We start from the raw sequence: 285,217 nt of genomic DNA on the forward strand, positions 1-285,217 counted from the left end.
TCATATTTTTATTTCTGTGTACACAGCACATAACAATACAAAAGATAAAGCATATATTTAAATGATTGTGTATTGAGTGGATATATGGAAGGGAAGAATTAAATAAAAGGTGGATGAATGAATGGATGTGTGGTATAGTAAAGAAATGTACGTGGACTTTTAAAGTGAATTCTACTCCATTCCTCCTTTTGGAAATTGTTTTAGACATATATTAGAGCCTCTCAGTCTATTCTTTATGTTTATCTGCAGTTCATGTCATCCGTAATTTTATCTGAGTTACATTGTTAATAGTTTTCTTCAGCTCTATCTTACAGTTCATTAATTCACTTTTCAGCAATATAATAAACTGAGTTTTTATTTAAATTGCATTTCAAATTTCTAGATAATCTGTATGTCTCTTTGGTACTATCCATATCTTGTTCTTTTATTGTGTCACCCTCTATTGTATGTCCATTTCACAACATTCCACTCCATTCCACAACATTCCACCAAGTTCTATTGTGTTCCATTCCATCAAAGTAGGCTCCATTCCATTGTAAACCACTCAGGTACCCTCTGTTGCGTTATATTACACCCCATTCCACTTCATTCTACAACATTCCACTCCATTCCACCATGTTCTATTATGTTCCATTCCGTCAAAGAAGGCTCCGTTACCTTCCAACAACTCATGTACCAACTATTGCATCACATTACACCCCATTACACTCCATTCCACAACATTCCACTCCATTCCACCATGTTCTATTGGGTTCTATATCATATAGGAGGCTCCATTCCCTTCCAAACCACTCAGGTACCCTCTACTGTGTTGCATTACTCTCCATTCCACAACATTCCACCACATTCTATTGCGTTCCATAACATCAAAGTGGGATCCATCCATTGCAAACCACTCAGGTACCCTCTATTGCATCATATCATACCCAAATCCACTCCACAACATTCTATTCCATTCCACCACATTCCATTGCATTCCATTCCATCAGAAAACACTGCACTAGCTTACAAACCACTCACATACAAATGATTGCATCACATTACACTCCATTCCACTCATTCCACAACATTCCAGTCCATTCCACCACGTTCTTTTATGTTCCATTCTGTCAGTGAAGGCTCCATTCTCTTCCAAACAACTCTGGGAGCTTCTTTGCATCACATTGTACCCCATTCCACTCCATTCCACAACATTCCACTCCATTCCACCCCATTCTATGGCATTCCATTCTGTCACAGAAAGCTCCATTCCCTTGCAAACCACTATGGTACCCTCTATTGCTTCACACTACACCCCATTCCACTCCATTCCACCACGTCCTATTGAGTTCCATTCCATCAAAGGAGGCTGCATTACCTACCAAAACAGTCAGGTACCCTCCATTACATCACATTCCACTCCAGTCCACAACATTCCACCACTTTCTATTGCATTCCAATCTGATAAAAAAGGCTGCATTCCCTTCCAAACCACTCAGGTACCCCCTATTGCATCACACTACACTCCCTTCCACTCCATTCCACAACATTCCACTCCATTCCGCCATGTTCTATTGCATTCCATTCTGTTAAAGGAGGCTGCATTCCCTACCAAAACACTCAGGTACACTCTATTGCATTACATTACACTCCAATCCACTCCAGTCCACAACATTCCACCATGTTCTATTGAGTTCCATTCCAATAAAAAAGGCTGCATTCCCTTCCATACCACTAAGACATCCTCTATTGAGTCACATTACACACTATTCCACTCCATTCCACCACGTTCTATTGCATTCCATTCCATCAAAGAAGGCTCCATTCCCTTCCAAAACACTCAGGAACCCTCTATTGCATCACATTACACCCCATTCCACTCCATTCTTCAACATTCCACTCCATTCCACCAGGTTCTATTGCATTCCATTCTATCCAAGAAGGCACCATTCCCTTCCAAACCCTCTTTTCCATCATATTACAGCCCATTCCACAACATTCCACTATGTTCTATTGCATTCTATTCTGACAAAGAAGGCTCCATTCCTTTCCATACCACTCAGGTACCCTCTTTTGCATCACATTACACCCTCTGCCCCTCCATTCCACCACCTTCTATTGCATTCCATTCCATCAAAGAGGCACCATTTCCTTCCAAACCACTCCGTTACCCTCAGGTATCCACAATACACAAAGCAATCTACAGATTCAATACAATCTGTCAAAGTACTCATAGCATAAGAAGATATTTCAATATTATGAGCTACGTTGCCTATGCTATATTTCCATCCCTGTGACTAAATTATTTTATAATTTGAAGACTGTACCAACTTATCCCATTCACTGATAAAAAGAATATAAAAAGAATAAAGGCTAGAATTCTGAAAAAAATTACCAATCACATTTTACACAGAACTAGGAAAAATAATCCCCAATTGTCTGTGGAACCACAGAAGTCCCCAAACAGCCAAAGCAATATCGAGAAACAACAAAACTGGAAGTATTAAGCTCCCCAATTTCTGATTATACTACAAAGCTATGGTAATCAAAACACTATGGTATTAGCACAAAAACAGTTCCTTTTATCAGTGGAACAAAATAAAGAGCCCAGAATTAAACCCACACTTATATGGTCAGTTAAACTAAGACAGAGGAGGTAAGAATATATAATGGGAAAAAGTCTCTTCAGTAAATGGTGTAGGTTACACTGGACAGCTACATCAAAAGGAGGACCAGTTTCCTAAATGTGTACAGAAATAAACTCAAAATGAATTAAATACATAATGTAAGACCTGAAACCATTAAATTCCTAGAAGAACATATGGGCAGCAAGCTCTCTGACTCTGCTCTTAACAATATTTTTTTGATCTCCTGCCTCAGTTGAGGACGACAAAAGCTAAAATAAACAAGTGGGCCTACATCAAACTAAACACTCTGTACGGTAAAGGACCATTAACCACAGAGAAGAATAACATACTGAATAGTGGAAGATGTATACATACAACACACTCAATTTGGGTTAACATCCAAAACATATAAAGTACTTATACAACTCACTATCAAAAAGACAATCCCATTAAAAAATGGGCAGAGGACCTACACAGACATTTTCCCAAGGAAGACATGTAGATGGCCAACTGACACAGGAAAAGAGTCCCAGCATCACTAACCATTAGGGAGATGCAAATCAAAACCACAATGAGATCTCAATTCAAATCCGTTAGAATGGCAAGTTCGAACTGAAGATGAAAATAACTTGGTGATGATGTGGAGGAAAGGGAACCATTTTACACTACTGGTGGGAATGGAAATTGGTGTATCCAATATGAAAAACAGTATGGAGGCTCCTCAAACAAAAAAAAATTAAACTCCATTTAATCCAGCAATTCTGCTTTATGTATTTACCCCAAGAAAATGAAAATACTAATTTGAAAATGTATATGCATATCTATGTTCACTGCAGCATTATTTTAAAAAGCCAAGATATGGAAGCAGCCTAAATGTCCATAGATACATGAATGGATAAACATGTGAAACACACACAAACACACCACACACACACATAGTGCACACACAGTGGCATATTACTCAGCCTTAAGAAAGAAAAAAATCCTGCCTTTTGGGACATCAAAAATATAAGCCTCCTTCAGAGCACTTGCCCTTGATATGAGGTCATGTGAATGGTATTTGCCCTCTGTGGCCTTCTTTCCCCATAAAACACAAGAGAAACATCATGTTAAATGCAATTGGAAAAAAATTCTACAATATTAATGGAAAAGAATCTCATAAATGGAAAATATCATCCAAAACAAAGAATGTCTCAGAAACACTAACAACAAAGAGTGTCCTAAGGAGATGAGATCACTGAATGCAAATGATGTATCCTGAACTGGATATTTGAGGAGAAAGGGTCCAACTATGGAAATCTGAGGAAAAGAATGGATGGTGGATGATTACAGTGCAGCATCACTGTTTCAATAATTGTAACAATGAACTGAAATGATGGTAGTAAGAGGGGAAGTGATCTGAGCAAATTGTGGAACCCGTCATTATCTTTGCAAATTTTCTATAAATCTGAAACTACCTCAAAATAAAAATGTATTAAAAACACTTTTCATAATTTAACATATATTATCTTTAAACTATCTACTAGAAATTACTATTAATCTTGATTGTCAACTACTACTGTTTTATTTTTTTAAATATATTATTTATGTCACAGAGAAATAATTAACTTAGGAAGATACATAATTTCCAAACTATGTTACAATTTTCATGTTCAATGGAGAATGCATGTGCATATTTACTTATTATGTATAATTTTATTTGGCAGGGTCTTTTTAAGTCATTGTTTCACTGGTATGGCTGTGTCCTGGGTCCCTCTGAAAAAATGTACCTATACACATAAACATCTGTGAATCAAGAGCATACATATTTTGCATTCAAATACTCATATGTTGACAATTTTATGGGATAGAAAATCAGACTAGAAAATGCACCATCCTGACATCAGAAGCATCTGGTGCACACAGATGGCGCCGCTGTAGACATTTGTCATGATGGGATGACACTGTGAACCAAGGGAAGAGTGTTAAGGAGGTTCTCCAAGGAAACATCCCGACTTTATGTGAAGATGCCTGCTCGTAGAAGGCCTCTCCCCGTGCTGACAACTACAGTGAGAAGGTCATTTTGAATGTGTTCAAGGAACGCTAAACTTTTAACAGGAGATAGGATTATACTTTCATTTACAAAAACCAGAAGTACACAAAAAACCTCCCAACAAAACATCAATCCTTAGCGGAAAGAGGATCATAATAAAAAAATAAGGGGATTACAGATATATTAATGCCATGTCTTGAATGGAGACATAAAATTCAACTAAATGCCATCAGACTTTGCATTTTTAATAGGAGAAAACGTGCAATGAAAGTCTCTCATTGACAAAAAGCAGTCATGGTTGTGGTTGTTTATTCTGAATGTTTAAGTTTTCAGATATTCCATCTTTAGTGGTTTTCAGCAGCATGCAATGATTGGTATTTTAAGAATCACCATTAGCTTTTGAGCGGCAAGCGGCAGCGGCAGGCGCAGGGGCCAAGCGGCAGGCGGCGGCAGCAGAGGAGCACCTCGGCGGCTGGCGATACGGGGCGCAGTCAGGCGTCGGCGGCGGGGGTGCAGGCTGCGGAGCTTCCGAGGCAGTGGCGGGCGGCGGCCGCGGAGGGCACTGTCGGTGGGTGCGGGCGGGCAGCGGGTGTCCTCGGCGGGCGGCTGCCAGGCGGCACCCTTGGTAGTCGGTTGGCTGCAGGTAGCTGAGCCTTGGCGGAGGGAGGCAAGGCCAGAGACAGCGAGCGTCGGTGGAATTTAGCGATGGCAGGCGGTGGCGGGGGACATAACGGTAAAGGACTCCGTCCGGGCGTGCGACGCCGGGGACTGGTGTCGGCGGCCAGCGGCAGCGGCCGTGGGGCTCGGTGTCGGTGAGCGGCGGTGGCAGGTGGCGTCCAGAGGACGAGGTGAGCGCCGGCGGCCCTGAGGGCAGCGGGCTCTGGGGAGGCGACGAGCGCAGCCGCGGGCGTCCGAGCAGTCGGAGGAAAGCAGAAGCGCAAGGGCGGTGGGAACTGCAGGAGGAGGAGCCGTCGGGGAACGCGCCCCTTCGCGGGCGGGGCGCCTAAGCAGGGGAGGGGTCGCGCTGCTCTGAAGGCCCCTCCCCTCAGCCGCCCTCCTCCAGCCCGGGAGCATCCGAGAAATGGGGAGGTACAGATCCTGGGCTCAGCTTGTGCAGGTTCGGTGAGTGAGCATTCAGGAGAGTAAGGACGGAAGGGACATTCCCCAAGACACAGAGGTGGGGTGGGGCCACTAGTAAATTTACGGAAATGGGCTGTGGCCTGGAGGTAGGAAGTCTGGGTTCCAGTGCCACCCAACTGTGCAGGTGTGTTGGCGCCTTTAACTTCTAATTCTGTTTATGCCCTTACGAAAACAGATCTTCCAGATGGGCTGCAGCTGATAGTTGCTGAGCCCCCAGCATGTAGGCACACTGTTCTAGCAGACTGACAATTCTTCCTTGGTTGGAGCTTAGATTTTATTATTTGTGTGGGAGGGAGGTGGGGGCAGAAAATAAATAAATGAGCCAGAGGAATATCAGACAGTGCTATGCAGATAGCAAAGCAGGCTGGTGGGTGGCCGAGGCCTGGGTCTCTGCAAGGTGGTTGAAGGTGTTGGCCTTCACACGCAGGGTGGGCTAAGTGGAAGGCCCTTGGTGAGGGTGTGAGGTTTTGGAAACAGGTGTCACATCCAGCTCTTGTGCATCTGTGCACACATCCAGGAAACTACCTGTAAGGCAAGCTCTGAGTAGTTTTGGGTATGTCAGATTCTATGTCTTTGTAATGGGAGGAAGCTGTTCTAATTCCTGGATGAGACTGGACCCGGGTCAGGTGCACAGAGAGGGGGGCAGGCTGAGCCAGGTTTTGCCTGCACAGTAGACTTTGAACAAATGTCTCAGGTGACTCATTGTCTGCCTTTAGGAAGACCTTGAAGCCCATTTCCAGACACTGGATGCCAGGAAGATGCTGATCGTGGGAACACCGTGCTCCCCACCCTCCCCAAGGTAAGTGAGCAAGGACTCTGCTTATAGCTTCTCAGAGTTTTCTTTTGTAAATTGGACAGCTGCTTTAAACTGGCACCAGATTTTCATAAATAACTGGACACTTGGGACATTTTCATCATTAAAATTCATTCCGGCTCCAGACCAGCAGAACATTTTTTCACTTCTGAATAACAGGAGTGAGGCTGTTCAGCTTTATTGTCATGCAGAAACATGGAAATGAGGGCTTCCCGCCCAGCTGCCCATCAGAGAATTTATGCCAGGTTTGAAAGCTCTCCAACTAGTAACAATTTGTGGACCAAAGTGTTGTCGCAGTGAGCTTTTCTTTGGTTTGTTTATTTATTTGTTTGTTTATTTGTTTAAATTTTTATTATGGTATGATTGATATACACTCTTATGAAGGTTTCACATGAATAAACAATGTGGTTACTACATTTACCCATATCGTCAAGTCCCCACACATACCCCAGTGCAGTCACTGTCCATCAGTGCAGCAAGTTGCCAGAGATCCACTGTGTCCCTTCTCTGTGATACACTGCTCTCCCCGTGATCCCTCACACCATGTGTACTAAACATAATACCCCTCAGTCCCCTTCTCCCTCCCTCACCACCCGCCCTCTCACACCCCTCCCCTTTGGTAAACACTAGTTCATTCTTGGAGTCTCTGAGTCTGCTGCCATTTTGTTCCTTCAGTTTTGCCTCATTGTTATACTCACAAATGAGGGAAATCATTTGGCACTTGTCTTCCTCTGCCTGGCTTATTTCACTGAGCATAATGTCCTCTAGCTCCATCCATGTTGTTGCAAATGGTAGGATTTCTTTCTTATGGCTGAATAGTATTCCATTGTGCATATGTACCACCTCTTTTTTATCCATTCATCTACAGATGGACACTGGTTGCTTCCATATCTTGGCTATTGTAAAACGTGCTGCGATGAACATAGGGGTGCATATGTCTTTTTGAATTTGAGAAATTGTATTCTTTGGGTAAATTCCAAGGACTGGGATTCCCAGGTCAAATGGTATTTCTATTTTTAGTTTTTTGAGGAACCTCCATATTACTTTCCACAATGGCTGAACTAGCTTACATTCCTACCAGCAGTGTAGGAGGGTTCCCCTTTCTCCACATCCTTGCTAGCATTTGTTGTTCTTAGTCTTTTTGATGCTGGCCATCCTTAATGGTGTGAGGTGATATCTCATTGTGGTTTTAATTTGCATTTCCCTGATGATTAGTGATGTGGAGCATCTTTTCATGTGCCTGTAGGCCATCTGAATTTCTTCTTTGGAGAAGTGTCTCTTCATATCCTTTGCCCATTTGTTAATCGGGTTATTTGCTTTTTGGGTGTTGAGGTGTGTAAGTTCTTTATATATTTTGGATGTTAACCCCTTGTCGGATATGTCATTTACAAATATATTCTCCCATACTGTAGGATACCTTTTGTTTTGTTGATGGTATCCTTTGCCGTACAAAAACTTTTTAGTTTGATGTAGTCCCATGAGTTCATTTTTGCTTTTGTTTCCCTTTCTCGAGGAGATGGGTTCAGGAAGAAGTTGCTCATGCTTATATTCAGGAGATGTTTGCCTATGTTTTTTTCTAAGAGTTTTATGATTTCATGACTTACATTCAAGTCTTTAATCCATTTCAAGTTTACTTTTGTGTATGGGGTTAAACAATAATCCAGTTTCATTCTCTTCCATGTAGCTGTCCAGTTTTGCCAACACCAGCTGTTGAAGAGGCTGTCATTTCCCCATTGTATGTCCATGGCTCCTTTATCATATATCAATTGACCATATATGGTTGGGTTTATATCAGGGCTCTCTAGTCTGTTCCATTGGTCTATGGGTCTGTTCTTGTGCCAGTACCAAATTGTCTTGATTACTGTGGCTTTGTAGTAGAGCTTGAGGTTGGGGAGCGTAATTCCCCCAGCTTTATTCTTCCTTCTCAGGATTGCTTTGTCTATTCGAGGTCTTTTGTGGTTCCATATGAATTTTAGGATGATTTTCTCTAGTTCATTGAAGAATGCTGTTGGTATTGTGATAGGAATTGCATTGAATCTATAGATTTCTTTAGGCAGGATGGCCATTTTGATGATATTAATTCTTCCTATCCATGAGCACGGGATGTGTTTCCATTTATTGGTATCTTCTTTAATTTCTCTTATGAGTGAGTGTCTTGTAGTTTTCAGAGTATAGGTCTTTCACTTCCTTGGTTAGGTTTATTCCTAGGTATTATATATTTTTGGATACAACTGTGAATGGAATTATTTTCCTGATTTCTCTCTCTGCTAGTTCATTGTTAGTGTATAGGAATGCAATATAGCCATTTGTGTGTATTAATTTTGTATCCTGCAACTTTGCTGAATTCAGATATTAGATCTAGTAGTTTGGGAGTGGATTCTTTAGGGTTTTTTATGTACAATATCATGTCATCTGCAAACAGGGATAGTTTAACTTCTTCCTTGCCAGTCTGGATGCCTTTTATTTCTTTGTGTTGTCCGATTGCTGTGGCTAGGACCTCCAGTACTATGTTGAATAGAAGTGGGGAGAATGGGCATCCTTGTCTTGTTCCCAATCTTAAAGGAAAAGCTTTCAGCTTCTCGCTGTTAAGTATAATGTTGGCTGTGGGTTTGTCATATATGGCCTTTATTATGTTGAGGTCCTTGCCCTCTATACCCATTTTGTTGAGAGTTTTTATCATGAATGGATGTTGAATTTTGCCAAATGCTTTTTCAGCATCTGCGGAGATGATTATGTGGTTTTTGTCCTTCTTTTTGTTGATGTTATGGATGATGTTGATGGATTTTCGAATGTTGTACCATCCTTGCATCCCTGGCATAAATCCAACTTGATCATGATGGATGATCTTTTTGATGTATTTTTGAATTTGGTTTTCTAATATTTTGTTGAGTATTTTTGCATCTATGTTCATCAGGGATATTGGTCTGTAATTCTCTTTTTTCGTGGTGTCTGCTTGGTTTTGGTATTAGAGTGATGCTGGCCTCATAGAATGAGTTTGGGAGTATTCCCTCCTCTTCTATTTTTTGGAAAACTTTAAGGAGAATGGGTATTAGGTCTTCACTAAATGTTTGATAAAATTCAGCAGTGAAGCCATCTGGTCCAGGGGTTTTGTTCTTAGGTAGGTTTTTGATTACCAGTTCAATTTCATTGCTGTAAATTGGTCTGTTCAGATTTTCTGTTTCTTTCTGGGTCAGCCTTGGAAGGTTGTATTTTTCTAGAAAGTTGTCCATTTCTTCTAGGTTATCCAGTTTGTTAGCATGTAATTTTTCATAGTACTAATGATTATTTATATTTCTGTGGTGTCCATAGTGATTTTTCCTTTCTCATTTCTGATTCTGTTTATGTGTGTAGACTCTCTTTTTTTCTTGATAAGTCTGGCTAGGGGTTTATCTATTTTGTTTATTTTCTCCAAGAACCAGCTCTTGCTTTCATTGATTCTTTCTATTGTTTTAGTCTTGTCAATTTTATTTATTTCTGCTCTAATCTTTATTATGTCCCACCTTCTACTGACTTTGGGCCTCATTTGTTGTTCTTTTTCTAGTTTTATTAATTGTGAGTTTAGACTGCTTATATGGGATTGTTCTTCTTTCCTGAGGTAGGACTGTATTGCAATATACTTTCCTCTCAGCACAGCCTTGGCTGCGTTCCACAGATTTTGTGGTGTTGAATTATTGTTGTCATTTGTCTCCATATATTGCTTGATCTCTGTTTTTATTTGGTCATTGATCCATTGGTTATTTAGGAGCATATTGTGAAGCCTCCATGTGTTTGTGGGATTTTTCATTTTCTTTGCATAATTTATTTCTAGTTTCATACCTTTGTGATATGAGAAACTGGTTGGTACAATTTCAATCTTTTTGAATTTACTGAGGCTCTTTTTGTGGCCTAGTATATGATCTATTCTTGAAAATGTTCCATGTGCACTTGAGAAGAATGTGTATTCTGTTGCTTTTGGGTGTAGAGATCTGTAGGTGTCTGTTAGGTCCATCTGTTCTAATGTGTTGTTCAGTGCCTCTGTCTCCTTACTTATCTTCTGTCTGGTTGATCTGTCCTTCAGAGTGAGTAGAGTGTTGAAGTCTCCTAGAATGAATGCATTGCATTCTATTTCCCCTTTTAATTCTGTTAGTATTTGTTTCACATATGTAGGTGCTCCTTTGTTGGGAGCATAGATATTTATAATGGTTATATCTTATTGTTGGATTGACCCCTTTATCATTATGTAGTGTCCTTCTTTGTCTCTTGTTACTTTATATGTTTTGAAGTCTGTTTTGTCTGATATTAGTACTGCAACTCCTGCTTTTTCCTCTCTGTTAGTTGCATGAAATATCTTTTTCCATCCCTTCACTTTTAGTCTGGGCATGTATTTGGATTTAAAGTGAGTCTCTTTCAGGCAGCATATAGATGGGTCTTGTTTTTTTATCCATTCTGTGACTCTATGTCTTTTGATTGGTGCATTCAGTTCATTTATATTTAGGGTGATTATCGATAGGTATGTACTGATTGCCATTGTAGGCTTTAAATTCGTGGTTCATTTCCTTTCAAGGTTAATTTCCTTTCTATCTAGAGTCTAACTTAACTCACTTAAGATGCTGTTACAAACACAATCTAAAGGTTTTCTTTTTCTCCTCCTTTTTCTTCCTCCTCCATTCTTTATATATTAGGTACCATATTCTGTACTCTTTGTCTATCTCTTGATTGACTTTGGGAATAGTTGATTTAATTTTGCATTTGCTTAGTAATTAGCTGTTCTACTTTCTTTACTGTGGTTTTATTTCCTCTGGTGACAGCTATTCAACCTTAGGAACACTTCCATCTATAGCAGTCCCTCCAAAATACACTGTACAGATGGTTTGTGGGAGGTAAATTCTCTCAGCTTTTGCTTATCTGGAAATTGTTTAGTCCCTTCTTCAAATTTAAATGATAATCTTGCTGGATAAAGTAATCTTGGATCCAGGCCCTTCTGCTTCATGGCATTAAATACATCATGCCACTCCCTTCTGGTCTGTAAGGTTTCTGCTGAGAAGTCTGATGTTAGCCTGATGGGCTTTCCTTTGTATGTGATCTTATTTCTCTCTCTGGCTGCTTTTAACAGTCTGTCCTTATCCTTGATCTTTCCCATTTTAATTACTATGTGTCTTGGTGTTGTCCTCCTTGGGTCCCTTGTGTTGGGAGATCTGTGGATCTCCATGGCCTGAGAGACTATCTCCTTCCCCAGATTGGGGAAGTTTTCAGCAACTACCTCCTCAAAGACACTTTCTATCCTTTTCTCTCTCTTCTTCTTCTTCTGGTATCCCTATAATGCGAATATTGTTCCGCTTGGATTGGTCACACAGTCTCTCAATATTCTTTCATTCTTAGAGATTCTTTTTTCTCTCTGTGCCTCAGCTTCTTTGTATTCCTCTTCTCTAGTTTCTATTTCATTTATTGTCTCCTCCTTTTTGTTCTACTGATGGTGTCCTTTAGGACATGTTAGTTTTTTAAGACTCCATATTTAGGAGTGATGGCTGTTGGAAAGTGCCTTTTGGAGATTCAAATGTAAACAGGCTTTTTTTGGTGACTGTATTTTTCTAAAGAGCTATGTGGAGTATTTTTATAGAAAACTTTTCCCTTTTTGGTTTTAAATGCAGTGGTACTTTTCTGCTGCCACAAAATGTGGAGAACAAAACACCTGAAGATTTTTATAAAATCTCACATGCCTCAACACCCGAAAAGGAAATAACCCTATAAAAAAAAAGGTTTTTATAAAAAACACCCTATGAGCTGCACTGAGCTGGACAAGGAGCCAATAGGAGGTGCTCAACCACATGCATCTTGGTTGAGGGGAGTTGTTTAAAGTGTGCTGACAGTATTTCTATGTCACAGGCCATTAGGATTCATGGACTCTGGACTGACATTGGTAGTGAGTGTTCAGGATTTCCTGAGTAACTTCTTTATAGTAGAATGGGAAGCAGCCATGCTAGCTCAGTGCAGATTGAAAACCCGTTCCCCAGATTGTGCTTTTGGTATTCTGTCAGAAAATGTCTTCAAAGGGGAGTTTGCCTCTTGCCCAGCAGGCAGGATGTTTTCCTTCCCTGTGAGCTGCACTGAACTGCAGTGTGTGGCATGGCACCCGCCCCTGCACAGGCAGTGGACGTGTTGGGCCCTGTGCTGCCCCCTGAAGAGCAGAGCTGGCTCCGAGGAGAGCACTGCCCCACTGGGCAGAGGGCCAGTGAGGTCTGTGCCCACCGACTTTGCGGGCCCGTGGTTGGTGGGGTCAGTGCATGTCCAGACCCTCCTTCTGAGCCTTGTACAGTTGGTATTTTTATCTTGAACTTGGATAAGAAACTGCTTGCTAAATTTGTAGGAGGGAGAGCAAGTTTAACAAAGTCAGCATTCAACATTATCTGTGGACCAAATCAAAGTGAAGTGGGTTAAGTTTTCCTTGGAGGTTGCATATAAATATAGGATTAAGAGAGATGGCTAAAAGGCTCCCTTGCCAGGAGAAAAGAGATTCAGTAATTTTTAATCCTGGTACGCATCAACATCTGATGAGGCTCCCCAATGGTCAGTGCTAAACAGTTGGGAGTAACGATGTAGCATGTGATAATGGATGCCGATTCTTTTTGGTGGGCTTACCATGGACGAATACAGCGGTCACTTTGAATGACACACGGAAACGGTTGTTAACGAACTTGTAACCAAGTCCGAGCTTATACCACTCACTGCTTGGCAAGCCAGTAAGTTGAGAAACAAGTGTTGGGGCAAGGAAAGCGACTTTATTTGGAAAGCTGGCAGACTGACAAGATGGTGCAGTGATATCCTAAAGAACCATCTTAACTCAGGGTTGATTTCAAACTGCCTTTATGCTGGGAAAGGGGAGCAGAAGGGGGCTGAGGCTAGGAGGTGACAGACAACTGCAGACATCTGGGAGCCACTGAGGGTCCAAGGAAAGTTGCGAAATATGTTGCCATGTTTAGTTGACTTGTCGACATAAGTCTGATCACAATGTTCCTATAAATCTTTGGCAGGACAATGCTATTTCCACACACACTTCCTTATCTTTTTTCGGGGGTGTGAGTTTGGCTAACAGGCTGTTTTCATTCATCTTAAGACCTATGAGCAAAATTCCTTTTGAGAATTAACAAGCCTATGTGCAGGGCTGAACAGAAGCCCCTTATTTCTGGCCCAAAGGGCACAACAGCATAGGAGACGAATCCAGTGTGGAGGCAGAGATGCAAAGCTTTTTTATCTGTTACAAAATGAGGGGATTAGTTAATGAAATTAGAAAAAGAAGAACAAATGAGGCCCAAAGTCAGTAGCAGGAGGGACATAATAAAGATTAGAGCAGAAATAAATAAAATTGAGAAAAATAAAACAATAGAAAAATCAATGAAAGCAGGAACTGGTACTTTGAGGAAATAAACAGAATAGAAAAACCCCTAGCCAAACTTATCAAGAAAAAGGGTCTACACACATAAACAGAATCAGAAATGAGTAAGGAAATATCACTACAGACAACACAGAAATACAAACAAATATGAGAGAATACTATGAAAAATTATATGCTACCAAACTGGATAACCTAGAAGAAATGGACAACTTTCTAGAAAAATACAACCTTCCAAGGCTGACCCCAAAAGAAACAGAAAATTTGAACAGACCAATTACCAGCAAGGAAACGGAACTGGTAATAAAAAAACTACCTAAGAACAAAACCCCTGTACCAGAGGATTTTACTGCTGAATTTTAACAAACATTTAGTGAAGACCTAATACGCATCCTCCTTAAAGTATTCCAAAAAGTAGAAGAGGAGGGAATATTCCCAAACTTATTCTACAAGGCCAGCATCACTCTAGTACCAAAACCAGGCAAAGACACTACAAAAAAAAAATTACAGACCAATATCCCTGATGAACATAGATGCAAAAATACTCAACAAAATATTAGCAACCAAATTCAAAAACATGTCAAAAAGATCATCCATCATGATTAAGTAGGATTTATTCCAGGGATGCAAGGATGGTACAACATTTGAAAATCCATCAACATCATCCACCACATCAACAAAAAGAAGGACAAAAACCACATGATCATCTCCATAGATGTTGAAAAAGCATTCAACAAAATTCAACATCCATTCATGATAAAAACTCTCAACTAAATGGGTATAGAGGGCAAGTACCTCAAGATAATAAAGGCCATATATGACAAATCCATAGCCAACATTATACTTAACAGCAAGAAGCTGAAAGCATTTCCTTTAAGATAGGAAACAAGACAAGGATGCCCACTCTCCCCACTTTTATTCAACATAGTTCTGGAGGTCCTGACCACAGCAATCAGACAACACAAAGAAATAAAAGGCATCTAGACTGGCAAGGAAGAAGTTAAACTGTCCTTGTTTGGAGATGACATGATATTGTACATAAAAACCTAAAGAATTCACTCCAAAACTACTAGATCTAATATCTGAATTCAGCAAAGTTGCAGGATACAAAATTAATACACAGAAATCTGTGGCATTCCTATACACTAACAATGAACTAGCAGAGAGAGAAATCAGGAAGACAATTCCATTCACAATTGCATCCAAAAGAATAAAATACCTAGGAATAAACCTAATCAAGGAAGTGAAAGACCTATACTCTGAAAACTACAAGACACTCATGAGAGAAATTACAGAAGATACCAATAAATGGAAACACATCCCGTGCTCATGGATAGGAAGAATTAATATTGTCAAAATGGCCATCCTGCCTAAAGCAATCTATAGATTCAATGCAATTCCTATCAAAATACCAACAGCATTCTTCAACGAACTAGAGAAAATCATCCTAAAATTCATATGGAACCACAAAAGACCTCGAATAGCCAAAGTAATCCTGAGAAGGAAGAATAAAGCAGGGGGATTACTCTCCCCAACTTCAAGCTCTACTACAAAGCCACAGTAATCAAGACAAGTTGGTACTGGCACAAGAACAGACACATATACCAGTGGAACAGACTATAGAGCCCAGATATAAACCCAAGCATATATGGTCAATTAATATATGATAAAGGAGCCATGGACATACAATGGGGAAATGACAGCCTCTTCAACAGCTAGTGTTGGCAAAACTGGACAAGTACATGCAAGAGAATGAAACTGGATCACTGTCTAACCCCATACACAAAAGTAAACTCACAATGGATCAAAGACCTGAATGTAAGTCATGAAACCATAAAACTCTTAGAAGGAAACATAGGCAAAAATCTCTTGTATACAAACATGAGCAACTTTTTCCTGAATGAATTTCCTCAGTCAAGGGAAAGAAAACAAAAAGTGAACTGGGACTACATCATGCTAAAAAGGTTCTGTACAGCAAAGGAGACCATCAGCAGAACAAAAAGGCATCCTACAGTATGGGGGAATATATTCATAAATGACATATCCGAAAAGGGGATAACATCTGAAATATATAAAGAACTCACATGCCTCAACACCCAAAAAGCAAATAACCCTATTAAAAAATGGGCAGAGGATATGAAAAGACAATTCTCCAAAGAAGAAATTCAGATGGCCAACAGGCACATGAAAAGATGCTCCACATCGCTAATTATCAAGAAACTGCAAAGTAAAACCACAATGAGATACCACCTCACACCAGTTAGGACAGCCAACATAGAAAAAGACTAGGAACAACAAATGCTAGCAAGGATGTGGAGAAAGGGGAACCCTCCTACACTGATGGTGGGAATTTAAACTAGTTCAATCATTGTGGAAAGTAATATGGAGGTTCCTCAAAAAGCCAAAAATAGAAATGCCATTTGACACAGGAATTCCACTCCTAGGAATTTACCCAAAGAAAACAACTTCTCAGATTCAGAAAGACATATGCACCCCTATGTTTATCGCAGCACTATTTACAATAGCCAAGATATGGAAGCAACCTAAGTGTCCATCAGTAGATGAATGGATAAAGAAGAGGTGGTAAATTTGCACAATGGAATACTATTCAGTCATAAGAAAGAAACAAATCCTACCATTTGCAACAACATGGATGGAGCTAAAGGGTGTTATGCTCAGTGAAATAAGTCAGGCAGAGAAAGACAAATACCAAATGATTTCCCTCATTTGTACAGTATAACAATGAAGAAAAACTGAAGGAACAAAATAGCAGCAGACTCACAGACTCCAAGAAGGGACTAGGGGTTACCAAAGGGGAGGGGTGTGGGAGGGTGGGTGGGGAGGAAGGTAGAAGGGGATTGTGGGGTATCATGATTGGTTCACATGGTATATGGGGGATCATGGGGGAGACAGTGTAGCTCAGAGAAGACAAGTAGGGACCCTGTGGCATCTTACTACACTGATGGGCAGTGACTGCAACGGGGTGTGAGGGGGACTCGATAATAAGGGTGAATGTAATAATCACATTGTTTTTCTTGTGAAACCTTCATGAGAGTGTATACCAATGATACCTTAATTTTAAAAAAGGAGGTTGAGTTCTAATGGTCTACTTGAAGGCACCAATGGCCGTAGATACCACCATTCTTTGTCTCTTGTGTTCCCGGTGGTGCTTTCTCCCCTCCTCACCCAGTCCGCTGTGGAGAAGCATGCGCTGGCCAGTTCTCATGGTGCCCCCATGGGTCTGAGAGGCCTTGGAAGTAGAGGTCAGAGCACGTGCCTCCAGCCTTGCCCCTTAGCACCCATATGATGGAGTGATTTCCCAGTGTCAGAGTCACAGCCCTGTCCTGCCCAATGTCCCCCAGCCTGTGCACCCAGCCCTGGGCCCAGAGACCTGCAGAGCCAGAGTATGGACTCCTTTTAGTCCTGGGCCCTAGGACATACCAAGGGGTGGAGGAGGGGCTCTTGCCCTCATCACATTCTGCCCTGTGACCACCCTAAACAGTAAGAAAACCTCCACAGAGTGGGCATTTTCCATAGTGGCCACTTTCACATCCTTGGAGGAAAGAGGTGCTGGGAATGTCTGCAGGTCTTGGAAAGCAAAGGGTGATGGAAACGATCTGGGACAGACAAGGTCATTCCTGCCTGACTCAGCCCCCAATGGGGCCTGAATGCCACCCCCATATCTCCCCTTTCCAAGGCTGCCCCATCTGGTCACAGAGCTTGCATGAGCCCACGGCTCTCCCTGTCCTGCCCTGGGAGGCTGGGAGAAGCACAGCCTTGATACTTGCCCTGGGACAGATGTGTGCCTGGATTCCATGTGGCCATGACTATTGGTGGCCATTAGCCTGTATTAAGATTTTCCTGTATGTACATATATAATGTACATTCTTGTACATTTGTGTGGGTAATTCTGCCACTTTTGAGGAACTTACTACATCAAACAATAAGCCCATGAAGACTTTTGTAGGTATGTTCAATTGCCCTCCAAAAATTGAGCCAATTATAGTCCAGCAGACAGAGTGAGTCTTCCCCTCCCTTCCCATGTAGCCACACTGAATGTGTTCATGGAGAATTTAGGTTCGGATTGTTCTGGGGAGTTCTTCATGGCAGAAGTCAATGCATTGTGAGAGCTGATTTTTTTGTCTTTAATCTTAAAGTAGTTCAGAACCATCTGTAAGGATTTATAGAACATCATGAATTCATAAAAGCAGAATCATGTGGCATTTCACTTATTTCCCTGGCTCAATACATGAGGACAGGTCCCTAGAGAAGGCAACCTGTTTTATGGAGATGAATTGCTTTATTGTGCTTTATACAAGTTAAATGCTCATAGCAGCCCTGCATAGAGCAAGTGTGTTGGTGCCATTTTTCCAGCACCATTTACTCACTTCATCTTTCTATGTCACATTTTGGTACTTCTCACAATACTTCAAAAATTTTCAGTATCAGTATATTTGTTAATGGTGATCTCTGATCAGTGACTATAACTTGCTACAAGCTCAGATGGTGGTTTGCATTTTTTAGCTATAAAGTTTAGTTACTGTACACATGGTTTATTAGAGATGTTACTGCACATTAATAGGATACAGTATAGTGTGAACATAATTCTTACATGTGCTGGGAAACCAGTAAATTATTTGACTCACTCATTGTGATATTCACTTTATTGTGGTGGTCTGGAACTGAATCTGCAGCCCCCCTGGGCATGCCTGTACTCCGCCCACTGATTCAAAAGCTAACCTCACACCATGGGACAGCTGCCCACGATCACATCATTTAGCAGCCTGCTGCAGTGTCTCCTTTCTTATGCTTTGGGAAGTTCTCAGAACGAACACTTGCTCCATCCAGCGCTCAACAGCTCCCCCAACCCTGGGGTCACAGGGACTTAGTTCCCACAGTGAGCAGATCCAAGTGGACATGACCCAAGGTGACCCTGGCTCTGGGAGGTGGCAAGGGATTTGCCCTATGCCAAGCAGGAGTTCAATGAACTTTTTTCTGTTTTTCCTTGCACTCCACTGCCTGCATGGATACACAAACAGAAGAGTCACTCTTCCGGGCCCTGTACAGCACTGATGCTTGCTACCTTCACTTTAGTGGATTCCTTTCTTGCCTGTACTCATTTGACTTGTTGGAAAATTATTTTCCCATCTGAGTCAAGAGCCCTTCCTCCCACAAACAGGTTGAGGTATCACCTAGTGTGCAGGGGAGACTTCCCCAGACAGGGCTACCCAGCAACATAATCACAAAACATTGAAAACCATTTACACCAATGAATAAATTTCCTATTTACCTTTAAAAACCCTACATTTTGTCAGCAATCTGGTGCAGTTTGGGTTGCTACCTAAATCTGTGTTCCCCGCTTGCAAACCTTAAGTCCCCAAATAAATGCAACTGTTTTGCAGTTTTCCGTTTTGTGGTTGACAGGCCCATCCTTCTGAAAGCTCCTGAAAGCTGTGCCTCCCACCCAAAACCTCACCCCAAAGCCTCTTCACTCATTGCTGGATTAACTCCTACTCACCCTGGGATCTCAGCTTAAATGGCATTTACTTCCGGATAAAAACTCTCCTGAACTCCCGTCACAGCTGAATCCCTTTGCTGGTGGCATAGCTTGGGTTGGCGCCCAGGGGCTTAGGTTCCCATCCTGCCTCCACCCCTCACCAGCCGTCTAGTGAAACCACCGTCTGTTAGGGTTTCCATGCTAGGAAAGTGAGGAGACCTTGGGACGACTCGGCTCCCTCATCTACAAGTGCGGGTGAAAATAGCACTTACCGTATCAGGTTGCTAATGAAGCTATTAATGAGTTGACATATGTAGAATGCTCACAACATAGTAAGTGCTCAATAGTCTTAGTTCTTAATATGCTTCTACAGCACCATGTGCTCCTCTTTCACGGGTTTTATCAGAGCTAGAATGTTAATACTCACTGGTGTGACGTTAATTACTGACCATCCCCACAGCAGACCCTTGAGACAAGTGTTAACCTGAAAATAAAGAGCCACACTGAGGCAAATGAGCATTTATTTGGGATTAAAGGATTGCAATATGGGGAACATGGGCAGAAACTCAAATCATGTTTCCACTTGTAGGGTGAAAGCGAAGAGGTTTTATGAAGAAAAGGAGGGAATTACATGAGTTGAAGAAAAAAGTTTTCTAGGGTGTTAACCAGCTTTTTATGGATACTAGTAAACAGCCTCTCTAGGTTACTCACTGATTAACTGCTAATTTTATCTTTAGAAAGCCCATTATCAGTCTCGTGATGAGGATGTCCATTCTTCTGCTGACTTCTCAAACGATTGCTTAACACAATTGCCATTTTTCCCAGTCCAAAGGTTCTGGCCCAGTTCAAAGGCAAGTGAGACATTCTCTCCAATGGCCACTCAACTCTGTTTTAATAAGGCTCCAGAGAAATGCAAATTAAAACCACAATGAGAAATCACCTCACACCAGTAAGGATGGCTACCATCCAAAAGACAAACCACAACAAATGTTGGACAGGTTGCAGAGAAAGGGGAACCCTCCTACACTGCTGGTGGGAATGTAAACTAGTTCAACCATTGTGGAAACCAGTATGGAGGTTCCCCAAAAAGCTCAAAGTAGAAATACGATTTGACCCAGAAATTCCACTCCTAGGAATTTACCCTAAGAATGCAGCAGCCCAGTTTGAAAAAGACATATGCACCCCTATGTTTATCGCAGCACTATTTACAATAGCCAAGAAATGGAAGCAACCTAAGTGTCCATCAGTAGATGAATGGATAAAGAAGACGTGGTACATATACACAATGGAATACTATTCAGCCATAAGAAGAAAACAAATCCTACCATTTGCAACAACATGGATGGAGCTGGATGACATTATGTTCAGTGAAATGAGCAGGATGGAGAAAGACAAGTACCAAATGATTTCACTCATATGTGGAGTATAAGAACAAAGGAAAACTGAAGGAACAAAACAGCAGCAGAATCACAGAACCCAAGAATGGACTAACAGTTACCAAAGGGAAAGGGACTGGGGAGGATGGGTGGGAAGGGAGGGATAAGGGCAGGGAAAAAGAAAGGGGGCATTACGATTAGCATGTATAATGTGGGGGGGCGTGGGGAGGGCTGTGCAACACAAAGACAAGTAGTGATTCTACAGCATCTTACTACGCTGATGGACAGTGATTGTGAAGGGGTCTGGGGGGGGAACTTGTTGATGGGGGGAGTCTAATATAGTAAACATAATGTTCCTCATGTAATTGTAGATTAATGATACCAAAAAAAAAGGGCTCCAGTCATGTCGTTTTCACACAGGGATGAGTGCTTTACCCACAAGGACACCCCCAGCACCAAGCCTGTGGCTTGGCAAACAGGGGTGGATATTCTCCGCCGCGTGCCTTCCCCATCCCCTCTCCCACAGCCTGGCTCTGTGTTCCAGAAGGCAGAGCCCTCAAGGGACATCCAGAACCACACCTCCGGCCATTTAACTTCTGGCCAGGTTTGGCTAATGGGTGACACCAGCAGATGAAAGGGTGAGCAGAGAATAAGGTTGGGGTGTTTATTCCCTGGCTCATTCTCTGCCAGGCTACAAGCTCTAGAGGCTGCCTCTCAGGCAGCCCCACTCCTGACTGCTCCCCAGCTCAGACGAACAGCTGGTGGTGACAGCACCCCACAGCACCCTGCCAGGGGTGTCTCCCCACTCACTGTTTGTTGTCCACATCTCTGTACCTGCTGATCACACCGGCTAAAATGCCACCTCCCTGCTTCTGGGACAATGACTGATACATGAGGTTCCACGTCAGTATGTGCTGAACGAATGAATGATGCCCATTTTACCAAATGAAGGTGATAATCCTTAGTCCAAACCATGGCTAAAGTTACGATGAGTTACTAAGGAACTGGAAGAACATATATATATATATTTTAAGACGGAGTTCTGGAGCAGAGGTTCTCAAATGAGAGGGCATCCATGCCACCTAGGGTGCCTGTCAAACACACACTGCTGGGCTCCACCACAAGATGTTCTGGTCTGGCAGGCCCGGGGGCGGGTGAGGGTTAATGAGCCATGTATCTACCAAGTTTCCCTGTGATGCTGATGCTTCTGGATTGGGATCACAGTTTGAGAAACACACCCTAGAGAAAAGCCACTGGTTTTGATATAAACTCGGAATCTTGTGGTGCATTAACTATCTTTCAGGACACAAAAGGCCATGTACAATATAACCTGTTTTATTTTACACTTCTCTGGTCATTAAAATCTAAATGGAGGTTTTGCTTTAAAAAAAAATGGTTGGGGGAGAAAACAGCGACAAGATTAAATACTGGGAGCAGGAAAGAGGGTGTTCACGGCCCATCCGGGGAAGGTTCACACACACTTGCAGGGCACGCTGGCAGAGTGGCTCATGGAGCCAGGACCTGGTGAGGACAGAGGTGAAGCCCCAGCTCAGAGCTCTGAGGCTCCGGAGCAGATGATCTCCTTTCTGCTCCTCCCAAGTCCGGGCTGCACAGGTGCCACACACAGCCCACACTTCATTCAAGTCCACCGCACACAGCCCCTCCGACAGCACCTTCAGGCCAGAGTGCCCTGCTCTCCACGTGCACACGCACATTCACACACTCAGGCCAGGCACATGTGGTCACATTCACACAAACGGAGCTTCTGATCTCAGGCTTCTATCACGGGCTCAGGTTCCAAAGTCAACACCAAAGTCAAGGTGTGTGTGAGTCTCCTTAGCAGACTGACAAGGGGCCACTGCAGAGGCAGGGTGCCGGCCATCCTGAGCACCCAGCCAGGGGGAAACTGTTCTGTACCCCACTGAGTGAGGGAAAATTCTACCTCACAGCTGGGGCTGCCTGGCTCATTAGGGAGGTCCTGACACTGGCTCTGAGCCACCCAGCTCTGCTCCGCTCCTCAGTAGCCAGTGGATAAGGAAGCAGATCGCCAGGAGGCCAGTCCCTAGGAGGTCACCCAGCCCCGTGAGGTAGGGGATACAGTGGTTGTCCGGATCCAGGGCCTGGTGCCACGTCAGCCGAACCAACACTTCGGCCAGGTACAGCAGGACCGTCACCTGTTGTGAGCGCAAGCAGACACAAGACAATGACCAAGTCAGAAAGCCAGCTGTCACCAAGAGACACCAGCAGATCCCAGGGCAGACACTAAGGCTGGCATGTCAAGCCCTTCCTCCGCTTCGCTTGGGGTCTGACACCCACCTCTGAGTTTGGGCGGAGATGGAGAGCCACCCTCACGTACATGGGCCTAGCCTCCGTCCCTGTGGTCGGGCCTGTTGGGGGCATCCCGCAGCACCCACAGGCCTGCTGCTCACAGCCTCAGCTCTCTGCCGCGCCGGCTCTGCTCACCACCCGCGGAACCGACACAGGCCTCCCTGGGACGGCAGTGTGGGGTTCTCAGGGCAGCCGTGGAGGGCTGGCCTTCCTGGGGTGCCACGGGGTAGTCCACACAAGCTCTGGCCTCTCAGGGCTCCCGGGTCCCTCCTCCCAGGCTGGGCCCAGCCCCTTCCCTGCTGCAGCTCAGGACCATTTCTCAGGCTGTCCCAGCCTATCCTTCAGGGTCATGGACATGCTGTGATTACTACTGCCACACCTCAGGGGGACTTGCAAATGCCAGTCCCCACTCCCAGCCCTGCCCTCAGAGAAAGGCCCAACCGTGCCCAGTTACCCAGTAGAGGCCCCAGGCACGCCAGGGACATGAGCCGGTGAGTCCAGGCAGGTGCCTGCTGAATCTCTTTCATCATGTCCTGATCACCATCTGGCCCAGACTAAAGCCCACCCAGCCCACCAGGGGCCTCGCCCCTGCCCACCCTGGGATGAATGACCCATGCGGCCAGTTCAACAGCTGGACCCGCTCATCAGCTTGCTTCATGGCAACTCAGCACACCCTCAGTACACTCCTTGGACCCTCTGGCGCGGAGTGTGCTGTGTGCCATGTGCAGCACAAAGTGTGCAGTGGCCTCTGTGTCTGGGTCATGCCCTTGGGCGTGAACAAGGTGACTCGACTCCTGGAAGATGGGGACTGTGCCCTGTGTGTCCAGGAGCCCCCCCCCACACCCACGAGCATCTCTGCCAGGATGGGGACAAAGCTTGCTGGCTGACTTTCGCGACAGCTGTCCTTACCTGGACCAGGCCTGCCAGCAGGTAGAATACCACGAAGGTCTTGCTGTGTGGGACTGAAGGGCCTTCTACCAGGTAGATGATATAGAAGAAAATGAGATGGCCTGGGACTGCCAGGAAAAGCAGCACTCGGGCTGACATGGAATTGATTTCTGGAAGAAACAGAGCCAAGGAGCTGTGTGACCTGTGCAGATGCAAGGGCCACCTCAGCACGCGGCAGCCTGCAGGGAGGCGCCACATTCACTCATCTACCACACGAGTGTTTACCGAGCACATACTACATGGTGAGCGTGTTCCAGCACATGGGGAGATGGTCCTGTTCCTTTCCTCTTGGAGCTGACATTTTAGGGAGGAGAGAAAAGCCAGAATCAAGCAGCAGAAACAAACCAGAAAAGTGTGACAAAACCTCAGAGTACTAGGAGGAGAATAAACCAGGGTAACGTGGTAGATAAGGAAGTGTACTTTAGTGCAGGTGAGCTCCTGGGGCCGCAGGCCCTCTCAAGTTGATGACATGTAGGCTGAGATCTGAACTTGTCAGGGGATTCTGGGCAGAGGAAAGAGCAGCAAGGGGCTTAAGGTGGAGATGAGCTCCAGCATGTGCAGCAAGAGTCAGCGGTCCAGGGAGGGCGGCGCACTCACGGGACCCTCAGGCAGCCCCTTTCTCACGCTTAGCCTCTGGGAGCCTGTCAGCATGTTTCCTTCAGGCTGCAGAGCTCAAGGAGTCTCTCTGAGACTCTGCAAGGAATGTAATTTACCCTGTCCCACCCACCAACACTTTTAAAAACTATGACACGTCAATGTGATTGGCTTCTCAAATAGAAATAGAGTTTCAGTAAAAAGTAAGACTCCATTTCCCTCTGAGTTAATGTTATTTCATCAAATAAGGGGGAAAATCATATGTAGCTTAGAAACTAAAAAGTCTACCATAAAATAATCTATAGAGAGAATGAGAACACACAAGTACCAAAATCTAATCATAATGAAAAATTAGATAAGGTACACAGATTCTTAAAAAAAAAATGGAAGCAAAATAATTACTGTTGGTAGCTGGTATTAACGCTCACGACAATCTACAGAAACACTACACATAAACAGTAAGAATTCAGCAAAATATTTAGGCACTGGTATAGTCTGAATGTCTGTGTCTCCGCCAGATCCATGTGCTGTAGCCTAACCTCCAGTACGCTGGTGCTCGGAGGGTGGGCGTCTGGGAAGTGACAAGGTCGTGAGGGTGGAGTCCTTAGGAATGGGATTGGTGCCCATGTAAGAGACCTCGGGGAGCTCCCCCACCCCTTCCACTGTGAGGAGAAAGCGGTTTATAATCCAGGAAGCAGGCCTTCACCAGACAGAATCTGCTTGTGCCTTGATGTTGGACTCCAGCCACCAGAATTGTAAGAATAAATTTCTATTGTTTACAAGTTACCCATTCTATTCCTTTTATTGCAGCCTGAGCTAAGACAGGTACATAAGTAATATAGAAAGTAGATAGCTTTTCTATATACAAATGACCTGTCAGAAAATACAATTGGCACTTCTAGATAAGACGGGATACACATACTTCTTCCTGTCCTCTCACTAAATACAACTGAAACCTTGGACAGTATATATAAAACAAACATAAAATTCTGAAATGTAGAGAGAAAAGGCAAACTGGCTTGGGACCTCAGGACCCAAGGAACAACATGATAGTGAGTTCCCTGATTTTTTTTGCCTCAGATATCTCAGATTGGGTGCTGGAGAAGTGAGCAACCCGGAAACATCAGTGGGCACAGACCAAAAGAAAAACTGAACAAAAGCCGAAAGTCCAGAAAAGGGGCAGACTAGCAAAACAAACAACTCTATTCTAATCAAACACCACAGGAAAAACTGCAACCTCATTTCTACCCGTCTCCCTCCCAGCCAGAGGAACACGGGCTCCCGCCTTGACCACAAGTAACGAGGTGATTCTCCTGCCCCAGGGTGTCAGTGGAGACGGAGGGGAATGTGGGCTTCCACCCCGCCTGGCAGTGAGGGAGCAGTGCCCTTCGTTTCCCCCAGTGATGCAGTCTGACAGGAGGCTAGCTAAAAACAGAAGAACTTAAGTAAGATCCAGATTCTCATAACATACACCCCAAAGTCTGGGATTCAATTTAAAATCACCTATTATAACAAAAAAATTTCAACTTGGTGAGACAACCAACAGACACTAACAAGGAGATGACACAGATGGTAGGATTATCTGAAAGCAATTTTAAGGGATCCTTTACAAAAATGCTTCAACCAGCAACTACAAAAACACTTGAAACAAATGATAAAAATAGAAAGTCTCAGTAAAGAAATCATCTAAGAAATTGAAGATACAAAGAGGATGAAATTTTAAAACTGAGAAAAATACCATAGCCAAAAAACCCAAACAACTCAATCAATGGGATCAACAGCAGAATGGAGAGGACAGAGAAAAGAATCAATGCACTTGAAGAAAAAGCTATAGAAATTAGCCAATCTAACCAAGAGAGGGTAAAATAGACTTGGGGAAAAAAGTTGAACAGAGCCTCAGGGAATTGAGGGCTATAATAAAAGATCTACCATTCATGTTATGAGACTACCAGAAAGAAAGGAGGAAGAGAATGAGGCTGAGAAAGAACATAAAAGAAATAATGACTTAAAATTTCCCAAATTTCGCAAACAATAAATCTACATATTCAAGGAGCTAAACGAACTCCATGTAGGGTAAACATGAAAATATCCACACCAATGTGCATCATAATCAAAAGTCTAGAAAGTGAAGAAAAAGTCTTGAAATAAGCAAGAGAGAAAAACCACCTTATGTATACAGCAAAAACAATTCAAATGACATCAATTTGTCAGAAACCATGGTCAAATAGTAGCATATTTTTCAAGTGTTGAAAATAGCTATCTAACCCGAATTTTATGGTCAGCAAAAATATCCCTCAGGAATGTGCTAGCAGACCTACCCTAAAAGAATGGCTAAAGGTAGTTCTTGAAACAGAAAGGAAATGATAAAAGAAAACATAATGGAAGAAAAGATTCAATTTTTAAATATAACAGAAAGATAAAACCTTCCATGTTTCCAATGGATCTCAGTCTCTTTTCCTCAAGTTTCAAGACCCTATAATCAGCTCCCCTCTATGTCTCTGGCTTCAAGGTCCTTCATCCTCTCCTTTGCTCATTATGCTCACGTCTCACTGGCCTTTCAATTCTTCAAACTCACCATGATCCTTCTTGCCTCTGACCTTTGTTCAGACTGTTCCCTCTGTCTGGGATGCTCTTTCTGCTCCAGCATGCCCCTTCCCAACCAACCCTGCTCATCCTCAGAGAGGAACTTTCTAGCCCCAAATCTGAAAGCTCCTGTAATTCCTTTTTATCACACCCTGTGTTTTTGCCTTTTAGAATATATCACGGTTTGTAAATATGTGCTCCTTTTTGTGTGTGTGTTCACTCTTCTAGGCCGTGTATATCCTTGAGAATCAGCTTCCTCCCTCTTACCACTCTGATTCGATACCTAGTACCTGGCAGACAGTCAACAAATATTTGAGCAAATGAATGAATCAATTAAAGGCACAGCTGGGGAGTCAGGTGTCTGGGAGGAGGAGTTGGTGTCCTTGAAGATGCTCTTTGCTGAGGTCAGCATTGGTCCTAACTGTCCATTGCTACAAATGCCAGCCTCCAATGACCATTTTTACCTGTTTAAAGAAATGACTACACAGCCTCTGGAAGATGCCAGACCCACCTGAGGTGCAGAAAATGGAACACAGGTTGGGCCAGAATTTTTTCATACAGAGAGGTAGGACTCCAGGTGTGCTCCACATGTGCAGGAAGGTGGAGATCCGGCTGGTCTGAATGGCCACCAGATTGCCACCAACACCTGTGGGAATAGAAAGAATCTGGTCTCCCTTTCTTTATGCCAGTCTGAGTTCTATCCTTTGATCTCACTCCCTCCAGGAGGGCTTCCTTGACTTATTCAGCACTTGGCCTTTTCCTTCCCTCCCACTTGACCACAGATCTTGTTTGGCACCAAGCAAAGGTAGCCTGGACCTCATGAGTGAGGTTATCAATGCAGTGACTCCATCACCTTGACAGGCAGCACCTGTTAAAGTGAAGGAAGTGTGACTGACAAAGTAGGTTCTCAATACATATCTGTCGGGAGAGGGAGACTGGAAGGGAAGGAATTCAGGAAAGGGGTGAGGGTAAGGGAGGGAGGAGGGCGGATGGAGACGCCTACAGAAGGATATCCTGGTAAGCCACTCAAGGTCATAGGGAATGACAGGACCAGACTAGCCTGGAGTATCAGAGGAAATGAAAGGACGTGTTTCACTTGCAGGTGGAAGGAGGCAAGAGAACAGTGGATGACAGCTGTGAAGGAGGAGGGGTGGCGACATGGTGACAGAGCTGGGCTTGCTGCCGAGGCACCTCTTCTGCAGGGAGCGGACGGCACCCAGCTCTGCAGAGTCAGAGGGTGCGGGTGACCAAGGCCAGGCTGAACTCCTTCTGCAGGGGCAGGCTATGGGGCTGGCGGGGCTGCTCCTGCTCCATTCCCTCGGCCCCAGAGAGAACCCCTCACTGGGCCAGATGTGCCCCAGTGCCCTCCAGGGGCAGAGACCAACTGCCCTGGCTGCCCCAGAGGACACAGAAACTTTCTGTGGCAGAGGATGGCTGCACATCATTTGGCTCAGGTCACGCATAATTTTTTTTTAAAAAAGGAAAAAATAACTCAAATTAAGTGGCAACATTTACAAATCATACCCTTAATCCAGATTCCTGGCTTCTCCTACCAAGTCAGCTCAGGCAACTCTGGACCTCTGTTCCCACCAGGCAGCCACTGGCTGAAGCTGAGCAGGCCCTACTCCCTCCACAACAGGAAGGCCTTCTGCAGTTCCTCCTGCTCCCCACCACTCCTTCCTGCTAGCTACTGTCTTACCTGCTTAACTCACTCAGATTGCTCGCTTGGCTCTGGAGGCATCTAAATTGGTGACACCAAAGGAAGTCTCTCCAAGCTGACGGCCATCTGGGCCCGACATAGCTGTGGCTGTCCTCACCATGGCTAGCCCTCGCGCTGGGAACAGGCCCTGTGGCACTTGACCAGGGTGCAGACCTGCTGGAAGGCCCACTCACATGCAGGGAATATAGGCCTGGGTTCCCACAGAACTGGGGGTGCCCAAGGGACTCTGAAGCCTGTCTCTGCTGTCTCAGGAGCCCAGAGTCAGGGCACCAAGCAAACTGTACAGTAAGTTATCATGTCTGGTTCCCTGATCAGTTGGTCCCAGTTGTAGATTCTTATCAGAAACCAGACACAAAGCAAGTTTTAGTTAACAGAGGGGTCCTCACCACAATCACCCACAGGGCCTAAGCCTAGAAGGCACATCAGTGAAGGGTCAGGAGGCAAGGAAGGGAATGGAGGGGACCGAGGCAAAGCAGACAGTGCAGGTCAGTGGCGGCTGGTTCTTGCCCCACCCTCAACGTAAGCCCAGTTTGTCACAGCCTTGCTTGTCAAGGAGACGGAAATCCAGTTTTACATATAAATGTTTAAGTTTTAAATGTCATCAATGAAGCTAATTTAAAATAAAAGAAAATCCATGAGAGGCCAATGCTGCAGTCCTGAAGGCCACATTCAGTCTGCAGGTGAATCCTGCAGGCCAGCAGATCCCAGGCTCACCCCGGTGCACCTTCAAGGCATGGGATTTAGCTCTGTTGGAAAGCTCCAGCCTCAGTAGCAGTGGTGCATACGAGGAGAGGAACTTGGAAGAGCGGGCAGGGCTTTCTCCCCCTGGGTCTCCTTCCAGCTGAGAAAAATCAGACCTCACAGCCCGTGCTCAGCAGCACCACCATGACTCAGCTTCCCGCCTCTACCCCCAGGACCCTAGGTGATGGTGACTGCTGATACCTACCACATATGATGGGAGTAAATATGGCCATGCCATTGTACTGCCGCTTAGAAATGGTTTTGTTCAAGATGAGCCCTCCAAAACTGGGGAGAAAGCAGAGGGTAGTCAAATCATTAGATTTACATGTGTGAACATCCTTGCAAATCTCTATGCAAACTACCTCATCAGCCTGTCTTCCCAGCTTAGCAAACACTTACCTTACCCTTATACAAAATATCTGTGGCAGTCAAGCTGGTCTCCTCAGAGTACTTTGCACCACATATATGTTGCCACCTCTTTTCTGAGCCTCAGCTGTTCTAGAAGGCCCAACAGATAATCTCAGCCCATTGAAAACAAACAACAAACTCCTTTCCAAGACCACTTAGTTGGCTGGGCTGTCACAGGACAGCTCTTTAACTGCAACTAAGCGCTCATCAGTGCAAAACAACTTGCATACATCATTTCATGCCCCTGGTTTTCAGAAGATGCTGCAGCCAGATCTTGCTCCCGTCTGCCCTTGCAGTTTAGCCAAGGCTGCCCTGCCCCTGTAGCCCTGGAAAAGCTAGATCAATTTGTACAAAGCTTCCAGGAGCCTTCTGGAAGCAAAGACACCTCGACCACAACTTCCTCTCTCTGAGATTCAGTGTCAGGAAAGCACCTCAAAATAGACAGAGGTGGCTCTCCTCAAGGTCAACTAGCAGAAAGGGCCCTGGAGACCAGGGCTGGAGGGTGGAACAAAAGGGCCAATGGCTCAAGGGGAACTCATCCCCCAGCCCCTCTAGATCCCATCAGCTGCCATGCTGTAGAAATGGTGTTCACAGAGATACTGCCTTGAGGTCAGGTAAGGAATGCTCTTCAGCCTAAGCAGTGGTGCAGGCCAGTGAGAGGAAGTGGGAGACCTGGTACCTGGTGCCCCACAGCGCCACAACAGGGCGGGGAGCCATGTAACAGTGCACTTGTCTGCTGTTTCCTGGATAAGCTCTTTCTGGCTCTCTGGTGCTCTGGCTACTGTAAATAGGACTGCCTCTCAATATAAATAAAGTCTAGGGTTTTTGGTGAGAGGGTGATAAAAAGCAAAGAGGTGGCTCAACCAGCACACAGGTGCAGTTAACACACCCATGAGCTCTGAGGCAGCGAGTGCTGCCCTTGCTCCAGAGGCTCTGCAGCTCAGGCCACGTGCCCGAACACAAAGGCCAAGGGTGTCATAAGAAGGGAGAAAGGAGGCAGCGGACTCACTCCTGCTCACCTGCTGATGACCATCGCTAGGATGATTGGTAACCATCCGAACTTCAGGATCTTCATGATGGGTGGGTTCTGCTTGACAATGAGGACCCAAACAGGGGTCAGGGCTATGAAGCCAATGCAGACCAGTGGCATCAGATACCAACTGTCTGAGAAGAGAAAGAAAAAAGGGGATACATGCCAGTGCATTGGGGCATGGCCTAGTGCCTCTGTAGCTCCAGCTATCCGTCTGGCACAGCCCAGACATGGAACATCCTAGATCCCCTGGCCAGTGCCTGCCACACATCAGCCTCCCACACCAGGGTGGCCCTGGTACAGTGCCACAGGAACACCTGCTGCACACCTGCTCCAGCTCCAGCCATCCTGCAGGGTAGCCCAGGCATGGCACACCCAGGGACCCCCTGGCCCACATGCACTCCAGCTCTCCCAGCCCGTGCCCTCTCTAGCTGCAGTCACCAGCCAAAGCCACCAAGCATGCAAAGTCTACACAGGGGACATTCATACACAAGGCCACACCTTCAAACTGAGAGAGGTAGCTGTTCTGCCTAATTCATAGAAACAAACACAGAAAGTCAAACAAAATGAGACAGAAGAGCATGTTCCAAATGAAAGAACAAGAAAAAACCACAGAAAAAAACACCCTAATGAAATGGAGATAAATAATTTACCCGATAAAGACTTCAAACTAAAAATCATAAAGACACTCATCAAACTTTAGAGAAGAATGGAGAAACACAGTGAGAACTTCAATAAAAAGTTAGAAAATAGAAGAAAGCACCAAAAATAAGTCAGCAAGCTGAAGAAAATAATAACTGAACTGAAAAATACACTAGAAGGAATCAACAGCAGATTAGATGATGCAGAAGAATGGATCAGTGATCTGGTAGACAAAAGAGTGGAAATCACCCAATCAGAACAGCAAAAAGAAAAAGAGTTTTAAAAGAGACTAGATTAAGGGACCTCTGGGAGAACATCAAATGTGCTAATATTAGCATTATAGGTCTCAGAAGAAGAAGAGAGAGAGAAAGGTAAAGAAAACTTATTTGAAGAAATAATGGCTGAGGCTTCCCTAACCTAGGGAAATAAACAGACACTCAGGTCCAGGAAACCCAGTCCCAAACAAAATGAACCAGAGTATATCCACAATAAGATATATAATTAAAGTGGCAAAAGTTAAAGGATCAAAGAGAAAAACCTAAAGGCAATAAAAGAAAATGGAATAGTCACATACAAGAGAAACCCCATAAAACCATGAGCTGACTTTTAAGTAGAAACTTTCCAGGCTCGAAAGAAGGGGCAGGATATATTTAAAGTACTGAAAAGGAAAAACTTACAACCAAGAATTACCTACCTGATAATCTTTATCACTGCAAACTGAAGGAGAGAAAAAGAGTCCCAGAGAAGCAAAAGCTAAAAAAGTTTATCAACCACTAAACCAGCCTTACAAGAAATGTTAAAGGATCTTCTTTAAGCAGAAAAGAATAGGCCATAACTAGATATAAAAAACTATATGAAAGGAAAACTCTCACTGGTAAAGGCAAATACATAATAAAAGCTGTAAATCAGCCACTTAAAAAGTTAGTATCAAGGTCAAAAGACAAAAATAGTAGAAGCCAATTGTAATGTCAAAAAGTAAGTAGTAAAGGGATACAAACATTTAAAAAATGTAAAATAAGACATCAAAACATAAAATATAAGGCAGGGGAGTAAAAATATAATGCTTTTAGAATGCATTTGAACTCAAGTGACTATCAGTACATGAACCTCATGGTAACCACAAACCAAAAATCTTTAACAAATACACAAAAAATAGAAAAAGGAACTGAAACATAACACTAAAGAAAACCATCAAACCACAAGGAAACAGAAGGAGAAGAAAGGAACAGAGAAAACTACAAAAGAACCAGAAAGCAATTAGCAAAATGGCAAAAAGCAAATACCTATCAAAGATGATTTTAAATGTAAATAGACCAAATGATAGAATTAAAAGATACAGGGTTGCTGAATGGATTAAAAAAAAAACCCAACTACCTTCTGCCTACAAGAGACTCACTTCAGATCTAAGGATACACAGACTGAAAGTGAAGGGTTGGTAAAAGATATTCCATGCAATAGGGAATGGATAGAAAGCTAATGTAGCAATACTAATATGAGAGAAAATAGACTTTAAAACAAAGACTAACAAAAGACAGAGAAGGGTATTACATAAAGGGGTCAATCCAAGAAGAGGATATAACATTTGTAAATATGTATACACCCAACATTGGAGCACCTAAATGCTGAAAGCAAATATTAACAAACAAAAGGGAGAAAATGACAGTAATACAGTAATAGTAGGAGACTTTAATACCCCACTTACATCAATGCCTGAAAATCAATACAGAAACACTGGCCTTAAATAACACATTTGATCAGATGGACTCAAGAGAATATACAGAACATGTCATCCAAAAAAATACATAATACACATTGTTTGCAGGTGCACAAGGAACATTCTCCAGGACAAATAACATTCTGGACCACAAAATGAGTCTCAATAAATTTACAAGAAAATTGAAATCATATCAAGCATATTGGACCACAATGATATGAAAATAGAAATCAATTTTAAGAAGAAAACTGGAAAAAACATGAACACATAGAGACTAAACAACATGTTATTAGGGTTCAATAAAGAAATCAGAGGAAATAAAAAAATACTTAAGACAAATAAAAATGCAGAAACTTTCCAAAATATATGGGATGCAACAAAAGCAGTTCTATGCAGAAAGTTCATAGTGATACAGGCCTACCTCAAGAAACAAGAAAAATACCAAATAAACAATCTAACTTTATACCTAAAAGAACTATTAAAAGAACAAACAAACCCCAAGGCTTGTAGGAGGAAAGAAATAAAAAGACCAGAGTGCAAAGAAATGAAAAAGAGTGAAAAAACAACTGAAAATATCAATGAAACTAAAAAGCTGGTTCTTTGAAAAGATAAACAAAATTGATAAGCCTCTACCTAGACTCATCAAGAAAAAAAGAGAGCCCAAATAAATAAAATCAGAAATGAAAGAGAAGTTACAATACCAGAGAAATACAAAGGATCATGAAAGATTACTATCAACAATTATATGCCAACAAATTGGAAAACTGAAAAGAAATGGATAAATTCCTAGAAACATACAACCTTCCAAGACAGGATCATTAACAATCTTAACAGACTGATTACAAGTAATGAAATTTAATCAGTAATTTAAAAACTTCCAAAGAACAAAAGTCCAGAGACAACTTCACCGGTATATTCTACCAAACATTTAAGTAAGAGTAGTACCTATCCTTCTCAAATTAGTCCAAAAAACTGAAGAGGAAAGAATGCTTCCAAAGTCATTTTATGATGTCAGCATTACTCTGATACCATGTGGACAGACACCATATGAAAAAATAAAATTATAGGTTGCTATCCCTGATGAACGTAAATGCAAAAATCCTCAACAACATATTAGCAAATTGAATTCATTAAGAGTAAAATGATCATACATCATGATTACGTGGGATTTAGTCTAGAGATGCAAGGATGGTTCAATACCCAGAAATTAGCAATGTGATACACTACATTAACAAAATAAAGGATAAAAATCATCATTTCAATAGATGCAGAAAAAGCATTTGACAAAATTCAATATCAATTCATGATAAAAACCCTCAACAAAGTGGGTATAGAAGAAACATACCTCACCATAATAAATGCCATATAAGACAAACCCCAGCTAACACCATACTCAGTGGTGAAAAGCTAAAAGCTTTTCTTTTAAGATCAGGAACAAGATAAGGGTACCCACTCTCATCAGTATTGTTTAACATAGTATTGGAAGTCCTAGCCACAGCAATTAGGCAAGAAAAATAAATAAAAGATATCCAAATAGAAAGGGAAGAAATACAACCGTCACCATGAGCAGATGACGAGACTATATGTATGAAACCTTAAAGAGTCCACCAAAAAACAACTAGAATAAATGAATGCATAAAGTAATAGGATGCAAATATAACACAGAAATCAGTTGTGTTTCTACATACTAATAAACAGCTATCAGAAAGAGAAAATAAGAAAACAATTCCATTTACAATTGCATCAAAAAGAATACCTAGGAAAAAATTTAACCAAGTTGGTGAAAGACCTGTAGTGTGAAACTGATGACAAAAAGTGAAGATGACACAAATGGAAAGACAGCAGGATAGGAAGAACTGATACTGTTAAAATGGCCATATTACCCAAAGCAATCTACAGATTCAGTGAAATCCCTTTCAAAACACCAATGGCATTTTTCACAGAACTAGAGCTAATAATACTTTAATTTGTCTGGGATCATAAAAGACTCCAAATAGCCAAAGCATAATCTTGAGAACAAAGTTGGAGGTATCATGCACCCTCCTTTCAAACTATTCTATAAAGCTGTAATAATAAAAACAGTATGGGACTGGCACCAAAATAGATATAGATCAATGGAATAGAAGACAGAGCCCAGAAAAAGAGCCATACATAGACACTCAATTAATCTGTGACAAAGGAGGCAGGAATATACAATTGGGAAAAGATAGTCTCTTCAATAAATGGTGTTGGAAAACCAGACTTCTACATGCAAAAGAATAAAATTGGACCACTATCTTATACTACATACAAAAGTAAACTCAAAATGGATTAAAGACTTGAATGTAAGACCTGAAACCACAATACTCCTAGAAGAAAATAGAGGCAGTCAGCTCTTCAACACCAATGTTAGCAATTTTTTTGGACCAGTCTCCTCCAGCAAGGGCAACAAGAGATAAATAAATGGGATATTAAACTAGGAAAGCTTTTGTATAGTGATGGAAGTCATCAACAAAATGAAAAGGCAACCTACTGAAAGGAAGAAGATATGTGCAAATCATACATCCAAGGGCGTAACATGCAAAATATATAAAGAACTTACACAACTTAATATTAAAAAACCAAAAGCCTTATTAAAAAATAGGCAGATGAATTAAACAGACATTTTTCCAAAGAAGACATACAGATGGCCAACAGGCACATGAAAAGATGCTCCACATCGCTAATCACAGAAGTACAAATCAAAGAAAGCCACAGTGATACTAACTCACACTTTTCACATGGACTATTAGCTAAAAAACAAAAAAAGACAAGGGTTGGTCAAGATGTAGAGAGAAGGGAACATTTGTACACCATTGGTAGAAGTGTAAATTGGTGCAGCCAGTATGGGAAACAGTGTGGAGGTTCTTTCCAAAATTAAAATAGAATTACATGTGATCCAACAATCCCACTTCTGGGTATTTTTCTAAAGAAAGTGAAAACAGCAATCCAAGGAGACATATGCACCCCTACGTTCATTACAGCATTATTTACAGTAGCCAAGATATGGAAGCACCCTAAGTGTTCCCCGACAGATGGATAAAGATGATGCGTTATATATATACAATGGAATATTATTCAGTCATAAAAAAGAATGAATGAACTCTTGCCATTTAAGACAACATGGATGGACCTAAAGAGCATTACACTAAGTGAAAGAACTCAGAGAAAGATAAATATATGATTTCACTTGTATGTAGAATCTAACAAAACAAAACAAATAAATAAAGCAAAACAGAAACAAAATCAGATAGAGGAAACAAACTACTGTTAACAGAAGGGGAGGGATGAGGGTATGAAATAGGTGAAGTTGGATTAAGAGGTATAAACATCCAGGTACAAAATAAATCAGTCATGGGGATATAAAGCACAGCACAGGGAATGTAGTCAGTAATACCGTACTATTATTTGTCTGGTGACAGATGGTAACTAGTGATGATCATTTCCTAATATATAAAAATACCAAATCACTATAAAGTATACCTGAGACTAACAGGATATTGTATGTCAATTAGATGTCAATAAAAATAAATTTTAAAGGAAATAAAATAAATAAAAGGAGGATTTCTGACTTCACAACAGACCCCATAGATGTGGGAATGATGCCCAAATGGAAAGAGGGGTGCTGGGGGCCTTGCTGGTGGGACCCAAGTAGGCCTACCTCTGTGTTTATAGAAGAAGCTGCTAACAAAAGCCAGAATGGACAACGTGATGAGATCTCCCAGGCTGGCTGCAATGGGTGTGGCAATGTTGTCCGGGTTGACCCCCAGCTTTCGTGCACCGATCACCACACAGACCATCAGCATTCCTGCAGAGAGCAAATGGAGGAGATTCAAAGCACAGGGAATCCAGACCCTGAGGTGGCTCTGCGGACAGGGGACAGGTGGTACGGGATGAGAAAGTGGTGAGGAGGCTGCTCAGTAACTCGCCTCTATCCACCCAAACCTAGACTAAAAGCCAGGCTGCCCCGACTCCCCACTTCTCCAGCTGCACTGGGGCCTCAGAAGACTGGGAGGGCTGGACTCTGCTTGTGACTTGTGGGCATGATGCTAAGGAGAGGCCTGACAGCTTCGAGGACATGCTCGAAGCTGCTGGGGAGACAGCAGGCAGGCAGCTGGCTTCCAAACCCCTTGGAGCTACAGACACGAAGCCCATAGCCCCTCACTGCAGGGAAGAGGGCTCCGAGCAGCTCTGAGCAACGGGAGCGCCTGGGACTGAGCGTGGGCTCCCGTTTCCGTTGGGGTCCTCAGGGAGACGGCACCCAGGTGGAAGCAGCTGAGAGAAAGGTCTCGGGAGGAGTCTGAGGCAGGAAGGGGGTGGCATCAGTACTGGTGAGCGGTGCAGGTTGGCCCCCAGAGCAGGAGGAAGGCGAGGGTGGGGGTGCACGCAGACCACAGGGCAGCGCTGGGGAGTCCGGCAGGCTGTCAGGGGCCTCGAGGCAAGGCCACGTCGTGGGTCCCAGTCTGCAGACAGACCCACCTCAGGAGCCCAGCAGGGCGGCAGCATGTGGTGGGGTGAGGGCTTTTAGGGGACAGCCCTGGAGACTGCTCCCCAGCTGGAGACCTGAGAGGGAGGCACTTCTTTGTGGCCACACCTCCCCAGGTCCTACTTTCTGACTGTTGTTCTGAGGGGACTGTCACGTGTGGGCCTCTAGCCGCCACTGCTGTCTGGGACTTAACCCACAGCATCTCAGGCAGGTCTTTAAGAAGATACTTTATATTTCATCTTTTGGGGCTTTAATGCTTTCCCCAGTATTCTGCAATTCTAAAAATTCAAATTCTCACCTCAATGCCATCCTAAAGCTGCCGACATTGGCCAGTGTGTGTCCCGTTTTGTGGCCAGGTCACAGCTGCTTTCTCCCTTTTGAAATGTCAGTTCTAAGTGAATCTGAGTTTGCATGGCCGAGCTGGTGGCCTGGTGACAAGCCCACGAAGACTACACAGAGCGACATCACTGGTTTAAGCGCTTAGGAAAACTGCCACTGCCAGCACCTGGCTTTGTGACTCAGTCATGCTGAGGTCATGCCGGGAGCCACAGGCAATGTTTCTGAACCTCCACACATCTTTGAACAATCCGATTATGTCCATGCTGCCAAGCTCCACCCCATCTCTGGTCCTCAGTTTCCCCATCTATAAAATGGGGAGCTAGGAATGGCATTCTCTACAGAGGCCCCCGGAACAGCACTGGCCTTCCAAACCTTTGATGGGCTTTCAGAGGAGACTTCATGCTAAGAATCTCCTGGGCCCTATGTCCTGGGAGGCACAGGCACATGCCCCCGGCCCTTCATCCCACCCAGCTGAGTAGTGCTGCCCTGACCTGCACACAGGCACACAGCCAGCAGCAAACATCCACCCCGGGAGGGCAGTCTGCAGACCTGCTTCCAGGCTTCCACACACCTACCGTCCTCCCGGTCACGTGCTGCAGCTCAGCACTGCGGTCTGGTAGGAGCTGCCACATGAACTTACAGCAGCTGCGCTCAGAGGGGATTGGGGCACAGAAGTGCACAGACAAATCCGACTTGTAGAGTCACCGCCTGTTCCACTCGGCGCTTGCACATGGTTTGTAAGACACACACACACATACAATCCAGAAGAGAAACAGAACAAAGTCCCTTCATTCAGCAAATGTTTGGAAGCTGGGTCTATGCCTCGGCCTGTTTGAAGTGCTGAAAATAACCATCAGGCTCTATACTCACACAGTGAAGGCCTGCTGGGTGGAGGAACAGACAGAACACAAGTGAGCAAGCATTTGAAGCAAATACACAGGACTAAAATAAAGCACGGCTGTGAACTCTAGAGGCCACTCTAGAGAGCTGATCAGAGGCCTCAGAAAGGAAGAGATGGCTGGCACAAAATTCTTTATGTGCCTGTGCACTTATGCCTCACTCCAAGCTCGAATATAGACATCACAAAACAGGGCCCTTGTGCATTTGCTCACCAGTATATTCCACACTGTAATAGAGTGTGGCACACAGCAGACTCTCAGTAAATACTGAGGAATGAATGAATGAATGAGATCCCATCATAACTGCACAGCAACTATGGCTTCCCCACTGCCCTGCATGAGCTCCCTGACAGGGTTACATCTGCCCCTGCTCTGCCTTCCTGTAGATGTGTAGGAAGCATCCACTGTGTAGCAGAGAGTGTGACAGGGGCAGCGGATGGCAGAATAGGCCATGTGGGCCCCTCTGTGAGGAGCTGACATTTTAGCAAAAGGTGAGACAAAAAGTGAACAAAGAAATGAGGTGATTTCAGATTTTCACAAGTGCTCCAAAATGAAAACAGGTAGATGGTGGGGCAGAGCGTGGTTGTGGTGGGGGAGAACAGCCCTAGGGGAAGGGTAGCAGAAAATGCCTCTGGGAAGGGATGAAATTTAAGCTAAAGCCTGAGCCTTGCTCCCCACCTGACTGCAGACTCCAGAACCACCACAGGTCCAAACACAAGCTGAGCTCAAGAAATGTTAAAGACTGAAAGAATGAATGAATCAATGAGTGAACAGATGAATGAATGAACAAATGGATGTGTCCACAGAGCAAGGGCCAGTTTAAACAGCAGAGGGAAGAGGTATGGAGACAGCAGCTTGCTCTGGCACACGCCTGCCTAGGAGAGGGCTTGCCACCTCTCTCGCCCACCCACGAGGTGGGTCATGCAGACCCAGCAGGCTCTCCCCACACCCTGGCAGGACACCCAGGGCGCCACCATTAGTGCTCCATCTTTTACAGCTCAAGGAATTGATACTGCAGATCTCAGAGAGCAGAGCCCCAAGGAACTGACAGCAGCAAGCCGGGAGGGCTGGCTGCTGGGGCAGGGTGCGGCTCACCTAGGGCCAGGGCTGCGAGGAAGGCGGTGAGGATGCTGCTGGCACACAGCAGCTCCACCTTCGTGAAGTCTAACTCCTCCCTAGATGCCAAGCCCAGCAGCAGGGCGGCCACGGCAGCCAGGAGTCCCACGACAGTGGCCTGCACCTGCGGGGCAGAGAATGAAACAGGAGGAAGGGTCCCTCTGAGCAGTGTCGCTCCTGCCCACCCCTCTCCACGCCTCCTCTCTGATCTCCAGAGGTGATCACGCCACCTGCCACTGCCTCCTCCCCCTCAGCCTAAAGCCTTCCAACGGCCCCTCCAACCTGGGAAAAACACGGACTAACACCTTCCTTCTGCCCAGCTCCCTTGAAAACTCCTGCTCTGTGCCCATGCAGTGCACCTTCCATCACAAAGTCTAGTTCTTCATCTACCCAGTCAAGGGCCCCAGTCTCTTGCTCGTGGTCCCTCTTTCATTGGTTTGGGCAAAAGTGCTCTGAAGCTCCAGCAGTAGAGACCTGACTCCCTGCCACCTGGAAATGCCCCGTGATGCACACGCGGCTCCACCTTGGAGGCCTTCTGCACGCTTTCCATCTCTCTCCCCAGCTTTCCTCCCTGGCACTTGCCCTGCATGCTGGTGCCCCCTTTCTCTAAACTGTCCCCCATATCTGGCTGTATTTCCTGTCCCAGTGGACACATCTCTGCCACCCACTCAGGCCACTGCCACAAGGCGCCCCGGGTCTGAGTATCAATTCTGGCATCTGCTAGCAATAATTCAAAACTTCTCAATGGACAGGTTGTGTTACTTAAGAAGGTTGAGTAAACAAAGAGCTCTACCATATATGCAGATGAGAAATGCTCCCCAATTCACCTACGTAATTCCCATCAATGTTCCGCAAGTTTTTCATGGTGCTTGACAATTCACTTTAAATTTCACAAAGATAAGTAGATGGGCCAAATACCAAGATAATTTTGAGAAAGATCAAGAGGGAGTTTTGGCATGGTCATGATCAATATGTATTTTAAAACCATAGTAGTTAAGAACAAGGTGCTACTAGCAGAAAAACAGAAAAACAGATCAGCAGGATGGAATAGAGTCCAGGAATCACATCATGAATATATGACATCTTCATATACAAAAATTTAATATGATGAAGATAGCATTTCAGATTAGCATGGAATGGGTGACTGTGGAATCAATAAGGTAAGGGAAACTGCATATCTGTTTGGGGAAAACAATAGATTTGTACTTTATAACTTACACACACACACACACACACACACACACACACACACACACACAATCACCAAACATGAAAACCTAGTGCAAAGAAGAAAATACAGAATAATATGTTTCAGATTTTGGACTAGGGAAGGACTTCTAAAGACACAACGTGCAAAACCTATAAAGAAAAAAATAGGTAAAATTGATATAGTCCAAGTATAGGGTCTATATGATAAAAGATACCAAAATTTCAGACAGGGATAGAATTGGAGAAACATATATAACTAACAAAGGACTAGTATCTAAAAGAATGAAGTCCATTTTACAAGTCAATAATAATTTTTTTTTAAAAAGACAACCTGACAGAAAAATGCACAGGGGATCTGGGTAGGCAATTTACAAAAAAGGAAACAGAAATGGCTATGCAACAGGCAAAAAGATGATCAACTTCTCTAGTAATCAGGCAAATTTAAAATAAAATCCCAGTTTGAAAGTATCTTTATTTTTTATAACTAATGTTTGTTTTCCTCCTTTAAAAGAGAGGTGCTGGCTTCTTTTCTGCTGGGGTTTCCCCCTCGGAGGAGGGTCTGCCCTCAGCAGGCACTCAGGTAATCTGTATTTGCCAAATGAACGAGTCAATCAATAAAGGGATGGGATATGCTATTTTTACCTATCAAACTAGGTAAATTAGAATGCAAAAGGCTGATAATATAAAATACATATTGGAATGTTTTTTTTGATACACTGATAGTGGTAAAATTGGTTCAGGAATCTTAGGGCAAAATTTGGCTATAATTTTCCATATACCTTATGATCTGGCACCTTCTCAGGAAAACATGTGCACGTGTACACAAGGAGCCACGTGGTAATGCTCATGATAATTAGATTTAATATTTACTGAGTCTTACTATCTGCCACTCCAAGTGATTTTCATTAAATCATTCTTAAAAGTAAATGTTACAGAATTATATGTATAGTATACTTTTTAAGCTTAAAAAACACTTCTCCTGATGTTATAATATATATACAATAAATATATATATTTATAGTAAATATATATACATGGTAAATGCAAAAAATGGTTTAGAAGAATACTTGTGATGCTGGTGAGGTTAGGGATTTCTCCCTAATAATTGAAATATTAGTATTTGTGCTATTATTTAATACTAGGAATTCAAGTATTTTGTATTCCTTCTGGAAAAAATCAAGAGCTTTAAACTGTTAATACCTCATGAACTTGAGGGAAGTTCTCCTAAGCCATCCATGTAAAAAAAGAACAATTTCATTGCAGTATAATTTTTTGAGTGGAAGCCTACGAACATCTTCCAACACACCTGCGTGGTGATGGTTTGGTGAAGAGGGAATGGGTTGAGCGGGGGCAGGTTCATATCGGCCCTACCAGACCAGCTCTCAGTGGCTGCCCTTCAGTCTTACCATTACCAGTGAGTTCCCAGGCCCTACCTGTTGTTAAAAATTTTAAATATCACTCTTGGACATATTTATGTGACAGAACATGCTGGAGTTATTAACAAGTTCAATCATGAAACCCATAGCCCATATATGATTTAATGTTAAGCTTTTCAAAATATGGAGGAGACAGAATTATATCCATGTTGTGCTATGACCATGTGCCAAGCCAGGGCCTGGTCCAGAGCAAGAACCAGGAGGCTGAGAATCATGTGGAAATGTGTATGCACATGGACAAAGATTTGGTGGAAAACAGGAAGTGAGACAAGTCACTTTTCGCCAAGTTATTTACTACCAGACCCCATGTCAGGGCACGATGAGCATCTCACTTAACCTCCAACGTTCGTCAGCCCCTGGCCATGCTCCTGGCCCGTGACACTCACCTCAAGTGGAGAAGCAGCGTCCAGACACAGAACTGTGGCTGGGCGGCCCCAGCAGCATGTGCAAAGCCCTGAAGAGCTGAGCCTGGTGTCAGGCTGGAATGGAGACCTGACAGGAGTCTTTAAAAGCTTCACTACCAGGTGATCAAGAGGAGAAAGGACAGTCCAAGGAGAGATGGCTACATAAGCAAAGGTGGCAGGTGTGGGGACATGAGGCTGTGGGGGTGGCAGGACCAGACCAGGAGTGCCTTTGGGACAGGCCCATGCTTGGCCGGGGGAACCAACAAAGGGGCTAAAGGAGAAGAGGCCTGATCAGCTTTAGGTTTTAGAAAATGTCATGCAGAGGGCCAGAGGTCATGGAGGTGGCCATGTGAAGGTGAGCTGGAGGTCGAGAAGCCTGGAGCAGAACAGTGAAGAGGTTTATGGTCAGCCAGTCAGGAGACCAAGAGGCCAACGTGAGGAGGAGAAGCAGGGCTGGATTTGAGCACAACTCAGAGGTAGAATCTGCAGAGTGAATGGACCTAAGAATGAGGGGTGGAGAGAAGCCAAGGGTGACTTGATTTCTAGCTTGGTTAATTGGGAAGACTATTCACTAGGCCTAGCTAATATGACTGAGTGATTACCTGGTCTGTTACAAGGAGGTGCAAGTCTGAATGAGTATGAAGCCTTTAAGGGATCTGTCCTGCAAAGGCTGAGCAGAAACAGGCAGAGAGGGAGGGGCAAGGGGCCGGAGGGAACTTCCAACAGGCAGGGTCTGCAAGTGCCCCTGAAAGGATGAGCAGGGTCACTGGAATGAGGCAATCACAGGCTGTCCTGACTAGGAGGATGTCAGTGACCTTGACAAGCAGTTTGAGTCAAGATGGTGGGAAGAGAAGGCAGTTAGTACTCTCCAGGCCATGAGAAACAGAAGTGGGCAAGTAAGGGCAAATCTTGAAACAAGCTTGTCTTGGGGAGAAGGAGGAGCCGGAAGGGCCCTGGGCTCCCAGAAGAGGCCCTGGCTTCAGGTGGACATGGCAGGTGCCCTGGGGTCGGGCTGAGCCTCCAGCTGCCGCAGGAGTGTGGTCTGGTGGGCGTGGGGGGCCGGATGGACCCAGTCCCCACAGCTCAGCCCAGAGAGCCCACACAGGGCTCACTTGCTTTCACCCTCCTCCCTGGAGCGGGCCTGGCTGCCAGCAGAGGGGCGAGTCACCTGAATGAGGGCGAGGTTGCTGCCGATGACTTTGTGCTGCTCCCGGGGTGCATCAATTTGTCCAGTGTTGGCCTAGGTGGAGAGGAAAGGGCAAAGGGTAAGCCTCCCAGAAAGGACAGTCTCAGAAATCAGCAAACAGCATCTCACTGACATCAGAACGAGCTACTCTGCCCGGCTTTCCAACTGACCAGGGGTGGGAAAGGTAGATGGACATTTCCTGGAGTGGCGGTCTGGAACTGTCAGGATAAGCTGCGGGAACTGGCCAGTCCAAGCACAAGCTTGGTGGCTTTTTTGCTAAGACTGCAAAGAGCAAATTAGCAGGGAGCTGGAGAATCTATTCCAGAGACCACGTGGAAGAGGCTTGGGGAGGCCCTTCCTAAATGTGCACTTGGATCACACACACTTAGGCATTTTAAAATTTCTTTAAATTTTACAAGTACAGGTTTCTATGATAAATCCTAAGGGATTCTGTTTCAGTTCTAGATTTTCTAAATTTTGCCTTATTGTATCAAACAGGATGCCTTCACTGATTCAGATCATGATGGTGACGGATACCATCCAGGCACTTCTCCAGATCCGGACGGTGCCTGGAAAGCTGACCTGCATAGCAAGCTCCCTTGCCCTACTGCTTAGGGTTGGTTCTGGCCAATGGGGAGCCACAGAGAGACTCTGCAGGGCCAGGGAGGGCCTGCACAGAACTGCACCCATCCTCCTGCCCCTTTAGGCCTGGAGTGATCATCACCTGCTACGTGGCCAGCCCAGGGTGCTTCACTGCCCCACAGGGTATGGGGGTTTCCCATAACCCTGCCCACGACTTGGTGAATGAGCCATCCAGTCAAACTCTGCTCAACTTCCATCTGTGTGTCTCACCTCTTTCCCGCTAGGATCCTGACATCCAACGACTCATATCTTCTTCAGAAGGACATTTAGCCCATTTGACAATAAAAATTGAATTGTCATTATTTTGTGTGATTTTTTTTTAATAACCAAAAGTACCTACTGGACTAAGATGGAAAACTGAACATAAGTTTTACTATCCCCCTCATCTACAAATTGGAGCATAGAGAAAGATAATCTTTTAACTACTTATTTTGAAATAATTTGACTTCAGGGGAGTTCCAAGTTAATGTGAAGTTTGCCGTATACGTCTCACCGAGCTTCTCCTGATGTCAACCTCTTACACAAATGTGCAACAGTCACCGTTAAGACATTAACCCTGTGCGGCACTATCAGCTACACAGAGGCACTCAGCTTTCCCGGCGTTTCCTGCTCCAGGACAGACTGCATCCAGCCCTCCCGGCAGCTGTCCTCCACTCTGTGACCTTTGCTCCCGCACCTTTGTTCATTCTGCATGACCATGACACTTTGGAAGAGCACCGGTCAGGTACTTGGCAACTTGGGCTTGTCTGGTGCTCCCTCATGATTCAACTGAGGTGGTGGTTTTGAGGGTGAAGGCCCCAGAGGAGAAGCACCCTTTTCCCTGTATGGTGGTGCAGGTGCACAATGCTGACACGACTGTCACAGATGATATTAACCATGATCCCTGGCTAAGGCAGGCTCTGCCAGGGTTCTGCACTGCAAACTTACCATTCTCCCCTTCCCATGTTCTATGAATTAAAAGTGAGTCACTAGGTCCAGCTCACACTCAGGGGAGAGGAATTAAGCTTTAGCTCCTAGAGAACAGCACAGATTTGAGGACAATTCACAATGTCGGGAGATACTCTGAGGCCATGCAAAGATCCTCCTTCTCCTTAAAGTGCCGCCCACTAACTCCCCAGCTTATGTTTGTCTGCTGCAATGATCACGGTGGTATTCTAATGGTGATTTTATATTCCCTTCATTCTTTCTACATTAATTTAAAACTTTCTCTAAGATAGAGCTGTTCTGTCTCCCCCATTTATTGACTTAATCATTTATTTATATGGCATATATGGACTTACAGGTAGTTGTTTTATTCCTGAGGACATACAACTGTTTTATTAATTTTCTTACTGAAATTGTCCCAGCTGGGGACATTTGGAGCTCCTCCAGGTTGGTTCCTACTTCTTTCCGACACGCCCCCACCTCCTTTTTAGCACCTCCTTGCCTTCGGGCCCTATCAGACACTCTTGTATTTTCCCTGCCCCCATCCCAGAATGAGCCACTTTCGTAAGGATGCTGGTTCTTTTACTGGAGAATAGTTTCGGAAACCAAGATGTGGCACTAGGCATGCTAGGTGCTCTGGGGTGGAAATGCTTCTAGGCCCTCTTAGTGGAAGAAGCTAGGAAATATGCGTACATATACTAACCTATGTGTGCACACACATCCGTATTTATTTTTGTACCTATCTGCATACACATTCAAATGAACATTGGTTCATATTGATATCTCTGACCCCAATTCAGTATCACGGGATTCATTCTAGCATTAAGGCAGCAGTTCTTTAAATGTATAAACGTGTTGGAAAACAAGAAGAGGTATCTACAGTGTGACACAGATTAAGAGGAACCCTGAGCAGGCAAAGCAGGTGGGTCAGGCTGACGGAAGAGCTCATGCCCAAAAGCAAGCAGGAATGGCCTACTGCACAGAGCAGAGGCAGCCTTGGGGTGGTGGGGGCAGAGGGAGCCTGGGACAGCTGAAAGGGCACTGAATTCAGAAAACATACCACGGCTTCGAGGAGGGTTGGTCTTGTCCCTTGCCTGCCTCACAGTTGCCAACAGTGGGGACACCAGGCCACCTGACTCCAAGCAGAAACAGTGGAAGTGAGTGTTGCGGCAGCGCTCAGAGTGGCCACCATAAGGGGACACAGAGGCCCCAGGCCCGTAAGACCAGTAACAGGTACGCGCCTCCACTTAACACATTCCGACTCTCCCTTTGTCTACCGGAGGGGGCCTGCCCCACAGAAGGACAGCACTCACAGACCCACAGGGTAAGAGGAAATCTGAAATAACACGATGCTCAGCCAAGAACCACTGTTCACCAAAGGCAAGCTACAATCACGAAAGACGTATCAAACTCAACAGATGGAAGCACAAAAATAAGGATCAAAACAAGAAACTGAACACTAGAACAAGTAAATAAGAGATGTGAGAGAATCTGAAATTCCAGAAAGGGCAAATTTATCTCACAATTTAAGAGAGAAATTTAGAAATACAGACAGATGAATACAATAAAACATCTAAGACCCCAAGGAGAAGCAAGGCTGAGCTCTTCTGGTAATTAATACCTTGAATAGCATCCATGTATACTGGGGAACTGGGTGCGGAAAACACACACACAGGTCCAGGGAAGACATACGCTCAGAAAAGGCCTGACAAGACCTGAATTTTCCACACTGGACTGATAAGTAAAGGTCTTCCCCTACATGCAGCCAGACTGCAAAGGCTGAGAGAGGTGGGTATTTTTTTCAAATGCCAGCTTTTCAACTGAAGATGGTAAGGCAGGCAAAGAAACACGGAAACATGGTCCATTCAAAGGAACCAGATAAATCTACAGGAACTAATCCCAAAGAAATGAAGGACTCAGACTTGACAAAGACTTTAAAATGACTGTCTTAAATATGCTCAATGAACTAAAGGAGAACATAGACACAGAACGACAGGCAATCAGGAAAATGATACATGAACAAAACGAGAATATCTACAGAGAGAAATTATTACCAAGGACCTAAACAGAAATCCTGCAGCTGATAAGGACAGTCACTGAATTGAAATATTCACTAGGTGTTCCACAGCAGCCTCACACAGGAAGAACACATCAGTGAGTCTGAAGATAGTTCATTAGAAATGATCAAGTCTGAGGAACAACAAAAAGGGATGATGAAAAGTGAACAGTGCCTACAGGACTAACGGGACACCATCAGTCAGATCTGTATCTGTATCTACATTTTACATGTAAAAATGTGAATCCCAGAGAGGGAAGAGAGAGAAAGGGGCAGAGAGCTTATCTGAAAAAATAATGGCTAAATCTTCCCAAACTTGAGAAAAGACATGGATATAAAATACAAAAAAGGTCAAAAAATTCCAAGCAGTATAAACCCAAAGAGGCCCACACTGAGAAACATTAAAATCAAACAGTTGAAAGTCAAAGACAAAGAGAAATTCTCAAAAGGCACAAGAGGAAAGACTCATTAAAAATTATCCTCAGACCAGAGCCAAGATGGTGGTGTGAGTAGAGCAGCAGAAATCTCCTCCCAAAACCACATATATTTATGAAAATATAACAAAGACAACTCTTCCTAGAATAGAGACCAGAGGACACAGGACAACATCCAGACCACATCCGCACCTGAGAGAACCCAGCGCCTCGCGAAGGGGGTAAGATACAAGCCCCGGCCCCGCGGGAGCCGAGCGCCCATCCCCCCAGCTCCCGGCGGGAGAAGAGCAGGCAGAGCGGGAGGGAGACGGAGCACAGGACTGCCGAACACCCAGCCCCAGTCATCCGGGCCAGAGTGCAGACACAGTGCATGCGTGGGGTGCTGGAAACTATGGAAACAGGACAGCAAGACCGGTGAGCGGGTCCCTGAGGCCAACGCCTGAGGACAAAGAAAAGCGAGTGGCTTTTTTTTTTGGCGAGTGCTTTTAGGAAGTCTTAAAGGGACAGGGACACCAAAACCGGATGGAAGCGTCCCGGGACACTTAGTCCAGAGGCAGGGAATCTGGGGATCACTGGGCACCCTAACCCCTGGGCTGCAGGGAGCAGGGAGGCCCTTCACGGAGATAAATAGCCTCCCGGCCGCTCCCCCTCCAACGCGGTTCTACCATTTCGGAGCAGCAGCCTGAGGCAGGCCACGCAAACAGCAACAGCGGAGATAAACTCTACAGCAGCCGGGCAGGAAGCAGAAACCCTGTCTGCGCGCAGCTGCCCAGCACAAGCCACTAGAGGTCGCTGTTCTCCCAGGAGAGGAGGGCCACAAACCAACAAGAAGGGAAGTTCTTCCAGCCGTCACTCGTCCCAGCTCTGCAAACTATTCCTATCACCATGAAAAGGCAAAGCTACAGGCAGACAAAGATCACAGAGACAACACCAGAGAAGGAGACAGACCTAACCAGTCTTCCTGACAAAGAATTCAAAATAAGAATCATAAACATGCTAACGGAGATGCAGAGAAATATGCAAGAGCTAAGGGATGAAGTCCGGAAAGAGATCACAGATGCCAGAAAGGAGATTGCAGAAATGAAACAAACTCTGGAAGGATTTATAAGCAGAATGGATAAGATGCAAGAGGCCATTGATGGAATAGAAACCAGAGAACAGGAACGCATAGAAGCTGACATAGAGAAAGATAAAAGGAATGAAACAACATTAAGAGAACTGTGTGACCAATCCAAAAGGAACAATATCTGCATTATAGGGGTACCAGAAGAAGAAGAGAGAGGAAAAGGGATAGAAAGTGTCTTTGAAGAAATAATTGCTGAAAACTTCCCCAAACTGGGGGAGGAAATAATCGAACAGACCACGGAAATACACAGAACTCCCAACAAAAAGGACTCAAGGAGGACAACACCAAGACACATAATAATTAAAATGGCAAAGATCAAGGAAAAGGAAAGAGTTTTAAAGGCAGCTAGAGACAAAAAGGTCACCTATAAAGGAAAACCCATCAGGCTATCATCAGACTTCTCAACAGAAACCTTACAGGCCAGAAGAGAATGGCATGATATATTTCATGTAATGAAACAGAAGGGCCTTGAAACAAAGATACTGTATCCAGCACGATTATCATTTAACTATGAAGGAGGGATTAAACAATTCCCAGACAAGCAAAAGTTGAGGGAATTTGCCTCCCACAAACCACCTCTACAGGACATCTTACAGGGACTGCTCTAGATGGGAGCACTCCTAAAAAGAGCACAGAACGAAACACCCAACATATGAAGAAGGGAGGAGGAGGAATAAGAAGGGAGAGAAGAAAAGAATCTCCAGACAGTGTATATAACAGCTCAATAAGCGAGCTAAGTTAGGCAGTAAGATACTAAAGAGGCTAACCTTGAATCTTTGGTAACCACGAATTTAAAGCCTGCAATGGCAATAAGTACATATCTTTCAATAGTCACCCTAAATGTAAATGGACTTAATGCACCAATCAAAAGACACAGAGTAATAGAATGGTTAAAAAAGCAAGACCCATCTATATGCTGCTTACAAGAAACTCACCTCAAACCCAAAGACATGTACAGACTAAAAGTCAAGGGATGGAAAAACACATTTCAGGCAAACAACAGAGCGAAGAAAGCAGGGGTTGCAGTACTAATATCAGACAAAATAGACTTCAAAACAAAGAAAGTAACAAGAGATAAAGAAGGACACTACATAATGATAAAGGGCTCAGTCCAACAAGAGGATATAACCATTATAAATATATATGCACCCAACACAGGAGCACCAGCATATGTGAAACAAATACGAACAGAACTAAAGGGGGAAATAGAGTGCAATGCATTCATTTTAGGAGACTTCGACACGCCACTCACCTCAAAGGATAGATCCACTGGGCAGAAAATAAGTAAGGACATGGAGGCACTGAACAACACAGTAGAACAGATGGACCTAATAGACATCTACAGAACTCTACATCCAAAAGAAACAGGATTCACATTTTTCTCAAGTGCACATGGAACATTCTCCAGAATAGACCACATACTAGCCCACAAAAAGAGCCTCAGTAAATTCCAAAATATTGAAATTCTACCAACCAACTTTTCAGACCACAAAGGTATAAAACTAGAAATAAATTCTACAAAGAAAACAAAAATGCTCACAAACACATGGAGGCTTAACAACATGCTCCTAAATAATCAATGGATCAATGAACAAATCAAAATAGAGATCAAGGAATATATGGAAACAAATGACAACAACAACACAAAGCCCCAACTCCTGTGGGACACAGCGAAAGCAGTCTTAAGAGGAAAGTATATAGCGATCCAGGCACACTTGAAGAAGGAAGAACAATCCCAAATGAACAGTCTAACATCACAATTATAGAAACTGGAAAAAGAACAAATGAGGCCTAAAGTCAGCAGGAGGGACACAATAAAGATCAGAGAATAAATAAACAAAATTGAGAAGAATAAAACAATAGAAAAAATCAATGAAACCAAGAGCTGCTTCTCTGAGAAAATAAACAAAATAGATAAGCCTCTAGCCAAACTTATTAAGAGAAAAAGAGAATCAACACAAATCAACAGAATCAAAAATGAGAACGGAAAAATCACGACAGACTCCACAGAAATACAAAGAATTATTAAAGACTACTATGAAAACCTATATGCCAACAAGCTGGAAAACCTAGAAGAAATGGACAACTTCCTAGAAAAATACAACCTTCCAAGAATGACCAAGGAAGAAACACAAAAGTTAAACAAACCAATTACGAGCAAAGAAATTGAAACAGTAATCAAAAAACTACCCAAGAACAAAACCCCCGGGCCGGGCAGATTTACTTCGGAATTTTACCAGAAACACAGAGAAGACATAATACCCATTCTCCTTAAAGTTTTCCAAAAAATAGAAGAGGAGGGAATACTCCCAAACTCATTCTATGAAGCCAACATCACCCTAATACCAAAACCAGGCAAAGGCCCCACCAAAAAAGAAAATTACAGACTCATATCCCTGATGAATGTAGATGCAAAAATACTCAATAAAATATTAGCAAACCGAATTCAAAAATATATCAAAAGCATCATACACCATGACCAAGTGGGATTCATCCCAGGGATGCAAGGATGGTACAACATTCGAAAATCCATCAACATCATCCACCACATCAACAAAAAGAAAGACAAAAACCACATGATCATCTCCATAGATGCTGAAAAAGCATTTGACAAAATTCAACATCCATTCATGATAAAAACTCTCAGCAAAATGGGTATAGAGGGCAAGTACCTCAACATAATAAAGGCCATATATGATAAACCAACAGCCAACATCATACTGAACAGCGAGAGGCTGAAAGCTTTTCCTCTGAGATCGGGAACAAGACAGGGATGCCCACTCTCCACACTGTTATTCAACATAGTACTGGAGGTCCTAGCCACGGCAATCAGACAAAACAAAGAAATACAAGGAATCCAGATTGGGAAAGAAGTTAAACTGTCACTATTTGCAGATGACATGATATTGTACATAAAAACCCTAAAGACTCCACTCCAAAACTACTAGAACTGATATTGGAATACAGCAAAGTTGAAGGATACAAAATTAACACACAGAAATCTGTGGCTTTCCTATACACTAACAATGAACCAATGGAAAGAGAAATCAGGAAAACAACTCCATTCACAATTGCATCAAAAAGAATAAAATACCTAGGAATAAACCTAACCAAAGAAGTGAAAGACCTATATCCTGAAAACTACAAGTCACTCAAGAGAAATTAAAGGGGACACTAACAAATGGAAACTCATCCCATGCTCGTGGCTAGGAAGAAGTAATATCGTCAAAATGGCCATCCTGCCCAAAGCAATATACAGATTTGATGCAATCCCTATCAAATTATCAGCAATATTCTTCAACGAACTGGAACAAATAGTTCAAAAATTCATATGGAACCACCAAAGACCCCAAATAGCCAAAGCAATCCTGAGAAAGAAGAATAAAGTAGGGGGGATCTCACTCCCCAACTTCAAGCTCTACTACAAAGCCATAGTAATCAAGACAATTTGGTACTGGCACAAGAACAGAGCCACAGACCAGTGGAACAGATTAGAGACTCCAGACATTAACCCAAACATATATGGTCAATTAATATTTGATAAAGGAGCCATGGACATACAATGGCGAAATGACAGTCTCTTCAACATATGGTGCTGGCAAAACTGACAGCTACATGTAGGAGAATGAAACTGAACCATTGTCTAACCCCATACACAAAAGTAAATTCAAAATGGATCAAAGACCTGAATGTAAGTCACGAAACCATAAAACTCTTAGAAAAAAACAGGCAAAAACCTCTTAGACATAAACATGAGTGACCTCTTCTTGAACATATCTCCCCAGGCAAGGAAACAACAGCAAAAATGAACAAGTGGGACTATATTAAGCTGAAAAGCTTCTGTACAGCAAAAGACACCATCAATAGAAGAAAAAGGTATCCTACATATGGGAGAATATATTTGTATATGACAGATCGATAAAGGCTTGACGTCCAAAATATATAAAGAGCTCACCCACCTCAACAAACAAAAAGCAAATAATCCAATTTAAAAATGGGCAGAGGAACTGAACAGTTATCCAAAAAAGAAATACAGATGGCCAATAGACACATGAAAAGATGCTCCACATCGCTAATTATCAGAGAAATGCAAATTAAAACCACAATGAGGTATCACCTCACACCAGTAAGGATGGCTACCATCCAAAAGACAAACAACAAATGTTGGTGAGGTTGTGGAGAAAGGGGAACCCTCCTACACTGCTGGTGGGAATGTAAATTAGTTCAACCATTGTGGAAAGCAGTATGGAGGTTCCTCAAAACGCTCAAAATAGACTTACCATTTGACCCAGGAATTCCACTCCTAGGAATTTACCCTAAGAATGCAGGACTCAAGTTTGAAAAAGACAGATGCACCCCTATGTTTATCGCAGCACTATTTACAATAGCCAAGAATTGGAAGCAACCTAAGTGTCCATCAGTAGATGAATGGATAAAGAAGATGTGGTACATATACACAGTGGAATATTATTCAGCCATAAGAAGAAAACTAATCCTACCATTTGCAACAACATGGATGGAGCTAGAGGGTATTATGCTCAGTGAAATAAGCCAAGCGGAGAAAGAGAAATACCAAATGATTTCACTCATCTGTGGAGTATAAGAACAAAGGAAAAACTGAAGGAACAAAACAGCAGCAGAATCACAGAACCCAAGAATGGACTAACAGGTACTATAGGTAAAGGGACTGGGGAGGATGGGTGGGTAGGGAGGGATAAGTGGGGGGAAGAAGAAAGGGGGTATTATGATTAGCATACATAATGGGGGGGTGGGAGAAAGGGGAGGACTGTACAACACAGAGAAGACAAGTAGTGACTATACAACATTTTGCTATGCTGATGGGTAGTGACTGTAAGGGGGTTTGTGGGGGGGCCTGATATAGGGGAGAGCCTAGTAAACATAATGTTCTTCATGTAATTGTAGATTAACGATAACAAAAAAAAAAACAAAAACAAAAAACAAAAAAAGAAAGAAAGAAAAGGGGGATTACTCCGATAGGATAAAAATAACTGCAAATCACTGATTAATGCATGCTTCAAATATCCTTAGTTTTGATCATTTAAAGGGTGTCAGATGATCAGCTATGGAAATACATTTTTCTGATAATATTCCTTTCTCTTAAAAAAAAAAAGCAGTTCCTGTGTGGTGATCTCCAATAAGTTCTTCACAATGGTATAAAGGGCATATCAAAGTGTGGGCAAAGGGTTTGTTTGTGTTTATACAGAGGATCAAAGCCTAATTTGGCTACCCAGAAAACAAATTAAGATACGATATGAAGAAGAACTTTCAACGTCAACATTCTTTGGAAGAGTCATTCCAGAATATGATCATCAAAAAACTTCAACAAAGATCCTGGCGCTGTTGCAGTTGTAGCTGCATTCATCCCACCGGTTCCTGGACTTGCCATGGGAATGAAGAAGGAGATATCTAAGCTGGCCTGTGCATACAGTAAAACAACAAATTTGACTGGATCTATACTGTCGGAACTCAACCAAGAATTAAGAGAAGTGCAAGTTGCAGCGCTCCAAAATCTTGCGACTATAGACTATCTACTGTTAAAAGAACATATGGGATGTGAACAGTTCCCAGGAATGGGTTGTTTTAATTTGTCTTATTTTTCTCAAACTATTCAAATTCAGTTAGACAATATCCATCATATCATTGATAAGTTTTCACAAAAGCCTAGGGTGCCTAACTGGTTTTCTTGGTTTCACTGGAGATGGCTGGTAATTGTAGGTCTGCTTTGGTTATGTAGCTGTATTCCTATTATGTTAACGTGTGTGCGCAATTTAACTAGTAGCTTAAAACCTATACATGCTGAAGTTACTCTACAAGAAGATATGTCAAAGAAATAATCAATCTTCCCATGTTTTCTTCCATCTGCTACTTCTATAGCTTTTCTTCTTCCTTCCTAATTACAACCCTTAAGTAGAATTCGTGCCTCATATAGAAATTACCGAGTATCATAATTCTTCCAAGTGGTAAAGATACCTCAGGACAAATGCTGGGCATAGAAGCTACAGGGCATAAATATGCAAAGAAATAAAAAGCTAACCATTTCAAACAATAAGGCTTCTCTCTCACTTACCAACTTAACATTTCCCTGTATGGCCCCGGAAGATGACTGGTTAGCCAGAGACGGGTAAGATTCCTCAAGGGAGGAACAACCTAAGACAGGCACAGTCGCAGGGGGCCATCTGGTGAGAAATTGGGGATCAACAGAGGTGAGGCTTACAACCTCACCCCCCCTGTTTTGAGAGAAATCTTCTGCATCCGTGGATGTTTTGTTGCCCTTGTCTAGCTTGAATTAATACTTAGTCTATAGGCACACACCTAATCATCTATATTTGCCCTCTTACAGCACTAAACTAAGTTTTCTACCTTTATCTTACATCTACCTACCACTTCAGCATTTTATTAAAAAAATAATAATAATAATAACAATAATAAGGGAGAAATGTGGGATTCACATATAAATCAAGTATAAAAATCAAATGAATATTCATATTTGACTGGACTGTTTATAGTTCATAATGCGTGATCAAAACTGAAAGTTTCTGTGATGACTGCCCTTGTACTGTTCACCATGTAAGAACTTATTCACCATGTAAGAACTTATTCGCTACGTAAGAATTTGTTCACCATGTAAGAACTTGTTCATTATGCTTAGAAGATTGGAGACTGTTGAGAATTAGGCTTGGGGTTGATTAATGATTGTGCATTGAGTCCCCTATACAGTATTTTATTGTTGTTAACAACCATTTGATCAATAAATATGAGAGATGCCCTCTCAAAAAAAAATTATCCTCAATAAGATTATCAGGTTTCTCATTAAAAACCTTGCAGACCAGAAGGTAGTAGGATAGTATATTTAAAGTGCTGGAAGTAAAAAAAAAAAAAATTTAGACATGACAGGTCAACAAAAACTGAGGGAGTTCAATACCACTAGATCTGCCCTACAAGAACTGTTGAGAAGAGTCCTTCAACATGAAATGATAGGACGTTAAGCAAGAACTCAAAGCTATATATAAAAATATGTTATCCAATGCAAATTAAAACCAAAATGAGATATCACCTCACACCAGTTAGGATGGCCAACACAGAAAAGACTAGGAACAACAAATGCTGGCGAGGATGCGGAGAAAGGGGAACCCTCCTACACTGCTGGTGGGAATGTAAGCTAGTTCAACCATTGTGGAAAGCAGTATGGAGGTGCCTCAAAAAACTAAAAATAGAAATACTATTTGACCCAGGAATTCCACTCCTAGGAATTTACCTAAAGAAAAAACTTCTCAGATTCAGAAAGACATATGCACCCCCTATGTTTATTGCAGCACTATTTACAATAGCCAACAAATGGAAGCAACCTAAGTGTCCATCAGTAGATGAATGGATAAAGAAGATGTGGTACATATACACAATGGAATATTATTCAGCCATAAGAAGAAAATAAATCCTACTATTTGCAACAACATGGATGGAGCTAGAGAGTATTATGCTCAGTGAAATAAGCTAGGTGGAGAAAGACAAGTACCAAATGATTTCACTCATCTGTGGAGTATAAGAACAAAGCAAAAACTGAAGGAACAAAACAGCAGCAGAATCATAGAACCCAAGAATGGACTAACAGTTGCCAAAGGGAAAAGGACTAGGGGCAGTGGGTGGGAAAGGAGGGAGAAGAGGAGTAAGTGGCATTAGAATTAGCACCCACAATGTGGTGGTGGGTGCATGGGGAAGGCAGTATAGCACAGAGAAGACAAGTAGTTACTCTATAGCATCTTACTACGCTGATGGACAGTGACTGTAATGGGGTGTGTGGTGGGGACTTGATAATGGGGGGAATCTAGTAAATACAATGTTGCTCATGTGATTATATATTAATGATACCAAAATAAAATTTTAAAAAATGTTATCCAGTAAAGGTTAACATTTGGACAAATATAAAAACCTGTATTATTTTAATTTTGTTTGTAACTCCATTTTTAATTCTTTTATATTTCTTTTATATTTTTAAATATATATTTAATATATATATTTAATATATATTATAAGACCTATGTTAATGGGTTATCAAATAAAAAGATATATTTTGTGACATCAATAATGCAAAATCATCAGGCAGAGCTATAAAGAAGTAGTGATTTTGTGTGCAACTGAAGTTCAGTTAGTATTAGTTTAAAATACACTGTTATATGTAATCCCATTATGTTATATATAATCACAAAGAAAATATCTGTGGAATATAAACAAGAAGAAATGAGATGAAAATCAAAACATATCAACTACAAAAAATCAACTAATCACAAAGGAAGGCATTAAAGAAGGAAAGGGTAACAAAGCTACAAGACAAACAGAAAACAAATAACAAATGCCAATAGTAAGTCCTTCCCTATCAGCAATTACTTAAATAAATGGGTTAAACTCTCCAATCAAAAGACAGATCGGCAGAATAGATTTAAAAGTATAGGATCCACCTGCATGCTGTCTACAAGGGACTCAGTTTAGACTAAAGGACACACATAGGTCAAAGGTGAAAGAATGGGAAAAGATATTCCAAAAAGAGCAACCAAAGAAGAGCAGAGGTGTCTCTATTAACATCAAACAAAATAAACTTTACATTTAAAATGTTATAAGAGACAAAGAAGGGCATTATATAATGATAAAAGGTTCCTATCATCCTATAAATATAACAATTATAACATATATGCACCAAACATCAGAACTCCTAAAATATGAGGCAAACATTGATAGAATTGAAGGGAGAAATAGAGACAGATCTAGTATAATAGTTGGAGGCTTCAATATCCCACTGTCAACAATGGATACAACAACTAGATAGATCAACAGAGAAATAGATGCTATGAATAACAATACAGACTAACTGGACTTAACAGACCTATGCAGAACACTCCTCTCAACAATAGCAGAATATATATTTTTCTGTTCCCATGGGACTTCTCCAGGATAGACCATATATTAGACCACAAAACATGTCTTAATAAATTTGGCAAGATAGAAATCATACAAAATATCTTTTCTAATCACAATTAGCAACTAGAAATCAATAGCCAGACAACTGGAAAATCCACAAACATGTGGATATTAAATAAAACACTCTGAAACAACCAGGGGATCAAAGAAGAAATCACAAGGGAAAATCAAAAGTTCATATAAATTAAAATGGAAACACAACAATCCAAAACTTAAGAGATACAAAGAAAACACTACTAAAAGTGAAATTTATGGCTGTAAGTACTTACATTAAAAAACAAGGATCTCAAATCAACCACCAAAAACAACTTAAACTTGCAAGAGAAAAACAAAGTAAACCTAATGCTAGTAGAAGGGAGAAAATAAAAAAGGTTAGATAAGAGATAAAGAACAGAAAAACAAAGGAGAAACTAAGAGCTTGTCCTTTAAAAAGATCAACAAAATTCACAAACTTTTAGCCAGAATAAGAAAAAAAAGAGAGACTCAAAATCAGAAATGAATTTTAAAATAGACATTATTACTAATCCCTATCAAAATCCCAATGGTGTTTTTTGTGAAGTAGAAAAATTCATTCTAAAATGCACATGAAATCTCAAGGACCCATGAGTAGCCAAACAATCTCAAAAGGGAAGGACAAAGTTGGAAGGTTCATGCTCCCTGATTTTAAAGCTTAATCCACAAAGCTACACGAGTCAAAACAGTGTAGTACTGGCATAAAGACAGACATATAGGCCAATGGAATAAAACAGAAAGCCCAGAAATAAGCTTTCATATGTATGGTCAAATGATATTCAACAAGGGTGCCATAAGGGAATGGGACAGTCTTTTTGACAAATCATGCTGGGAAAACTGGACATCCATGTGCCAAAGAATGAAGTAGAACACTTACTTTCCCTCACCCCCAAAACTGAACTCGAAATGGATCAAATATATGAACATAAGAGCTAAAACTATAGAAGTCTTAGAAAAAACATAGGAGAAAATCTTTCTGACATTAAATTTGGCTGATTTCTTGTATATGACACCAAAAGCACAGACAATGAAAGTAAAAATAGGTAAATTGGACTACATTAAACTTAAGGACTTTTATACATCAAAGAATAAAATTAACAGACTGTAAAGGCAAGCTATGGAATGGGAGAAAATATCTGCCAATGATATGCCTGGTAAAGGATTAATATCCAGAACATATAAAGAACATTTCAGCCACAAAATTCAAACAACCCAATTAAAAAACAGGCAAAGGGATTGAACAGATATTTCTCCAAAGCAGAAAGGACACAGCACATGAAAAGATGCTTGACATCACTAACGATTAGGGAAATGCAAATTAAAACTACAACATACCACCTTACACCCATTAGGAAGGTTACTATCAGAGGAACAGAAAATAACAAGTGCTGGAGAGGATTGGGGGATTTGGAACCCTTCTGCACCACTGATGGGGTAAAATGGTGAAGGCACTATGGAAATCAATATGGTGTTTCCTCAAAAAAATTAAAAATAGAATTACCATAGGACCTAGAAATTGCACTTCTGGATATATACCTGAAGGAATTGAAAGCAGGGATATGAAGAGATAGTTAACACATCCATGTTCAGGGTAGCATTATTTGCAATAGCCAAAAGGTAGAAGTAACTCAAGTGTCCATTAATAAATGATGGAGAAACGTGTGGTATATAGATACATTCAGTGTTTAAAAAAAAGGAAATCCTGGTACATGCTAGTGTTTAAAAAAAGGAATCCTGGCACATGCTACAACACGGATGAAGCTTGAAAGCATTATGCTAAAAGAAATACGCCAATCATAAAAGGAGAAATACTGTATGTGATTCCACTTATAAAAGGTCCTAGAGTAGTCAAATCATACAGACAGAAGATAGAACGGGGTCGCCAGAAGCTGGTGGAGGAAGGAGACTGGGGATTTATTGTTTAATGGGAACAGTTTCAGTTTTGAAGATGAAAGAGTTCTTTGCACGGATGGTAGTGATGGTTGTACAACAATTTGAATATATTTAATGCCACTGAACTGTACACTTAGAAATGGTCAAGATGGTAAATTTTATGTTACGTGTACTTTATCACAAGCAAAAATTTTTTACAAAGGAGTACACTGGAGGGGAGTGGGAAGGGGTGTGGAAAGACAAGCTAAAGACTGGGTGAAAACTTTTACAAACCACACATCTGATGAAGGAAGAACACACAAAACTGAAGAATAGAAAAACAGTTCAATTAGAAATAGGAAAAGACATGAATGAACTCTTCACTTAAGAGGGCATGTGAAGAGCTAGTAAGTGAAAGAAAAGATGTTCCAGCAGGGAAATACAAAGTGAGATAGCGCCACACACTTATTAGAACAGCTAAAATTTTTAAAAAGTGGTAATACTAAATACTAGCAAGGATGCAGAAAAATTAGATATCTCAAAAATTACTACTGGGATTCACCAAATTTTCTGGCAGTTTCTTTGAAAATTACACAAGCACCATCTGCCCAGCAATCTCATTCCCAGGTATTTATTCCAGGAAAATGAATACTTTTATCTACACAAAAACCTGTACATGAATGTTCCTAACAGCTGTATTTGCAACAGCCCCAAACTGGAAACAACTGAGATTATCCTCCCATAGGAATGGTTAAAACAAACTATGGCATATCCATACCATGGAATACTACTCAGCCATAAAAACAATGAAGTATTGACCCACACAACAAACAACTTGGATGGATCTTAAGGACATGAGGCTGAGTGAAAAAAGTCAATCTCAAATGACGAAAAATTTAAAAGTGTAAAACAGATCAGTGGTTGCCAGGGATCAGGGCTGTGGGAGAGCAGAGGGGATGGCTGTGACTGTAAGGGGTGGCTGGGGGAGATCCTTGTGGTGAGGAACAATTCTGTGACTTGATTGTGGCAATGGTGACATGAATCTACACACAATAAAATTACACAGAACTACAAGTGTGCATTGTGGGAATGTTGGTTTCCTGTTTTCTGTAATGCAGGACAGTTATGTAAGATGCAGACACTGGGGAGATTAGGAGAAGGGTTCATGGGGTCTCTCTCTACTATCTTGTGACTGCCTGTGAATATATAATTTCAAAATAAGAAGCAGAAAAATAAAAGCTATGGAAGAAGATCCTTTTACAGATATCTGAGTAACTGTTCCTTTTGGATAACTACCAGAAACAGAAGATCTTGGGTAAAGGGCTTATGCGTATTTATGGTTCTATAACGCGCCCTCTGAAACACTGTGCCAGAGTGCGCTCGCGACCAGCAGGGCTTGGGGATTCCCAGCCGGCACTCTGCTGCCAGCCGTGGACACTCCCCTCACAGTCATCCAAGCCAACCTGACACGCAAGCACTGGGTAACGGATACCCACTGATGTCTGGCACGATGGAAAATTTCTTTCTATATTGATTCATAGTCCCATTTATTTGTGAACAGGAATTTATGACTTATGAACTTTGTTCCTTCATACTGGTTTGTAAGAGTTACTTAGACACTTCAAGTCACAAACTTTTAATTTTATATATTATAACTTTTCCCTTGTTGAGTATTCCCCATTTTCTTTGTTTTCTTTTTTTTATTTTGTTATCATTAATCTATAATTACATGAAGAACATTATGTCTACTAGGCTCCCCTCTTCACCAAGTCCCACCCACACAACGCATTACAGTCACTGTCCATCAGCGTAGTAAGATGCTGTAGAATCACTACTTGTCTTCACTGTGTTGCACAGCCCTCCCCATGACCCCCCCTACATTATACATGCTGATCGTAATGCCCTCTTTCTTTTTCCCCGCCCTTATACCTCCCTTCCCACCCATCCTCCCTAGTCCCCTTCCCTTTGGTAACTGTTAGTCCATTCTTGGGTTCTGTGATTCTGCTGCTGTTTTGTTCCTTAAGTTTTTTTTTGTTTTTATGCTCCACATATGAGTGAAATCATTTGGTACTTGTCTTTCTCCACCTGGCTTATTTCACTGAGCATAATACCCTCTAGCTCCATCCATGCTGTTGCAAATGGTAGGATTTGTTTTCTTCTTCTGGCTGAATAATATTCCATTGTGTATATGTACCACATCTTTATCCATTCATCTACTGATGGACATTTAGGTTGTTTCCATTTCTTCGCTATTGTATATAGTGCTGCAATAAACATAGGGGTGCATATGTCTTCCTCAAACTGGGCTGCTGCATTCTTACGGTAAATTCCTAGGAGTGGAATTCCTGGGTCAAATAGTATTTCTATTTTTTTGTTTTTTGAGGAGCTTCCATACTGTGTTCCACAATGGATGAACTGATTGACATTCCCACCAGCAGTGTAGGAGTGTTCCCTTTTCTCCACAACCTCGCCAACATGTGTTGTTTGTATTTTGGATAGTGGCCATCCTTAATGGTGTGAGGTGATATCTTACTGTGGTGTTAATTTGCATTTCTCTGGTGACTAGCGATGTGGAGCATCTTTTCATGTGTCTGTTGGCCATTTGAATTTCTTCTTTGGAGAACTGTCTGTTCAACTCCTCTGCCCATTTATTTATTTTAATTTATTTTTGTTTTTTTATCATTAATCTACAATAACATGAAGAATATTATGTTTATTAGGGTCCCCCCCTCACCAAGTCCCCCCCCACAAACCCCATTACAGTCACTGTCCATCAGCATAGTAAGATGTTGTAGAATCACTATTTGTCTTCTCTGTGTTGCACAGCCCTCCCCATTCCCACCCCACACATTATACATGCTAATCATAATAACCCCTTTCTTCTTCCGCACCCTTATCCCTCCCTTCCCTCCCATTCTCCCCAGTCCCTTTCCCTTTGGTAACTGTTAGTCCATTCGTGGGTTCTGTGATTTGGCTGCTGTTTCACTGCTTCAGTTTTTCTTTGTTCGTATACTCCACATATGAGTGAAATCATTTGGTATTTGTCTTTCTCTGCTTGCCTTATTTCACTGAGCATAATACTCTCTAGCTCTATCCATGTTGTTGCAAATGGTAGGACTTGTTTTCTTCTTATGGCTGAATTATATTTCATTGTGTATATGTACCGCATCTTCTTTATCCATTCATCTACTGATGGACACTTAGGTTGCTTCCATTTCTTGGCTATTGTAAATAGTGCTGCCATAAACATAGGGGTGCAAATGTCTTTTTCAAACTGGGCTGCTGCATTCTTAGGGTAAATTCCTAGAAGTGGAAGTCCTGGGTCAAATGGTATGTCTATTTTGAGCTTTTTGAGGAACCTCCTTACTGCTTTCCACAATGGTTAAACTAATTTACATTCCCACCAGCAGTGTAGGAGGGTTCCCCTTTCTCCACAACCTCGCAAACATGTACTGTTGTTTGTCTTTTGGATGGTGGCGATCCTTACTGGTGTGAGGTGATATCTCATTGTGGTTTTAATTTGCATTTCTCTGATGATTAGCAATGTGGAGCATCTTTTCATGTGCCTGTTGGCCATCTGGATTTCTTCTTTAGAGAACTGTCTATTCAGCTCCTCTGCCCATTTTTTAACTGGATTATTTGCTTTTTGTTTGTTGAGGTGCATGAGGTCTTTATATATTTTGGATGTCAATCCTTTATCGGATCTGTCATTTATGAATATATTCTCCCATACTGTAGGATACCCTTTTGTTCTATTGATGGTGTCCTTTGATGTACAGAAGCTTTTCAGCTTGATATAGTCCCACTTGTTCATTTTTGCCTTTGTTTCCCTTGCCCAGGGAGATATGTTCATGAAGAAGTCGTGCATGTTTATGTCCAAGAGATTTTTGCCTGTGTTTTTGTCTAGGAGTTTTATGGTTTCATGACTTACATTCAGGTTTTTGATCCATTTCTAATTTACTTTTGTGTATGGGGTTAGATAGTGATCCAGTTTCATTCTCTTACATGTAGCCGTCCAGTTTTGCCAGCACCATCTGTTGAAGGGACTGTCATTTCCCCATTGTATGTCCATGGCCCCTTTATCGAATATTAATTGACCATATATGTATGGGTTAATGTCTCGAGTCCCTATTCTGTTCCACTGGTCTGTGGCTCTGTTCTTGTGCCAGTACCAAATTGTCTTGATTACTGGGGCTTTGTAGTAGAGCCTGAAGTTGTGGAGCGAGATCCCCACAAACTTTATTCTTCCTTCTCAGGATTGCTTTGGCTATTCGGGGTCTTTGGTGGTTCCATATGAATTTTTGAACTATTTGTTCCAGTTCGTTGAAGAATGTTGTTGGTAATTTGATCGGAATTGCATCAAATCTGTATATTGCTTTGGGCAGGATGGCCATTTTGATTATATTAATTCTTCCTAGCCAAGAGCATGTGATGAGTTTCCATTTGCTAATGTCCTCTTTAATTTCTCGTAAGTGTCTTATAGTTTTAAGGGTATAGGTCTTTCACTTCCTTGGTTAGGTTTATTCCTAGGTATTTTATTCTTTTTGATGCAATTGTGAATGGAATTGTTTTCCTGATTTCTCTTTCTATTAGTTCATCGTTAGTGTATAGGAAAGCCACAGATTTCTGTGTGTTAATTTTGTATCCTGCAACTTTGCTGTATTCCAATATCAGTTCTAGTAGTTTTGGAGTGGAGTCTTTAGGGTTTTTTATGTACAATATCATGTCATCTGCAAATAGTGACAGTTTAACTTCTTATTTACCAATATGGATTGCTTGTATTTCTTTGTTTTGTCTAATTGCTATGGCTAGGACCTCCAGTACTATGTTGAATAACAGTGGAGAGAGTGGGCATCCCTGTCTTGTTCCCAATCTCAGAGGAAAAGCTTTCAGCTTCCTGCTGTTCAGTATAATGTTGGCTGTGGGCTTATCATATATGGCCTTTATTAAGTTGAGGTATTTGCCCTGTATACCTATTTTGCTGAGAGTTTTATCATGAATGGATGTTGAATTTTGTTGAATGCTTTTTCAGCATCTGTGGAGATGATCATGTGGTTTTTTTGTCCTTCTTTTTGTTAATGTGGTGGATGATGTTGATGGATTTTCGAATGTTACACCATCCTTGCATCCCTGGGATGAATCACACTTGGTCATGGTGTATGATCCTTTTGATGTATTTTTGAATTCGATTTGCTAATATTTTATTGAGTATTTTTGCATCTACGTTCATCAGGGATATTGGTCTATAATTTTCTTTTTTGGTGGGGGTCTTTGCCTGGTTTTGGTATTAGGGTTATGTTGGCTTCATAGAATGAGTTTGGGAGTATTCCCCCCTCTTCTATTTTTTGGGAAACTTGAAGGAGAATGGGTATTATGTCTTCTCTGTATGTCTGATAAAATTCTGAGGTAAACCCATCTGGCCCAGGGGTTTTGTTCCTGGGTAGTTTTTTGATTACTGCTTCAATTTCTTTGCTTGTAATTGGTTTGTTTAGATTTTCTGTTTCTTCCTTGGTCGGTCTTGGAAGGTTGTATTTTTCTAAGGAGTTGTCCATTTCTTCTAGGTTTTTCAGTTTGTTGACATATAGGTTTTCATAGTATTATCTAATAATTCTTTGTATTTCTATGGGGTCTGTCGTGATTTCTCCTTTCTGATTCTGTTGATATGTGTTGATTCTCTTTTTCTCTTAATAAGTCTAGCTAGAGGCTTTTCTATTTTGTTTATTTTCTCAAAGAACCAGCTCTTGGTTTCATTGATTTTTTCTACTGTTTTATTCTTCTCAATTTTATTCTTCTCTGATCTTTATTATATACCTCCCTCTGCTGACTTTAGGCCTCATTTGTTCTTCTTTTTCCAATTTCGATAATTGTGACTTTAGCCTATTCATTTGGGATTGTTCTTCCTTCTTTAAATATGACTGGATTGCTATATACTTTCCTCTTAAGACTGCTTTTGCTGCATCCCACAGAAGTTGGGGCTTTGTGTTGTTGTTGTTTGTTTCCATATATTGCTTGATCTCTATTTTAATTTGGTCATTGATCCATTGATTATTTAGGAGCATGTTGTTAAGTCTCCATGTGCTTGTGGGCCTTTTTGCTTTCTTTGTACAATTTAGTTCTAATTTTATATCTTTGTGGTCTGAAAAGTTGGTTGGTAGAATTTCAATCCTTTTGAATTTACTGAGGCTCTTTTTGTGACCTAGTATGTAGTCTATTCTGGAGAATGTTCCACGTGCACTTGAGAAAAATGTGTACCCTGTTGCTTTTGGATGTAGATTTCTATAGATGTCTATTAGGTCTATCTGCTCTAGTGTGTTGTTCAGTGCCTCTGTGTCCTTACTTATTTTCTGTCTGGTGGATCTATGGAGTGAGTGGTGTGTTGAAGTCTCCCAGAATGAATGCATTGCATTCTATTTCCTCCTTTAGTTCTGTTAGTATTTGTTTCACATATGTTGGTGCTCCTGTGTTGGGTGCATATGTTTATAATGGTTATATCCTCTTGTTGGACTGAGTCCTTTATCATTATGTAATGTCCTTCTTTCTCTGTGACTTTCTTTGTTTTGAAGTCTATTTTGTCTGATACTAATACCATAACACCTGCTTTTTTCTCCCTGTTGTTTGCATGGAATATCTTTTTCCATCCCTTGAGTTTTAGTCTGTGCATGTCTTTGGGTTTGAGATGGGTCTCTTGTAAGCAGCATATAGATGGGTCTTGCTTTTTTATCCATTCTATTACTCTGTGTCTTTTGATTGGTGCATTCAGTCCATTTACATTTAGGGTGATTATTGAAAGATATGTACTTATTGCCATTGCAGTCTTTAGATTCATGGTTACCAAAAGTTCAAGGTTAGCTTCTTTAGTATCTTACTGCCTAACTTAACTCACTTATTGAGCTATTATAGACACTGTCTGGTGATTCTTTATTTCTCTCCCTTCTTATTCCTCCTCCTCCGTTCTTAATATGTTGGGTGTTTTATTCTGTGCTCTTTTGTGCTTCCTTTAACTGCTTTTGTGGGTAGTTGATTTTATTTTTTGCCTTTAGTTAGTATTTAGTTGGTCTGCTTTCTTTGCTGTGATTTTATTTTCTCTGGTAACATCTGTTTAGCCTTAGGAGTGCTCCCATCTAGAGCAGTCCCTCTAAAATACCCTGTAGAGGTGGTCTGTGGGAGACAAATACCCTCAACTTTTGCTTGTCTGGGAACTGTTTAATCCCTCCTTCATATTTAAATGATAATCGTGCTGGATACAGTATCCTTGGTTCAAGGCCCTTCTGTTTCATTGCATTAAATATATCATGCCATTCTCTTCTGGCCTGTAAGGCTTCTGTCAAGAAGTCTGATGATAGCCTGATGGGTTTTCCTTTATAGGTGACCTTTTTCCTCTCTCTAGCTGCCTTTAAAACTCTGTCCTTGTCCTTGATCTTTGCCATTTTAATTATTATGTGTCTTGGTGTTGTCCTCCTTGGATCCTTTCTGTTGGGAGTTCTGTGTACTTCTGTGGTCTGAATGATTATTTCCTCCCCCAGTTTGGGGAAGTTTTCAGCAATTATTTCTTCAAATACACTTTCTATCCCTTTTTCTCTCTCTTCTTCTTCTGGTACCCCTATAATGCGGATATTGTTCCTTTTGGATTGGTCACACAGTTCTCTTAATATTGTTTCATTCCTGGAGATCCTTTTATCTCTCTCTGCATCAGCTTCTGTTCTCTGGTTTCTATTTCATCAATGGTCTCTTGCATCTTATCCATTCTGCTTATAAATCCTTCCAGAGATTGTTTCATTTCTGTAATCTCCTTCCGGACTTCATCCCTTAGCTCTTACATATTTCTCTGCAGCTCCATCAGCATGGTTATGACCTTTATTTTGAATTCTTTTTCAGGGAGATTGGTTAGGTCTATCTCCCCAGATTCCTTCTCAGGGGAGGATGTCTGGGTTAGGCTGGTCTGTATCAAATTCTTCTGCCTTTTCATGGCGACAGAGGTAGTTGTGGGGAGCTGGCGCGTGTGTCGGCTGGGAGAACGTTCCTTCTTGCTGGTTTGTGGCCTTCCTCTCCTGGGAGAATGGCAACCCCTAGTGGCTTGTGCTGGGCAGCTGCGCGCAGACGGGGTTTCTAATTCTTGCCCGGCCGCTGTGAAAGCAGCTCTGCCCTGCTGCCTCAGGCTGATGCTCCACTATGGCAGGGCCGTGTCGGAGGAGAAATGGGCAGGAGGTGGTTTATCTCCATGAGGGGCCTCTGGGCTGCACTGCCACCCAGGGACTTAGGGCGCCCGGAGTTCCCCGGGATTCCCAGCTGCTGGGCTAAATGTCCCGGGACGTTTCCACCCAGCTGTAGGGTCCCTGTCCCTTTAAGTCTTTCAAAAAGCACTCGCTTTTCTTTGTACCAGGGGCGCCGGCTGCGGGGACCCACTTGCAGGTTTTACCGTCCCGTTTCCCTAGTATACAGCACACCATGCACTGTGTGTCTGTGCTCTGGTGCGGATGGCTAGGGGTGGGTGTTTGGCAGTCCTGGGCTCCCTCTCCCTGCCGGGCTGCGGCTTGTATCTTACCTCCTTCATGTGGTGCTGGGTTCTCAAAGGTGTAGATGTAGCCTGCCTGTTTTCCTGTATCTTCTGGTCTCTCTTTTAGGCATAGTTGTTTTTGTTGTATTTTCAAAAATATATATGGTTTTGGGAGGAGATTTCCGCTGCTCTATTCACGTCGCCATTTTGGCTCCGCCCAAGTATTCCCCTTTTAAACTTAAGTACAGAACCTTCAAAAGGTGCTGAAGTCCTAACCCCAGGCCCTCAGTATGTGACTGTACCTTGGAACAGGGCCACTGCAGCTGTGATTCGCTGCAACGCCATCACACTGCAGTCAGGTGGGGACCTAAGCCAACATGGCTGGCATCGTTACAAAAAGGCAACTCTGGACAAAGATAAGAACATGGGCAGAATGCCACGTGAAGATAAAGACAGAGATGGGGTGATGGCCTACAAGCCAAGAATCCCAAAGGCTTCTGGCAAACCAGCAGGAGCTAGGCAAACCACCACAGGCCTCCGAAGCAACCGGCCCTGCCCACAGCCCGACCTGGGGCCGAGCGCCTTCAGGACTGTGAGACAATGCACTTCTGTGGGTTAACCTGCTCAGTCTGTGGTCCTTTGTTAAGGCAGCCCCAGGAAACTATCATAAAATGTTACATAGTTTCCAGTTTGACACAAGGCCATCATTCTTTGTTTACAGATTTTGTGTTTGTTATGCTCCTTAAAAAGCACTTCCTATCACCAGATGCAAAAAATACTTGTGCTTTTCTAGTATCATGCTTCGCTTTAAATTATTTAATTCATTCAGTATATATACTGACATAAGGAAAGATGACTTCTAAAGGATTAACCAATTATCTCAGCACCAGTTATTCATCCTTTTTCATTGATTTCAAATGGCAGTATTATCTACATAACAGACATATATTCATAGGGACTATGTTTGTATACATCTGAGTTTACCTCTGGATGTTCTGTTTTGTTCTGTAATATATCAATTGATGCTGGTTGCAAAATGTATTACTTTAGCTTTATATTAAATTTTAAAGTGTGGAAAACAAATTTCACCATTAGTATTCTTTATCTGTTTCCTATCCATATTTTCTTGGCTATTCTCACTCATTCATTCCTCCAGATCAACTTTAAAATAATAGCATCAAAGGTTTCTCTAAGTACCTTTGGCATGTTGATAGCAATTGCATTAACTTTATAAACTAAAACAAGGTGAGCTGATAACTTTACAATATTGACTTTCGCCTTGAAGGAATTTCACCTCTCGCCAGATCTGTATTTCCCTTATAACTTTTGTCCTTTTATTTATATAGGCTTTGCACATTTCTTGGGGCTTGACTGAAGATGTTTTAAAATTAGGTAATAGTTTAAAAGATAACTCTTTTCCAGTTGTAATTATTTTTGTATTATTGTACAAAATAATACATATTTTGTAAGTAATTATTTCTAGTGCGTATAAGAGTGTATAGATACATATTTACGTATGTTTATATTTTATTTCACCTAGATATTTTGAAACCAGGTCACTTTACTTAGTTTAGTAGTTTTCTAATTAATTTGCTTAGATTTTTCTAAGTAGGCAAACATAACAATTGCAAATAAGTTTCTCATTTCTAATATTTGAGGCTCTAATTTCCTTTTCTTATCACATTAGCTTAAACATTCAGAACAATATAAATAAAATATTCTTATATTTCAAGTCTCACTAAGATTTTTTTTTTATCATGAATGGGTATTGAAGGCCAAATTTATCTATAGGGATTAGAACTGCATCACAGGCTGTGGGGATAGGGTGCGTGGAGAGACTAAAAAATGGAGCCAAAATGGCGATGTGAGTAGAGCAGCGGAAATCTCCTCCCAAAACCATATATATTTTTGAAAATACAACAAAAACAACTATGCCTAAAAGAGAGACCAGAAGATACAGGAAAACAGGCAGGCTACATCTACACCTTTGAGAACCCAGTACCACCTGAAGGAGGTAACATACAAGCCGCAGCCCGGTGGGACCCGAGCGCCCCTCACCCCAGCTCCCAGCGGGAGGAGAGGAGACGGAGCAGGGAGGGAGAGGGAGCCCGGGACTGGTTCTCCCAAACAAGGTTCCTATTTCCTTTCGGGGAGATGGAATGTTCCTTATCTCCATTGGGGGAATAGGCACATGGTTATATGTCTTTGTCAAGTCTCTGACCTGTACACTTAAAATGTGTAACATTTTAGTATATTAATTTACACCTACATACCATGATTTAAAAAAAATAAAGAATGGGTTTTGAATGCCTTTAAAGGTTCTACTGTGATGATAATGGGGCTCTTCTCCTTGGAGAGGCCACTGGAATGAATTCTACTATTATTTTTCCCTCCCTATTTTATGTATTTTAAGAGAATTATAAAACTAAGATATGATCATCAATGAAACCAAGAGCTGGTTCTTTGAGAAAATAAACAAAATAGATAAGCCTCTAGCCAGACTTATTAAGAGAAGAAGAGAGTCAACACACATCAACAGAATCAGAAATGAGAAAGGAAAAATCATGACAGACCCCATAGAAATACAAAGAATTATTAGAGAATACTATGAAAACCTATATGCTAACAAGCTGGAAAACCTAGGAGAAATGGACAACTTCCTAGAAAAATACAACCTTCCAAGACTGACCAAGGAAGAAACACAAAATCTAAACAAACCAATTACCAGCAACGAAACTGAATCAGTAATCAAAAAACTACCCAAGAATAAAACCCCCGGGCCGGATGGATTTACCTCGGAATTTTATCAGACATACAGAGAAGACATAATACCCATTCTCCTTAAAGTTTTCCAAAAAATAGAAGAAGAGGGAATACTCCCAAACTCATTCTATGAAGCCAACATCACCCTAATACCAAAACCAGGCAAAGACCCCCACCAAAAAAAAACTACAGACCAATATCCCCGAAGAATGTAGATGCAAAAATACTCAGCAAAATATTAGCAAACCAAATTCAAATATACATCAAGAGTATCATACACCATGACCAAGTGGGATTCATCCCAGGGATGGAAGGATAGTACAAAATTCGAAAGTCCATCAACATCATCCACCACATCAACAAAAAGAAAGACAAAAACCACATGATCATCTCCATAAATGCTGAAAAAGCATTCGACAAAATTCAACATCCATTCATGATAAAAACTCTCAACAAAATGGGCATAGAGGGCAAGTACCTCAACATAATAAAGGCCGTATATGATAAACCCACAGCTAACATCATACTGAACAGCAAGAGGCTGAAAGCTTTTCCTCTGAGATTGGGAACAAGACAGGGATGCCCATTCTCCCCACTGTTATTCAACATAGTACTGGAGGTCCTAGCCATGGCAATCAGACGAAACAAAGAAATACTATGAATCCAGATTGGTAAAGAAGAAGTCAAACTGTCACTATTTGCAGATGACATGACATTGTACATAAAAAACCCTAAAGACTGCACTCCAAAACTACTAGAACTAATATCGGAATTCAGCAAAGTTGCAGGATACAAAATTAACACACAGAAATCTGTAGCTTTCCTGTACACTAACAATGAACTAATAGAAAGAGAAATCAGGAAAACAATTCCATTCACAATAGCATCAAATAGAATAAAATACCTAGGAATAAACCTAACCAAGAAAGTGAAAGACCTATACCCTGAAAACTACAAGACACTCTTAAGAGAAATTAAAGAGGTCACTAACAAATGGAAACTCATCCCATGCTCCTGGCTAGGAAGAATTAATATCATCAAAATGGCCATCCTGCCCAAAGCAATATACAGATTTGATGCAATCCCTATCAAATTACCAATAGCATTCTTCAATGAACTGGAAAAAATAGTTCAAAAATTCATAAGGAACCACCAAAAATTCCGAATAGCTAAAGCAATCCTGAGAAGAATAAAGTGGGGGGATATCTCGCTCCCCAACTTCAAGCTCTACTACAAAGCCACAGTAATCAAGACAATTTGGTACTGGCACAAGAACAGAGCCACAGACCAGTGGAACAGAATAGAGACTCGAGACATTAACCCAAACATATATGGCCAATTAATATACGATAAAGGAGCCACGGACATACAATGGGGAAATGACAGTCCCTTCAACAGATGGTGCTGGAAAAACTGGACAGCTACATGTAAGAGAATGAAACTGGATCACTGTCTAACCCCGTACACAAAGTAAATTCAAAATGGATCAAAGACCTGAATGTAAGTCATGAAATCATAAAACTCTTGGGAAAAAACATAGGCAAAAATCTCATGGACATAAACATGAATGACTTCTTCATGAACATATCTCCCTGGGCAAGGGAAACAAAGGCAAAAATGAACAAGTGGGACTATATCAAGCTGAAAAGCTTCTGTACATCAAAGGACACCATCAATAGAACAAAAGGGTATCCTACAGTATGGGAGAATATATTCATAAATGACAGATCCGATAAAGGATTGACATCCAAAATATATAAAGACCTCATGCACCTCAACAAACAAAAAGCAAATAATCCAGTTAAAAAATGGGCAGAGGAGCTGAATAGACAGTTCTCTAAAGAAGAAATCCAGATGGCCAACAAGCACATGAAAAGATGCTCCACATTGCTAATCATCAGAGAAATGCAAATTAAAACCACAATGAGATATCACCTCACACCAGTAAGGATTGCCATCATCGAAAAGACAAACAACAACAAATGTTGGTGAGGTTGTGGAGAAAGGGGAACCCTCCTACACTGCTGGTGGGAATGTAAGCTAGTTCGACCATTGTGGAAAGCAGTATGGGGGTTCCTCAGAATGCTCAAAATAGAAATACCATTTGACCCAGGAATTCCACTTCTAGGAATTTACCCTAAGAACGCAGCACTCCAGTTTGAAAAAGACAGATGCACCCCTATGTTTATCGCTGCACTATTTACAATAGCCAAGATATAGAAGCAACCTAAGTGTCCATCAGTAGATGAATGGATAAAGAAGATGTGGTACATATACACAATGGAATATTATTCAGCCATAAGAAGAAAACAGATCCTACCATTCGCAACAACATGAATGGAGCTAGAGGGTATTATGCTCAGTGAAATAAGCCAGGCAGAGAAAGACAAGTACCAAATGATTTCACTCTTTCACTCATATGTGGAGTATAAGAACAAAGGAAAACTGAAGGAACAAAACAGCAGCAGAATCACAGAACCCAAGAATGGACTAACAGTTACCAAAGGGAAAGGGACTGGGGAGGATGGGTGGGAAGGGAGGGATAAGGGCGGGGAAGAAGAAAGGGGGCATGACGATTAGCATGTATAGTGCATGGGGGGCACGGGGAGGGCTGTGCAACACAGAGAAGACAAGTAGTGATTTTACAGCATCTTACTACGCAGATGGACAGTGACTGTGAAGGGGTATGTGGGGAGGACTTGGTGAAGGGGGGAGCCTAGTAAACATAATGTTCACGTAATTGTAGATTAATGATACCAAAAGAAAAAAAAAAGAAAAAAAAACTAAGATATGATCAAGGGAGGTATAAGAAGGAAAAAGGGGCATTACAATTAGCACACATAATGTGGGGGGGTGGCACAGGGAGACAGTATAACAGAGAAGACAAGTAGTGATTCTGTAGCATTACTGCACTGATGGACAGTGACTATAATGGGGTTTGTGGTGGGGACTTGATAATGGGGGGTGTCTAGTAACCATAATGTTGCTCATGTAACTGTAGATTAATTATACCAAAAAAAAACTAAGATAAGATCACTGTAGAGAAGTATTTAAAATGCAGTTAAACCTTATGAAATAAAAATGTTAACACCTGAAATGCCACCACGGCAGAGATGTACCAACAGTTTTCCCAAACATTGACCAATAATCACACACATGTGTGTGCACACGCATGCACGTGTGTCTCTATCTGCATGTTTTCTGCTGTGAGAAACATTTCAATGTCCTACAGGGCTCTAAATGATCTGGCCCCATGTGTTAGTCCCCCATCACTGCTATAACAAATGATCTCACATTCACAGCTTAACACAACAGAAAGGCATTTTCTTATAGTTCAGGAGGCCAGGAGTCTGAAACGAGTCTTACGGAGCACCAACAGGGCCTTCCTCCTTCTGGAAGCTTTAGGGAGAACCTGTTTCCTCCCCTTTCCTGCAGGCAGTATGCCACTTTTTGGCTCCTTGCTCTTCCCCCATCTTCAAAGCCAAGTGCATAGCACCTTCCCTCTCTGACTCTGCTTCCCTCACATGGCCTTTCTCTTCTGTCTCAAATATCCCCTCACCTCCCTCTTATAAGGACTCTTGAGATGCACCCACCTGGATCCACCCATGATAATGTTCCACATCAAGGACCTTAATTTAATCACACCTGCAAAGAGCTCCTCCATAAAGGGAACATTCACAGGTTCCACGTATTAGCATATAGATATATCTTCAAGTGCTGCAATGTAGCCGACCACCCTCACCTATCTCTCCAGGCAGCCCCCACCCCTCACCTGCAGATTCCACCTACACTGCTCAGTTTCTTGAACACACCACACCTCCTCTTGCCACAGGCCCTTTTCATATACTGGATGTCAGATGGGCATCAGAGGAGAGAGAAACCATTCTGCATTACGGAAAACAAAGAACATTGGTTCCTGGGATAGCCAGGAGGGGTGCAGAGTGAAAAGGCAAGAAGCCGTGTTCATTAGAGAGCCCAGAAGACACCTCCATTGATGGGGCACTGGAGGGCCGTTCCAGAGGACAAACTCCCCTAAAAGAGATCACTTCCATGGTGACATAAATTCTCCATCTTCTCTACAAAACCCTCCAGTAAGCCTGCACTACTACTCATGTTGGCTTCCTTCCATGGGAATGCGTGGAGCTGGGCTCAGGGTCCAGTGGCTCTGGGGTTACCAGGGCACAAGGACACAGAGGACCTCCTGCCATCAGGTTAAAGGAGACACCGTGGCCCAAGGACCGGGCAGGCTGGGAGGGGTAACTGGGTATGGACACCATGGCCCAGAGGCTGGGCAGGCCGGGAGGGGTGATTGGGTAGGGACACCATGGCCCAGGGGCTGGGCGGGCTGGGAAGGGTGACCAGGTAGGGACACTGTGGCCCAGGTGGGAGGCAGGGAGGCGTGATGGGGTAGAGACACCATGGCCCAGGGGCTGGGCAGCCCAGGAGGGATGACTGGGTAGAGATGCTGTGGCCCAGGTGGGAGGCTGGGAGGGGTGACCAGGTAGAGACGCTGTGGCCCAGGGGCAGGGCAGGCCAGGAGGGGTGACTAGGTAGACGCTGTGGCCCAGGGGCTGGGCAGGCTGGGAGGGGTGACTGGGTAGGTGCCATGGCCCAGGAGCTGGGCGGGCCAGGAGGGGTGACCAGGTATAGACGCTGTGGCCCAGGGGCAGGGCGGGCCAGGAGGGGTGACTAGGTAGACGCTGTGGCCCAGGGGCTGGGCAGACTGGGAGGGGTGACTGGGTAGGTGCCATGGCCCAGGAGCTGGGCGGGCCAGGAGGGGTGACCAGGTATAGACGCTGTGGCCCAGGGGCAGGGCGGGCCAGGAGGGGTGACTAGGTAGATGCTGTGGCCCAGGGGCTGGGCAGGCTGGGAGGGGTGACTGGGTAGGTGCCATGGCCCTGGGGCTGGGCGGGCCAGGAGGGGTGACTGGGTAGGGCCTGTGGCCCAGGTGGGAGGCCAGGAGGCGTGACTGGGTAATCAGTGTGACAGAATAAACTCGTCCACACTCCTCTTTTCAGAGAGTCCCTCTACCTGCCCGAGCTATGAGGGGTGACTCAGTGGTGCAGTTGTGACCGTTCCCAGATGTCCACTTACAGCTGTGGAGAGGCGTGATGCCAGCGTCATCTCCAGATTCCCTTTCAGGCCCACCAGGGGCGGCACCAGCGTCAACAGGTCTTTTACTTCCACAAACACAGGCCAGTGCTGGTGGGAGAGAAAAGGAGATCAATCCAAACATGCAGACTGGTGCACCTTGGAAACTTCTAGAGCTAATCTTCAGCAAGTAACTGCCACTGACTCCCTAAGAAATGAACATGCAGTTTCCTAAATGGCTTTAAACTAAATACAAAATGATGATGAGGCCGTGAGATTTTAATACTGTCCAGTATTAACAGCACGAGTGGCCTCAGTGAGTCCCTATCTTTCTCTGGCCCTCAGCAGCTGGGAAAAGTGGGAGCCAGGCTGGTCCAGCCTACAGACACGCTTTGTCTACTGCACACAATGTGTTTGTAGGAATGGGGAGGAGTCAACAGTTTCAAAGTCAGGGCATTTCTCATGAACTGGGAGAGATGGAAGACCAGCTGGGGCCGGGTGGCCATGCTTTATTAGGGCAGAGATGTTCCACTATGCCCAGGCCAAGGGCAGGAGGCCCCAGAGCACCATCAGGGGCTCTGGGTTTGGCAAAACAGGTGGGAGTTGTCTCTATCTAGGTCTCTGTTAAACGTTAAAAATAAAAATGTTAAGGACACTAACAAATGGGAACTCATCCCATGCTCCTGGCTAGGAAGAATTAATATTGTCAAAATGGCCATCCTGCCCAAAGCAATCTACAAATTCACTGCAATCCCTATCAAAATACCAACAGCATTCTTCAACGAACTGGAACAAATAGCTCTAAAATTCATATGGAACCATGAAAGACCCCGAATAACCAAAGCAATCCTGAGAAGGAAGAATAAAGTGGGGGGAGATCTCACTCCCCAACTTCAAGCTCTACTACAAAGCCACAGTAATCAAGACAATTTGGTACTGGCACAAGAACAGAGCCACAGACCAGTGGAATAGGATAAAGAGTCCAGATGTTAACCCAAACACATATGGTCAATTAATATATGATAAAGGAGCCATGGACATACAATGGGGAAATGAAAGCCTCTTCAACAGCTGGTGTTGGCAAAACTGGACAGCTACATGTAAGAGAATGAAACTGGATCACTGTCTAACCCATACACAAAAGTAAATTAGAAATGGATCAAAGACCTGAATGTAAGTCATGAAACCATAAAACTCCTAGACAAAAACATAGGCAAAAATCTCTTGGACATAAACATGAGCGACTTCTTCATGAACATATCTCCCCGGGCAAGGAAAACAAAAGCAAAAATGAACAAGTGGGACTATATCAAGCTGAAAAGCTTCTGTACAGCAAAGGACACCATGAATAGAACAAAAAGGTACCCTACAGTATGGGAGAATATATTCATAAATGACAGATCCGATAAAGGGTTCACATCCAAAATATATAAAGAGCTCAAACACCTCAACAAGCAAAAAGCAAATAATCTAATTAAAAAATGGGCAGAGGAGCTGAACAGACAGTTCTCCAAAGAAGAAATTCAGATGGCCAACAGACACATGAAAAGATGCTCCACATTGCTAGTCATCAGAGAAATGCAAATTAAAACCACAATGAGATATCACCTCACACCAGTAAGGATGGCTACCATCCAAAAGACAAACAACAACAACAAATGTTGGCGAGGTTGTGGAGAAAGGGGAACCCTCCTACACTGCTGGTGGGAATGTAAATTAGGTCAACCATTGTGGAAAGCAGTATGGAGGTTTCTCAAAAATCTCAAAATAGACATACCATTTGACCCAGGACTTCCACTTCTAGGAATTTACCCTAAGAATGCAGCATCCCAGTTTGAAAAAGACATTTGCACCCCTGTTTATGGCAGCACTATTTACAATAGCCAAGAAATGGAAGCAATCTAAGTGTCCATCAGTAGATGAATGGATAAAGAAGATGTGGTACATATGCACAATGGAATACTACTCAGCCATAGGAAGAAAACAAATCCTACAGTTTGCAACAACATGGATGGAGCTAGAGGGTATTATGCTCAATCAAATAAGCCAAAGTACCAAGTGATTTCACTCATCTGTGGAGTATAAGAACAAAGAAAAAACTGAAGGAACAAAACAGCAGCAGACTCACAGAACCCAGGAATGGACTAACAGTTACCAAAGGGAAAGGGACTGGGGAGGATGGGTGGGAAGGGAGGGATAAGGGGGGGAAAAAAAGGGGGCATTATGATTAGCATGTATAATGTGTGTGGGGGCACGGGGAGGGCTGTGCAACACAGAGAAGGCATCTTACTACACTGATGGACAGTGACTGTAATGGGGCTTGATGGGGGGAGACTAGTAAACATAATGTCCTCAAGAACAAACAAATAAAAATAAAAACAAAAATTTTTAATTTAAAAAAGATGGAATGAAAGGGATAGACATTTCAAAAAGGTTGGAAGAGAAAAATTTCTTTGTTAAATGAAAACTATTCCTATCTATTTAACATGCAATTACATTGCTGCCCCCACCGTCAATCAGTTCTTAATATCCCAATACTCGCTACTGACTTCATTACTTCCTGGCACCTGCACAGCTCTTCTTGGCTTTGGAATTCTGGATATAAAAACCTTCCTACTTTGTCAGGTAGGAGGCAGGAGGCCTGAGGCTTGGTCCCTGTTCCCCCAGACAGGGGCTGTGCAAAGATGTGTGAATCCACTAATCTCAGGGGACCCAGGAGAGTCATTCAAGATGCAGCTCAACAGAATGCCATACAGGGCCTGGAGGAAAGGCAGGAGGCCAGGCCCTTTTACGACTCCTTCATGCTCTCAGATCTAGGAAGAGGGCCGCTGTCATCAGTTCCCTCTCTCCTCGGTTTCTTTTACCTTAGCTACAAAGCTGTAAATCAGACTTCATTCCCAGCTCTGATGGTTATGGCTCTGCTCTCTCCTAAAAGTCCAGAAGAAAGCCATGTCACCAGGTAAGGAGGTGCTGCCATTAGCAGCGTTCCCCGTGACTCCCTGCTTTCCTGAGGCCTGTGGCCCCAGTGCTCTGTGCAGCTGTCCTGCTGGCCTGACATCCATGGGGCAGAGGGACGGGCTCCCCTGCAGCTCAGGCACAGGCCCTCCAGAGGTGCCCCTGGGTTCTGGCCTCCTCCGAGGCAGGCATCCGCCACCCTGAGCAACCTCCCACCTCTGCCAGCTGGTCTGCTCCCAGGCGCTCTTTCCTGGGACCTGGCCTGCACATGAGACCAAGTACCCACCAACCTAAAAGGAAAAATAAACCCTTCTCCCTGCCATGGAAGCCTCCCCGGTCTTCCTCTGCACCACTAAACCCTGCTGAGCTCCCATCCTCACCCTCATGACTCAAGCCCTGGCCCCAGCAGCACCCCTCTCCCTAGTGGAAGCAGTGACCTCCGGATGGGCAAATCCTACCAGCTCGCGTAACCTGCATTTTGCTGCTGTCTCAGCACCGTGGCACACGGCACCCCCACCAGCCCCAATTTCCCTCCACACCTCTGAGCTTTCCATGCTGGCTTCCATGGCCACCTTCCCCCAGCCTGTACCTCCTCTCTAACTACTCCATTTGGCCCCCACAGAGGGCTCCTCTTCCTCCTCCTGACCTCTTAATTTTTAAAAATGTAATGTAAAGGATTTTATCTCCTTTTGTCCAGGTGGCAAGGCTCCACAATTAGAAATTGTGCCAAGGTCTAATAATAATCCTTGGTTCTTCAAAACGCACAGGCTTTCCAACTCCAGACAGGTCTCGTGCGGACAGCCTTGGGGCACTGACTCAACTGAACTACTAATGCGTTCTCAGGAAAATGCAGTCACTCTTTTTCAAGAGGCTTTGCGTCCCAGTCCCACAGCTGACAAGCTCCCTGTTACAGGCCAGGCTGAACCCCCGTGGCAGGTCAGGCGGGCGCTTACTGCCCTGGGGCACACGCGGCCCCTGACCGACCCTCTCCCCGCTCTGGGTCCGCCCTGGCTCTCCGATGTGCTTTCTGCCCACTGTACACCCCAGAGGTCAGGAGGCAGGCGGGGCAGACCCGGCCTTCCAATCCTGGCTCTCCTTTCTCCCTCTGTCCTCTCCCTTCCAAGGCTTCAGTCACCTTTCCCCACCTTCCCCACAGTCCATCTCTGAGTGGCCTGATGGGAGTGAAGAGCAGGACGTGACCTTCGCACGGGGGCCCCATCCTCCCTGGGAGTGGCCATGTGGGTGTGGGCTGGGACACGACCATGGCCAAGGAAACCTGAAGAGGCATGTCTAGACACATTGGACTTCATACAACCACGAGGGGTTTATTCTGACTGGAAGGGTCATGCAGAAAAACAGTAGGACCCTGGATGCTGGGAATAGTTAATCCAGTGAGTTAACTATGTGGAGCTGTCTGATCTGCAGACTTCTTTACAGGGGTCACAGATGGTTCTTAGTCCCTTTGACACACTGGGCTCTGTGCTGGTGACACACAGCTGGGGTCTCCGGCTCACAGCTGCTCAGGGGGCATTACACCTGCCTACACAAGTGCTGCCAGAGCCCTGGACAGCCCACAGGCCCTCAGACCAGGATTCCACATTCGACCCTCCTTGCATAGGGCCCCTTGCCCTGCTCCACGCACTGAGGCCCAGGCATCCTTCATCCCTGCCAGCCAGGACTTACTTAACCCCACATGTTCCCCAACATACTGACACCCAAGTCATTGTAATGGTCTTAAATCCCATCACTGCCCTCTCCAGCAATGCTTTAAAGACACCTAGGCCAGGCACGGGGTCTGGCTGATGCACCCCTGTCCCTGGAGGGCTCTGAATCACAGCCACAGCCTCTCAGCTCCCTGCTGCAGTCTGGAGCATGTTCCCGGATGTGTGGATGACCCTCCAGCTCATCTCTCACCCAGCTGCCAGGGTTCAGTTTATTACATAGCTATGACCATGCCAATTCCATGCCTGTGCATTTACCCAATAGATATGTATTGGGTAAAACACATACAAGTATATTCCTAGTAGCAGCATGTCTCCAGAGCAGCCACAACTAATCCACAGTATTGGAGGTTCCAGGGGTGGTTTCTGCTAGGCAGGGTGGGGCGGGGCCCACTGGGGGGCTGAGAAGACTCTTGGCCCAGGTGTCACACAGGTGCATTCATCCTGAGGGCTCATCACACTGTACACCTAAGAGGTGTGCAATTTCTACACATCTGTGTTGTACTTCAAGAAAACAGATACATGATCTTTGTTTTAAGAATGACAACAAAATTGCACACAGTGCACAACTCCAGCTCCTGAGCAGAGCTGACAGGGCCCCCAGGCCTGCCCAGCACCCCATCCCTGTGAGGGTGGCCACACACCATCCTTACTCCTCGTAAGTACCCACTCTCATCTGGCCATATATGTGCACACTGACCTCTTTGCCACGAATGTTTGCTGTTTCTCGTGCCATTCCAGAAATGGCTACGTCATCAAGACATAACTCTAACTGTCCTGCTAACTCTGGAGAGTCTCTGACACCTCTAGGAAGAACGAACTGTTCCCACTTCCTTCACAGCAAACTCTGCTCATTGCCTCTGATCCCTTACACTGATGATCTGATGAGCATCTGCCTGGCGCTCTAGGCTACAAAGGCCAGCGGGGCAAGGACAGGTCTGTTTCTGCTCCCACTGCAAAACAGGGCCAAGAGCAGCTGGCACAGAGCTCAACAAAATATGCTGAAAGAATGGATGCACAGCCTGATGGAGGAATGCGCTCAGCTTTCAGCCACTCGAAGACAGGCACCCAATCTGCTTTAGCTCTGACTCCGTGAAAAGCGCGCACATACATCAACAGCAATTAAAACCACCTTCGCTGTCTAGGGGCACACACTTGTGTACATAAAGCCCAAGACAAGCAAGGACCCAGAGACCTGACGACAGAGGCTTCCTCCAGGGACAAACTGAGACTGAGGGCTGTGGTCAAAGGGGACCTGACCTCAGCCACTGTATTTGTTTTATAGAAAAGAGAAACCTTTATATTTTCCTTGCATAACTGAAAGACACGTTTTTAAAAATATCTAATTGATACTCCGGCTACTTACTGGTCCTCAATCCCTGAGCCCAACCACAGCCTGTACCCAGACCCCAGAAACACGAGACCCCCAGCACCAGAGTAGGCAGAGGCGGCACCTGACCAGAGCCCTCGGGGCCAGCCCACAAGGTGTCCCCTTCAGGGCTTGCATGTCCCGAGCCCCTGCGCGGGGCGGCCTGCTGCTCAGAGCAGGCACTGGCCTGGTACAGCTGGAACCAGGACCCCTGTGTGTGCGGGCTTCCCTTTGGATCAGTGTTGGCAAGGCTGCATCCTGCACCATGAGTGGCAGCGAGCAGGGAGTGGGTGGTGCGTGCCAAAAACCAAGCACACTTGAGCACTGTGAACCTCATGGCAGCTGGCATTGCCGCACCACCCCTGCAAAGTGGGAGAAGGAGTGGGTGATGCTTCCAGAGCTGTGTTCTCTTTCCCCTGGCTGCCGAACCTCCTGCAGCCAAATGGCTCAGGGCCCAATTTGCAGACAGGCTGCCCCAGGTAAACTCCAGCCTGACTCCCAAGACACCTCCCTCTCGGTGCTGGCCTTCCAGGTGACGCCCTAATGCAGAGGTCAGGAAAGGCATGCCACCCCCTGGCTGGACTTCTGTTCCCCCTCCACAGACAGTCAGGCACAATCCCCAGCTGCTCTGTCCCCCACATCCCACCAGATCTTCCAGACTCTGCCAAGCTCTCCTGACTGACGGACAAACACCCACCCCCAGGCTGCAGCAACCAAGGGACACTAGTGGGATGGAGGGGCTCAAAGCCCTGCCCTGCAGGGGGTGGCCACGGAACCTCCAAAGTGGAGACTGAGGGTGGAGCGTCTCTCCTGCCCATCCTAAGGGCATGGGCGGCAAGGTCCTGAGGCAGCCCCAGGCGCGAAGCTCTGAGGCAGGAGAGATGGGTATCTAGTTTCATGCCCAAATGAACAGTTTCCTTACAGCAAGCCGACCACTACACAATGAGCCACCCCAGCCCGGCAGCGGGAAGTGTCCCATCCACCCAGGTGCACAAGCAGAGGCCACCTGGGAGGCCTCATTCAGAGACCAGGGGACCAGGATGGGTCTTGACCAGCCCCTCTAACTCAGAGATGGGACGGGAAGGCTGGGCAGCCATCAGGAAGGAGGTACTGTGTGCCCCGAGGAAGGTGGAGTACAGCCTGGGAGGTCTTCGTGGGTCGAGAAACTAAATTCAGGTTTGGTTTTACTAATTAAGAAGCCTATTATATAGTACGAGCCCACATATTTATATGTTTATATATTCTTGATAGATACACACCACAATGTTGACCGAGATTATGGACACCATCCCTTCTTCACTGAGGGCTATTTTCTAGTTTTTCTAAAATAACACACAGACTCTCTAAGAAACGTCCAGGTGGACAGAGCAAGCCTCAGTGACTCCAACATTATCTGGGCCACCCCAGGGCATAAAGAGACCAGGAGCAGCCAACACCAGAGTGTACGCTCGCTTCAGGGCCTCCCAGCAAAGGCCTCTACCTGACTGAGACCACTTCACACCCTAACTCGCCTGGACCCCCAGCCGAGGCTCTGGACCTTGTCCCCCCTCTCGCGAGCCCCATGGAGATCCTGGGGGCTAGAGGGAGCAGTGCTCATGCACTTGGCCACCCATCCCCCCAACCCCGCAAGGTGAGAGCGTTCACCAGCTCTCTGCGGATGGGGAAACTGAGGCAGGGGGGACCAATGCAGTCCCTCAGTGAGTGAGCAAATGGCAGAGCCAGGATTCGAACCCCTCCAGGCCCTGCCTAACAAGTCTGCACTTCCTGGGAGGAAAACAGTTTGAGCTTCCTGGTCTAATTTGGCTCATACAGGCCTCAGATGGTGTAATCAAGAGCTTCTGTGAATCTCAGATGCTGAGCTCTCCAGAGGACCCTTATGCTCACACCACTGAGCAAGGGACCCCTGGGCATTGAGGTCAGGCTCAGGGCTGTGGCCCCTCTTGCACCCCCGTCCTGTCCTGTGATGCCCAGGGACCCTGGTATAGCCACCCAGGCCCACACTGCCCCACAGACGCTCAGTACGCACTTGGACAGTGTTCATCAGCAGGCCAGCGGTCAGCATGCCCAAGCCCGAGAGCAGAATGGGCACCACAGTCTGGCATGCAATCGTGAAGACAGTCTCAGGGAAGATCCCGTGGGGGGACCGGGTGAGCTCACAGCTGAAGCCTCGCAGCTTCTTGCCCTGAAAGCGAAACTCCAAATTCAGCTGGGTGACCACCATGCTCAAGCCGTTGGCCACCTTCCCAGGAGCGAGATGTCAGGCCTCGGGAGACTGCTGTCCTCCGTCCTCCTCACTGTACCAGGAGATGTTTCCTAAGAAGTCCAGACAGGTAGGTTGGCCAGGGGTACTGGCCCATGGAGGGTTCTCGGACTGCCCCTCAGCAAGGTGCCAGGGCAAACGAGTGTGGAGCCAAGGCCTGGGTGTCTCAGTGCCTCATGCAGGGCTCTGGCCAGCTATGCTGTGTCCACTCCCTGCAGACCAGCGCTCCTCAGAGAGTGGCTGTGGCTGGCTGCGACCTCCCTCAGCTGGCCTGCCACAGGAGGCTCACTGCTTCTTAGAGCGACCTTGACAGTGTCCACTTGTCCAGCCCACACTGGCTCAAGTTGGAACCAGACAAACAGAGCCACAGGGAGGCCTGGCCTCACTGAGGGCCAGGGGGAGGCCTGCCCACCTCAGCCCACATGCTGGGAGCTGCCTCTACTCTTGGCAGAGAAGGGCCTGAGGAAATCTGTGTGTGAAGGACCCACTACTCAGGCTGGGCCTACAACCCCGAGGAGTTTTATTCCTCAAGGTCAACAGGGCTAAGGGTCCCCTAGAAAGAAGCCATAGCCTGTGGTCACCTTGACTTCGGTGTCCAAGGGCCCACGGCCACATGAAGAAGCTGGACCCCATGGCAGAAACACAGCCCTGTTCTCTCATGCGCCCAGAAGGCCTGTAAAGGCACTTCCAGAAGGACCCCACTCTCATCCACCACTAAGGTCAGATTAGCTCTGATGCCCTTCCGACCTCCCATCCCAGAGGAGATGGGGCTGGGGTGTCACCTTGGCTCCCAGGGATTCTGTTGCTGGGCATGTCCACTGTGCACCCCACAGGTACCAGGAACAGAACACCCAGGCTGGAGGGCAGGCCACAGCAGGGGTCACGGTCATAACCAGAAGCCCAGAGCTGCGGGTTGGATACACATCACCTACCGGCCCCTGGTCTGGGCCTCACTGCTGCTCCTGTCCCCACACCAAGGCCTCTTGAGCTCCTCAGCTGGCTCCCCTGTGGGATAGTCTACCCCACACCCAAGCTCCATGCCCGAGGCCTAGAGTTCACAGCCCTTACCAGTCTAAATTCTACGGACCTTCCCCAGCCTACCCCCTCCTCACCGACTTCAGCCAAACTTCTCCTCCAGCCCCCAGATGTGCCTCTCCCTCCATCTTTTCTCACAACATCCCTTCAATCATTCATTCAGCAGATATTCTGAGCATCTCCTAGGAGTCAGACATAATGAGGTCCCTTTGAGAGCTGGAGTTCCCATCTCCTCACCTTCCATCTGTGACTGCTGGAACAGTGGAACACAGCAGGAGAGACCAGCTCTGGGCCCAGATCCTTAGACACTGACAATTTCCACTTCCCATCTCCTGAGGTGCTTGTGCTTAAAACCCAGACACTGTGCTGTAAGGAAGCCCCAGCAGTCACATGCAGGGGCCACATATGGCTGTTCCAGCCAACAGCGCCGGCCACAGTTCCGGTCCACAGCCAGCAGCAACTGTCATGGCTGAGAGAGGACTCCCATGGACTGGGTACAGCGCCTAGCAAGCCGCCCCGGTGGATGCTGCGCCCAGCAGACAGCCATCTCACCGGGCCTGGCTCATACTGCAGACTTGTGAGCAAACCAAAGGAGTTGCTTTAAACAAGCCACCAAATTTTGGTGTGGTTTGTTGCACAGCAGTAGATAACTGGGACATGTGGGGAACCTCATCCCCACCCTTGACTCTACCCACCTCTGATAAACCAACTCCCAACCCTCCCTCTGCAGCCCAGACCTCTCACTTGAGCTTTCAGACTGGATCTGACCCCTTGCGGAGAGGGACAAGGGATTCACAGCTGCAATCTTCAGAGCAAGGGAAATGACTCATTGATTTACTCTACAAATTAGTATTCAGGGTGCAATATTTGCCAGACTCTGGTCTGAGTGCTGTGGTACACCTGTTAGCTGAACAAGGTGGGTTTAGAACCTACCAGTGCAGTAGGTAACCATCAAAACAAAACTCTCATTATGACCTGTGGTAAGAGTTCTGAAGGAACCCAAGGGTGATGAGAGCAGAGAGCCGACCAACTACACAGGGCGTGCAGTGAGTGAGAACGAATGAACAAAGCCACAAATTAATGATACGTCCCGGCTCCCTTTGTACAGTCATCCATGCTTCTCAGCGCTCCTCCACCCTGAATCACGTTCCATCAAGCACCAGACTCTCAAAATATCTCTGGGACATTCACCAGGAAGCAACATTGTGGGTTTTTTTTTTTTTTTGCAAATGAGGGGACAAAGGCCCTGGGAGGCTGCCCAAGATGACACCCCAAGTCAGTATCAGAGGCAGGACTAAGACCCTCCCCTCCTGACTCCCAGGCAGCCTGTCTCCACCGCCTTCCCCACTGTCCACTCCCTGCCTTACATGGTTTGGGCCCATTTGTTCAAACAAGAGTCTGAACCAGCAGAAGGCTGAGGGAAATGGCCTGTTTCTGAGAAAAGAGTTGCGGAAGTTAGCTGGTTTAAAGGAGACAACTGGTTTAAGACAGAACCGCACTCAGCTGGTCTGGTTTCTCTGGACACTGGACACACTGCTCCCAACACACACAGCTGGAGGGGCCCTCCTGGCAAGCTAGCACTTTTTTCTGACTTCGGCAACTCCTGTGATTTCTTATAGTTTTGAATGCTGTCAAAAATAACACAATATATCCATATACTGTGGGTCCCTGGGCCATTCTCATCAGTACAGAAGATACAGAAATAGGTACCATTTATATAATTCCATGCAGAAAAAGATTCCTGACTAAGCAAGTTATAAATCATTAGAAAACTGTTTCCAATTTTTGCTTTAAAAAATCAAATAAGAATTAAGACAGACATACACACACATACATTCAAGCAGTGAAAAGTTCAGGATATACACCAAAAATGGTGAAAGCGGTTACCTTTAAGGGGTAGAATTATAAGTGACCTTTTACAATTTTCTGTACATTCTACTGTGATTATTCACCTTTATAACCACCAAAACACCAACTGTCATCAAAAATAAATAAAAGATGTCATTACATGAGAAAAACTACTTTCCCATGCAATTTGAGAACAAAGTATATCAACATAATTTATTGGGTCATAATCCAGAAAATCAAGAATGTGATTTTAAAAATAGTTCAGTAGCACACTGGAAAAATCTCAAAGAGCTTGAACTGGATTCCACTGGGCAGCAGTAGAATCTGGGTCAAGCATCAGGTGTTTTGGGGGGAAGACCTTGAATGAGTGTCCCCCTGCCACGGGCCTCTAACCCACCCACAGCCCCACAACAGAAGGGCTGGGACTGCATCAGCGGTTCTCAGGCCACTGTGCCATTGGACCCACCTGGAGCCTAGGCCTCAGCCAGGCCAACGAACCAGGATCCCTGGGCCTAGGGCATAGGAGCCACTCATCCACTCCAACCCCTTTGATATTAGGGAGCTGTCTATTCAAGATGGTTGGCAGGGTCTATACACGGGTTCAGCAGGTGGCTTTGGAATGCACGTGGCCACTCCAAGCTTTCATTTCTGATTCTTCAGTGGGAACTGGTTATTTTTTCAGGAGCACACCTTCCAAATGTCCTCCCACTCCATTCACTGGTCCCCTCAAGCCTCGGCTGGTTCTGAGCCAGTCATTCTGAAAGGTCCAAATTCTTCCCCATCCTGTTAAGGCCTCAGATCAAGCCAGTTACATTTTCAGTAACAGGAAAGGTTCTTTTCTATTTTCGGCCTCTGATGTGGCTGGCAGAACCCACCCACAGGTAAAAGGAGGGCCGGGAGCAGTCACCCCGACCTGCAGCTGGCCTGCTCTTCTGAGAGTCTCCCTTGTGTCACTCAGGGCTGTTCAGCGTCCTCTCCTCAGAGGGGCCTCCCTCTCCAAGGCTGAGGCATGGCGGCTTTGTTTCCCTCTCTGCTGTCTACACTGACTTACGCACCAGCTGTGTCTCTCCTGCATGACTGTGATGGCCAAGAACAGGGCCTGGCTGCACAAGGTCCCCTGTTCAAGGGGACTGGGCACAGCTCCTGCTTATTGCTGAGCAGCGGGCTTTCCAGCCATGCAACTATTCAAACAAGCCAGTCACACCCTCCCATGGGAACCAGGGCACCTCCACCCACTGTTACTACAAAGCCTGCCTCCCACAGCCTGTGTGTGCGGTAGGAGTGTCCTCCTGCCCCAGGCTTGGGTACGGGTGCCTGATAAACCCTGGGACCTCATCTGTCTAGTGCTGGGGTCATGTGTCCAGCCTTCTCCTCTCACTGGGCTGCGAATCCCTCCCTCACCACAGGGTGAAGAGCAGGTGACCACAGCAATTGGCACTGTGAGCAGGCCACTGAACCCAGACGGGGACACTGGTCAGCTCCTCTAACTGCACTCTGCTGACTGACTAGCCCCTGACAAGGCAACGGCCGCCTGGATGGAGCCACCAACTGCAGACTGGGCTGTGCGCACATCAGCCACTCGGCATCCCATTGTCTCCTCGGGCATGGCCATCTCCTCCTGCCTGAAGTGCCACCTGGCCCCCCAGCAAGAACTGCTGTTGACGCCATGCCCTGGTGAGGTGCCTCTGGGTGCTGCCCACGCCTGGAAGGTGACCTCTGGCTCTCCTGCCACAAACTGGCTCGGCAAAAGGGGGCCCTCTGGGACATCCGTCTCCTCAATGAAAACATTGATGCAGCCCAATGTAAGCTGACACAGGGACTTAAAGGGCTGAATTGGTCATACAAGGTCTACTTAGTGAAGGGATGACTGCCGCACTGCTTCTCCTTTTAAAAGTCCAATTTTCCTGTTCTTAAACATGGAAAGGGTATCAGAGTGGATGACCACAACCTTAATGCTGTGGCCCCACCTGCTGAGCCCCAAGCCCAGTCTCCAGTGTCCCTGAGATGGCTGCCTCACCCAGTCAGCAGCCTGTCTCTGTGCTGCGACTGCACGTGAGACCAGTACATCCTGTTCAGTGCCTATTCCAGCAGCCTCAGCTGCAGCCGGCCTTCAGCTCGGAGGGGCTGCAGCGCGCTGTCCCGGGCTACCGATGGCATCTCGGCCGCTTTGCCATCACAATCTTCCTGGCAAGACCCCAGCGGCAGGCACCTTTCCGCAGGAGGCTGCCATCACACTGATGCCATCCTCCAGGGAGACTAGGTGACACCTCCACGAAAGACCTCCAAACAGAAAGGAGCTCCCCTGTGAGGGTGGGGCAAGGCCTTCCACCTCGGTCAAATTCCGGAAAATCGTTTGGTAAACTGAGGGCAACTCCATCCTTGACACTGTCGAGAAACAGCCATTGACTTGTCAGGACCCACAGAGTTAACACATCACAACGTCGTTAGGCCCTTTTTGGATTCTGGAGGTGACAGTCCTTGTGCACGAATTTCACTGGTGTCCATGTGTGCTGTCACTTGCAAAGCAGCCTGTCTCGAGGGAACACATCCAACAAAAGGCTCAGGAACTGTCTGAATGAAGCCAAAAGGCTCTGCCAGCAGCTTAGAGACCCCTGGACTGAAAGAGCTTTAGCAACCTCCTCTGCTACCTCCTGGAGTGTCTGGACCACCTACAGCATCTGTAAATTGCCCAGGGGCTTCAGATGCAAGAAAGTTCTCTCCCTGCCTGCACCTACACCAGGAGAGCAGCAAGTGCCAGCTGCCTACCAAGCTACTCCAGAAAGGGAGGCTCTCACGGGCCCTGGCCTGTGACCCTCTGCACCCAGCTGTCCACAGAGCCCCGGGAGATACAGCTACTGGACGTCAGTATAGGATGCAGCCAAGCCTTGGCCCTCCGGCTCCCGCCCCATGCTCAGCCCCTTCCCGGATGCCACAGGAGGCCACCCCTCCCCCAGGCCCCTTGGCTGAGAGGGGAGCCCTCTTGAGTACCCGAGAGAATGGCAGTGGAGTCTGAGCCCTGCAGGGGTGGTAGCTCCCCACACCACAGGATGGGGCACAGTGCAATGTCCATGTCCCTGATAAAGGCATGATGCCCCAATGCCCAGCATGAGCGACAGAATGCTGGGCAGCCACATTTGCAACCGCGACCTGGCTGGCAAATGGTCCATTTGCACCTTCTACAAACCCCTGGGCCACTGCCTACAGGTTGACCCTGTTGGGTAAGGAATTCTGGGAACTCTTGCCCCAAAGATACCCAAAAGATAGACCAAAGTCACAGATGTCTCTGTGTACTGAGGCCTCACTGGGACACTCCTTGTCCTCTCTGGAGTCCCCGTCACTGGCAGTGGCCCAGGCCTCAGGGTACACAGGCTGGCTTTAGGAAAAGGTACTCAGTAAACCTCCACCCCCAGAGACTGCAGGCAGCAGGGAATTGAGAGTCATAATGGTCTCTTCAAACAACTATTTAAGTTACCAGGTAGCAAATGGACTCCTGCTGTGGGAACTGATTACTCTGGATTCATGCTCCCTGGGGACACTACTCTCTGCACCCCACAGTGGCCCCCAAGTGCCTTTATTGGCCACAAAGGGGGTCCACACAGGCTGTCCATGGAGCCCTCCCCATCCTGGTCAGGAGCTGCTTTGCTTGATAGGGAGGCTCTTTGCCTCCTCCCTCAAAGTCCCCACCACCACGAGGTGAAAGTTGGTGTCAAGGCATCAAGGGCTCAATGTGGTCCTAAAACTAGTCATGTCCCATGCTGCTGGGACATGGGGAGAGCGGGAGGCCCCGAGCAGCCCAGCCACAAGCTCTGCGCCCACAGATAAGGTCCCCTAGCCACAGCCCTTCTTACCATGGGGACTGTACCTTCTTATCCCTGAGAAGCAGGCCCTGCCCAGGTCCCTGCCAGCCAGGGAGCCAGGCACACCCTCCTGTACAAACCAGGGGCACCCCACCCTCCTGATACGACACAGTGCCTCCCCCTGCCCCTGTGGGTTCCCTCTGCCCTCAGGGCTCCCCCCAGGACCCCACAGCAGGCACGCGTGACTAATGACCTGCCTAGAGCCAGAGGCCATGGTTCGGCCATCCCCATAACTGTAGGGGCAGAAAGCCCTACATCCCCATAACCAACAGGGCAAGGATGGGGCCATCACAGCAGGCTGGCCTCGTCCCTGCATCACCTGATCCAGCCCCAACCCCTCGCCTTGCCTCTGGCCTCCACCCAGCCTGCGGCCCTCCCCATCTCTAGGCCGCTCCAGACCACCCCTCCTCCCAGGCTCCTGACCACTGCAGACCAGCAAGATGTCTGTGGACCGCCAGCTTGAACTTCTGCTACCCAAAGGCAAGGAGGGCAGACTCATGACCAAGAGTGGGCTTCTCTCTTCTGCAGGGAAGCATGGTCCCAACTCTGAATTATATGCTGCCCTGTGTGGGCACGACGGGCGGGAAAACTGGGGAAAAGGCAGCTTCTGCTGCTGAGATGGACACAGGCCCAGAGCCTTCATCGGATTAATGGGCCTACATAAAAAATATGCACAACAAAACCCATCAAAGGCAGAGTCCAAAGATGAATAGAAAAATGGGAAATATATTTACAGCTCATATTGCAATTAAAGGGCCAATTTCCCTAAGAAAAAAGAGGCCTTGAGTACGTGAACATATTTCTGGCTTTTTTTAGGAATTAGGATGACGTTACTAATTCAAACAAGCGAAATGTCGGGGGACATCGGGGAGACAGGGCCAAACACGTCCTCACTCCACTGCGAACCTGAACTTTAAACTGCGCTAGTCCACCATGTTTGGAGGACCAACCTTGACTGATTTCTGCTGACTGCAACCTCGTAGTTTTTTTCAAAATACAACCTGCAAACTGTAACTTTGTAACTCTAAGATTTCTCCCTACCAGTCCCCATTTGACAAGCATCCTTACCCCTAGGCTGCACCATCATAATTTTTGACAAACAACATAGGTCGTTTTTCTTAACTTTGTGTGTTTTGCCCTTATCGGCTTCCTCCACCTCCACGCTGTAGTCTGGCAGAACATGGCTCAAGTGCCTCTTGAATCTGTGTCTCCCAGACTGCCGTCCCAACAAATCCTGAAACAGACTTCATTTAACCTGACAGAAACTTTGCTTTACTTCTTGGTCTACAGGTTATCAAGAAGAAAAAAGATAAACACTCCATAGAAATACGGGCAACGAATATAAACAGAAATACCAAAGAAGTTCAATCTCCCTCGTGATAGGAAATGAAGATCACATTACAAATGACACGCAGGCAGCCCTCGAGGAGGCCCCGGGGACCGCCTCTGTATGCACACGCGCTGTGATCCCTTCCCTCAGTGGGAGTTGAACTCAGTGACTTTCTTCCAGCCCAGAGAAGCAGACACCACTTCTATGATTAGGTTACAAAGCACAGTGATCTGCTTTGCCAGCAGACTCTCCTTCCCTCTCGACCACACGCTTTGATGGCGCTGCCAGGCTGGAGATGTCCACAGGGAAAAGGAGGAGGGTGGCCCTCTGGGCAACAGCCAGAGAGGAGCTGAGGCCCGCAGTCCAACACCCACCAGGACCTGATCTGCCCACAACCAAGTGAGTGCACTGGGAAGATGACCACGGCCGACAGGATATGGCCAGAGGACAGTGCTAACCCATGGAGGCTGAGTCAGCGGGAACTCGGAGAGAACCTGGGTCCTTGGAGCCACTGCTGACTGGTGGTGGTAACATGTTCCAACCCAGAATCATCCTCATCTAGAAACCTCAATTTAGAAGATGATACATTTCCTTCATATTTAGTCCACTATGGGCATGTTTTCTGGTACTTAGGGCTGAAACCATCCTAACCGAGATGACTGAGGTAAGCCCAGGTTGCACAGATGCTAGTCTTGGGGGCTTCGGATCTTTCCCATAGCAGTAGAGAAATCAGCAGACTTGAAAGTGTGGAGTAATGTGTATGGTGCAGGCCCTCTGACAGAGCACTCGGGCCCTGAGCCTGCACGGGGTGCACATGATCATCCAACGGCCATATGAAAGAAACACTAGAATGGCTACAGCTGTGTAATTTTTCTCTTTCTGAATTGCAATTTTTGTATAAGTTTCTAAACATCAGCACAGCACTGCATGTGACAAAATATCGATGACGAGAACAGCAGCAACTCCCCCTCCCTGGGGGCTTTCTAATGCCAGGCATGGTTACAGGCACTTAGCAATGCCCTAAACAACATTTTAGGGCCAGTGCTGACTTATGCAGAAGAAAACAGGCAACAAAGAACAACATGTGTAAGTAACAAAGGTCGGACTCAGAGCTCCAGTCTGGGTTCTCAGGCAACACAAGACACTATCGTGCTGGCCCCCATATGTCTTTCATAAACCTGTGCGTGTGTGTGTGCATATAATCTTTAAACCAATGTATGTATGTGTAGGGGTTTATAGATGAATGCATGTATAAAAGTATAAACTAGTGTGTCTATAAATATATACATGTGTGACATGTACATGTGTGTGTGTGTGTGGGGGGGAGCTGCATGGTCAATGGTATTATACTGATGGGAACATTCAGTGAAGTAGACTTTTTGAACATAGCCAGTATAGAGAATGGGCTGCAGGGAGTGGATGAGGCTGGGACGGGCAGGCTGGTGTGGGAGGGGGCAGTAGGGCTGGGAGGGGAGATCTGTGGGATGTGGAGGCTAAGAGCTCAGGTCCTGGAGGTCACGGCAGGGCTGACTGACCAAAGGATAGAGAAGGATGTGCAGCCAAAGGGCCCCAGGTCACTGGGAGGGCAGCGAGGGCTGAGGGGTGTGGAGGTCCTGGAGCATGGGGAGTGGAGCCAAGTCACACTGGGACAGGGACCCCAGTTTGAGAGACAGCCATCCTGGGGCTTGCCGAGTGGGAGCTGGCAGTCACTGATGCTGTGACGTTCAGAGGAACTGGACAAGTGGGTGCTGGAAGAATCACTGAGATCTCCAGGCTGGGACAAGGCTAGACAGGCAATGGAGTGAAGTGGGGTGGCGGAACAAGATGGAGTGGTGAGGACTATGGCAAACTGAAGACACGGCCACCTACAGGGGCAACAGCCACTAACTGGGGCCATGAGAGAACGTGGGTCCATTTTTGTAAGAGTTGCCAGGTTTTCAAGAAAAAATAGGAATTCAGATTTTTACATGAAATCTCCTGATTTTTAAGTGTTGATTAAAAAAATGTTAAACCACCAGCCTTACAGGTAAATGGCAGAACTAGGACTCAAACCTCAACTGGTTCCAAATCAGTGAGGAACAGGACCTAAGCTCCCTGGGCACAGGGACCCCTGCGGCACGCAGCCCTGTGGCAGTGAGTGAGGCAGGGGCCAGGAGCAGCCGAAGGTCTTGGCCCTGCTCCTCCCAGCTGGGCCCTCTCCAGACCGTCTTTGTTCTCAGCTGGCTGCCAACTGATAGCAAAGATCTCATCAGTAGCAACTTACAGGATTCTCGGGTACTATGCCTTTCCAGGGAGGGCTCCTGAAGGTCATGCTGATAAAAGGGACAGGCTATGATGGTGGAAGAACATGAAAGGCATGGTACGTAGGGAACGTTTTTGTCTGTTGGGTAACTACCAGTTCCTCACTCTATGTGATTCTGGTAGGACTGTGGGCCAAGGGGTCCTGCCTCCCCTCAAGGGTGATGACAGCATGAGTCAGGCTGGCCAAGCAGAGAACGTCTCCTTCAGGGAACAGCGACTGGACAGGAGTGGGCACTTGATGTCAGGGACAATTTTTGGAGACTGATGTGGATATTGACAAAGAGGTCTTTTTTTTTTCCTAAGAATGCATGTACTAAGAATTCACTGCCATCAAGGCACAGAATTCTACCTGAGAATGAAACAGAGCAGAGAGATAAAAGAGCAAACCAATATCCTGATATCATTTAAACACCTGGATCATGCCATGCCTAAAATCCAACCCCTGAGATATTTCAATTATATGAGCTATAAATCTTTTTAAGCTTAACCCAGGTTGATTTAGTCTCTGTCATGAGGAACCATAAGAATTTTGCCCAATGAGTAGAAAAATGGTATTTGAGAAGAGGAGGCCATGCTATACCCACCATGTGGCTGCCTACACTTCAGGCTCTCTCTTGACAGTGCCCCACACCACCATTCCCGTTCAGTTCCCTCTTACCTGGAAACTGTTCAGAAGTATGCCAGCCCCAGACAGTCCCAGGCCTGCAAGGAGGAAGGGCACTGTCACCTGAAGGCTGATGGACAAGGCAGTCTCCTTGCTAAGCTCCGTCCCTAGTGCTTTAGGGGCCACCCTGTGGCTCTCGGATACACTCAGAGGTCCATCTTCTGAGGCTGCAGGAAGTACTCCTGTGCTGAGGGCGTGTGGCTGCCCTAGGTCCTCCAGCCTCCGCTGTCGGGTCTCTGTCGGGTCCATGCAAGCACAGCTGAGCCCTGGGCAGACTTAACCTGGAAGACACAAGCAACAGGAGTTGTAGGACAGAGTCCCTAACCACTATGGCACCAACACGCCGTAAGCCCTCAGGCAGAGCTTTGCTCCAGCAGAGGCTGCCGTCATTCTGGCAAACACATAGTCCCTTACTCAGTGCCTGCCCCATGTGGCCTCCGGCAACCCCAATTCACAACAGTCTTTTATTTAGCATGCATGTTTGAGGAAAAAAACATACATACAGAAGATGGTATTAAATATATACGAATTAGGGTCAGCAAAACTGGTGGTACAGGGACCTCTGAAAAATCTCTCTCCTGTAAACATAACAAGAAAACTGGCCAAAACTGTCAGAATCGGGTTTTTAGAACTTTGAAAATTGATCACAGGCTTAAAGCCATGAAGGAAATATTTATTCAAGAAAAAATGCCAAATCTCAGCAAGAACAGCAACATTGTAATGTCCAGGGTGTTTGTAAAGTTTTAACTTGCCTTAGTCCCATCCCCTGCTATTCAGCTGTGCAGTAGCCCTAAAAACCAACAGCCTAGAAAAGACAGAATGGGCTGGAGCTCTTTCGGAGCTTCATTTCCAAAGAAATGTCATTACTTGACTCATCAGGTAGTTCACTGGAACATGCCACTTGTAGAGTGTATTTCACCTGACTTATAGTTTGCTCAGTGAAAAAAGTGTTCTCCCTGACGGACATTTGTTGAAAACTATTATAGGCACCTCATGGCTGCCAGAGGCAGTGATAATAGTTGGGGCAAACAATATGCTGACCAAAAAGCCTAAAAGGAAAAGCTGGGGAATGACATGCTTATATGGGTTTTAAGAAGTTCCTACACATACCTGGGAACCTAGACGGCCACTCATATGCAGCTGGGCATATGGCCAGGCAATACCTGAGGAGACCCTGCGCTCTCACCTCTAGCTGATCTGGAGGCTCTGCACGAGCAGAAAGTGAAGACTAAGGCAGAGCTGTCAACCACGTGACCGAATGTTGAAGGGGTGTCCCAGCAGGCACACAGAGCCCCTTCACTGGGAGACTTATCCATTCCAGGCATGGCATTCAAGGAAATTATTCTACCACTAAGCAAAGGGGACCAGTGGCCACATACAATAAAGAGCACAGACTGAAGAATTCACTCAGAAAAGTCACTAAACAAACAATTACAACAAGCAGCAATAACAAGAAGCCCTGAGAAGGGGAGAATCTGATTTCCAGAGTTGTCATATTATATAATTTTAAATGTTGAGTTTTTGACAAAAAAAGGGAAACATGTAAAGAAACATGAAAGTATGGTCCTTACACAGAGAAACAAGCAATTAATAAAAATCATCCCTGAGGAAGCCCAGACATTGGACTAAGTAGACAAAAACTTTAAATCAGCTATTTTAAATGTGTTCAGAAAAACGTAAGGAACCATATCTAAAGAACTAAAGGAAAGTATGAAGATGAAATCTAACCAATAGAGGAGAATATCAATAAAGAGATAAAATTATTTAAAAAATAACAAACAGAAATTCTGGAGTTGTAAAATGTGATATTCCCTAGATGAGCTCAATAGTTTATCTTAGCAACGAGAATGAAGAATCACTGAACTGAAAGATAAGTCAACAGAGATTGCCTAGTCTGAAGAACAGCAAGAAAAAAATGAACAAGCACTCAGACCTGTGGGACACCATCAAGCATGTGTGTGTGTGTGTGTGTGTGTGTGTGTGTGTGTATATATATAATGGGAGTCTCATATATATATAAAGGGAGGAGAGAGTAAAGAAATCCAAAAGAATATCTGAAGACATAATGGACAAAAGCTGTCCAAGTCTGATTAGAAATAGTTCCATATTCAAGAAGCTCAACAAATTCCACGAGGATAAATCTGAAGAAATCCACACCAAGACACACCATTATCAAACTGTCAACAGTCAAAGACAAAGTGAGAATCTTGACAGCAAGAAGCAACTCACTAGGTACAAAGGATAGTTCAGTAAGATTAACAGCTCATTTCCTATCAGAAATCATGGATGTCAGAAAGCTGTGGATGACATATTTAAAGTGCTGAAAGAACCAAACTGTCCACTACAAGTTCTATACACACCAACAGTATCCTTCAAAATGAAAGAGAAATTAAGAGAATGCCAAATAAACAAAAACCGAGATAATTTTTCACAAGCATACCTGCCCTATAGGAAACACCAAAGGGAGTCCTTCCAGCTGAAATGAAAGGACCTAGAGAGTAGCTGGAATCCACATCAATGGAGAGCATTAGTAAAGATAACTACATAGATAAACAGTTTTTTAAAAGTATAAATGTATTTTTTTTGGTTAGTAACTTTTTCTTCTCTAACTTAAAGGTAACTGTATAACACAATAACTATAAAATAGTGCTTATATGTATACAATGTATAAATATGCAATTTGCATGACAATGGAAACAGAAAGGGGGAATGTACAGAGCTATATAGGAGCAAAGTTGTATGTATTAGCAATATTAAGTTGCTATTCATTTGAATTAGAATGTTTTAAATTACAGTGTTAATTATAATCCTCAGGGCAGCCACTAATAAGAGTGTGTGCATGTGTGTGTGTAGGACATATGATTTATGTATACATACATGTGTGTGTATGACATGATTTATGTATACATAATATATATGTGTGTGTGTATATATATATATATGAGACATGATTATATGACAAGGAAATAAAAATAACACACTAAAAAATATCGATCTAATACAAAACAAGGCAGTAATGGAAGATAGAAGAACAGAAAACATAAGACAAAAAACAAGGAAAAATGACAGATATATATCCTATCTCATTAATAATTCCATTAAATATAAATGGATAGACTGAAAGTAAAGGGATTTTAAAAGATATACTATGCAAACAGTAACCAAAATAGAACTGAAACTGCCTTACTAATATCAGGCAAAATTGGAACTACAAAGAAGGACATTTTATAATGATAAAAGGGCCAATATACCAAGAAAACATTATACAAACCTAACAATACAGCTACAAAATACAGAAAGCAAAACCTAACAGAATTGAAAAGTGAAAATGCCAATTCAACAGTAATAGGTGTAGATGCCAATACTCTACTTTCAATAATTCATAAAACAATTAGAATATCAACAAGAAAATAAAAGACTCGAACTCTTTAAACATTAGATCAAACAGATGTCTATAGAACACTCTATCCAACAACAGAACATATATTCTTACCAAGTCACATGGAACATTCTCTAGGATGGACCAGCAACCCCGCAAAATTCCATAAAGATGGAATGGAATTACAAACAAAATACAGAAGAAAATGGGAAATTCAAAAATAGGTGGAAATTATTATTTGAGATGAATGAAAATGAAAATACAACCTATCAAAATGTGTAAGATGCTGTGAATGTAGTGCTTGGAGGGAAACTGGTATCTGTAAATGCCAATATTAAAAAAAGAAGAGCTCAAATTAATAAATTAACATTTCACCATAAGAAAAATGAGAAAGAACTAAACAACCACCCCCTGAAAAGAAAAGTACAGGATAGGACTTTAATAAAGATTATAATGGTAATAATAAATGGAATAGTGAATAAAAAAACAATAGACAAAATCAACAAAAACAAAAGTTGGGTCTTTGGAAAGGTTGACAAAATTGACAAATCCTTAGCTAGACTGACCAAGAAACAGAAAAAAACTTAAATATTTAAGAGGGAATATTATCTTTCAAATTTACAAATATAAAAACAATTGAAGGAATACTATGAATAATTGTATAACACATTAGAAAACCTAGATGAAATGGATGAATTCCTAAAATACAGAACCTAACAAAACTAACTCAAGAAGAAATTTAAAACATCTTAATAGACCTATAACAATTAAGAGATTGAATTAGTAGTAAAATAAATACCCCAAAAAGAAAATTCCAAGACCATATGGCTTCACTGGTTTAAGCTAAGTATTAAAAGAAGAATTAACACTGTCACAACTCTCCAAAAAAAAAATAGGCAAGGAGGGAACACCTCCCAGCTTATTCTAAAAAGCCATATTACTTTGATACCAAAATCAGACAAAGACAACCCAAGGAAACTATAGACCAATATACCTTATTAACATAGATATAAAATCCTCAATAAAGTACAACCAAACTAAATACAGTGGCATATGAAAAAAAAGGCTTATACAACATGACCAAGTGGGATTTATCCCAGGAATTCAAGGTAGGTTCAATACATGAAAATCAATCAATGTATTACACCATATTAACAGAATAATGGGACAGGGAAAAATATGATTAGCTTAATAGACTCAGAAAAAGCATTGACAATATCTAACACTCTCATGATAGAAACACTAAAAATAAAACAAAACAAAAAACTAGGAATTGAAGAATTATCTCAATCTGATAAAGGGCATCTATGAGAAACCCACAATTAACATATTTAATGGTGAAAGATTGAAAGGATTCTCTCTAAGGTTAGAACAAGACAAGGATGCCTGCTTTTGTCACTTCTATTAAACATTGTCCTTGAGGTTCTAGCCAGCATAGTTAGGCAAGAAAATGAAATAAAAGTCATTCAGATTGAAAAGACATAAGTAAAACTAAGTACATTTACAGATGACATATTCTTGTACATATAAATCCTAAGGAATTCACACACACACACATTCATGCACAGGCACACATGCACAAACTATTACAGCTAATAAACAAGTTCAGCAAGGTTGTAGGATACAAGGTCAATACACAAAAATTATTTTCTATACACTAGCAATGAATCCAAAAATGTAACCAATAAAATAATTTCATCTCCAATAGCATCAGAAAAAATAAAATACTCAGAATTTAACAAATAAAGTACAGAATTTCTAACCTGAAAACAATAAAGCATTGCTGAAATTTTTAAAAATTTAATGGAAAGATATTCCATGTCCATGGATTAGAAGACTTAATACTGGTAAAATGGTGGTACTCCTCAAATTGATCTACAGATCCAGTGAAATCCCATATCAAAATTCCAGTGGCCTTTTTTGCAGATATAACAAGCCAATCCTAAAATTCATATGGAAATGCAAAGTACCCAGAATCTAAATCTGGAATAAAAGAGTGCACTTCCTGATTTCAAAACTTACTATAAAGCTACAGTAATCAAGAGTGTGGTATTGGCATAAGAATGGAAATACAGATCAATGAAATGAAATTTAGAGTCCATAACTAAGCCCATGTATCTGCGGTCAACTGATTTTCAACCAGGATGCCAAGACCATTTATTATTGGGAAAAGAACAGTCTCTTCAACAAACGGTGCTGAAATAACTAGATAGGCACATAATAATCTGGGCCCCTACCCCAAACCATATTCATGGCTCAAACTGAGTCAAAGACCAACGCCTAAGAGGTAAAGCTGTAGAAACACCTAGAAGAAAATAGAGGTGTAAATTTTAGTGACTTTGGATTAGATAATGGTTTCTTAGATATATCTGAAGTACAAGCAACCAAAGGAAAATTGGATAAATTGGACCTCATCAATTTAAAAGTTTTGTGTTTCAAACGACTCTATCAAGAAAGTAAAAAGACAACTCACATAATGAGAATCTTTGCCAATTATATATCTGTTGAGGGTCTAGTATCTAGAATATATAAACACTTAAAACTCAACAATAAACCCAATTTAAAAATTGGCAAAGGAGTTGAACAGACATTTCTCCAAAGAAGAAATACAATGGCCAATAAGCACATTAAAAGATTCTCAACATTAGTTGTTTGAAAAATGCAAATCAAAACCACATTAAGATACCACTTAGCATGTTTTCAAGGTTTATCCATGTTGTTACATGAATCAGTATTTCATTCCTTTTTATGGCCAAATAATATTCCATTGTGTGGATAATTGTGTGTCCATTCATTGGGTGATAGACATTTCAGCTGTTTTCACTTTTTGACTATTATAAATAATATTGCTGTGAATATTCATACAAGTTTTCATGTGAACACATACAAGTCTTCATGTGGTCATGTACATCTTCATGTGAATATGAGTTTTCTGTTCTATTGAATTGTACATTTTAAAGGGGTAATTTTATAGTATATGATTTATAGCTCAAAAAAAATATCTGAGTCATTTATGGAATGAGGTCAAAAAGCAGAACAGAACCAGTTTCCCCAACTCTCTGACCCCATTTGAAAACAACCCCTACTCCCCATCAGAGGGGTCCACTGTCCCAACTGCAAGATGATCATTCCTCAGTTTAGTTTACCAGTTTCTTTAGTTTTACCATCTACGAGTGCAACCTTAAACAATATAGAGATGCTTTGCATATTTTTCATTTTAGATCAATAAAATCACACTCATTTATTCTTTTTATGTCTGGTTTCTTTTACTTGACATTAGGTTTCTGATATTCAGCCATGTTGTATAATCTGCTAGGAATGTTAGGTAAAAAATAGACATGAGCAGACAGGTAAGGTGAAGATAAATTTCAAAGAAAAAAACTGACCAAATTCTGCCCAGGTAGGGGTCCCACATGAAGACAGCAAAGGCTTTGCAGGGAGATAACTTCTTGCCTACTGGGACCAGGCCAAACCAGTCCTAACCAAGTCCCAGGGCAGGTGCAATGGAAGAAAACTAAGAACCACTCAAACCACAGTGTATCATAATCTCATTAAAATAAAATTGTGGTTTCTGCTTCCCATCCCCATGGGCTTTTCTATGCACACTTTGGAAAAAGATGTGCACCAAGAGGAATGGGTATTTGACTAAAGCTGTCAAACAAATGACCTCATCCTCTCAATCAAAGAAGTACCTCCCAGCTAGGTCATGATAAACAGACCCTCCCCTAAAAGTGCGGGGCTTTTGTCCACCCTGACTCTCACCCACTCTTCCATTGGAGTGTATTCAAATGAAACTTTCACTCTGCTTTGCTACTGTGTCTCTGCCTTTCAATTCTTTGTTGCCACAAGGACAAGAAGCAGAACACATTCAACCAGTAACAAATCCACTTCATTTTATAACTGCATAGAATGCAACTGTGTGAATATACCACAATTCATTCATCTACTCTACTACTAAAGGGCCAATCCAACTTACTTTTCTTCTCAGAATAAACATAATTTTATTGTTGTTATAAAAATAGTGTGTTCATGAGAAATGTAATTTAGACAATCCAAAAAGGTATAGATAAGCAAGTTTAAATCACTGACAATTTTATTGCTCCAAAATTACTAATGTTAAGTCTAATATATATCCTTTCTATGTACACACATGATCACACACACTACATTAAGAAATCAATGTTCTAAATCAATGTTTTTTTATTTAACAAAATGTCTACATCTTTCCAACTTATTTTCAGTATTGGTGTAATTTTTATGCCTCCTCAGGTCATTCATCCTTGATAGCTGATCTTGGTTCCAGGCAAGGAATGAGGTGACTGGGCTTACGCAGTCAGTTGCTGGTAAAACCCTTTTATTCCAGAGGATTTACAGACTGAGGAAGAGCAGAGGGAAGACTAGCAGGGATGAGTGACTACATGTTTTAACTTGCAGCCTTAAGTAGCCCAAGGTCACCAGCCTCCTCCCATCCACAGGGACAAGCTTAGCCCAAGCTGCAGGTTTACCAAGTCAGCAGGGATGCTGAGCCTGTGAGGAGGTGTGAGCAAGTGATGAGGAAGGGGCCCAGGGGAAGCTCATGTCTTCAGGGGCACCCCTGAAGGCATGGACCATGCCCACCTGCCAACCTGGAGAACATGGGCCAAGGCAGGCTCCGCGTGGCTCAGAGGCAGTAAGCCACCAAGCCAAAGACAGGAACTACTCCTTCTGGCCTGACTCCCACCCTCCTGAAGGATCTGCAGCAGCCCAGAAGCAGGGGCAGGAGACGTCTGCCCCTCCTGCCCCACCAGGCCAGTGGTGCCCACCCGCCCTGCCCTCGCCCCCCAGGAGCTGCCCACACTGGCTGGCAGAGGCCCAGGTCACTTGTTGGGGTGGGAAGCCATGCTCCCCCTTCCAGTGGCTTTCTTGTCCTCAGCCTTCTAAGACTGACCCCTCAAGGCAGACCACTTGCTTTAAGCTTGTTATATTCTCTGCAGCAAGGTTGATCTGAGTCAGGCCCACGTTTGAGGCTTGGCCACAGTGGGGAGACAAATAGGAGGTAGGTTCCTTTCCTGCCACCACTGGAAGCAACACAGAGAGCTGTGCACAGGGTCTGCAGCCCCTACTCTGCTTCCCTGTGTAGCTGCCCCGGAACCCATGGAAGGAAGGATGCTTAGCAGAACAGGGCTGGGCGTCCCTGGGTCCTTGCAGTGCCACTGCCTGAAGCTCTTCAAAAAATAATACACACAGTTACCAATGATGCGTGTATGAGTTCTTTGGATCCTTTATCCTCATGAAACCCCAGGAAGGCCTATTAGTGCCCCATTACACAGAGGAGAAAACAGAGTAAAGAAGACCAGGAGAGCCAACCTCTCACCCTGGGCTCATCCCAGCGGTCTCAAGGACTTGCACTCACAAGGGTCCCCTCTCTCCTGGCTCCTCCTTTTTTCCCATCTACCTCTGTGGGGCCATCTGACACCAGGGACTCGCCCAGGGTTGGCCTCCAACAGAAGTCCCCTGAGCTGCTCTAGTTTTCATCCCATTTCTCTCCTCCCTTTCAGGACACAATTACAGAGGCGAATCCCCACCATCTCTGTGTCCTCACCAACTCCTCTGTGCACAGCCATCTCCACAACTGGGTTTGCCAAGGCCAGCAGTCACCTGCGAGAGGCCCAGCGGTCCCCCTAGATGCTGCTGTGCCAGAATCCCCGATGGCATGGGGTAGTCCCCAGGCCCGAACCTCCCCAACCCTTGTCCTTGCTGCTATTCCCCTTGCTCCCTCCTACTCATGGCTTTAGCCCCCTGCTCTTTTCATACCTTCTGATAAAGTCCAACCGCCCAAAGGGCTGTGGTTCAGAACAGTGCCCTGTTCTTATTTCCAAAAATGGCTGTACCGGGGCTGCCCCCTTCCTGCCAAGTCCAGCATAACTCTGACCACTCCCTTCATGCGAAAGCCCATAAAACACTCCACCATCCTTTCCAAAGTTAGAACCCAGCATTCTAGAATAAAGGCTATTTGTGTGATTCCTAAAACAGCTCACCTGTTCTTCTCCGGGTGTGGGACTGCCAATGTGGGAGAGAAGCCTTAGTTGCCATGACACTATGTACTGGAGGGACAGTTGGGTACACAGCAACAAACTACTAAGATTCAATGTGAACTCTAACCTTCAAAAGGATGTATTTTCTGGCTCTGACACTTCTAAAACTAGTCCAGAGCAACGGTCCAAAGCAACACCCAGGGGATGGGGGTGTCCCCACGTACCCTTGGCACTCAGATTTTGGTCTCTAACAGTCAGAAACCAGGACTCTTGGAAGACAATGAGACCCATAACTTGGGGCAGGAGAAAAATCAAGGTGGTTCTGGATTCTCTGGTTGCCAGAAAACAAGATGCTTTCAAGGGTATCAGAGGAGGGGCTAAAATGACAAAGGAACAAAATGCAAACAGACCACCACTGTCAGTGACAACTTCAGCATCTAATGGTAGTAAATACAGTCTAATTATCACCTTATGAGTTGAATCCAGAAAGGGTTCATTATGAGTTCATTATGTTATCAAAGGAGAAAAGTTAAAGTACAAAATGTATAAAATCAGTCTTTCATTAAAGTAAAAAGGGATAAAATATAACTTATTACAGAAACTTTACTGACTTCAGGAAGATGGGTATGACTGCACAGCCAGGTCTTTTGTTAATTTGATCACATCCATGTCACTTCACAAAAAAGACACACCCGTGATCTGTGTGTAAGCAGGAAGGAGTGGACAAGTCAAACAGTGCTGAGAAAGCAGGAGCCGGACGAAGAGCAGGAAAACTCACTCAGCACCCGTGGTCACAGCATGACCAGGTAAAAGGCAGGCTCAGCAGCTGAAGGGCCCAGCTGGTCAGAGAGGATGACCAGTTACACAGAAACCAAAGTGTTTCCCAAGAACCAGTCTACTGGAGACACACGAACCTTGCAGATTGTTCCCTCCTCCCAGGGAGGGTGGCCTCTGGATGACTCTCTCATGGTGGGGACATTCAGGCAGGGCACAAATGAGTTTCCAAATATGTCCAGAAACCAGTATGGCACCAGGAGGTAGGTGCCAGCAGCCCCGCTAAACGAAGGGCACCCTCACTGCGGAAAGAGAGGACACATCCCAAGAAAATCAAATTTGGGTCTAATGGCATACTGACTACAACTCTGTGATAATGCAGGGCTCCCCACCTGAGGACAGATGAGTTCCCATGGGGTGACGACCCAGTCCCCAAGCAAGAACCAATCCACAGGAACCAGATCTGATGGCAGCCTTCTGCTCCGAGACAGCTATTTCATTGTCTCTTACCTGGTGAGATTGCTGAAACTCAGCAGGGAGAGGCCGGTGTCCCCATCAGGGGGCCCAAAGGCCTAGGGAGAGAGCAGCATCCCCACACCGCCTGTAGGGGGCAGGGGGCCCCCCTCTGTGAAAGGCAGCCTGGTGGTGGCCACTCAGAACCCAGCGTCCTCACCCCACAGGGCACAAGGGTGGGGCCACCCTGACAGCAAAAGTCAGGAAAGGGGAGGAGAGTGGCAGAGCACATGGCACAGCGCAGGTACAGCACCAGGGGAACCCGTTGTGAGGACACGTTCCAGATCCTCTAAAACAGGTCAGAGGCCCAGCGGAGTCAGCATACGAAGCCCATTCCCACCTGTTTTGTGCCTGTTACAGGGTGGGGACGCCGTGCGTGGTAGTCAAAGGTCCTCAACTTGTGGAGTTTCCTAAGGAGAACATGTCCATGTGTCCCCTCGGGTCAAGAGAAATGAGTTCAGATGCACACGGCATCTTCGCTAGAGGAGACAGGAGTCTTGTCTTTGGAAAAGTTAAATTTCTCTGCCTCCAGTGCCTCAAAATGTTAAATGAGGATGACAGGACCTACCTTCATAGTGTTGTAAAGCTTACATAGAAACATGCGTTTGCATCCAGGACATCTGGACCCTCCCCACCCCCAGTTCAAACTCCTCAAAGCTTAGTGTTTTAGATCAGTGATTCTTAAATTAAGCAGCATGAGAATCACCTGGAGGGCGCAGGCTGGACAAGCTCGCCGTTCCCACCAGGAGGGTTTCTGATCAGTGAGGGTGGGGCTAGAGAATTTGCACGGGGTGCACGCCAGTTAAGCCCAGACACCTAACGTGCAGGAAGCCAGACACACAACCACCCGAAAAACAGGCCCGCCCCCACCCCACTCTGTGGGTCCCCTCTCCCCAGTAACCCCCGCGCTCCTCACCTCCTCTTACCCGCACTAGCACCGCCGTCGCCCAGGGCCCTCGGAGGCTGCCCCAGGCTCGCCTCCGACTACGGCCCTTGGGCCCATCCCGCGTCACCTCATCTTCTGCGTACCTCCTACCCCGGGCCCCCCATCACACCGCCCCACCTTCCAGTTATCTCCTCTGCGCGCTCCCCCAAGCCCGGGCCTCCCAGGTGTGCGCTAACCCCCACCGGGATGCCGCTCGTACCCCGCGGGGTTTACTCGGTCTACAGCACAACCGGGCGGGCCTCCCCAGGGTGCCACCCGCCCCCGCTCCGCCCCCCACGGCCCCAGGCCCTCAGAGCGCCCCTAGTCTACCCATCCTCCCGCATCCCCGTGCCATCCTCCCTCTCCGCGCACCGCCCCCTGGTCCCCGTCGGGCGCAGGGCCGCGCTCACCGGATCCCCTCCAGGGCTGCGGCGGGTGAAGGAGAGACGGGCCGAGGACGAGCTCCGCAGCGGGGAAGGCGCCCGAAAGAGACAGGCGAGGCCGGGTTGTCCCGCCGCCCCGTCCCCCCGCCCCCGGGCCGGGCCGGGCCGTGGCGGGAAGCCGCCGGCCCGGGGGCGGGGAAGAGGGCGGAGCCTGTGGCGGGGTGGGGCGCGATCTTGGCGCCGGGGTCCAGGCGGAGGCGGGAAGGGGGCGGTCCGGGCCCCCAGGTCGCGCGGCGGGTGCGCCCTGAGCGCCGGAAGGCCGGGCCGCGCAGACCCCGCCCTCGGGGCCGAAGCGCCTGGGCTTTGAGGTCGGGACACGTGGGGTCAGATGTCAGCTCCAGGCTGGGTTCGCACTGGCAGTGACTCTGAAACCGGGCGTTCCCTGAGCTCCAAGCTCCTCCCGTTCTTACACTGCCGGCCTGCAGCGGCCCTTTGCGGGAGGTTCTCGGCTGAGGCCTCGTTTACAAAGGAGGAAACGCGTCTGGGCTGACAAACAGCCCGGCCTGAAAGGGAGGCGTGAGGATCCCTTCTTTAAAGGGTGTGTGAAGACAAGCCGTTCCTGAGGCACACATGCCTGGCCTGCAGCGGGGCTCCACCAAATCTGCAGAATTACTGTTTTATTGTGATGATTAACTTTATTATTACGGAAATGCGCAGACGTTGGAAAGTAAAACAGTAAAATGGCCGCGCACACCCATAGGCCAGCTTCAGTCCGGATCAGCATCCTGCCTTTTTTTCCCTTCTGTGTCCCTTCCCACACACGCAGTTTTATCCCCCTGGAGTAATATTACAGCATCCCAGCAGACATATTTCATCTTTAAATATTTGAGTATATTTAAATCGATAAGGTCTGTTTTTTCAAACATTCCCATAAAAACTAGTATCACACCCAATAAAGTCTACAAAGACCCAGTGCTGTTCAGTATTCCCTGATGGGCTCAAGTGTCTTGCAGTTGGCTTGTTCTAACCAAGACCTGAAGAGGCAGGAGAGGTTTTGGAGGGAGGGGGCCAGACCTGCTCAGGTTCACAGAGTCAGAAAGTGAGTCTGACCATGGGAAGCCCAAAACAGGTGGGAAAGTCAAGTGCAAATGGACGCCAAATATTTAACAAGACTTAGTAAAACACTGCATTATATAATTTCAACGAGATAGCTTTGCATGTTAAACACAAAGAGATTCTACAGGTTCACAGACACACACATGCACACTCTGTTTTTGCACAGGTGTGAGCCTTCTCAGTCTATATCTGGTTTCGGTACTGCCTGCACACCGGGCTTCAGAGGACCAGCCATCCTCTGGCTCCTCCTGGACTTAGCGGTTATATCCACTGGTAGCTGGTACCCTGCCCTAAACTTTCTAGACCATGTTCTGCTACCCAGGACTTGGAAATTCCCACTGGCTCTAAGCCCAGACTGTTGTTAGGCAGCTGCATCTGGGGAGCTCTCAGTCTGCACCTTACGAGAAACCTCAACCTGGATGGGGAAGGATTCTTGACTCTGAATGAGAAAGAATTCTTGAGCAGGTTGGAGGAGTGTAGGTAAGGAAGGAATTCATTAAAGTGAGAGTAGCAGGGAATGGCAGCTGCCCTGCAGGCAGCAGAGAGCAAGGAAGAGCAGAGGGAGGAAAGGAAGCTCACTGAACTCCTGCTCTGCACAGGGCAGATTCCCTTGGCAACTCCTACAGCCAGAGTCACCTGACATCCAGTGTCCTCTTGAATCTGCACGGCATGGAAATGGCTAGGATTTTGGGGAGCCCCAGAGCACTGGCTGGAGTGAGACTATGTTTTAAGAACTTCCCAAAGGCAAAGAAAGGAGATTTTTGGGCAGGCTACTAAGGAGCATGATCACACAGCCGCAGTCCTGTCTGGGTCACCCAGGTGACAGGAACTTGCAAGCCGAAATCAGAGATCTCAGTAGCCCCCCCACTACTTGACTGAAGTAGAATAGAGACAGAGAGAAGACTAGTGCTCAAGTCTAGAAAACAGAATGAAATAGCGAAGCAACAAAGACACTACTGGAAGAGCACAGAGACAAAACACAGTAAGTTGAGCAGTGAGAAGTCTTTAAGGCTACAAAAACACACTCAAAGACAGGGGAGTGCAGGCAAGCTCAGAAAGGGGGCACATTTAAGGGCTTAGGATTCTTTTAAGGCTTTCAAGAATGGGGCAAAGTGAGGGGGTAGGCTTGACATGTGGTCTCATGACATCTAATTCCATTGAGAGACATTATGTCACCATCATTATGTCTGTCCTCTAGATATTCTGTAAGATAAACTTAACACAAGGAGTTTCTTGATCCTGTTCTTCTCCAAGGTAGTGGTTACTGTCAAGCACTGGCAGTATATCATTTAAGACTATTTGCCCTGCCTTAGGATAGGTTGTTGACTGATTACCACAAAATATGTTAGGAATCTTACCTCCTAAGTCCCTGGTTTTTAAAATGGAATCTTAGCCTTAAGATGGGGTCCTTCCAGTTCTTGCTATAGTGTTTATATCTCAGCATTTTTCGTCATAGGCAGGGAAGCTAATCATGATGCTTGTCCCAGGTCTCTGCCCCACCTGAAGCTCAGCGCTCTGGAGAATGGACAGTTTGGGGGACACAGGCTGTGTCTTCTCACAGAGTCATTGGGAGCTCCACAGACCCCAAGAATTCCACATTTGAACCTGGCCTCCCAAGTTACTGTGGAGGCACATTTACTGGGGCCAGAAAGTAGAATGAACTCTATTTGACAGCTTATTGATTTTCTTTGCAATTTTAATGTGTTTAAACATGTGTTTGTGGGCCCCGTTTGTACTCTTGCTCTGAGTTCTGTATGTTTTGAGGTGGGCCTGGCTTGTTTACATACAGTAATGGGCACAAGAAACATTTCATTTTCTTCTTAGTTCTAATGCAAGAAAAATAAACCAGCAAAGGAATCATGATAAATGGCAACTCACGGCTGACCTCACTAGTAGAGAAACCACAGGGAGAACGTAGCACTCCTGCAAGAGGGGGCAGCCCCAGCTAAGCTCCGAAGGACGGTCGTCATGCCAGTGTTAGAGCAGGCAGGTAGTAGCATATGAGCAGCAGAAAGGAAGGGAGAGGTGGGAGCTGGCAACCTTCCTAAATGGGCTTATACTCATTCTTTGCCTAACCTGAGAAGACAAAGCCAGGAAATCCCCAAGGCTGATGCCTGCAGAAAGGGCACCAAGACATGTCCGAGAGCCCTTGGCCCATTCACGTGATCATGAGAAATGTCCCCCGGGGTTTTTTCTGCCTCCATTATGAGTTAAGAGCATGTGCAGAACCAGAACAGTGACATGATCTGAACCTGTTAACCCACCCCTCACTCTTACCTGTAAAACCAACAAGTGTTCAGATAAGTGAGCTGGTCCCGACCACTCGCTCAGCCTGCTCTCTCTTCGAGAGTGTATTTTTCTCCTTGCTAAATAAAACTTGCCTTCTAGCCTTCTCACCCTGCTTCCCATTCCTTGTCTGTGTGCGTGGAAGGAGGGGTGAGAAAGACCGCTCCCACCCAATCCCAGGGCCCAGGACCCATTGCCTGGGGCCTGGTAAGTGGCAGGCAGCAGGCAGTAGATCCTGCATACAGGTTCCTGCCCCACTCACTTCCTCACAGGCATTTACAAGTGCCCTGAGCACTGCCTTGGGAGTCCAGAGTCCGGGCTGGATTCTAAGCCGTGAGTAGCTTTTGCAAAAAGCTATGCCAAGACTGTAGTTTTTCAATGGAAATTTAAGATACATAGACACAAAAGAAAATTTAAATGACAAAGTTCCACAAAATGTTAGGAGATATTATGGACTGAAGTGTGTGCCCCCAGAATTAGTAGGATGCAGCCCTAACCCCCATGATGACTGTATTTGGAGATAGAGCCTATAAGGAGGCAATAAAGGTTAAATGAGGTCGTAAGGGTGGGACCCTGACGGATAGGACTCGTGTCCTGACAGAAGAGGAAGAGACGCGCAAGACAGCTCCCCCTCCCCTCTCCCTCCCTCCCCAGCCCCCTCCCACCTCCCGTCTCCCATCTCCCACCCTCATCTCCATCTCTCTTTCTCTTCCTCTCTCTGTGCCCACAGAGAAGAGGACCCAGTGAGAAGGTGGCCATCTACAAACCAGGAAAAGAAGCCTCATCAGAAACCAGCCCTGCCAGCACATTGATCTTGGACGTCCAGCCTCCAGAACTGTGAGGACATAAATTCCTGTTGTTTAAGCCCCGTCTGTGGTACTGTTATGACAGCCTGAGCAGACTAATGCAGGAGACTAATATTTTCACGTTTAACTGATCTTAGGAACACGGGCCTCAGTTTCCTCCTCCGTGAAGCCAGGAGAACATCAGTGCCAACCTCTAGGACTGAGGACAGCGAGAAGCCATCTAGGCAAAGCCCTCAGTGCAGTGCCTCACCTGCAGTGAGGGTGCAACCAACCATGTTTGCTGCCGCAGTGTGGATTGTTACTGTGAAAGCCCGGACCACAGGGATCATGAGTGGAGGGGTGATTCCAGGCACCTGGATAGACCACTGGAGGGAATTTGGGAAACAAGGAGGGCCTGTCAGTTGACATGGGCACCCAGGCAGGCCTGACCCTGCCCACGCCCTCCCTCCTGTCTGCCCCAGTTACCTGCTGTCACTGACACCAGTGTCCACCCTGCACTCCTGGCCAGTCCTTGTCCCCAGATGGCCTTCAGCAGGGTGGCAGCAGCCCCAGCCCCCGGGGCTGCCCGTCCCTGTGCTGTCACTCAACTGTCCCTTCAGAGACCACACATCTCAGTGAGGCCAGCCTCCTGCCCAGCCCAGGCCCTGCAGGGGTTGCTCTCTGCCATGCCGCCATTAGACTCTGCTTGGGGTTGTCCTTCCTTGGGAAGCATCACACCCACCCCTCAGCCTCCTTTCCCAAATCCCCCAGTACCTCTGAACTATGTAATTGTGCTATATTCAGTTGGATAGTTTTGCTTCCCAGGTTGTGAATTCCTCAAGGGAGAGAGGTGACTCTGTTCATCTCTGGATTCCTGATGCATTGCTGGTATACAGCAGACACTTGCTTTAGCTCCTCACACCAGCAGCCAGGCCACCAGAAATGACCTTGGGATGAGGATTTAAGTGCAAGTTGTGAAAGACTGAGGAGGTGAAACAGGAAAGGAAGGAAGCCAGTTGAGTCTCATTATCAAGCAAGTTACCACAGTGGGTGCCTGGAGCTCAGTTCTGCCCGGACTTCTTGGAGCCTCAGAGATATCTCACCTGGAGGGTGTGCAAATCCCAATGCCCACCTGTGGGTAAAATTGAAGGATTTCCAGAATCTCTCACCTGGCTTTATTGTATTTTCATATTAACAGGCATTCCTAAGGGATGGGGAGAAGTAGTTCATCTCCATATCAATGGGTAATTAATTACCTGGGCCACCAAGGGCTTATCTGAACCTGAGAGGCTGGGGGGAGGTCTCCAGTGCTTCTGCTGGAGCAGGAGAGAGAAATGCCCCGATGGCAGTTTGTAAACAATAAATGGGTTTTAAACTTTATTTCTCCCTTTGACTGATTTCAGTTTTAGAGGTATTTTGCCCCGGGATTTCCTGTCCCTGGAATTACACCACCACTCTGTACATGAGGGCTAATCCCTTGGGAGGACAATAGTGCCCTGGCCCTTCCGGCTGATGCACCACAGGTGAGGTGGGCCAGACAAAGCCCTCCTAGATTCACTGTAGGCCCCATGTGAAGTCAGGCAGGTGTGTCCAGGCTTGGAGTGGGCACGAGGGTAGGGCAGCAGCAGGGACCCCTGCAGGACTGGAAAGACCTTTGATGATCACAGGATGAGTGAATAGGTGCAGTGATGGAGAGAGAAAGTGTGAGTCCCAGGCACCTACACTGGGGGTGTCTTGCTTTCTGTATATCATTGCCAGCCCTCCTGGCAAGCCCAGGAGGGGAATGTCCACATGCCTTTCTCATGGATGAGAAAACTGAGGTGCCTAAGAGTTACTCTGCTTGCCCAGGGTCACAACCTTGAGTGGAAGAGCTGGGATTCAGACTCTGTTTTGAGACAAAAGACACACTTCCCATTGCATCAGCCTGCCTCTCCCAAACAAGCAACCTGATGAGTGAATGAATGAATGAATGAATGCTGAAAAAGGGAGATACTCTGCCCCATCCAACATTCAACTTAAAAGATGGCCACTCTATAGAATATGTGCTCTTTGGTATTAAATTTATAATATCAGATTTACCTATGAAACAGTAACATTCCAAGGAATAAAATTTCGTCTCTGATGATGACAAAGACATTTTAAAATTGTTCGGGGCCTGCCCCTTACTGTACGCCTCTTGGCCTGCTGGATAACCCAGGGTTGGCTTAGTGCCCATCACCCCAGCCTGCCCATCTACACCATAAAGGCCATCCCTGGACTTCACTCACACACAGAGAAGAAACTTGTTATTTTTTGCCCTGCCAAATCAGTGGTCCCGTCCCAGAGCTCTGCAGAGAACCAGCAGACTCTGGGACAGCAGGAGGAACCACACAGGCCCTCGATGTGGGGCAGGCCTGCAGCAGTTCGCCCCTGCCCTGGGCCCAGACCACCTGTTGTGCATCCTGGCTGAGAGCTGCCCACGCACAGAACCCCCCTGCAATTTGCAAAACTGTAAGTGAACAAACTGTTCATGCTGTCACAGAAATAGTACCTTGCATTTCACCAAGATTTTCCAACCCAGGCTCACATCCACACTATCAGAGAATCATGGTAACAGACCTGGAGGGGCAGGAAGAGCAGCCATTACCACTTCCGATGAGGACATGGAGGCCTGCCCACCAGGGAGTTTCGGGCAGTGCTGGACTTAGAAGGCAAAGGACGCCCCTGCCTCTGTTAGTAAACCCCAAAAGCAGATCTGGAAGTCTCCACCCCCGAAATGACTTGACAGCCAGGTAGGGTCTGGTGCCTTTGTCACGGCTCGTGCAGGAGGACTTACAGTGCCCGAGTAGGGTATGGCTTGGTGCTGGCCTCGTCGAAGCGCCTGGTTCTCCTTGAGGTTTGAATGTAAGGAGCAGCTGGGTCAGCTTCCGATCCTGTGGCCGGGACTGCAGGAAGGAGCAGCCTCTCGAAGGAGCAGTGCAGCCCCAGTGCCTCCCAGACACTCAGGGACAGCACTGCTGCAGGGAAGATGCCTCAGGGCCCAGACCTGGAGGGCCTGAGCTGAGGAGCCTGCTGTTAAAAATAGCCCTGTAGGTTTTGCTGACCTCATTTTGAAGAGCAGCTGGCAAAGGGGAAGAAATATGGGGTCAGCCACTCACGAGGCACCAGAGCCTGAGGAAGGCCTGTCTCCTCACCTATTAAGTTCATCCTGTCCCCAGGGCTTTCCAGAGTCCTGTGAGCCTGGCCCACTTCCATGCTTGGAGGATAGCAGCGTATTAAAAAGATTAAGGAATGCCCAAATGGGCTTACAAAACGTGGGGGGCATTTTAAATGTTAATAAGGAACACAATAATGCTTCAAAATATAATGCAACACAATTGTGCTAAGATTAAATCATTGCAGGATTTAATACAAATTCTAAGTTATTGTGTGCCGAGAGCACAGATTTACAGTTGTATAATGTGCATCTTTTTCCTTCTGTCTGTATATCTCAGCTCTTCACATCACCTTGTTTGCTATTGACATTAAAAAGTCTACACTGGGGAGATCTTCAGTTTGGGAAGATTAAATGTTCTAGAGACGGATGGTGGGGATGGGTCACACAACAATGTGAATGTACTTGAGCCACTGAACTGTGCATCTAAAATGATTAAAATGGTGAATTTTATGTAACATAGATTTTACCACACTATTTTTTTTAAGTTGATGCTTGGAGCCTTTTGTGAATGGACAGGGCCATAGGCCTACCAGATCCCCTAGGACAGGCCCTCATCAGCCCTCACCTACTTTACAATTGAATCCCTTGGTTCTACGGTTCCTGCGAGAAAAATCTGAATTCGGATTACTGTTCCAGAGCCTGGGTGGAGCCCCCAGCTCTCCCACTTCCTATGTGATATGAAGCATAGATTACTTTATTTAAAAATTCCTTATTTCTTTTATTTTTTGTTTTTCCTTTATTTCTTTCCTTTATTAAAGTGAGAGCAATATGTGAATTTTATTTAGATTATTTGTACTAGTTGGAAATATGCTCTATCAATTTTGGAGGATATAAAAAGGGTGATACAAAATATTTGTTATGTAAAATGAAGATACTAGAATGGGCAGGGTGGAGAGTCACTGATTTAAGTCTTCCGATACTGTGCAATATTTTGTTTGCTCTTGACTAGTCACACAGGGTTCCCAGTAGGCTGAGAAGCACCTTCTCAAATACTGCTGGTTACTATGTTGGTGGAAAAAGGATCTCAGTCCAGCCATCGAATGGTCTGGCCCAGAGGTGACCCACTTCACTTCCCCTCACAACTCATTGGCCAGAATTGGTCATGAGGCTCCATCTGTTCTCCACCCCTCCACCCCCACCAGGAAGTGGTTTTCCACGTGTCTGGAAGGCATAGAACCAGGTGTTGGAGAAGCCACTGATGCCTCCTATTAGTCTCCCTTAGTTCCTTACTGAACATTTTTAGAAGTGGGATTACTGAATGGAATGTCTTGATTCCTAAGGACAAACGCTTTTTAGAATGGTGGAATATGTAATGATTCTGCAGCTTTATCACTAGAGTGTTCGCATATGCCTTGATATATTGTCTGCAAATAACAGTGATCTGCTCCTTGCCTTGACAATGTTTGTACTCATCCCCTACTGTAGTGCACTGCACAAAACTTCTTACACAGTAAAGAAACAGTGGTATTCTCCAGCAATCATGCTCCTCATCGGAATGAGAATATATCCACGGATTCAGCCTAAACGAGTGGTAGACAGGGCGCTCCTGCTCTGTGCTTCATCCTCTCTAATTTACTCAGGGCATCACTGTGATGACTGCTCCCTCTTCCCCTACAGTATAACATTTCTCTCTCCCCTCTCTCTGAATATTCCCGTCAGCGTACAGCATGTCATTCCCCCTTTTCCCCAACCTATTTCTGCAAACATTATGAAAGAGCTCGCTCTCCCAGCGCCTCCGATCCTTGCGCCCATTCCAGGCAGGCTTTCGCCCTGACCCCTCCTTCAGAGTGGCTCACATAGAGGTCACTGACTTCCGGGTCGGCAACTTCAGGCTCAGTGTGCACTTCTCATCTACAGAGCATCAGGCAGGCATAGTTGATTGATGTCCCCCTCCTCCTTAAAGGTCCTCTGAGCCCTTGGCTTCCAGGCCATCACTGGCTTGGCTCTCCTACCTCACTGGCCGCTCATTTGCCTTTGCTGGCTCCTCCCCACTCCCCCAACTCAGGACACTGGCCATGCCCCAGGGTGGGTCCTTAGTCTGCATCTCTCCTCTGTCTGTACATACCTCCCAGCCGAACTCATCCAGGGTCATGCTGCCCGCTGGCCCCCTCTTCCCCTGTCCTCATGTTCAGAAGGCTCTGCAGCCAGCCTGGGCCGGCTGGCTGGCAGCAAAGTGACGTGTCACTTCCAGGGAAGGGTGCCTAGTGCTGGCACTGACTCTCCAGATGTCTTTCGCTCTGCCATGTGGATGTCACTGTCTTGGAGCAGGGAACTGTGTAAGAGAGCCCCGAACACCCGTGATGGACAAACAAGCTCCGGCTTGTCATGTTAGCCAACCTTCAGTGACACAAGAGGTCACTTTGTGGCTTTCCCATGTTTCTCCAAAAGTGAACTAATCTGTTCAGGCTCTTGACTGATCCTTGAAACAATGTAATATAATTTTAGAAGATAACCTTCAGTGAGAATTTAAAGATAATCACTTCAGTGAGAATTTAGAATGGCCAGCATGCAGCTTTATTCATCTGGACAATAAACATTTACTGAGCACCTCATGTACATGAAATCTTGTCCTAAGTACTGAGGCTGTACTGAGACTACTGAAGTAGACAGGCCTGGTGTCCTGTTCCCATTTCTTAAGTAGGCACTCAATATTTATTTTTTTCAATGAACAGATAAAATTTTCCTGTGAACTAGACCTTGAAAATGGTCCAACCCACTCCGGGAATCATATCAAAGCTAACATTTATCTTTTTCTCATTGCGTACTAGACATTTTTAAAACAGCATGACATTGTACAGATGAGGGGACTGAAGCACAGAGGAACTTCAGTAACACATCTAAGGCCAGAATGAGACACATTTATCAATTCACTCATTCTTAGTTGCTTATCAAATGTCTGCCATGTACCAAGTCTATGTATGTTTCTAGGTGAATCGGTCTTGTGCAGGCACCCCAGGCAAGGGGGTCTACTGTATGGAAGCACTTCAATTTGATGCTCTTTGTAGTGATGTGTATCCTCGTCTCTGTAATATGTTTATTGTTAAACTCCTTTGGCCATTTGAAATGCAATTTATAAGAGCACTTGACTCCTTGGCCTGGCTCAGCAGACCCCATGACACCCAGGCAGTGGTTAGGGTGCATCCAGGGACTCATCAGCAAACACATCACTGCTCAGTGCGCGTGACACTTACTCTTGGGAGAAGCAGCGTTTATGGGGGATTACAAATAGATGTGCAGTCCAACCATGCACTCTGAGTCTGCATTCTCACCCCCAGGTGTTCCTGTGGCCCTTGTTCCTGGGCTCTGCTCTGCCTGGGTCCCCTTGGGCACACACACCATCTCTTCTTTGTGGTTTGTCCACAGGGACACATGGGGATCAAGGGGGAACTGTCAACCTTGGAGGGAGGAGGGGAAGGGAGTTCACACCACACACTCCTACACTTTCCCCAAAGACTTCGCCTCTGCCTCTGAGGGGTCCCCGTCCTTCTTCCCGCCAGGGCACTAGCCTTGCCAAGCCCACCTCCTCCCTCCTCCTTGTCCCCGCACACATTTCAGAGCCCCCTTTCCTTATTACACAGAGCAATCCTGTGACCATCTTTTGATCCTGAACATCCCACCAGCCCCTTTTTACTACATCAGGACAGTGCTTCTGGATGAATGCAAGGCTCTGGTTAATTCCATTTCCTCTGGCTTGTAACATCCGGATCCATTCAGATGAGCAGAGAGCTACAGCGAGGATGGCAGCAGCCCATCCACGTCCCCCTGCGCCTACTCCAGGTGGAGCAGATGGTACTGCAATGGAGTACTCCACTAAAACATAGTGTAAGACAGAGGTCCTCACATTATGGGACTTTTGGAGGGAGGACTCATAAGATGCATTTCTTTCTCTACTCCAAAAAAACCAGTTTGTTTCTTCTGTCATATGGACACTGTGAATTAGGTCACCAGTCAGGTCCCCTTGCACTCTGAGCTACACTGTGGCCCAGCCTTCCAAGGCGGTAAAATTTCACAGCATGAGGTTTTGATACCAACCACACTTCTGACTTTATCTTTCTCTTGCCACCATGTTCCTCTTTGCCCTGAAACACTCATGCACATTTTAATTTTATTTTATTTATAAGATGCCTTAAGGTCTTCCTTTAACATTGTGAGAGATAAATGCATTTAAAAATTACGAAAAGATGGTGGTAAAAGTTTATTTCTCCCATGTACCAGTAACTGCTGGCAAGTTCCCTCCATTCTATGTGCCTCCATGATGCTGGGATGTGGTGTCTTCTATCTTGAAGGCCTCCATTCCCCTCCCCGACTGTTCCTTGGAAAATCATCCCACCCCTTCCCGTGCCCCCTGGGTCTGCTTCCAGCCAGCCCAGGGGAAGAAAAGAGAGGGAGTGACAGCATGCTCCCCATTTAAAGGGCACATCTTGGGTGGCATGTATCACGTCCACTAGACTTGGTCCCATGACCACTGGCTGCCTGCAAAAGAGGCTGGGAATTCTGTCTTTCTTTAGGGGAGCCATGTGCCCAGGTAAAATTTAGGGTTCTATAACTTAAGAAACAAGGGGATAAAGAGAAGGAAATGAGAGATATCTAATAGTCTTAACTTCTTACACTGAGTTAATAGAAAATATATTTGATCTCTTCCTCCCATTCCTGGCACAGAGCTCCTGAAATTCCTATAATTTCCTAAGTAATAAGAACACTAGGAGCATCTCTTGTTCTAATGAAGTGGCTCTGGGTGGCTCCTGGGTGGGGGCTGGTCCCCAGAAGGACCATGATTAAAATCTTGGGATTTTCAGCGCCACCCCCATCCTCCGGAGAGAAGAGAGAGGCTAGAAAGGGCATTGATAATTGATCATGTCTACATGAGGAAGCCTCCATAAAATCCCAATACTAGGGGGTTCAGAGAGCTCCAGGTTGGCAAACACATCCACATGAGGAGGGCAACACACCCCAACCCCACGGGGTCAGAGCTCCTGCATTCTGGACTCTTTGGGACCTTGCCCTGCAAATCTGTTCATCAGGCTGTTCATATGCATCCTTTATCATATCTTTCAATAAACCGGTAAATGTAAATAGTGTTTCCCTGAATTCTGTGAGCTGCTCCAGCAAATTAGTAGAACCCAAAAAGAGGGTCGTGGGAACCTCCAATTTGTAGCCAAATCAGATAGAGGCTGTGGGTAAGGTGGGGACCTGTGATTGGCATCTGAGGCGGGGTGGGGGCAGTCTTGCAGGGCTGAGCCTTAACTGTGGGGTCTGGCACTATCTCCAGGCAGACTGTCAGAACTGGGTTAAGCTGTAGGACACTCAACTGGTGCTGCAGAGAATTGCCTGGTGTGCTGAAAACCCCACACACATTTGGTGACCAGGGCAAATGGTCAGAAGCAAAATGCTCTATGTGAGACTGAAGGTGACACATGGGAGGGAAATACACAGGCAAGGAGAACTGGGGGGTTTTCCTTATATACTTACCTTATAGTTTCAGGAGGATCCTTGAAGGAGGGGAAGACAAAGCTAGGAGCCCAGTCTTGCAGACGTTAAACCAGGGTCTTAAGCAGGACTGTATAGGGCACCCTGGCTAAAAGCAGGTTCTTTTGGGGGCTGGGGAGGGTTCGGGGGAATAAGTGTTTCTTGGTTTGATTTGGGTTTGGATGGGCCTGGGCCTGGGGCGTTGCCTGCTCTTCTGCGGTAAAGGGCTGCTTGAGGGAAGCCAGGGCTGGACCCTCAGGATGGCGCAGGCTTCTGCCTCCGTGGGGATGGGCCTGAGGGCCCAGGCCCAGGGCCAGCTGCTCCGGGCTGCTGGTCGTGGCCCCAGACTAGCTGAATGAACAATGGGGGCCTGGGAGGGGCGGACCGGGGATTGTCTGGTCTGCTGTGGGGCTGTGTGTTAAGGCAGGGTCACACCCCAAGGACAGGAAGGGCTGCTCTCAGGGAGGAGGCAGTTATGGGGTCCAAAAGGCTTGACCTGAGGTGGAAACACACTTCTTCCCTCTGCGGGCAACAGGAATGGAGATGGCGTTGTGGGAGCCCGGGGCCCAAGTGAGCTCTCTGGGTAAGCTGGTCCTGCCGTGGGCTAGCAGCTGGGAAACAGGCAAGAAGCTGCTTCCCGGGGGCCTGGTGTGCGTCCCGTGGGGCCTGGTGGGCTGTCCCCTCTCTCACTGAGTCACCCCGTGGAATAGGACTTGTTAGCTCTCCCCAACCCTCTAAGGAGGCCTTGGGGAAGCTTCAGCCTAGTCGCTGAGGTACAAGGGTGCAGGGAAGGGCCCCTTCACGAGGGGTTGGAGTGGACTCGGGGAGATGGAGACCCCCTACCCCAAGGCGGAGTGGAGCCCTGTGGGGTAGCCTGCTCCCCAGATCATGCAGAGAAGGCCCGAAAGAGAGCGATGGCTCCAGTGGGCCCAGTGCCAACACCCAGGAGCCAGGAACTCACTGCGGGCGCTCTGAGGGGCAAGTTACACTGCAGGCAGAGGAGACCATTAGGTGTGGGAACTGAGGGGAATGCAATTCCAGCTAGCTGCCTGAACTCAGGCAAGTAAACTCCTCTGCCTCAATTTCCTTGTTCATCAGCAGGGATGAAAATAGCCTGGCTAAGGGAAGAATTAAATGAGATAAATACATGGGCAGGGCGTGGATTCCCACCCAGCTTCCAGTTAGTACTTAGTGAAGCAGTTTCTTACTAGCTGATCCCTCTCAAGGGGAGTTTGGGGCGGCTTCTGTAAGATCATGTCCCGAAGGGAAGAGAAGGGGTGATGGGCTTCAAGGAGACGAGGCGGGAGGGATTTCTTGCCCCAAAGGACAGCGTATGGAGAGGATTGAAGATGCTCCTAGATGAGCGGAGGCTGGGCCAGGGACCCGGCAGGGAGAGGAGGGGAGCTTTGAGGGGGTCTATGTAACACAGAGGGGCAGAGCCAGGCTGGGTAGGGGCTTGGAATGCCAAGAAGAGAGTGACATGTGGGGTAAACTGAGGTGACAGCAGGTAAGTGAAGTCATAGCGTTTGGGACATAGGGAGCTGGGGGTATTGGTGGAAGGGGGGCATCCAGAGTCCTGCAGGGTGAAGGTAGGGGTGGAGCGCTGGGCCAGGGGAGTCTGTGGGGGGACGCAGAAGACACAAGATGGTGGAAGATGGGGCCCCACCCCAGGTCTGAAGTGCCAGCCTGGGGCAACTGCTCCGCGGAGGTCCAGGACCGGCCTCTGCGCTGTGCCCTCTGGCCCCACGCCAGCACAGGCCAGCGAGGGGGGCGGGGCGTATTTGCAGAAGGAGGCTGAGCTGCGTCACAGCGGGTCCCACTGTCCATCCTGCTTGCTGTTCTGCATCTCCTGGGGTCACCCTGCAAACCTCTCACACCCCTAACGCCATCTCTGCCCCTGTTTTCGGAGTCCGTCTCTCTCCGGGTGCCTGGCTCCCTCAGGGCCAGGCACCTTGCCCCAGCACCAGGACCTGCAGGGCTGCTGCACATGGGCAGAGAGATGGGGTGCTGCTGGTCAGGACCTTTATTGGCCCTGAGGCCACTTTCTCACCCACCAAAAGATGCTGTGATCAGACAGGATAGGGGTGTCCCTGATGGGGATGGCGGGGAAGCAGGCAAGGGGCTGACACCAGGGCTTCAGAGGCGAGAGGAGGCGAGGGATGACGAGCTCCCCAAGAAGGCAGATCAGGTGGGAGGGCGCGGTCACATCTGGAGGCCAGGGCTTCCCTCTGGAGGCCTCTCTTCAGTACTCGAAGGTAACTGTCTTGACCCGCAGGTACTCATTCAAGGCCTCCTCTCCTGCAAGGAGAGTGCCACTGGGGGACAGGATGCTCGCAGCAGCTCCTCCCTCCTCCCTGTGCTGCACCAAGCCCTGCACTGATGTTAGGCCGTGGATCTGGGCAACCATGTGGGGTCAGCCCTGGGTTGGCCAGATGAGAAACCGAGGTCTGGGTGGGTCAGGCCCAGTGACAGAGCAGGCAGTATATCAGCCCAGGCACCAGGGACCACCAATCTGGGGCAACCTTTCCAGAAACTTCCCCACTCTGACTACCTCTGCTCCAGGGAGGACAGCCCGCTCGGCTCGAGGGCAGCCAAGAAGCTCGCTGGATGCCCTCCTGTTACCCAGACGTGCCAGCCCATCCCCTCTCCCCAGTGCTGGTCTCCAGATCATGGTGAGACTGGGAGTCGGTGTTCACAGGGCCCCCCAAACTCAGCTGTGTTCTGTGGCTGCTGAGTCTGACCCCACAACCAGCACGTGGGGACTATAGGTGCCTAACAGCTCCCCCACCCACTGAGGCTGGCTGCAGGAGCCACATGTCACCAGCTGGGGCCCGCTGGGGTCCTGCGCCTGCCCCAGGTGGGCTGTTTGGAATGCCTGTTTATGGGCACAGGATGCAGGGGGCTGGGGTGGGGAGCTGGGGCAGTTCAGGGGGCAGAGTCATAGAGCCAGAAATCATATATATCCCCAGGATATCCTGGGGACTTGGCATCCAGTCTCCTGGACCGTGATGGCCCTTGTACATTTCCATGGAGGACACCAAGAAGGTGTCCCTGGGAAAGCAGGAGGTGGCAGACAAGGACAGAGGGGGCAGTGTACGTGTGTGAGTGTGAGCCCCGCCTGTGTACAGTGGGTGGTGTCAGGCTTTGCCAGGTGTTTATGGGGCTCCTCCCGCAAGCATGGGGTTTTCTGCAGGTGTGAAGGATGGACAGGAAAACAAAATGGAATAGCAGCTGCCCTTTGGTTCCAGCTCAGCCTGAGCCTCCCTGAGAACCTGAGCTGAAGGGCAGGCCCTGGGGGGGTGGAAGCCTCTGAGAGACAGTGTGCTGCTCCCCACCACGCTCAGCATCAGAGCTGCAGTCCCCACCCGGGGCTAGTCCCCAGCTGCCGGCCTCCCTGCGGCACGATGGGGAGAGCGGGGCTCCTCCTACGTCACTCAGCAGCCCACTTCCTCCACAGGCCAGGCCTGTGCTCCACTCCCTGCCTGGGTGACGTTGCCTCTACAATGGGGACTCACACTGCCCCACTGGGCACTCTTGGCCCCCACAGCTTCTCCTCTCTCTGAGGGTGAAGTCTGAGCCTGGATGGTGGTCCCCAGGCCTCAGAAAGCTGTCCCTGCCTGCCTCTCCAGCCTCCTCTCCTCCTTCCTCCTCACCCTGGGCCCACACCAGCACTCGGGCCTCTCTCTGCAGCAACAGGACCATAGCTGGCTCTCCCAGGACCTGCCCTCCCCTCTGCCAGGAACACACACCCTCAGGTGTCTAGGGCCGGCTCCTCAGCTACTCAGGTGTCAGCACAGGTGCCACCTGCTCAGGAAGGCCCACCCGGGCTCTGGCGAGTCACCCTCCCCTGACCTCGCCAGGTCACCTTGTATCACCTGCTTCCAGCAACTTTGCTTTCTGCTTGCTTGCTGCCTTTGTGGTCATCTGCCCCTCCCTGTAAGAAGTGAGTCCCTCCACCCCTGGCTCTGGGACAGCAACTGGCACCGAGTGGCCTAAACAGGTGTTCAGAGCTAGGTTACCCAGGTCTTTGCCAAATCCAGACTGCTTGAACCCTCCGAAGGGGGCGGCCACATCGGTCTTGTTGTATGTGTTGACAAACACGGTGCCTGCCTGCAGCTTGTCGCTGACGTATAGGGCCTTGTTGATGTCCCTGGTGAAGACGCCGGAGGCCAGGCCAAATTCTGTGGCGTTGGCCCGGGAAAGCACAGTGTCCACGTCACTGCAGGGAAGACCCAGGAAGAGCTCTGTGAGTGAGGTTGGGGCAGATGTGGGACACAGACGGACCTGCAGCCCCTGCGCCTCAGGGGGGCCCAGCCTCCCCAAGCTCCCTGTGATGCAGGACCTTGGAAGGAGAAGCATACTGGGCCCACAGCAAGTGAGGCGGCAGAAGGCAGCAGAGGGAAGAGGAATGAACGGGAGCGGAGGGCCATTCACACATGGTTGGCCATGAGGACCCTGCACCTTACAGACGGCAGGGAGGGGCCCCGGAGGCGGGGCACGCTGGGCCCCCAGCAGCCTCTGGGCTTTCCCCAGGGAGCTACACTGGGGGTGGATCCCCGCCGCAGACATCATGGGCTTGCAGACCTAGCACAGTCTTGGCTGGCAGCTGATATGAAAGTGTCTCATTCTCTTATGATCGGCATATGATGACAGTTTCCGTGACTTCTTGGTGGTTGGAAGTATAGTGCGTGGAACATGGGGAGCCACTCTGTAACCTGCTCTAAGGCACTACTGTGAAGAGTAACATTCAGGAAAAGAGCCCGCAGCAGAGGGACTATGGCCACAGAGCCTGATCCCTCTCCCTTTAAACCCAGTCTGGCCTTGGGGACTCACTGGATGGACAGGACATGCAGAAGAGCAGCTCTGGGATTTCTGAGGCTGATCAGTGGACCTTAAGGAGCCTAGCAGCTTCTGCTGGCCTCTCTGGGGGTGCAGGTGCCAGGGAGAACCTGTGGGGGCAGCCCCATACAGCGTAGAGGTGGGGAAGCCCCTCAAAGCCTGACCAAATTGCAGATTCATGAGGGAAATAAATAATTGTTGCTACTCCAAGCCACTGAGGGCTGGGGTGGTTTATCACACGGCAGTGGATAATTAGACCAGAACCCAGCACACCGTGAGAGACATCAGAGAGATGGGGAATGCTCACAGGAACCCCAAGCCCTGCTGGTCCCCTGGGGCTCTCCTCACCTCTGCAGTTGAGGATCCACAGGTGGTCAAGACGTGTCCACAGTCCCCACCTCATCTGGGTTCTCAGGTGGGCCCAAGGACCGCCCCCTAAAGCTCATGGGAAGACCCCAGTAATGTGTGGAAAAGAATCAGGAGACATAAGCAGGACCCCCTACCCGTCGGCAAAGCGAGAGATGATCATGATGGGCCCAAAGGACTCCTCCTTGGCTACGAACATGTGATCTTCCACATCCGTGAAAACAGTTGGCTCAAAGAAGAAGCCTGTGGGGGAGACAGAGGTCGTGGGGTGCAGGACGGCTGTCCTCTGGCAGCCAGGCCTCTCCCTGGCCATGCCTGGGTCCCACCAGCCACCATACACACATCCGGCTCCAGCAATACAGGTCATGACTCCCATGTGGGGCCTACCACATTCTGCAGTGGCTTTCCTGCCCCGAACGTGCGGTGCACGTGGTCCGCACAGCCCTTTCAACAAAATGCTGCTGAGGAACTGAGGCTAATGGCCAGAGCTGGTCTGTGATGGGGCTGAGATTTGGACCCAAGTCTGCCCCATGCTGAAGCTCAGGACCATGACAAAAAACATGGGTTTTTCTGGTGACATTTAACCTGAAAACATATCTGGAATTCTTCAGCTGGTGCAGCCCCCCAGGTGGTTTTCCATCAGCACCAGTGGAGGGCGGTGGGTGGAGGGGATTTGGGCTCTGGACCTGATGGCCTCCCGTCTCCTTCCTGGCACCTTGGTGTTGACCTCTGGGTGCAGGGGCAAGAGCTCCGGGCCAGGCACAGCCTCCCTATCTGTCGCTGAGTGCCCGCCACCCCTCCCATCCAGGCTGCCGCCCCTCCAGGCCTGGGTTGCTTGGCCAGAACCATTTCTGATGGCACAAGTGCCTTCCCTGACTCTGGCTCCTCCAGACACAGCCCAGGTCCCTGAGCCCCACTGGGCTGAGACTACATCTGGCCCGGTTTAGGGGAAATCAAGAGGCTTGAAGTTTTCTCTCTCTCATATTTAGAAAAACAAAAAAATGTTTTAAACCTTTTAAAGTAACTTAACAAAATATTTTCACACATTTATAAATTATATTTTAACGTCCTTTACCATTTTGCAAACGTGTGTTATGTATGACACACGCTGACTGATGCTGTGTGGCCTGTAGTCAGTCTGCAAACAAGCTGTTCCTTCTCTACGCTGTGCAGGCGCTGTGGGCCGGGGCTGCCGCTGGGGCTTCTGAGTCTCCTGGCTTCCCATTGGGTTTGGCCACTAGGAGGCAGCCCCTGTCTCACAGCTCAGCCCCTCGCAGGCTCCCTTCACTGGCTGCCTCAGGGCAGGGTGGTACTGATGGCTCCCCACTCTTCCTGGTGCCTGGGGGGCGCTGCCCCTAACTGCTCAGTAGAGTGCCTTCACTTCTCTCTGTCCCATGAACTCTGGCCTCATAGAAACCCCAGTCTAGTGGGGGCAGAGATGGGATAAGCAGACAGTGAGAGGACAGTGCTAATAAAACTGTTGACGTGTAAGGTACTAGGGAGCACCTATGGGCTGTGTGTGGATGTCACTTGAGCTGAATGATGAGGTCACCGGGTGGGGGCCCCCAGGAGGTGCTGGCTGCGCACAGGAGCAGCAAATGCACAGAGGAAGAAAATGAGATACAAGATGCAAGCATGGGTCAAGGGCAAGCAAGTTGGAAACAGATCATGAAAGACCCTGGGTGCAAAGTTAAGGGGTTGAACTTCCACTGCAGGAGGATGGTCACTGTGGAAGTGTTCCAACACTGGGGGATCTAACCAGGCCTCTGGCAGCTACCTAAGTAGAGGATCAGTGGGGTTCAAGAGGTCCTGCAGGAAGCAGCCATGGGGACCCAGGCAAGACAAGGGGCAGAGTTGCCATGATGGTGGCAGGGATGCAGGGAAGCAAGAAAGATTCCTAGATGTAAGACACTCGGGCAGTTAATTAAAAGTAGGGGGTCAAGAGGAGGCAGGAGTCTAGGATTATTCCTTCCTTTCCTCCTTCACTCCATCAGCTTAACTCAGGCTGGGTGCAAGGCTCGTGCTGCCGTGAAGGACCTGATGGTGTAGAAGACAGACTTGTGCCTGCCCCCAGCCCTGTGGAGCAGTCTCATGGGGAAGCAGCTCGAATAGTCCAAGCCTGCGGCTCTGTGACTCAATCAGATGGAAGATTCTAGAGAGGCAGTTTAGGGGCAGGCGGAGGCTGGGGGACACTGTGATGATGGGATGGATTCGGTTCCTGCTCAGTGTGAAGGGCCTGGTGGACATGCAGGTGGAGGTGTCCAGGTGGTCAGGAGGTCTGGGTGAGCAGGAGCCTGGGTAGTGATATTTGGGCGGGTCTGAGCCATCACAGGAGGTGAGGTCTCCCAGGAAAGCGTCTACCACAGGAAGTGCTCCAAGCTCAGGACGGGCCTGAGGGTGCACGCCCATTTAAAGGACAGGTAGAGACGTAGGTTCCATCAAAGAGCAACTGCTAAGAAGCAATAGCCAAAGTTGTGAAACCACGCAATCCATGGGAGGAAAGAATGTCAAGGATGCCGTCACGTTCATGGTAAATCACAGTCCACTCTGGCTCGGGTTAAACCGGCACTGACTGGATTTCAGCTATGGTGTCTTCACCTAGACAGTGTCCCCCCTGGTCTGACAAGTCTCCATAGTCAAGGCCACTGCATCCAAGGTCCCGAAGGCGGCCTGAGGCCAGGCTCTGTGCCACCTAGCCTTCAGGTACGTGCAGGTGGAGCTGGGCAGGAAAGCGGAGGCCATGCTTCACGCTGCCTCGGTCTAGCCAGTGGGCTGGGAGTGCTCTGACTGACCTGGCCGGGGGACTTGGTTCCCACCACACACCAGCGTGGCCCCTTCCTTCACACCGCGCTGGCAGTACTCCATAAGCTTCTGTAGGTGGGCCTGGTGGTTCTGCGGTCCGTGGTTGGTGTCCCGGTCTAGAGGGTTGCCGATCTTCATCTTCCTCACCTCTTCCACCTGCAGGAAGTCCTCCCACTAAGGTTCTGCTTGAGCACTGAGGTTTCTCATCATGGTCCAAGCCTGGCCTACCTCCCATGTTTTCACTTTTGGGTACTGACTGCTGTCCTCTGGAGAAAGCCCACATGCCAGATTCTGGCTCTGAGGATGGTCCATATTCTGATTCCAAACCTGCCTTCCGGCAACAGGCGATGTAGCCTATGTGCTAGGGGGCCTGAGCCTAGCATCAGTCGGGCTGGGAAAGGAGGTGTGCAGGGGTATGGGTGAGCGGGGACGTGGGTGGGCAGCACAGGCTGTGTCTACACTGGATCTGCAGCTGGCTTAGGGGCAGAGAAGCCGCAGGAACACTCAGCCAGGGTGCTCAGGCTATGCGGTGGCACAGGGGGACAGACCAAAGGGGAGTGGAGGGTCCTGGGCCTCGAATCTGCCCATTCTACCTATCCAGAGCCCAGCTGTAAGGCCCCCTCCTCCAGGAAGCCTTCCCTGTTGCCTTGGCCAACATAAAAGTAAGTTTAGGCTGAGCAGCCTGGAGATGCCGTCCTAGGTCTCCTTAATGGTTGTGCCAGATGCTATCTGATGATTCTGGGGGGTGGAGAGTCAGAAAAGCCCCCGGTGAGTAGGGGGTGCTGTGCTAAGGGAAGGGACTCAGGTGGACACAACCAACAGGAGGCAAACAGCAGATTTTCTGGGCTCCGGGCTGTAGTCTGCCCCTTCCATTTTTTGTCACCTGTACCCCAGTTCCTTCCTTGGCTTCCTACAGCCAGATAAGGTCCTGTCCTCCTTCATCATGGTCAGGCCTCGCTGGCTACCACCTTATTCTCTGGGGCTGGGATGGGCCGCTTTCCTGTTCAGGCTCTGCACCCCCAGCCAGGCCTAGTTGGACACAGGAGGGACACAAGCCCCCCAGGACCACCCTCTAACTCCCCACCAGGAGCCCCTTAGCTCCTGTGACCATCCTGAAGGGGCTCCCCATCCAAGGACCCCTACCACACTCCACTTCTCTGCTCCTGCCTGGCCTCCCAACTGCTCTCCGCTGCCCGGGGATACCTAGGGTGACCCTGCCGAGTGTCCTGGATGTGCATGTCACTTACTGTGTTTGGGACCTGTGATGAGGCCAGCAATTCATGGGATTCTGACCCCTCCCAGGGGAGTCACCAGCTCTGTGCTTCCCACAACCACATCTGCTCCATGTCCCCCATCTCAGGCCCTTCACCCCACCTCCAGGTTGCCCAGGTCCAGCTATGCCCTTGCTGGGTAGCTCAGCCAGGCTGGCCAGCTCCCAAACTAGAGGAGGTTGTGCAAATGGACATGAATGTACTCATTCTTTGTGCAAACTTCGTGAGTTCCACAAGGCCTCCAAACTTCTACTCCTACTTGGGAGTCCTGCCCTGGCCCTGCATGTGCCTAAGTACAAGCTGCAGAATGAAGGACCACAGGGACAAAGACCAGCCATCCCAGTGCAGCCACCAGGCACCAGGTGCCTCAGGGGACCTGGCAACAAACTGCAGACTGAGTGAGTTCAGGTGAACCTGGGCTGGTGCCCACAGTGCCAAGCTATGGGACTGTGGGCTGCATGAAGAGTGGTCATGTCAAGCCACTCTTTGGAGAGTAGTTTGTCTCATGGTAAAAGCTGTCACACCCCCTTCTAGAAAACCCATCCCTTTTCTCAGTGCCTTTCATACTTTCACCCATTACTCCAGATCTCCTTCCTAACAGCTGCTCCACCCTGTTCCAGACCTGCTCTCTTTTTACCAGCTTGCTAAATACAGTTTGTTTAAGCCTGCACATACGTAGAGGTCGTGGTCCCAGCCTCCCCTCTCATATCTGCCCCAGGATGTGGGGGCGGGCTTGGGGCTGACACTGAGCTGCAAGCTCCCCAAGCTCTGCTATCATGGAATGGTCAGGGTGGCCAGGGACCATTCGCACCAACAGTGAAGTCCCCCATCTTTTCTAACCGAGTCGGTGGAGAGAGAGATTACCCTCTGTGGTTCTGTGCTGTCAGCACCCCACTTCTGCCCTTCCCTGTGGGCACCTGCCCTGCAGTGGCCATGACAAAAGGGCTGCTGACCGTCCCGAGGAGCTGACTAGGGCTGAGCTCCTCCAGCCTGTAGGCAGCCCACAGCCAGTAGGGAACAAAGATAGGGAACAGAGGCCTGGCCCCTTGGTGCCCGGAGTACACCTGAGTGGTGCCCTTCATGCTCCAGAGCTCTGTCTGTGGGTTGGGCCAAGGCTAGGAGTCACCTGAGGCTACATCCTCCATCCTATCATCTCATGGCCCCTCCCACCTTCCAGGCTCCACCTGAGAACCCCCCTCAGTAAGCCTGAACCCCGGCTCAGGCTCTACTGTTAGGGACCTGCCTGAAGGCAGACTCTTTTTGGTTACATCAGTATAAGCCACAGGTTTGCTATTTCTTGCTGAAATAATAAAAAAACAGTGAATGGAAGATGACTGGTTAGCCAGAGACGGGTAAGATTCCTCAAGGGAGGAACAACCTAAGACAGGCACAGTCGCAGGGGGCCATCTGGTGAGAAAATGGGGAGCAGCAGAGGTGAGGCTTAGAACTTCCCCCCTCATGTTCTGAGAGAAATCTTCTGCATACATGGATGTTTATTGCCCTCGTCTAGCTCGGATTAACACATAGTCTACAGGCACACATCTGATCATCTACATTTGCTCTCTTACAACACTAAACTATGTTTTCTACCTTTATCTTGTATCTACCTACCACTTCAGCATTTTATTAAAAATAATAATAATAAAGAGAGAAATGTGGTATCCACATATAAATCAAGTATAAAAATCAAACGAGTATTCATATTTGAACTGTTTATAGTTCATAATGCATGAGCAAAACCGAAGGTTTCTGTGATGACTGCCCTTGTACTGTTCACTATGTAACTTATTCATTATGTAAGAATTTGTTCTACATGTAAGAACTTGTTTGTTATGCCTCAGAAGATTGGAGACTGACGAAAATTAGGCTTGGGGTGGCTTAATGATTGTGCATTGAGTATTGACCCCCCTATACAGAAATTTATTGTTGTTAACAACTATTTGATCAATAAATATGAGAGATGCCCTCACAAAAAATAAAAAATAAAAAATAAAAATAAAAAAATAAAAATAAAAAAAAGCAACAGCTATAGTAAATCTCTTGCTGAGTTCTCAAGTCAGTGGCCTATGTATTAAATTTGGACTACAGTCATGTTTTGTTTGGTTATAAATATTTTGAATAAAAATGGCATATTTCATGGAAAAAAAAAACAAAAAACAGTGAAGACTTGATACAGCTCCCCTGAGAGGCCCCTGGTCCAGGTGGACAGTGCCTGTCTCCACCTGGCACAGCTTTGGCCCCCACCCCACCCCCGGCAGCCCTGGTGCCTGTCCCAGCGACCCCACAGCTCTGAGTCCCTGTGGCAGAACTTACCACCTTCTGCACGAACTGGTCGTGAATCGAGTTTTCTATGAAGAGCCGGCCCGCTGCAATGCAGTTCTCACCTTTGTTGAAGAAGACGGAGCTCATTCCCTTCAGAGAAGAGGCGAGAATCCTGGGTTACAGCCCTGGAGCACCAGCCCAGCTCCCTGCCGAGCTCAGGTACCCTTTCTCATAGGGAAGGGGAGGCATGTGTGGGTCCTGACCGCCCACAGCAGGCCGGGCAGGTAGGTGCTGGGCACACAGTTTCCATTCACTCCCAAGTCACCTTGGGAGGAGAAAGAATGACCCCCGTCCCTGGGGAACCCCCGCGCCCGTGTTGTAGAGAGCAGAACAGGAGGCAGAGGAGCCGAGTGAGCCTGGAGATCCTACAGGCTGGGCAGGCTCCCTGTGGTAACTCTTGAAGCTGAGCCTGGTGAGTCCATTAGCACGGAGCAGGTGGCCAGCCCCTGTCTTGGGAGGGACAGGGTGACAGCCCAGGCCCTGGGGAACTCCTGTCTGATGTCCAGAATAAATGTCCTCAGAAGCTCAAGGGAGCCTGCATTTAGACCTGGGTGCCCTGGGCGAGGGGTGGGGAGGAGGGAGCATGGCTGCTCTGGGTCAAGCTCAGCTCTCCTGGAAGTTGGGGTCAGGCCACCCAGTGACATGCCCGGGCCCCTGGCCCAGCACCATTGACCTTGGCGCTGGGGCCGAGACCTCTGGGCTGGCAGACCTGCATCCCTCAGTTTCCCCATCTGAGGCTGGATTGCCTTTCATGTCCATGCCGGGTGTCACCTCGTCCTACAAGGCACACCAGGACTTAGATAGGATGGGGGCATTTCTGGTTACCTGGTTGAACACAGCCTTACTGGTTTGAAGGAAACCAGGCATGGAGGGAAACTGAGGCATAACAGTGACAGTGACAATACAGACATTAGAACAACTGACACATGGCACCTCCCATGTGTTCTAAGCCCTTTAGACACAATAGCTCGTTGAATCCCTGTAAGGGAAGGAGGTGGTATTAATATTCTCTCCACACATGGGCGAGAGCACACAGCCCAGGAAGGTTAAGTAACTTGCCCAAAGCTGCCCAGCAAGTCAATGGCAGAACTGGGCAAGTGTGGACCCAGGAAAAGGCCGGGGTGAGGGGCTGCTGGCTGCTGCCTGTGGGGCTCTGCCTGAGCTCAGAGTCTGGTTTGCTTCTCTATCGGACAGGGAAGTCGCCTTGCTGATTTCACAGGAGATGGAGCTGTGGCTCCCATTTCCCAATTTGTGAAGCAGAGCTCAGTAATCGTGCCAGTTCTGAAGCTTCTTGGGAAGTTTGTTTGGGACGCACACGTCATGCCCCCAGGGCTCCTTCCTGCCAGTCTGGGCCTCTGGTGGCACTGCAGTCAGGCTAACTGTGTGAGCTGTGGAGTCAGGGAAGGCCCCGTGTCGGCCCAGCCTGGCCAGCCTCACCATCTGCACCGCCTTGCTGAGGTCACAGTCAGCAAAGATGATGAGGGGCGACTTCCCGCCCAGCTCCAGGGACACCTTCTTCAGGTTACTCAGTGCACAGCTGGAAGGAGAGAGGTTGCTGGGGCTGGGACCCTGGGACACAGGGCACCAGGGGCCAAGGGCAGCCCCACACGTGCTTTACTGGACACAGCAAGCAGAGGCTGGGGAAGGCCCTGTGAGGCCAGGCACCAGCCTTCTCCCCCAGCCCAGGCGGCTACCCCGCTCACTGCCTCCTCCTCCAGCACCCAAGCCCGCCGCCACCGCAGGCCTCTGCTCTCTGTGTCCTCACAGCTCATTGCCGCTCCCTGTGGACTCTGCTCAGATGCGCCCTATAAGCATGCCTGCCCTGAAACCCCACAGAGAGCCAAGCTCCCAATTCCCCCACCTGGGGGCTTTGTTCTCAGGACTATTTGCGCCTGGCCTCGCCCACCAGACCCGAAGCCCCGTGGCTGCACAGCTGATGATCATCAACATCCAACAAATAAATCCAATGCAGAACCATCCCCCAACAGGCCCAGTGCCATAGGGGCTTCCACACCTCAGATCCTTAGCAGTGATGCAAACAGAGGGAAGCTGGGGTCCTGTGCAGGCTGCATCTCTGGGCACAAAATGGACCCGGCAGCGCAGTGTGGTCAGCAGGACTCCCAGCTCCTCTATCTGCATCAGTCATTCAAAGTGCAGATGCCTGAAATGCCCCCCAGAAATCTAGCTCAGTGGGGTGGGGTCCGGGCATCTGACAGTCTTGGGGCAGCCAGGACTGTGAGCTACTGCAGCCTGAGCCTGTCAGCCTCTCCAAGCTTGTTGGCTATGCAGACCAGAACCACTGAGCATGCACACTTCCTGGCGGGAAACTGGGGCCTAGAGTGCTCAGGTTTGGCCCAGGTCATATTGTGAATTAGAGACAGAGCCAGAAGCATGACCCATGTCACTATGAGCCTGATGTCCAGGGAATGGGATACAAGAGGGTATACTAGACCAGCGCTCGGATGATGCCTCCAGTACTAGCCCCATGTGTAATGCAGCTTTCTTAGTGGCCACACTGGAAGAGAACTAAAAGAAGCCTGTGGAGATCCTTCCAATATATTTAATCTAACCCAGTGGATCAAAGATGTCATTTCAACTTGTAATCATCATAAAGAGTTACTAACATGAGACCTAATACATTAAATTTTAGGAATTGATGGGCCTTTTACACTCCAGGTAATCCTAACTCAGGGCAGCCCTGTCCAAGCAGCCGTGTGTGCCCGGCCTGGAATCACTGTGAGTCCCCAGCACCCTGCTGCCTTGTGAGCCCCACAGGCAGCCGCACCCACTTCACCAAGGGCTGGTTGGAGACCCAGACACAGGATCAGAACCTACACACCTGGCCTCAGGGGGCTGCTGCACACATGGAGGCTGGAGAAGCCCTGTCCGTGTCCCACCCCATGACCAGAGGCCACAGCTTCTGAGGTAGTGGTGGCCTCCCCGCCCAACCACCTACCTTTCCATGATGCGCTTCCCCACCTCTGTGGAACCTGTGAACCCTATTTTCCGCACATCGGGGTGTTCAGAGAGTCTCTGGCCGGCCAGCGAGCCTGTGGGTAGGGGGCGGGGCAGTCAGGGCGGCCCCCATGGCGCTGAGTGGGAGGCACAGCCCTGCCACCCTTGCACGCCCACCAAGATTGTGCACCCAGCTGCTTAGTGCCCTCAGCAGCTGGGCTCGGGGGCCTCCCTGTTGTGGGCAGAACAGCATCCCCTCAAAATTCATTGTGCTGAAGCTCTAACCTGAGCACCTCCCGTGCGGCTGTTTATAGAGACAGGGTCTTTAAAGAAGTGATTAAGGGGACATGAGGCCATTAGGGTAGGCCCCATCCAAGCTGACTGGTGTCCCTGTGAGACGAGGAGATTAGGATGCGGGCACACACGGCCAGACGACCACGTGTGGACACAGGCAGGAGGCAGCACCTGCCGGCCACAGAGGGCGGCCTCAGAGGCACCCTGCCGGCACCCTGACCTGGACTTCAGCCTCCAGAACTATGAGAAGCAAGCATTTGTTGTTTAATCCCAATGTTTGTTTCACTTTGCTGCAGCAGCTTGAGCTAATAGACCCCAAATATGGCTTTCCACCTATCAGGGTGGACCCCAAGGGTGAGGGCACCCAGACTTCCAGCTCTGCAGGGCTCTCCTGCAGGGAGCTAGGGGCAGCCTGGCCTGCCTGTGGGGGCAGAGGTGCTCCTGATGGCCTGCCCTGGAGTGCAGCCTGGCTGGGGGAGCCCCGGTACGCACCGCCCCCTCCTGTTTGGGTGCCCCCTCTGAACACCCCCCAGCCCCAATGTGGTTAGCTCCTGTTCACCCCTCAGATCTCCATTTCAATGAGACCCCTCCCCAGACTCACTATGATGTCTCTCTGCGTAAGTCTGCCCCCTCTTCTGGCTCCTGACTGCGCCCTCCTCATGGGCCTCCTATTTCTCTGAGGGCACTTTCCCCATGTCCCTTGCTCACCACTTTTCCTCCACCCAACCTTAAAATAGTCGGTGCCTCTGGCTCCGTCCTGGGCTCCCCTCCCCTCTCCTCAGTTCACACCGTCTCGTCTGCTGATCTCGCCATGTCTCCCCTCTTAGAATGCCACCTTCAGACACATCGTCGCCTAAATCCGTCTGGGATCCAGACCAGTCCACTGCTCCTCTGCCTGCCTCGTGCCTTCACTCTGACACCTTACACTCTCTCAGATTCAGCATATTTGAAGCTGAGCCCCGAGCCTTGCCCCAGGCCTGCTCCTCCTCTGAGTTCTCCATTTCAGTAAAAAGCCAGTTGTTCAGCCAGGAACTTGGGGGTCAGTCTTGACCTGTTTCCCAGCCCATCAATTGTCCCACTGCTTTTCTTCCATCCAACCAAAAAATGGAAATAAGAAGGTTCATATAGGAAAGTCCATAAACATGTCTTTTCTTTTCTTTCTTTTTAGCTTCTTTAATATATATAAAATTATACATAAAGTTATAGGAATGTAGTGTTGGATTTGTAACATATGTAGAGGTAATATATGCACAAAAATAAGTGATAATAGCACAAAAAGAAGAGAAAATAGAGCTACATAGGAATAGTGCTTGTATGTTTCACTGGAATTAAGTTAGCATAAATCTGAGGTAGATTCTGATAAGTCACGATATATATGGTAAGTCTTAGAGGACCTTAAAACTGTATAGAAAATAACTAAAAACTATACAGTGAAAAATTATTGAAATAATGAATCTGTTGTACTAGAAAATATTTACTTAATGTGAAAGAAAGCGGTGAAAGAGGAATACAGGAACAAGAGACAGGAGACACAGAAAGCAAAAAGTAAATGGCAAACACAAATCCAACTACATCAACAATAACAGTAAATGTGAATAAGTAAAACAGGCTAGTCAAAAGGCAAAGATCGTCAGATTGACAAAAATAAGGCCCAAGTACAGGCACACCTTGTTCACACTTAGCTTTGTTGCACTAAACAGACACCATGCTTTGTACAAATTGAAGGTTTGTGGCAACCTCTGTTGATCAGGTTTTATCAGCACCATTTTTCCAACAGCATTGCTCACTTTGTGACTGTGTCACATTTTGGTAATTCTCACAATATTTCAAACTTTTTCATGATTATATTTGTTATGGTGATCTGTGATCAGTGATTTTTGATGTTACTATTGTAATTGTTTTAGGATTCCATGAACGGCACCATAGAAAATGGTGAACCTGGTAACCATTGTGTGTGTTCTGACTGCCCCACTGACCAGCCATTACCACATGCCTCTCCTTTTCCTATGCCCTCCCTAGTCCCTGAGACACATAATTTTGAAATGGGCCAATTAATAACCCTCCACTGGCTTCTAAATGTTCAAGTGAAAAGAGGAGGCACACATCTCTCACTTTAAATTAAAAGCTAGAAATGAGTAGGCTTGGTGAGGAAGGCAGGCTGAAAGCTGGGCCTCTTGTGTCCAACAGTCAGCCAAATCATGAAGGCAAAGGAAAAGTTCTTGAAGGAAATTAAAAGTGCTGCTCCAGTGAACACATGAATGAGAAAGTGAAACAGACTTATTGCTGACATGGAGAAAATTTTAGTGATTTGCATAGAAGATCAAATGAGTCACAACATTGCCTTAAGCCAAAGCCTGACCCAGAGCAAGGCCCTACCTCTCTTCAATTCTGTGAAGGCTGAGAGAAGTGAGGAGGTTTCAGAAGAAAATTTGGAAGCTAGCAGAGATTGTTTCATGAGGTTTAAGGAAATAAGTATTTCCATAACAGAAAAGTGCAGGTGCTGATGGAGAAGCTGCAGCAAGTTACCCAGAGGTTCAGCTCAGATGATTAACAAACATGACTACACTGCACAACAGGTTTTCAGGGTAGACAAAATAGCCTTCTATTAGAAGAAGATGCCATCTAGGACTTCTATAGCTAGAGAGGAGAAGTCAATGCCCGGCTCCAAAGCACAGGCGGACTCTCTTGTGAGAGGCTAGTGCAGCTGGTGACTGTCAGTTGAAACCAATGCTCATTTCCCAGTCTGAAAATCTAAGGCCCTTAAGAATGATGCTAAATCTACCCTGCCTGTCCTCTAGAAATGGGCAACAAAGCCTGGATGACAGCCCACCCGTTTATAACAAGATTTACTGAATATTTTAAGCCCACTGTTGAGATCCACTACACTGTTGAAGATCCACTAAGATTCCTTTCAAAATATTACTGCGCATTAGGGACCTGGTCACCCAAGAGCTCTGATGGAGAGGGACAGTGAGATGAATGTGGTTTTCCTGCCTGCTGACGTAGCACCGATTCTGCAGCCCAGGGATCAAGGAGCCATTTTGCCTTTCATGCCTTCTAACTCAAGAAATACATTTCACAAGGCTATTGCTGCCATAGATGGTGATTCCTCTGATGGATCTGGGCAAAGTACACCGAAAACCTTCTGGAAAGGCTTCACCATTCCAGATACCAGTAAGAACATTCATGATTCATAGGAAGAGGTCAAAATGTCAACATCAAGAGGTATTTGGAAGAAGCTGATTCCAGCCCTCGTGGGTGACTGTGAGGGGTTTAGGACTTCGGTGGAGGAAAGTCACTGCAGATGTGGCGGAAATAGTAAGAGAACTAGAATTAGACATAGAGCCTGAAGGTGTGACTGAATTGCCACAATGTCATGAGCAAACTTGAGTGGATGAGGAGCTGCTTCTCATGGATGAACAAAGACAGTGGTTTTTTGAGATGGATTCTCTTCCTGTGAAGATGCTGTGAAAATTGCTGAAATGACAGCAAAAGATTAAGAATATGACGTAAACTCAGTTGATAAAGCAGCAACAGGATTGAAGGAACTTCTACGGTGGGTAACACGCTACCAAAGCATCTCGTGCTACAGAGAAACTGTTCATGAAATAAGAGTCAGTGAATTTCATTGCTATCTTATTTTTAAAAATGGGCACAGCCACCCCAGCCTTTAGCAACCACCTCCCCAGTCAGTCAGCAGTCATTGACTTGGAGGCAGGACCCTTCACCAGCACAAAGATCACGACTTGCTGAAAGCTCAGATGATGGTGAGCATTTTTAGCAATATTTTAAAACTAAGATATGTACATTGATATTCATTTTAGACATATGTTATAGCACACTTTATAGCATTTATAGTATTATATATACTATATATAATATATGTAGCATATACCATACTATATATAGTATAGTATGCATAATATATATCATATATATTAGCTTAACTTATAGTATATTAACATAACTTTTAATGCACTGAGAAACCAGAAAGTTAAGCTGACTCCCTTCATTGCGATACCCACTTTGTTGCAGTGGTTTGGAGCCACACCTCCACTGTCTCCGAGATATGCCTGTGATGCATACCCACATGTTTGCAGAAGTATTTTTTTCTTTCATCAATTTTTAGTCAGTGATACATTTGACCATGTGCAGCTTTAACCACTATCAATTTTATTTGGTGTGGGTTACTTTTACTAGTAACAGTCACCATGCGGGGGCCAAAGTGTCCTTAGGGTCAAGATGGTGGAGTTTAATCACCTAGGCCTTTGATTTCAGCGATTCAATCTGACCCAGCTTTGGGAACATGCTGATGCCCCCCAAAAGCTGCACACCTCCATTTCTGTGTACCTCATTAGAGAATAGAAGAGGATTTTTCTCATAGCTACTTCCAAGGTACTAGCCCATGGAAGCCAACATGAGGGTTCCAGCCATAGGGCTCAGGAACTAAAGGCAGATTTCCCGCTCAAGCATCCTAGCTGGGAACCAAGGAAAGAGAGTCAACAGGTCAACAGGTACCCTATTCATGTGGACAGCAACCCACCAAGCTAAACCCCTCAAGTCCTAACCTCTTGCAGCCGAGGGACCAGCTGAACCTCAGGCCAATTAGATATGAGCAGATGGAATGTGTGGGACTGTGGGGGGCTTAGATGGAGCTGACAGAGCTGTGCACCTTTTAGTCCTTCCTTTTCCCTCCTGCCTGCACTGCCTCAGCACACCCTCTGAAATGTACCACCCAGAAGACATTCAAAAAAAGGTGCCTGGTTTGTTCTGGGGTTTTCCGGCCTGGGGAAGCAGTGCAAGTTCTGGCCACCAGGGGCACTAGAAAACAAAAATTGGTTGGACTCGCTTAGTTGTGGTGTCTGGCGCAGCGGTATGACCAAGGTGTGCCTGCATAGGCACGCTGCCTGCAGGAGACATGGGATGCAAACAGGCTGAGAAAAGGGTGGAACAGATAGATCACACAAACAACAACCCTGTGAGAGCTGGAGTGCCTGTGCGAATAGCAGACGAAATAGACTCTAAGGCAAAAGCCATTATGCCAGGTAAAAGGGGGAACTTATAATGATAAATGTATCAATCATGAGGTATCCTGATACCAAAGCTCTCTAAATGCTTTCCTTATTTACACCACTAAGAATAAAAATGAACTGAACTTTCAACTCAAAAAGTTACAAAAATTGAAACAAACCCAGAGGAGAATGCAGAAGTAACAATGATTAAAGCAGAAAAAAAAATCAGAGTAACAATAGAACAGGTGAAGAAACTCCAGAGCTGTTTTTGAAGGAGGGATGGAGACAAGTATTTTTCACAAATTAAATCAATTTAAAAAGAAAGAAAAAGTGAAAAGTACAAAGGGGTATTGCAACAATCAAAAGGGTAGATGAAAGGTAATAATTATGGGAAGCTATTAATACAACTCTATGCTAATGCTGTTAAAGGTGTTCTAGAAATGGCTTTTCTAATAAACTAGACAACTAACCACAGAAAAAAACAAAAAAGCAACATACTACCTCCCCAAATACTCAGAGTCCAGAATGTTCTATAGATAAATTCTCTCAACTTCAAAGGGCAGATAATCCCCAAGTTACATAACTTATTCCAGAACACATATATACATACAAAAAATGGAAAGCATTGAGGGGTGGGGTGGGTATTTGAAAACTAAAACCCTCCCAGGGGCAGGTGTCCCCCACCCTGGGAAAGGGGCTCTTCACGGCAGGCTGGCCATCCCCACCAGGCGGCTGCTCCGCCCACCGGGCCCCTCATGCTACAGGCCCTCTTCTGAGCAAGTTCACCTCCACTGCCTGGAGCCCTGGAGCCCCAGATACCCTTGTCCAGCACCCTTACCAGATCCAGGCAGGATGTTGATCACGCCCTTGGGAATACCGGCCTTCAAGGTCAGCTCAGCAAACTTCAGGGCTGTGAGTGGGGTCACCTGAGAGGCAGGAAAGGTGTGTCAGGAGGGGTTGGGAAGTGGGGCTCTGCCTTCCCCTCCCAGCAGCCTAGGTAACAGGCAGGGAGGAGCAGCTATGGCAGGAAGACCCCCAGGGAAAGCCGAGTTTGTGTCCCTGTGAGCAGGTGCTGCCAGCCCAGCCAGCCTCCCCCACAGCTGTGGCAGGGAGCTGGCAGTGAGGCTGCTAATCATGTGGGCCAGGCCTGGGTCCCTTCCTGCAAATTCATCCCTTCCTCACTTGTTGCACCAAGCCCTTGTGGAGCACTGAGTCCCAGGGCTGCCTAGCAGGGCCCATGGCCCATGTTCAGAAGACTGCAGGGCGCACCCACTCCCTGCCCCCCAGGAAACCTGGCCTCCTCTGCTGTGGGGCTATCTTGGCTGCCCTGCTGGCTGGGCCCTGCAAGGACGTCCATTTCTGCCCACTGCTGGAGGCTGGTCCCTCCCCTTGCTCTGCCAGCACCCCTTCCTCTTCTGGAGGAAGAGGGGGTGCACTTCTGGCCAGGTAACTTTGCTCGTCAAGCTGAAGCCGTGCAGCCCAGTGTGTGGGCCCTGGCCTGTAGGGGGCTGGGCGAGGGAGGCCTCCAGGGACAACTGTGGGTGACCTGTGAGCAGGCCCCCAGCACTAAAGGAGGAGGGGAGGATCATCTCAGAGGATTATTGTGAGGCTTAAATAAGAAGATGTATGTAAATTTTTATGTAATTTATTATATATGTTAAAATGCTTGAGAGAAATCCTAATGTCAGCTATTGTTACATTTGGTTGTTTTATTATGTTGATACCCTAGGAGCCAAACTGTCCCAAGGATGCTGGGAGCCTGAGACCTGCTGGGCTCACCGATGAGGTCTCACCTGCTGTTCCTCACACCCTTCAGCGAGGGGATAAGGAAGCTGAGGCTCAGGGGGAGTACCCTCACTCCCAGGGGACCCTGCTCAGGCCCTTCCAGCCTGCCTGAGGGACCCCAACATCCCACCTCTAAGCCCCTGACCAAATGCATGTCACGTGGCTTCTCTGTGGGGCATGGGGGCGGCAGACACACAATGCCAGCTACCCTGCTCCCGCCCGGGACTTCCATTTCTGAAGCCAAACAGGCAGCCGCAGCTCCGGCTTTGCTAACAGACCCTCCAGCTGTCTCAGAGCATCTCAGAGCATGGGGCCCTGACAAGGGACACTGGTTCTGCTCTCCTGAATCTGGGCGCAGGCACCTAGTACTGCTCATCAAGCGGCTGAGGGCCGAAACACCGCCAGCCTGGCTGAGCCAGGAAGTCTGAGGGTGGCTGGCATGGCCCCCCCGCCTCTCTCCACTGTGAGTGGGGCCCAGGGAAGGCCAGGCCTCCTTCCTCCCTGAGCCCAGCATCAGCGTGGGCAGAGGGGCCCCGGGCCCTGCCCGGGATGCACCCAGACCCACCTGGGCAGGCTTGATCACCACTGTGTTCCCAGCAGCCAGGCAGGCGGCTGTCTTCCAGGCCAACATCATCAGGGGGTAGTTCCAGGGGATGATAATGCCACACACCCTGCCATACAAAACAAGTGGGACTTTGTCTCTCCACCCAGCCTGTGCACCAGAACCCACCTGCCAGCTGCCTCTTCTCTCCCAGGCCTGATGTCCACTCCTGAGCCAGGCTCCCTGGCATGGTACCTGGGGTCCTGCTGTGGGATGGCTCATGACTTCCAGCCCCTCTGTCCAGCAAGGAACAATGACATGGGACTCTGGGCAGCTTGATGGGAGCTGTGAGACCTGTCTAAGGACACGGCTTGGTGGTGCACCATCCCTGGCAACGTGGGAGGTGACTCAGGCGGCCCTGGCTGACAACCTGGCAGCAGGCAGAGCCCAGGAGAAGGTGGGGGGGGGGGTCACAGGGTGGGCTGGGAGGGAGGGAGAGGGTGAGGGTCACTTTGGAGGAGGTAGGTAAGGGTCCTTCTGGATCTGAGGCCAGGGCTCCGTCCTGGGGAGAGAAGGAGGCAGTGCCTGCTTGGCATTAAGGATGGCACCTGGGTCAGCACTTCCTGGAGCCTGAGAAAGCCTCTGGCCTAGGAGCATCTCCGTCAAGGGAGGCCACCCCCATTATGGTCCTGGGGACCTAGTGATGGCACATGTGGTCCGGGCAGCCATGGGGCCCTGCCTTCCCTCGACCCCTGGGAAATGGTGTTGGCCAATTAGATGTGCCTGTCCACACAAGCCCCGCAGATATGCTGCTGTTGTTTTCATCACCACCCTCTTCAGGACCACCATCACCATCAGAGTGTTTCCCAGAAGATGACTTCTGAGCTGAACCCAGCAGGGGGAAGAGCATGCGCAGAGGCTCAGGGCAGGATGGGGCTGCAAGGAGCTACAGGTCGTGTGGGCTGGGCCGAGGGGGAGCAAGGTGGGGCTGGGGCAGGGGCCTGGGCTGGGGACCCCACCATCCTGGGAGTGATGGGGTGCACTAAGGGGTTAGGAAAGCCACTCCCACCCCATTACACCCAGTGGGACAAGGGGGTGGAGGGAGCAGAGAGAGTTTCCAGGAAAGTAGGTGAGGTCACCAGGGAGAAGGAGGGCTGTGTTATGGGGCATCTGAGGAACAGATGTCAGAGAAGTCCACTTGGGACTGAATCGTACCCCAGATTCACATGCTGACGTCCTAACTCCAGAACCCCAGAATGTTACCTTCCTTGGAAATGCAGTCAAGGCGACATGATTTAGTACATAATGTAATTAGCTGAGATGAGGTCTTAGGGAGTGGGGTGGGCGCCTGACCCACCTGACTGCTGTACAAAAGAACGCCCGAGAGGACGCAGCCATGCAGAAGGAGAAGGCTGTGAGAACGTGGGGGCAGAGATCGGGGGCAGCAGAGTTTCCAGCAGACCCCCGCGGGACAGCGGGGAGAGGCCTGGGGCAGATTCTCCCTCAAGCCTTCAGGAGGACCCGGTACAGGGGAAGCCTCCCTACACTGGCCCAGCTACGGTGTGTGTGTCCCACTCTGTTCTATGCGGACGGACACCCCGTGCAGCGGCTGGAGGGCCTTGCAGACCCATGTGACAGGCAGCCAGGTGGGCCCCATCCCCTGCCCTGCGCTCCCAAGCCTGCTCCCGAGGGAGGGGCTCCGAGCACCTGGCCATGCAGTGGTCTCTCCACACGGCTGACACCTCGTCTGGGTAGTTCTTTGTTGTGGGGGCTGTCCTGTGGCACCGCCTCCCTGCTGTGTCCCCTGGGGTGGGTGCCACCTCCCCCAGCCCTGCCCCTCCCCCAGTGGGCTGAAAGACAAGGCTCCTGTCTCCTCCAGGGAGGACGCTGTATGAATCTGAACTTGTTTCTCTTGGCCTGAAGGACCCGTGGACACGTTCTCCTTAGGAAACGCCCCACATTTCCAAAGAAGCTGAGGGCCTTCGACCACCACCCATGGTGTCCCCACCCTGTAATGGGCACAGAGCAGGTGGGAATGGCCATTGGGTGCCGGCCCTGCTGGGCCTCTGACCCGTTTTAGAGAACCTGGGATGTGTGCTCACACAACGGGTTCCCCTGGTGCTGCATCTGCGCTCTGCCATGCGCTCTGCCTGGTGCTGTACCTGCGCTGTGCCATGCGCTCTGCCACTCTCCTCCCAACTCCTGACTTTTGCTGTCAGGGTGGCCCCACCCTTGTGCCCTGTGGGGTGAGGACGCTGGGTTCTGAGCAGCCACCACCAGTCTGCCATTCACAGAGGGGGGGCCCCCTGCCCCCTACAGGCGGTGTGGGGGTGCTGCTCTCTCCCTAGGCCTTTGGGCCCCCTGATGGGGACACCGGCCTCTCCCTGCTGGGCTTAAAATGATCTCCCCAGTGCTTCCCCTTCCTGTGGTGATTGGACATGTGTCTTTCTCCTGTTGAGCACCTGTTTCTACCCTTTGCCTCTTTCTCCATTGTTTTTTCTCTGGTGCTGTGAGCTGTTCATTTCTATGCGCAATAATCATTATGCTAATTTCAGGGTAAAATTCTGTGGGCATACCATTTCCCACCATGACCCTGACAATAGAGGGCTATTGTGGGGATTAAATAAAGTTACAAAATCTGAACATGGCACCTGGCACAGAGTAGGTGCTTTTATCTGTTTGGAGACCAGGACCTAGAGGACGGGCACCGTCATCAGGTTTGGTCACCGTTGAATCTCCAGTGCCCAAAATTGCTGGCATATGGTAGTGAATAAACAGCTGTTCAGTGCATACATAAACGGGGAGTCACGCATGTCCCACGGGCCTGCAGTGTGAGAGGCGTCCAGCGAGGGGCCGATGGCTGCCCTGCCACTCACCCGATTGGCTCCTTCCTGGTCAGGGACAGGTTGCGGTTGGGTCTGGCCTGGTTGATGGGGATGGTGGAGCCCTGCAAGAAGCACAGGGGGTAGGCGGGGGCTCAGTTTCCCCACCGCTTCTCCTCTGGGCAGCCAGACTGGGCCTGGGTCCAGGAGAACAGGCTCTTGTCTGCATCCGATGCCCCTGACGGCCGGGTGGGCAGACCCGAGCCTCCAGCTCATGTGTGGCAGGGACATCTGAGGAGCTCAGGCCCAGGCAGAGCAGGCGGCCAGCAGGGGCAAGAACGTGCTGCACTGGGCCTTGCTGAGTCCTTAGGAAAGGCCTCTGGCTTTGACACGGGGGCAGAGAACAGTGAGGGTGGGGAGCCTCTGGGGGCTATGCTGGCCCCGGAGGCCTGGGGGAAGCCAGCTCCCACCACACTGAAGGGAGAACAGGGTGCAGGCCCACCCCCTCATCTCAGGCCCACCCGTGCTCCTGAGCTCTGTGGGGAGGAGGGGAGTCGAGAGCCCAGATCTGGCAGGCCTGTGGGCCCCATGGCATTGGGCCTCCCTGGGGAAGGGCTGATCCACTGTTGCCTGCAGCGGGAGAAACACCGAAAATGACCACCAGGTTGTGCCCTGATTCCCAAGACCTGGTGTAGAGAACATGTAAGTTCCTGCGGCCAGGATTCTCACCCGACCCTGCTCAGTGTGCCCGCTAAACACGTGTGGGCAATATGCTATTACTGACTCCATATAAAGAGCTCTGCCCAGTGCTCTGAGCTGCACGACTGCAGGAGAGCAGAGGCTGGAGTGGTGGAAGGACAGAGGCTGAGACAGCTGCGGGTGCAGAGAGGCCCGGAGGAAGAGACTGGCTTGCTGCAGGCTGACTCGCCCTGAGGCAGACAGGATTCTAGCGTTTGACCTGCCACCATGGGAATAAAGCAGGGTATAAACCCTTTCACCCCAAGAACATTCCATTGCCATTATTTGGTCTCACCGAAGCAAGAGTGAACTTGCCTGGGGCTGAAACCCACTGGCAAGTCAGCTAGGCTATGGTGAGCTAGCCCACCTGCAGAGATGTGGCATGGCTCGGTTGGCCTTGGCATGGGGAGCCGATGCAGGTGGGCCCCTTGGAACCACAGGAGCCCCTGTAAGAGCAGAGAGCTTTCTCCAATTAGTGGCAGAAGAGAGTCAGAGGATTCCAAGCCCAAGAATGACAGGCTATAATGGGGGACGGAAGGTGGGGGCAAAGACAGGTTTGCAGCAGCTGAGAGCAGCCTGGCTTGCAGCCAGCAAGGGCCCAGGCCCTCAGTCCTGCAAACAGCCCCTGAGGGTTGTGGGGAAACATTTCCCCCACAGCCTCCCGGTGAAGCCAAGCCTGGCCACATCCTGACACTGACCTTGTGAGACCCTGGCCCGGAGCACAGCAGAGCCTGTGCAGACTTCCCACCTGCAGAACTGTGAGCGGATGAATGTTTTCACTCAGCTGCTGAATTGTGAATTGTCAGCACACAGACGGCAGTGCTGGCCTCAGAGGCCCCGCCAGCCCAGCCTGCCGGCGTGGCCCCAGTCAGTGGGTATGGGCCCAGGCCCCACCTGGATCTTGTCACACCAGCCAGCGAAGTAGCGGAAGGTCTGGATGGACATGCCCACATGGGTCTTCAGGGCCAGCGTGTACACGGCGCCCGAGTCCAGAGCCTCGATGGTGGCCAGCTCCTCCTGATGCTGCTCCATGAGGTCTGCCAATCTGGCCGAGGGGGGTGGGCAAGCGCAGGGAGGTGGGCTCAGACCTGGCCCAGGGTCACCCGTCCTCTCCAAGCCCTTCTGCAAGGAGCCAGGGGGCTTGCCCTGCGCACCCAGCCCTGCCTCACTCAGGTGTGCCGACTCATCTTCCCTGTCGGCACACTGATGGGACACTGATGTCTACTTCACTGGATGGATGGGAGGCTGAGGCCCTCTGTCTTCTCCTCTCTCCCTTTTTCCCTTCCCAAAATATTGATGGATCAGCTCCTTTGTGGTAGCCTCCACATGACCCTGCCGAGGAGCCCCCTAACTCTGCAACAAGGAGGTCACCGTCCCAAGAGGCCACCGTCTATCTCCGACAGAGGTGGTCAGGGGAAAGCATGCTGAGCTTCAGGGACCAACCAGTCCAGTGGGGCGTGCTGCCAAGGATGACGTCTCTGGGATGGGGAGGGAAGGATGCCAGGAGAGCCGCAAGGAAGGTGCCTCTCCACCGCTCTCCTTGAGCACGAGCACGCCGAGGTCCACTTGCCCTCTCCAGCCCAGGGACAAGCCTGACGTATTTCCACCCTGCCCCCTCCTTCACCCCCAGGTCTGCTCCAGTCTCCTGCTTATGCCTCCAAGACTATGCCTATGGCTGCCCACCCCATGGCTCAGGACGTAGCTGCAGCCCTGTGCCCGGCCCATCTGCCCTGAGGCCCTGCCCCTCTCCTCCCGGGGCCCCGGGGCCTACCACCTTTCTCCTTCCTCCTCCTTGCTTGGCTCTGTCCAGGGGCTCAGGGATGTTCAGGAGTCATACTGTGTGCTCAGTGCCTGGGCTGCCCTCCCTGCCCGCCCGTGTCCTCTCCCAGCCTTCTGCACCTCTTCAAACCAACACTCGGATGGGGAACTGACCCCAGTCACCACCCAGCCCAGATCAGCCACCTGCCCTTGCAGTGTCCTGAAGGCATCCTCTGCCTTCCTTCATAGATATTCCCTGAGATGAGGATTTCAGCACTGTTTGCCTCTCCCACAGGGCACTGTGCCCACTGGGCACACAGCCTGCAGTACAGGGCTGATGAGCCGAACTGTGGACTGAATGAGCATAAGCAGATTAGCAGCAGGGCCTCACTGTTACCAGAGAAACAGGGACACACCCAGGCCGCTCTCTGGGTAAGAACAAAGGAGTGAATTACTTTTTGAGGAAAATTATAGACCAAACAGCAAAAACACCATGTTGTGGTATTTCAAGATTCCATCAGCTACAAGGACAGACAGGCCAAAGATATAAGTCTACATTGTAAATGAGCCAAACATGGTTTCTGTGCATTGGCCCTAGGTTGTTCATGTCTTCATCACAGGCTGAGATGTTTTGGCTCAAAAGCCCACCTGTGCCAATTATCACTGACACACTTATTTTGAACATAGCCCAATCAAGCAAATTTGTATCCATTTACAGCATGCTTGCTTTGCATCCCCCAGAAACATCACCCAACAGTTATTATCAATGGTGAGATGGGCTGTGCAGTTATGGCTGCTACCCTTCCCAGAGACCCCTGTTATACTGCTGAGTGGCCACCTGGGCACAGGCGCTGCCTCTCCCATCCCTTGCCCCTGGTGAGACACGGAACGTGGATGTAGTCAGAGTAGGGTGAGGGCCTCCGGAGGGGGCAGGGCAAGATATTTGCAGTCAGAGCAATGTAACTACATGCAAGGAAACCCCCCTGCTAAAACTCTATGTTAAACATTGAGCTCTAGAGTCATTCTTCATTGAAATCAGTTAATGTTCCCCAGATCAAGAAGAGTAGCACATGTTTTATTATGCTAACCATTTATAATCATGTGTAAGGTTCTCTTTAGCATACTAAAAGGCCCAGGCCTAGGTCCTGTCTTTCTCCTTCAGATCTGATGAAGTGATTTTGCAAACTGGGCAACTAATTTAGCAAGTAAGCCCAGGCATAAACAACACAGTAAAAGGCAGGAAGGATTCCACCTTAAAGATAAGATTGCATTTTAATACCCAAGAAGTTAAGACGTTAGAGATTCTTAACTTACTCTTTAGCAAACAATACCTTCGCCCACCTTGGGAGCTGAGTAGGTGGCCTTGTTTCATATGCCCCCAGACCAAGATGCTGGTGTCTCAGGGAGAAATCATCAGAGGAAGTTACTTGTGTTAAGTTAATTCTAAATATTCAGGGACCACTTAACAAGTCCACACCCCTAAGTTTTTTCATGTTCTCGGAAAATCCTCAGCTGCCTATAAAACCACCTAGACAACGCACCACTACGGACTCTCTTGTCCCCTCCTGGCGTGAGCTGGGAGCTCTGTCCTCTCACTTTATCTCTAAATAAAAGCCTGTACCTTGCTCTCCTACCTTGACTGTTTGTGAAGCTCATTCTTCAGCTTCGCAAACAAGAACCCCGGCATTGCCAGGAGTTCCCTTGCCTTCCCATTCTGAGCAGTGACCCCACACTACCACCTCTGGAGAGTCTCACCCTGTCAGGGTACCGCCTGATAAAGTTTACTATGTGTTCCTGTCTCTAATAATCAGACCTCCTTTCTTGATGAGCCCCATATCCCTCCAACCCCCAACATTCTAGACAATGCCTCATGTGTCATATATCCCTGAAGTTAATACTTTCCTCATTGAACAGGCATTTCTCTTGGAAATCTTGTCCTGCTCCCTCCCAGGCCAGCGACAGGTACCCCTCCTCCGTGGGGACTGGGAGGCTGTATGCGGACAGAGCCTGGGTCACTAGGAGCTCTCAGACCTTTAGACGTCCTCCCAGACAGGGTCTTTACTTAGAGCTGTGCAGGGAGCCACGCTCACTGCGGCTGGTAGTGCTATTGTGACACATGCCACCAGATGGCAGCAGGATGTCTTACAGGAGGGACGTTCTGGGTCCGTCAGTCTACCACAGGTGTCCTGCTCAAGGGCCAGAGGGCTCACCACCGTGAATGACCTGTGCACACTGCATTTCAGAGTTCTGCCTGATTTCCAGGGGCTCTAGGTCATTAGCCAATATCTTCCTAAAACTGATAGGTTCTTCAAGGGGTCTTGAACCTAATTTGAGGCACCTTCACCTGCTCCAAACCCTACCATCTCTATTCCATTTTGCAAACCATGCAGGCCCCCTCCCTGTACTGGAGGCTGCCCTGGCACCTCTGGCCCCTGGAATAGAAACAGAAGGCCAAGGTGGGGGCTGGAGGACGAGCACACGCAGGCCACATCATGCCCATGCCTGAGAGCTTCCCCGGGACCCAGAGCATAAAAGCCATGCTCCTGAATCCTGCTCTCTAGCCAGGCTGACACTGCTTGGTTCATCTGCCCAGCTCTGTCCCTTCTTCTGGCAACATCACCTACTTCCTTGGGGGCGACTTCCCTCCCACCTGGAACTACCTGGTTCTAGGGGAGCAGCACCTCTCTTCCAGGCCTCATTCCTACCCTGGCCATAAGTTGGAACAACCCCAAGTCCTTTCCTAAGACTTCTGATAGAACTAAGAGGAGAGGGTCCCTTCCATCCTGGTTGAAAAATAAGAAAGGAAAATGTGACCCCAGGAGATCCCAGCGCGCAGAGCCTGGCTGGCCCTCTCTGTCCTCGCAGGCTCCTGCGTACAGGAGCCCTGATCACCCCTCCTGGCCAGGCCTGGCCAGGGAAGCGCTGTGCCTGTCTGAGCCTGCTCTGGACCAGCTGTCAGCTTTGCTGGTCTGTGGCTCCCGTCTGAACCACACCCTCACTCTGTACCTCCTCATCTTTCTCACACTGTCCCCTCCACTGGGGACACCTTTCCCCTAAGGCCACTTGTGTCTGATGAAATCCCTCCTGCATGTTAAGCCACTTCCGCTGAGAAGACTTTTCTGAGCCTCAGGCCTCAGTCCCTGACCTGTCTGGGATCCCACCTCCTCCCAGCAAGACCCAGCATCAGGCCCAGCCTAAGCTGAAGGTGGTGGTGGTGGACAGGTGGGTGTGGGGTGCTCACCTGTACAGCAGACGGCCCCGGTCCCGCGCACTGATCTTCCCCCATAGTCCGTTCTCAAAGGCATCCTTCGCAGCAGCCACTGCCTTGTCAATGTCACTGACCTGGGCCAGGGACACCTTGCAGATGGCCTGTGGTAGAGCAGAAACATGAAGCCCTTCCTGGACTTAGTGTGCCCAGACCCCTGGGCCTGCGCACTCCCTCGGCCGCCTGAGTGGTGGGAGGGAACAGGGAGGGCTTGTGACATGAGGAGGGCAGGGGCCTCTGGGAAGGTCTGGGTTTCCACATACAACGATCTTCTCACTTTCCTACTGAGCCCGATCAGGCTGCAGGCCTCCCAGAGGCCAGGTCAGGGGTGGGGAGTAGACCGGAGAGGAGGCGGCTGCGGGGTGGGGGCGCGCCAGGCCTGTACTCACGCTGCCGTCTGTGGGGTTGATGGTCTCGTAGGTCTTGGCCCCCTCGGCATCCACAAACAGACCCCCGATGAAGAGCTGGTGGGGCATTCGGAGGGTCAGCTTGTTCACCGCCTTTTCCACCTGGAAGGATGGTTTTACAGGCTTTAGCTGCAGTGTGGATTCTTCATGGACAGGCACAAACCCATGCAGACACAGGAAGTGCCCACAGGTGGACAGATAACCACTGTGCACACACACAACGAAGGGGCCGGGGCTCAAGGTCTCGGCCTCCCTAGGTCTCCTCTGCTGAGTCCAGCCTCACTGCCTTCTTTGCCCAGGGAGCAGTGCGGGAAGTGGAGGCAGCTGAACGGTACAATGAGATGAAGAGCACAGACTGCCTGGGGTGGAAGCCCAGCTCTGCCACTTCACCGCCATGTGACCTCAGGCTGGTTGCCTGGCTTCCACACAGAGGAGGTGCCAGCCGGTGGACAGACCCTGTGGGCCACCAGACATGACACCAGCCACCCACTTACTTCCTTGTGGATCTGAAATTCCACACTGAATACCAGAGCCCCTGGGATGCCACCCACCTCCCGAAATCTGTTCGTCAGTCACCTGTCCACAGTCTCAAGGCCACCCTGGTGTCCATCCTACCCGCCTGTACTTCCTACCCCAGCTTGCATCCCAAGCTACTAGCCCAACGAACTACCCCGGAGCTGACTCCTGTAGGAGTTGGTAGCCTACCAAGATCCCCAGGGATGAATTTTCTAAGAGTTTCTTTAAAAATAGATTTTCAGTTATTTCATTACGCTTCCATATACACAAGTTGAACATATAGGATCAGTCATTTTCGTTTTTGGAAAATACTGCCAATTCCTTTCTTTCTAGCTCTCTCTCTTTCTCTCTTTTGGCATTTCAACAACAGGAGTTTATTGTGGGGATTGGTTGCACAGGTGGTTCCAGAGCTGAGAAGCCATGAAGCAACCCAGAGATTGGCAACAACAGGAAGCCACTGCCATCGCTAGACTGGGAGGACAAATGGAGAAGGTGTTAGTATGAGAACCAGGAGCTGGGGTCATCCAGGGGAACGAGAGTTCCCGTAGGGGAAGGAAGCACAGCAAAGACACAGCCACTGCTGGAAAAATCCACCAAAGGAGAAAGACGGGAAGAAGTACTCTGTCAAAGTCTCTACTTAATATCCTGGTCTCATGTCTTGGGACTCAGAATATACTGAACCTTGAGCAATTTCCTGTGTTGAGTCTTTCCTACTGCCCTGGCATCCTCAGACCATCAGGAGTTGTTAAAGAGAGGCTGGAACACTGCAGGGTGGGCCTGGGGATCCTGGCTTCCCCGGGTATCACTGTGGGTCCACGGGTGTGGATGCTGAGGACTGGCAGGCCGTACCCGCGCGGAGGGGCCTGGGACTCACGTAGTCAATGATGCACTCGCTCTCTCTGTCTTCCCCCCTCAGCTTCCTCACTAACAGTTGGATGAAGTCCCCGAAGGTGGTTGCCATGTAAACATCTTCGTTCTCTAATTCCAGGCCATCACACAGCTCCTTCACTTCCTCGACCAGTCTGCAGGAAAGAAGATGGAAAGTGGGAGCACAGGAAGAGGCTCAGCAGACCCACATCATTCTCACAGCAGGGGAGATGGGGCCAGACACATTTATCCAGAAGAGACCTTCATCTCAGCAGCCAAAGTGTAAATGTTGACCTAGAATTGGAGTTAGGATCCCAGTCCCTGGAATCAGAAGGGCCTGGTTTCAAGTTCTGGCTCCACCACTTACTACTTTGTGACCTTGGGCAAGTAACCAACAACTCTTCGCCTTAGTTTCTTCACATGCAAAATCTGAATAGTAATAGCTCCTCTAGTACTTTTTGATGAGTAAATGAGACAATCTAACTGTTAATAATAATAAAAAATAAAATGCTAATAATCTTCTAAAGACATTATTAAAAGAATGAAAAGATAAGCCGCAGTTTGGGAGAAAATATGTCCAAATCACATACTGATAAAGGACTTGTATTCGAATATATGAAAAACTCTCAAACTCAATACTAAGAAAAAACCAATCCAAGTAAAAATGGCAAGAGATTGGACAGATGCTTCAGCAAAGAAGAAATATGGATGACAAGTATATGAAAAGATGTTTGACATCACTAGTCATTAGGGAAATGCAAATTAAAGCCACAGCGAGATATGTTTGCATACTCACTAGAGCATCTAAAAGTTATAAGCCTGACATACCAATTATTGGTAAAGATGTGGTGCGACTGGACTCTTCTGTACTGCTAGTGGGGCTGGAAACCACTTTGGGAAGCAGTTTGTCAGTTTCTTAAAAACTTCCCATTTCACTCTTAGGTATTTACTCAAAAGAAATAAAAGCTGATGTGTAGACAGAAATTATAGAGTAGAAAACTGCAAGAATCCATTCCTCCATTTTTAAACAACTAATTGGTAAGAACTTCTGAACCGAATGTTTTGGAACTCAAGCGTCTAGTCAAATACTTCCAACACCCATGGGAGAAAATACAAAAAGGCTGATAGATGTCAGTTAATTACAGCCTTTCATGAGTTATGACCCTCCATCCCTGTGGCAGGAAACAGCGGAGACAGTGGGCCTCATCCCTGGTATAGCTTGCTGGAGCCAGGGTGGGCAATAAGGCCCTTGTCCTCAGTATATCTGGACTGGGTCTTCTGAGGATGGAGACTTCTTTTACCCACCAAGGGACCAGCGCAGGCTGGCGGCTGTTGTTTCAATGCCCACAAGCTGAAGCTGCTTCTAGGAGATTTTAAGGGGCAACAACCTTCTCCCCTTTTGGGAGTGAGACACTTAAGAAAACCCTTGCTAGGATGCTGTCTGGCTGCAGAGCTAGCAGAAGAGAAACTCAAGACTACACACAACAAGGAATACACATTTTGGGAAAAAATGTTTGGAAAAATCACAAATGGATGGCTCTAGCCTTCAACAAGCAAGATTTAGCAACCCCCAGAGTGTGAGAATTAGATTTTAGAATTACCACAACAGAACACTGAAAATATCCAGTTTTCAACAACAACAAAAATGCAAATCATACAAAGAGGCAAGTCTAGAGCATTTATAGGAGAAAAAAATTGAAAGAAATTATCCCTGAGGAGGACCAGATATTGGAATTATTGCTTAAAGATGTTAAATCAAACTGTCTTAAACATGTTCAGTGACCTAAAGAAACCATGGACAAAGAACTAAAGGAAACTAGGGAAGTGATATATGGAAAAAATGAGAATATCAATGAAGAGATAGAAATTATAATAACAAACCATACAAATTCTCAAGCTGACAGTAACTGAAATGAAAACTCATTAGAGGGGTTTAACAGCAGATTTGAACAGCAGAAGAATGGAGGATGAGCTTGAAATTATCTAGTATGAAGAGAAAATAAATAAACAAATAAATAAAAATGATAAGAGCCTGAGGGATCTGTGTGACTTCATCAAACATATCAACATTCTAGAAGTTTCAGGGAAGAGAGATGGAAAGGAACAGAAAGAAATTGGAAGAAATAATAGCCCCCAGATTTGCAAACTGGAGGAAACACATGAATATACACATCCAAGAATCTCAATGAATTACAAGCAGGGTAAACTCAAAAAGAATCACATTACAGTCAACTTGTTGAGACCTAAAGACAAAGAAGGAATTGGGGAAGCAGTAAGAGAGAAGCAATTCATCACATACAAAGGATCCTCAATACAATTAAAGGCTGATTTCCCCTCAAAAACCTTGAGTGCCAGAAGGCAGTGGGATGACATGTTTAAAGTCCTGAAAGAAAAAAATTGCCATCCAAGAATTCTGTATCTGTTAAAACTATCTTTCAAGAATGAAATAAAAATTAAGGCATTTTACAAATAAACAAAAGCAGAGGAAGTTCATTACTAATAGACTTGCCTTTCAAGAACTGTAGAGCATCTGCCCAGCTGAAATGAAAGGACACTACACAGTAACTCAAAGCCATAAGAAAAAATAAAGAACACTGGTTAAAGATAATCCATAAGTAAATATGAAAGCCAGCATTATATTTCGGTATAGCTTGTGACTTTTTCCTATATAACAGGCAAATGCATAAAATGGTCCCTTTAAATCTGTATTAAATGAGTACACAATATATAAAGATGTACCTGTGATAACAGTATAGAGGGGGAGTGATGGAGATGTAGAGGAGTTGATTGCATAATATTGAAACTAAGTTGGTATTATTCAAACTACATTGTTGTAAGTTAAAGATATTAATTGTTATGTTCAAGGTAATGAATAAATAACTAAAAAGAATGAACCAAAGTGGTGCACTACCAAAAAAATTAAGAAGGCCATAATAGAGAAGCTGAGGAATAAAAATCATGAAAGACATACAGAAAACAAATAGGTAAATATCAGAAGTAAATCTTTATTAATAATCTGGCTAAGTGGAAATGGATTAAACTCTCCTACTAAAAACATAGATAGGAAAATTGGATAAAAAACAGCATCCACCCATATGCTACAAGAGGTTCAGTTTAGATATAAGTACGCAAAAAGATTGAAAATGAAAGGATCAAAAAGGTAGCCCATGCAAATAACCAAAAGAGCTGGGTGGCTATATTCTTGTCAAAATAGACTTCAAATAAAAAATAGTTGCAAGAGGCAATGAATATTAATAAAAGATTCAACAGAGCTCTATATCCCGGAAGCTGGATTTCATGGACTAGGTTAATAAATCTCTCTTGCCTTTGGGCGTCTGGTTTTTCATTTGCCTAGTAGGAGACACCGGTAGATTAGAAGATAAAAGAGAGGATGGGGCTTTTATCCCTGTGCTCCACACTGCTGATTCATGGGTTGGCGGGGCTGCATTTCCACTGGCATGGTCTCAGCTCCATCACACCACCCTCTCCAACAGCTCCAGACGCTCAGGCTCCAGTTCCTTCTTCCTGCTCCTTCAGGCCCAGGCTCCCAGCTCTTGAGAATCCCAAGGTGTCTTGACATCACTTGTTTGTCTCTCTGCTTCATTCCTTGTATATAAACCCTTCATTAAACTCTCAGTTGTCTAGCTAGACTGCGCCGCCCACATCCTGTAGGGACCTTGGCTGACACACTGGGTCTCTGATGAGCTACCCACCTAGACACCCTGCCCAAGTAAGAACTGGGGTACATCCTATGTTTGTTACTTTTATTTTTAACACTGTATTTGAGAAGCATGCTGGTCATACAAGCTCTTGAGTACATAAATTGAGTAATCCACCTTAATTTCTTCTCCTTCTCCTCTGCTACCTCCCCCTTATTTTTGAATTGGGACATCTTCTGGCATTCCAGTTCAGAATCACAGGCCAAATTCAGCCAGTTCAGGAGGATGAGGTTCATCCCGCTCATGAGCTGGGTGTTTGTTCCCATCAGGGCACTTGTTTCCTTATGCCTTGGGATCACTTGTGTGGGTGTAAATGATGGGAGCAGAATAGAAGGTGAAGGATCAGCTTTCTTGATGCTTTCAGAGTAACATCAATGAGATGGCAGAATAGAAACTCCAGACCCTTCCTCCTCTCAAAGAAACAACAATTCAACAAAACATGGGCTAAGCCCTTTATGAGAAACAGTTAAAAAGTCTACTGGAAATGTAGGACCAGCTGCACTGAAGCCAGTAGGAAAATTTACACTTCTTGCCATGGTTCCTGCCTCCTGGCCCAGCAACGTGTAAGGGGGAGGAAGTTCCAAGCTCCCAGTTTCTTTCTGGGGAGGAAAAGAGAAGACTGGGCTGTATTTCCAATATTCTGACCTCTGTGGAGGGCCATCCAAGGGACTAGCTTCTGTCTCACTGGCCTCAAGTGCTGATGGGATCTGACTTACTAAGCTGAGAACAAAGCAGCTGGGTGATGTGCTGTTCCCACGTGCCCCCTGGCACAGGACATGGGAGACAATACATCCCTGCAACCTCTCCTTCAGTGAGAAAGGGAAGAGTGAAATGTGTGTCAAATATTCCAAAGTTTTTAGGGGATTTCCCAACGGACAGGTTTCAGTCTAGCCCAACTCTGGGTGCTGATGGGACACTGAATACACTAGATATTGGGGGATACTGAGGAAGAAAGAGAGCAGGGCACAATGCTGCTGTCTCAGAAGACCTGTGATACAGTAGACCAGAGGGAACAGCTATGAGCTCCTAAAAAACCCCCAGCAAATCCATTTAATTAGGAATCTATGTGCACAAGTCCAGAGAAGATACATCCACAGAAAAGGTTGGAGAAGCCTCTAGAATTTCTAGCCAGACTGGTTGGTGACAGTCTTCCACTGCACAAAGCAAGTCTATAATGACTGGGAGAGGTGGCTATTTGTTTTTCAAATGCATAAGTACCAACACAAAGTTAAAAGGAACATGAAGAAAGAGTCCAATCAAAATGAAGCTCCAGAAATTCTTCTGTTTCCAGAAGAAATAGAAATACATGAATTACTTAACAATGAGTTGAAAATGACTATTATAAATATGCTCAATGAACTCAGGAATATGATGCATGAACAAAATGAGAATTTCAGCAAAAAAACTGAAAACATAAAAAGAACCAAAATGAAATGTTGGGCTGGGAGACTGAAATAGCTGAAGTGAATAATTCACCAGATGGGTTCAAGCAGAAGAGAGAATCAGTGAACTTGTAGACAGGTCATTTGAAATTATCAAGTCTGTATAGCAAAAAGAAAAATTATTTAAAAGAGGGAATAAAGGCAAAAGGTCTTAAGGGAGATCATCAAACAGAGCAATATACACATTATGGGAGTCTCAGGAGAAAAAAGAAAGAAGGGGCAGAAAGATTATTTAAAGAAATAATGGCCAGAAATGTCCCAAATCTAGGAAAGGAATCAGACAACCAGATTTTAAAAGCCAAGTAATTCCCAAATAAGATGAACCAAATGAAATCCACACGAAGACATTGTAATCAAATTCTCAAAAGTCAAAGAGAGAATTTTGAAAGCAGAAAGAGAAAAGCAACTCATCACATGTAAGAAAACACAAGAGTATCAGTAGATTTCTAGCAGAAACATTGCAAGCGAGAAAGGATGGGATGGTATCAAAGTGCTGAAAGAAAAAAAACCTGCCAATCAAGAATAATAAAACCAGAAAAACTACCTTTTAAAAATGAATAAGAGATAAAGACTTCCCCCAAAATGGAAAATTTGCAGTTTACCACCAAGAGAACTTCTAACAAGAAATGCTAAAAGGAGTCCTTCAGGTTGAAATGAAAAGATGTTATTGGGTGTGTGTATGTATATATATATATATATATACACACACAAATACTGTAATGGTGGCACATAAACAAGTTTTAATAGCATTAGAGAACTTAGAAGACAAAAGAATAAAAAATAACTCTAACTGTAAAATATGTTAATAGACACACAACATAACAACATGTAATTTATTTCATCAATAACACAAAGTGTGGAAGGAAGAAGTAAAGTGTAGAGTTTTGTATAAAATAAAACTTCATATGTTATCAGCTTAAAATAGAAGACAAGTAGTGATTCTACAGCATCTTACTATGCTGATGGACAGTGACTGTAATGGGGATTGTGGGAGGGACTTGGTGAAGGGGGGAGCCTAGTAAACATAATGTTCTGCATGTAATTGTAGATTAAGATAGCAAAAGAAAAAAGAAAAAAAAGAGCATAGAAACATAAAAAAAAATAGATTGTTTTATGTAAATCCCATGGTGACTACAAAGAAAATACCTATGGAAGATAAACAAAAAAGAGTGAAAAGTAAATCAAAGAATGCTACTACCAAAAAAACAAAAAGGAAGACAGCTAGAGAGGAAAATAGGGACAAAAGACCTATAAAACAAACATAAATTGTTTTTTTAATGCCAATAGTAGTCCTTCCTTGTCAATAATTCTTTATGTGAAAATGGATAAAGCTTCACAATCAAAAGATAAGAGTTGCTGAATGAATAAGAAAGAAGATACAACTATACACTGTGCACAAGAGACTCTCTGGATAGTTAAGGACTCACACAGGCTGAAAATGAAAGGATGGAAAGCATATTCCACACAGACAGTACCCAAAAGAGAGCAGGGGCAGCCATACATATATTAGAACAGATTTTTAAGACAAAAACTGTCACAAAAGAAAAGGAAGGACATTGTATAATGACAGAAGGGCAAATTCACCAGGAAGTTATAAAAACTATAAATATATATGCATTAAGATTAGACCACTTAAATATATGAACCAAAAATTAAGAGAACAAAAGGGAAAATATCTTCATAAAAATTGGAGATCTAAATCACAATGAGATATCACCTCACACCACTTAGGATGGCCACCATCCAAAAGACAAACAACAACAAATGCTGGCTAGGATGTGGAGAAAGGGGAACCCTCCTACACTGCTGGTGGGAATGTAAATTAGTTCAACCATTGTGGAAAGCAGTATGGAGGTTCCTCAAAAAACTAAAAATAGAAATACCATTTGACCCAGGAATTCCACTCCTAGGAATTTACCCTAAGAATGCAGCAGCCCAGTTTCAAAAATACATATGCACCCCTATGTTTATCACAGCACTATTTATAATAGCCAAGAAATAGAAGCAACCTAAGTGTCCATCAGTAGATGAATGAACAAAGAATATGTGGTACATATACACAATGGACTATTATTCAGCCATAAGAAGAAAACAAATCCTACCATTTGCAACAACATGGATGGAACCAGAGGGTATTATGCTCAGTGAAATAAGCCAGGGGGAGAAAGACAAGTACCAAATGATTTCACTCATATGTGGAGCATAAGAACAAAGCAAAAACTGAAGGAACAAAACAGCAGCAGAATCACAGAACCCAAGAATGGACTAACAGTTACCAAAGGGAAAGGGACTGGGGAGGATGGGTGGGAAGGGAGGGAGAAGGGGAATAAGGGGCATTACGATTAGCATACATAATGTAGCGGGGTGGCATGGGGAAGGCAGTATAGCACAGAGAAGACAAGTAGTGATTCTATAGCATCTTACTATGCTGATGGACAGTGACTGTAATGGGGTATGTGGTAGGGACTTGATAATGGGGAGAATCTAGTAACCACAATGTTGCTCATGTAATTGTATATTAATGATACCAAAAATAAAAAATAAAAAAAACTACATAAAACCATTAAAAAAATTGGAGATCTAAATACCCCACTTTCTATAATGCATTTAGCATCCACACAGCAGATTAATAAACAAACACAGGACTTAAATAACACTTTAGACCAAGTGACCTAACATACCTATGCAGAATACAAATTCCTCTTAAGAGCATAGGGAGATAGAATATTCCATCTAATGGCAGCAGAATACAAATTCCTCTTAAGAGCATAGGGAACACTCCTCAGGATAGATCATACGTTAGTTCACAAAACAAGTCTTAATAAATTTAAAAAGATTGAAATCATGCCAAGTATCTTTTCTGATCACAATAGCATGAAACTAGAAATCAATAACTGGAGAAAAATGCGAGAATTCATAAAAATGTGTGTTAAACAAAAATGTGTCTATTGAATATGCATATATAAAAATGTACATTCATAAACAATGTGTCAAAGAAAAAATCAACAGGGAAATCAAAAAATGTCTTGGAACAAATGAACATGGAAACACAATATACCAAAGCTTAAGGACCCAACAAAAGCAGTTCTTAGAGGGAAGTTTATGGTGATAAATACCTACTTTTAGAAAAAAAAAAATCTGAAATAAACAATCTGTCTTTAGACATCAAGGAACAAGAACAAGGACAAACTAAGCCCAAAGCTAGCAAAATAAAGGAAATAACAAAGATCAGAGCAGAAATAAATGAAATAAAGACTAGAGTAAGAACAATAGTAAAGATCAACAAAACTGAGCTGTTTTTGTGAAAGATGAACACAATTGACAAACCATTAATTAGACTAAGAAAAAAGAGAAAACTCAAATAAATAAAATCATACATGGAAGAGACATTATAACTGATTCCACAGAAATACAAAGGATCAGAAGAGGTTACTATGAGCAATTATACATTAACAAATTGGATATCCTAGAAGAAATGGATAAGTTCTTTGAAATATACAACCTACCAAGACTGAATTATGAAGAAAATCTGAATAGACCTGCAACAAGGAGATTGAATCAGTAATCAAAAACCTCCCAATAAGGAAAATTCCAGGACCAAATGGTTTCTGTGACAAATTCTACCAAATACTTATAGAAGAATTAATGCCAATCCCTCTCAAACTCTTCCAAAAAACTGAAGAGGTGGGAATACTCCCAAGCTCACTTTACAGGGCCAGCACTACCTGATACCTAAGCCAAATAAGGATACCCCAAGAAGAGAAAACTACAAGCCAATATCTCTGATAAATATTAATGCAAAAATTATCAACGAAATTCTGGAAAATCAAATTTAATCACACATTTAAAAGATCATACCATGACCAAGTAGAATTCATCCTTTGGATGCAAGCTTGGTTCAATGTTTGCAAATCAATAAATGTGATACACCACATTAATAGTGTGAAGAGTAAACGTTACATGGTCATCTCAATAAATGTAGGAAAACATTTGACAAGATTCAACACCTTTCATAATTAAACACCCAACAAACCCAACAAACTAGGAATAGAAGAAAATTACCTTAACATCATAATGGCCATATATGAGAAGCCCATAGCTATCATAATGGTGAAAGACTCAAAGCTTTTCCTCTAAGATCAGGACAAAGACAAGGATCCTATTCTAGCCAATTGTATTCAACCTAGTAATGGAATTCCTAGTCAGATCAATTAGGCACAAATAAATAAATGGCATCAAAATTAGAAAGAATGATGAAAAATTATCTCTGCAATGATATGATCTTATAGATATGTTAAAAACCCTAAAATTCCACCAAAATACTATTAAAACTAGTAAACAAATTCAGTAAAATCCCAGAAACAAAAACAACATACAAAATCAGTTGCATGTATACACTATAAATAAGCAATCTGAAAAGGTAAGAAAAGAATCCCATTTACAATAACATCAAAAAGAATAAAATACTTTGAAACAAAGTTACCAAGGAGATGTAGCAACTAACACACTGAAAAGTACAAAATATTGCTGAAAGCAATTAAAAAAGACACAAATAAATGAAAACAGAGTTACAGATTCAAAGAAATATTTATCAAAATCCCAATCACATTTTTTACAGGAACAGAAAAAATAACCCTAAAATTCATATGGAATCACAAAAGACTCTGAAGAGCCAAAACAATCTTGAGGAAGAACAAAGCTGGAGGCCTCATTCTTTCTGGTTTCAAAATGTTACAAAACTGTAGTAATCAAAACAGTATGGCACTGACATAAAGACAGACGTATAGACCCACTGAACAGAATGGAAAGCCCAGACATAAATCCATGGTCCATTTGTTCTTTGACAAGGGTGACAAGAGTACACATGGGAAAAAGATAGTCTCTTCCACAAATGATGTCAAGAAAACTGGATATCCATGTGCAAAAGAATGAAATTGGACCCTTATCTCACATCATACAAAAATCAACTCAAAAAAATGGATTAAAGATTTAAACAAAAGACCTGAAATTGTAAAAGTCCTAGAAGAAAACACAGGAAGAAAGCTTTGTGAAATTGGTTTTGGCATGATTTCTTGGACATTACACAAAAATCATGGGCAACAAAAGAAAAATAGACAAGCAGGACTATATCAAACTAAAAAGCTTCTGCACAGCAAGGGAAACAATTAACAGAGTTAGAAAGCAAGCTACAGAATGGGAGAAAATATTTGCAAACCATATATCTGATAAGGGGTTAATATCCAAAAAATACAAAAACTCCTGCAACTCAGTAGTAAAAAAACGCCAAGTAATCCAATTTGAAAATAAATAAAAGACTTGAAGAAACATTTCTACAAAGAATACATATAAATGGTCAGCAGGTATATGAAAAGATGCTCAGAATCACTAATCATCAGGGAAATGTAAGTCAAAGCTGCAATGAGATAACACCTCACAACTATGAGGTTGGTCATTATTTTTAAAAAGGTGCTTGTTAGGATGTGAGGGAATTGGAGCCTTGTGCACTGTAGGTAGGAATGTAAAATAGTGCAGTCATTACAGAGCACAGGATGGAGGTTGCTCAAAGCATTAAAAACAGAACTACCATATGATCTAGAAAGCCCACTTATGGGATTTATCCAAAAGGGTTGAAATCAGGATCTCAGAGATATCTGTACTCCCATGTTCATGGCTCACTATAGCCAAAAGGAGAAAACAACCTAAATATCTGTCACCACATGAACGGATAAAGAAAAAGTGGTGTGTACATGCAATGGAGTATTATTCAGCCTTAAAAAAGAAGGAAATTCTGTCAAATGCTACCACATAGATGGACCTTGAGGACATTATGCTCAGTGGAACAAGCCAGTCCCAGAAGAATACTGTGATTCTACTTATCTGATGTATCTAAAGTAGTCAAATTCGTTGAGATAGAAAGTAGAATGGTTGGGGATAGGGAGAAATGGGGAATTGCTGCTCAGTGTATATAAAGTTTCAGTCATGAAAGATGAGAAAGTTCTAGAGACCCACTGTACTTTATTGTTAACATTTTGCTATAGTTAATGATTCTGTAAAGTACACTTAAAATTTGTTAAGAGGGCAGTTCTCATGTTATACAATTTTTACCATAATAAAAACAAAAAGACATATGCCTTTAACTATAAAAAAAAAAGAGAGAATCTGTTTTCTCTGTATCCTCCATCAGTCTTAGCTGGGAAGCTCTAGGCAGGCCTGGCTTGGCCTCAGGACATCATATTCTTGGGTGTCTGACATTCTTCTTCTTAGCATTATTTTTTAACAAAACATTGATTTTATACCTCATATTGATCACACAAACAAGTCAGAGTGAAACACTATAGACCTGTAATGCCCAGATTTCCAAGCACACAGGCCCAATTCAGCCTTTTTATATATATGGTAAGTTGCCAAACTGGCCACAGTGCCCCACCCCTTCTACAGTCTTGACCTTGGGATGTAACCATAGCACCTACCATGAGGGAGTGCCGTCCATTTCCCCACACCAATGCTTAAACAGCCCCATGACTTGCTTTGGCTAATAAATGCAACGGACATGATTCTTCTAGGTCCCTGTCCATCCTAGGACCTGCCACCAGCACCCACTGAAGGGGCCGTCCTCGACCAGCCAGCCCCCAGCTGGTCTGGCAGCTCTCTGCAGACACTTCAGTGAGGCCAGATTGCATCAGCTGAGTCTGGCCCAGATCAGATAAGCCCAGTCCAAACTGTTGATCCACAGAACCATGAACTAAATAAATGGTGTTGTTTAAAGCCACTATGTTTGGGGGTGATTTGTTACACAACGAAAACTAACTGATACAATATATATCTCCAGTTCTCATGATCTCACAGTTGTTCATCTGTATCAGTCCCCTTGAGATCCTCCCCAGAACCTCCCCTCAGATGGACTGCATGCAACTCCTCCTCTAATTACTATTTACATGAGGCTTTTTATTATTACACTAAAATAAGGGAAAGGCCTGTAGGGTGTCTTGGTGCTAATCAGTTCAGCCTCAGATGGACTTTTCAATTTGGTCGGACTGCAGCTGCCTTCTTGGCTCACCCTAGACTACAAATGTTAGCCTCCTCCTTGTTTTTTCCCCCACAGGTCTTGGAAGCATGTAAGTCTTTCCTTTCATACACAAGGGACTAGATTTCACACATCCTTTTCCACCCTGGACCCCCTTCTTCATCATACATGCCTCTGATGAGCACTGCCCACTCTATGGCTCTACCGGAAGAGCCAAATACAGAGACCAGTTGAGGGTTTCTCTGAAACTCTTCTGCACACCGCATTCATAACACACCCTTCCTTCTTAATTTTGCACATGTAATTTTCTCTATTTTAGCTCCACAGTTTCCATTGCTCCTTGAAGTAGAAACTTCTCCCCACATGTGGTAGACAAATTTGCTTCTGCCTTCACAATACCTATTTCTCGTTTTCAACAGCACTGACATTTTTCAAGGGAACTAACTTCCATCTTCCCAGATAAGTGCGCTGAATGTAGTCGTCTCAAAGTGTGCACATGACCTGGTGGTGGCCAATCAGAGCACACCTCCCTCTGACCAGTGATTGGTTCTTATTGGGGCACATGACTCCATCAGAACCTGTCAAATTCAAGTCTAGGACTTAGGTGGAAACTTCCAGAAAAGCACTCCCCTTGTCACTGGGAATGTTGAAAAGACAAGAAATTAGGCCAGAGTGTTGTGCAGCCATCTTGTCAGTATGAGGGGAAATCCTGCCCAAAAATGAAACAACAGATGCTGACCATGTTAATGATGTAATTTAAGCCTTTGGAGTAGTCAGCTAAAGAAGCTACTGTGGGCTTTTTTTGACTTTTTTTTCTTTTTCGGTTAAACCAGATGGAATGAAATTACTGTTGCTTGCAAGCAAAGGTGTTCTAATATATCTCACATCCTCCCCTTTATATGAATGAGAACTTACCACTGTTAAATGGCAAGCAGGAAAATTCATATGAAGTTGAGGAAGAAGTAATCTTGGTGACAGTAAACAAGGTGACAGATCATCCATGAGGTGGGGGGTCACAGGCTTGGAAGGGGCTGAACCTCTCGGTGAGGCTGGTGTCTGTGTCTTGATTAGGGTATAACATGTTATATCACTTGATAGAGTGAAATATGTATATCATATAAATAATATATATTACATATGATATCAATAATACAACTTGCATGGGTTACCCATGTAAATCAAAGCTTACCGAACTATCCTCATAAGGTCTGTGCATTTCCAGGCATGAAAAGTACAGAACAGGGATTATAGTTAATAGTATTATAATAACTTCTGAATGGTGTCAGACCATAACTGCTACTGTGGTGAGCATTTTGTAAATGTATATAATTGTCAGAACACTATGCTGTTTGACATATTATATGTCAACTGTACTTCAATTTAAAAGTAAAAATATAAAAGGTGCATAGAAATTTCTAAGAAAAAGATCCGTGCATTTCACTTTACATAAAGTTATACATCATTTAAAAAATATTGCATTCACAATTCCCTTACCAGTCCCCCTCCCGTCTCCCACACAGACTGATGGGGTCCTGTTTAGATTCTGCACAGGCTCTACCCGCCTGTCCCTTTCCCCACACACACCTTGACTTTCTCTGGGGTGCTAGGGCTTGTGGCAGTTTTAAAACAGAGCTGCACATTTTTTGATCCTCCTCCCACTGAGGGGCAGGTCTCAGCCACCTCCCCTCCCCTTGAATCTGGACAGGCTCATGAGGACTGAGACCAATTAGGTCAGTGGCTGTGACGTAATATGACTTTCCAGGCTGGGTCCTCATCTGCCTTGCTTGCTGACACCCGAGCTCTCAGAGCCATGGGCTGCTGTCTAGAAGTCCAACTGCCAGAGTGGCCACTCTGTGACCACAACACATGGGCACCTGTCAGAGGTGACAGCTGAGCCACCACCAGCCCTCCTGGCCCAGGCACAGCAGTGAGAAGCCAGCTTGGAGGAGGACATCCCTGCCCGGCTGTCCCAGCCCCCGGCAGTCCCCTGACCCACAGGCATTTGAGGCAGCTGCCGAGGTCTACATATATGGATCCTTTCTGGATTCTGTACAGTCTACAAACACAATGGTCATTGTTTCTTGCCACTCAGATTTGGGGGAATTTGTGCCATAGCTGTAGACACTGGGGATGACACCCTGCCACTCCTGGCCTTACCTCACAACATCCACAGATGCGGCCCCCGACTTGAAGAAATCAGTGGAGTCTTCCACTTCGGGGACATTGGGGAGAATCCGTTTCCAGGCACCCTGCAAAACAGGTTCAGTGACAACATGGGCCCTAGGGGAGCTGGAGCAGGCGTCAGTGGGGAGAGCGGCCCCTGGCGTGCCCACAGACGCCCAGTGCCAGGCTGGGCTCTGTCCAGCCCGAGGTACTGCGGCTCCCAGGGGCCTGGATGTTCTTCCTGGGGAGCTGGGAGCTCAGGCCACATGGCGCTGCCTCAAGCCCACCTCGGCTGGACCTCAGCTTCTCTGGGTCTCCATGCCAGCCCACGAGCAGCAGGAGGACAGGTGTGGGGGAACTCAGCGTGTGGCTGGGGACCAGGAGGCCGGGCTCAGCTGCTCCGGAGCCCCCCTCACACCTGGCCTCCCTTCGCTGCTGAGTCTGGTGTCCCTAGCATGACACTGGTGAGTAGGCGTTGCCACGTGGAAGGGACAGCAAAGTGCAGGGTGTTTCTGTGGGTGGAAATGAGGCACATTCATGGGGCTCAGGAGGCCTGGGTCACGTGTGATGGGCTGGCTGGTTGTGTGCCTTCTGACCCAGGACCTGTGGGGGGCAGTGGTGTCTGGCAGCCGGCCTGGTGGGAGAGCATGGAAAGGGCAGGGAGTGTTGCATGGCAGTGCCTGTCTAGGCTCCTAGGAAGGCTGTCTGGCAGATCAGGATGGGATGGCTGTCCTCTGGGCAGGCTCTGGGCCAGGCTCACTAGGCTGGTCACAGGCCTGGATCAGTGGTGGGCAGGCTCAGTTAGACCCAGTGCCCTGTGACCCCTGTCCCACCCTCTCCCTGGCCCCCTTCCTTTCTTGGAAAGGTGTCATGGACTTGTCCCTCCCCTCCTCTGCGTGACATCAGCAGCCATGCCCAGCTGCTCCCTGAGCCTGTTTCCCAGTCTCTGCAAGCAGCTGTTAAGAGCTGTGGGAGGACTACTTGCATAAGGCAGGCAGAGTGCTTGGAATACAGAAGCAGCTCAGTGGATGTTCCATTTGTGCCCCTGCAGCACCGTGCACGGCCTTGGCCCAGGAGGGTTTGCAGCCGCTGGGCTGGCTGCCCTGGGCCTGTCCCACCACAGCAGGCACAGGGGCTAACCCCACTATGGCCACCAGGCCGGCCTGTCCTCCAGCACTGCACCCACCCCACACTGGCCTCCCCGCTGGGACATCTCCAGACAACACATGCTGGAAGGGCCCAGCCCAGCTCTGACCAGCACGGAGGCCATCGGCACAGCAGCGTAGGTGAGGACTCCAGCACTGCCCTCGTCAGCCGGGACTCCACCTCGGCCTCCTCAGCTGGGAAGTGAGGGTGATGCGGCGTCCGCCTCACAGAGTCATGATGGTAGTTAAACACAGGCTACTCCTGAAGGGCCCAGTGCACACACTGTAGAGGGAGCTGCTTCCTTTGATGGCTGATAGGCTCACTGACAGCACTAACTGGGTCCTAACAGGCGTCACCAAATGGACCCCCTTCGTGGGTGTTCTCTACCATGCACAGCACCCATGGAGGCAGGCATATTCTTCCCACCTCACAGATGAAGGACTCACTTGTGGCAGCCCCTGACGCAAGCCTAGCCCTACGGGCACCCAGCTCACCCCACACCCGAGCCATAACCCCATGGCAGGTACAGGGCCAGGGCAATCGCGCCAAGATCTTTTTGAATGAATAGACTTTTTTTAAAATACGCACTCAAAAGGTTTACCTTTCAACTAAGGAAGTTCTTGGTGCCCTCTGGGGCAGTGCAAGCTCGTGTCCCTCCCTTACTGGGGCCTGTCCTCTGTACTTGTCACCAACACCCACGGTCACCGATGTGGTCGCCAATGGGCCTGCTCCTCCCATTGCGACTCTCCTCCCCAAGCCCCAGCTGCATTAGCCTCATGTGGTCCTGGGCACCAGGAGGCCCCCCAGCCCAGGCTGTGCATCGCTGGCCCTGCCAGCTCAGAGGACTACCCCGCCCCACTCAGCTCTCTGCTCAGAGCTCTCGTCCTCCCGCCCAGAAAGTCTGCCCCGGTGGTGCCTTCTGAGGTTGCCCGCCAGCCTCACAGCACTGCCCTCTGGCTGAAAAGGTCATTTGCTTGCTGTTCACTGGCTCTCTTCCCCATGGGAAGGGACACTTCATGACAGCAGGGGCATTGCTTTTTGTCATATTCCTAGTGTCTGGCCCCCACCCTGCCTGTGGTAGGAGCTCAATATGTGTTTCTTAAATAAGTCACTGAGTATATGATTGAACAATGGTCAAAAATCCATCCCACACCCTTTGTTTAATAAGGCTATAGATGGTCACTGCCAGCCTTCCAGGGAGAAGGAGATGGTTGGGGGGAGCAGGAAGGGCCAGGAAGGGTTCTGGGAAGTGATCACAGACAGACATTTTCAGAGGGAAATGCTCTCCGGCTTCACACAAGGCAGTGGGACTGGAGTCCAGGTCTGCCTGACTATGGAACCCGTGCTGGTCTCGGTGCAGGATGCCCCCTCTCGGGGAGCCTTTCGGGGAGGTTCCAGAGCACCCACTGTCATCATAGGACCTGAGCTTTACACCTGACCCTTCCAGCTAGTCCAGGGGCTTTGCTTCATTTGCCCACTGCTGGCAGTGAGTCCCCAGAAGGGTCAGAGCCAGCCAGCCGGCCATGCCCCAGGGCACCAGTGGCAGGGAATGGAGAGGAAAGGCACACCAAAAAGCCCCAAGGCAGGGTGGAGCTGGCGCTGTGCCTGGAGTCAGGGTGTACATGGGCAGAGGGTGCACAGCCTGACTCCAGGCAGTGGATTCGAGACACCTGCCCACCCAGGCAGCAGCCCTGATGGGGGTCCCTACCCGCACAGCCTCTGCGGTGACCAGCTCCTCCTCTGTCAGCTCCAGGGCGCTGCTGTCTGCCCCCCTGAAGAGGTGCGAGGCCGGGATCATCTTGCCGCTCTCCAGCTGGATGTTCTTCACCAGCAGCTGCAGAAGAGAGGTTTCCACAGCGCCTGTGGCAGCCGTCATGGGGGCAAGGGAGCAACTCCACGCGGAGAGCTGGGCTGGGCACCCCGCATGCGTCACCGCCAGCGCTGGCCGAGAAGGGCACGGCGAGTCCCCCATGAATGAGAGGAGCCTGCTGCTCTCGGGGTACAGAGGAACCAGAGCGCATGCCCACCGAGACCTCGCTTTCCCTGCTACCCACCCCGCCATGCTTGCGATTTCTTTTTAAGTCTAATGGCTGATTATTTCTATAAAGAGAATGCCAATTCTATAGATAAAAGTAATGCAAGCACTACTTTGAAGATCAATCAAGGAAACAATCGCCCAGTAGTCCTTTCCCAGAAACTCCATGGAAACATCTGGTAGCAGAGGTGGGAAGAGGAGCAGATGAACCCATGGACAGAGGAAGACACATCTGGTTGACAGGAGACCTGACAGAACTGGAGCCAGGTTCCCCGCCAGCGCCCGCCTGGCTGCCTTCTGGGGCTCCTCTGGAGCTGTCTGCGTGCTGAAGCCCCACCAGGCCCAGCCGGAAGCTCCTGAGAGGCGCTTCCACCGGAGGGCTCCGCCCAGGCTTGCCTCTTTCTTTTTGCTGTCCCTGTGGGTACCACAGGGGATGCAGTTGGAGCCCCCCAGGGCCCATCCTGGCTGGTGCCCCCACCCTCGAGCTGCTGCAATGGTGGGCCACTGGCAGGCTACATCTGCACTCTGCTCCTCAGTCACTGTTGGCGGGTAAGTACAGCCACGCACAGAGGAGCCCAGGGGCTGTGCCTCATTCCCCCCAAACCATACCCCAGGGCAGCAACGATTATCTGGGGCATAATCAGCAGCTGCAGTTCATACTGCAGAGCCTGCCCTGGGATCGGGTGGAGGCCCGACTGCTCCAGAGCCCTTAGCTTTGCTTAGTGTTACCCCTTCTCAGCCTGCTTCCTGCTGGGGTACATGATTTTCCAAGAGTGCTCCCTCCATAAATCAGGCGCCCAGGAGCTCCCAGCTCCAATACTGCTTCTAGGGGACCTGACCCACAGCAGACACTGCCTTCCAGCTGCAGGGACCGACCGTGATTATCTAAAACGGCCAATTACTTGTAAACTACAGACCTCGATGGCAGCCTCAGGCCCCCAGAGGCAGAGCACAGCAGGGTGGGCACCCAGAGGGAGCTCATGCCAGGCTCGAGGAAAGCTGCTCCACACTCGTCTGGCCTGGACACATGCATGTGGCTGAGGGTTTGTGAAATTCCCCAAAGTGCTCAGAGACCCCTGCCTGTCCTCCATCCCTGCGCGGGCATCCTGAGGTCTGGACCTGCCCATCCACTGCCCAGAGTGAGCATTGGTGGGGGAGTGTCATGGCCAGTTGTGGGCGTCAGAGCCAGAATTTGGGGGTTTAAATCCAAGATCTACCCCAGAACAGTCTGGGCAATGCTGGGCAGGTTATTTAAATCTCTGTGCTTCAGTTTTCTCCTCTGTAAAATGGGTATAATATTAATTTATACCTCATAAGATTGTTGGGAAAATTAGACTCAATACATACAAATTGTTTTCATACAGTGCTTGGCACCCAGAAAGTGCTCCATAAATACGAGCTGTTACTCTCAGAGCATGTTATGGCTGGGCATGCCTCCTAAGGTTCTTCTCTGTGGCAACCCTGTTCAAAGAGAAGAAAACTGAGGTGCAGAAGTTCAATGACCACACCCAGTGGCACCTGGACACTGCAGGACTAAAACAAGGCCCGAGTCCAGGGCTCCCTGGAGAGGGCCTCTCCCTGATTTGACAGCCTCTGAGGGCACGCAGCTCTGGCTGGAAGCCTGGTCAGGAGGAGCAAGGGGCCAGCCTTCCCCAAGGCAGAGAGGCGGCCAACCACCTCAGCCGGCTTGCACTCAGGGCCAGCCCAGCAGTGGGGGGCAAGCGTGGGGCTGCCCCTCTGGGGCCTGCAGTCTCGTTTCCTCCTGCTTTCTCCAGGGCGGCCTCAAGTCTTCCTGTGCGGCCTGAGGCCCTGGACAGGACCAGGTGGCCTTTAGCCTGCAGTACAGACATGTGACCCACAGCAGTGCCTTTACCATTCTGTCATCGTTCCCAAAGAGAATGAGTCCCTCTTTGGTGACCAGCCCTGGACGATGGGCTCCTGGGATGGGCAGGGCTTCTCCCTCAGTTACCGGGCCTGAAGTGATCAGTGTTGAGTTGAAAAACGTCAGCTTCTGTTGAAGGCAGGAAAACCAGAAGACAGTGGATGAGCAGAGGTCAGCAGCCCAGGCAGGGCTGAGCAGGGTGGGGAGGTGATGGAGACTAGAGAGCCACAGCCCCCGGGGCCCTGCCTCCAGAGGCCCAGACGAGAGCCAAAGGGGCTGCAGGCCCTCAGGGAGCACTCACGCCCTGCGTGTCCCTAACACTCTTCACACTGGCTGTGGCCTCAGACCTCAGATGGACAGCAGTGGGGAAAAATTCTGCTCAAGGCATCACTGAGTGAGGACGCCCACCTGGGGATGCAGCCAGGCGCGGGTCCGTTGGCAAAGGGTCTGTGGTAGTGAGGGCAGCTGAGGCTCCCGACCTCAGTCTGCCCAGCCAGTCTGCGGTCAGGGCTTGGGGCAGTCGGGGCTTCACAGAGGACGGAGCTGCACTCAGCGGGCTGCAGCCCAGGCCCCTCCTCAGGCTCCTGCCAGCCCAGGCCCCTCCTCAGGCTCTTGCCTTTCAAAGCTGGGCTCCCCACCTTCATCCAGCCCCTGGCCTGAGCAAGCTGCCCCTCCCAGTGAGGCCAGGTGGACGTCAGCAGGGGCCACGGTCCCTGAGAGCTGTTCCATCAAACGCGAACGGAGACCAGCCTTGAAAATGCCCTGAGCTGATGAAATGAGGCTCGTCATACAAGCGAAACTTAATTTATTTTGCAAGACAAGCGAGGCAGCTTGACCAGGGTCATTCCTTGCTTTATGCCTCTGGAAACCATAAGTGAAATTTAAGCTATTCTTCAAAAGTGAAATGAGGTACCCTGTAACCAATTCCCTATCGTTTAAGAAGGGTCAAATTTATAACCAACCCCCGTGAAGAGCAGTCGCTGGCTCCTCGCTAGCGGAGCTGCCGTGACGCCCTCCTGGGGACCCTCGCCCCAGTCCGGTGTGAGTGCTCCCGGCTCTCAGGCTCCTTTGGCTTGTGCACAGGGAGCTGGTACTCATCACCACCTCCAGGGCGTGTTGGTTCTCTGAGCTTTACACAGAGCCGAGGGATGACAGCAGAACATCTTACAGCCAGTGACCCTGGTTGCTACAGGTCCCAGAGGCCTGGAGCTCTGCTGAACATTTACCCCTCGGGTTGGTGGAGGGGTCTCTCGGGACCAAGGTGGCCGGGGACACTTGGGTGGAGCTGGGGGTCAGGACAGTGGCTATGTACCCACTGGTTCGTCCATACTTTGATGACTTTACATCCAGGGGTGCCCACCAGTGCATGCAGCCCGATCGCAGCCCCATGTGAACACACCTGCCCGCAGGCCTCTGTCCAGGCACCCGGCACCTTGTCATTCCCGCGGATCCAATTATGAATGGCCACTGCTGGCTGCTCCCAGTTGATCTGTGGGGCAGGATGGGTGTGCTCAGCCGGTCTCTCCCTGCTCCCTGGCCATCTGGGCAATGGCTCTGGGCTCCCCTGCCCTCCCCTCCACCCTGATGCACCCCCCAGCTGTGGGAGGAGCCCTGGGGAGGGAGCAGGAATTTGATGTGCATCCCTGAGTTGGGCAGGGCCTGTCTCTGGTGCCCCGGGCCTGGGTGCTGTCTGACCCCCAGTCTTCCACATGTTGCATAAACTTCAGGATGGTTCAGGGGAGAGAATGTTATGTTGTTAAGATGGCCAAATCCTACACAGAATCCCCAGCACAAAGGCCCATCCCACATCTTCTCCTCGCCTAGAAGCCTACGGAGATCCCACACAGCACCCCATATGCTCTGAGCAGAGATACAACCCATAGGAACTGAATTATCTCATGTACCTTCTTTAAGGACCCCCAGCCCTACAGCTGAGCTTTATGCACACCCCGCTGTGCCCCAGCTCTTCTCCCTGGGGGTCTCACCTGCCCATTCTTCCTAAAGAGAAAGAACCCAGAATGGAGCCCGTTCCCCACCTGGTCCAGAACTTTGCCCATGCCTCTCCCACTGGGAAGCTTTCTCTTCTGGCCTTAAACAGTCACAACCTGGTTACCAGCCAAAGCTCTGCCTCCCAGGAACCCCCTGTGGCCCAGCCTGCACACAGCAAGGCTGGGTGGGCAGGGCCGGCACTCACCTTGGCTGTTTCCTTCTTCTGGATACCCTCATAGGTGGCCCCTTCCTCAGGCTGAGGGCACCTAGGGGCTTTGCCCTCGGCAATCAGCCTCACAGCCTGCACCTAGGGAGACCAGTTTGGTCAGCGTCCCCAGCATTAGGACCCTCCCCTCACTCTCTGCCCAACACTGGCCAGACGTGCCTGGCACCATGCCTGGCACACAACAGACACCCGAAGAGGATCTGTCCTGTGAACAGGTGCAGTCAGCCTGAAGCAAACTCCAGTTTGAACACTGAGCACAAAACCCTGCCCTCTCTTCCTACTCAAGGTTATACAAAAAATTATACAGATCTTGGATTTCCTGAGATCTTAGAAGATAATGTAAACTACAAAGGCCTGTATGGGTATAACACCATAAATTTCCATGTTTTTGTCTAAAAGCTTCCCTGCCTTTTAAGGAGCCAGGCTCTATGATGGGTTTCGAGGTCTGAGATTAAGCAGGAAGCGCTTTCTCTGGTTAAAGGAAAGGAAGAGGTTGTGGAAGAAGGAATAAGGGGAGGGTGGGGGAGTCTGGTGCCTGCCCTGGAGGGGAGCGCCCCAGAGATGCCAAGACTGAGAAGTGAGGAGGGTATCAGAACCGTCTAGAGCAGGGCTGCCCAGTGGAACATTCTGTGGCCATCAGCCATGTGCAGTTACTGGGGACTTGAAATGTAACTCATGGGGGTGAGTAACTCAATTTTTAATTAAAATTCATGTAAATTAATTTAATAGCTCCTGTATTATAGAGCACAGCCCTAAAAGACGGTTTCAGCTGTTTTCTGTGATTTCCCACCTCTGTCTCTCATTTCAAATCTCCAGGAAGTCCCCACCTGACACAGTACTTGTGCTAATCCTGCCTCTTTGAAACCCTGAAATGAGAGCTCTCTTCCTCCAGAATCCTGCAACTGGGAGAACGGATTCCCAGCCAGCTCTGGGGTGGCAGGCTGGGCCGAGAGAGGGCGCAGGGCGGGCAGGCCCGTGAGGCTCGGCCAGCTCCCAGCCTTACCATCCCTTTGACGCCTTCGGGGAAGAGGAAGCGGTTGTACAGTGTGCTCACGGTGTCGTCCGGGAGGACCTCACACTCCTTCTGGAGCAGAAGGTCCCCGGTGTCCAGACCATCGTCCGCCCAGAAGATGCTAAAGCCCCCTTTCTTGTCTCCATGAATGAGGGTCCTAGGGAAGAGTGAGACCGTGAGTCCTGGAGGAAGGGCCACAGAGAGGACAGCCGTGGCCCCTGCCACACTCCAGCGCACCCCCTTCTTGCCCGCCCCCAGGAAGGTTCACCACCTGATCTGGCAGAGCTGGGAGGAGAAGAAAAACAGTATCTGTTGATGCAACCCTGTGCCAGGCATTGTGGTAAGAGCCCTTTATGCCGAATGTAACTTGATCCTCCCACAGGTGTAACAGGCATTGCCCGCCCCTTCACAGATAAGGAAACCGAGGTCCAGAGAAGTGAAGAGACACGACTAGAGGTCAGGGAGCCTGAATTACAGTCTCACTGCAAGTCCACTCTTTCCCAGCTCAGGTGTCTCCCCTCCCTGCCCACACATCAGACACATCATCACACTTAATGTCTCCTTCGCACTGTCACCTCAAACCGCCTTATTCAGACCACACTTTCTCCAGCTCTCCCCTCCGCACCTGGGCTGCTGTTGATTACGGCTGTGGGCAGACATTAGAGCAGGCCCCCAGCTGCACCACTGGGGTGGGTGCCCTCGGGTGGGCCCCTTAACCCGCTCTGACCCCTGAGCCTGCCACAGGACACGCTCACTCTGCAGTCTACCGGAGGGGGGCAGGGCGCTCAGTGATGCGCGTCCCCAAGTCTCTGGGGCTTTCTCACTCCAAAAGATGGCACTGCAGCGATCCACGGTGGGTGCCTGTCCGGCAGTGCCGGACAGGCTCCCACATGATGCCTGCTCGGTGACCCCGGCCCAAAGCTCCAAGAAAGGGAGGGGGACAGTTCAGCCAGAGGGGAGTGCTTTCGCCCTGTCTCACCAGTTGATGGCCGAGGCCCCTCGGTGCCGGGGTAGCAGACTGGGGTGGTAGATGATGGAGCCGTGGTGGGGGGCATTGATCACCTCCATGGGGATGAACTGGCTGCAGAAGGGCAGGACGTTGAGCTCAGCACCCAAAGCCCGGTATTTCGCCACCACGTCGGGCAGAGCCTGTCCTTTGGCCCGCCAGCGGGGGAACTTGAACACTGGTACTCCATCCTTCTCGGCCTCCAGGCCTGTGGGGCAGCAGGTGAGAAACCGGTCCTTCCCTGCACCCACTCACCCACACCATCTCTGCCTGCCCAGCAAGGTGACTCCTGCACCTCTCTGCTGGCCCGTCCCTGCCCCCCTCCCCCACCAGGCTGCACAGAGGAGACAGCACCAGCCAAGGGCCAGGTTTCTGGGTCTGCTCTAATTGCACTAATTTCTGCTGAGCACCAGGGTGTCTGAGTACCTCCCTCTCCCCAGCTCCTTTCTGACCCCGGCAGCTGACCCTCACCTCACCCGCTACTGCAGCCGCACCACACCTGGTGCCAAGCCCTGGCTCTCCACCCTTCCACTGCTCTCTAGGATGGCTGCTGGACCTGCACACAGCAGAACTGCCTTGCCAGCTGTTCCCTGTTAAGTGCTGTCAGTGGGGACGCCGGAAGGAGACTGAGACGCTGGGGGTGGGTGGGGGCTGGCTCCTTCCAGTGAGGTCCCTGTGCTGAGAGCAGGACCTTTCCAGAGCAGCAGCACATCAGTTTGTCGTTTTCCCAATATCTGCAGAACTAGCCTCAGCGTGCACCCCTGCCCACGGTGTCTGCACCCCGAGGTCCAGGTCCCTGCCTACAGGGACCCTCCTCCCTCCCAGGTATAGCACCCATGAGCGGCGACCCCGCTCTCCATCTGAATCACAGCCCCCAAGCTTCCGGGTTGAGTAGTTACGGCTTCTTTCCTCTTTGCCCCACCACAGAGGTGGCAGCTGCCTCCCGCAGTCACTGCCCTGATGGCCTGGAGCCATTGCGCCCGCCCCTCTGTTAGAACACCAGCATTGAAGACCGGACCCCGACTGGCCCTGGCCCACTCTCTCGTCCCCTCTGCCTCTGCCCTGTGTCCAGGTTGGCCAAGAGAGGGTGGGGTCAGTGTGAGCAGACTGCAGTGCTCACAAGAGCTGTCCCTGCTGTGACCATAGGAATACTTCTGCAGGACATCTGAGGTCCAGGTCAAGCGCAGCCCCACCAGGCACAGAGGCTGCTGTCAGTGGTCACTTAGTGGTTGGGGGCAGAGCTCAGGCTGTGTTACAGGTCACACTGGGGTACCAGTTGGCCACTGAGCACAGTGGAACCACATGGCTGCCTGCAGCCAGGGGCACCCACGGCCCCACCACGAGACCTTGCGGGCTTCTGCTCCCACCCACTGCACGCAGCTTTCTGCCTGCCTGGGCATCCCTTTCCCTGCTCCTGGGCCACCCACTCACCCAGAGGGTCTGCCTTCCCGTCCTTGTCTGGAACAGTGAACACGCCCACAACCTCGTGGCCGTCCTTTCTCAAGTGGCAGTAAACCTCCTGGCCGAACAGGCTCTGCCCGATCACTGCGATCCTCATGGCAACAGTGGGGGTTGAAGGACCTGAGGAGGGAGGAAGGCTGCGGCATCAAACAGGGCATGCTTCGGGGAGGCTGGCCTGCCCCAACCCTCAGGCCCCCTCTGGGAGACTGCCACCCTGCCAGGGCCAGAGAAGGTGCTACATTGGTGGGATTTAGGATGCCACAGGGGGTGAGTCACATGGACTGTAGCATTACAGCTCCTTCTTGAAACCCTCCACACTGCCATGGAACGCTGAGATGAATGCATTTGAGCCTATTTCTGTGACTAGCCAGTTCTGTGACCTTGGGCAAGTCATGTCAGTTCTCAGTTTCCTCATTTGATGACCAGAAAGATACTTTGTGCTTCAGTTCAGCCTATGCGTCAGGAGTATCCCCCCAGCCAAACAGCAGCAGGGGGCCCAGGCCCGAGGGCCTGCCCAGCAAGGCCTCTGGGAGAAGCGTGCCAGTGAGGGCCCTGCGCCCTGAAGCGGGGAAAGGGGCCTGGGACAGCAAGCCCCAGGGGCTGGCCGAGAAGGAGGGCATACAGGGTGACATAGAGCCCCATCATGCACACACCTCCAAAGCTGGACCCTTTATTCACTTATGCTCATATCTGGAAACCCTGCCATCCACCTGACATGTTCCTGAAATTATCCATTAACAGAAAAAATACACATATTTTTCAGAAAATTGTATCAAAGTATTACATACTTCATACAAGCAGAAATGTGCACAAAATCATAGGTATGTAGCTGAATGCATTTTCATACACTGAACACACCCCTGTAAACAGCATTCAGGTAAAGAAATACTCCTGAAGCCTATATATACATACAAATATATATTTATATATAATTACATGTATAATAAAACATATTTATATGTTAATATAAATAGAATCATACAGTGTAATGTTCTGTGGATTTTATGCCCCTCAACATTATCCATGTTGTATTATATTGGTTCTCATTGCTGCACAGCATTTCATTGTGTGAGTGTAAATAAACACATTTATTTATCCATTCTGCTGCTGATGGACATTTGGGTAGTTTCCAGTTTGAGGCTTTTACTAATAGGGTTACTGTGAAGATTCCATCACATGGTTCTTACTGAAAATAGGTACACATTTCTGTTGAGTATGTACCTAGGAGCCGAATTCCTGGTTCCCAGTTTTGAGACTGTTCAGACTTAACAGATTCTGCCAGTTTTCTGAAGTGGGTGCACCAATTTCTACCTTCATGAGCTCTGTATCATGGCCTTGTGCCTTTTCATTTCAGCTATTTTGCTCGTGAAATATAGCCATCTCACTGGGGTTCAGTTTGATGATGACTGATGCAGTGAGCACCTTTTCTTATCTTTATTGGCCACCTGGGTATCTTTTTGTGGAAACACCTGTTTAAGTCTTTTGTTTACTTTTGCCATTGGGTGGTCTTTTCCTTATTGGTTTTCTGGAGGTAGCTTGCCTATTTTCATTTTATTTTGTTTATAAATAATCTAGACTATGAGTCCTCTGTTGGATGTATTTATGAAAAATATCTTCTCTAATTCTGTGGCTTGGGTTTTTCACTCTTTTAGGGTGTCTTTTGATGAACACAAGTTCTTAAATTTAATATAGTATGCTTCATCAAAATTTCCCTTTATGGTTAGTGGTTTTGTATTCCAATTAAGAAATGTTTGCCTACATTTAGTTCATGAAGATGTTCTCACTGTCTTCTAAAATCTTTGTTGTTTAACAAAGGAGCAAAGTCTCTACAATGAGGCAAAGACAGTTTTTCAGCAAATGGTGCTGCAACAACCGGATGCCCACATGTGAAAAAAATGAATCTACTACAGACCTTACACCTTTCACAAAAACTAAATCTAAATGGATCACAGACCTAAATGTAAGATGCAAAACTAAAAACCTCTAGAAGACAAAGCAGGAGGAAACCCAAATGACCTTGGGCATGTGACGGCTTTTAGATACAATCCCAAAGCCATGATTCATGAAAGAAAACTTTGGTAAGCTGCACATCATTAAGATTGTTTAAACATTTTCTGTTCTGCGAAAGACATTGCCAAGAGAATGAAAAGATAAACCATGGGTGGGGAAAAAATCTGCAAAACACATATGTGATATGAGTAATGTCCAAAATATACAAAGAATTCTTAAAACTCAGCAATAAGAAAACAAACAACCCAGTGAAAAAAACAGGCCACAGGCCAGAACAGACACCTCATCAAAGAAGATCTACAGATAGAAAAACATTAAAAAAATGAAAAGATGCTTTGCATCATGTCATTAGGGACTGTAAATTAAAACAAGGTACCACTACATACGTATTAGAATGACTAAAATCCATAGCACTGACAACACAGAGTGCTGGTGAGGATGTGGAGCAACAGGAACTCTCAAACTTCCTTGGTGGGACTGCAGAATGATAGTCACTTTGGACAGTTTCTTAGAAAATTAAACATGATCTTAGAAAAAAAATATGATCCCACAATCACACTCCTTGGTGTTTACTCAAAGGAACTGAAAACATGTGCACACAAAAACTTGCACACGGGTGGTTATGGCAGCCTTATTCATAATTACTTAGACTTGGAAGCAACCGAGATGTCCTCCAGTAGATGAATGGATAAGTAAACTGTTGTACGTCCAGACAATGGAATATTATTCAGTACTGAAAAGGGATGAGCTATCAAGCCACGAAAGGAGGAATTTTAAATGCATATTAATAAGTGAAAGAAACTAATATTGAAAAGTTACATACTGTATAATTCCAACTTTAATATAGTCTCAAAGTGGCAAAACTAGGGAGACAGTGTAAAGATCAGTGGTCACCATGGGCTGGGAGAGGGGAGAGAGGGATGAACAGGAGTTTTTTTAAGTCATTTACTGTAATGGCAGATGCAGGTCTTCATACATTTGTCAAAACCCATAGAATATATAACACAAAGAACAAGCCCTAATGTAAACTGTAGACTCTAGTTAATAATATTGAATCAATATTGGCTCATCAGAATAACAAATGTAGCACAGTAATGCTAATGTAAGATGTTAATAATAGGGGAAAGGGTGGTTCCAGGGGAGGGGTGTGTGGGCCTGAGGGGTGTATAGGAACTCTCTGTGCTCTCTGCTCAATTTTTCTGTAAACCTAAAATAGTTCTTTAAAAAAAATCTATTCATTTAAATAAATAAATCTAGCTCTATAGTCCACATATTACTCCAAAATACAGTTCAAGTGGGTTAAAGAAATTTTAAAAAATAAAATACAGGAAGAAAACATTAAATTATTAGAAAATGTGGTAGGTACTGGGCTTTACAAGCCTGGCAGTAAAGGAGAAATATAAAAGAAAGTATGTGATAAATTTTCATACATGAAGATGCAATTTGCTAGAAGAAGAGAAAAAAATAACTTACTTCAATAGGCAAATAAAAACCTGTTCAAATCACAAGTAATAAAAAAAAATACATAATAAAACAAGAGACTATTTCTCTCCTATAAGATTAGAAAGTATTTAAGATTATAAATATCTGATGTTGGTTAGGTTATGGGAAAATGGTCACTCTTCACATAGCCCTGATGGGACAATAAACTGGATCAAATTCTCTGGAGGCAAATTTGGCAAAAAATATCAAAATCCTAAAAGTGGTTCAACATTTTCACTGATAAGTATGTTTGGACAAACAAAGAAAAATATGGGTATTTTTGAGTTATGAGTGACTCGCACTGCGTAAGCCACCAGCTAGTTAGAAAGGGCAGCTCTCTCTGTTTCTTGCCAGGAACACCTGAGCCAAAACATCCCAGCAGGTAACAAAACACTACAATTTTTAAATTATGTGCATGTTTGTGTACTTGGAGTGCAAAAACCCGGATTCACACAGAAATGTCTGGGCAGAGGTTCTGGAGTTTGGGGAATTTTCAGTGACTGTGATTATCTTTTTCTTTCCCGAATGCTTTTTCTATATGGAGCATGTATTACCTGTGGAAAAATAAAGGGGTATTAAAAAGACTCCTTTGGAAGCAGGAAGGCAGAGTCACAGTAGCTGGTGGGGTTGTTGCCACAGTGCAGGGAACCTGACCTTGGCACTGTCAGGAGCGCTGGGCGGGGCCTCAGCTGACCCAGAGCTTTGGCCCCAGACACCTCCAGACTGGCAGGGGGCGGGGCCGGGGAAGGGGTGTCAGCGGCCCGCTTGGTCACGTGGGCAGCCTCTGCGCCTGTGCCACCCGCCTGAGTTGGCACCGCTCAGTGCCCTTGCCCCCTGCGGTGCGTTAGGACGCTGTGCAGCTGCCGGGCAGCAGGACTGTCAAGGGCTTCCCAGGCCTCCTCCCCCAAGCACCCAGCCCAGCCTGGCTCCCCAGGACCCAGCTACCAGCCCCTGCACCAGCTGGGCGGCGCTCTGTTCTCGCGCTGTCCTGGGGCGCACGGAAGAACGCGGCTCCAGCAGCGGGGCAGAGGCTCAGCCCGGCTGCGGGGCCTTCAGTCACAAGCGTGCCATTCCCCCAGCTGCCTTTGGGGGCACCCAAAGCTGAGTCCCCTCCTGCAATCAGTCAGTTGCGCTGGGCACCTGACAGGGAGGATACTTTGTCCCCCCTCCCTCCCACCACACACACAGCTGGGGATCCCTGGGGATTCATCCTCCATCCACTGTCTTTCCCATGGTCCTGGGCACGGGGAACAGGCCACGAAGCAGGCTACCTAGACCACCAGGTCAGGTCCTGGGTTCAACCTTGGCGAACGGCTTCCATCTGTGAGCCTCAGTTCCCTTGTCTGCACATGGGATGTCACAGGAGTGTATCCCAGCACCGCTGTGAAGGCTAATATTGACAGGTAGAACAGAGGGCCTCTTAGGGCCAGACGTGGCACATAATCTCATGCTATTCTGATGCAGCCCTTGCAAGTGAGGTGCTATTATTTATCACCCCTGCCAACTAAAGCCAAAGAAACTAAAATACAGAGATTAAGAAACTTGCTCAAGGTCGCGGAGAAACCAGGGAGTAAAAAGAAAACTCCAGAGCCGGCACCTCTAACCCCAGGTCTGAGAATACTTAAATTCTGTCTCTATCCTTAGCGGGGGTTTAGGGGAGATTCCTGTCTCTCTTAGGCAGGTGGCCAGTGAGGGGCCTGAACAGGTGCCCGGCTGGTCTGGACTCTGAGTAGCCGGGCCCCAAGAACCACGTCGTGGGATCTGGCTGCGGCTCCAGGGTAAAGGCTCTTCCCGCGCAGGAGGGGCGGCGACCGGGTGAGGGACTTAAGCACGGGGTCAGAGGGCCCAGGGGCACAGGCTGTCCCTCCCGCACGGACGAGCCGTGCCACCCTTGGCTTTCGCTCCCTGAGCCTCAGTGTTCTCCTCGGTGAGCCCGGCGGATAACACCCGCCCTGCAGTGGTGTGTGTGGGCTCTAAAGCGCCCTGCCCGCCGCCGCTGCCGCCCCTCTGCCAGCCCAGCCCCCGCGTCGCGATCCTTTGGCCTGAGGCCACCAGGCTGGAGGCCCGGCTGCCCCAAGAGGAACCCGGGACACGACCCCAGGCCGGGAGTCCCCGCGGCAAGGCTTGCGCGCCCCCCAGGAGCCCCAGCTGGGGCACCTGCGCCCCCAGAGTCGCGAGCTGGGTTGGCCTCCCACCCTCGGGGCGTCGGGCGCGCTGGGGCTCACCAAGTGCGGAGGAGGCGCAGGTGTCGCGGACCAGAAGGGACCTCAGACAGCCGCGGTCTGGAGATGGGGGCTGGCCGGCGCCTGTTCTGGGCGGTGGAGAGGTGGGACCGCCCCTGCCGTTCCCGGGCCGCTGCCAAGGCTGAGGCCAGAGCCAGGAGAGGAGGGGCGCGGCGCCGAGGCGAGGGGGGTGGGGAGGGCCTCACTTCTGTGCGACCGTGGCTGGCAGCCACTCCCGCTCTCCGGGCCTGCCTTCGTTCAGAGGTGAGAACTTGCTCTGGACCCTTCCAGAATTCACAGGGCTTTGGAAAAGCGGAGGGCAGGTGGTAATGAGTACCTGCAATGCTGAGCTGGTCAGAGGAAACTCTCCCCAAGCCTGCCCATTTCATTCACTCACTCCCTCAGTCGTTCATGCACTTGAGAATAATGTGCCAAGCTCCTAAGGTGCCCAGGTCCTGGGCAGAGCCGAACAAGATCCTTGCTTGCCCTCTTAAACTTGGAGTCACCTGCGAGAGACAGTAACTGTGTGGCTGGTGGCTCTCTGGGTTTCTGCCTGCCCAGTGCATCCCCTCCCCTCCGGGGATGCCCCTCCCCTCCTCTTCCCTTCCACCTATCTGGGTGCCACTCACCCTCTCCTCGGGCTCCCCACTGGAGCAGTCCTGTCTCAGAAAGGGTTATCAGCCCCCTCTGGGCCAAGGAAAGTGTCAAAACAAACAAACAAAAGGAACACAGAGGACAAATCTGCACATTATTTCCTGAGCACAAGTCTTTGTCTAGGTGGTTCTCTCCACTGGGAATGCCCTTCCAGCCACACTGCCTCTGGATTCCTCTCTGCCCTCCCTCCCCATGCTCTCCTGAGCTCCGCTGCCCGGCCCCTGTGCTGTGCCTGACTCTGGCAGGTTTGCTCCCGCCCCAGGGCCCTTAGGACCTTCTGCCTGAAGGCACCACACTGCAAACACTACAGGGCCCACCCCTCTCTCACCTTTCCGGGGGGCAGCTCGTGTATCAGGTAACTGCTGCAGAGCCTTCGAGCTGCTCCAGGTCACACAGATTAAAAAAGTCTCTCAGCTGCTGCCCATCACCTCCGCCTGTCTTATTTCCTCCCCAGCACTTACTCTAGAGCTGACATTATCCTGTTCATTGTTTATTATCTGTCTCTCCTGCCAGACCACAAGCTCCCTGAGGGCAGGAATCCTGTGTGATGTATTCACTGCTATACCTCGATACACAGGGACAGCACAGAGTGGAAGCTAAATGCTTTTTGAAAGCCTTAATGCCCACATGCCAGGATGAGCACCCGGGATCAGGTGACCTGTCTCTTCTGAGCCCTCCAGCCCATGCTCAGGAGCTGTCCCCTTGTTCCTTCTGCTCCAGCCTCCAGGTCTCCCTGCTGTCCCTCGTTCACACTGGCCTTCTTGGCTCATGAACTTCCCAGGTGCTGCTCGTCTTCTTTCTCAAGGGAATCGCGGCCATACTTTGGAAGCTCCTACTTAAATGTCACATCTTCAGGGAAGCTGTCCCTAACCACACACCCATTAGGACAGTCCCCCTCATTACAGGGCCACAGAGGGGTCTCTAGTTTTCCTTCATGCAACCCCACAATTGCAGTGTTATCCCTGCTGCTGGGATCAGTGGATTGGCACATCTCCCCCACTAGGACATGAGAGCAAAGACTGTCTTGGTCCTTAGGAATTTGGTAGGTGACATGGGCCACTGAAAGAATGGCTTGGAGACTGGGCACACCGATCAGGTGTGAGGAGATCAGAGAAGCCGTAGTGCTTGGAGCTGTATGCAGCAGGAAAGGAGGGGAGTCGAAGCAGGACCTGGCAAAGCTGGCACCTGCAGTGACATGGAAAGTAGAAAATGTGCAACTTTCACCGGGTTATCTGGCAGAAGAAGTTTCCAGGCAGAACACTGAAGGAATTTCCAGGCTTCTTCTTGCTGCTTATACTACAATGTGAGAGAAGAGAGAGGAGCCAGAAGAAGGGCTGGTTGAGATGCAAAGATGCAGGACTTTGAGCTGATGCTGTAGAGGTATGATACTTCTGCGGGCTGTGGAGGGGTGTGTGGGAGGGCTGTAAATAATCCGGGGCCACTGCATGGACTGTGGTAGTTTTTTTTTGTTTTTTTTTTTTTTATATGAAACATGCATTCTTTTTTTTTTTTTTTATCATCTCAGTTACAGACACAATTGTTTATTGTATTGTTTCAGGTACTTTTTTTTTTTTTTTAAATAATTATTTTTTATTAAAGGGTAGTTGACACACAGTATTACATTACATGAGTTTCAAGTGTACAACACAGTGGTAGAACATTTATATACATAATTCTAGGTTCCAGCTATCACCCTACCAGGCTGTTACAATATCTTGACTATATTCCTTATGCTATACATTACATCCTGGTTACTAATTTATTTTACCATTGGAAGTCTGTCCTTTTTTTTTTTTTTTTTTTTTGTGAGGGCATCTCTCATATTTATTGATCAAATGGTTGTTAACGACAATAAAATTCTGTATAGGGGAGTCAATGCTCAATACACAATCATTAATCCACCCCAAGCCTAATTTTTTTCAGTCTCCAATCTTCTGGGGCATAACAAACAAGTTTTTACATGTAGAACAAATTCTTACATAATGAATAAGTTACATAGTGAACAGTACAAGGGCAGTCATCACAGAAACTTTCGGTTTTGCTCATGCATTATGAACTCTAAACAGTCAGTTCAAATATGAATACTCATTTGGTTTTTATACTTGATTTATATGTGGATACCACATTTCTCTCTTTATTATTATTATTTTTAATAAAATGCTGAAGTGGTAGGTAGATACAAGATAAAGGTAGAAAACATAGTTTAGTGTTGTAAGAGAGCAAATGTAGATGATCAGGTGTGTGCCTGTAGACTATGTGTTAATCCAAGCTAGACAAGGGCAATAAAACATCCATGTATGCAGAAGATTTCTCTCAGAACAGGGGGGGTGAGGTTCTAAGCCTCACCTCTGTTGATCCCCAATTTCTCACCTGATGGCCCCCCTGCGACTGTGCCTGTCTTAGGTTGTTCCTCCCTTGAGGAATCTTACCCGTCTCTGGCTAACCATGGACTGTGGTAGTTTTAAAACCCTTCGACACTCCCCCTGGTCAGGAGGAGGAGGAGATTCCTAGAGCCCTTGAGTGTGGGCTCAACTTAGTGTCTTGCTTCTAACAAATGAAATATGGTGGAAATGACACTATATGTCACTTTCATAGACCAACAGAGACACTGGGCCTAAGGTCAGAGAGTGGCAGAAGCCAGCTCTTCTGTTCTGAGCTCTGTGATGCTCTGTGGATGCATCAGGCCGCCCCGTTCGCAGTGTCAGTCCCCTCATTTCATTCCTCTGAATGGTGGTCATGCTTCAGGGGACAGCTTGTGTTTTAGCCCTTTTGGGGAAGCCCTGCCAACTTCCTCCTCTGGGGTTCCTGCAGTCATAACACAGATGCACTCTAATAGAATATTCCTCATGCTTGCCTATCTATCTGTCTCTCACCTGCAAGTCCCTACAGAGTAGGGACAGGTCTGCTTCATCTGTGTACCCAGAGCCCCGCTTGGGTCCTGCCTCGGAAGAGGCACGGTGGCTGAGTGTGAATGGAGTCTGCATCTGCTCAAGCTTTCTGCAGGCCCCTTGGTGGCTGGGAGGGTCCGGGGGCTCAAGCAGAGGAACCGGGGATGTGTCTGCTGCTCCGATCAGGGGCAGTTTAGAGGGTGAGTGGCTCAGGGCCACGTGGGCAGGTGACCAGACAGAGAGATGGGTTCCCATTCTGTTGTATAAGGATGATTCAGCTTACCCTTTGGGACACAGTAACTGGATACTGTGTACACTGCAAAGGAAACATTAACTTGCCAAGGTCTATGGCCTTCAGCCCTCAGGAAATCAAAGCAGGCAGGGCGTGTGGCCTGGACGTTCTTTGCAAATTTTGGGCCAGTGTGCTCTTTGCTCCACGGAAGCCACACAGTGAGATCACCCCACACTTCTACCCTGCCTTGTGAATTACTCACGGTGTCACCTGCTGTTCTACACCTTAGAACCTCTCCCTGGTGGGAACCTCTAATTCAGAATGGCTTTCCTCGGCATTCTCCCTTAAAAATGGCCAACACGTGGTTGTACATATTGTCTTAGTCTTCAGGCCACCTTAAGGAAATGCCACAGACTGGGTGGCTTATAAACAACAGAAACTTATTTCTCACTGTCCTGGAGGCCGGAAGTCAAGTCTGGGCTCCTGCACAGCCATGGTGAGGACCCTCTTCCAGGTCAGGGACTCCTCACTGTGTCTTCACATGGTGGGAAGGCTGGAGAGCTCTGTGGGTCTCATATAAGGGCACTGATCACCTCCTAAAGGCCCCATCTCTGCACACTCTCACCTTTGGGGGTTAGAATTTCAACATATGGATTTGGGGGGGGCGCAAACATTCCAACTCTGGTGCACAGAAATGTAAAACTATGAGTCAGCCTTCATACTGCTCTGGGCCTTGAACCAGGATGCATCTGAGGACCTGGAATCACAAACAAAAACACTTCTAAGGGCCAAGTTGTTGGTCAGGAAGTTCTCAGCCATCCTTGGACCGCAGAGCCCATGAGTCCATTGAGCTGGTGGACCCTTGTGTTCAATCAAACCTTGGGGCTATTTTGTGTTTGTTTCCCAGGCCCTGGCCACTCCTGGCCTGACGATAGCCCTGAGGAGCTCATTGCAGAGGAATAAATGCAGAATGGGGAGAGTCAGGCACAGTCTCCCTCCAGCCCTTGAAGCCCAGTGGGAGATGGACGTGCAGACAGGGCAGGTATCAAAGGAGGGAAGTGATGCGACCAGTGAGACAGAAGAGGTTCAGTGTGGGGGCTTGGGGTGAGCTGGTTTCCCTGAAAGCTTAAGGCCTGGTATGGCTGGGATGAATTCAACTAGGAAAAAACAAAAAGATTCCAGATGGAGAGAAGAGTAAGAATGAATGAGGGTTGTATGGAGGCGGGGATGTCTGGGGGAGCCTGTGAGAAAGTGTGCCTCACCATGCAGCTGGTTGAGAGGAACTGCAGAGGTCCAGGGTCAGGACCTGCGGCACGGGGCACGGAGTCTGCATTTCACCCTGAGGTCCAGTGGTAGCCAGACATGTGATTTCATAGGCCAGGGCCATTCAGAAGCATTGTGGTAACTGACATCAGGTTGCTAACTTTTTATTTATAAGTCCCCCAGTCTGTGGCATCTTTTTTAAAAAGTCTTGAGAAGGAAGAAGTTCTGCCGCAGGCCACACTGTGGATGAGCCTTGAGGTCGCTGTGCTCAGTGAAGTAAGCCAGTCCCAGGACACACACTGTGTGATTCCACTGCCGTGAGGTCCCTGGAGCCGTCAGAGTCACAGAGACAGAGAATAGAGTGGGGGCTGCGGGGGCTGGGGGAGGGGGTGGGCAGTGAGTGTTTTACAGGGACAGAGTTTCAGTTTAGGAAGATGAAAAAACTGGAGGTGGGTGGTGGGGATGGTTGCACGACAAAGTGAAGGTGTTTAATGTCACCAAACTGCATGCTTAAACATGGTTAAGATGGTCAGTTTTGTGGTTATTTTACTACAACTAATTTTTTAACAATTAATTACTACTGGCCCCATCACAGTTTCATTATAAAGGCCATGTAGCATCAAAAAGCATGAAGGAACAATTGGCCTTGCTGAGAACTCTGTCCCAGCTCCCTCTGGTCCTGGGCCTGGCACAGGGGAGGCAATGCATTGTTCCGGCTCTGAGGGGCAGCAGTGTGTGCATCTGAGCAGGCCCGGTGGAGAGGCTGTAGGAGGCCAGTGAGCACTGGTCCAGGGCACGTAGGGCGGTGCTGAGGGCCAGTGAGAGCAGAGCTGTTGCTATCTCGAGGTGCTAAGCGGTTGGAGGGAGGGCACGGAGCTTTCACCACACCAGGGAGGGCCGTGTGGAGGAGGGACTGTTGGCCAGGAGCTGTGACCTTGAGGAAGGACGAAGCCCGCCACAAGGGGGAGCCAGGAGAACAAAGAGCCATATCCCTCCCTCCCTCTCTCCACCTCCTTCCAGGACTGTCTCTCTAATGGTTAAACCCTGGAAGTCAGAGACAAAGAAGCCAGTGGACACAGTCCTTCCAGGTCAGACTCCTGAGCAGCAAGCAGCCAAAGGAAGGGTGCAAAACGGACCGACGGCTGAGCTGGTACCATCCAGTTAGGACAGAGCCCACCCAAGGTCACTGGAGGGAATCTGATACCAAGCAATAGGAACGCAAGTGTTAGAAGAGCTGAGGATGCAAGTAAGAAATGGTGAGGCGACCCAGAAATTAGCAGCAGATGGGACACCGAGGCCACCCTAAGGCCAGACGGATGGTGAAGGGAGACGAGGCTGCTGGCACTTCATGTCGCCAAACCTGAGCACACACGTGCCCTTGCCTCTGCACCCTCCAGGGCAGTCAGCGCTGTTGGCCCCTGGGACAGCCGTGTGCCTGGTCACCTGCTCTGCCTTGGACTGCGGAGCTCTGAAGTTGGAGTCACCCAGCAGAAGAACAAAAACTCAGAAGGGCCACTCAAGAGTTGGGACCAGCAGGGCTGCCCAAGGGGAGGTGGGATCAAGGAGGCGATGCATCCACTCCTGGGCATGCCGCCTAAAGCAGAGAGAAATGGGGGACATATCCTGGCTTTGACTCATCTTCTCCGCATCTCCCACCAGGGCCTCCCAGTGCCTGAGTGAACTGATGACACTTGGCCAAGGGAGCCTAAGGAATGCAGTTTGCTGGGACCAGACACAGTGGAGCAGAGGGAGAAGGGGCGAGGAATCGAGTTGAGAGCGACCGGGTACATGACTGCCACAGGGAGTGAAGAGTGTTTGTTGACTGCTGGACAGAGGCCATGGTGGGGAAGAAGGTGTGTGCGTTAGGTCCAGCAACAGGGAGGGCATCGGATCAGTGACTTCAGTGAGCACTGTCCCAAGTGACAGGAGTAGAGTCAGCTTGGAGAGCGTGGGAGCAAGGGTGCATGAAGACATGGAGACAGGGAAAGGTTTTTAATGAGAGGGACTTAGAGGTAAAAAGCCAGAGGGAAGGACTCCGCTTAGAAGGAAAAGTTGAATGTACAAGGAAGAAGAGGGAATTAGTAGTGTCTGTGGTTCCTGAAAAGGTAGGAAGATGGGAAAGCATCTAAAAACAGATTCAGGAAGTGGCCTTCAATGCAAGGCAGTCAGACAGGAAAGACTGGATGGGATGGATATGTAAATGGATGGGTGGGTGGATGGGTGGATGGATGAATGGATGGGTGGGTGAATGGATGGGTGGTTGGACGGGTGGGTGGATGGGTGGATGGGTGGGTGGGTGGATAGGTGGATGGGTGGGTGGGTAAATAGATGGATGGAAGGATGGGTGGATGGGTGGGTGGGTGGATGGATGGGTGGGTGGATGGATAGATGGATGGATGGGTGAGTGGATGGGTGGATGGGTGGGTGGGTGGATAGATGGATGGATGGGTGGGTGGATGGATGGATAGTTGGATGGATGGGTGGATGGGTGGATAGACGGGTGGGTGGAATGATGGATGGGTGGGTAGGTGGGTGGATGGATGGGTGGATGGGCGAATGGGTGGATGGGTGGATGGGTGGATGGATGGATGGATAATGGATTTGCCTGTGTTTCATATTGGTGAAAGATGGTAATCTCACCTCATAACTTTCCTTCTTTCTCTCCAAAGAACAAGGCAGGACCATCAGCAGAGGTGAGATGGGGACAGGGGTTGGCTGAGCAAGACTGAGTAGCCTGGGCAGTGTGGAGGCTCATTTGAGCCTGGAGGTCACGAGCAGGACCAATCTATACTGTTCTGAGATCCCTTCCCAGCAGCACCAGGCTACTCAAAAAGCAGACACCAAGGAAAAGGAAACAGAGCTTTGGGTTCATCTAAGCCTGGCAGTTTGTCCAGATGGTTTCAGTGAAATACAAAGAGTAGAATTGAACTTAGATTTTGAGCTGGACAAGGAAAATGCTGATGCACAAGAGAAATGGCAGAGGTCAGTGAGCTAGAGGTCCCTTAAAGCCAATGAGTGGCCACACTGGAGCAGCTGGACCAGAGGCTGAATGGGAGAACAAGTGGACAGAAAGAGGGAGACAGGGGCCTGAGTCAGTGGTTTTGGAACTGGAGGGGCCCCGGTGGCCACAACTCTCCAGAAGGTTCATGAGTAGCTTATGGCAGCAAAGGTTCATTGGAGGCGGGCAAGTGGAAAAGCCCAGATTTTTGTATTTTCTGTAATTGATGTTTGCTTAGCAACCAATTTTCTGTAACTGATGGACCAGCAACCATCCTTTTTAACTGCTTAGCTTTCTTGCTTTACTTTCAACTTATTTTATTAAAAATTTATTATATTCCCTGTGACCCAGCCTTTCTACTCCTAGATATTTTACCCAGGAGAACAAATACATCCATCCATACAGAGACTTGTTCACAGCTGCCTGTGGATCCTAGCCAAGAATGACACCACCCAAACACCCATCAACAGGAAAAAATAAACAAACTGTCGTCTCCCCTCCAGCTCCCCCTTCTTCCTCCCTGTCCCTGTCCCTCCCTCCCTCCTCCTCACCTCGCCCTGTGCACTCTTTGCAATTCATTTGTTGGAACAAAGTGAACTATCCCACAGAGCTTCCCTCTGGATTTGGGGGAGGCGTCTCTTTGCTGTAAATTTGTAGCTGGAGCCGGAGGCACAGTTGGCCTCATTTGGTTTATTTGTGTTTATCAGTAAGAATACTTCTGAGGTAGTACTGTCACTCTCATCGGGAAGCACACAGTGTCTGATTGTGTCTCTTTTAAATGTGTGTTGTCGTCGATGTTGGTGGCCTGGATTTCATTTTACCGGTGTCACTAGCATCTCTCAAAGGTGACCAATGATTGCTCATGAGCCCCAGGATTTGATGTATCTTGTATTTCCTTCGCTTCCCACCACCACTCAACAGTGTAGGAATGACTGTACCAGCTCTACCTCCAGTTACACAAGATGGAATTCAATTCTTTGCAGTTATTTCCCCTTCTCTGCTATTGTTCAAATGTCCTGTCTTCAGCCAGAGGAACCTCTTCAGGGCGGCTCCTGAGCATGGGTGCCATGCCCTCTGGAGAGTCTGAAAGCTCCTTCCTTTCCGGTATGAGAGGTATGGCAGCTTCATTTTATGCGTCTCTCCCAGACCAGGAATTCGCTATTTCTCCAAAGCCCTGCACCCCCCAAAATGACTAAATTAGTATGTGCTCAGTGCTCAGAGAACTAGGAAGCACTTTCAGTAATATTGAATGTATCCAATGTTCATACTGAAACTTTCAGTTCAGATTTAGGCTGGCAATATTTTGTTTAACCGCTTTGCTCTCACATCTGTATGGCTTTCCTCCCCTGCTGAAAATCCCAGTTCCCAAGGACATCAGTGGTTGTAAGCATCTCCTTCACCACGCTCCCACCACCACACAGCAGTGTAGGAATAACTGTACTGATGCTACCTCCAATTAGTTGATGACTGAGAGGAGTTTCAGATGTTACTTGTGATATTCCTTTCACACCTGCACAGAACGCTTTTTAAAAATACAATGTTTCACTCCCCTTGGACACCCTAGGTAAGAGAACAGGTGACCCGCCAGTGCTGGAGGTCATCTGCCTCCTTCATTTTTGCCCATCACACCTGCAAAACTGAAACCTTACTGCTGCTTTAAGATTGTAATTCTCCGACCACCAGAGGAAGTTCCCATCTTTCACTATGTTTATTAGTGATCTGAATTCCTCTTCTGCAATTTACCTGCATTTCCCTTTTTTCTCTTTGTCTTTTTCTTGTCAATTCGTGGAAGGCCTTTGTGTATACAAGTCACACCCCTTGCTTACCTGCCTTGTGTCTCTTATGTTCAGATAGGTGAGCACATGTGTGAGCGCACACACACGCGCACACACGCACACACACATAGAGGAACTTGAGACAGTGTAGAGAAGAGATGGAGGCTCCGAATCATATGTTAATACCAGCCAAGAAATAAGAAAGGCTTTTACATTTTGAAGCAAGATTCCTGTGAAAAAAGTGAATAATTTGAGACAGTCTAAAATAAAGGCACTGCATGGCCTCTTCTCCTGCTCACAGAAGGTGAAGTCAGCCTGTTCCTGTGTAGGAACTGGAGGACCACAGCGTCTGGGTGGGAAGGACCCACCTGATGCCACTGGGATGAATGGAAAAGCACACATCCTTGCCACTTGGGGACACAGGAAAGGGGAGATACTGAACTCCGAATCCAAACAGGTCATATACAAAGAAATGTGGATGCAAATATGTTCATCTTTTCAAAAGCAAGAACCACTCTACTCAAAGTTAGGACAGGAAATTTCTCTCAACCACATACTATATTCCCAACTCAAAGTGAAACACACAGAGTAGAAGAAGCAGTTTGAAAGGCCAATAAGTGATGAAAATGTACAACACACACACACACACACACACACACACACACACACACACACACAGCCTTCTTTCTTTGCAGCCACTGAAGTACATAATCCGGAAAAACAACAGAACAAACCAAGAAACAGCAAAATTGGGATCAAGGACCAAGCGGGCCACTGTAAGAGGCCCCAGAAGGTGGTCTCAGGTTGACAGGCCCCTCCAGACAACAAGGAGTCCACACAGAGAGGGGCTAAAAGGGCAGAGTTGCCAGGTTCTCCCACAGGAGAAAGCATTTGAAAAAGCACGTCACTACGCACTGCACAGGTCTGATGGGGCATTTTGAAAAAATTAAAAACACAGATCAGTCTGCTGAAAATTGAGCAAATGTTTAACACAAACTCTAAGAATAGCAAAAAGTTGGGCCAGAAAAAATATCACAGTATTTCCTCTGCCGTGTGCAGTACTACATAGACATCATAGATCATTAATTTTACCCATTTCTCTATACCCATATTGGGAGATCGCAGGGTGAGGGAGAGGGGAAACACAGAGAAGGGGGGGTTGCTGACAAGGGCTAAGCCTTCTGGCATGACAGACTCTCGTAGCTCATGTCAAAAACTGCTCATTGAGCAATAATAGCATAAGCCTATCATTTAGAAATATTGACCAACTCAGTATTCAGGTCACAGTTGTGAAATGTCTCCTGTGTGGCATGCACGGACCTGAGCACTGGGACATGCAGGCGAGCAAAGCCTGCCCATGAAAAACGACGTGATCACCACCCAAGGCAGGGCCAGCGGGCAGGCAGGAGGTGGGTGGGTGGCAGACGGCGAGCTGGTTTTTCTGGTCACGTGCTTTTAGGACTTCAGTGTCTCACTGTGCCTACGTCTTGTTTTAATAAGAACAAACATCAGTGATTGTGTCTGAACCTCTAAGCTGGCTCCCCCAACATGCATTGCCACTCACTTTGTCCCTTGCACCTCTCTCCCCAGGGACTAGAAAAGTACAGGCAGGACTTCCCACCTCTTGCCACTCGGGCAGCTGTGCACCCAGCCAGGCAGCTGTCCTTGGCAGCGCTGCTCCCTTCATCCTGCCCTGGGCCCCAGCCAGAGCCTGGGGACGCTATCCCTCTGTCCCCACCCCTAGGAACACAGCCACCTGCTTGAGGTGTCAGAGCAGGACCCCCAAGCCTGTGCGGAGCTCCAGGTGGCCCACCAAACTGGGGGCAGTCTTCTTGGCTGGGGTCAAGAGCCCCTTGGTTTGGCAGTGGTTGCAGGGTTCTCCATTACTTCTGCCGAATGTGGGTGAGGATGAAGAAGGCCAGGCAGGTGCCACAGAGAGGCCACCAGACTCCTGTGACCCGGTGCGCAGCAGGGGTGGGTTCCGTCACCTGTGTGGGGCCAGAAGCCAGCCCTGCCTCGCTCTGTCAGCCGCCGCACTGGGAAATCCATTGCTAAAGCAACTATAGGCTTCCTTTGTGGCCTGCCAGGTCCCCAACAGGACTGCTGAGAGAGGCTGGCAGTGGGAGGCTGGGTACTCTGGCTCTGCTCTTTGTGGAGGACCTGGCACATCTCCTAAGGCTTTCCTGGCTACACACAGCAAGACTGAGATTGGGGCTAACGTGGGTGCTTCCTTACACCACACACAGGGAGTGGGGCCCTGCTAGAGGAAGGCCTTGGAGCCGGAGGTGTCCCCAGACATTCCCTCTCTTTCCCCTTTCCTCAGGTTCAAAGTGGTCCCAGTTTTGCCCATTGGCCAGCATGAGATATGGTGTCACTGGTCCCCACACTACATGTCCTTTGTGGTAAAACACTCATGAAGTTGAGTGCTTGTTTTTGCAGAACAGGATGGACACATGGGGAGCTGTGCTGGTTCTTGGAGATTCAGTCCCCCAGACCCCCAGGGGCCCCTGAAGCCAGGCCCATCCTGGAGGCATGGGTCACCCTGAAGATCTGGGGCACCTCAGAGCTTTGCCCTGACACCCGACCTTCCTGGAAATCCATATTCTGAAGTGCAGGTGTTCAGGTGAGTGACAGAAGACACTTTGTTTAGCTGGTGTTGCAATGCTTGGCCTCCACTCGCCTCTGCTGGAGGTTGCAGGGCCGCAGCTGGGGGAGGGCTTGCTCTGTCAGCACCTCCCACCTCCACCTGAAGGCTTCTGGCCGCTGGGGTCAGAGGTGGGTGGGCAAGCCGGAAGTAAGGAGCCTCTGTGCCCCACGACACAGCCCTCAACGGGTGGGACCTGGGATGGGCAGATAAGGGCTTCCTCTCCCTGGACAGACTCTTCCTAATGTTCCTCAGATGGCCCCAGGGGCTCACATATCCAGAAGGTGGCTCTGCCAGGCGGGCTGGCTGCTTCTCGACCTCCTGCCATGTCACCATCTCCCAGTCTTACTCTGGGGCCATGTGCCCAATTCGAGGGCTCGCAGAGAAGCATGGGTTCAGGACTCAGTCACAACCCACTCGCTCTGGTCACCCCGCCAACCTCAGTGTATGCCCCTTTGGTCCCATAATGCCAATCCTGAGCTCTGAGTGTGCTCTCCCACCACCCTGCTCTCTTTTTCTACCAAATGCTTGCACATCCTCAGGACACAGTGGCCCTGCCAGGTGGAGGCCAAGTCCACTCTCACGGTGCCACGTCCCTCCCTTTCAGTGCTGGCCTCAGCGTAGAGTTACCCAGTCCACAGGGCTGTTTGTGGCCGCCGTCTGGGCTGGGCGGAGTGACTCACTTTGAGGTGCCAGTGGAGGCTCCCCTCACTCAGGGGCCGAGGCCCCCCCAGCACACACACCACGCAGGGGCACTCAGTATGTCAAAAGGAACTGGCCTGTTATGTGGGGCCAGGTGGGGGGCCTGTCTCTGCACAGAGAAGTTACTAGGCTAGAAGCTCTGCACATAGCACACAGGCAGAGCCTGGTGGAGGCCCCGGGACAGCCCAGAAGGCTGAAGACAGCCTCTCTGGATGCTTCCTCAGGGGCACCCGGGGCTGGTTCTCATGTGCTGCCTGGGGAGCTCGGTATCACCTGTGAGACTATCTCGGTGGGCCTGGCCCACCCTTCTTCCTCACCAGCCCCTGCTGGGGAATATTTCTTTGTAGGGGGAAGTGGTGGCTGAGACATTTGTTCTTCCATAAACATTCATGTGACCCCACATCCTCGTTAAACTCCACCTCCTCGTGCACACCCCACTCTTCTGGTCAGTAGCTGTGAGCAGAAACCTCGCTTGGGGGGCGCTGAGGCATGGAAGGGCCTGCACACAGCTCCAGCCCTGTTCCCAGGCAGGGAACGATGGAGTCACGCGACACAGCAGGAGGACCCCTGAGAGCTGTGGCCGTGGCACATTCACAGTGAGTGGGAAATAAAGCTTCACTATGTTAGCCACTGGGATTTGAGGGTCAGTATGCTATTGCAGTGTAATCCAGCCTCTCCCAACTGACAAAACCTGGGGGGAGAGCTTTGAACTAAAAAGCCAAGAAACTGACAGCATTGCTGAGTTCCGTTCCTCTGTGGGGGCAGTGGGAGATCGTGGGGGACCAAAAGGCCAGGAAGAGGGCAGCTGTCTGTCTGCCCAGTGATGCGCCCTTGTGGGCTGACTGGCTGCGAGGTGCTCTCCCCACCGTGAGGTCCTGGGAGGACCATCTATGGGCTCACCAGCCCCTGGCACAATGCGTGCGTAGGACGCACTGAAAGAAGATCGTGAGTGAGCTAATGAATAGAGAAATGGATGCCCTTGGCTATCCCCCTGGGGCCCAAGGGGAGCAGGAAGTTGTGCCCTAAGAACCTCTCTCCCTCACCCCTGTGGTTTGCCTGCAGGCCCCGAAGGCCCGAAGGCAGCCATGCCCTAGGAAGGTGAGAAGCCATCTACAGGTGCCTGAAGGGCAGGCCCAGTGGGACCCAGAGTGCCACCTCCGGGAGACCCTGCGGGTCCTGGAAGCAGGGACTCGGGCTGAGGAAGGGAAGAAGGAGATCCAGGGGTTGCAGGCTCTGGCTTCAGTTCCAGGTGGGGACCCTGATGGCCAATGCTGGAACACTTGGTGTCGGGCACACAGGCGAAACAGCAGCGTGGGCACCTTGTCCCTGGGCTCCTGGGTCTGCCAGCGAGCTGCCCTGCCCAGGCTCACGGGGACCGCCTCTCTGTTTCTAGAGTTGCTCCAGCAAGTTTGTTTACAGCACTGGGCTCTCTGGGCAGCAGTTTGCTACCCTGATTTCCTTTATTCTTAGGCTCTCCCTGGGAGTGACACTGTGTACTTGTGAGATTTCCCTGCTGACCAGCTTGAGTAAGACCCAGTGAGGCCACCTTCTTAGGAAATTACTTACTCTTGGGTCACAGAGCTGTGCGTTCAGTGCAGGGAGCTGCTCCCACCAGGCCACGGGAGAATCTTTCCTGTCAGAGTTTTTCTGAGGCTTTGTGAAATTATTGGCATCTCCACACTGTGGCAGATGGGCCACTGAGTTCAACCAACATTAAAACAAGCCCCCACTGTTTTTTGTTGGCCCTGATGAAAAAGGCAGGGTTCCAGTGCTCCTGAAGTTCAAAAGTCAGGGAAGGGAGATGGGTGTGTCAGTTCCATTCTGATAAACATGAACGAACCAACTGTTGTGTGCCAGACTCTGTTCTGGGCATTGGGGGTACAGCAAAGGGCAGAGTTCTTAGAAACACACCACACCCTCGTGGCACTTACATCTGACGGCTGGGGGTGGGCAGTAAACAAAAGTAATGTGGGAGTTACAGCATATGTGAAATGGAGAAAAAGAAGGTGCAGAAGAGGAGGAAGAGAGCTGAGAGATTTCCTTTTAAAAAGGGTAGTGGGAGAGGCTTCATGACAGTGATGGCTGAGCAGAGGCCTAAAGAATGTGAAGGGGCCATGTGCCCCCTGGAGAAGGGCCCGTCTGGGAGGAAGGTACACCTGGGGATGGCCGTACCTGGGGGAAAGGTCCACCAGGGGAAGCATGCCCCTTGGGGAGGTGTGCCCCTGGGCAAGGGCATGCTGAACACAGGCTCTGGGACAGGAGTGTGCCTGCTAAGATTTTGAGTGAGGCGGGGGCACACGGAATACAGGCGAATCAGGGTGCATCCAGAGCCCACGTCACAAAGAGCCAGGAAACACACAACGTCCTTTCCTTATTCAATCATTAATGGCTGTGGGTGCCAAGTCTGTCCCAGGTGCTGTAGGCAGTGAGGCAGGCACGGGGAGGGAGCTTGCAGTCTCTGGAGTGAGGCACCCCCCTGCAGGGCCGCCCTCCCAGCCATGATGCTCTCCTCGGCTGGCTCCTCAGCCTCATCCAGGCGCTGATGGGAAGCGCTTCCCCTCTGTCCTCTTTCCCACCCCCTACATAGTTCCTTCCAACCTGAGCAGTGTCTGAAATTCTCTTGCTTATTAATGGAGTTTTGCTCACTTATTTGCCCCATTCAGACACCATTTGCCCCACTCAGGGGCCACGGGAGTTCAGCACGTGGCGCACAGTGGGTGATGGGCAAACGCATGCGAAAGGAAGGCTGTCTTGCTCTGCCCCCCATCTGTAAAGTTGCTGTGTACATGAGCCGGACTGTGCCTAGACCCAGTGGGCCCCGCCTGCTCCCCCCCTTCCTTCCCTTCCTGCCAGAGGAGAGGTGCCCAGCCCCGAGGGCTCTGAATCCCATTCTCTCGGGCACCTCAGCCACCTCCTTCCTTCATTATTCCGTCCCCCGCCACCTCACCGCCCCCCGCGGACTACCACCCCACACTAAGGAGGCGTGATTGGGTCCCCTCTGGCCCAAATCCCTTTCACCTTTGCCTGACCTACCTCTCTCCTCCCTCCCCTTGGCATCCAAACCTCTAAAATATAGGCTCTTCCTGTCTTGGAATTTTGGTTCAAGATCCACAGAGTCAGCAAATAGTAGGACGGCACAGGAATTTGTGAGTACCGAGCCCAGTGAGATTTTCCCCTAGAGGGGGGATTTGTAGCTTTATTTAGAGTCTTGAACCCAAAGGTCAAAAACCTTGGGATGGTCACTCCACGTGACTTATGAATGCAGTGTCTTTTGAAGAGTGTGCTTCCGGAGGAAGGGTGTGCAGGGACACCTGCCGGAGGGCTTACTGCCTCTTCCCGGGGAGGCACCCACCAAACCTGCTGTGCACCCAGAGAGGGAGAGGGCTCGGCAGCGTCAGGTGTGCTTCCGGGAGCCGATGCACAGGCCCCACGACTCCCACACTTGCGGCCGACTTTATGCTTTTTCACATCAGCACACACACAGAAGAATTTCTCAATTATATCCAATCAGAGCAGCTACCATGCTTTACCATTTTATCCCAATCTCAGCATATACACAGTGAAATTTTAACAGTTCAGAGAAACATTTTTAGTCATTTGGCAAAAACAGTATGCTTATTTGCAACTTTGCTGAAAACTTCCCAACATGAAATCTCTACTAATGAGCTCATTATGAAACCGCTCATAGCCTCCCTGGGGATTGTACCAGGAACCAGATGCGTCCAAGACATTGATGTTGTTTCTAGACATTTTGTGTTTGTTATTGTGGCTGTAAACAGGATCCTTACTTTATTTGTGAGGGGTTATTGCTAGGATATATAAATTTAACTTATCACTGTGTTTATCTTATATCCAGCCACTTTATTCTCTTATTATTGTTCCTGAAAACTTGTTACCTTCTTTGAAGGAAGGCTGCCTCTCTGCCCTGTGGATGTCTGTTCTTGGCCAATGAATTGGGGGTTCACTGCTGGATCCTGAGAGAAGTGGTATGTGCCTCTCCTAAGCAGAACCTCTGGGCATCCATTAGTGCTTTAAAACCACCCCCAAAATGTAATGGCTTGAAAGAACAATGTATTGTTATCTAGTGGCCCTGCGGATTCAGTCGTGTGTCCGTGGGGGTTCCTCATGTAGTCACAGGCAGGTGTTGGCCAGAGCTCCAAGTCACCTGAAGGCTCAACTGGGCTCGACCTCCATGGTGGCTCAGTCGCCGAGCCGGCAGTTAGTGCCGTTACCTGGAGCCTCAGCTGTGGCTCTTGGCTGGAGTGCTCTCAGGTGGCAACTCCGTGTGGCTTGGGCTTCTCATGGCAGTTCAGGTCCAAGACTGAGCACATCAAAAGTTGCAGGTGGAAGCTACAAGGCCTATCATTGGCCCAGCCACAGAAGTGCTAGGACATTATTGGTCAGGCCACTCATAAGACCAGTCCAAATTCCAGGGATAAAGTAGGAGCCCACCTCTGGTGTAGTCAAGGATGCCATGACCACTTTTGAGTAGGTTCATTATCTTTAATGGTCCTTAAAGAGTGCCTGGGACTAGAAGGCACAGGATGGAGGGAGCTGCTCATTCAGAAGAGAAGATGGGGAAGCAGGCATGGCATTCAGTGGAAGGAACTTACAGTTACATGTCCCCATTTACTATATCCCCCACACGCAGTCCTATTTCTGACAGCACACGCTGATTTTGCTTTGGGAAACCGCAGGTCCATACTGGTTGCTGTCATGGTAAGGAACCAATCAAGGCGTTTCCTGGGCAAGGGCCTGTGGCACAGCCCAGTGAGGGTCTGGGTCTCTGGGGACCTGGAAGCTTGTGCAGAGTAAAGCAGAGATGGAAACAGCTGGCCCACTGCATTGCTGCTGCTCCTCGAGAAAAGTGCCATCCAGTCCGTCAGTGGGACCTGCTCGCACTCTGCTTTTAAGGAGCTGGGTTTTCACCTTTTTTTTTTGACTCTGTGAGCTACCCAGACCTCTATCTGATTCTTGCTCCAGTCAATCAGTTTCTGTGGCCTGCCATCACAGATCTGCCAAGGGCAGCAAAGGAGAGTTTTCTGGAAAGAAGGTTGACGCACCCCAGGCCCCATGGCCCTTGGGCACTAAATATCTCACCGTATTTGCACCACAAAATGTGCTGTAGGGATTGCTGCCCCCATTTCACAGATGCAAAAATGGGCTCAGAGAAGAAATGGACTGATTAGTGTCACATCACATGAATGACAGAGGAAAGTTTAATCCAGGTCTGAGTTGGGGTTCCACGATGGGCAGACAGGTTTCTCTAGACCCTGCATCACGTGGTTAAGAGCCACCACCCGAGCCAGGTCTCCCGGCTGCCAGGGCAGGGCGTTCACCAGCTGGACTTTTTCTGCTGGGCCAGGCTTTCCCCATACCCCACCATTCCACCGGCCCTGCTGGAGGGCCTGAGCTGTAGAGGGACCATGGAAGGCCCATGGATACCTGGCTTTCATAAAACCTTGGCCAGGTCTTATGCTGAAATACTTTTATCATGCAGAATTTTAACAATAAAAAGATCTGAACAATTTGGTCATAGTTTCATTTCTGTACATCTCTCTGTTCTGATCCTGATCCCCTCCAAACTGTCTAATTACCCATCACATGTTTTCCCATTTGGAAGCCTGACTTCCAAGCCCCCCAGAGGACTCAAGCACAATTTGGCTCTTTGCTCATGATTAAAGTCAGGCCAGAGATATTTCCAAGAGAAGCCGAAAGTTGGCCAGGCTGGAAAATGAGCAGCTGGATCAGGATTCCAAGAGCCAGCCTGCCCAGGAGGAGGGTGCCACCCTCAGGGGACGCGGGGCCAGCAGAGACCTGAGGGCGGAGCAGGGCGGCCACTGGGGGGCCCCCACCTCCCGGCCCAGTCCTTCCCTGCTTGGCCTCAGAGGGTCCACCATCCTTCCAGACTTGGCTTGGGTCCCAGCTGCACCACGGCCAGGCAGGGGCAGCTCAGCCAGGTGACTGGACTCCGCCAAGTCCCCCTCTCTCATTTGTCACATGATTTACTTTAAGGCAGCATTTCTCCAACTGGAGTTGTTTGGTTGCTGTGGCCTATTTGTATACCACATGTACAATTATTAAAATGTTTCTTTAAATCAAATTACATCTGTGCTTCAATATCATTTTTTAAAATATTTGTACATCATCACTGAAGATAGAAAACCAGGATCAGATGCCACAAATGGAAGATACCTGAAAATAATATATAAATATAACAAAAAATATAAACACAACATAAAATTACAAATACAATATAATATATAATATATAATATATAATATATAATATAATCTACGCTAACACTGGCATGTCCAGCACCAGCGATATGCAGGCCCTCTCACTCAGACCTCAACACAGGCAGTGGCAAAATTCTCAGTCTCAGGTTTAAGGTCCAGTTCAGGGAGTGGATGTCCTCACAACCCAAGGTGGTATGTTGTCCCGATTCCTGTCCCCCACATCCTGTCCCCCCCGTGTCATCCCCTGCCCCAGCAAAAGACCCCTGAGGGCTGTGGCTTGTCTGATGCTCTGCCTTGAGCCTGGACCTTTCAGGCGCCCATCCTTCCTGACCCTGGGGGACCTGCCCTGCGACCAGGACGCTAAGCCCACTGCACTCCCAGACCTGGCCTGGGAGCCAGTCACTTTGCCTTCCATCTGCACCTTTGCTTGGGCTCACTGGCACCCTCCCTCTCTCTCCTCTGTGCCCAGAGATGCTGCAGGCTGGAGGTGCTGTGTTGGGTCCCCTCCTGAGCCCCAGTAGCCCACCTCTCTCCACACTGGCCCAGCATCACATCAGACCCCCATCCTTGGGGTCTCAGGCAGTGTACTGGGTGGGGGCTCACCACCCCTGCACCCCTGGGTTCACTCCCCAAGGCTCTCTGAAAACTCTCACGGCCCCTGAGGGTAACAGGCCTGGCGTTGTCACTGTGAGCCTTCTGAGTCCTTGGGAACCAAAGGCTCACCTGGCTCCCTTCTAAGGGCCCCCCAGGAGCTGGGTCAGGCCCTGTTAAATCCCCCGTGAACTGGAGTCATATGTGGGCAGAGGCTGAGAGGGAGGCTGAGCCTGGGTGTCAGGACCACGTGTAGCGATGGCAGCTCTCCAGGTACTCCACCATGTGGGTCTGGAGGGTCAGTGGGGGTTAGGTCTGCACAACAGAAATAAGGACGATTCCCACAGATACACCTGCATGGTCACAAAATGGCACACACACAAGCCAAGCTCCTATCAACATGACTGGTTAAAATGACACCAGGGTGCTGTGCAGCTGTCACGACAAACAGAGGTCTCCAAGCATGTGTAGGGAGGACTCTCTACATTAAAAGAAGGGGGGGAGGATTAAAGATGGCGGTATGAGAGTTGCGACAGAGGCTTCCTCCTAAAACCACATATAATACAAAAATATAATTAATACAACTAATCCTGAAAGAGCAACAGGAAAGAGGACTGCACCAGACTGCATACACCTAGAGAAAAGAGCAGACCTCATGGAACAAGGTAACGTAACAAAGCTGTGGCCCGGCGGGACCCAAGCCCTTCCCCCACACCAGCTCACTGGTGGGAGGAAGAGAAACGGAGCAGGGAGGGAGTGGAAGGCCTGGGACTGCTGAATACCTAACTCTGGAGATCTGCTCTGGGAGCACAAACCTACATTTCATGGTGCTTTCATGAGACTCTTGTGATTACGGGGTTGGAAAGCTAAGACAGGCAGAATTCCTGGAGAGACTGAGATTCCAGCCGCTTGAGGAAAGCAGGGATCCATATCCGGCTGCTCTGGGACAAAAGCTTATACCTGTGTGCTCCGCCCACTGGCTCAGGCAGTGGAGGCAGGCATAGCAGCTGGGAAGCAGGAAACAGCTCTTTCCTCCCACCCAGGCACCAATCCCACTCCCCTGCAACCCCCGACATTGCTTCAGGGGCTGAGCAGCTCCAGAGTAGAGCTTCTGGACACTAGAGGGCGCCATATACAAACATGAAACGCCAAAGGAACCTTGTCCAGAGTAAAATTAATATAACTTCTGAGAAAGATGACAAGGACCTCATGACTCTTCCTGAAAGGTAGTTCAAAATAATAATCATTAACATGCCCATGGAGATACAGAAAGATACTCAAGAACTCAGGAATTAATTCTGGTCTGAGACCCAATCATTGAAGAGCATGATGGAGGGTATTAAAAGCAGATTGGATAGGGTGGAGGAGACGATAAATGAAATAGAAACTAGAGAAGAGGAATACAAAGAAGCTGAGGCACAGAGAGAAAAAAGGATCTCTAAGAATGACAGAATATTGAGAGAACTGTGTGAGCAATCCAAATGGAACAATGTTTGCATTATAGGGGTATCAGAAGAAGAAGAGAGAAAGGGATAGAAAGTGCCTTTGAGGAGGTAATTGCTAAAAACTTCCCCAATCTGGGGAAGGAGATAGTCTCTCAGGCCATGGAGATCCACAGATCTCCTACCACAAGGGACCCAAGGAGAACAACACCAAGATATATAGAAATTAAAATGGCAAAGATCAAGGATAAGGACAGACTACTAAAAGCAGCCAGAGAGAGAAATAAGATCACATACAAAGGAAAGCCCATCAGGCTAACATCAGACTTCTCAACAGAAACCTTACAGGCCAGAAGGGAGTGGCATGATGTATTTAATGCCATGAAGCAGAAGGGCCTGGAACCAAGATTACTTTATCTGGCAAGATTATCATTTAAATTTGAAGGAGGGATTAAACACTTTCCAGATAAGCAAAAGCTGAGAGAATTTACCTCCCACAAACCACCTCTACAGTGTAGTCTGGAAGGACTGCTATAGATGGAAGTGTTCCTAAGGTTTAATAACTGTCACCAGTAATAAAACCACAGTAAAGAAAGTAGAACAGCTAATTACTAAGCAAATGCAAAATTAAATTAACTATCCCCAAAGTCAATCAACAGATAGACAAAGAGTACAGAATATGATACCTAATATATAAAGAACGGAGGAGGAAGAAAAAGGAGGAGAAAAAGAAAAGAACCTTTAGATTGTGTTTGTAATAGTATATTAAGTGAGTTAAGTTAGACTCCTAGATAGTAAGAAAGTTAACCTTCAACCTTTGGTAACCACGAACCTAAAGCCTGCAATGGCAGTAAGTACATACCTATCGATAATCACCCTAAATGTAAATGGTCTGAATGCACCAATCAAAAGACATAGGGTCAAAGAGTGGATAAAAAAACAAGATCCATCTGTATGCTGCTTACAAGAGACTCACTTTAAACCCAAAGACATACACAGACTAAAAATGAAGGGATGGAAAAAGATATTTCATGCAACTAATAGAGAGAAAAAAGCAGGAGTTGCAGTACTTGTATCAGGAAAAAATAGACTTCAAAATAAAGAAAGTCACAAGAGACAAAGGAGGATATTACATAATGATAAAGGGGTCAATCCAAAAAGAAGACATAACCATTATAAATATCTATTCCCCCAACACAGGAGCACCCACATATGTGAAACAGATACTAACTGAATTAAAAGGGGGGAAAGAACGCAATGCATTCATTCTAGGAGACTTCAGCACTCCACTCACTCTGAAGGACAGATCAACCAGACAGAAAACAAGTAAGGACACAGAGGCACTGAACAGCACATTAGAACACATGGACCTAAAAGACATCTACAGAACTCTACAGCCAAAAGCAGGAGAATACACATTCTTCTCAAGTGCACACGGAACATTCTCCAGAAGAGATGACATACTAGGCCACAAAAAGAGCCTCAGTAAATTCAAAAAGACTGAACTACTACCAACTGGTTTCTCAGACCACAAAGGTATGAAACTAGAAATTATGCAAAGAAAATGAAAAATCCCACAAACACATGGAGGCTTCACAACATGTTCCTAAATAACCAATGGATCAATGGCCAAATAAAAATAGAGATCAAGCAATACATGGAGACAAATGACAATAATAATTCAACACCACAAAATCTGTGGGACTCAGCCAAGGCCGTGCTGAGAGGAAAGTATATTGCAATACAGGCCTACCTCAGGGAAGAAGAACAATCCCATATAAGCAGTCTAAACTCACAATTAAGGAAACTAGAAAAAGAACAACAAATGAGGCCCGAAGTCAATAGAAGGAGGTACATAATAAAGATAAGAGCAGAAATAAATAAAATTGAGAAGAATAAAACAATAGAAAGAATCAATGAAAGCAAGAGCTGGTTCTTGGAGAAAATAAACAAAACAGATAAACCCCTAGCCAGACTTATCAAGAAAAAAAGAGTCTACACACATAAACAGAATCAGAAATGAGAAAGGAAAAATTACTATGGATACCACAGAAATACAAAGAATTATTAGAGAATACTATGAAAAATTATATGCTAACAAACTGGATAACCTGGAAGAAATGGACAACTTTATAGAAAAATACAACCTTCCAAGGCTGACCCAGGAAGAAACAGAAAACCTGAACAGTCCAATTACCAGCAGTGAAATTGAACTGGTAATCAAAAAACTACCTAAGAACAGAACTCCTGGACGAGATGGCTTCACCGCTGAATTTTATCAAACATTTAGTAAAGACCTAATACCCATCCTCCTTAAAGTTTTCCAAAGAGTAGAAAAAGAGGGAATACTCTCAAACTCATTCTCATTCTATGAGGCCAGCATCACTCTAATACCAAAACCAGGCAAAGACACCACAAAAAAAGAAAATTACAGGCCAATATCCCTGATGAACAAAGATGCAAAAATACTCAACAAAATATTAGCAAACTGAATTAAAAAATACTTTAAAAAGATCACCCATTATGATCAAGTAGGATTTATTCCAAGGATGCAAGGATGGTACGACATTCGAAAATCCATCAACATCATCCACCACATCAACAAAAAGAAGGACAAAAACCACATGATCATCTCCATAGATGCTGAAAAAGCATTTGACAAAATTCAACATCCATTCATGATAAAAACTCTCCAGAAAATGGGTACAGAGGGCAAGTACCTCAACATAATAAAGGCCATATATGACAAACCCACAGCCAACATCATGCTTAACAGCAAGAAGCTGAAAGCTTTTCCTTTAAGATTGGGAACAAGACAAGGATGCCCACTTTCCCCACTTCTATCCAACATAGTACTGGAGGTCCTAGCCACGGCAATCAGACAACACAAAGAAATAAAAGGCATCCAGATTGGCAAGGAAGAAGTTGAACTGTTCCTGTTTGCAGATGACATGGTATTGTACATAAAAAACCCTTAAGAATCTACTCCAAAACTACTAGATCTAATATCTGAACTCAGCAAAGTTGCAGGATACAAAATTAATACACAGAAATCTGTGGCATTCCTATACACTAACAATGAACTAGCAGAGAGAGAAATCAGGAAAACAATTCCATTCACAATTGCATCCAAAAGAATAAAATACCTAGGAATAAACCTAATCAAGGAAGTGAAAGACCTATACTCTGAAAACTACAAGACACTCATGAGAGAAATTACAGAAGATACCAATAAATGGAAACACATCCCGTGCTCATGGATAGGAAGAATTAATATTGTCAAAATGGCCATCCTGCCTAAAGCAATCTATAGATTCAATGCAATTCCTATCAAAATACCAACAGCATTCTTCAACGAACTAGAGAAAATCGTTGTAAAATTCATACCCCCACAAAAGACCTCAAATAGCCAAAGTAATCCTGAGAAGGAAGAATAAAGCTGGGGGAATTATGCTCCCCAACCTCAAGCTCTACTACAAAGCCACAGTAATCAAGACAATTTGATACTGGCACAAGAACACACTCATAGACCAATGGAACAGAGTAGAGAGCCCAGATATAAACTCAAGCATATATGGTCAATTAATATATGATAAAGGAACCATGAACATACAATGGGGAAACAAAAGCCTCTTTAACAGCTGGTGTTGGCAAAACTGGACAGCCAAATGCAAGAGAATGAAACTGGATTGCTGTTTAATCCCATACACAAAAGTTAACTCAAAATGGATTAAAGACTTGAATGTAAGTCATGAAACCATAAAACTCTTAGAAGACAACATAGGCAAACATTTCCTGAATATAAGCATGAGCAACCTCTTCCTGAACGCATCTCCTCGAGCCAGGGAAACAAAAGCAAAAATGAACACATGGGACTACATCAAACTAAATAGTTTCTGTACGGCAAAGGACACCATCAACAGAACAAAAAGGCATCCTACAGTATGGGAGAATATATTTGTAAATGACATACCCGACAAGGGGTTAACATCCAAAATATATAAAGAACTTATACGCCTCAACACTGAAAAAGCAAATAACCCAATTAACAAATGGGCAGAGGATATGAAGAGACAGTTCTCCAAAGAAGAAATTCAGATGGCCAACAGACACATGAAAAGATGCTCCACATTGCTAATCATCAGGAAAATGCAAATTAAAACCACAATGAGATATCACCTCATACCAGTAAGGATGGCCAGCATCAAAAAGATTAAGAACAACAAATGCTGGCAAGGATGCAGAGAAAGGGGAACCCTCCAACACTGCTGGTGGGAATGGAAGCTAGTTCAACCATTGTGGAAAGCAATATGGAGGTTCCTCAAAAAACTAAAAATAGAAATATCATTGATCTGGGAATCCCACTCCTTGGAATTTCTTTTTTTATAAACTAGAGTGTCAAAGGTTTTATTTAACTCATTGGTTAATGAAGAAAGCAGTAAGATGTTACAAATGGTTCAAAGGAGAATTCAAAGTACATTCATATGTGAATGATCAGAAATGCTGTAAAGAATGTATGCCACTCCTTGGAATTTACCCAAAGAATACAACTTCTCAGATTCAAAAAGACATATGCACCCCTATGTTTATCACAACACTTTTTACAATAGCCAAGATATGGAATCAACCTAAGTGTCCATCAGTAGATGAATGGATAAAGAAGATGTGGTAGATATGCACAATGGTATACTATTGAGCCATAAGAAATAAACAAATCCTCCCATTTGCAACAACATGGTTGGAGCTGGAGGACATTATGCTCAGTAAAATAAGCCAGGTGGAGAAAGACAAACGCCAAATGATTTCCTTCATTTGTGGAGTATAACAAGGAAGCAAAACTGAAGGAACAAAATAGCAGCAGACTCAGAGACTCCAAGAATGAACTAGTGGTTACCAAAGGGGAGGGGTGTAGGAGGGCGGGTGGGGAGGGAGGGAGAAGGGGATTGAAGGGTATTATGTTTAGTACACATGGTGTGGGGGATCACGGGGAGAGCAGTGTAGCACAGAGAAGGCACATAGTGGATCTCTGGCATCTTACTACACTGAAGGACAGGGACTGCATTGGGGTATGGGGGGGACTTGATGATATGGGTAAATGCAGTAACCACATTGTTTTTTCATATGAAACCATCAGAGTGTATATCAATCATACCTTAATAAAAAAATTTTTTTAAAGTAAATAAAAAAGAAAGGGGGGATCTACATTTAAAAAAAAACTTTTCCGAGACAGGCCGGGAATAGACTATGTTCTATGGGCTTGTGTTTCTGGCAGGCATATACTGTAATGGAGAGGCAGAGACCGCATAAAAGCGCCTACAGGGGGCGCAGGAGAGCAGGGTGGAAGGGCCATGTTTTTAAAGTAAACTTTTATCGTTTTGAGTTTTGAACCATGTGAACATATTACCTGCTCCAAAAAATTAATTAACTAGAAAGAGAAAAGGTGCACAGAGCCGTCTCCCCCCCATCACAGACCTGGATTTTTGAGGCTGTGAGCGTGCACTATCACGGGGACCGCAGCTTCCCTCCCACACTTCTGGGACCTCACAGAGCACCCCCACCCGACCCCACCCCCGTTCTCAGGCTGGAGTCACACTCGGGTCTGAGATCATGAAGTTCGGAGGCTTTAGAGCAGGCCATGGCCACCCTCCCAGAGGAGGAGGGGACAGCAGGCTTTCTCCTGCTGCAAAAAAGCCCGGAAACCTGGGGTTGGATCCAGAAAGGGGCTCAGCCAGCACCCCAGCTGCTGCCAGCCTGCCTGCCAGAGCCAGGATTACAATGGAGGTCCAGGGCTGGCAAGGGGGGTCTGGGGCTGGAACGCTGCCCTCTCCTCCTGACCACGGCCCTGACCCGCTTGCAGCCCTGGCCCCTCATGCCAGCCACTCTTCTGTGCAAACATCCTCACTCTACACTTCGCTCTCTGCTGTGTCCCCATCTGCCAGGGGACAATGCAGCCATGGCTCCAGAGCAGCCCCCAAAACTGCAGCCAAAAGGGCCGTCTCCCAGGATATGGACCTTCCTGCCCTGGAGCTCAGAGTCTAAAGACTACACAGCAGCTGTGTGGGGAGTGGGGGTGGCTCTGTGGTTCTTGGAAAGATTCCACCCCAGCTCAGCCCCCCACCAGCACTTGCATAATTAGAGGCCATGGAGGAGGCAAGGATGTTAATCTTATCACCCTGATGGGCTCCCCAGACCAAGACCTTTACCTTGTTCCACTTTTTTGTTTTTTGGAAGAACATTATGTTTACTAGGCTCTCCCCTATCCCAAGTCCCCCCCACAAACCCCATTACAGTCACTGTCCATCAGCATAGTAAGACGTTGTAGAATCACTACTTGTCTTCTCAGTGTTGCACAGCCCTCCCCTTTCCCCCACCCCCCACATTATACATGCTAATCATAATACCCCCTTTCTTCTTCTCCCCCCTTATCCCTCCCTACCCTCCCATTCTCCCCAGTCCCTTTCCCTTTGGTAACTGTTAGTCCATTCTTGGGTTCTGTGATTCTGCTACTGTTTTGTTCCTTCAGTTTTTCTTTTGTTCTTATACTCCACAGATGAGTGAAATCATTTGGTATTTCTCTTTCTCTGCTTGGCTTATTTCACTGAGCATAATACCCTCTAGCTCCATCCATGTTGTTGCAAATGGTAGGATTTGTTTTCTTCTTATGGCTGAATAATATTCCATTGTGTATATGTACCACATCTTCTTTATCCATTCATCTACTGATGGACACTTAGGTTGCTTCCATTTCTTGGCTATTGTAAATAGTGCTGCGATAAACATAGGGGTGCATCGTCTTTTTCAAACTGAAGTGCTGCATCCTTAGGGTAAATTCCTAGAAGTGGAATTCTTGGGTCAAATGGTAAGTCTATTTTGAGCATTTTGAGGAACCTCTGTATTGCTTTCCACAATAGTTGAACTAATTTACATTCCCATGAGCAGTGTAGGAGGGTTCCCCTTTCTCTGCAACCTTGCCAGCATTTGCTGTTTGTCTTTTGGATGGTGGTCATCCATACTGGTGTGAGGTGATATCTCATTGTGGTTTTAATTTGCATTTCTCTGATAACTAGCAATGTGGAGCATCTTTTCATGTGTCTGTTGGCCATCTGAATTTCTTCTTTGGAGAACTGTCTGTTCAGCTCCTCTGCCCATTTTTAAATTGGATTACTTGCTTTTTGTTTGTTGAGGAGCGTGAGCTCCACGGGGGCAGAGAGCCCACCACGGGGACGATGAGACACTGGCTCAGCTGTGAGTAAGGATGATGGGAGTCCATTTGCTGCCAGTCCCTTTGGGGGTTCCCTGGGGCTGAGGAAAACGGACAATGAGGCCTTAGTTATTGATGTTTGCCTGCTTGTAATAATGTTGAAACACTGCCGAACAGAAAAGAAAATATCAAAAAAACTGAACTTCATTAAAATCAACTTTCATACATCAAAAGCCACAATGAAGAGTGAGAAAACTACCCACAGAAATTGCCTTTTGTCCAATAAAGGGTACATAACCAGAAATATAAAGAATCCCTACAAATCAATAAGAAAAAAGACAACTCAATTAAAAAATGGCAAAAGACTTGAATAGATATTTCACAAATGGGAATATTTAAATAGTCAATCCACACACAAAAAGGTACTTAATATCATAACTCACAGGGAAATACAAGTCAATGCCACAGAGAGACACCCTATCACACCCACCACAGCGGTAAAATATACTGAGTGTTGTCGAGAATGTGGGGCAACTGGAACTCTTGTATGCCACTGATGGGAGGGAGCATTCATCGGCTGGCACAAACCCTTTGTAAACCAAACGGAGGCATCTAATGAAGGTATGCTAATTCCTACCATTTGGACCAGCAACCCACTCCTGGTGTACACCCAGCAAAAGTCCTATGTCCCCAAAAGGTGCTGTCAGGAATACCCATAGCAACCTTATCTGTTCTTTTAGCCCCAAACAGAAAATAACACAAGCGTCTTTAAACCAAAGAAAGATTAATTAAATGGTGGTAGTTTAAGAACACGGTGGAATGCTGCAGCCAACAAAAAAAAAATACTGACACTTGTAACAATATGGATGAACCTCACAGGCGTGATATTGAACAAAATGATACAAAAGTGTACATTAACTATGGAGCCCATTACGTAAAATACAAAACCAGGCAAAAGCAACTCTAGCGGTAGAAGTCAGAATAGAGGTTTGGGGCCAACAGTCCGGGATTGCCTGCATCAAGATGCCCTCTGGGGAGCTGTGAGTGGTGTATTTCTTGATCCGGGAGCTGATCATACAAAGACGTAAAATTCATCACACTGTAATATAGGTAAATCGTGTAAAAATTCATCACACTGCACATGCAGATTATGCAATCTAATGTAGGAAGTTGTCTTTCAGGAAAAAAGAGAAGAAAAGATACCAAGCTTCACCTTTCGCCTTTCTCCTCAAACACAAGCTGGTTTGTGGTGGAAACTTGTGGCGCTGACCATAGCCAGTTCCTGCCCCCGTGTAGTTAGCTGGGGTCACGGGGGCAGCTCTGGCCTGCGGGTTGTGAGCGGAAATGGTGACTATCAACTCCAAGCCGCAGCTTTTCATCGCCAGGGCTGGAGCCCCCCTGCTGCGGCGAGTCCCCCGTGAAGTCCCGAGATCAAAGCAGCCCGGACAGCTGATGCTCGCGGCCTGGACCTGCCCTGGGCTCTGCGGGGAGGGGGCGCAGCTGCACTGCGTGAAGCCTGTTATCACAGCATGACCTAGCCTGCCCCACTAACACGGGCGCCCTAGGCTTGCTCACCATGCTGGCCATGTATCGCCTCCAGCGCCAACCACCAAACGCCCTACTGTCCACATTTGACAGAAGGCAGAGTGGTGGCCCTCGAGGTGACGTGACAGCCGACGTGAAGCGCCCCCTTGGAGCGCCCCCGCGGCCCGCCCTCAGGCCGCCCTGACCTCCCGCCTCGTGTAGGCGTTTGCCCCCTGCCCGTGCAGAGAACCTCCACGGGCCACCCGACGACCAAGCTCTTTGCCTGGGGCTACTTCCTTTACTAATTTCAGCCCCTCGTTGTTGGCAACAGAATCTGCCCGACGTTTAGGCGTTTCTGGAAAACAGGAGGTGGCAAGAAGGTCTGATAAATTTGAACCGAGTCCTGTGGTGGCATGTATGCTGGAACTCAGTGTGGTGGGCAGGTGAAGAGCAGGGCTGGGAACCAGGCTGCCCGAGTTCGAGCATCAGGCCCCTGGTTGACTGATGATGAGACACTGCCAAGTTACTCTGCCTCTAGTGCGTCCGTTTCCACATTTGTACAGGGGGCATAATGGTGGTACTAAATTATGTGCATAAGGTGCAGTAAAATGTTTTAAAAATAAGTGATTAAAAGACCTCAAAGCATGTCCCCAGTCATCAGGAATGGTCTTGAGGTTTCCAAATGGAGTAGATTCTCCTCATTTTCTAGAAGGTAAGCTTGGTGGCAGACCCCCAGCCCCTGTGTCTTTCTGGGGTAAGACAGATCTGCCTCACCAACCACTCTGCCTGGTGGCATCCACTTCGGGTGTTAGAGCCTGTCAGTCGAAGTGATCAACAGGAAGTTGGAGGTAAGCAAAGCCTTGAATTCAGCAAGCAGACTAACACCCTACATTTTAAGTAATGGATTACTGGAGAGTTTGAGAGAGAGACTTGCAGTGTGAGTCAGTGATGTAGGCATGCCTCTGTAACAATAAATTAGAAGAAAAAATGGTACAGAAACTAGAAATGCAATACAGAAATAGTACCAAAGGCAACAGGCAATCCCTGGGGTTGGGATTATCTGTAGAGACATTGAAGGTCAGTTATCAGAGTCAGAGCTTGATAACAAGGTAGCTTTATTCCAAAACCTGCCCCAAGTTTTACCACCCACCAGTGAGATCTCACCTGGTCCTGGGCACTTGTGCCAAGCCTCCGTCACGCCAGCTGCCTCACTTGCTTACTGGACATCAAAAACTTCCTGGAGGTGCTGGCATGTGACAGTGAGCTTCTTTTCATAGGGTTCTTGTGACTTCATCCATCGCAAGGGAGACATACATTATGGTGTTATTTCTTTTAACTTGAAAGCTGAGGAGAAAAGACAGACCCTGCTTCAAAGAGGGTCTCGTATCTGACAAGATGGTGAAAAAACAATGCAACCACAGAGGCTAATTTCCTTTGCCGGCCCCATATGTCTATTGAGCATCTTATTTCAGGATGTCATTTTACATCAACCAATGTAAGGAACAGATAGAGGCTGTACAGTAGTAAAAATCCACTCAACATAGAAAAGACCAGGAAAAAATGCCTTCTCTGGTGAATTCTACCAACATAGGGAGAATTAACACAAATTCTCAAACTCTTCCAAAAACTGAAGAGGAGGGAATCCTTCCAAGCTCATTCTACATGGCCAGTATTACTCTGATAACAAAGGCACATAAAGACATCACAAGAAAAGAAAATTACAGATTAATATCCTTCATGAACACAGATGCAAATTCCTCAAAAAAAAAAAAAACTAGCAAAATGCCAACAAACCAAATCCAACAACGTAATAAAAGGATTATACATTATGACCAAGTGGGATTTATATTGAATTGTCGGTCAACATAAGAAAATCAGTGACCGTAACATACCACATTAATACATAAAGGGAGAAGAATCCCACATGAACACCTCAATTGATGCAGAAAGCTTATTTGACAAAATCCACACCTTTTCATGATAAAAATAGTAAGAGAAGTAGAAATAAAAGGGACTTCCTCAGGATGATAAAGGGAATTTATGAAAAAACAAAGCTAACATCATACTCAAAGTCAAGGACCCGTAGCTTTCCCCTAGGGTCAGGAACACAGACACCTGTGACAGTTAACTGTCTGTGTTACCTCGACAAGGCCAGGAGGTGCCCACATTAAACACATTTCCGTGTGTGTCTGGAAAGTGTCTTGAGATGAGATTAGCATTTGAATTAGTGGACTCGGTAAAGTAGATTGCCCTTCCTGTGTTGGTGGGCATCACCCAATCCACTGAGGGGCTGAATAGAACAAAAGTGCAATAAGGGAGGATTTGTTCCCTTCCTTCCTGCCCTCTGCGCTAAGGCATTGGTCTCCTCCTGCCCTTGGACTGGGATTTACACCATCAGCTTCCCTGGTCCTCAGGCATTTCAACTCAGACTGGAATTACATCACCAGCTTAATTGGGTCTCCAGCTTGCACAGAGCACATTGACGAGTCCTCATAATATATATTATATTTTATATCTCATATATATGATAGATATGATTTATATCTGTGGGGAAAATGGAAGTTCCTGTGGCCAGGATTCTCACCTGAACTTAAATTACTTGATGATGTAATGGGCCTGTTACTAGGCTACTGCTCCCACACCAGTAGGCAATAAGCTATTATTGACTGAGTCACCATATAAAGAGCTCTGCCCAGTGCTCTGGGTGGAGGCAGAGACTAAGGAGGATTACAGACCTGCAGACTGCTGGATGCAGATGGGACTCTAGCACTTGACCTGTCACAGGGAGAACAAGCTGGGTAACAAACCCTTTTAGCTCAAGAACATTCCATTGTCATTTCTCAGTCTCACTGAATCCATAGTGAATATGCCTGGGGCTGAAACCCATTGGCAAGACGATACCTCATACATGTATGAGATATTTTATATAATATTGCATATATACATATTATTGGGTCTGTTCCTCCAGATAAACCTGATTAATACACCTGCTCCTACCACTGCTGCTCACCATTGCCCTGTAAGTTCTAGCCAAAGCAATATGCAAGGAGAAAAAGAGAAGTCACCCATATTGAAGAGGAAGAAGTAAAACTCCACTTACAGCTGCCATGATCTGACATAGAGAATATACCAAAGAATAATCCACAAAACAACTATTACAACTAATAAACAAATTCAGCAAAGCCACAGGATATACAAGATTAACATGCCAATTTCAATTGTGCATCAACATACCAACAATGAACACTCTGAAAAGGAAATTAAGAAAACAATTTAATTTACCATATGTCGACCTGAGGGGGATTGCTCCCAGACAAGTTCACTCTGGATCCCGTTAGGCTGAATAATAAAAATGGAATGTTGTGGGTAAAAGGGCTTATACCAAGCCTTATTCTCATGGCGGCAGTTCCAATGCTGGAATCACGTCTGCCTCTGGCAAGTCTGCAGTACGTCTCTGTCTCTGTCTCTGTCTCTGTCTCTGTCTCTGCCTCTGCCTCTGCCTCAGCCTCCAGGACAGAGCACCAGGTGGAGCTCTTTATATAGTGACATCAACAATAATGGCTCATTGCCAACAGGTGTGTAAGCATGCACCTACTCAGATACTCAATTACAACATCAAGTAGTTTAGGGTCAGGTGAGGATTCTGGCCATAAGAACTTTCATTTTCCCTAAACCAGAGTATTCAAAAGAATTAAATATCTAGGAATAAATTTAACCAAGGAGATGAAAGACTTATGAAATACTTATGCATTAAGAACTGTAAAACATTGCTGAAAGAAACTACAGAAGACCTAAAAAGTGGAAAGACACTAGTGTTCATGGGCTAAAAGACATAACATTGTTAAGATGTCAATACTCCCCAAAGAAAACAGAAAAATGAAAAAAGTAAATGCAGCTTGAGGAATTTATGGGACAACAGTAAGCAGACTAACATTCACATTACAGGAGTCCCAGAAGGAGGAGAGAGGAAGAAAGGGGCAGAGAGCTAACTAGGAGAAATACTAATGGAAACTTCCTAAATTTGAGGAAAGAAATGGACACATGGCTTTAAGAAGCTCAAAGAACTTCAAATAGAATAAATCCAAAGAGAATGACACTGAGACACATTGTAATTAAATTGTCAAACGTCAAAGACAAAGAGGGAACCTTGAAAGTAGCAAGACAAAAGTGATTTGCCACATGCAAAGGAGCATCCATAAGATTAACAGCAGATTTCTCAACAAAAATTTTGGAGGCCAGAAGAAATAAGACGATGTAGTCAAAGTGCTGGGGGCAGGGGAGGAAGTTGTCAAACAAGAATATTGTGTCTGGAAAAACTGCTAGAAAAAATTCAGACTTTCCCTGATAAGCAAAAGCTGAGGAAATTAATTAACACTAGACCTTGTCCTACAAGAAATGATAAAAGGAGCTTTTCAAGTTGAGATAAAAGGATGGTAGGCAGCAACATGAAGCCATACAAAACATAAGGTTCTGTGGTAAAGGTAAATACATGGGGAAATAGAGTAATCTGTACTAATGCAATTTTTGTGCATAACATTTAAATGACAAAAATATTTAAATAACCATTAATATGTTCTATAGGCATACAATATATACATATGTAATTTGTAGTATTAATAACAGTGGGGTGGAGCTGTAAAGAGTAGAATTTTTCTGTGTAATTGAAATTATCAGTTTAAAATTGGATGATATAATTTTAAGATGTTTTATGCAACTGCAATGATAACCATACATAAATATCTATAGAAAATATCCAAAAGAAAATGAGAAGGAATCAAAGTACATCACTATAAAAAATCAATAATACACAAATGAAAGAAATGAGAGAGGAAAGAAGGGACCAAAAAAGCTACAAAACATAAAGAAAACAACAAAATGAAACGCATAAGTTTTCTCTATCACTAGTTACTTTAAATACATATAAATTCCTGAATGGATTAAAAAAGCAGGATCCAACTATATGCTGTCTACAAGAGACTCACTTTAGATCTAATGACATACACAGGCTGAAAGTGAAAGGGTGGGAAGACATGTTCACTGCACATGGTAACCAAAAAAAGCAGGAGTCACTATAATAATATCAGACAAAATGGACTTTAAATCAAAGATTGTTACAAGAGACAAGAAGGACATTATATGATGAGAAAGGGGTCAATTCACCAAATGATATGAGATATAACAATCATAAATATTTATGCACCAAGCCTCAGAGCTCTTAAATATATGAAGCAAATTTTGACAGAATTGAAGGGAAATAGACAGTAACACAATAATAGGAGAAAACTTCAATACTCCACTTTCAATAATGGTGGACTAATCAGACAGATTGATAAGAAAATAGAGGACTTAGCACTATAGACCAAATGGACCTAATAGACATACACAGAACACTGCACATTATAGCAGAACATAGAATCTTCTTCAAGTGCACATGAAACATTTTTCATGATAGACCACAGTTCAGTGCACAAAAAGAAGTCTTAATAAATTCAGGAAGATTAAAATCATACAAAATATCTTTTTCAATCACAATGGAATGAAGCTGGAAATAAATAGCATAAATAGAAAACCAGAAAATCCTCAAATATGTAACCATTAAACAATAGCTCTGAAACAACAAATAGGTCATAGAAGGGGTCACAAGGGATGTTAGAAATATGAAATAAGATATATGAAAGTGAAAATGCAGAATACCAGAACTTACAAGATACAGCAAAAGCAGTGCTGAGAGAAGTTTAGAGCTATATAAAACTTACATTAAAATGAAACCTACATTAAAAATGAAGAAAGATCTCAAATCAACAGCAACACTTTATGCTTCCAGAAACTAAGAAAAGAAGTTAAAGCCAAAGCTAGCAGAAGGAAATAATTAAGATTAGAGCAGAGGTAAATGAAATAGAGAATACAAATAAAACAGAAAAAAAACAATGAATTTTTTTTTGAAAAGAAAGATCAACAAAATTGGCAAGCTGTTAGCTAGATTAACTTTAAAAAGAGAGAGGGAAGACTCAGCTAAAATTAGAAATGAAAGAGTATTACTATCAATGCCACAGAAATAAAAAGGATTAAATAGAATACTATGAAAAATTATATGCCAATGAATTATATAATCTAGAAGAAATGGATAAGTTCCTAGATATACACAATCTACCATGACTGAATCATGAAAAAATAGAAAATCTTAACTGACAATAACATATAAGAATATTGAATCAGTAATCAAAAACGTCCTATGAGTCCAAAACCAGAGGGCTTCACTAGAGAATCCTACCAATCATTCAAAGAAGAATTAACACCAATATTTCTCAAACTCTTCCCAGAAAATGAAGAGGAGACCACTTTGTCTCATTCTAGGAAACTAGCATTACTCTAATACCAAAACCAAAAACTCTTCAAGAAAATAAAACCATAGACCAATATCCCTGATGAATGCTGATGTAAAAATCCTCATGATACAAGTAAACTGAATTCAACAGCACATTAAAAGGATTATGCACCATTTAAAATTAACAATATTTATATGTCCTAAAGAGCCAGAAACTAAATTAAAATCAAACTACCAAAGTAACTGTCAGAAAAAGGCAAACATACAATATTCTATACATATACAATATAAGCCAATAAATAAAAGATAAAACACTAATACAGAAATGATTACAGGATGTACTGGGAGTGGCCATAAAAGACAGAATGGAGAACACATGCTGGTAGCAGAAGAAAGCAAAAATAACCTTGTGATATATTAATCACTTAAACTGGCAAAGAATTTTTAAAATTCCAATAGTCAGCAGTCATTCGTGAGGTGCCACTTTAATGATAATGATTCTATTATGTGATGTTTGACAGACAGAATGCTGCAAAGCTTTGAAAATGTGCACATCTGTTGACCTAGTGAGTCTAATTCCAGGGATTTATCCTAAAGCCATAGTAATGGATGTTGCCAAGTTATATCTGTTGCACTATTTTCACCAGTAAAATATTATAAGACCAAAAAATATGTGTCTTCTTATCCTTGTAACTGCAGCCCTTCACACAAGGACTGATGTCCAGCAGGTGTTAAATAGATAAATAAATAGAGAGAGAGAGAGAGAGAGGGATGATAGATAGATGATAGACAGATAGATATAGATGATAGATCGATAGATAGATAGGTAGATAGACAGATATAGATAGATAGAAACTGAAATTTAAAATTTAAGCTTTACAAATAAATAAATAAGTTATCTGTGAGTTAACCTAAATGTCCACTATTTAGGGATTGTATACACATTCTGTGGTACATCTCCATGATGAGATATTCTCAGACATTAAAATAGATGCAGCAAAAGAATATCCAGGGCAGGGCAACAAAAGTTTCAGATCACCTAGCTTGTGTTTTCCACTCCTTTGCTGTGCCATGGTACTGAGAGTTCTCCCACCAGCCTGACCTCTGCATGGCCACTGCCCAATGCTGCACAGGACTCAGGGTCTTAATGCTTTGTAACCAGTAAGAGGTAATTAAAACAGATGAATGTGAATTACTTCTATGAACTGGAAAGAGAACCACAAAATAAATGCGTGCAAGAGGAAGGGAATTAATGAAGTTCATTTTTCTTACCTGGCACTGGCCCTGCAGAGGTTCCTGCTGTGGTAATCTGTGACTGTCTGCACCCACCTCTCTCTCTCTCTAGTTTTGGGAGCAGCAGTTTGCAATGTGATCTCAGCACACCAACGGATCTAATAAGTTTCTGATTTTCAGTTTGTTCAGCTTTTCATTTGTGAGGATGGAGTGATGGCCTCCAAGCTCCTTACATGCTGGAACGGAAACCAGAAATCCCCAAACATGTTAAAGTCCAAATACAATTGTCTTTTCATGAAAGCAGAAATGGCCACGAAGTGGTGGAAAACATAAATAGATCAATAAATATGGATGTCATGCAAAACCCTTTTAACTCAATCAAAAAGTATCTGTCACAGCCAACAGTTAAAGTTGTTTTTAAAAACTTTTAAAAACTTGTTTACTCAAGTTTAATGAGTAAACCCTGGAGGTGTCATTCAAGTCAGACAACATTAGCATGCTTCATGAGCTAAGGGTGCAGAAACCCTTCACTGAGATCTTTGGGGTCAGTGCAATCTCACCAACAGAGTTTTTCAGACTTTTCAAAGCTATATTGTGTATACATTACCTATTGGCTGCAACCCCTGGGGGTCTGGGGCAGCATTTCATAATCAAGCACATTAGTATCTTGGCAACCAGATGCACACACCCCACGTAGTGCACATAAAGAGTATAAATAACCTACATTAGTTTAGGCCAGGTCTTGTTTCCTGATAAGTTTGCCACAAACCTATGAAAGCACTTTTAGATTTCAGAGCTGCACATACAGTACCAAAGACCCACTCTGTCAATTAATTTTGTGTGTAAAATTCTAGACATTGCAATTAAACAAAGAACTGTGGCAAAAACATTTGAAAGGAAAGAGACACATACTCATTATACTAACTGTCCATTTCAAAACAATAAGAGAGTACTGTAAGCCAGCTGGATTTTAGAGTTATATTTTTAGAGTTCAGTATTTGTCCACATATGTGACTGTAACGTATGTGTGTAAGCCTGAGCAGAGTACGTCTGCGCAGGTCGCAAGAACAGGCGGTGTCCTTTCTTCACTCCTGTACTGGAGACCAGGGGCAGTAACAGTCCTTAGCTAATAATTTAATCCAGTCTTTTCTGGACTGTTCATTTCTAAGGCTCTCATGGTGTTGCTAAGGGAGCAGCCTTACGGGAAGGGGGTCTGTGGCTGCTCTCTTCCTCTGCTAAGTCTGAATGGGAAGCAGGAAAAGAACAAAAGACTAAATACCACTCTGGATAATAGTGTGATTTAGTGATTCCATGGAAGGGGGAGTGTTCTTTGCTAATTAAGAGGCAGTTAGGAGACATATTCTTCCTCGCTGTGGCAAGAACCAATGTTTGTCTTTAAGAAGTACATGTTTGTGCTTAATTAAAGAGATACATCTTCACCATGTATGGGTTAATTTCTAGATGGTTTAAATTTTAAGCATGACAACATCAATAAAATTATGTCAATAAGACAGAGTAATAATTATAAAAACTTGGAGTAGGAAGTCTTTTGTTTCACAGAAGTCAGAGAAGTAAAATATGACTGGTTTAGCCATGTGAAAACACAAAATTTTAATGCTAAAAAGCACCACAATTCTAAAAGAGGAGGAAGTCACTGGCAAAAAATTCACAATTGAAATGACTGTCAAAGATTGTTATGGGGTTGGATTATGTACCCATAGTTAAAGTTAAAGGGTATTAAAGTCCTAACTCTCAGAATGTGACCTTATTTGGAAATAGGATCTTTATGAGGTAATCAAATTAAAATGAGGTCATTACCATGGGCCCCAATACAATATACCTGTGTCCTTATAAAAAGGAAATTTGGACACAGACATAGGTGCACCCAGAGAGAAGGTCCTGTGAAGCTGGAGGATTGGAGCAATGTATCTTCAAGCTGTTGACTGCCGTAGATGCTGTCGAGCCACCCAAAGCCAGGTAGAGGCATGGATTCCCTTACAGGTTTCAGAGGGGCTGTAGCCTGGCCAGTGCCTTGATTTCAGACTTCTAGCCTTCAGAACTTTAAGACAATAAATTTCTGGTGTTCTATGCCACCCAGCTTGTGGGACTGTGTTACCCTAGGAAATGAATACAGAGAATTAATAGCATTTAGATGTAAAAAAATTCTTATGAATAATAAAAAAATGAAAACCCAATAGAAAAATATTTGCAAGATACAAACAAAGAAAATAGCCAAAAATATCAACTATGACAGAAAGCATCCTAAATAAATACAGGAGGTTTGGGCCTGTGCATACCAAGGATGGGGACCTGGGGGTGTCCACGCTCAACTCACGTGACAGTGGTGCCTTCTCTGGAGATAATTAGAAAACCAAAATGAGAGTCAGCTTTTTATTATCACAAGCACTAGCAATTCTCAACGTTAGTGACAAAATGATCCTCTAAACAGTCTTCTGTTGATCTAAGACTGACACACTTGCAGTTACTGATTTTAAAAAGAAAGTTTTTCTCCGAGATGAGTTTAGATTTACAGAAGGATTAGGAAGATTTTAGAGAATTCTTATATACTCCTTCATCTGACTCTTCCTAAACTGAACATCTGAGATCACTTAGGTGTGTTTGTTACAATTAATGAACTGTTACTGAGACGTGATTATTAACTAAAGTCTATGGTTTATTCCAGTTTCCTGGGCATGTGCAGGAATAGACTGCTAGGCTCCCAGGAATCTGTGGGAGTTTTTCAAAGCCTTTGTTCCTGAAAGTATCTCATTCCCCAGACTTTCCTCCTAAGCTTATTGGTTAGTCTATTGTTTGCCCCAATTGTTGTCTTTGCCCGGACAGTGGTGAATTTCACATTTGCCTTTAAATGTGTTTTACAGAATGCTGAAAGCTGTGGTAGAGCTCCGAGCTGGGAAAATAAAAGACAGCTCTCTGCCCTATTCCTTCAGGGACCCACCAGGCAGGCCCAAACAATGACAATTCCTTCAGAATAAGGTGTGTCCTTCTCCATCCAGTACTCGGTACCTGTGCTGTGGGTTCAGGCTGCTGCCACAGGGTCACCACCCAGGAGAGAATGGGACCGGGGTAAGTCAAAATACCACCAAGTCTTTTACTGAAATTCAGCTGGCTTTTCTTGAGTAAGCATTCCCCCTGGCTGCTGTAAGCTTTTGATTAGTGTCCAGCATTCCTCACCGATTGATTCCAGCAGTGTCTGCCAGTGAGGTCACTGCTTTCGTGGAGGCATAGATCTTGGTGCTCCTGATGTGCCACGTCCACTTTCCCACCTTCTCCTTTTAATCTGCAGGCCTTCACATTCAAGTGGATTTCTCATAGTCAACATACAGTTGGATCTTGTTTTGTTTAAATCCACGCTCAGATCTCTTTTAATTTGTGTATTTAGACCATTGCATTTAAAGTTATTATTGGTGTAGTTGGAGTCATCTTACTGTGTTTGTAACTGGGTTGTATTCATTGCGCCTGTTCTGTGTTCTTTTATTTTTCACTCTTTTTCTGCTTTCTTTGGTTTCAATTTAACATTTTATTTGATTCCATTTTCTCTTCTCTTTTAACATATCAGTTATACTCCTTTAAAAAAATTTTAGTAGTTGATCTAGAATTTGCAATATACTGACAACCAATTTAAGTCTGCTTTCAACTAATAGCATATTGCTTCCTGGGTAGTACAGATACCTTACAATGAAGTGTTCCCAGTGACTCCCTTCCTTCCTTGTAAAATTATCCTTTCACTTACCCATATGCTATAATCACCCAGTAGGCAGTTGGTTACCATTATTCCTTTGAACAAGCTTTTGCTTATTAGATCAATGAGGAATAAGAAAAATAAAAAACTTTATTTTTATCTTCACTGAATTGTCTCCAAAGCATTTCTTTTTTTAGGTAGATCAGAGTTTCTGACCTATATCATTTTCCTTCTCCCTGAAGAATTTCTTTTAACATTTTTTGCAGGGTGGGTCTGCTGGCAATACATTCCCTCACTTTTTGCCTGTCTGAGAAAGGTTTTCTTTCTTTTTCACTTTTGAAAAATAATTTTGCTTGATATAACATTCTAGTTTGGTGGGTTTTTGTCTTCTAGCCCTTTAAATATTTCATTCTACTCTTCTATGTGTATGCTTTCTAATGAGAAGTCTACTGTGATTCTTCCCCTTGTTTCCCTTTAAGTAGGGCATTTGTTTTCCTCCAGATTCTTTCAATACTTTCTCTTTGTCAGTCCTCTACAGTCCACATGATATGCCTCCGCACAGAGTCCTCAGTATTTACCCTGCGTGGTGTTCTCTGCACCTTCGGGATCTGTGCTTTACTTGCTGTCATTAATTTGGGAACATTTCTGCCATTATTATTTTGCATATTTCTTCTGTTCTGTTCTGCCTTCCTTCTCCCTCTGGTCCTCCCACTGCACATATGTTACACCTGTTGTAATTTTCCCACAGTTCTTGGATATTGTGTTCTGCTTTTTCATCCTTTTTTTTTCTCTTTGCATTTCAGTTTGGGAAGTTTCTATTGATCTTTCATACCGCTGAGTCTTTGGCTATTTTCAGTCTATTAATGACTCCATAAAAGGCATTCTTCATTTCTGTTACGATGATATTTTTTATTTCTAACATTTTTGTGATTCTTTTATAGTTTCCCTTTTTACATGATCTCTGTGTACATTATCCATCTTTTCTTGCTTGTTGTCTACTTTTTCCATTAGAGCCCTTAACATAGTAATCACAGTTACTTTCAGTTCTCTAATTTCAACATCTGTGTCATAGTTGAGTCTAGTTCTGATTTTTGCTTTGTCTTTTAATACTGTGCTTTTTCCTTTTCAGTGTGTTTTGTAATTTTTGGTTGAAAGCTGGACATGGTAGTCAGTAGACCTTTAGTGTGAGGTCTGATGTCACTGTGCCTGGAAGTTGGGCTGTGTTTAATGCTTGCTGTAGCTGTAGGTGACAGAGGCACCAAATTCCTCTACTGCCCTTATTTTCTACTCCCCTGTTATCTTTGGGCTTCCCTAAAACCACTTTTAAAAGATTCTAAGCCTTGTAGATTTTTCAGGTCTAATCACTGATACACTGGAGACCTGTTGGTGTGATAGGGAGAGAGAAATTCTATAATCTTCTGATTAATCTCAGTCTGTAGTGGGCCTGTGCCCCAGGCTGTGACCTTCATTAATGTTTCTAAGATTTTGTTGTATCCCAAGCATTGGTGACCCAGGGGGCCTAGAGGGGACCGGAATCAGGTCATTGCTCTTCAGCCTACTTGGGATGAGAATCTGACAAAGTCCTTTTCAGTGGAGAGCTGGCCTCTGTCATGGAGGATGCACCAGGTCTATCTCTAAATGCTTACTTCTGCCCTCCCCCTGCCGAAGTTCAAGGTGATTTTTCTTGGCTCTTCACCACAAGAATCTGGTGGACTTCGTGGAGGTACAACCCATGAACATGTAGGGATCCCCAAGACGATGCCCCACCCCCAGTTGTTTCCCATCCCATGTGAGTTCACACTCAACCTTTAGTAATTCATCCAATTGCTGTTTAAGTGGACATACCCACCTGTGGTTTCTGCTCTAGGTGAGCTGGCCTTGGCTACTCTCTCTGTGTGTGAGTTTGCTCAGGCTTCCCTAACAAAGTGCCACAGACTGGGGACCTTAAAACCGCAGAAATCTGTCCTCTCACAGTTCTGGAGGATGGAAGTCCTAAATCAAGGTGCCAGCAGGGCAGTGCCTCTCTGACCCTTGTCAGGGAGAATACCTCCGGGCAGCCTCTGGAGGCTGTCTGTCTGGCATTCCCTGGCTGTGGCGGAGGTACCACCTTCGTCCCCAGCAGCACTGTCATTTTTTCCCTGGGGGTCTAAGCCTCTGTATTTCTCCTCTTCTTAGAAGGAGACCAGTCAGCTGGACTAAGGGCCCATCACATATCAGTATGCCCTCCTTTTAAGAGAACTAGTTATGCATTTGCAATAACTCTACTTCTAAATAAGGTACTGGGGTACTGGGGTACTGGGGTTTAGGAATTAGGCATGTCATGGAGGGAATGCAGATAAACCCATAATGCTCTGTACTCACCTGTTTGTCCAGATTTACCCTCCAACTTCGATTATCTGACTGTTCAAAGAAACCTCCAGGATTTTCAGTTTGTTCATGTTTTTTTTGTTGTGGTGGGAAAGGCAGTGATGACTTCAACCTCCTTACATTGGAGCTGAAACTGGAAGCCAGTTACTAATTTTTTGAATAATATGCATGTATGCTTCAATATAGTATGTTTTAATTACATACCCTTTAAGACACAGTCAATTCTACATGGAAAAATCTGGACTTCTCCCTCTTACACAGGGGACCTCCCAAACACTCCAATTGGCCGCACACATGGCTTTGGCACAATTTCTCCTCAAAAGTGAGTTTGCAACAGTTAGGGATTGTTCCAGGTCACTTTGCATGCAGCTCTCATCTCCGACTGCTGCGGCAGCATGCATTCTTGCCTTTAAACAGTATAATCCAGATAAACAGTGGCAGCACAATGATTATAAACTCAAGTTACTTCAACTGTCACCATGTGACCAATTAGAATTTGCATTTGTGTTTAAAGTTTAAAACAGTGAAACAGAGTACAAATGTCAAGATACAATATTTTGTTTGGTGGATACAATTTCTAGTTTATACATGGAATATTTTACTGAATCTTTACAGTATTTTTTAAATTGAAATGTCATCTGATTTTTTGTTTTTTTTTTAACTAAAGAAAAACATGACTTTTACCTAAAATTATTACTGAAAATAATTTTGTCACAGAGCGTGAGAGAAACGAAGACCTCAGAGCGTCAGATGTGCGGGTACACCAGCGATTCGGATGTTGCCTAACTCTGAGAATGAGAATATGAATGTGACTTTGAGTCACCTCCATACAAAAGGAGGAGGGGAGCCGAAAGGGGAGGCGCCAGCTACTAAGGCCGGAGGGAGATGGCTGTTGCCTGCAGAATAGTCTGAGATCACAGGTCAAAAGTCATTCATCAAAGTGCAGAGTGGACTGATGGCGTATCCTGGAAAGACATCTGAACTCCAAGAAGGAAAAAAAATACTAACAATTTCAGGAGGAAAGAACAAATATCTTACAAAAGAAAAGGAATAAAAATTGCATCTGACTTCTCGTCAGAAGCTAGAAACAGGGTACTAAGAGCAAAAGAAACATTCATAAGCATTCGGAAAGGTCAGAGTATATCACTTACCTGGAATGACACTGAGGAACAGTGTCCTGCCATACAATGAATTAACCAAAACAGAAACCTCAAGGTGCAGGGAGGGGAGCAGAAGACAAAATAATAATAAGCAACTGAGTACACACATTCATATATGACCATGTACAGATGAATACGGATGAACTCTCCAAAATGTATGTACGTGTGTGTATATGGGTGTGTGTGTGTGTGCTAGATAAGCTTCTTAAAACAAAAAAAGACATAATGAAAGGGAAATTATAATAAAATACATTTTTCCAAAGATGTACCAATGGCCAATAGACACATGGAAGAATGGTCAACATTGTTAGTTATTAGGGAACTGCAAATCAAAACCACAATGAGATACCACTTCAAACCCACTAGGATGCCTGTTATTTAAGATGAAGGAAGGAGGGAAAGAAGGAAGGAGAGAGAGAGAGAGGGAGAGGGAGGGAGGGAAGTAGGGAGGGAGGGAGAGAGGAAGGAAAATAAGTAAGTGTTGACAAGGAGGGGAGAAATCGGAGCCCTCAGGCGTAGTACTGCTGACGGCCTGTAATTGGTGCAGCTGCTGTGGAAACAGTTCGGTGTTTCCTCTTTTCCCTAAATATATACCTAAGAGATTTAAACAGGGACACAACAAGTATTTTTACACAAAGGTTCATGACAGCACCACTCACAATAGCCGAAAGGTAGAAATAGCCTATATGCCCATGAGTGGATGAATGGGCAAACAGATTGTGTCGTATCCATATAATGGAGCATGATTCCGCCGTGTAAAGGAATGGAATACTGACACAGGCTACGGTGTGCATGAGCCTTGAAAACATGCTGAGTGACAGAAGCCAGACACAAAAGGTCATATATTGTATTATTACGTCATATGAAATGTCCAGAATAGGTTAGTCCGTAGGTATAGACAGCACATGGGTGATTGTCAGGGGCTAGGGGGAGGGGCCGGGGTGGGGCTGGGTACAGGGCTTTATTTTGGGGCAATGAAAATGTTTTGGAACTTGTACTAAATGTACTAAATGTCACTGAACTGTACAATTTGAAGTGGTGAATTTTATGATACATGAATTTCACTTCAATAAGAAAATAAGGAAATAGAGAAATCAAACATGATTATGTGTGTGTGTGTGTCTGTGTGTAGATAAACTTCTATCTCCAGACCAAACAATATGCTTTTTTTTTATATCCATGAAATACACATAAAGATTTATCCTGGAATCCTTTGGGTCCAAAAAAGGAGAAATTTCACTGACCAAGAGCCAGTAAAATTAAAAACTAATACAAAGAGGAACACAAGTAATAAATATTTAGGAATTAAAAGAATACTTCTAGATGACCTTGGATTATGGGTTGATCCGAATGAAGAGTGCAGACTTGAAAAAAAAAAAAACACCAGAAGAAGAGCACTTTATACAACACTCTGGGATTTAGGGAACAAAGTCGAAATGAAGCTAGTAGCACTCAGTTCTAAACTTCAGGCAGTAAAAGAAATAAGGAAGAGAAAATGTGTAAAATAAAAGAAAATTTTGAAAGTAAAAATAGAAGTAAAACATAAAATAAAATATACAAATTTAAAATAAAATAAATTTTTAAAAAAGAAATGAGAAGGAAAAACAGACACAGGAAAGATTAATAGAATTCTAGATGGAAACAAAATATGCATCTGTGACACAAATTTTGAAATCTAGGTGACACTAACAATTTCCCAGAAAAATAGAAATGATAAAACTAAACCCAAAAAGAGTAGAGATCTTGAATAGAAAATAAGTGTGGAAGAAAGAGATCAGTAATATGCTAGGAAATCTCTTCTTAAATGAGGCACCAGACCATGTGGGGTGACAGCTGAATAAACTGATAAATCTCAGAAAATTCTCATGTTATTTAAACTATTGCAACCTACATAAAAAATGTAGATAAGTCCCTTATAAATAACCAGCAGAATTCTAACACCCAACATGGATAAAAATAATACAATAAATCTACACATTAATTTCACTTCTGAATATAGACATAAAAAACATAAGTAACATGTTAGCCAAACAAATGATTAATGTTTCAAAAGAATGGTGCAGTATCAAGCTGAACTTATTCCAGTAATGAAAAAGCGCTTTAATAGCAAGAAACCAAAAGGAAAAAATCCTAATAGTTTTATTAATACATTACTGAAAAGATACTTACCCAAATTTATCAGTTGTTCTTAATAAAAACTCCAGGAACCAAGGGAAATTACATAATACAAACTATCCACCAAAAGTAACAGGAAATATAATCTTAAACTACAAAACACTAACATCATCTTAATTAAAGTCATTAACTAGAAAGGGACACTCACTCTCATGTTATTTAATGTCTTGGAGGTTGTAGAGAATGTAGTAAAACAAGAACATGGAGTAATTTAGATAAACATTGGAAGAAAGAGATTAACTGATCTGTTTAGTATGTTATAATTATATAAAGAAAACTCAAGAGACTATTAAGGGGGTAAAAGTATAGTGGTTTCCTCAGGCTGGAGATGGGAATGGGGTAAATGTTGATTGAGGTGAAATTTGTGCAATTCTACAAGTTTCTAAAATTCAGTGGATAGCACACTTAAAATGAAGAACTTTTGATACATGAATAATAGCTGCATTTTAAAAAAAATGCTTCTAACATGAAACAGAAAATTCAAGATAGTTGAATATAAGTACATTAAAAATATTTGTCTTGGGTAACATTTGAAAGTTTAGGAAAGCACAGGAACTTTAAAGAAAACTACTAAATCATACTGAGGGACATAAAGCAACAATGGAGCAAATAGAAAACACAGCCACGTTCTTGAATGGGAAGACTTAATAGCATTAACATGTCAATTATTCTAAAATTAATATGGACAGTTCACACATGGCAGGGATTGTGGTTTAGTTTGGTGAGAAATGAGTTATCTAATAAATGGTCCTGGTACAACTCTATTTGCAAAACAGTCTGTTGGACTCTGATAGCATATACAAAAATAAATTCCAGATATATTAATGACTTAAATATAAAAAGCAAAGTAATGAAAATCCTGCAAGAAAATCAGTATGATTGCACAAACCCTCTATAAGACAGTAGAGAACTTCTTAACCAATGTTAGTCTCTAAGTTTTTTTTTAATACACTGAAAAGTGTAAAAAATAGAAAATCATTTTCTGTTGGGTGAAAGGTGGCATAGACAAAGTCACTAGGTAGATTTGGAAATATTACAACTTATGTATTGCAGAAAATGAAGCTATATGTAAAATATGAAGTGGAAAATACTTTGTTGGCATTTATACAATGGGATAAAGAAGGGGAGGAATGATTTACATGAAATGTTGATAAGGATGAACAATCTCATAGAAAATAGGTGAAGGACAGAATAGATGACTTACAGGTGGGCAAATTCCAGTGGCCACCAAACATATACAAAAAGCGGTTAATTGTATTAGTGGACAGGAAAATGCAAATGAAAATAACAGCGAGATTTCATTTATTATGGAGTAATAAAACAGGCTAAAATTAAAAAAATCTGGAGTGCCTATTGCTGGTGGACTTCCATGGAAAAGAACACTCTTGGACTTTGCTGGTGGACACACCAAACAGTGTGTTGGAATCTTCAGAACTGAGCAACACCTATTACAACTAGAGATTTGCAGAGACATCAATATTGCTATAAATAGCCTTTATTGCCACTTTGTTCCTAGTGGCAAAACCCAACAAACCTGGAAACAGCTTTGGTGGCTATGAGTGGAGGAATGTCTGGAAAAATATGCTGTTGCCACACTACAGTCTACTATGCATTCACTGAAAAGGAATGAATTAGAACAAGACCTGTTGCCTTAGAAGAGATTCCACAAGGAAGTGTTGAGTGTGAAGCAAGATGCCCAGAAATACATGTAATAGGATCTCATTTTTGAAAAATGGGTGACCATAACGTGATTGTATATGTGCATATTATGTGAGCATGCAAGTGTATATATGAATATGTCTAGATCTAGGTCAGTTTATTCTTATTTCAGCATAGGCAAAAATATGAAAGTACACATAGAAACCAGCTATCATGGATTCTCAGGGAGCTGCTATATAGACGAAGTGAGGATGGGAAGGAAGAGGCAGAGCAAATCCAGCAAAAATGTTTTTAAAAATTGGGGAAAGTGAAAATAATTATGCATAATATACTTGCTATCACACATGTATGAGAAGTTACTAATGCATGTTGTGTATACTTATTTTTTGAGTTTCTAGGTTTACTTTTTTTTTGCATCTTTCTTTTTTTCTTCTTATTTTTTATTTTGGTATCATTAATCCACAATTACATGAGGAACATTATGTTTACTAGACTCCCCCCATCACCAAGTCCCCCCTACAAAACCCATTACAGTCACTGTCCATCAGCGTAGTAAGATGCTGTAGAGTCACTACTTGTCTTCTCTGTGTTGCACAGCCCTCCCCACGCCCCCCCACATTATACATGCTAATCGTAATGCCCCCTTTCTTCTTCCCCCCCTTCTCCCTCCCTTCCCACCCATCCTCCCCAGTCCCTTTCCCTTTGTTAACTGTTAGTCCCTTCTTGGGTTCTGTGATTCTGCTGCTGTTTTGTTCCTTCAGTTTTACCTTTGTTCTTATACTCCACAGATGAGTGAAATCATTTGGTACTTGTCTTTCTCTGCCTGGCTTATTTCACTGAGCATAATACCCTATAGCTCCATCCATGTTGTTGCAAATGGTAGGATTTGTTTTCTTCTTATGGCTGAATAATATTCCATTGTGTATATATACTACATCTTCTTTATCCATTCATCTACTGATGGACACTTAGGTTGCTTCCATTTCTTGGCTGTTGTAAATAGTACTGCGATAAACATAGGGGTGCATCTGTCTTTTTCAAACTGGGCTGCTGCATTCTTAGGGTAAATTCCTAGAAGCGGAATTCCTGGGTCAAATCGTATTTCTATTTTGAGCATTTTGAGGAACCTCCATACTGCTTTCCAAAATGGTTGAACTAATTTACATTCCCACCAGCAGTGTGGGAGGGTTCCCCTTTCTCCACAATCTCGCCAACATGTGTTGTTGTTTGTCTTTTGGATGGTGGCAATCCTTACTGGTGTGAGGTGATATCTCATTGTGGTTTTATTTTGCATTTCTCTGATGACGAGCAATGTGGAGCATCTTTTCATGTGTCTGTTGGCCATCTGAATTTCTTCTTTGGAGAACTGTCTGTTCAGCTCCTCTGCTCATTTTTTAATTGGATTATTTGCTTTTTGTTTGTTGAGGTGCATGAGCTCTTTATACATTTTGGATGTCAACCCTTCATCGGATCTGTCATTTATGAATATATTCTCCCATACTGTAGGATGCCTTTTTGTTCTATTGATGGTGTCCTTTGCTGTACAGCAGCTTTTCAGCTTGATATAGTCCCCCTTGTTCATTTTTGCTTTTGTTTCCCTTGCCCGGGGAGATATGGTTATGAAGAAGTCGCTCATGTTTATGTCCAAGAGATTTTTGCCTATGTTTTTTTCTAAGAGTTTTATGGTTCCATCGCTTACATTTAGGTTTTTGATCCATTTCAAATTTACTTTTGTGTATGGGATTAGACAGTGATCCAGTTTCATTCTCTTACATGTAGTTGCCCAGTTTTGCCAACACCAGCTGTTGAAGAGGCTGTCATTTCCCCATTGTATGTCCATGGCTCCTTTATTGTATATTAATTGACCATATGTGTTTGGGTTAATGTCTGGAGTCTCTATTCTGTTCCACTGGTCTGTGGCTCTGTTCTTGTGCCAGTACCAAATTGTCTTGATTACTGTGGCTTTGTAGTAGAGCTTGAAGTTGGGGAGCAAGATGCCCCCCACTTTATTCTTCCTTCTCAGGGTTGCTTTGCCTATTTGAGGTCTTTGGTGGTTCCATATGAATTTTAGAACTATTTGTTCCAGTTTGTTGAAGAATGTTGTTGGTAATTTGATAGGGATTGCATTGAATCTGTAGATTGCTTTGGGCAGAATGGCCATTTTGACAGTATTAATTCTTCCTAGCCAAAAGCATGGGATGAGTTTCCATTTGTTAGTGTCCTCTTTAATTTCTCTTAAGAGTGTCTTTCTTGTAGTTTTCAGGGTATAGGTCTTTCACTTCCTTGGTTAGGTTTATTCCTAGGTATTTTATTCTTTTTGATGCAATTGTGAATGGAATTGTTTTCCTGATTTCTCTTTGTATTAGTTCATTGTTAGTGTATAGGTAAGCCTCAGATTTCTGTGTGTTAATTTTGTATCCTGCAACTTCGCTGTATTCTGATATTAGTTCTACAAGTTTTGGAGTAGAGTGTTTAGGGTTTTTATGAACAATATCATGTCATCTGCAAATAGTGACAGTTTGACTTCTTCTTTACCCATCTGGATTCCTTGTGTCATGTTATGTATACTTTTGCAAATGGAAATGAAACTAATTTTCAAGCCAGGGGACTAGAGGGCAGAGTTGAGGCAGGCGGAAAGATACCAGCACAGATTAGGTCTGACAGCTGGGCTTCCACTCAGCCTCATGCAAACTGCCCTGCCCCCACCACCTTGCCTTGAAGGTAGGCAGGCTCTTCAAAGAGTGCCTCAACTCAGACTCATCCCTTATTCATTAGCTGTGGACAAGCCCCACAAGGACTTCATACTTGTACCGTTATTGGGGTCTTTTGTCTTCCCCTCCTCTTTTCCTCCTTTTTGGTCTTTCTAAGGCAACCGGGTGAAAGAGCAATCCACCTTGGAGAGCGCCCGAGGACCTCCCCTTTTCTTGCACTTTGGGGCAGGACCGTTTTTGGCATAGAAGCAGTTAGAAACCTCCATTCGGGATTTTGAAGTTCAAACCCTCTGTTGACATTTATACAACGGAATAAGGGGGTTGAGGACACAGCTACATGACACACTGACAAGTTTTTAAAAAAATCAAGTTGCATAACAGTATGGATAGACTATTTACATTTTTTATTTATTTTTCCAACTTTTTATTATGAAAATTTTCAAACATACAGACAAGTTGAAAGAACACTACATTAATCACCTGTCTATGTATATAGCCTCCAGCCCGAGAAAACTATTAAAATGCAGCTGTATTTGCCCTCTGTTGACCTATGTAAGCTCTGCCATTTGTAAACTGCAGGCACCGTGATGGTTCACTCAGGAATACTTCAGGCTGTACCTCCAGAGAATAATCTGCAAATCATTGTTAAAAAATAAAATTCAACCAAGAGAATTTGAAGACCTGATTGGCTTTATTAAATGCTTAATGAGTCAAGCAGCGTCCCCTCTAAAGAGCAGACAGGTGGTCCTATAGAAAAGGAGAGGTTTATAAAGACAGGACAAGGAAGTCATCACCAGAAAAAATGATTCTTTCTGGTGAGGTCACCTTCATTGAAACGGTCTTATTAGACGGATTTTCTTGAGGGATGGAGAGGGCACAGGTGACAGATTATTTTATCAATGCTGACCAGAAAATTCCTGAAGAGATTTTGAAAGATTTATCTGAACATTTGCAATGATCATCTGTTGGTAGATTACCTTGAGAAGGAACATCACAGTCTTTCACTTGTTTACATTGTGCCTATTCTTTCTTTTTCTTTACAGAAACAGATCGCATGGGAGGGTTAGTGTCCGTTGTCTGTTGCTATATAACAAACCGCCCAAACCTTAGTGGTTTATTTGCTCGCAGGCAGCTGGACGTGGCTCAGCTGGGCGGTTCTTCAGGCCTTACCCAGCTTTGCTGTGCACCTGTGGTCAGTGGTAGGTCAGCAGGGGCTCTGCTTCTGGGCTCGGTGGGTCATCCGCTGGGGAAATAGCTGGGGTGACAAGGCCATTTCTCCTGTGCTCCTGCAGGCCAGCCAGACACATTTATGTGAAGGCCTCCCCTTCCCAAGAAGAGCACCAAGGCATGGGCACTTCCCAAGCCTCTGCTTGCTTGTCTCACACTGCCGCTGTGGCGTGGCTAGGTGCATCAGCGTAAGGGGCTGGACAACAGACATACCTCAAGGGGAGAACAGATTGGAGCCATTACTGCAACTGTTTATTACAGAGCCAAAGGCAGCCTGGTGGGGTGCAAAGAGCCCAAGACTTGGAGGTTAGCACCTTGGCCCACACAGACTTCAACTGTACATCAGCAGAATAGCACTGTGAAAATGAACAGTGACAGTTACACATTGCTCAAAAGGCCTGAGGTCCGGGTAGGTGGTGCTCATGCCAGAGGGGGATGGCACGCTGGAAGGCTGCGGCTCAGAGGGGCCCACGGCTCTCACTGTCCTATGGCCACAACCAGCAGGGCTGAGCTGAGGCTGCCTCTGTCGACCCAGCACCTGCTCTCTGCTCACCACACCCCCTCCAGGCTCCCTGACACAGTGGCCAGGGCTCCAGCAGCACCAGCATCGTCCTCATGAGGAAGATTTTATGCTTATGCTTCACTTGTTTATGGGCCTTCCTGGTCCCAGTATGTGTTTGACTTTGCAGCTCTCAGGGGGCGGACTGAGCACAGTGCAGAAACAGTGGTGGCTGCAGACCGTGGCAGGCCCAGGATGCAGGGGGAGCCACTGCACCAGGGACACGGCAGGGCCTGGACTGGACGAGAGGGAGTAAGGATGGCACCCGGAGCACAGGAGTTCTGATGCCTTCAAGGCCCAGGCTGATGAATCCAGGTCCTGTGTCCCTGCTGTGGGGACCCTGCTGAGGAGAAGGACAGATTCTGTGGGGCTCTGGTAGGTCTGTGGCAGGTAGCTGCCTTCTCTGGCACCACCCACTTTGGCAGCTCCCTCCTTCAGCCTTACCACCTGTCCCTGGATGGGCAGTGGCAAGGAGGGGACAGACAGGGGACTTGCTGGCCTGAGCCTCCACGTGGTCAGTTGTCAGGCTAGACCTGAACTCATGAGCTATGGGCTCTACCCCATGGGCCTGGGGTTGGCGGAGCAAGATCCGCGACAGGGAGTGAATGTCACACCACATGGTGCATGAGTGCGGACTTCTGGCACGACCCCAGGGCCAGGCCCATCCACAGGGCACTCTGGGACCCTTCACAGACACAGCTTCACAGCAGCCCCACGGGGCTGGTGCCATGTGCCCCATTTCAGATCAGGGACTGAGGCCCAGGAGAGCTGAACATCCTTGGTCCGTGGCAGTTGGTCGTAGGTAGTATTTGACTGCAGGCCTGATACACACTGGCGCTCTGCACCCCACAGTGAGCTGACGTCCCCCAGGCCTCTCCCAGTGGGGACCTTATGTTGGAAGTCCTCTGTGAATCCACACTCAGTCTAACAGACCCAAACAGCACAGCAGTTAGTAGAGTGAGATCTGACAGACAGCTTTCATCATGGCCCTCTCCCAGAGGACACAACACACAGCCTGGCACGAGTTATTTAAACCACTTTCTCCATGCTCATGTGCATTTAGGAGGTTCACCACGTGTATGTACGAGCCCACCGCCCAACTAACCTGTCCACATGGGCAACACCAGCCCACTCCTCTCTCTTTCTGGACAGAAACTCACCTCACTTCCCATTTCTGCTCTTACAAAGAATGCTGGTCATCATTTTGGGCCATGCACATCCTGTGTGCAGGTCCTTCCGTAGGACAGTCCTTCATACAAGTGCAATGGCTCAAGACTGGGCCCTTGGGGTCTAATTGCCTCTTTCCCTGCACCCTCAACAATTCTGGTCATTCACAGATTTTTGTCATTTTGCCAGACAGATGAGTGATAAATGACATCAGATAATTTATGTTTTTATTGATTTTCTTGATGACTATGGAAGTTGAGGGTAGTTTCACATGTTCATATTACTTTGATAAACCAGAAAGATCTAGAAATATATCTACATTTTGAAGTATAAAAAGACCTGGTGCACCCCTGACCCCCAATTATCTTACCTCAGCCTCCACACCAGGGAAAAGGCCCCCATTAGTACATCTTCTCTTGGGGGCTGGGTTTTCATTTCTTCTGCATCCCAGCTTCTGAGGTGATGTTTTCAGATCTGGAGAAGCATAAAGGCCTCCCAGTCCAAGAGCTCCATTTTACGGGCAGAGAAACTGAGGCCCTGGGAGGGACACCACTGGGCTGAGATCTCACAGCATGTGACAAAGTAGGAAACAGTACCCAGATCTTTTAACTCTCATGAAGGAGAAAGAAGGAAACCAAGGAAGAGAGGGAAGGGGCTGTGTGCAGGCCTGTGCTCAGCAGGTGCAACATTGGGCCGGACAGTGGTGGGTCCCTCCCACCTCATTTGCAGCCCAGGGATGTACATTTCCTCTTCTGGCCTAATGCAGTAAGCATCTGCAGGGCCCCTGGAAAACATTCTGTTGAAATTACAGATGGTTCTGTAAGTGGTATATCCCAGTGTCATCCCCCAAGGGGTGAAGAGCTTTGCTGTGAGACGGCTCTCAGCCCATTCCCAGGGCAGCCTGGGGAGCCGGGGACCTGACAGCTCCTGGCCCCTGCTGACCCGTGCTAGGGTGTGATGGCCACACAGCCTGACCAGAAGGGGGCAGCGGAGTGCAGCAGACGAATGCGGGATCCTCGTTTGGCCGAAACCTCTGCCCCCAGAGTCATGTTCTAAGATCAGGGCAGAGAGATCAAACACGAGACTGCTCTGACGTCCCTCAGAAAACACCTTAATAAGTCACCACACTCGAGAGCCAGCGGCCCGCCTAGGTCAGCACAGCTGGGTGTTCCTCTGCCTCTGGATCTGGTTTTGTTTATCTAGCTCAGCAGTGGATTTCAGGACCTCGTGTGAGCCATACCTATTTTTATACACTACAGTCAGCCTCTCAGGGAGGGGCACAGAGGTCCCCTGGGACCAGAGGCCTGCTAGGGGAGGGGAGGGACCAGGTTTCTGTGCTGATGTCCCTGGGGCTGTAGACAAGTTAACCCACTTAGTAGGTGCTTCAGCACTTAGTAGGTGCCTGACCCCTTCCTCACCACTGTTCTCTCCTGGGCTCTCAGAGCATGCATCGCCTACACGGTGAGCACCTGTTCTTCTGCCTGTTCCTTTCCATTCCAATAATGTATTTTGACCAAGTTCCAAGTGAGGATGATGCAAAGGCCCTGTGTGTGCCTCCCCCTCCCGGTGGCCCTTACATCCCATTGCACAATGGAGAGTGGACTGACCTCAGTTCAGAGGCCAGGCCAGCACACACATGATTGGGCATACCCAGGACTTTCTGCTGCTTCTTGAGTAACTTGAGAAGGGATCTGTGGAAACCCTCCTGCCCAGAATCTTAGGGAAGAGGACAGCAATAAGGTCACCTCACTAGATGAGGGGAGGGACAGGGATTCACAGAGCACTGGACAGTCAGGACACACCACACTTCTCTGTCATCCAGGGTGAGAGGAGTCAGACCCCAGGTGTTGAAGGAAAATGGCAGACTTCCTGGGAAGCAGAGTCCCAGGATGGGGTCTGCAGTGGCTGCATAGCAGGGGCATGAGTCGGCCACTGTGTGGTGATGCAGCCAGCAGTGTCTCCTTGTCTGTTGGCCCTACAGTTGTGCAGTTAGTTAAAGGTCTTGTTGTACTTTGTTCTCATTATTGAAGGAAATAAAGGGCAGCAAGCAGAGGATGGAAGTCAGATACTGGTGGCGAGCAGCCCAGCTCTCCTGTAGCTGGAAATGGCTCAGGGGCTGGAGGCAGTGTCTGGGTCCCTCTCTGGGCTCTGGACCTCAGCCTGCAATGGGATGTCCATTTATGAAAGCAAAGGACAACATGGAGATGCAAGCCAGAAATGCTGGAATGTGCCCTCAGAGATTGTATCTAAAAATGGGGAAGTTGTTTGGGAATTCTGTCCTGTTTGAGCTCTCTGGGAATGGAACCCACCAGCACGCAGACACACACACACACACACTATTGAAGCCTGTCAGGCAGTGTGCAGTCTCCTCTTCGGTGGACATTATGAACAAACCTGGGCACTGGCTTCACTTGAAGTCGGCATCCAAGATATTTCAAGCCATGTTCACTTACAAAGAACCCGAGGTTTATGCCCCTCTGGATTCCAGTAGGGCTTCTCCCCAGGCACCTGCATACTTTGCCTCCTTCACACATAGGCCCAGAGTTCTGAGTTAGGGGACTTCATCTAGTACCTGCAGCCACACCTCCAGGTCTGTGTCTGCCCGGGCCGGCCCTGGGGGGTGACCAGGTGGGACCCCCACCACACCCTGTGGGTCCAACACAAAAGCCTCCTGGCGCTGCACCCCAGAAGGCAGAGAGAGTGGCAGGTCCCTCCAAGGGAGCAGCTGGGCAGGCCTAACATCACATTGTCCTATTTTCCCAAAAAAGACAGAAGTCTGGATTTTTATAGGAAATCAAGTTTTTAAATTAGAGCAAGGCCAAACACAGCATATGTGTGAGCTGGAAATCTGCAGAGGGCGGGGGCCAGGGGTGGGGTGTCCTGATTGACTTGTGTCCCTGTGGTGCCTGGCATGTCATAGGCACTTGGCAAATAATTCCTGAATGGATGAATGAATGAATGGCTGGATGGATGAATGAATGTAAGGTCTGGCAGGATGCCCGGTTCCCATGGGGCCAGGAGGCTTGTTTACCTCATGCCCCGTGGGAGAACACCATGTCCAGCAGGAGCGTGCCCACAGAGGTGCTGGAACTGGTATAGACATAAGGGCCGACTGGCAGCCATCGCAGCCAGGAGCTGGGGTGGGCAGGGCTCGGGCCAGACTTAGGGGCCCCTGCTGGCCCTCCAGTCTCTAGGCAACAGCTTCCACGCTTAAGTTCTCACCGCTCAGTTTAACACAAGCACAAAGGCACAAACACAAGCCCCTGAGAAAGGAGGCCCCTCCCGCATTCCCAGCACCCCCTTGTGCAGCTCTTTCCAGGGAGCCTGTGAGAAGCCAGACCAAGCAGGGTGAGGCCTGGGCCGGGAGAGGAATCAATGCCCTCCCCTCCTTGGGGCTGCGCCCCTGGACTCTTACTCCTTCTCCCCTTGGATGTGTGTGTGCAGCCTGCTGCCTGCGGATACTTCTGAGCACGTGTGCACACACGGGTGTGTGTGTGTGTGTGTGTGTGCCCTCCTTTGTGTGTGCACACGTTCCCTGGGCTGGGGGGGCGGGGGGGGAGGGAGGAGTGTGCCCCTGGCCTCTCCCGCCCCTGTCCCGGGCCAGCCTTCTGCCTCCCCACCTGCGGGCGGCAGGCAGGCCGTGGGGCCCCGGTGGGTCTCGGGCCGCGTGGGGGCCGCTGCGCGCTGGCAGGCCGGGGAGGTCGCGGTGACCGCATTCCCAGGCGCGCGCAGGCTGGAATCCGCACATTCCATTCATGACATTCCCGAGAGCGGGGGAGGGAGGACCAAGCCCGGAGCTGGGCTCACAAGGACAGAGAAAGACAGGCTCCTCCAGGTCGGCCGTGAGTTCCCTGCGACTGGAGGGACCGGTGGAGAGACGCAGAGCACGTGAGCGGCCCTCGGAGCAGCCTGTGCCGCAGCGGCTCCCTCACTGGGGCCTTTACGGCTGCGGCCAGGGCGGCACGTGGTTCACCCCACAGGGGCCACGGAGGCTTGGAGGCAGCCAGGGGGCCTCTGAGCCACAGAAGTTCATGCAGCCTCCGTGGCAGGTCCCCTGTGAGCTAGGTTTTATCATGGCTCCCATTTTTCCGATGGGGAAGTGGTGTGTGTGCCATTCATTTTCCACACGGGTACCTCTGCCCCCCCTATAACAGGAGCGATCGCCTTAGCCAAGGAGCCCGCCCAGTCACAGAGTGCCTTTGCTGGCAGGACACACACGTCTCCCACAGCTGAGTCCGGCCCTCATCCAAGGCCCCGGGGTGCCCCTGCCCCTTCTCTCAGCCCTGTGAGGGCTTTTCCTCTTGGCGGCATCCTGGCTCCACAGCTGGGCTGTGCCTTGCCCATGGACAAGGGTCCCAGTCCCACTGGTGCTGGGCCGGTGGGCAGTGGGAGCCGGGGGCAGGGCTGGGCCCCAGCTGGCAGAGCACTCTGAGCTGTGGACGATAAAGCTTCCCCACCTGAGGGGGTGGCCTGAGAACGGGAGGGACAGGAGCACAGTCTGACGTGGCTCCTGGTGGGCAGGGAGGCAGGTAGGGTGGAGGAAGACTCTGGCTGGGGAGTCAACCAGCAGGCCTGGGACAAGTGGTGCCCAGATGCTGCTGGGACAGCTGTGGCCACGTCCCAGAGCAGAGGACAGACAACATGGAGGAGATGACTTAATCCAAGTCCTGCTGGTCCTGGCCAGGGCGAGGGCCAGAGGGGGCACGGGCTTTGCTGTGTGTCCCCGAGGACACTACAGGACTGGTCCTCCCTCTGGGGGAGCTGAGGGAGGGGCTGATAGGCAGCTGGCAGAGGGACCATCACGAAAAGGCTGTATGAATGGGGGGCAACGTGTGATTATGGAGGCCACCGTCAAAACCAGAGTGATGTCCCCACGTGGCACTACAGTAAAGGGGTTCTGTATCTGTATCCTTCATAGCACAGAGTAGGTGCGTAGAGCTTCCACAATTGGTGGAGGAAGGTGCTAGAATGGGCCAGGTCCTACAGTTCTGCTCAGGCAGCCTAGCATCAGGCCCAAGTCCCAGGTGAGGGTGTCTCAGGGCAAGCAAGGCTGGGGCAAGCTGTCGAAGTCATTCCCGCGGGTCCTTCAGCCCATTTGCTTGCATGCCACTGTGGACAAGCTGCTTCATTTCACTCAGTCTCAGAGGGCTGCAGTGGCCCTGGTGGCTCCACCATGGGGCTGCTGGAGGCAGTGACGGGAGTCACTCAGCAAAGGTATGTCAGCCCCTCTGGTCCCCACCACTATCTTCAGCCTCCTCTCCATTTCCTCATCATGACATGCTCATGTGGACCCATCCTCCCAACGCAGAGACTGGGACCCCAGAAAAGGAACCCCTTCTCAGCAGTTTAGACTAAGAGTTTTCAAAGTGTGATCCAGAGAGTCCGGGGGCCCCAGGCCTCTTCAGGTGAGTCTTCCAGGTGAAAACCATGCTCACAGTTGCACTGAGATGTTTTTTTCCCACGCTCTCGTAAGGGCAGCAGCATGGCCAGGCGTGACCTGTGACAGTCACAGCTCCTAGGCAGAGGGCACGCATGCAGTGTACTCTGTGCTTTCAAAGTCCTGGTTCTAATTTCAAATACGTTAAATAATGACATGTATAACTCAACTTCTTAAAAAAACTCTTCCAGGTCCTCCATCATGTTTAATTAATTAATAGTGCAAAGGGATCCTGAGGCCAAAATATTTGAGAATCACTGATTCAAACTGGGTTCAAATCCAGACTCTGTGCTTGAATGTGTGATGAGGCCCAGAGCGAATTACTTTAATCATGCGAAGGCACAGCTCCTCTTCTTAAACAGGAGAAAGCAGCACCTTTCTGCTGGTGTCCAGGCAGACGGGAGTGGCTGGAAGCAAAAGCCAGCGGTGCGCTCATTCCATGGACCCATGCGGCTCGTACAGCCGAGGGCTGTCCTGCGGGGGAAGGCTGTCAGCTCCCTGGCTTGCACACTGAGGACTGAGGCTCCTATGGCGTTTGGAGGGACTCTTAGCCACTATTCAGAGCCCAGCAAACAGAACCAGCTGAGCCCCTGCCCTGTAGCATTCATCCAGCCTGGCACCTTCCCCAGGCAGGCATTCAGCCAGCTCTCTGAGCACACATTTTCCTACATGTCCCAGGTATGAGAAAAGTAACACATTTGTTGTTGATCTTGTTGGAAAAGGCCTGGTTTTAAAAAGCAGTGTGTTTTGAACTTGTTGTGAAGTACATTCTGTAATTCCTGACCAAAATACCAACTGACGTAAAAGAAGCTCCTGCATGGAAAAAATATTTTGCTTGGAGATGGACCTCTGGATGCTTGTGGAAGACCAAGGGCTTCTTCCTCCACCTGGAGCTGAGGGGCCAGGTGGGAGGGCCGACAATTCCCCTGGAGCCCAGGAGTCGCCCTCATTGCCTGGGCTGCTGCCGCCAGAGGCACAGAAGCAACATGTCCAAAGAAAGCCACGGAGGGAGAAGAGCTATTCTAACTGAGGGGGGAATTCAGCTCATCAGCCAGTTACAAAATAAATACACAAATCTTTGAGGCTTGCCAAACTTCCCAAAATAACTGTAACAAAATATATTGGGAAAAAAGATCCCATTCACAATTCAACGAGAAATTAGGAATCTTAGGAATAAATTAAATAAGGAAACACACACAGGTCAGGAGACTCCAACCCGTACCTGAGAAACACAAATGGTTTAGTCAATGGAGAGATGTGATGTGTCCCTGCATAGGGAGGCCTGATGTGGAAAATGTCCACTTGCTGGCAAGAAATATTTGAAAAGGAAAACAAGTGGGTGGAGGAATGGAATTATCGGATACGAAAGCTAAAATCTTTTAAACTTTGAATTCCTGATTCAAGAATACAAAGCAAAAGACGAGAAAATCTACATGTCAACTCAACGTTATATAAACATTTAATACGTGAAAAGATGACCTTTCACATCTGTGGGGAAAGCATGGACTTTTTGCAACAAACCATTTGGGCCAACAGCCATCCCCTTAAAATTAAGTAAAGTTAGATTCCCGTTTCTTATTCTAGATAGATTAAAGATTTAAATGTAAAATGAAACCATAAAAACACTGGAAGCATATTTTGGTGAATATTTATGTAATCTTGGGGGTAAGAGAGAGCTTAGTAAACATGAAACCAGAGATTAAAACAATAAGGGAAAAGGTAAGTGGACTTAACCAGAGAAAGATTTTAAACTTCTCTGTGTCAGTAAATACAAACATCTTCTCTGGAGAAATGGACTCTGTCTAGCAGCTCTGACAGTACCCCTTCCAACTTCTCAGCAACACAGGAAAAAATGAAACTTGCCACATTCATCCAGTAACTATGAAAAACCAATAAATGCAGAGAGGCCCCCTGCCCTAATGGAGTTGACATCTAGAATGAGAAACAAACAACACATAAATGAACAAAAAGACGGCCCATTTGAAAAGGAGGATCAAAATACAAACTCACAAGTCTTTGGAGAAACTGTAATAACAAGGCAGGCGGCACTGGTCTGGAGGGTGTCACTTGAAACTGCCGCTCATGAGCCGTTTTTCCTGACATCTTCATCTGCTCTTGCAGTAGTCCGTTTTCAGAGCCATCTTCCTATTCTGCACTTTTTTAACCCTCTTCAATATTTTTTCATCATCATGTGCCATTTTCTTTTGTTTTCTACCTATTATTGAAAGGTTGAGTGTTCACAGCATGCCACATAAACATACAAATAAATGTGTGCTAGGAATAAACGTTTCTGACTGTAGGCGGTCCTTGGGTGACTCTTTCACATTTTAATGTTTTTCTGTTTGTTTTAAATCTTTTTTTTTTTTTAATATTTGAAGTTTTATTCGAAAAGCACTGGTTTTCCATTTATGGGAGAGCTTTGCTATTTTCTTTTAAATAAATATAAGTAGGGGATTGATTTGAAGAACAGGTTAAGTACATAATAACACACATGGTTCAAAGATGTGGCGAACTCATGGCCCTGACAAGGGGTGTGACTGCCGCGTGTGGGAGATGCTGCGGCAGGGGGCAGCCACGGAGGGCTCCGCTCCACAGGGCTTCGCTTCAGCCCTGGGGGGCACCCACCATGAGGAGAGCGAATGGTAGGGCTTGAGCTGCAGCAGGCGAGGAAGGGGGCCGTCTGGAGGGCCTGAGGGTGACCAGGGGAGTAGAAGTACAGGATGAGAACAAGGGCACCCCAGCTCTGGCAAAACCTTTGGGGGATGGATCCCTTGGTGCAACCCTTTGGCCACTGGAGGGGTTTGAACAGGGCACCAGTTAGGGACACCACCTGTGGTGTCAGATCTCTGGATGCAAAGCTCTGCTCACCCTCCTAGGCCAGGCAGGGCAGGTGCCTCAGTTTGCCCAGGATCACCATGGGGGTGAGAGTGCCCCCTGGCGGGGCATTGGCCATGCCCCAGCCTCCTTGCCTATGAGACGGCACAGTAGACAGTCCCCCCTCACGGGGCGTGGGAGCACTGAGTGGATCCGTGACTCAAGCCCGCAGACGGTGTGACGACGGCAGCGCTGCCTCCCGCCTTGGGCCCCCATCCCGAGTGGGCGTGTGCAGACACCAGGCATTGGCCCTTAGCACTTGCCATCGGCTCTTTGTCCACTCTGACTCGCTCGGTGTCCCAGGAGGTCACCTCCTGGACTCCCCTGGTCCCTTCACCAGGATTCAAGGTGCTTCAGCCGTGGAAGGAAGGGACCAATGCCCCACAGGGAGGGCCAGCAACCTCCAGTGGGCTGGTAAGTGTTAAGCTAGAATGTGCTTCACTGCAGAGGGGAAAACCGGGCAGGAAGAGTCCTGAATGCCACATCGGCCCTGGAAGGGGTGGGGAGTGCAGAGGTGTTTGAGTGAAAGGCTCAGGAAGGCACTGAAGGGAGAACCCGGTCACAGGTACAGTGTGTTCAGGAAGAGCCACACCCTGCCACCCATCTTAATGTCCCCAGCAGCGCCCCTGCCTTTCCTCCTTTCCTCCCTGCGTTCCCTCCTCCTTCCTTCCCTTCTCTTCCCTTCTTTGCTGTGTGCTGGGAAGCATTTTCTGCCTTTAACTCAGTGGAGTTCAGTACTCGTGTCAATAGCAACAATTCAGCCACTCATGACATGACACTGGTTCCCCACCGCGGACATCGCTGGGGCGATGCTGGCGGGGCCCGGCCACATGCCAGCGTGATGGGAACTGCAGCCGCTGCTCAGTGGCCCGCCAGCAGCCTTCCCGGCAATGCCGAGGCCAAGCCGCTGGGAGGAGGGCAAAGGGTGCTGGCGCTGGTTGCTCCACAGCGCTCGGCGCCCAGCAGGGGAGAGACCTGGGCTCCCACGGGAGTGCGAACAGGGCTGGAGGCAGGAGGATTGTTCGAAAGGTTTCCCGAGTCTCCCCGGGAGCCACCGAACCCCCCAACTCTTGTCTGTGCCTTATTCCACCCAGAACATCCTGTCCTCTTCTCTGGAAGAAACTGGGGGGACAGCATCTCTGAAGAAAAGGCACTCATCTGTCACCAAAGGGCCTGGGTGACAGGAAGGAAGCAGAAGGCCAGGTTTTTAGGTAATGCTAAATTAGATAAATCCTAGGCCAGGTTTCAGAGAAATCCAATCTGACTTGTGTTTTGAAGAGCTCACCCTCAGCCTCCTGAAGAAAGCATAGAAAGTGGCCTGTGGGGACCAAGGGGTCCGCAGAGATCGCCTGGAGGAGCCCGCCAGCCACCAGGAGAGGGCAGAGCACTGAGACCCCCGCGGCAGCCCCGGGGCCTCGCTGGGTCTGCACCCCGCCGTGAGATGCCCCCCAGCCTTACCGGGCCACCGTGTTCCTTCCTGCTGGGACCCCACCTCGTGGTCTCCACTGTCCCAAGGGAAGGAGCACCTGTCCTGCTGAAAGCTTTCAGATTCATCACCTGAACAACCGCGAAGTCCTGCGATAGCAGAAACAGGGATCGATGGTATTCGAAGGGCGGCTATCTTTTTTTTTATTGAATTGGAGAGTACTTTAGATAGTCCAGAGCTCAAAATACTCTTAAATGTTGAAATTGTGAAACTCATTTTTATTTCATCATTTAACTTTATTTTAAGGCCTTTTGCCATGTGGAAATTTTGGTTTTTATGTGGACGAATCCATCCAACTTTCTTTCCTTTCCGGCTGGCTGAGAAGGTCCTTCCTCATGCCAAGTTTATAGAAGTGTTTTCCTGCAATTCCTTTAAAGTTTTATTTTTCACATCTTAATATTTAATTCTTCTGGAAGAAATCTAACTTTTAGGATTTTGGCCCCGGGGCCCCTAACTTCATTTACTAACTGATCCATTGCACTGATGTGGAATGCCGCTTTTACCATTTACGTAAGGCCTATGTGTGCACGAGGCTGGTCCTTGTTTCTCTGTTTGTTTTTGTGTTTGTCAGCTTTTTCCTGCATCCTGCAGGATTCTTTTAATCCTTGCACCTCTATAATACATTTATGGAGACAACTCCATTGCTCTTTGTTTCAAAAATGTCTATGCTCAGACAAAGAAACATACCATATGATTTCACTTATGTGTGGAATCTAAAAAAGAAAACACAAGCAAAACAGAAATAGATTCATAGATACAGAGAACAGACCGGCAGTTGCCAGAGAGAAGGGGTGTGCAGTGTGAGTGAAATAGGTGACAGGAGAAAAAAGTCAGTGAGAACATTTGACATCTTGATCTGGGCTATGGTTATATGAATATAGGTATACACATGTCAAAATTCATTGATGTGTACCTGAACATTTGTGCATTGTATTGTACATATCTCAATTTCCAAAAAATATGCTAACAAAAAATGTCTACACTGTTCCTAAACACGTATTCCTTCTCATGAAATTTAGAACAAATTTATCAAATTCCAAATAAAACTCCATGAGAATTTTGACCGAAGTTGAGATGAGTTTGTAGGTTAATTTGAAAGAAATTACTAGCTGTAAAATGCTGAGTCTCCTTCTTCAGCAATCAGGAAAATCACTGCTTATTGAGGTTTTTTTATGTCCTCAGTCAGCTTATTGTTACTGTTTTCCTCATGTGAGTTTTTGTACACTTATCTGTGTAATAATGACTTTATTGAGATGCAATTCACATACCATACAACTCAGCCATGTAAAGTGTATATAATGCAGTGGTTTTCAAGATATTCATGAAGTTGTGACAGTATTCAATTACTGCACATTTTCACCTCCTAAGAGCCCTGTACCACCAACGAGCTCCCAATCCGCTATTCGCATGCCAGCCCCAGACAACTCATCTACTTTCTGTCTCTATATGTTTACCTATTTTGGACATTCCATATAAATGGGATCATATAATACATGGTCTTCTGTCCTTAGCTTCCTTTTGATTTGCATAATGTTGTCAAGGTTCAATCATGTTGTAGCATGTATCAATAATTCATTCCTTTCATGCCCAAATAACACTCTATTGTATGGATAAACCACATTTTGTTTATCCATCCATCATTTAATGGGCATTTGAGTTGATTTGCATTTCCCTGATTTGCATTTCGCCATTTGGATATCATGAATAATGCTGCTATGAACATTTGTGTATGAGTTTTTATGTTGAAGTATTTCAGTTCTCTTGGAAATGGAACTGCTGAGGCAAATGGTAACTCTAACTTCTTGAGGCTCTGCCAGGCTGCTTTCCGCAGAGCCTGCCCCACTTTACATTTCACCAGCAGTGTATAAAGGTTCCAGTTTCTCCACATCCTCACTCACACTTGTTACCTGTCTTTTTTGATTGTGGTCATTCTGGTGAGTGCGAAATAGCATCTCATTGTGGTCTTGATTTACATCTCCTTGAGAATCAAGGGATTGATTGAGTGACACTGAGCTTAGTGGCCATTTGTGTATCTTCTTTGGAGAAATGTTTATTCAGATCTTTTTTAAGTTGGGTTGTCTCTTTTTATTGAGTTGTAAGTGTTCTCTATTTATTCTAGATACAAAACTTTTTTCAGATATCTGATTTGCAAGTATTGTTCCATTCTGTGGGTTGTCTTTTTGTTTTGAGAGTGTCCTTTGAAACAACTGTTTTTAATTTTGAAATCCAGTTTATCCATTTTTTTTGTTGTTGCTTATATCATATCTAAAAATCCATTGCAGATATGAGGTCATGAAGATTTACTCCTGTGTTTTTTCTAAAGGTTTTATAGTTTTGGTACTCAAATTTAGGTCTTTGATCCATTTCTAGTTAATTTTTATATATGGCACAGTGTAAGGGTCCAACTTCCCTCTTTTGCATGAGCCTATCCAGTTGTCTGAGCATCATTTGTTCAAGAGATTAGTCTTTCCCCCATTGAATGGATGTGAGACTCATGTTAAAAATTTGTTGACAAGAAATACATGGGTTTATTTCTGGACTCTTGATTCTATTCCATTGATCTATATGTCTATCCTTATGCCATTGCCATGCTGCCTGATTACTGCAAGTATGCAGTAAGTTTTGAAACAAGGAGCTGTGAATCCTTTAACTGTGTTCTTCTTTTTCAATATTGCCTATTCTGAATCACTTGAATTTCTACATCAATTTTTGAATCAGCTTGTTAATCTCTACAAAGAACCCAGGGATGAGTTAGACCAAATTGGGGAATATTACTATCATAATCATATTGAGTCTTCCAACCCATGAAAATGGGATGTCTTCCTTTTTATTTTGATCTTTAATTTCTTTCAATGGAACTTTGTAGTTTTCAGAGTATATGCTTTGCATTTTTTGTTAAATTTATGCCTAAGTATTCTATTCTTTTGGTGTCATTGAAAATGGAATGTTTTCATAATTTCATTTTCAGAATGTTCATTACAAGTATAAAGAAATACAATTAACTTTTATATATTTACCTTGGATCCTACAACCTTGCTGAATTCATGAGCTAGTTCTAATAGTTTTTTAGTAAGTTCCTTAGGCTTTTCTATGTACAAGATCATGTAATTGGCAAGGAAAAGGTTTTACTTCTTCCTTTTCAGTTTGGATTTCAATCCAGAACTGTATGTATAACTCATACCCGTTACTCTGGCTCATGCCTCTATAATTCAGAGCCAGGGTCCATAGATCTACTTCAAGCAGTCCATAATCTCCTTGAAAATCTGTACAAAATGTTAAATATATGCCCACATGTTTATTTTTGTGGGGATAGTGTCCAGGTTCTCCAACAGATTCTCAAAGGCATTTATGGCCCCATTTGAATGTTTCCCTAGAAGTACAGTGATTTCTGTTGGGTTCTGATAAAATTCTTTTCTTTTTTTCATTAAGGATATTTTCTTTTATTCCTAATCAGTTAAAGTGTTTTGTCCTGAACATGGTATTAAATAATATGAAATACTTCTTGGGCAACTTTCAAGGTGATACTTTCTCATTTTGCCTAATAGTCTAAAAAATTGTACCGATGGATTTTGTTGATGATCCATGCCTACATTGCTTGCATAAACCTTTTCTTTTTTGTCACGGTGGATTCTTTTCATATTCTGTTACCTGTGTTTTGCTAATATTTTATTTGAGACTTGGATATAAGTGAAATTTCTTCTGTGCTGCTTTTACCTCTTGAGTCACTTTTGCTACTTCACAATTCCTTAGAAAAGTATTCATTGTTTTAAGGTTTTTAAGTATGTTAGTTTAGCATTCTATACTGTATTTTCCCATATTTAAAAAATGTCTTTCTGGCCCACTTTGCACGACACCTACTGCACGTTTCCAATAGCTTTAGTTCCCCTCTGTATGGCCGTGGTGGTGACCACTGTCATTTGGGAGTCCTGGGGTTGGCCTGGGCCGGTGGCTGGGGACTGCAGCCCAAGTCCTGGGTTTGGAGCCCAGAGCCTGAGGACCAGGAGAGTCTGAACTTCTTGCTGATGTGCGATCCCCGACCAAAGCCCTATCTCATCAGGGCCCCCTTTCCCTCCCTAGTTTGAGGGAGAGGGTCTGAGTGAGCCCTGAGCTCACTCACTTCTCTATATTGAGGCTTGCTCTCCGTGCTAGGCCTGGCAGAAGACAGAGTTCCTTTAGGTTCAGGCTGCAGGCAGGAGCACCAGAGTCCAAAGGCTATCTGGGTGTCCAGGAGGAAATGCTTTGAAGAGGCCTAACCTTCCTGGGGCCTCACTCACCTCCCATCACCAGTCAGGGAGTCCCGTCCTGGTGGGACAGCTCTAGTCCTGCCAGCAAGCTGCCGTGTGTGCTCACTTCCCGCCCCATCCCCCACCCCCAACGGTAACCTCACCTGGCTGTTTCCTCCCAGGCCTCTCACAGGAGCTACAGAAATAAGGACACTCATTGGTCCAGAGCCACAGCTAACTCTAGCTCACTCCAGAACCCAGATTTCCTACTAGGACTCTGTCGCCAGGAGGGTCTGTTTCATAGGAAACTGCTCAGAAGAAACAAGCAGGTTTGTGGCCACAAGGGAATGTGTTTTATTGTCCTGAGCAGACTCTTAATACCACAAGACAGGAACAAGGTATCAACACTGAGACCCCTCCCGCTAGGCCACTGGAAAGGTCGAGGCAGAGCCAGAGCGAGCAGCGAGGTCTGTGGTTCCCGGCACCATGTCCTGTCTCTCCACGAGCATCCGGCCCAGAAGAGCCACCAGTGGTGGCCAAAAAGGATTTGAGGTGGCAGATGACAAGCACATCACCTTTTGATAGTTACGTTTTATTTTAATGTCTATAGAAATATAGCATATGACATATCAAACCCATGCTTTCATAGTTATGATTACTTAAATGAGGCTAAACAGGCTATTCGAATGGTTAAGACTGAGTTGATTAAACCAAAACATTAAGAAATCCATCTATCGGAGACATGTAAAATGGCAAAAGAGGGAGCATAGGTCCCTCTGAGGAAACCCAGGCTCCATCAGGCTGTAGGTTTGAATTCATTCACCTGCGAATAATGAACGTAATAATCATTTCCCCAGCAAGCCAGACCAGCTCCAGTCACTTAGCGGTGGTGAGCGGGTGCCGGGGCTGACTGCCTCGCCTCCTGGTGCGTTCACCCCCTCCTCAGCCCTGCTGGGAGTGCAGGTGCCCTGCCCACGGCCGCCTGTGAACTTGGGAGGACGTGATGCCCAGGGCACAGAGTCCAGAGGCCCCAGAGCAGAGGCCTCCCCGCTAGCCGCTGGCCCACATGCAGCTGCTGCGGTGAGGCCTGCAGTCCCCTCACCGCTGGGCGGAGTGGGGCTGGGTCAGTGCTGAATGGGCAGCAGCCGCATGGTGCTGCTGCAGTTCCTCAGCTTGACCCCAAGGCCCCCAGGCCTGACAGCTTTGCAGGGAGGACTTCTTAATACCATCTAAAAACAAACCTTCTGAAACTTTGTTCTCCACACATTAAAATAACTTTATTTTTTTCTGCCTGCAAAATGTCTATAAATTCAGTCCAATTTCAATGAAAATCTCAACAGAATACTGAAATTTGAGAAGCTGACTTGATATTTCATCAGAAAGAGAAAACATTTCGGAATACTTAAGGCATTTTTGAAAAGCCCCCAAAGACTTCAGCAATTAATACAGAAAATTCAGAAACAGATTTATGTTTATGTGGAAATGTGTTATGTGACAGAAGCAGAATTTCAAACCAGAGCTGAAAGGTTGGAGGATCAGCAAATGCTTTGGGAGAAACTCCCCTTTTTGAAACCAATAAGGTTAATCTTCTTCACACCATTTGCAAGAATGAACTCCAGGTGTATTAAAGAGCTAAACATAAAAAGGTTATGAACATTTTAGAACCAAATAAGGAAGGATATGTTTTAAATCATGTGGTGGAAAAGGCTTTCCTAAGAAAGGAAACCTAAAAACAGAAGATAAATGACCAACAGACTTGAGTATGAAACAACTAAATGGAGGAGCCTTAAACAAAAAACTAATTACAGACCGAAAAATATCTACTATAGATGGAATGTGCAAATGGTGAATACCTGGGCTGCATAAACCTCAGCAAGGAAGAGGTAATTAGGAAACTGGTAAAGATCAAACAGGCAATTCACAGAAGAAAAAGTAAAATGAACCCTGCATGTGAAAACAGGCTCACCCTCACTCATAATCATGAGCGTGAATTTAAAACAAGCCACCAGTTCTCACTTAATTCGTTATGGCCACATTCAGCCTGCTTTTTTAACGTAACAAGTGTGGGTTAGTAATCCAGGGCTATAGCTTGCTCAGATCTTCTTTCTATGGAAGTGACACTCGCTTTATCATTCCCTCTGTGTCGGGAAGGTGAACTGATTTCTACTTCAGCCTTCCAAGCTCTAGGGCTGCGAACTTCCCTGCTCCACATCCTGACGAGGCTCTCAGAGGGAGAGATAAGGCCGAAGGGACAAGCAGGGGTGCATTCTGGCGCAGGAGGACAAACCCAGCCACAGGGGCTGAGGGGATGGAACCCCCGGACCCCACCCGGGAGCCAGAGGACGCTTGCCTGCTGCTTCCTGGCCCTCCAGGTCTTCTCATTCTTTAAAATTATTTCTAATCATTTCACCATATATACAAATATTGAGTCATTATGTGGCACACCTGAAACTAATATTTGTTATATGTCCATTGTAGCTCAATAAAAAAATTATTTCTGATTAGGATGCAGCTTGTTTTGTTTTTTTGGGTTTTTTTTGCTTATTTTTGCACTGATTTTTAAGAATTCTTTCTATAGCTTATCATTCATCATTTTATGTGGTGAAGGCTATCAGACTTCTGCTCTGTGTGCTCTAGATTGCTGCCAGGCAGGGGGAGTGCCGCTCCGCGCCAAGGCTCGGGAAACGCCCACCGGAATGCTTCCGTGGTGCCCAGGTCCAGAGGCTGGAAGGGTTAGCAATGGCTCCTCAACCGATTGCTTGGTCATTTAAAATTATACATTGTTTTTATATTTTAATGTAGCCATTTGACAGAGCTGCTTCAAAACTGTTCTGTACAATTGCCATACAGTTCTCTCATTCTGTACTTCTACAGTTTTTTTTCAGCCAAGAAGAAAATGTGATTTCCATCCTTCTCCAGCGCCACCTTGTCCAGGCCGCTAACTTCAGAGAGGATGACAGAGTGCTGTGTCTGGAACATTCTCCCAGAGACTCAAAAGCTCTCTGCAATAATACAAATGAAAGGAAATTCAGTTTGGGGATCCTGTAGAGGGAAAGGAAGCCCCCGGGTCCTGCAAACTTCCATGCAGGAAGAAGCAGGTGTCGCCAGCCCTTCAGGTGGGTCTCTGAGGCACATGAGGAGGTTCTGCAAGACGGCTGAGACCTACGGTGGGGGAAATAAAAGGGAGTCTTGAAACAAGACCAGGCCATGGATTTTTTTAAATGAGGGCAAAAATGTGAAACATGCAGAAGACCCAGGTGAATGATCCCTGGAAGCTGCAAACATGAACTGACACAGCTGAAAGTGGGGCCAGCTAAAAAAGGAAGAGAGGTTCGAGAAATACCCAGAACAGGTCTGTAGAGGAGTTAAAGGGGGAAAGAATAAAGACAGGAGCCCACACAGAATGAATAACCAAGGAGAGAACAGAAGGAACTTTGCCAGCATCGAACAAAAATAACGTAGAAACTTGGGAAAGAGGATTATTTTAAATTGTCAAGTCTCGTCGGACACCCGCTGGTGAATAAGTGAACTATAAACACAGGATCTTGCATGTCCCCCAACTGCAGCCCAGAGTGCGGAGGGCAGCCTGCGCCCAGACTCTCCCCAGCCCCCATGCTGCCCTGAGCCTGCTCCACCTCCCACCTCCAGATCACGGCTGCTCCTCAGGGGCGACATTTGCTTCCAGGACCTTGCCACCCACCTGTGGCCAGCTGCTCTGGGATGCAGTCACACAGCAAGGCTGTGCCAACAGCTGCCTCCACAGGGGTGTTAGGGATGCACAGGGACCTGCTGCCCTGGCTCTTGGCAGCACCAAGAAGTGAGGCCCAAATCCCATGGCCGATCAGCCCACTGGTTGTTTGGCGTTGCCCTGCATCTGTGAATCCACCACTAGGCACCAACCAAGCTCCCCTCCCCTCCACATTCTGGGAAGAAAGCTAAACCTTCCCTAATTCACACCTTCCATGCCGTAGATGCCTATACATGCCAGGAAAGCTAAAGCCAGAGAAGTATCTAGTCCCGTCCCCAGGTGGGCCCCTGCCCCCAGCCCGCTGGCCTCTTTTGCATCAGCCATCTCATCAGTGTCTTGGTCCTCAAACTGCCCAGGACCATGGCCATGCCAGGTCCAAAGCCGGTTAATGGCTCCCCATGCCGGCTCCCCATGAGTGCTGGGGCTGGGTCTCTGCACCCACACTGGGCTGTGCATTAGCAGATGGAAAGGGTGTTGCTGCTGTCCTTCCTATAGGTGCCCCCGTGTGAGGTGCATGAGGTTCCTCCTCTAGATTAGCCACAGGGTCTATGCATTCCTAGTAAATCTTCCCACCCCAGAAAACGTCTGGGGACTGGTCCCTGCAAACCCCTGCTCTGCCCCTCAGGAGGGCTAGAATTAAAGAAAGGAAACAGCCAATGCACTAATTAATTCAACAGGTGTTTACTGAGCACCTACTGTGTGCCAGGCCCTGTCCTAGACTTAGGAGGTGACAACAGGAAACAGACAGGCCCACGGAGCCTGTCCTGTGGTGGAGCAGATATTCTAGAAGAGCAAGTGGATAAATAAATACAGGCTGGTTTCAGGCCAGGTAAACACCAGGAGGAATGAGGATGATGAGGGAACGGGCCTGAGTTTAGAGCGGCTCTTTGATCCAGGCAGCCAGGGAGGCGCCTCTGAGGGGAACCACGCTGTGCCAGACAGTCTAGGGTTGAGCCAAGGGATCTGAACAGGGACCCGTGTGGCCCCACAGATGGCGGGGCGGCCACGAGGAGGAGGAGGCGGTGGGACTGGATGACGAGTGGGCTGGGGCGTGTCAGCAGGTTCTAGGTGAGAAGGGGCCTAGTCTGCTGAAAGGGTGGGAAGGTTCAGCTGTGGCATGGAGAGTGGACAGTAGGGGTCAGAGGCAGATGGGGGAGAGGAGGGGGCAGGACGGGCCAGACGGGACCTGGGGGCAGAGCCGACAGGGCGATGGCAGGAATGGGGGGCTCAAAGGCAGCATCTTGAGAATGGTGGAGCGGGCTGGGGGGGTCCTTTTGGGCCAGTGCTGAGTTGTGTCCCCCCAGAGACTGTGTGCTCCCAAGTCACATGTTGAAACCCTATCCCCCACGTGGCGGTATTTGGAGACGGGCCCTTGGGGCGATCAGAGTTCAGTGAGGTCATGAGGCTGGTGCCCCTGCTGGGATTGGTGTCCTTCTGGGAGGCTGGAGCCGCCTCTCTCCTCCATGTAAGGAGCCATCAAGAAGGTGGCTGTTTGCAAACCAGGCTGAGGGACCTCACCAGGAGCCAAGCCTGTCAGCACCTTGATCCCAGGCTTCAGGAACTGAGGGCTCAACGTCTGGTCCAGCCACCCAGCCTGTGGTAGGGTTAAAACGCATAGAGATGATGAGGCAGCCAGCTTACATTCCAGATGCCCCGTCACCGCCAGGGTGTCCATATGGGTGAGACCTTCCTGCCTTGTTCAAGCCCACCTGTGGTGACCCCAGGGCTGAGCTTTCTGGGAGAGGCCTGCTGTTAGAGGTACTGTTGGTTGTCAGACTTTAAACACCATCCTTGGCTCAGAACCACAGAGGTTCATGCAGACCCTGTGTGCTTCCCCAGATGATCATGCAGAAAGTGTACCATCGTGACCATGCACTCCATTAACCATTGGGCTTGTCCCAGGTGGCACCTGGGGGAGAAACCCAAGCAGGGGCCACCAAGCACAATTGGTGATTCGCACCCACACCACGGGCCTATTTCTAACAGCAGGCTCACTTTTTACAAACGTTTCCTTTTGAGGTATGCCAAACAGCTGGAGACAGGGACAGTCTGGGAAGCCCTTCCCCCAGCCTCTCCTGCCCTCACTGCGCATTTACCCAAGCTGAAGGGGAGCCCTGGCACCGTCCAACCAAGTGGACTGCAGGCTTCATCTGCGTCTGACCAGTGGCCCTTTCCTGTTCGGGATCCCATCCAGGACCCCAGGTTGCATTCGGTGGTCAGGACTCCTTAATCTCCCGCAGTCTATGTTGCCCCTCAACCCCTCCCTTGCCTTCCCAGTGCTTCTGAAGGGGGCTGGTCCTTCACTCTGTGATGTCCCTCCATTTGCACCTGTCTGATAGTCTTATGATCGTGCTGGAGTCATGCATTTTCAGCAATTCCATGTCAAGACCACAGGAGTGAGGTGCTCTTCCTATGAGGTGAGTGTGTCCTATCAGAGGGAAGTGATGTCACTTGATGTCACGTGTCTTTTCACCGAGACGTTAACCTTGATCGCCCAACTAAGGCAGTTCCGGCCCGGATTCCCCACTGTAGACCTACTACTGTCCCCTTTCGAATCACTCAGTATTTTAGGGGAGGTTCTCCGGGACTGCAGATAGCCCATTTCCGCTTCAGCGTTTGCCTGCCAAGTTCAGTGCCCACCAGCAACTCCTGCCTGTGGCCGTCAGTGCCACAGTACTCTGGTGGTGGTGGTTTCCTTTCATTCCTTCTACACTTATTAATTGGAATTTCTCTCTATGGAAGAAGTTAACTCACTTTGAACATCAACAATTAATCCACACTCCAGTTGATATGCCTGGAGCAGGAGGAAGGCAGAGCTTGCAAAGACAAAGGGTGGCCTGAGTCACTTTTTAACCAAGCATGTCTGCTAGCTTACAGTCTGACCCTTTGCTGCTCCGCCTCCCCCGCCTGGGCCTTCCCTGCTGCTGAGCGGCCCGCAGTGCCTGCGTGGACCTTGTGAGCGATCAGGGGGTCTCCACGGAGCAGGACCTGCTTCTCCTTCCATCCACGAGGAGACCTCCCTTGCAGAGCCTCTCTCCTAAGAGCCAGGAATTTTGTCAGTGACCCTCCCCTCCCGCTCCATGCACATACATATATACAAAACATACACAATGTACACACACACACGCAAAATACAATGCACACACACAGGCACACACACCTACACACATATGCATACATGCATGCCTGCATATGTGTGCATATTTACACACATACACACACAGATATGTGTGCACACAGCCGTACACACACACACAAAATGCATACATACGTATTACACACACCTACATACATGTTCTGATTACAGATGAAATTGTTTTTAAAAACCAAACAATAAGAGAAGGTAACAACATTAGCTTAGGCTTTTATATCTCTTAGCTAATCTTTGAGCAGCAGATACTGTTATTATACCCTATAAAAGATGAAGAAACTAGAGCTTCCACAGCCCAGGAGCCCATGCTAATTAAGTGGCAACACTAGGACCAGATCCAGGCCTCTGGATTCAAAGCGGTGCCCTCAGCCTTCGCCCTGGTGTGGTCCTGAAGATTCATCCTGGAGCTGGTTTGCTAAGTCGTTGTCCACATTTGCATGTCCAGTGCCGGTGGGCAGATTGGTCCCTGCTGCCTTCCCCGTCACCTTCTCCTTCCACCAGAAAGGGTGTCTGCGTCACATGCTCACCAGCTGTAACTGAAGCTACTGGTTCACACAGCTTCACCAGCACCGCACACATTACCACCCAGTAGCCTAATGGGGCTTTAAAAAGCGTGCCACTGTTTTAATGTGTGTTAAATGTATATAAACTTGTACATAACTTGCATTAAACATCAAAGTTGTACATTTCCAGCAGTTTAGATGCCTGCTCTACTCTTTCCATGAATTTGCAGCACTGGAGTTAATGCCCAGCAGACCTGGGATGGACCCTACTCCTTAGGGGGTCCCAGAGTGGGAAGGCTGGTAACAAACACTCTAACCTTCCCCTTCCTTATCTCCAAAGAGTAGAAAACGCAGTACCTACTTCACACCCTTGTTCTGAGGAGAAGACAAGGTTAATCTCTTAGGGAGGCTAGCATCCTCAGAGAAAGGAAGGGGGCTGTTACCGCCTGTTATTTTCAGAGGGTGTTGCCTTCTTTCTTACTGGTTTGTAAAAACTCTTCATATATGTAGGGTATTAACTTCGTGATACAAACAATTTGTTTTTCTGGTTGTTTATTCACTTTCTTTGTAGTAATTAATCCTAAACTAAATATCTACATTTTTATTGGTCAAATGTAGTAATGTTTTCCTTTATGGTTTCTGATCATAGTGTTCGGCTTTTATGTTTATATTTATTATATTTTTATTGTTTTATTCTATTTTATATTTATTTATTTATTTTATGTATTTTTTTATATTGATTAAACAAGTCACCTAAGCTTTTTTCTAGTACAGTACAATGGCCTTATTTATTTTTATACCTCAATAATCAATCTGGAATTCATTTTAATGTAAGGTATCCAGTTTAATTCTCTTGCAAATAACTCTGATGACCTAACACCACATTTCAATTAACTTATTCCCATCCCACCATTTAAAAATGTTACTTTCTATCACATGAGAAGTTTCACAGGCATTTGAATCCTTGTAAGGGTTTGCAATCTACTTTATTCCTGTCCTGAAGATGGGATGTGCCTTGATACTGTGGTTTCTGGCCGAGTGAGTCCCAGCTCCTCCTTGTGGAGCCATCAGCAGAGTGGTGGAGGGCAGCGAGTGCAGACAGCAGCCCAGAGTCTGGTCTGCTGGAGGGGCTATCTGCAGACAGCCAATGCCCCATGCGTGCTCTGGGGCAGATCAGCAAATATCCAAACTGGTTTCCTGAGACGCAGAGTGGGTGATAATGTCTACTTTTGTTTCCTCAAGGGCTCTTGAGAGGGTTAAGCAGGATGAGCCAACGGCACTCATTGCCTATGAGGAGTAATGGGGACTGTGTTTGGGGTGTGTAATGGGCTGAATCGCATCCCTCAAAATTCGTATGTTGAGGCCCTAATTCCCAGTACCAAAGAATGTGACTGTACTTGGAGATAAGGACTTTCAAGAGGTAATTAAGGTAAAATGAGGTCATTATGGTGAGCCTTACTGTAATCTGACTGGTGTCCTGATAAGAACAGGAGGTGAGGACACAGACAAACACAGAGGGAGGATCATGTGAGGACACAGGCTGTCTACATGTCAAGCAGAAAGACCCGGAAAGGAACCAGCCCAGCTGACACCTTGATCTCAGACTTGCAGCCTCCAGAACCATGAGACAAATTCCTGTTGTTTCCATGGCCCCAGTATGTGGAACTTTGTTATGCAGACCGAGCTAAGGTAGGAGGTGGGAGTCTCCCCGGTGTGGACTCGCTGCCTGTCTTGGGAGCCAGCGGCCCCGCAGGGAGTCACGGGAACCTGGTGATGAGCTTGACATCCTGGTGTGTGTCCCACACAGGAGCTCTGGGGACCGAAGGACCCAGGCCACAATGAATCAGGTGGCCCTCCACCCCAGCCAGGGAGACGTCAGAGCAGAGTGGCCCCACTTTCAGAAGCAACAAGCTCTGGTGCACAGAAAAAAATGAGGCCATTTGGCTCCCAGGCCCATCCCTTTTCTGGTCTCTGTCCTTGTCTTGCTGGCGAAACTCCCTATTAGCATTTCTCTGGCAACTAGACCCCACCAAGACTAAGCTCTGGCTGAGCCCTCACCAGGACCCCTGCCCTGTACACCTCTTTGTCTCACAGTAGGGGCAGGCCTGTCCCTTTGGGGGCTGATTACCAGGGATCCCACAGGCAGGATGACCCTCCCACCAGTCATGCGGCAGGTTTGAACAGATACCCTCAGCTTTACTCCTTTGCACAAATTCAGTAATAAGAAAACAAACATCTCAGAAAAAAATGGACAAAGATTTGACAGAGCATTTCACCAAAGAAGATGTAAGGGTGGCATACGAGTACATGCGATGATGCTTGGGTCAGATAGCTTCAATCCTCCAGTTTCATTTTGTTTTTCCAAGTTGTTTTGACCATTCTTTTGCATTTCCGTATGAATGTTAGAACCAACCAGTCAAATTCTATTAAAAAGCCTGCTGGGAATTTGATTGAGATTGCACTGAATCGATAGATTAGTTTGGGTACAATTGACATCAGAGCAGTGTTTGGTCTGCCAACCAATGAGCAGAGAATGTCTCTGTTTATTCAGGTCTCCTTTGGTTTCTTTAAAAATGATTTGTGGCTTTCAGCCTGTAGGTCTCCTAGATTGATCCTGAAGTTTTATAACTTTTGTTATATTATAAATGGTGTTGATGTTTTATTTCAATTTCTGACTGTGGCTGGGATAGAGAGATTGACTTTTGCATATTAGTCATGCATCCTGCAATCTTGCTAAACTCACTTATCACTTCTAGTAGCTTCTTCATATGTTCCACTGGATTTTCCACATAGGCAACCATGTCACCTGCAAAGGAAGATGATTTTGCTTCTTTTCCAGTCTTGATGCATTTTGTGTCTCATTCTTGCCTTATGAACTGATAGGACATCCAGTACTAAGTGGAATCAAAGTGGTGAAAGCAGGCATATTGTCTTTTGCTGATCCTAGGGAGAAAGCATTCCATCTTTCCCCACTATGTCAGCTATAGGTATAAATTTGAGGAAGTTCTCTTTTTTTCCTATTTTTCTAAGTTGTTTTTTTTTAACAGAGTGGGTATTGTGTTGTGTTTCTTTTTTATCCAGTGGTTTTCTGTTTCCTTTGAGATAGTAGTATGGTTTTTCTTATTTGATCTATTAATACAGTGAATTGCACTGATTGATGTTTTTCAAATGCTAAACTTACCTTGCATTCCTGAGATAAAACCCACATGTTTGTGATGGCTTTTGAAATATCAACTTGGCTAGACTAAACTATACTCCCTAGAATTCCCTTTCTAGTTTCTTTCCAGTTAGGCGAGGCTCTAAGAGACATCCTCATGCAAGGACAGAAGAGACAGTAGTGGCCATTTTATAGCATACCTACACCTCATAGTTATTCAATCAAATACCAATCTAAGTGATGATATGATGGAATTTGCAGACATGAGGATGGATATATATATATATATATATATATATATATATATATTCTGCTTCCCTGACTAATGTGCTTAGTATTACTGATCTTCTTAAAGAATCGTATCAGGTATCACCTTTCAAATGTGTTCAGTGAAGGCAGAGCAGCATTTAATCTACTGAATCAAGACCATTCTCGGTATGGCATCTAATGCTCCATAAATTATTATGTTTTCCAGGTTACCTGGTGGGAACAGGCACTGATCCCATCAGGAGCCCCCCGCACTGACCCCCTAACCCTTTCTAAGGGTTCTCCTCCCAGGCGTAGTTTCCTCACGTGCGCACACTGACCAGTTCACTGCCGAGGACTCGGGGGAGATTCCCCGCCAGCCCTCCTCTGGGCGGCTCTGAGTTCCTCCTCCCGACACCTCTACTCCGAAGCTTTCTCAAGAGCAGCTGGGCTTGAGAACGTTTTATTTCCCATCTTTCAGAGAACACGGTCTTACGCAACTTGATATCCTCTGCCTTGAATACCATTGTTTCTTATATTTTGTGAAGGTTTGGAATTATTTCATGCAGGAGGTTAAATTAGATCCCTGTCACTCCATGTTAGTTGGAAATGGAAGTCTGAGAAACGCTTTTAAAATTTCTGTCCTTCTGTTCATTGAGGATGAACTAGGAATCCTTTTGGCTGCAAGTAACTGAAAGCGGGACCTGTGCCTACACCGCTCACTATTTAACCCTGTAGTAAACACTGCTAATCATTCCCCAATATCTCATTTTTCCCCCTCCTCTCAGTACAGAACTCTTAAAAGTTAGTCGGGCACATGGCTGCCCAGGTAGAAGTTCCATTTCTCAGTTCCCAGGCAATAGGTGTGGTCATCTGACTAAGTTCTGGCAGATTTGCTATAAATGAAAGTGTTGCCTGCGACTTCCAGGATATGTTGTCATGAAGAGAAGGTCTTCATCTCTTCTCCTTTTCTCTGTCCCACTGGCTGAGCCGGGTGTGACGGCTGGAGCTGGAGCAGCCGGCTTAGACCACAGGACGAAAGCCAGGGTTGAGCCTGGTCTCTGAAATGTATGGGGCTATGTTGCCAGGTATGTGTTTTTATTTTAATAAATATTTTATTTTAATAAAAATTAAATTTAAGTAAAATTATTTGTTTTGTTTAACATGATTAATTTAGGCTTTCACTCATATCAGAACCTAATTCTAAAAAATATTGAAAAACAAGAATCACAGGGGCAGACGAATCTGAGCTGGTCCATGATGCTCCCATAGTTGGAGCATCAGTGCTACAATATGACTGCCACAGATCCAGGTATCACATCAGTGTTCCAGGCAAAAGCAGAGGAAAAAGCAGCTCTCATCACCCCCATCTGCATTTGTCTCTTTCTTCAAGAAAGAAAAAGCCTTCCAGAAGTCCCTTTCATACTCTACAACTCAGAGCCAGGTTATATGGCCACCCCACTGCAGGGAGACTGGGAAAGAGACTGTTTTCCTAGACTCTGCCGTGGGAGGCAGGGAAAGGAGAAAGTGTTTGGGTGTGGCCCTCGGGTGGGCAGCCCAGCCTACCTGCCCCACACCACAGGGATGACAGCCGTAAAGGGGAGAGGTTCAAAAGCCCAGATGGCTAAATGTACATTCTGCTGAGGTGGAGGCGGAGGAGAAGAAAAAAGGGGCAATGTCTTTCGTCGACCGTCTTTGTGATTCTCAAACTTGAGTGTGTAAGGGATTTATTGATCTGAGTTGTATGGAAAAATCCAGGCATATTGTATTTTATGAGTGGCTAAAGAGATTTTCACAGATAACTCTAACTACTACATATGGTATTCTTTGCCCTCTGACGTAGATGCTAACTACCATATAAGGTACAACTCTGCATCCTTCTTCAGGAAGCTCTCATGCCCGTGGGATCTCAGGAATCCAGCTTTGGGAGACGCGCCCCTCCCATGCTGGGTGCTGTGGGAGTCAGAGCCTGGGATGCGGGCTACTCAAGGCACCAAGAGCATCAGCGGGGCACTTCCCCAGCCCAGTGCCGCACATGCCCTCAAGGATGGACCATGGCTCCGGAATCCCTACTCCCCATGGAAGCCTACAGGCAGAAGTCCTGATTAATGTTGCTCAGAAATCACACTGAGAAAAAAATCACATCGTGGCAGCTCTCTCTCACCCCCAAAATCTTATTCCATTAAAATAAGTGTGTAACCTGATGTGACTGGCTGAACTGTTCTCCGTGCGCTGCTGAAGCTGGTTTCCTGGCAGCCTTGGCCTCTGATTTTGGCATTAAATAGTCATTTTCTGTAACATATACCTGCACATACACATATACACGCAAGCATACATGCCCAGGTGCACACATGTACACATGCATACATACATAAATACACACAGCACATGCACACACACAAATACACATACACACACCCATACACAAACACAGTGCATGTGTGCACACATTAAAAACACACACACCTTTGCACATAGTGCATGTGTACATGCACGCACACACAATCTGTGTAAAATCCAATGTGCTGAAGCTCTGAGAGTGTTATAAGCTGAATGTGTCACCACCAAATTAATATGTTCATATTTAATGCCCAGTATGATGGTGTTTGGGGGTGGGACTTTGAGGACTGATTAGGTCATGAGGGACAGCCTGCTGGGGAGGGCATTAGTGCAGAAGACGTTGCCCCTGCTCCCCTTTTATGCGTTGTTTGTCCCGCCTCCATTACACGTCCCAGGGAGACAAACCCCCCTGAGCCAGGCCAAATCCAGAGCAGGCTGGACATGTCAGGGTCTGGTCCACACTCCGCCTGCCTCGAGCCTGACCCTCCTCATGCTCCCGGGAGCACAGGCCTCTCCCCGTCATCCCCCAGGGCACCGGCAGTTCTCTCCAGCCTCCAGTGTGGGGTCTGGATGCACATGGACTATCATCTTTCAGGGCCCGCAGGTTCCTTTCAGGAGGCCAGCTGGGGATCAGTGATGAAGCTGGGCATCGGGAGGGGACACAGACTGTGGGATGCAATTGTGAAGAAGTGAGAGACAGGCATGACGCCAGCCTGGGCAAGCCTCTAGAGCAGGTGCTGAAGGCCATCCCAGGACCAGCCAGGTCACCGCACATCCCCCGTCACCTCACCACCCAGCAGGGCCGTGTGTGGCAGTGCAGCCAGAAGACTAAGCAACAGGTGGGTTTTGTTTGTTTTTGGGAAACAGAACCTACAGTTAGAGACCAGAATGCTTTGCAAAAAAGTCAGGATCTTCAGCTTGTCTTTAAAAATCAGAAGCTCAGTCAATGCTGGGCCACCATCTCCATGAGGCAGCTATCTGCCGGGGCCGAGGAGGAGCTGTGCCCCCAGCTGGGCTGTCTGTCCAGCTGTCCAGCACCCCCACTCTGAGTATTTCCTCTCATTCCACCAGCTTTGCTCACTTCCCTTCCCAGCTGGGGCCACCTGAGCATCAGCGCCCGCGAGAACCCCAGCAGCAGGCTTGAAAAGCCGTCAGCCTGCCTTACACGCCACGTCTCCTGGGCCTCGATTTTGTTCCTAATCTGCAGGGTGGAAGGTGTGGGATTCAGAAAGCAGGCCACAGGCTGGTCAGCTTAAAGTGGACGGAAAGCCAGCATACCAGCCCCTGAGTTGAGGACCTTAACGTAAGCAGAGGAATAGCTGTGGCCAGGCCTGGTGGGGCCTTCACGGCTGGCTTGCTGCTCTGGGGGAGACCACTGCGCTCTCCAGAAGCAGACTCTGCAATGGACATCAGCACTCAGACGTGTGCTGCCCTGGAGGTCAACACCCGTGGGAGGTGGGAAGGGAGCAAATGATCTTAGGCAGCTCGGGCTACTGTAATAAAGTAGCATAGATGGGGCAGCTTTTATCACTGTCCGGAAGCTGAGGGTCCAAGATCAAGGTGCCAGTGACATCTTCACGCTGTGTCCTCACATGGCAGGTCATCAGCCTGACATCCTGCCTGAAAAGGGCACGAGTCCCATTCAGGAGGGCTCTGCGTTCATGACCCGTCTCCTCCTAAAGGCCCCACCTCCAAATATCATCACACTGGGGGTAGGACTTCAGCGCATGAATTTCAGGGGATCACAGCCATGCAGCCTGTCGTACAAACACTGGTGGCAGGACAAGTGGGGCTGCTGTGCGGGCCTGACACCAGCTTCAGCTGGTGGCTTGCGGAAGTGTCCCCTGCCGGGGAGACCCGGCCTTATTCCTGGTGTCAGTCTGTCACAGGAAGGAGCCAGGAGTGAGCCAGTTCTCTTTAGCTGGGAAATCCCCAGAAAGTCCATCACTAAGCCTGTCCCTCGACAGGGGATGTGAGTGGTGCAGCTCAGTGTCCACCACGATGTGATGCTGAGATAACAGCCTGGGGGACATCCTCAGGAGCAGACCTGTGGGGCTGCGGCCTCAGGGCCCAAGGACCCCCGCCCATCCTGGTTTTCTCTGTCCTATGTCATGAGTTGGGGTCAGCAGCCTCTGAGCCCAGTGGGGAGGACCAAGGGGAAATTTTCAGCGCCATACCACGAGGACCAGATGACACTCTCCCCACGGTGAGGACGCTCCTGCACCATGTCCCCTAAAGGAGCTGACTCTTCTCTCCATGTGTCTCTCCAAGTGGAAGGAAGGTCTTAAGGTCACCCGCTGAGAAACGTGGGGACATAGAGCAAAGCAGAATGCTGACTTCGCCTCAGCGGAGTCCCCACTGCAGATCCACAAGCCCAGCGGGGAAGGTGGTATTGAAATCCAGAGAGGGGTGACAGCCGAACCAGAGAGAAGGTGGTGGGGGCGGGGACACGAAGCTGGGAGGACGCACAGCCTGCTCGGATGTGTGGGAGCAGGAATTGAGGAAGAGACTACCAGCCGGGGCGCAGGGTCCCTGGTGCCGTGACTCACCAGAGGAATGCTGGGTGAGGAGTGCACTTGGAAGCAAAGAGTCATATCAGAAATTAATGAGTTAGATAATTTATTGGAAAGAAAACATCTGTGAGGGAGCCTTCCTAAAGGGGCTCAGGGAGGGTTCCGGCGTAAGCCACTCGGCAAACCAGAGGAGACTGTAAGAGTAATGGAAGGGGCAGATAGGCCGGCTGGGGAAGCCCTTGCCCACGGGTTGACGATGTCGTGCCTCCATGTGGGATCCTGGAACGGTACAGGCGACTGAGTGAGCGGGGAGCCAGGCTGTTCACTGTCGGAGTGAGAGGGTGCATCGGACTCCGGGTCCAGGCCACAAGACCACATGTGCCCTCCACCCTGTAACACTGTGGCGATCCCTTTCAGAGGTCCTGCTCCTCTGCCATCCACGCAATCAGAGGTCAGGGGAGGGCCTCGGCCTTGAGCTGGGCCAGCACAGCCCGCAGGTCATGCACTTGGCTACAGTGTTTCTTACCCCTCTTCTGGCGCAAGGCATTCACAAGTTCCCAGGGAGAGGGAGAGAGCCGCCTATCCCCTGCCTTCCTCCCCCAGGGCTCACACCCTTATTTTCACCCCTGACATTCACCAAGTTCTGGGAAGGTCATCCAGGTCCAAGGGCAGTGGACAAGGTAAAAATGTACAGGGAAGTACAGTTCCTCTGCCCCCAGCCTGAGCTGTCAAGGGCCCAGGGCGTGGGGGCCCCTCCCTCTCTCCTCCTAGGGTCAACAGTAAGCCAGGAAGGTGGCCAACCCCCAGCCCCTGGCTTATCAGCTGGCTCCCCAGCAGGGCAGCAGCTGGTCCAACCAGTTCCCTGTGGGCTGCAGCCCTGGGATCTGCACTTTATGCAGGGCTGTGACCCAGCCCTTCCTCTGAGCGGGGCAGAGCTCCCCAGTCACCCGCTAGCATGGGCACTCCCCCTCCCCCCCGGCAGGCAGTACCACAGCCCCTTCTGGTGGCATCTGGGCTCAGGGTGGGAGTGCAAGAGTCACCTGTGCCAGCGGGGCTCCGGGGCACGGGCGGGAGAGCTGTGCGCGTGCCCTGAGTGGGTCCTGAGGCCCAGCCCGACTACACGGGCTGTGCCCTGTGTGCTCTTCTTGCCCTCAGACACGGGACTCCCCAGGCACGTCTGCTTGTATTGCCCATGGCTGCTTTCACTGTGACAGTGGAGTCCAGTGCTTGGGCGGAAACTGCATGTCTGCAAAGCCTGAAGTAGTTACTACTTGCTCTTCACAGAAACACTTGCTGACCTGGTGTCAGGCAGCATCACGCCCATGCTCGGTGGTGGGCGCTGACTGTCACCCTCAGGGAGGCCCCACCCCCCACCCCGCCCCACGGCTCGCCCACCAGGTGGTCATGGCTCCAACGGGGCCAGAAGCAGAAGCCACAAAGGCTCCTGAGGCACAGGCCCATAAGCCACAGGTGGGTCCTGTGGCAGCCGTACTCAGGGGCAGGGACGAGGAGCCACAGCAGGCACTGGGCTGAGTCCCCGAGGGCCAGGCGCCCACTGAGGGGGAGAGATTTGCCCTTATTGCTACAGACACCACACAGGCCCTTCCCCTGGGCTGAGCCAAGTCCAGCCAGGGTGTTATACACGGGGCACCGGGCTGCAGGCGTGTCACACAGGCTGTGCTCCACTGTGGCCGGTGTGGGGCTCTCAGGCTAGGAGCTCCCACACACGTTCCCAGCCTCCTGCCAGGCAGCACGTCCCTCCAGCTTCCCTCCACTGAGCCCCAGCTCCTGCTGCTGGCCGCCTCAGAGCTGAGTCACCACTTCCCAGAGGACACTGGCAGGGCCCAGAGCCATTTATGACTCAGCTTGGCACAAAAGTATTGCCCTCCATCTGCGCCAGGGCCAGGGGCTCAGCCCTAGGAAGAGGCCTGGAGATGGGCCAGGAGTCTCCCCCACATGCCTAGGGGGGCTGGCAGATGCTGCAGGAATGGGTGTCCTAAGGGACCCTTGCCAGCAGTGGGGGGAGGGGGGCGCTGGGGGAGGAGAGGACCAGCAGGGTGGAGCCCGGGTCGCCAGGTGGCAGCCCCTGCATTAGCCCGCCTGTCACCTCCCAGCCCCCTCGCAATGCTTCCTGGTACCCTCCCCCGAATGAGTGACTGGGGCCCAAATCCTGGTCTGAGGGCCAGCTTTTGGGGGCAAGCCCAGGCTGAAGGATTTGTGAAAAGCATTCCAAGTAGGTAAAACAGAACAAATCATGAATGTGGGGATGGCCATGGACACGTGGACAGCCCAGCCAGGTGGGGCAGGGGTCTGTGTCGCTGGGCTGTGGGCAGCATCCTTGCCTGCACATTAGAATGAGCTCTGCGCACTCTTGACTCTACTCCCCCCAGGCATGAGTTCCAGCCTCGTTAATGTTGAAAGACATGCATTTATGATAACAAAATTAATTGCCTCTAAATGCAAGCCAAAGACTGATCTGACCCAACTTGAAGATAAATGTGTCTGCTGTGGGCGTTGGGAGAGGGAATGGCAGCATCCTAGGTGCCCAGCACACATGGCTCACTGTGCATTACGGGTGATTTAAGTAAACTTTCAAAAGTAATTTCGGCTAATTGGAATTTCACCTTCTGAGCTGGTTCTAGAATTTAACTCCCTTTTAAGACATGCCTAAACTTGCTGTTTTTTATTGTGTTTTAATAATAGACTTTATTTTCTAGAGCAATTTTAGGTTCACAGCAAAACTTAGTGTAAAATACAGAGTTCCCTGTACCCAAGCACATCACCCCCTTTACCGACACCCCCACTGGAGTAGCATTTGTCACAGAGAACCTGTACTGACACATCGTAACCCTCCAGAGCCCACAGTTTACACGAGGGCTCGCTGTGCTGCTGTATATCCTGTGTCCTCACAAAGATTCCATTGCACAGTATCACACAGAGGGTTTTCACTGCCCTAAAAATCCCGTGTTCTGCCCACCCATCTCTCCCTTCCCCCCAGCCACTGGCGACCACTGACCTGTTTACTGCCGCTGTGGTCTGCCCTTCCCATATGCCCTAGAGTTGGAACCATACAGCAGGTAGCCTTCCCACGTTGGCTTCTGTGACTTAATAACGTGCAGTTAAGTTTCCTCCCCATCTTTTCACGACTGGATCGCTCATTCGCTTTCTGCTGAATAACATCCTCTGGTACGAATGTATCACAATTTGTTTATCCGCTCATCTACAGAAAGACATCTTGGTTGCTTCCAAGTTTTGGCAATTATGAGTAAAGCCATCATCAACACCCATGTGCAGGTTTTTGTGTGGGTAAACACCGAGGAGCACGGTTGCTGGATGGTAGGGTAAGACTGTGTTTAGTTTTACAAGGAACTGCCAAGCTGTCTTCCAAGTGGCTGCCCCATTCTGCATTCCCGTGGGCACTGAACAGAGCTCCTCTGATCCACACCCATGCCAGCATGAGGCAGCGGCAGCACTTGGGACTGGGACCTCTCCAACAGGGGTGCTGCGGAAGCTCATTGTTTTAATTTGCATTTACCAGATGCCATATGACATGAAGCATCTTTCCACATGCTCATCTGTCACCACTGTACGTCTTCTCTGATGAAGTGTCTGTTCATGTCTTTGGACCATTTTTTAATCAGGTTGTCCATTTATTGTTGAACTTAAAGAGTTGTTTATTTGATTTCAGTGACTTGGCCCCTGATCACAATTATGCCCTCACCTTGTACACTATGGAGTTTTCCCAGAAAGATGTTTCTCTCCCTTGGAGGATTTCTAGTCACAGCTCATAAGATAATCATTTTGCATACACCTCCAACATATGATCATTAGGGAAACATGGCAGGCGGGGGACACAGAGAAGGGGAGACTAATGGGTGTGGGAGATCACAGAAGGCTCCTTGGAGGAGGGGACACATCCTAAGTGGAACCAACAAAGGGGTAAGACTCCAACCAGGTGAGACCCATGGCCCTCAATACCCACTGGGGGGGCCAAGTCCACAGAGGAAGACTCTCCATTTGACCCCCACGAACCTGCAGTTTGCATGGGGAAGGGCCCTTGTTGAATCCCTCATTGCCAAAGGAGGAGGCTGTGGCCTCTGAGGGCCAGACACACTGGAGCAGCTGCACGTGTAGGGCAGGGCGCTGAGCCCTGAAATGCGCTCTGGCCTCCTGCTCCCAGTCAGAGTTCTGCCCAGCATACACAAAGTTCTAGAATTTACAGAAGGTGTGTAAAACATTCCAGAATGTTAGCATTCTGCCAGGCAGGGCTGCACATTGCCATGGCCTCATGCCCACTCTGTGCCCCCTCCGGCCTGAGCGAAGACAGAAATTAGTGCCGTCTCCTGGCAACAGGACATCTCTGCCTTGACACACACATGAACTCCAGCCTCTGGCTCTCTGCCTCCTGTTTGGACTCCCCCCCACTGTGCAGTAGATCAGCCCACTGTCAAGGCCCAGGGGCAATGTCCCAATAGGTGGACGTGCCCACCGGGCTCCCACGGCCCCACTGCTCTGAGCACGCAGTGCCCATCTCAGAACAGCAGAGCAAGAACAAGCCTGCAAAGCGCACTTTCATGAAGGTCAGCTGCACTCAGGAGCCCACGGGGGCTGAGGACATCCCGGCCAGCTCCTCCTGCCCCCCACTGGGCGGCCTGCTTCAGCTGCTTGGATTTACTCCTAATGGTTCCATCCGTGTGTAGTAGCCTGTCTGGTGTTGTTGGTCCTTGTTAGGGAAGACGAGGCTGCAGCTGCCTTACCTTCCTCCCCGTTCCTTCCCGCCTTCTCCACAGCTCAGGTGTGGGACATAGATTCTTAGTTAATTTCTTCCATCAGTGTCTGTGTAAATTTCCTGCTGCCGTAACAGGTGAACATGAACTTGGTACCTGAAGCAGCACTAACATGTTCTCTTGCAGCTCTGGGGTCAGCAGTACTAGAGTCAAGGTGTCGGGAGGATGCCGTTCCTTCTGGAGGCTGAAGGGGAGACTGTTTCGGTGCCTTTTCCAGCTCCTAGAGGCCACGGCATCCCTTGGCTCCTGGCCCCTTCCTCCATCTCCAAAGCCAGCAACATTCTCCAACCTCTCCCTCTGACTCTAGCCTCCACTGTCACGCCTCCTTCTGACTCTCCTCTAAGGACCTTGTGGTTACATCGGGTGCATCAGATAATCCAGGACCATCTTCCCAGGTCAGAATTCTTAATCACACCTGCAGAGCCCCTTTTGCCACGTCAGGGACTGTATTTCCAGGTTCTTGAGGTTGGGATGTGAACATCTTTGGGGAGCCATTATTCTGTCTGTCGTATTACTTTGTAACTTGAAATTATCTATTTAGGCCTCTGTGCCTCATTATTTCAATTTTAGCAATAACTCTTGCCAAAACTACCTACTTCCTTGGCTCAATGATTTTTGTTCTGTGAGCTGAATTTACAGCACTGAGCAAAACAGGCAAAAACCTCTATCCCCAAAGAGTTTATATTCTTGTGGAAAATAACAGATAATTAAGGGAATAAATGAGTAAATTATGTTCCCAGCACAACTGTTTTTTCTGGATGGTAATTTGGCAAAAGTTACCAAAATTCAAAATGTGTCTGCTCTTTGACCCAGCAAACACACCATTTAAAATCCATGTATAAAGCTATGTGTACAAGTCTGTTGTATTTTATAGCATTATTTTATGACAACAAACATTTGGTGATGATCTAAAATTGTATTAATGGCAAATAATTGGATATTAATGGTAAATAAATTGAAACTAGAATTATAGATTAATATTTATTTATTCTAGGATCTGTGTTCATAGCAAATCCTGTCCCCATGGAGCAGAGTCTAGCTGGACAGATCGTACAATGAGGGAAACAGTATTCATGCTGGTATGGAAAGTGGTGAGTGCAGTGGAGAAAGGTCAAGAAGGGGAGGGGTGAGGAGTGCTGGTGGGTGTGACTTATGATTGTTTATAAACGTTTTACAGTTGACCCTAGAACAACACGGGAGAGTGGGGGGTCTGACCCCTCGTGCAATCGAAAATCCATATACAACTTTTGACTCCCCCAAAACTTAACTGCTGATAGCAGTCCATTAACACATATTTTGTATGTTTTATATATATATCATTTATTATACTGTATTCTTATAATAAAGTAAGCTAGAGGAAAGAAAATGCTTTTTCAAATCGTTATAAATCTCCAATAAAATTTCCTTTATATTTATTGAAAAACATCCACATATAAGTGGATGCCTGCAGTTCAAACCTGTGTTGTTCAAGGGTCACCTGTATTTTGAAATAATTTTAGGTTGGCAAGAGTTGCAAAGGTAGTCCAGAAGGTTCCAGAAGGCCCTTCCCCCGCTTTCCCAGCTATTCACACATTACATAACCTGGGTACATTTATCAAGAGCAGGAAGAGAAAGTAGCTACAAACCATTAACTAGAGTCCTCTGGCGTGCAGTCACATCTGAGCACAGACTTGAAGGAGGTGAGGAAGGAGCTGTGGGATAGCTGAGGGAAGAGCATTCCAGGCAGAGGCAACAGGCAGTGCAAAGTCCACAAGGTGGGAGCTGCGTGTTGATTTCCCAGAACTGCAAAATGGGCTGGAGCAGACTGAACTAGAAGAGCTCAGTGCTGAGGCCCATGCGGTGTAGGCAGGCAGTGCTTGTAGGGCCTTACAGGCCTTCCTTTTCCTCTCAGTGAAGCAGGGAAACCCTTGAGGGTTCTGAGCACAGAAGGGAAGCAACCAGATTTTATCTGGATCCTTCTGGCTGCTAGGCCATGGGGGAGAGGCCAAGCAGGGAGGTCACAGGGGCTACTGCAGCAATCCAGGCAAGAGGCCACGGGCAGCTTGGGCCTCAGCAGGTGAGACGAAGGGTTGGATTCCAGGTATATTTTGCTGGAAATCAGAACACATCTCTTCACGGGTTGGCCACACCGTGTGGCTCTTGCCGTCTGCCTTCTCTCCCAAGTTCGCCTCCCCACGTTCTTGCTGCACCTTCTGTCGGCTGCACTGATGTTAGCGATGCTCACACCTGTGTTTTGTCTCACCACCTTCACCAAGACTTCTGTCCTTTGTGCATAGGGTGATTCTGAAAATTAAAACCCTATAAACAATTTTTATATAGTTGTGAATTTTATAAATTTATGACCATTTCACTGCCAGGCAGGTAAACAGTTAGTTTCTGGGCACCATAATGTATCTACCCATGTCTCCATTGATAATTTCTAGATCATTCCCCACTGTTTGCTGCTATAAACAATGCAAAAAAGAACAAACTTGTATATATATCCTTTATACACAGATATTTTAATATTTTCCTTCACTACTTTTTTCTTCATTTTATTAAAATAAAATTGCCATATGGCACTGTATAAGTTTAAAGTGTACAGCATAAAGACTTGACTTAAATATATCATGTCAAATGATATTTGACTTACATATATCAAGTCAAATATGATTACCGCAATAGGTTTAGTTAACGTCCATCAACTCATATGGATATAAAAAATAAAGGAAGAATATACTACAGATCAGTGTCAACTATAGTCACCATGCTGTGCATCACATCCCTAGTACTTATTCATACCAAACCAGAAGTTCGTGCCTTTTGACCCTCTCCCTCCAACCCCTCCACCCCTCCACCCCCTGCCTGTGGTGGCCACAGGTCTGATCTCTTTTCCTGAGTTTAGTTTTTTCTTTCTTTCTAATTTTTTTTAGATTCCACCTGTAAGTGAGATCACACAGTGTTCGTCTTTCTCTGTCTGACTTATTCCGCTCAGCATAATGTCCTCTCTTACACACATGTTTAATGGTGGGTTTGTTGGATCTAGGAACAGGCATATTTTAAATTTTGATGAATTCTGTCAAATTATCTTCCAAAGCCCCATTGTGCTGCAATCAGCAGTGATAAGAGTATTCCATTTCCCCAGCCAGGATATTATCAATATTTTACGTTGTTTTAATCTAGCCAGCCCAAAGAGGATATACTGTTATTTTTATTTTCCTCTGTGTTTGCAAAGTCAAACACTGTCTCATGTTCTTATTTGCCATTTGCGCTTCCTTGTCTGCAAAGTTTATGCCCATTGCCCACTTTTCTATCAGAACTTTCCCTTTACTCACTAATTCCTAGAACAGGTCTGTGCATTCCAGATATATACGGATTTTTAGCCCATACAATTCTCCCCATATCTAATGCTTGTCCTTCTAACTTTGTCCGTGGTGTCTATTCTGATATGGAGGTCTTAAATGTTGGTGTCAAACATACTTATGCATTACATTTCGGCTTCTGTTTTGTTATTTCTTGTGCTTTAATAATTATTTATGGTTGACTCTTTATTCTGGAATGAATTTTGTTTGTATGGAGTGAAGTCAGGCTCTGTCTGTCCTCTTACATCGTATGAATTACCAGTTGTCCCACTGCCATCCGTGTATGAAATGTATCTTACATTAAATTCTCATATATACTTATATGCTTCTCTAAAATCTTTATTCTGCTTCATGACTTATTTGACTTTGTTCTAATGCCACATTTTAAAACTCTCTTACCTCTTTAGGATGTTTCCATGTTTACAAGGCAGGTTTCCCCCACCCCACCACCACCATCATGGAAAACTGTATTGTAATCTTGTATGTTTACACTTGTACATAAACATTAGAGTCAAGTCATGTTCCATTAAAAACAATCCCCTGAGGATGTATACTGTAACCACATTAAGTAGGTTAATATGACAAAAACTGGAATCTTTACAATGCTGAGTCTCCCATACAGGAAAGATGGTAGGCAACTCCATTCAGTCCACTTGTTTAGTCTTTTTCATGTTTTCCATTAAAGTTTTGTCATATTCTTACACATTTTTAGTCCATTTACTGCCATGTTTGTGACTTTTCATGCTGTTGTAGGAGTCATGAATGCTGTTAATCATTACAGCTTTCAGTTGGGTCTCGACTGCACTACTGACCCCAGTGAGGAGTGCTCTGTGCACCCATGCCCTTTGCCCCATCACTTTATGGGGGCTCTCGGCTGGGGTGGGGTAACTGTCCCCAGCCCCCAACACTGGGCTTGGCCACGTGATCCACTCTGGCCAGTAGGATGTAGTAGACAGGATGCGATCAGAGGTTTGCAATGGGCTGGACGGTGTGGCTGCTCTCCTGCCCTCTCCACAATTAGAGACCACCACGTGGGACCCTGCTCTGCCCACAGCATGAGGCTATGCCCCAGCTGGCCATGTGCCCAGAAGGAGAATGAATAAGAAGTGGAGTGGAGTGCCAGGGCCAGGTCATGTTAGAGCAGAAGCTCCCACTGAACCACAGACACAGGTGTGAGGCCCACCTAGATCAGCAGACCCCGAGCCAGTCCACAGACCCATCAGTTGTAACAGTAAATTATTGCTGTTCTGAGGAGGGTCATCACACAGTAATTGCCGGCTGATAACAGGGATATGTAAGTAACCTAATTCCATGTGTTAGTCCTGCGTCAGCCACTGAGTGAACAGGCCTGAACTCTTGATAAACCATTTGGATTGTTTTCTGACTTTCTGGGTAGATAATCGCTCCATACACAGTAAAGATCATCTTGTCCCTTTCTTTCCATTGCTGTGCCCCCTTTTTTTTCTTGTTACTCTGTGTTGGTAAGGTCTGTGCAAGCAATACCACAGTGTTTAGGTGTGTCTGTGAGCTGGGAGTGTGCTGCTGTCTGTGAATGTAAGTGCACTGGTGGGGCCCAACATCTCCAGCAGCCTGAAAACATTTCCCCGGACCAGGTCCGTTTGCCCAGAATCCCTCTCATAGGAGCAGGGAGGGGAGTCAGAGGGGAGCTGGCATGCATGGGTGTGCAGACAGAGTGCGCCTACCCACGGGGGGTGGGGGAGGGGGAAGCAAGCCCAAGATGCCCCTCACCCGGCTCCACGGACACACACTGGAGGGTTCCCACCCCCACCGCGGGGTGCCAGGACTACCCACCTGGCATCCAGCTGCCTGGTTGTCCAAGGGTACATACCCCCAACACAGGCCCCTATCCACAGTCCCCACAAGACTGGGGTATATAACGTGGGACCCCTCTTAGGGGACGCCAGGCCTGTTCCTCCGTGGGGGCAGAAAGAGTGAAGGCATAAGAGAATTCAGGCCCAGGTAGAATTCCCAGGTGTCCGGCATTGCATAGAACAGTCCAGTGATTAGCTTCCTGTCTGGGAAAACGCAAATAAGACCCATGAGGCACACATGGCCTTTTAAAGCCACTGTAATTTCCAATTGGGTTTATCTTGTTTACTGCCTGATACTTAATCAGCAGTGGCTTGAACACATTAGCTTTTAGTTCTCCCTCCTGCTAGGCATTTAATGACCTGTGAATGAACCCTGAGAAGATGCTACTCAAATGGAGCGCTGCCATCCCCGTACCGGGGGAATGAGCTCCCTGTCAGGCAGCTGGACAGCCAGGCACCGGCACAGTGGCTGTTGGAAGGGGGTGTTCATACGGCAGCACCGTCTTACTGCACCTCTCAGGTGAGGGGTAGGAGTATGGAGGGGACCCTCAAGCAGCCATACTCAAGTAACAGTGGCTAGTAATAAAAACACCAGCAGCAGGAGCAGCTTCTGCTCCCTGCCAGGGGCTGTTCTAAGTGTGTTTCAACTCATTTTGTCCACACAATGATCACATAAGAAAAGGGCTGTTATTGTCCTGTACAGATGAGGATACCGAGGCAGGGGCAGGTTACAGGGACCCAGGGAGCCGGCTCTGAATTCTTCTGTGCACTCAAAGGGGTGAGGCACGTGAAGTCCCGAGAGGAAGAGGGGGATACCTGCAGGCGGCAGAGGGGACAGGAGCAAGAAGCAAGTCCGGTACCACACTCATGTGGTGGCACTCATGTGCAATTACAGCCTTTAGTTGTATTATATATAACATGGTTCTATTCTTTAAATTATATGTGATGGTATAGAATGTAGTTGTGTTATTTAAACTCTGTCTGCATGTATATAGTTATTGTTATGTTAGCTATGTTCTATATTATATGATAATTATGTTAGTATATATGTTCTATCCCTTATGTTATTGTATATATGTATGTTATATGTCAGTATATATGTTGTTATATTATTTTTATATTATAATAGAATAATTATAATTATTATATTATTTCAACTGCAACATCAAATAAGGGTTTTGCGAGTGAAACCATCAGGGCCATGGACCTCACAACCTTCAGTAAAAGTCTCCTTGGGAGTGTTCCCAGGAGTGAGTGGCTGACCACACAGGACCAAGCAGGACTGACTGTGCTGTGGTGGGAAACAGCCTGCTGAGCCAGGGGGCATCCCCACCTCCCGGAAAACACGCCCATGAGTGTGAGACGGGAGAGGAGGGTGTGGGCATCCAGGCGTCCCGGAAGTCATGAGCCACTCTGCCGTGGGAATTTTGTGCAGGACGTCTGGCCCTGCCCAGCAGGTGGCATGAATTTCCAGCTGTGCAGCAGATTTCAAGCAAGGTCCACTAGCTCAGCTCAGGAAGGCTGGGAGTGGGGGGAAGGGTTTCCTCTGCTCACCAGATTGCCACCCCCAAAGTCCTCCCTGAAGTGAAGATGCACAGAGGGGGCCACACTTTCAGCCCCAAGGTAGGACCCAGAGCACCTATGCAGGGCACACTCATGGGTCCTGACTGTCCTCTGAGGGGCAGCTGTCCAGGCACCTGCAGCAGTGTGAGGGCCCATGTTTTGTCCGGGGGCTTCAGCTGCCTGCCTCACTGCGGGGCCAGACCAGTGACCCTCACTGCTCTTCGATGCTGAGCCCTCTGAGAATGGCTGTTCAGCCAGTGACCAATTAACCAGTAGAAATGGCATCTGGCTTCACGTCTTCATTTTGTGCGGGAGACAAAGACTTCTCAGAGAAAAGTGAAGTATAAAGTAGTACATCAAGAGATGCGACTGGTTTAAATTGCTCTTTAAAAAGGCCGAGACTTGTCTGGGAAAGAGGAGGATCTTAAGAGACAGCGTCAAGCATTCATACAAACTTCTGAGTCTGTTCACTAGCCTGGGGCTCAGAGCCACTGATACTGTGTTACTGCTTCTATGTTGCAAACCTCTTCTCTTGCTGCTCCAGTCTTTACATCGGCATTCAGAGTTTAAAACTTATTTGCAGCTATTTAGGCTCATTTCTACATAACTGTGTTTTTACTCATTTAGTCAGATGTCCAGCCATGACCTGCTCCTGAGCTGGCCCTTCGTTCTGCTCATCTCTGTTTCAGGGCTCTTGCCCTGGACAGAATCTTCTGGCGAGAGGTGTGGCCATCCCACTGCTCCCGGCTACCAGCAGCCCCCCCAGCACAGTGACTGCACTGGGCGTTACAGCAGCAGCTCAGCTCAGCTCAGGGTCAAAGGCCAGTTCCCAGGCCTGACACTGGAACAGGTGAGCAATGACTGGCCGGCGGACCAGCCTCGGGTCTCTAGCCAAGGGCATGATGGCATGTCCATGTGCCTAGGGAGCTCTGAGAGGTCGAGCAGATGAGCCAGCACAGTGAAGGCCGGACAGCGCTGGAAGCTCCCTGGTCTCAGGGAGCAGACCTCCCTGCTCGGGGGCTCCTTCTTGACAGGCGCTGAGGTGCCTCCCCACCTGGGACTGGCCGGGCTACAGGGAGCTGCGGGCTTCAGTCTTCCTCATCGTGTGCGGTCGCCTCACACACAGCACGCAAGGGGTCTGGAGTTATAGACGTGCTAACTCACCCCAGCTTCACACAGCCTGGGAGATTGTATTGTCACACTGACGTCACAGATAGAGACCCTGAGGTTCAGACAGGTTCAGATGGCCTCATTCTAACCGTCTGCCTCTGCACCTCACCCACCACGCTCTCCTGCCCTCGGAGGGTGAGGCATTCTCCCCAGTCTTCCACTGATGTCATGTGTGTATGTAGTTATAATCATGTATTATGCTCTTTAGTCATATATCATTACATTACAGTTATATTAGTATGCATGTTATATATTGTTATATATTTTGTATGTTAGTATATCATATATTATATATATTAGTATATCATGTTATATATTAGTGATTATGTGTGATGTTAGTGTATTATATGGTACATATTAGCATGTTATATATGCTATATATTGGTATATTATGTATTAGTGTGTTATATATGCTATGTATTAGTGTGTTATTTTATATATTAGTATGTCATGCATGCTGTGTATTGTTATACATTAGTGTATTATATGTTACATATTAGTATTTTCTATATAAGTATGCTATGGTGTGAGTGCTGTGTATTAGTGTATGTGACATGTTAGTGTATTATATATTGGTGTATTATGTATGTTATATATATTATGTTATCTATCTATCTGTGTTATCAGTATGTTGCATATTATATGTGCTGTCCATGAGTATGGGTGTTGTTTGTTCTGGAGTCCGACCCAGAACCTCCAGGAGCCAGTCACTGGCTTTTTGTTTTCCACCCTACCTCCTTGTCACCTTCCTCCCCACTAGGCCCTGGGAGGTCTGGGTGGGTTGGTCCCCTCCCCTCCTCACTGTCCCCAAGGCAGGCTTGAACTCTGCTGCCACAGCTTCTGTTTCCTTGCGTCTGCCCTCCTCCCCTCTGAAGCAGTGGCTCTTGTTTTCTGGCCTGAGCTCCCTCTGTGGCTTCCCAGCCACAGTGACTCTGCTTTGCAGGTAACAGGACTTTTCGCAGGGGCTGCCTGGGCCCGCGGCGGTGCCAAGGTGAGTGCTGTCCTGGACCTCTGAATGCGGCTCCCGTTGTCCACGTGTGCTGTCTTTCAAATGACCCACCGCATTCATCTTCATCTTTTTCTTCTCTCAAAGTGGGATCTGTTCAGCTGTGGTGTTTGTCAGAAAGGACCGACCTTGCCCCCACTCCCGGTCACCTTACGTGACATTGAAAGCCCCTTGTCACAAGGACGGCTCTGCGGGCCATACACCCGTCCCCAGCCCAGGGACCTCGGTGCTCTGACCCTGCAGAGCACAAGCAATCCCCTTGAAGCCCTGAGCCTGGGATCCTTCTGCTCTGTCCCCTTGGCCCCCGTGGCACTTGCATAGATTCTGTGCCCACCCAGGTGTCACGATGGTGATGTTATGAGGGCCTGGTTTTGGTTTGTGTACTTTTGTCCATATGGGTCAGGATTCTGCCATTTGCAGACTTGGCTTGTCAGCCAAAGCATCTTGGCCCCTGTTCCCACAGCGTTTCCCTTCCTGATGCCCCGCTGTCCCTGGAAGCCTGACTCTTGGTTCCCTACTGGCCAGTGACACCCATTCTGACGATGTGGACAAGGCCACAGGCAAGCAGACCCACCAGGACCCCCAGGACCCCCGTGCAGCACAGGCACCAAGCTGCCCAGCTCCGGGACGGCAAGCATGCTGTGTGCACAGTACCAGGCGTGGCGCCAAGCCACAGCGTGTGTTGGCAGAGGAAACACACTCTGCCACTACTGCTCCTTCTGTAACAGAACCCCCAAATTTTAGCTGTGCCATAGTCTCTCACATTTAGACTACATTGTCCAGCTTCCTTTGCAGTGGATGAGGCCATGTAACTGAGTCCTGGCCCCTGTGATGTGAGTGAATGGGAGTGTGCAAATCGCAGCCTGAGCCCTTGCAGGGAGAAAGGGAACACCTGGGCCCTTGCCTGCTTTCTGCAGGCTGGCCTGGTACCCTGGTGAGCCATCCTGGAGCAAAAACACCCTAGGGCATGGAGGGCAATGAGAGAAAGGGACCTGGGTGTCCCACACTGGAGCCGCTGTTCCCTTCCAGACTGTTTAAACAGAGAAACTAAACTTGTACTTCGTGTGATCCACAGTGTTTGGGGGCTTCCTTGAAACAGCACCCCAACCCATACTCTGTTGGGCATAGTTCTCAGTAAAGGGTACTTCTGTCCCCGCTGTGTGCTTTGGGGGAGGGATATCAGGCAGGGCAGGGCGCCCGAGGGCTGTGAAGGCTAAGTTTCTGCTCTGCAACCTTTAGATTCCTCCCCTACTACAAACAAGTGTGGGCACAGTGGCTCTTGTCTCACAGGCCAAGACAAACACTTCTTCCATCCCCAGAAGTCACAAAGGGTAACAAAGATGGTGGCATGTGGGGGTCTCCCAGAGGCAGGAGACAAGCCAAGCACCTCACCAGAGTTCTCGATGCTCACATGGGTCCCGCCACGGTGGTGCTGGCACAGGTCACAGCGCAGAACGGAGTCCCTGCCTCCCAGCCGCCCCTCTGGCAGCAGGGCAGGCTCACACCCTGGGGAGGGTCTCCATGGCTGTTCCAAGTGCCTCACTCTACTGTTCACATGTCTGCTCTGCAGGGGGAAGAAGCTAAAATCCAGAGAGGTTTAAGACCCTCACCAAAGGGGTGGAGTGAGACTCAAGAGACACCCCAATTCACGCCCCCACCCCTTCACGTCACCCCCCTGCTCCCTCTGCTTTGCCCTTCCTACTAGCCCTCTCTTAGCTGACACCTCCAGGAAGAAGAGACCTGGACTGTGCTGCTCACCACGGGCAAGTGCCTGACAAGGGTGCCAACAGGGCATCTGGTGGGCAGTCTGGAGCCCAGACTGGGGGTTATGGTGTAGACTGCCCTGCACACACACCCAGCCTAGCCTCAGCCTGGATAGGTGGGGCAGGGACTGCGGACTCAGAGTGAGTGGGCTTCGGGGGACAGGGACACATACAAATGAAACAAGCAGCATTCCAGGTTGGTGCATGAGCTCCCAGCCTTGTCCTCACCTGTGTGACCACCGTGACCTCCAGTGACCCACTTACCTAGGCTGCATTGTTTGTTTATGGATGAGGAAAGGTGATGTTAACGCACCTGGAAATCAATGCACTTCCCCAGAGCATGTTTGGCTCCAGAGGGTACATCCGGTCAGGGGCAAAGGGCAGAGGTCACAAGGTCGAGTCCTTTCTGCAGACCCAGGGCTGGTGAGGAGGGGGTATCCATTCTCTGGTCGCCATGCAGCGTGCAGGCTTCCACAAAGGAAGGCAGCTCCCACCCAGCAGGACACATTGTGGCAGCAGACGCTCTTAGGTCAATAGGAATGCCTCCACCTCTGGAGGTGCATGACGTTGTGCATGCACGTGCACACACACACCTACACACACACACCCACGCTTGGACATCTCTGTGGAAACCCATGGTGCCTCGCCACCTGCCTCCAGCCCTCCAAGGGTGTCACTGAGAAACACCTGCCAGGACACACATCAGGCTTCTGTGGGAAAGATCACATCTGGAAGATGCTTGCCTCTCACATGTGGACAGAACCAGGACAACCCTGTCACTGGCCACTGAGTCCAGTCTGCCCTGCCCCACCTTGGCCACCCCACTGAGTCCCCTGGTCCCTGGTGCCACAGCTTTCAGCACACCTGGGATGTGTGGATGGGTCCAGACCTCAACTGTGTAAGCATACGGCAGAGCCCCCAAACATCTGGGAAAGTTTGGGAGGCCCCAAACCCCCAGAGCTCAGAGCATCTGGAGGAGAGGGGAGGCAAGAGGGTGCCTGACTCCACACACCGGCCTCTCCAAGTCTCTCCTTCACTTGGTCAAGAT

The 285,217-nt window shown here is 47.0% G+C and overlaps 2 protein-coding genes across 6 annotated transcripts; both read right to left on the reverse strand.

Moving 5' to 3' along the window:
- Positions 1 to 22,145: 22,145 nt before the first annotated feature.
- SLC41A3 (solute carrier family 41 member 3) lies at positions 22,146 to 115,520 on the reverse strand. Of its 5 annotated transcripts, XM_036911623.2 has the most exons (13): positions 108,393 to 108,674; positions 106,937 to 107,054; positions 106,685 to 106,846; positions 96,372 to 96,658; positions 77,041 to 77,148; positions 44,615 to 44,686; positions 40,377 to 40,521; positions 37,219 to 37,365; positions 31,173 to 31,317; positions 29,951 to 30,030; positions 27,796 to 27,930; positions 24,069 to 24,217; positions 22,146 to 23,005 (listed from the first exon to the last, which is right to left on the reverse strand). In XM_036911623.2, the coding sequence occupies exons 4-13, from the start codon at positions 96,624 to 96,626 to the stop codon at positions 22,799 to 22,801; spliced, it is 1,443 nt and encodes a 480-aa protein (XP_036767518.2). In that variant the 5' UTR covers positions 96,627 to 96,658; positions 106,685 to 106,846; positions 106,937 to 107,054; positions 108,393 to 108,674; the 3' UTR covers positions 22,146 to 22,798. The 5 variants fall into 5 exon arrangements, with proteins under 5 accessions (XP_036767518.2, XP_036767519.2, XP_036767520.2 ...); XM_036911624.2 differs by lacking the exon at positions 106,685 to 106,846; XM_036911625.2 differs by lacking the exons at positions 106,685 to 106,846; positions 106,937 to 107,054; positions 108,393 to 108,674 and adding an exon at positions 115,368 to 115,520.
- Positions 115,521 to 123,222: 7,702 nt separating this feature from the next.
- Positions 123,223 to 184,747, reverse strand: ALDH1L1 (aldehyde dehydrogenase 1 family member L1). The gene is made up of 23 exons (XM_036911621.2): positions 184,597 to 184,747; positions 178,850 to 178,999; positions 177,392 to 177,626; positions 176,404 to 176,569; positions 175,380 to 175,481; positions 174,585 to 174,674; positions 173,177 to 173,314; positions 170,977 to 171,102; positions 168,117 to 168,208; positions 153,782 to 153,929; positions 152,374 to 152,493; positions 151,961 to 152,088; positions 147,856 to 148,006; positions 146,278 to 146,348; positions 143,426 to 143,531; positions 141,914 to 142,001; positions 135,771 to 135,864; positions 134,252 to 134,351; positions 132,806 to 132,904; positions 129,212 to 129,377; positions 126,557 to 126,662; positions 125,234 to 125,433; positions 123,223 to 123,512 (listed from the first exon to the last, which is right to left on the reverse strand). The coding sequence occupies exons 2-23, from the start codon at positions 178,974 to 178,976 to the stop codon at positions 123,457 to 123,459; spliced, it is 2,709 nt and encodes a 902-aa protein (XP_036767516.1). The 5' UTR covers positions 178,977 to 178,999; positions 184,597 to 184,747; the 3' UTR covers positions 123,223 to 123,456.
- Between the last annotated feature and the right edge of the window lie 100,470 nt (positions 184,748 to 285,217).

Source organism: Manis pentadactyla, chromosome 1 (assembly GCF_030020395.1).
Source record: "Manis pentadactyla isolate mManPen7 chromosome 1, mManPen7.hap1, whole genome shotgun sequence".
Classification (NCBI taxonomy): domain Eukaryota; kingdom Metazoa; phylum Chordata; class Mammalia; order Pholidota; family Manidae; genus Manis; species Manis pentadactyla.

Excerpts from the sequence above, each read along its gene's own strand:
- SLC41A3 (XM_036911625.2), bottom strand. The coding sequence starts at position 96,626 with ATGGACCCGACAGAGACCCGACAGCGGAGGCTGGAGGACCTAGGGCAG. Across the intron at positions 31,318-37,218 it reads CTTCTTCTATAAACACAGAG|ACAGTTGGTATCTGATGCCA; the intron begins GTAGGCCTACTT and ends TTCTCTTCTCAG. Across the intron at positions 24,218-27,795 it reads TTCCATTTTCTGCACCTCAG|AAATCAATTCCATGTCAGCC; the intron begins GTGGGTCTGGCA and ends TGTTTCTTCCAG.
- ALDH1L1 (XM_036911621.2), bottom strand. The coding sequence starts at position 178,976 with ATGAGGATCGCAGTGATCGGGCAGAGCCTGTTCGGCCAGGAGGTTTAC. Across the intron at positions 152,494-153,781 it reads GCGAGTGCATCATTGACTAC|GTGGAAAAGGCGGTGAACAA; the intron begins GTGAGTCCCAGG and ends CCATCCTTCCAG. Across the intron at positions 126,663-129,211 it reads GAACCAAGTCCCCCGGCCAG|GCTTCTTCTTTGAGCCAACT; the intron begins GTCAGTCAGAGC and ends TCTCCCCCACAG.